Raw genomic sequence first — 288,358 nt, forward strand, 5'->3', positions numbered from 1 at the left:
TTTAACATAGCCAAGATGGTACTGAAAGAGCCACATGTAAGTTTGCCACCCTGAATTTAGGACTCTCTTCTCTATGCAACCAATAATTCAAGTAAAATAAAGTGTCAGGACAGCCTGATCTAGACAAGGTCACTAGGAAATAGAAAGGTAGAATCACTGAAGCCCAGAATATTAAGCAATGAGATCCTATCTCATCCAAAACTCCTTAGAAAGCTACTATGATCACTGGTACCAGGTCTTATTCGTGAATGTTCTCCACTAGGTATGTTCTCGGCAGAAGGGGAATGGTGAATCTCAGAGGTAATGTTGCTTCAATTATGTTAAATGCAAAGGTGAAAACCTGGATTTAAATATGTCATAATGTTATCGAATGACTAGATTTCCCTTCAGTGTAATTAAAGCAACCTCTCAGAGTAAAGAAATCAAAGCAAAACGGATATTTCACATATGTGTTTCCAAGGGTAGCCAAGACATTTCAATCATTTCTAATAGTTCGTATGTGTCACTTATTCATCATTGTGCCAGGTGCCAGAGCCCTGTGGTGTAGTGGGTACACCCTGAACTGCAGTCCAAAAGTAGGCAGGTCAAAGGCAAAAGCGACTCCTCGGAGAAAGACGGGGCTTTCTACGCCTGTAAACAGTTCAAGTCTCAGAAACTCCTCTAAGGTCGCTTGGAGTCTGTGTTGGATCTATGACAACAGTGAATTTTTGTTTTGTTTTTATTTGACTTTGAGTGCTAGATGCCAAGGATCTAATAGCAAGCAAAATAAAGGCATGAAAGTCACAGAAGGCATAACTTCTGGGAGGAGTAAGGAGACAGTCATGGTTTCCTGGGTGTAGCGAATAAGGAGTGGTGAACGAGGAGGCTAGAATAAGCAGGAACAAGTTCAACCAATGGCTGTGAAGCCATAATAAGATATAGTTATCAAAGATGTACAAGGAACATAAAGTTGGATCACTGTGAGTTTCTTCATATGGGATCACTAAGCATATCCCTTATCCAATGCTTCAGGTTGAGAGATTAAAAAATCCAATGGTTTACTGAAGATTGATTTAAGCAGTGTTTACATCCCCTTGTACAACAAGGAAAAATATTGAGCAAGTCTGACCCAGCCTCAAAATTATTGCAATGTTTAAGCCTATTGTTTCAGCCACTATGTCACTCCATCTCATTTAGGATCTTCTTGTAGTTCATTCAACTTCACGCTCATTATGTCCTTTTCTAGAGACAGGTTCCTCCTGATAACATGTCAAAAGTACATAAGGCAATGCATCGCTATCTTTGTAGCTAAAGAGCTTTCTGGGCCCTGCTCAGTACTTGCCCTCAGGAGGAGATCCCTGAAGATACCGGTGCTATAGTACATGTTGATGAAGATCAAAGATTGTAGTCTCAGTATGGGTTGCAACTCAATGTAAAGAAAATCTACAACATCACAACTGAACCAGTGAGACTGAATTTATGAAGGATTTCCTCTAGTTTGGATCCACAATCGATGCTCATGGAGGCAACAGTCAAGAGATCAAATAATTTATTGTATTCGGTAAATCTGCTGCACCAGAGACTTTGAAAGTGTTGAAGAGGAAGGGTGTCCCTTTGAGGATTAAAATGTACCTGAGTCAAAAAAAGTCATGTTTTGTTTTTCTCATGTGCATGTGAAAGCTTCACAATGAATAAAAAAGACAACAGAAGGATTGCTGAATTTGAATTAGGATCTTGGCAAAGAAATTTGAAAGTGCCATGGACTGCCAAAAGAACAAACAAGTCTATCTTGGAAGAAGTACAACCAGAATGCACCTTGGAAGAGAAGTTGGCGAGATTTCATCTCACATCCCTTGGACATGTTATCAGGTGAGACTAGTCGCTGGAGAAGGACATCATGCTTGCTAAAGTGGAGGGTCAGGAAAGAGAGAGACCCTCAGTGAGGTAGACTGACACAGTGGCTCCACCAATGGGCTTCAACAACAATAGGGAGGCTGACGCAGGACAGGGCAGTGTTTCTTCCTGTTGCACCCAGGGCACTAGGAATGAAATCCATTTAAGGGCCCTTCGAAACAACAGTTCCCCTAAGAAACCCCTTTGATTATGAAGGTCATCTGAGACGTGTGATCATTGCAATGAATCATCAACCCACCCGAAAAGTAGAGAGCACTGAAGGACGAATTAATGGTGTCAGGATTGGTAGAGAAGGTTGGAGGGCAAAAGCTAGTTTGACTCTTACCTCATAGAAATTGGCCTTAGGCTGATGAAGTTGAGTCCTTTTCACCTTGTAAAGTCAGAAAAAGGTCCCTGCACCCCTTATATATCGAGAAAATACAGACAGGATGCTCCTTAGGAGCAAGGCTGGTAAGAATCCATTCCATGCACTTTGGGTACATTACCAAGAGGGACAGTCCCTGTAAAACAACATCCTACTTGGCAAAGCAGGTCAGTGAAAAGGAGGAAGACTCTCAGTGAGAGGAATTAACACAGCGGCTTCAAGGATGGGCTCCATTGTGCCAACAAGATGGCTTTGGAGACTAGGGATTAACCACTGTGAGGATGACAGGACCTGACTGGGTTTCCTTCTGTTGTGCATAGAACCACTGTGTGCTGGACATGACTCGGTAGCACCTAACAACTCAGAAAAACAAAACAGTATCAAAACAAACACAATCGCAAGTCATTAACATAAACTGTGCTCTTCGACACTTTTGCAAACTGTGCTCTTCAACACTTTTGCATCGATAGGGTATAACCCCTAGTATAGAAAACTACAGCAAATAGATTTACATATGAAGATGTGGAAATAGACCTATATGCATATATGTATAGGTTTACTATTAAGAAACAGATGGACATTGGGCCTCCACTCAAGTACTCCCTCAATGCAAGAACACTTTGTTCTATTAAACTGGCATTCCATGATGCTCACCTTCCCAACACAATCACTGAAGAAAAATTGGGTGCATAAGCAAATGTGGTGAAGAAAGCTGATGGTGCTCAGCTATCAAAAGAAAAGATATAGCATGTAGAGTCTTAAAGGCTTGAAGATAAACAAGTGCCATCTAACTGAGAAGCAACAAAGCCCACATGGAAGAATCACATCAGCCTGTGTGATCTCGAAGTGTCGATGGGATCAGGTATCAGGCATCAAAGAACCAAAAATTATATTATTGTGAATGAGGGGGAGTGCAGATGGGGGACCCAAAGCCATCTGTAGGCAACTGGACATCCCCTTACAGAAGGGCCGCAGGGAGGAGACAAGCCAGTCAGGGTGCAGTGTAGCAACGATGAAACATACAACTTGCCTCTGGTTCTTTAATGCTTCTTCCCCCAGCTTCCCCCCCGCCCCTACTATCATGATCCCAATTCTACCTTACAAAGCCAGGTATACCAGAGGATGTACACTGGTACAGATAGGAACTTAAAACACAGGGAATCCAGGACAGATGAATCCCTCAGGACCAATGGTGAGAGTGGCAATATCAGGAGGGTGGAAGAAGGGTGGGGTAGAAAGGGGGAACTGATTTCAAGGATCTCCATATAAGCCCCTCCCTGGGGGCTGGACAACAGAAAAGTGGGTGAAAGGAGACATCAGACAGTGTAAGACATGACAAAATAATGATAATTTATAAATGATCAAGGGTTCATGGGGGAGCAAGGAGAGAGGGGGGGGGAGTGAGGAGCTGATACCAAGGGCTTAAGTAGAAAGAAAATGTTTTGCGAATGATGATGGCAACAAATGTACAAATATGCTTGACGCAATGGATGGATGGATTGTGATAAGAGTTGTACAAGCCCCCAATAAAATGATAAAAAAATAATAAAATAAAAATTTTAAATGTAGTTTTGAAAATAAAGAGAGAGAAAAAAATAAGAGAAAAAGAGAAAATTACCATCAACTTAATAAACTAATTACTGTTTCCCATTACTTGAAAATGGGAAAACTTGCCGTTGTCATCTTCGAAGCAGGTAAAGGCCACCACCCCGCAAGGATGACTCCACACAGTGCATGTGGCTCTCTCACCGGCAGACACGCCCAGACTGTGGCACCAGGCAGCCAGCTGAAGCTATATCATAAGCATTCACTGATAAGTGTCCATGCACATCCTTATCACATGATTTTCATCGATTTATTTGAAATACAGCAAATAGGAAGTAGAATTTTAGAGGGTGCTATTTTATTAAAACTCCAAACTCATTGCCATAGAGTCTATGCCGACTCAACCCTACAGGGCAAGGTAGAACTGCCCCTGTGAGTTTCCAAAGGAGCCCTGGCAGTACAGCGGTTACACCTGGGCTCCAATCCACATGGTCGGCAGTTCGAAACCACCAGCAACTCCGCGTGTGAAAGACTGTGCTTTCTACTCCCGTCAACAGTTAAGAGTCTCAGAAACCCACAGGGGATCACGGTGGGTCAGCATTGACTCCACAGCAGTGGGTTTGGTTGGGTGATCATATTAAAGGATTTCCGTTTTCTTCCAGAGGCGTGGGTGTCTGGCCCTGTCCTGTACAGAGGGACCGATGGACAGCCTTGGAGTCTTATTCCTGTTGCTCTGCCAATGAACAGATGCAGGCTGATAGAAACAGGCCCAGAGTCAGCAACCCCCAGTCTTTTCCAGATCTTGACACACCAGCCACACCTCTAAGCCTGAGGTCCTAGCCATGCTTCTGCTGCCCTGAAAGGAGGCTGCCCTCTTCCTCTCACGAAACTAGCCCCCCTCCCCTCTGCTGCTGCTACTGCTGGGGAAAAGGAAATCATTTCCTTGCACAAACGTTAAATTGCTTCTTGTTGTTCTTGAAAAGAAATCATTGACAATCCAAAGCCCGCCCCAGAACAAGAAACTTTCACTCTTTTCTCCTCCACAAGGCAATAAATGGTCCTCATCTGAGTTTCCTCCGTGTGAACAAAACTGAAAACCATTGACTATACACTGGCATTTCTGACTTTTCTATCTCTTGTGAACAATAAAGCTGGGCCCCCAAGTACACACACACACGTACATACACACACATCAATAATTGGGGGACCCAACAAGATGACTCTGGAGACTTGAGGTTATCCTGGGCCTACACTAATCATGTGCATTTTGTTCAAAAATGAAAAGAAACCACTACCTGGAAGCACCAAAACTCAAACCAGCTCAACTGCCAACGAGGGGGTTCCTGCCCCCAGCCAAGCAGTGCTGCGCCATCACGTTTCCAAGCTTCCCTCTCCACCGAGGTTCCACGGTAGCAGCCAAGCGCTCGACTGTACCACAAGGGCTTCTTACCTCCAACCCCCATCCCAAAAGGGACATTTCTCTGTCCAGAATCTCGGACATTCATCTTTCTGTCTCTTCAAAACTGCAGAGGAAAAAATTACATGATTAAAAGTGTCCTATAGATTCCTGGGACTTCAGACTCTGTTCTTTCAAGGCACACAACATCCTCCATCGGCCACACCAGAAAGACCCCAATTAAAACCCCACCAAGTGAACCGGGCTTTACCTCAAATCCATCTGTACTCATCAGACTCAAGGCTGAACTCCCTAATGTGAGAAGCAGCAGGTGACTACCGTCCAAAGGCCTAGAACTGGTGAGCTTGGGCTTTGGACCAAAGCGCGTGCCTTGAGGGTGTCTAATGAATGGTGGCCCGGAACTAAAATACATTACCATTTTAACGCCCTCCTTATTTCATTATGTAGTGGTTACTTGTTGGCTGTGATCCACATGGTTGGCAGTTCAAAACCACCAGCATCTCAGTGGGAAAAAGGCTGGGCTTTCTATTTCCATAAAAAATTACAGTCTCAGAAACTCACAGGGAGTCACTAAGAGACAGCATTGATTTGATAGCAGTAAGTTTTGTTTTGTTTTATTATATGTATTAATCTGTAGGTGTGGTTCTGCTGCTGTGAATGAATGTTCTTGGAAGATTTTCCCTATCACTAATCTCTGTTGCTGTGTAAACAGTGTCCAGTCGCTTAAGAGTTTAATCTGTACAAATCAACAATTCATGCATTTCGGTTCATAGCCGGCCTCTACTGGACTAATGTCCTTTTTTCTGCTGTTTTAAATTGCACACCATTGGTTAAGCCAATGACACTATCACTGCAGTGGTTACGTGTTGGGCTGCTGACTTCAGTCAGAAGTTTGAAATCACCAGCCAGCTACACAGGGAGAGGTGAAGCTTTCTGTTCCTGTAAAGGTTTTCAGGCCTGGTGACACGGGGCTGAGACAGCCATTCTACTCTGCCCTGTTGGATTGGCATTGACTTGATAGTAATAGAAATGACGCCCCAGGAGGATGATCAATCATGTTCTGTAACATAAAAGAATGCCTCTAAGGTGAACCAGAAATGCATATAAACTATAGGTATATGGATATATTTGGGGCTTGCACTTAATTCTAGCCCTGGTCTGTGAAAAATTACTTCTTATGATATGGTCCTGTTTGATGCACAACCTCATGACAAGGTCACTGAAGATACGGGTTCTATAGCAGAGTGTAGTGAAAAAAACTAGATGGTGCTTGCGTATCCAAAAGAATAGCATCTGGGATTTTAAAGGACTGTTTTCAAACCAGCAGCCATCTAAGTGAGGCATAAACTTAGTCCACAAATTCGAAGAACACCAGCCTATGTGATCTAAAGATTGTAAATAATATACTCCAAATCTAAAAGAGGGAATGGCATCAGAGATTAACTTGCGAACACCTGGTTCGCAGAAGGCTATGGATGACAGTGGAAGCCCAAAGTCCACTTGCCGGGTCCACAGAGGGTGAATCCCCTGTGATCACAGTTGAAGGATGCAAGCAGCCTTGTTACCAGACAGGGAGTGTTGTAATGTCAGTTGTGGCAAACATAGGTCAACGTATACTATCTTCTCATGTGACCTCCTTTTTCACCTATTTTGAAGCTGTTTCAGTGGGGTTTTTTTTAAGGGGAAACACATATGAATTAAGACCATGCGACAGTCTAGACTGATACCCCTCTGACCATGGACCAGACATGCGAGTATCATGTGCACATGCAGAAAGAACTGTTACAGATGCAGTTAGGTTAAAACTTAGCACCCTATCATTTCATCTTTCTTTGTTTCATTTAAATTTGTTCTAATGTTTTTAATATTTTTGTTTTCTTTTCTATTGAGGTTGTTACCTGGTTTACTTTAGTGTTCTTGTCAGGGATTTGTTCATTTAGACATTTTTTTCTATATATGGAATCTAGAATAGGTAAATCTACAGAGACAGTAACTGGATCGATGGTTCCTTGGGGGTATAGCAAGGAAGGATGGGGGAATGAGGAGCTAAGAACAATGAGGACAAGACTAAAAAAAATGTTCTGAATCTGAGTGTGGTGATGGCTACATAACTCCTCTTGATGTGACTGAACTCTTGAATTGTATGATACGTGAATTATATGCCAATAACACTGCTTGGGGGGGGGAGGAAGTCGTGAGTTGCCACCAGAGAGTGTTGGCTTTACCTTCACTTCTCTTATCCTTTCCACCCCAAGTCTGTATTGTTCTGATCTGTTTATCAAGCTTCTTCTTGATGAAGCCCTTGGACAGCTTCATTAATCTCACTGTCGCTGAGTGGGCGACACTCTTGACTGATTCCGTCACCTCCCACAGCCCCGTGCTTTGAGGAATCCACTGAGATCGAATGCTGGGTCGGAGTGAGACACCATCCTCAGGAACGGGCCTGCGGTTCTGGCCGACACAAAAGCAACAACAGTGATGATAGCAGCAGAAGTCACAGGACAGCACGTGAAGCAGCTGACACCTACAGACGTGGCTCCTTCTTCCCTCCGTCTTCCCCAGGACCAGCGGGTTACACAAGGTTCCCATGCACTAACCCCTGTGAACAGATTCATTCAAGCCTCCCTCTGGGCCTATAGGGATTTGGAAAGGAGATTTCCAATAAGTGACTGAAATCCTGCTAGTGAGGGGCGTGGGGTCCTGAGCCATTGCAACTGTACCATGGTCTCATCCTCATCTGTCTCACGCTCTGCTGAAGTGGAACGAGCAATGCATGCATTCATTTGTCCATTCACTGGTGGTTAACTGAGTGGCCACTGTACACGGCAACCCACTGAGGTGCTGGGCCTGCAGTGTGAATAAAACAGCTCAAATCCAGACCCTCATGGAAGTACATTCTAGTGCAGTGGTTCTCAACCTTCCCAATGCCGGGACCCTTTCAGACAGTGCCTCATGTGGTGGTGACCCCCAACCCTAAAGTTATTTTTGTTGCTACTTCATCACTGTCATTTTGCTACTGTTATGAATTGGGCAATCCCTGTGAAAGGGTCGTTTGACACCCCCCCCAAAGGGGTCGCAACTCACAGGTTGAGAACCACTGTTCTAGGGAGAAAACCAGTCAGCTAAGAGGACAGAGCAGCACTGTCTAATATAGTAATAAATGAGTCAGAGGTGACTATTTATATGCAAATTAACAAATATTAAGTGAAAATTTTAATTTTTCAGTCGCACTGATCACCTTCCAAGTGGTGAGCAGAGACCATAAACGAGTCATAGGGTGCTAGTGAGTGACTGCTAGAGTAGACGTCATAGAACTGTAGGGCATTTCTGTCATTACAGGACAGTGGGCCCACAGGCTAGCGGAGGGCAGGACTAGGGCAGAGGGGAATGAGTAGAACCATTTTAGATATGGAGAGAGGATGGTTCCACCATGTTAAGAAGAACGTGGAAACCTGGAACCGCAGCCTTAACAAAAGCTGAAAAGTTGCTGTTGAGTCGATGAGCTGATTCTGACACAGGGAGACCCCGTGAATAAAAAAAAAACGGTCCTCACCCCAGGCCTCATTGGGTGGGTTCAAAGCCAAACTGGTTACATGCTTAACTGCACCACTGAGGAACCAACCAGCCTAGCAAGGATCCATGTGAAGGCAGTAGGAAAACCTTTCTCACTGAACTGAGTGTTGAAGGCCCCAAACAGAGTCTGTGTAACAGGCAGCCCTAACATCTGGGCAAAGGGAACAAAGGAGTGAGTACACCGATGGGGGTTCAAACGTTGAGCAACCAAGGCCTCCTCCTGCCACTGCAGCAGCAGCGGACCAGCAACCCCAAGGCTGCTCGCTGACCGCCTGGCCTGACCCATCCTCACGTGTGCTCTGACTTGTGACGAAACAGGACTGGCCGCTTCATATGTTGTTCCTGGGCTGCACCACATTCCTCACTTGGCCGGCATCATCTTTTGAGAAGCCCGCGCTGACCCTGCAGGCTGGGTTGGAGATCCTTCAAAGGCCCAGAGCCTTGAACTGGCTCGTCCTACCATTTGCACATACTGATTTGCTATGACGAGGACTGGCAGGCTTGTTGACAAGACTTAGTCTTCTTCATCTTTGCAACCTGACTACCCAGCAGGGCTCAGATCCACTTGGTGCAGACCGTGTCAAGTTTGTGAACCGCACAGTCAGCAGTTTGAAACCACCAGTCGTTCCGTGAAAGAAAGACAAGGTTTTCTGACTCTGAAACAAACCCACAGGGTCAGGTCTACGCTGCCCTGTAGGCTTTCTATGAGTCAGAATCAACTCGATTGCAGTGAGTGAGCTGATATTAAAGGTGATATTAAAGATTTAAGGTCCGAGTTTCTTGTTTTCCATGAGAGAAAAACACACTCTCACATCCGACACCCTGATTTCCACAAAGTTTTATACCTGGAAAATTCCATTGCTAAGCAGCTCAGCCCAAAGCAAACAAAAACCACATGGTCTTTGATTTTCCTGTGTACCATATAGTACCCAGAATTACCAAATACGGACAGCAGGTGGTGCTCTTGATAAAGTGATGCTTTAGTCACTACCCCCACCCCACCCCTATGTAAACTGAACCAAAGGGGCAAGAGAAATTCTAGCACACGGATGGGTTCTCAGCAGTGCTTTAGGAAAACGTGAGCTTCCAGTGACTCCATAAAAAGAAAGCATTGCCCTTGTTCCAAAACCAAGCCCCAGCCCTCAAGATGATTCCAACTTCTGGTGACCCTGTATAGGGTTGTGAACATTATATCTCTTTAACGGAATCGATGGCCTCATCGTTCTCCTGTAGAGCGACTAGTGGATTTGAACCCCTGACCTTGCGGCTAGCAGTCCAACACCGAGTCCGCAGCGCCACCAAGGCTCTCGACTGCCCTATGAAGACCCAGGAGAAAGGCGGGTGTGCAGAGCCCTGCTGGTGCAGTGGTCACACAGTGGGCTGAGGCGTGTTTGGTCCTTGGGGACCTGGTCACTCTTCCCTGTGTATTCCTCATTATCCTGCATTAGCAGCACTTTCTTTTCATCTTACCTCTGGTTCCCTCAGCCTTTACAACCCCAAACCAAACTCAACCAAACTCGGGGCCACATCCAGTCCAGGCCGACTCATGGTGACCCTATAGGGCAGGGCAGAACCGTCCCTGGAGTTTCCACAAAACCCATCGCCACCCAGTCAGTTCCCACTCGGGGTAACAGATTAGAACTGCCCCCTAGGCTTTCCTGCCGCCTACCACTGGCCTCAGATACCGCTGGCCTCTTCCTCCCGGGGAGGAATTCTAGCTTCCCTGGGATCCATTAGCTGGGGATGCAGGGTAGGAGAATGGAGCAGGGACAGCAGCAGCGAGTGTGGGCTTGAGGGAGCCCATGCTGGGAGGTGTGAGTTCCAAATTAGCTTGGGTTGGACGAATCCTAAGTGGCTGTGAGCAAGTCAATCCACACTATGGACTTCCTTTATGAACTGTGCTTTGTAGAAGAGCAAACGGAGGCGTTCAGTCGTTGGAGAACTAAAGTGAATGCACCGTTTAGCACTGCCCTTTGCACCCTGCAGGGATAACAAACATTAGCTAGTCTCATCCTTTGCCTGTGCAGGAGAAGCCCATTGTCCTCAGAAGGATCCCTGGTAGTTCCACAGGGCTAGGTTTCTTGGTGTATTTTTCTCCAAGGTAAGGCTAGTTGCCATTTAATACAGGATAGGATGAGATGGGCAGGCCAAAAGCTTTTGAGAAAATAATACAATATTTGGAAGCTGATGAAATATTCTGGTTCACGAATCTCTTATCCAATACCCAGCTGTAAAGGTTCTGAGGCCTGGCAGTGTAATGGTTATGTGTAATGGTTATGCATAGAGCCGCTAACCTCGAGGCGCTTTGCTGTGTGGCCGCCGATCTAGCCCTGTGGGTCCTAGCATTGACGTCAGTGAATGGTGGGGGCTCCAGAGTCGGAGAGAGCAAAAGATGAGGCGTGCAAGAGAAAGGCAGTAAAGCACAGATGTGGGATCCGGAGGGCGGCCTTACCGGGAGTGCAGCGAAGGAGATGAAGCACAATGGGTATGAATTGCTGCATGGAAACGTGCTGATCTGCTCTGTGAACCTTCCTCCAACCCTTAACAACAAGAAAACCAGAAAAGTGTAAACAAAGATCATGGTGAGATATGATGGTACACATAACAAAGATAAGACTTTTCAGTGTTTAAGGAAATGGAAGTAAAATTGTTCGTGCACTACACAGAGGGCAAGAAGGAGCCATCCAGGGGGCAGTGGTAGCCTGCTAATGTCCTTGGATCCAATAGAACAGATAGGCCCAGCCCTCTGAGATCCATGGGGCCCCTTCCTTTGTACAAACGGAAGCCCAAATATGACACGTAAACATATGAAAGTACGAAAATCAAGCGGACATGGTTAAATAGGTTTTATCCTCTCAGCTATATAAATGTAAAGCAAAACAACCAGTCACAGGGTTCCCAAGGTCAATGGGAGTCTGAATTGACTCAACAATGCCACACAGCATGTCCTGGGAGCAGGGCCCTGGATGGTGCCAACCGTTGGCTCTAGACTCAAGGTTGGCTCTTAAACCCACCTAGTGGCACCAACAAAGAAAGATGGGCCTGAGGCCATAAAGATACAGTGTTTCCACTCTCTCATGGGGTTTCCATGAGTCTGAATCGTGACAATGGGGTTATGTACTAAGGGCTTAGTCTAGAAGGAGGGATAGGTGTGGGCTCCACCTGAGTGCATCCTCCTGGCCCCAGTGATCTCTGTCCATGGAAAAGGTAGGGAGTCTTAATCTCCTTCAGGCTCAGCTGCTAAGGTGCCTAACAGGAGGTGGTAGCAGATCACTGTCAAAGCACCAACATAAGGCTTCCTGTGTCATGTACAGTATTCCTCCCTCCCGAAGAGAATTACATTCATCAGTTTAGTTTTCCTACCGTGCTTCGAGAGACCAGAAGTCCTGGCGCCCCAGCAAACCTAGCTCAGCCTTCTTCTTGAGGACCTGACGTCTCTTGGAATGTTCCACTGCCAGGCCCTTGCAGACCCTGGAGCTAGTATCCTGGTCTATGCATACTGGTCCCATCTGCAATAGCTCCCACCGGCACTTCCAGAGCTTGCTCATTGGCCAGTCCCAGCCAGGCCATCCCTCAGGAGATGGATGGAAGCTGAAATTGGGAATGAAGTGTGAACCAACTTATAAATCTGCATCACCTCAGAATTTCCTACCAACATTATTTTTCATTTTGAAGGCAATATATCCTGATTTAATTTTTTAATTGGCATTATAAATCTTTAAATAGCTTGCCCTGCCACCCTTCCAGCTCTAGTTCTTTGAAAAAGTAGATTTTCTTTTTTTTACATTTTATTAGGGACTCATACAACTCATAACACAATCCATACATATACATACATCAATTGTATAAAGCACATCCATACATTCCCTGCCCCAATCATTCTCAAAGCATTTGCTCTCCACTTAAGCCCTTTGCATCAGGTCCTTTTTTTTTTCCCCTCCCTCCCCGCTCCCCCCTCCCTCATGTGCCCTTGGTAATTTATACATCATTATTTTGTCATATCTTGCCCTATCCGGAGTCTCCCTTCCCCTCCTTCTCTGCCGTCCCTCTCCCAGGGAGGAGGTCACATGTGGATCCTTGTAATCAGTTCCCCCTTTCCAACCCACTCACCCTCTACTCTCCCAGCATCGCCCCTCACACCCTTGGTCCTGAAGGTATCATCTACCCTGGATTCCCTGTGCCTCCAGCCCTCATATGGACCAGTGTACAACCTCTGCCCTATCCAGCCCTGCAAGGTAGAATTCAGATCATGGTAGTTGTGGGGAGGAAGCATCCAGGATCTGGGGGAAAGCTGTGTTCTTCATCGGTACTACCTCGCACCCTGACTGACCCATCTCCTCTCCTAAACCCCTCTATGAGGGGATCTCCATTGGCCGACACTTGGGCCTTGGGTCTCCACTCTGCACTTCCCCCTTCATTCAATATGATATATATATACACACATACATACATACACATACACATATATATACATATACACACATATATATTTTCTTTTTTTTTTTGCATGATGCCTTATACCTGGTCCCTTTGGCACCTCGTGATCGCACTGGCCGGTGTGCTTCTTCCATGTGGGCTTATTTGCTTCTGAGCTAGATGGCCGCTTGTTCACCTTCAAGCCTTTAAGACCCCAGACACTATCTCTTTTGATAGCCGGGCACCATCAGCTTTCTTCACCACATTTGCTTATGCACCCATTTGTCTTCAGCGATTCTATCATGGAGTTGTGCAGTCAATGATATGATTTTTTGTTCTTTGATGCCTGATAACTGATCCCTTCAGGACTACTCGATCACACAGGCTGGTGTGTTCTTCCATGTGGACTTTGTTGCTTCTGAGCTAGATGGCCGCTTGTTTATCTTCAAGCCTTTAAGACCCCAGTCACTATCTCTTTTGATAGCCGGGTACCATCAGCTTTCTTCACCACATTTACTTGTTCACCCACTTTGGCTCCAGCCGTTGTGTCGGGAGAGTGAGCATCATAGAGTTCCAATTTAATAAAAGAAAGTATTCATGCATTGAGGGAGTGTTTGAATAGAGGCCCAAGGTCCTTCCGCCACCTTAATACTTAAGCTATAAATATAGACACATCGATCTATTTCCCCATCCTCCTATATATATTTTCATGTACATGTCTTTGTCTAGACCTCCATAAATGCCCTTTGACTCCTAGCTCTTTCCTCCATCTCCCTTGACTTTCCTCCTGCCCTACTACCATGCTTCGTCACCACCTGGGCTAGAGCATACCTCTTCTCTAAGCAACCTTACCCTTGATCATTTCCCACCAGGCCTGCCACTCCCCCCACCCCCACTCTACCATTTTGGGTTCCATATTGTTCCCTTGTCCCTGTGTTTGTTAACACCACTTCCTTACCCCCCCTACCCCCCCACCCCAAGTCCCCCCGGAACTGTCAGTCTCATTGTTTTTCCTCCAGATAGTTCATTCAGCCTGTCCTATTCAGACAGACCTGTGGAGACACTAACATGCACGAAAACAAGACAGAGGAAAACAAAGCAACAGTATACAACCAGACAACAAAACAACAAAAACAAACCACTGACAAAGAACAAAACAAAACACTTCACAAGAGAAAAGCTTGTAGTTAGTTCAGGGATCATTTGCTGGCCCTTAGGAGTGTTTTCCAGTCCAGTCTGCTGGGGTACCACACCCTGGCCCCAAAGTCCACTTTCAGCATTCCCTGGGGACCTTGCCACTCCATTCCCTTGCTGTTCCGCTGCACTCCCCCAGTGATTTGCCTCGGTGTGGTGGGATCAGGTCAGGTGCAATTCTCACACTGTGCCTCCGGTGCTGTCCCCTGTATCGCCCTTAGTCACTGATTGGCATCATTTCTCATAGTGGGGCCAGCCATGTTGTTCTCTCTGTGGACTGGCTGCTCTACTCAGGAACATCATCCTCATGGCCTCGTGGGCCAGGCTGTGTTCCACTCTCTCCTCCTGCCCCTTCATCAGCTCCCGTGTGCTCTGATCAGATATGTCCATCACCTGGAGCTGCAGAGTCAATGTCGTCCTTTGGAACAAATTCTTTTGGGGGGAGGGGCAGGAATCCACTTAATTTATGGTGCTGGGGCCAGCCTCCCAGACCTCTCCACTGGTTCCCTACTCCACGCCGGGATATTGCATTCACACCTTGCGGCACTGGGTTGAAGTCTGGTCCCACTTTCCCTGTGGAGAAATAAACAATACCCTCCCCTTGGGTGGGTTAGTGCCCCATGCCCCCACTACCCTTTTCTTCCTTATATTCATCCTTTTATTTTCCTTTCCCCACCTCCTCCACCGTTGTCTACCATGTGCATCCCTGGTTTTGGTCTGGTCTCTGCCATACTACACAGTCTTCACCCCAAAAATGTTTGTATACAGTAGATTTTTCCCCTATGCCACTTTTGCTTTTTAAAAAATTTTTTAATTCTTACCTCAGCGGGCTCATGTTGTACTTGTCCTTTTGTGCCTGACTTACCTCGCTTAGCATGATTTCCTCCAGTTCTTCCCATGCCGCTATGTGCCTCATACATTCATCACTGCTTTTTAGTGATGCGTAGTACTCCATTGTATGTATATACCACAGTTTTTTAATCCAATCGTCAGTTGATGGAAATTTGGGTTGCTTCCAACTCCTTGCAATTGTGAACTGTGCCGCAATGAACATTGGAGCACAGATGTCTGGTCTTGGTTTGTTTCTTGCCTCTTCTGGGTATATGCCCAGTAGGGGGATTGCTGGGTCATATGGTAACTCTATTTCCATCTGTGTTAGGTATCGCCAGGTTGATTTCCATAGTGGCTGTACGTACTTACAGTCCTACCAGCAGTGGATGAGAGTTCCTGTCTCCCCACAGCCCCTCCAACACTTGTTGCTTTCTGATTTTTTGAATCGGGCTACCTTTGAGGGTGTCAGGTGGTACCTCATTGTTGTTTTAATTTGCATTTCTCTTATGGCTAAAGATCGGGAACATTTTCTCATATGTTTGTTGGCCATTCGGATTTCTGTCCCTGTAAAATTTCTGTTCAAGTCCTTTGCCCACCTTTCAAGTGAGATATTGGTTTTTTTTCTTTTTGGAATCTAGCAGAGTATTGTAAATTTTAGTAATAAGGCCTTTGTCTGATGTGTCATTGCTAAAGATGTTTTCCCAGTCTGTGGAACTCTCTTATTACTCTCTTGGTGAATTCTTTAGATGTACACAAGTGTTTTATCTTCAGTATATCCCTTTTGTCCATTTGTGCCTCCTCTGTGTTTGTGTCCTTCCCTATTTCTGATAGCCTGTGTATTCCCTGCGCCAAAGTTCTCAAGTTGGTCCCAATTCCCTCATTGATGGCCCTAATAGTTTGGGGTTTAACTTCAAGGTCTGTGATCCACCTTGAGTTTATTCTTGTGCATGGAGTGAGATAAGGGTCTTGCTTCTTTTTCTGCATGTTGATATCCATTTTTTCCAGCACCACTTGTTAAAGAGGGCATCGGCTTCTCATTTGATATTTTTTGGGGCCTTATCAAAGATCAGCTGTGTGTATGCTGATGCTTTTATTTCTGCATTTTCAGTTCTTTTCCATTGGTCTGAGTATCTGTCATTGTACCAATACCATGCAGTTTTGAGAACTGTGGCTGCATAGTATGTGCCAAAGTCAGGTAAAGCAAGCCCTCCCACGGTGTCCTTCTTCTTGAGGAGTTCTCTGCTGATTCTGGGTTTCTTCCCTCTCCATATGAAGTCGGTAATCAGTTTTTCCATTTCTTTGAAGAAAGGTGATGGTAATTGTATCGGGATAGCATTAAACTTATATAGTGCTGGAAAAGCAGATTTTCATAAGGAGAAGTGTTTATATGCTCCTGTAAACATACTGGGCATATCCATAAAGATTTTATTTCATTTGTAAGTATATCAAATTCCTCTTCTCTCTTGGGTAATGACTCCCTTCATAGCTCATTCCAAGTCTATCCTTTCCAATCACTTTAAGATGTTAGAAGAATCTCATTTCTGTTTTTAAAATCTCCAGTCTTTTATCTGACTCCAGTTCTCCTTCTCAGCGAGGCTGCTGGTTCGGGTGCTTGTTCCCCCCTCCTCCCTTTGGGGTCTGGAAGTGTAAGGGATGGCTGGCTAGGACTAAATTGTCACCCCCTGGTTGTGACTGCTTCTCTGGTTGACTGGTGGTCAGTCCAGCTGTGGGCAGATGTACAAATAAATGTTCTCTCTCTCTCACGGGGTGCATTAGTTGGTTCTTCTGAGGATTCAAAGAGGTTACCCCTGTACAAACTCCTGCCAAGGATGTTCTTGCTTGGGGGATGTTCACAGAGGTGGCTCTCCTACGAGTTTACCAGAAGAGGGCTTTAAGAGTTGCCTCCCAGAAATCTACTTAGTCCATGGGAAATGTACACCCTTGTGTGCGACACACGGTAGAGACCAGTGCCCCTGAGCACCTACCCTCTCCATGCATGGTGCCAATCATCTCTTGAGGACCTTCCTTTTTCTTTGTCCCTTCATTTTACCACATACGGTAAGATATGCAAAAGGCGGAGTCTGTGTAACACAGAGTCCTGACAAAGAAAGAAAGTCAACTATGTTCCACTCAATAGAGACTGATAGAAAAGTGGTGAGCGTGCCTGATAAAAGGCCCTATCAAAGATACTTGCAAGGCCAGGGCACAGGCAGTCCCCTGAGTTCTGGCTTTCACACATATCATTGTACAAAATTTTAAAATGTGCATTTCAAGTTGGAGCCATGAGGATAATCTGGTATTCGGTTAAGTTAAATTATCTCAAGCATTACAAATGCTTAACATGTCAAACATGTACTTCTTATTCTTCACTATAAAATATTAATGCCAAAGATTAACCCCAAAACTTTTCAGACACTTCTCAAAGAGCTGAGATCTCCCCTAAAGACTGTAGCTATATTTTCTTCAGGGTTCTTGTTGGTTTTGCTTCCCAGAAGAAAGTTAAATGTAGATTTAGCTCTAAAACTACTTTCAGACTATTCCATTGCATCCTTTAGACTTTCAGTTAACTTGGTTGCAAGTAACCGTTAGTTCATGTACCCATAAATACTTTGTCTTATGCTGAGGTTACTTTGCATTAGTCACTTGCACCTGGTGACCAGGCACCTATCCATAGCCCGAGTCTCCAAAACAGTCAAGAGTGGGACCTGGGTCGGGAGGAGCACTAAGAAGATACAAAAACCCCAGTGGGAGCGCAGGGAGAACATGTAAAGTCCGTCTGAATAGCCAACTGGGAGCATGTTGCTTTGTTTGGCTCTCTCCATGTGTGCTTGGCTAGGTTCTCTAGAAAAGCAAAGCCAGTGATATGTGTACTTGTGTGCATAGAGAAAGAGATTTATATCAAGACACAGCTCACACAATTATAGAAGTGGGTAAATCCAATGCAGGTTGTTAGTGGGTCAGATGTAAGCTGGAGGCTTCTCACTATTCATGTAGCTTACATAGGGCTGATAAACAGCAAGTAAGAAGATGAAGCAGGAAGACCACAGACTGGTGGATGCAGAGCTGAATGAATCCGAGGTTAGTCATCCGCCAACAGCTCCTGGAACCAGTAGGCAAAATAAAAAGTTGACAAACCAGATGATGGGAACCAGATCCAGCAGTCAAAGCAAGTTAACTTCCCACACTGTCAATCAATACTGAGAAGACGCCACACCTGAATTGTATCAAGACTGAAAAGATTAAGGTAGTTGTTATTGTTAGGTGCCATTGAGTCAGTTCTGATTCAGGAGACCTATGCATAATAGAACAAGCCATGACCTAGTTCTGCGCCATCTCAATCGTTCCTATACTTGGGTCCATTATTACAGCCACTGGGTAAATCTAGCTTATTAAGGACCTTCCTCTTTTTCGCTAGTCCTCCACTTAACAAGCATGATGCCCCTCTCCAGGGGCTGGTTTCTGCTGACATGTTTAAAATATGTGAGCCACTCTGGCCATACTTATTGCAAGACAGATTCGTTTATCCTTTAGGTAGTCCATGGCACTTTCAATATTCTTCTCTAGCACAATTAAAATGTATCAGCTCTTCTTCGGTCTCCTTTATTCAATGTCCAACATTCACATACCTATGAGGCAATTGAAAATAACAAGGCTTGGGTCAGGCCCACCGTAGTCCTCAAAGTAACCTCCCTGCATTTCAACTCTCTAAAGGTCTTGTGCAGCAGATTTGGCCAAGGCAATGAATTCTCTGATCTTTTGACTGCTGTTTCTATGAGCATTGACTGTGGATCCAAGCAAGATTAAATCCTTGACTTCAACCTTTTCTCCATTTATCATGATGTTACCTATTGGTTCGGTCGTGAGGATTTTGGTCTTCCTTACCTTGGATTGTAACCATACTGAAGACTGCATTCCTTGGAACTTTGCTTCAAATCCTCACTTTCAGCAACAATGTTGTATCATCTGTATATCGCAGGTTATTAATATGCTTTCCTCCAATTGCAACGTCATATTCTTCATAAAATAGATTCTCTGTTGATTTGCTCAACATACAGATTGAGTAAGTATGAGAAGATACAACCTGACACACACCTGTCCTAATTCTAAACAATGCAGTAGTCCCTTGTTTTGTTCTCACATCTGCCTCTTGGTTCAGGTCCAGGTTTCACATGAGCACAATATTCCAAAATTCTCATTCTTCTTGAATCTCCATAGTTTAGTATGATCCAGTCGAATGCTTTGGCAAACCCTCCCCCCCACCACCACCACCAAAGTAAACATCTTTCTGGTATACTTTGCTTTGAGCCAATATCCATCTGAAGTCAGTAGTTGATATCTCTTGTCCCGCATGCTCTTCTGAATCCGGCCTGAACCTCTGGCAGCTCCCTATCAATGTATTGCTACCACCTTTGTTGGATGATCTTCAACAAAATTGACTGCTGCGTGATATCAATTACATTATTGTATAATTTGAGCATTCTGTTGAGTTACCTTTGGAATAAGTACAAATACTGATCTCTTCCAATCAGTTGGCCAGGCATACACGAGTAAGTGCTTCCAGTGAGGAAACATTTCAGTGGTATTCCATCAGTTTCTAGAGCCTTGTTACTCTACCCTATACAGGCGCCTGGTGGTGCGATGAGTCATGTATGTTAGGCTGCTAACCCAAGGTCAATAGTTTGAAACCACCATCCCCCCTCCACAAAAGGATGAGGGCTTCTGCTCCCGCAAAGAATTAAAGTCTTGGAAACCCACACAGGCAGTTCTAGTCTGTCCTATTGGGTCTCAGAGTTGGAATCAACTTGATAGCTGAGTTTGGTTTTCAACTCTACCCTATTCTTCTCCTAACTGCTTAGCTGATTCACAGATCTCAGTTTGGATTTGACCACATGATGTTAGATAATATCACAGGAGAATTCTCGCCCACCCAGGTTGACATAAAACCTAACTACCACACCATGATAGCCCATAACCTTTGTCATAAAGGGAACTTTACATTCTCCTTATCTGTGGGAGGGCCTTTCAATCACAACACTCTTCTATCACTACAACTATACACAATTGGTAGCTAAAACAAGCAGATATCCAAACTAGTTTGACAGTTCCTAAAATCCTCACAACTAGACTAATAATCATGATAAATGAAGACATGATTGAAGGTGTCAAGGGATTTGTTATGCTTGGACACACAATCAATGCTCATGGAAACAGTAGCCAAATCAAAGGACGTGTTACTTTGGGTAAATATGCTGCACAAGACCTTTTTAGAGTTTGAAACACAAGGATGTAACTTTGAGAACTAAGGCGCACTTGACCTAAGCTATGTATTTCTAATTGCCTTACATGCATCTGAATGCTGGACACTGAATAAGACAGAAGAATTGGTGCACTAGAATATGGCATTGGTGAAAATACTGGAAGCAGCACGGACTACCAAAAGGACACAAGATGGCCAGAGTGCTCCTGAGAAGAGGATGGTGAGGTTTTATCTTCATGCTTTCAGGAGAGGCCAGTCCCTGGAGAAGGACAGACTTGGGAAAGTGGAGGGGCCGGGACAAACAGGAAGACCTGGCTGCAACAATGGGTTCAAGCAACTGCAAGGAACAATTGTGAGGATGGTGCACAACAGACACTGTTCCATTCTGGTGTGCTCAAGGTCACTGAGTCGCAGAGAACTCGATGGTAATCATAAACACCAAAAACGGTATTCGGTGAAAAAAGCCATTAATTCACAACTCATAATCGAACAAGCATTTTTCTTAAGACTACAACCATACTTTGGTATGCAGAAGAAATGCTTTAGAGGTGCTTGCCTGTCATCACTCGGGATACTGAAAATATATTTAAAGACAGCATACATAAATAATATATTGTTGTTAGTCCGGGTAGACTAGAGAAACAAATCCATGGACATACATATGTGTATAAGAAAAAGATTTATACACAAGAGCAATTGAACATTTGAGAAAACATCCCAGCCCAGATCAAGTCCCTAAGTCTGATATTAACCCACATGTCTGATACCCATCTATAAAGTCCTCTTCAGACTCATGAAACACATGCATGCAATGATGCCAAATGTAGATCACAAGCCAGTGGGTAGAAAGTCTTTGGATCCAGTGGCATTGGAAACATCTGTGCTGGCAGGGGCCTCTGCATGGCTCTCTACACACAGGGCTACATCAGGGTGGGTCCAAATGTCTTGTCAGTTGCTATGTCTTCCAGGGTATCAGCAGAGTCTCCTGCCTCCAAGAAGGAAGTACCAGATTTCCCAGAATTCTCAGAAGGCCATGCCCATACAGAGGTCTCACTGGCTATCTCCAGACTGACAGGCTAGCCTCCACCCCTACACTCTGAATCCTCAAATTGACACCAGATTAGGTGACTACCACAGTTGTCACTGCCTTGATTTGTGCTAAAGGGCCAGTGGTTTTACTCACTACTAGTTTGCATTCTAAATGCAAGTATCATCATAATGAAAAAGACACAGCATCTTGGTGTTATGAAAATGGTTTTGATTTTTCAGATCCCCTGAAAGGGCTCAGGGGCCCCACCGATCTGAAGAGGACACTTTGAGAATCACTAGACTACATTAAATCTCAAGAGAATTCTGTGGAAAGCTGCTTGATGACAGGGAGAAAATATGTTCAAATATACTCAAATGAAATGCAACAAATAGCATGTTTCTATTAGCCCACTTCTAGAAACTGTCTGAATCAGAAAAAAGGCAAAATCACCAGTGGAAGAATGGTTACATCGATTACGGTATATTCACAAAATGGATCCTACATAACCTCAACCCTCTGTCACCAAATCCATTCAGACATAGAGATGCAATAAACGGCTTTAGAGGCTTTGTAAAGCTTTATTGGAGGCTCTTCTTTCTCCAGCAGAGTGGCTGGTAGGTTTACCCACCGACCTTGAAGTGGAGACACTGCCACCACAGCAGGAATATTATATAGTGTAAACACGAGGTAGACCAACATGTAGAGAGAAAAAAGGTCTTCGTGGTATGGTAAGTAAAATTGCTTGTTGAACACCGCACATACAAAGAACACAACTGTTTGAGCCCACTGTTGAAGCCACTGGGTCAATCCCCCTTATAGAGGGTTTCCCTCTTTTTCACTCACCTTCTTTATTAGCAGGCACAATGTGCTTTCCCAGGAACTAGAAATGACTAAAGATCTATATATCCTCACTCCATGAAGTTGATTCTGACTCAGTGGCTCTATAGAGGATGATGGAGGCAGTAACTCTCTATGGGCGCAGATAGGCTCATCCTTCTCTCAGAGCAGCAGGTGGGTTTCAACGACTGACTTTGCAGTTGGCACTCCATATACCTGACAAACAGCACCACTAGGGTTCCAAGAAATTGTAACTCACAAAACCAATCTCACAGCCACTGAGTGATTTTGATTCATGGTGACCCTGTAAGATAGAGTAGAACTGCACCTGTGAGTTTTCAAGACTAACTCTTTACAGGAGTAGAAAGTTTCATCTTTCTCCCTCCTGTCAATTTGAATCCTTTCTAAGAGGCTCCAAAGGACTAATAACACATATTTAATAGCAAGTATTAAAAATAGGAGTTACCTCTTAGAAAGGTTAGTAATAGGATATGGGTAAATGGGACTAAGCGGGCTTTTATACTTTAAAGAGTCCCCGAGTGGTGAAAATGGCTACTGTGCCGTGAGCCAAAAGGCTGGAAGTTCAAGTTCACCCAATGGTGCCTTGGAAGAAAAGCCTGGCACTAGATTCTAAAAATTCAGCACTTGAAAATTTTATGGAACAAAGTTCTATCCTGACATGTATGGTGCCGCAGTTATAAATTGAGATCACCTCAATGGCAGCTGGTTGACTGATCACCTTCATATTTTAAGTGTAGATGTATTATTCACATTCATATACAAAACTAAGAATGTGATTAAAATTATGGTGGGATGGATACACACATAATGGGAGTTAACAGTGATTATCTTGGCAGAAGAACTGAGTGACTTTTCTTTTACTTTTCTGGGTTTCCTTGTTTTCACATAATAAACATATAGCTTCTTATTCAGAAGTTATTATTTCTTAATTTTTAAAGACAATCAACGATTTTAGAGCAGTGGTTCTCAACCTTCCTAATGCCGTGACCTTCCTCATGTTGTGGTGACCTCCAACCATAAAATTATTTTCATTGTTACTTCATAACTGTACTTTTGCTACTGTTATGAATCATAATGTAAACATGATATGCAGGATGTATTTTCATTATTACAGATTGAACATAATTAAAGTATAGTGATTAATCACAAAAACAATACATTGTTCTGTATTGTGAAATGTTTATTTCTAATTACAAATAAATGCAATTTTGTCTTGAAGCATGGTGTAGCATGGGTAACAGTCTTAATATAACAACAGTAAACTACATTGCTACATTTTTCGACAGTATGGGTAAAAAGCCAACCTCAGTGTGAGGATTAAGATAGCTTCTTTCTCACCATATCAGAAATATTCAGGGCAGTTTTTGCAAGAGCTCAATGCTCATCTTCCACAATAAGTCTACTTCTGTATTTAGACTTGATAACCAACATGCTGGAAAACCCTGTTTCGCAAAGATATGTTGTTGGAAATGGACTAAGAAGATGCAACAGAGTCTCAGACAGAAAAGGATATGACTGCAAACACTTGATCCAGAATTTTGTAACTGGCATTATAGAGAAATCAGTTCTTGCTGCATCGCTAATAAGTTCAATGAACTCCTCTTGTGCTGTCTCAGGAACATCTTCAACTTTGACTGTGAATGGGCTTCTGGCAAGTGCAAATAGGGTGTCAGGTAGATTTGGAAATTACGATGAATTTTCCCCTGCAAGCATATACAAGTGTTCTTTCACAGAAATTATCATAGTAAACCTTTCAATGTCATGTTCCTCAAAGAAAGCAGATAAGGCAGGCAACATGTATATTTTATTTTCATCCTTTTTTTTTTTTTGCCAAAGCTGAAGTTTCATTTGGAATGATCGGATCCTTTCAGACAAATTGAGGCATGTTGCATTTGGTCCTTCCTGTGATAAATTTAACTGATAAATTTAACTCATTCAATATGGCAAATATGTCAACCAAGTAAGCTATTTTCTGTAGTTCTCTTATCGCTGAAAAGTACTTCAAACTGCAGTCTTGCTTTCTGATTAAAAAATGTTTTGAGTTCATCACAAAGTTCAAAAACACGTTTTAAAACTTTTCCTCTTGACAAACATCTCACGTCAGTGTGAAACAGCAGAGCATTATTCAGTGCATCCAATTCATTGCACAGTTGCGAAAACAGTCGACTGTTTAAAGTGCTCGCCTTTACATAATTGACAGAACTTATGACTCTTCATTACTTCTTCTAACTCTTGTGGCAGTGTCTTCATTGCTAATATTTGCCGATGAATCATGCCGTGAGTTCCGATGACTTTTGGTGACTCATTCAGTACCAAATGTTGAAATCCTGGTCGACATCCTAGCATAGCTGGAGCACCATCTGTGCAAACACCACAAACCTTTTCCTGAGATCTTATACTCTTTCAGAAATGAACCAACTGTGTCAAATACATCACGTGCAGCAGTTGTGGTTTCAAAGTTTGCAAAAAATAAACTCATCTTTAAAGTCACCATCATTAATAGACCTCATGTAAACCAGTAACTGTGAACAGTTTGCAGCGTATACAGATTCATCAAGCTGGATGCTAAATATTGGAAGTGGAGCAGATTTAATTTTCTAGATTACCTGATCAAGAATACTAGCAGACATGTCGTCTATTTTTCTGCGGACCGTGTCCTTAGATAAGTAAATTGCACTCAATTCCATAACAAATTTGTTTCCAATTATAACTCAAAGAATGAATATCTTTGGCCACTGGCAACAGTAAATCCTCAGCAATGGCGTGAGGTTTCATAACTGGCGATTCTGAGTGCCACCAAATATGAAGTTTCAACAGCTGTTACCTTTTGTTTGTGGTATTTGCCACCAGTGTCAAGTTTGGCTTTCTTGAGTCCATCAGCTTTGCTCCTAAGATGGTATCCTTGCTGGCAAAGCTCAGATGCTTGCTGTCAAAATGGCGTTTTAGTTTATTCGGTTTCATAGATTTGACTGATAGAACTTCACAACAAATAACACATTGAGATTTCTCAATTCCTGATGTAATTATTGAGGTAAAACCATACTGTAAAAAATCCTCACTATATTTTCTTTTCTTAATGTTCTTTTCCACATGATTCAGTGTCATGGGATGGTTTGCTAAAGAAAATAATATAGAGCAATACCTTTAATAATACAAAAGATGATACATAGCATAGTTCAGTCAATACAGTTCATTAAAGTTTCCTATGATTTACGATTGCTTTTTTTTAACATACCTGTTACTATCAAAAGGGGGCAGTATTCACACCAACCACAGCTGAATATAAAAAGACCGATCAGCATCCAGATAAAGTTCCCATGGTACAGGTATCTATATTTTGCAGTAGTTGATGATTTCACAGTACGTGATTTTATATTCACCCAGTAATTATAATTCACGAAGTATCGTTTTACCTCGAATACTGCTGCTTTTTACACAGTAGCTGGTTTTAACAGAGTAGCTGTTTCCAACACAGCAGCTGCTTTCTAAGTACATTTATGGCGCCAACTCTATCACATACACCTGTACTTGTACAGGATGTCTGTCATGGGGTTGGTGCGATGATGTCATCATGCCGGGTACTTGTAAGTGGGCGTATCTGCATGTGGACCAATAGAGGAGTGGTGTCTTGGTTCCTAAGACCATTGGAAATATGTGTTTTCCAATGGTCTTAGGCGACCCCTGTGAAAGGGTTGTTCAACCCCCAAAGGGGCCATGACCCAGGGTTGAGAACCGCTGCTTTAGACGGTATTTATAAGCCATAAGGTGAACTGCTTAAAGTTTCAGTATACCCACCTCTGGAGTCTGGGCTCTAAATACTGAAGTCACATATACTCCATCAAGAGATGTGACAATCAAAGCTGGCATCCTCAAAAATAAAGGAAGTCAAGACAATTGATAAACTCAACAAAAGTCGAATATATATTCCATATACGGGAACTGGTTTTAATTATTTAAAAACAATAAAAATTGTGCATCAAATACATTGTGCATGGCTTCATAGTACAAATGATATCTTTTGTTAAAATACTTTCCCTATATACATGAAACACAGAATGCCAGGTTTGACTTTCACTGGTCTGGTCTATTAGTGCCGTTTAACAATATAAATACAAGACGTTCTTCTAAAGACAATTTACAAAATAACTATGCTTTCTTCATTTATAAAATAGGATTTAGATAAGATAGGAGCATTTTCTATCACACAAGTGCCATACTGTTGTGTTATTATAGCAATTCACAGCACATTGCATTTAGAAAGCAGGACTTTAACATGGCTTCTCACAGCACTCTTAAAGGAAACCTAATTGTGTATCCTGGCCTATGATGGGCTCACTCTGGCTTTCAGCAGATCCAAAAACTGTAAGTGGAATGCTGACTTAAGAAATGAATTATAGTTCTTTTGTAACATAGCAAGTCACATATATCCTCTGGGAACTTCCAACCTAACTAAAAAGACCCTTCTTTTTTGTCTTGATCTTTGATTTCTTGCTGGCATTAGCGAAGGATTCTTGTCCCTTGGTTAACCATTCAGGTAGTTTTCGCTTTGATTTTTCAGCGGAAGTCTGTAGGAAAGAAAATGAGAATGGATGTCAGTTGCAAAATCGAACCCAGGTTCCTGAAAAGACTACCCTTTTCCAACACCACTACAAATAAGCACAATAGTGACTTACAACATTTATTTTTTGCTAAAAAAAAAAACACGAGGAGTCAATATCCTATCTTTGTCATTTTATTTCCTATTCAAAAACTCTCCAAAAACCAAACTCACTGCCATCGAGTTGATGTGAACTCATGGAGACCCGATAGGACAGGATAGAACTGGCCCCTGTGAGTCTCCGAGACTGTTAACTCTTCATGAGTGTAGAAAGCCCAGCCTTTCGCCTGTGGAGCAAAAGGTTGATGGCTTCAAACTGCGGATTCAGACCAATGTGTAACAACACTACATAACCAGGGCTCCCTCATAGAACTACAGTGGAGATGATTTGCTTGGAGAGAAAAATACTGGGGATTAACTTAGATTTATGACGTATGGTATACTTGGGTCTGGGTTGGCCAAAATAGTGAATTTAATGTTCTTAGGAAAGTACCTGCCTGGGAATACACATACACAAACAAAAGCCCAATGCCACATTTTGTCAGTTCCAATGTATAAGAACACCATGGGCTGGGACTATCTGCCCCATAATGTTTCCAAGGTCGTAATCTTCACAGAAGCAGATCACCACATCTTTCCCATAGAATGACTGCCGGGTTTGAACCGCCGGCCTTTATGTCAGTAGCCACACATACAACCACTGCACCAACAGGGCTGTTTAGTGCTATATTAGGTAGGTAGTTAAAAGAATGTAACTCCAAACACCTTCATTGGATGACAGACTAGAAAAGTAGCTCATCAGCAAGCACCTTGCTGCATGCCCAAGGTAGCAGATTATCAAAATTTTTACTATGTGAAAAATGTTTTCTGTCTCATGGACTCTTTTGAGCATCTGCTAAAAACTATAGCTCTACTTCCCAGTAAAATGGACAAATGTCCACATGCACAGTACACTGCACATCCTTTCAGGGATACATGTACCAAATGAAGCCTCAGAACTCTAGATTTACATCCTAACAACGTTTTTAAAAAGAAAACACAATTATATATAATGTCATCGACCCATGAAAAAGATGTTCAGTAGGTAACAGTTCCACAGGTCTATTTGTGTTATCTCCATTTGAGTAATAGATTCCAATAATATGAGAGAAATCATTCTAACAGGAGCACACCTTCCACTCGAGCACAGGTAATTGAGTCACTGTGACTAAATGATAGGATTTTATCGCAACGATCATGTAAATGCAGCAGGTACAGGCAATGCTTGCTCGGTGACATAAGGTCACCAGGAGTCGACAGCAAAGAATAATATGATATGATTGCTTCGTCTAAGTGACAATGTGTCTGTTAGCTTCAGGTACATAAGCTTCACCAACTATTCCATGTGTTTTATTATATTAGTTTTTCTTATATATAAATATCTGAGGACAGAAAAATAGAAAATTTCTTAGCAAAAGCCTGTAAAACTTTATTTCTTAAAAAGGTATGCATCGTTGGCTGTTAGAAATTCAAAGAAGAAGGGCTGCTTACATATAAGCAAAAGCTAAAGAAAACCAAAACTGAATAAAAAAGCAATTTTATTCCCCAGGGATCTGTTTCCTTTCAGGGAAGAGAAGACCAGTAGAACAGGTGAGACCTTTGTGCACTGCAAGATACTACTATAACACCTGTGAAAGCCAGACCCTGGGTATAGTAGAAACCTGACAGAGAAGGGACATTCAAATATTTGCCAGTATCAGAGACGTAAACAGTGTAAATGTGTGCCTTGTCAGACAGATACAGAAAATGAGAAGTCTGGAAAAACAAGGCCTCACAGGTTTCACTGTACTGGGTTTACCTCAGAACTGAAAATACTACAGATACAAAGTAGTACAGCAATGTAAAAGGGGCATTTTGGTAGTGATAAAAAAACTAACTGGATAACAGATTTGGAACCATTTACATGTTTTTTTCTTTTCTTTTGTGTTTTTGTTTTGTTTTTCTCTCTTTATGTCTATCTATGTAAAATAGACAGGAGAAGCAATCCTGAGGAGACAGCGAGGGCTGACAGTTTGGGTGTAGGGACATAGGAGGTGTGGAGGAGTGGGAGGGAGTGGTGAGCCAATAACCAAAGTGACAGGGCAATAGCAAGGGCTATAAAATTGGCAGTGAAGAGGGCCTAGCGTTCCTGCTCCTGTATGATCAATTAAAATGTATCCAAGAGGAATTACTGATAGGTGAACAATGGGTAAACATGACAGTGGAGCATGAGGAAAGATGAGGAAAGAAGAAGAAAGTAAAAATTATATATATATATATATATATATGTATAAATATAGGTGTGTATATACGTGATTACATAAGTATATAAAGATAGGTGTACAGCTCTATATATGTGTGTATAAATATGTAAATACAACATGGAAACAGATGGACTTTGGGTCTCTATTTAAATCTTACCTCAGTACAAGAACGTGGCACTATATAACACTCACCTTCCCGACATGATCGCTTAAGACAAAATAGGTGCATAAGCAAATGTGGTGAAGAAAGCTGATGGTGCCCAGATATTAAAAGATAGAGCATCTGGGGTCTTAAAGGCTTGAAGGTAAACAAGCGGCCATCTAGCTCAGAAGCAGCAAAGCCCACATGAAAGAAGCACACCAGCCTGTGCGATCACAAGGTGTTGATGGGAATAGGTATTAGAAGTTCAAAAGCAAGCAATCAAATGGATGTGAAGGACCGTGGACAAAGCGGAGACCCAAAACCCACCCTACAGAGGACAAGGCAGAACTTCCTCCAGAGGTTTCTGATACTAAAACTTCACCTTTCTCCCTCAGAGCACCTGGTGGTTTCAAACTGCTAACCTTGACATTAGTGGCCCAATGTATACCCCGCTAGGACTCCAAAATATCTATGCTTCCCCAAAATCTTATTATTAAAAATCCTGTTTAGTCACAGGCAACTATAATTGCTTGCATTTAAAAGTTTGAACCCCTTGAAGCAAGGAAATCAGTTAAGATAGAAGATAGAGTAAAACCTCTGAGCAGCAGAGATGAAGAAAAGCCTTTGGCTTCCTTACATGCATGGCATTTGAAACCAGACAGAACCAAGTTTCCATCCAAATTGAGTTACATGGGCAATATGGCTATGATCATTACTGCTAAAATCCAGGACTTCAGAATAATAAGAATTGTAGTAAGCCTTATTCTTACTACATGATTTAACTCTTTGTTTTTCCACAAAAATGTTAAAGGTTGATGGAAAAGATCCTGGCAATTTCTCAGTGAGAGACAAGAGTCAAAAAAATGCAGTAATTTCTTGGAATCCACCACCTATTGACTCAGAAAGAGAAGATTTATTCACAGAATCTCATTCACACGTAAAACTGATTTAGTAAAGTATTTCTCATGAGAAATACTTCAGGCTTGATAACTAATGTACTTGGGCTTATTTTTCAGTGTCTTAAACAGTTTATAAATAATATTGTATACTTTATATTTATAATCAAACCCAGTGGCGGGGCAGGGACCGTCACTCCCTCTCTTACGCAGTCCGGAAAAACAAGAAGATAAGTATGTTGCCAGTGGAAAAAATTCTGAGAAAAGGTGGCAGAGGGGCATAGCTTTAATGTCTCTGAATTCCAGCATTGAAATAGCTCAAGCAACTCGTTAGTAAAACCGAAAACCTGTATCAGACACTGGAAATGTAACTACATTTAAAGTATCTTCAGGAAACCCAAACTGCTAACATGGGTTGACCATCAAAAGTCTGCATAGTAATAGCAACTGTATAGAAAAAGGAGCAGCAAACATAATCTGAAAACTCGATAATTCTAAAACAGGAGATAAAGCTGAAAACAGAAAGTCTTCATTAGAAAGCAGGATAGATCCTTTGAGAACAGTATCTGAAAGTGGGAAAGCTCAGGTCCAATGCCATAGCAAGTGGTGCCCATGAACTTACTACCCAGTCAAGGCTGCCATTCAGAAAACAAAGCCCCTCTCAGGAGAAAAAGTGGAATACCAAAAGTGAGCAGGGCAGAGGCAAGAGACACAAAAGAGGGCATCTAGATAAATACAGCAAAGAAGCATAGCTCACACGCCTCGTCTCCACATTCTGAATATTACATAAAAACAAGATACAGGAGCTTGGGAAGGTTGGAAACGCAAATCTGGATCTTGCCTCCTTTTGACAGAACAGAAAGACTAATTTTATGTGAATGTGAGCAAGAGAAAATTATCAAGGCTAAATACAACACACTAGACATTTTTGCTTAGGTTCAGAATAAAACGATAACATCTCAAAATGAGCTAAAAAACATGATAACACAACAAAAATAAAGTCAAAAGCAAAAAAATTTTAAACTCAAGAGGAAATTCCAGAAAATAACTAGAATTACAATAAAAATCATTATAAAAACAAATATTAAATTATAAAGACCACAGAAACAATAAATTCACAACAGATTATGAAAAAAGAAACAAAGTGGAAAAAATTGAGAAACAATAAATTCACAACAGATTATGAAAAAAGAAACAAAGTGGAAAAAATTGAGAAAAAAATTTTAATACATGTGAAGTGATAAACACGGAGGTAGGCAAAAGAACAGCCAATATACAGATCTGAGCATTCCTAAGGAAGAAATGTGAAGGTATGGAACAAAAATCCTGTAATTTAACAACCCCTCACACACTAGAGAAAGATGAGACTTTATTTATGTTTTCAATAGGAGCTTTGTAGGCACTTGGTATAGGTTGCAGAAATAAAAGGCAGTGAATAGGAGCCAAGTTACATTCATTTAATCCACACAGATGTTAGTGCCAAGATCAATGAATAAAATAGTGTAAGCAATTCTAATTAATTTAACTTCATTCCTACACCTAGCTCAGAACTCCAACTCCCCACCCCGACAGTGAGTGCAGCAGGGTGTTTGGCCAACGGAGGACTGCTCCTTGGCTTTCAGAGTGTCACTCTCGATGCAAGAAGAGTCTCATCGTTCTCCCACGGCGGCGGTTTCAAACTGCTGCTTTTGCCTTTAGCAGTCCTGAGAGGAACCCCTGTCAGTTATCTAGAACATGGCTGTCTACAAACTTAACTGAAGAACGGAAGAAACTGTAATTTTAAGCTTTTGGGGAATAAGTTGTCCAGCAGGTGGACCATCTATGACCACCTTCAACCTGAAGTGGTAACAAAACTCTAATCATTAAAAAACCACCAAATACCATGCTGCACTTACTGTCTAGGAACTAAAATAATTTCTGAATTAATGAACTTGTATTAATAAAGTTTTATGATAAAGTCATGTAATTTTAGACTAATTTTAGGGAAGATACTGGGGTCAACTTTTCTAATTAATAAAGCTTTTAATAGAGTCATCTTCTAAAGCATTGTTACTCTCTGATTACTATTTATTCCACAGCACATAGGTACAAAGATGTAATTTTCAAAGTATGCTACTTTAATAAAATGTAACACTTAAAGTAACATTGGCCTCTTGGTCATTTGGGGTCCATGTAAAAAGCAACTTGCAGTGTGCTCAAGACCAGGAGCAACAATTCACGTTTGTACCCTAAATAGTCCCTGTGCAATGAGGTGAATTATTTAATACAGCTCTTCTCAGCAAGGCCTTTGTTACTCCTATCAAACAACCTGTTTTCCTGATGGGTCTGAGTCAGAAAGGGGGTGGGGCTGGGCTGGGCTGGGTGGGGCCATACTGATTGGAGTATATGATTCAGCTGTGCGTGTCACAGAGTTAATTGTGACTGGGGTCCTTGATGAACATGCAATGAGCCAACTCAGAAACAGGAAGGGGAAATTTTCACTTCCAGCAAGTGAGAAGAGCTGCGAGGGGAAACTGTCTTTTGAACCCCAAGATGTTTGTACACTGAACCTCCTTGATCAAGGAGACACAGCTTTGACCCCCAGGAGAAGCAGCCGCACCCCCAGGAGCCCGGGACAATGTGGAGGAAGGCCAACTGGGAAGCGGTTGCCTCTTGGAAATTAAGGGGGAGCTGCTTGCTGAGCCATGGCGTTGGAGCTGGGTGCCTTCGGGTGGAGCCCTGTAGCCGAGTGGCATGCCCTTTGCACATTTATTAGAAGCCTTAAAAGAGTTTTGTAACACTGCCAGAGCAGGGCAGAGGCTCAGTGAGAAGCGGAGGGCGAGACAGAGAGAAGGAACTCTCCTGACTGAATGAACACCTACCTACCTGTATGCTAGGCTTTCCTCGCCTGAATTTTATCCGGTTAGTTTCCCTAACAAGCCCCATCAGCGGGAGCACTGTCTTTGAGTTGCGGGTGGCTACTGCAAAGAATGATCAAAGGCAGCCACGGAAGGAGAGTGGCCTGGAAGGCAGTTGTAAAAGGCAGGTCTGATCCCTGCCTGTGACAATCTGTCTTGGGAGTCGCAGGTCAGTCTCCCAGTCAGCCAGAGAGCACTGTGAATAATGGACTGAGACACAAATCATGTTGTGGATATTTAGAATAGAATTTGTCTTCACACTAAGTGTGATATACTTAAAGTCAGTACTATCTACAATTCTGAAAGAAAAAAAAATTGCCAGGCCAGATATATAGTAGATATGAGACAGATGTGAAATTTCAGCAGACATTCTCTATACTATACTTAATAAATAATGGACATTCCTCTCCTTTACTATCTTTTTTTAAAATTACCTATCTCAAACCAGATTTATTAAAAGCAAAAAAAGGCTAGCACACCAATAAAGAAGCTTACATCAGAATTTGTACCAATTCTAAAAATAATGTAGTCTCTATTAGAATATGCAAATTGAGTAACCAAACACTTTATAAAAATTCTACATATAATTAATACCTTCGTGTTAGTGCCTTCTTTCCCGACTCTCTCGGAAAGTAAACAGCTCTCTGCAGAGTCGGAGAAACATCTCTTGTCATCGGAATCGCAGCAGAGTTGGCTCGGCTCTCCACTGTCCTCCTCTCTCCCCAGCATCTCAACTGCCATGTGGATAAGGTGCGTGTCAATGTTTGCAGGAACACATGTTCTAATTAGTTTAATTTTATTCCTGTCTGTAAAAATAAAGAAAAAAATCTTTTAAAACAAATATACAGAACATTTTAGAAAGCCTAAGAGTTGGAAACGATGAAATATTTAGTAAGAAATAAATTGTCCCACCGTCCAAAGGCCTATAGTCCATGAGAGCACAAATGGAGAACATGTCCCGTCACCACTTCACTATGGACTTTGCATAAATTACTCTCTGAATTACAACAACCAGTTTCAGAATTGTTTCTAATGAAATCTGTGCTTCAAATGTCCCCAACAGAAATTTAAAACTTGAAGATAACTACCTTTCTTTAAAAAGATGCAAAGAGAAAAGCTCCATGCATTGGATATTATAACATGGCAAAAGACATTAATTATTTCAAATGCATTATCCCTGGGGAAGATGTGTTATTTTCAGAACCAAGGTACTTAGTTTTTCTTTTCTGTAGCTCCACAAAACGATTTAACTGTTGCCAGTATCTTCACGCCGTTTGCAAACCCTGCCGCAGTGCAGCAGTCCCACCAGGGACGATTTATGGTGCCGGCATTTCCTCCGGCCCCACACTCACCAGCAGAGCTCGGCGGTGGAGAAGCACCAAGCAGCCTAGAACCTATCCACTCATCTTTGTGTGATTTATAAAACAGGTATCAAACATTGTTAACACTCATTCAAATTACCAATCAGATACCAAGTACTTTTAAACGACACCTGAAAAGGTGGTCTTTAGTTCACTATAGTTTTCAGGTTGATATTATTCTTTCCTTCCAAAGACCTTATCTCGTTATTCTAGGGCTTCCTAAGAACACAGCAGTTTAAATTAAAAATGAAGAAAGCGGCCGTGTCAGAAAGTTACACCCAAGAAAGAATTAAGACCGTAGGCGATCTAATTAAGTAGCCGGTGCTCTTTCCCTAAGCTGTAAACTGAAGTTGAATTAAAGTTTTAAAATGTAAGACTGGTTTGAAAGTCTTAGAAAGACAAGATTACCACTATATGTCATAAGAATAGCAATAAGACTATTATATGAGGGGACATCAAAAATAGCAATGAGACTATTATATGAGGGGGCATCAAGAATTTGTGGAAAATTCTATTATCTTTTAACTCCATTTGCCCATGAACTTTCTGAGCCTTCTTGTACCTGTCAGTCAGACTAAAATTTGATTTGTCCCTTGGTCAATTAATTCACCACCACTTCTAGTTGTCATTGAATCAATCCTGACTCAGTGCAACCCCTGTAGTTCAAAGCAGAACTGCACCCCTGCATCCGTTGTTCAATGGCTGATGTTTTTTAGAAACAGATTGCCAGGCCTTGTTTCCTTGATACCTCTGGAGGAACTTGACTCTCCAACCTTTCCGTCGGGGTCAGAACACAGCAACCATCTGCACCACCTGGGAACTCTTTCGCAGTTGGTGTACATCCTAACATCATTGAACTTCCACCAAACTCACTTCATTGGTCAATAGCTGAGGAACAGCCTGTTGTATGTATACATCATAGTTCATCTATGAGTGCTTTCACTTGTCTTCAATCTTACATTGAAATAAAATCCTGATGAACAACATACTGCACACATTTTTTCTGTATTTCTAGATGCCTAGAAGGAGGACTAGTGGTCAAAGGCTGGACACAACTTAAATTTTTTATATATTGACAAATTATCTCCAGAACTATGATAACCAATACAGGATCCATTAGTCACGTGTACTGATTGAGAAGTTGAAATTCAATGAATATGACTGAAATATCAAACTTTTAATTTGATTTGATTTTAACTAATTTAATATCAAACTTTAAAAACTGATGTCCCATTTAGTGGTCAGAAAATTTTAGAATGTATAACTGAATTTGAACACATGATATACTTATCCAAATTGAAAATTTTATGAGTTCTAAATATAGAACAAGTATTTAAAATTAAAATTTAGTATTTAAATTGAGCTAAGCTATAAATGCAAAATGTATACCAATGTTGAAGGCTTAGCGTAAAATAAATGTAACATATCTTACTAATACCTTTTTAATATTGATTACATGTTTAAATAATCTAATTTTGGATATATTAGGCTATATAAAATATTACTAAAACTGATGGCATGTTTTTCTCTTTTAATGGTACTAAGTTAAAATTATACACACATGAGACTCACATACTTACACTGTACAGTATGACACTAGAAAAAGCACACACGTGTTCCCGTACCGGAGGCAGCTACTACAACTGTGTTACACGAGATTTCTTTTCTTTGTGCCTATTTAAAATCGGATAAGTAAACTACACTTTTGAAATTTCACCACATTGTGAATGTTGAATTTACAAACCAATTCACTGGGGAAAATCCTTAAAACTTAGAATTACATTAGTAGCATGGGCTAAACAAATCACATTTAAGAAGAAAAAATGTCTGAGGCATTTTATTCCCTTTTGAATCAAGCTACTTCTAAAATCAGGATGCCTTCTTCCGATGAAAGAGTGATGTCTAAACTCTGCCTACGGTACTGACCCATTGTCAATCTAATGAACATTAAAGCTATTATAATGTAATTATAATACAATTTCTACCATTAGAATATCATATACTTACTTAGATACTTCTATAGGTATTCTTTATATTTTTATCTTAAAAAGTTATAGATATGTGAGTGTCATCTAGCTTTAAAATTTATTATGTCCTAACTTTTCATGCAAATAAGTGCTGGAAATATGAACTAGAGAATTAAAAGATAAACACTGGCTACACTTCTGCATGCTTTAAAGGAGATCATGTTACCTCTATTTTTGTGGAAGGTCCCTTGGAAGCCACTCTTAATTTTCCAGTTGCATGCACATAAAGACTGAGAGAATGAAATGATGAAAAATACTATCTAGGTACCTCAATAAATATCTAGATTAATTTACTATTAGGCATAGACTCTCAATTCCATAAAAGAAACTTAAAATTATATAAACACGGGGGGGGTAGTAAACTAGAATACCAAAGGATTAAAAATATATTGAATTATTTTAAATATTAAGAGTCACAAGGAAAAACCTACTTAGCAAATAAGATTACATATAAATAATCATTAAAAAATGTTTACACTTTTATTTTTAGGCATTAAGATTGCATCATAATAAAATATAGAGAAGTTTTCTATTCAGAATTTGCATAATTTCAATTTAAATTACAAATTTAAAAAGAATTACATATATATATGTTTTACTTCTCTCATCATAATTCAACATTTTCTCCAGTAAGAGAGCAAATATAAGGAGACTTCAAAATACTTATAGAAAAAATTTCATTAACTTTAATTCTATTTTCTCCATGTACTTTTTGAAACCCCCCTCATGTAATACTGATTATTAAGGGAAAACAATCCAAAAGCAAAATCTCACACCAACAGATAATGTCTTATGAATTAATAATATATATTATAAAAAGAGATAAATTTAAAATATGTGGTTGTTACAATCTTCTAACTTCGTTTATTTTGGCTTGGGGGGGTGGGGGAGAAAATGCCCACTGCCATCAAGTTGATCCCAACCTACAGGGAATCGATGCAAATCTTTATTGGATCAGATAGCCTCATCCTTCTACTGCTGAGCAGCTAGTGGATCTGAACCAACAACCTTGTGGTTAGCCATCCAATACGTAACTAAAAGCTATGCAAGTTGGCTTCTAAAGTATTTAGAATAATATAGATTTTAAATATTCTAAATAATGTAAGTTTTTGGAATAATATAGAGAATAATATATTTATTCATGTATGTGAACTACCTACATATAGTGTACTGACAAAAAGATGAAATACATGTTTAAAAGTAGTCTCTTGTGTGGAGTTTCAATTTATTACCTCTGGATTGAGATTCGGTCAATGCTATACTCACTCACTGTGTGTATAAAAGTAAAGGCATGTGCTTTCAGCTAAAGTTCACTGCACCTAAAAGCCCACCGTGGAGTCCGTTCCAATGTAGGAGACAGACGAGGGCTGCCCCAATAGGTTGCTAAGAGCAAACCCTCCCAGAAGCAGACTGCCTGTCTTTCTCACAGGGAGTGGCTGTGGGGTCAACTTGCTAACCTTTCAGTTCGCAGCCAGTCAGTCACTTTGCTCCTAACTGAAAGTCTGTAATGTTTGCAAGAGGCAGCAAGGGAGAGGAAGGCTCTCACTGAGATGGACTGGCACTGGGCCTTAAGCCAAGCCACATGGGCTCAAACACAGGAACACTTGTGAGACTGGCACAGGACCGGGCAGTGGTTTGTTCTGTTCAGCTATGTTCTGTGTTCTGCTATGGGTCAGAACTGACTTGATGGCACCTAACAACAATGGTTTTCACAGCATGATTGTGTCAGGTTGAACACCTACTAAAAGGAGAATTTTTTGTGTTTTATATATTTGACCTGGCATATATTTTACCTGGATTTAATATTTTAATTTCTAAAACGATCAAACATAAGATTGAAACAATTAAGGCCAAGCATAAAGGGTACTTAAGTACAAAGATATTAAGTGGAATATACTCAAGTAAATTTTTTTCTTCAACAAGTTAGAGGTATATAAATCTAATTCCTACACCAGGAGCAGAAATTGCTTATTCCCTTTAAGTTAGCTGGCAGTACAACTTTCCCTAACAGGGGATTAAAAAAAGCCACTGTCTTCCAGTTTATTCCAACTCACAGAGACCCTCCAAGACGAAGTAGAACTGCTCCATGGAACTTCCAAGACTGTCTGTAGGAGCACAGCCTTGCCCTTTCCTCGAAGCAGCCTGCGGGGCTGGCCCACAGAGTTTTCAGTTAGCAGTTGAGCCTCGAGCATAACCACTGTGTCAGTCACCAGGGTGTGTTCACCCTTAAGCTAGTACATAGTATCTGAAGGACAATTTCAGCTCTCCGCCTCAAGGAAAGGCACTCTGCTGGCACTGTGGGATACGCAGGGGCTACCAATCACAGAGTCACGGGCTCAAATCCACCCGCAGCTCTAAGAGGCAAAAAGAAGCTGCTGCCTGCTTTTGTCAAACTGGATGGCCCAGGAAACACTGGGCATCAGAATAAACTTCAGGGCAGTGGGTTTGTTGTTGTTGTTGTTGTTGTTTGGCACCATGGGCTCTGCGGCTGGTGGTTACAGCACAGCAGCTGCTTCACAGTCAGTGTCCTTAAAGACCAACAGCCGCAGACACCCTCGGCACAGCCCCACTCCATCCTACAGGGTTGCGCTGGGTCAGAATGGACTGGACAGCCATGGAGTTTAGGCCGCAGCTTCTCGTCTATGTAATCGTTTCTCACTTGTCTTCCAAATCTGACTTCATAACTATATGATTTAGAAAGCAAATTAATAACAAGTCGATTTTTTACCACACATAATTAAGACAAAAATGATGCTAATACATGGCTGAATATTATAACCTTAAATATTCTGTTATCATCTCCCCTTGCCAACAATATAGAGTTGAGATTAAAACACCCATTTATGTCATTCAAGAGTATTTGCTCAAGAAATCTTTAGTAGATGAAATATATATATTTATTTATAATCTCCCTGAATTCTGTTATATATTTCTATAAAATATAGCTCTTGGGCTTTCCTTTACATATACCTATTTATTGGCTTTATATAGCTGTGTCTATTGACAGCCTTGCTTCTTACTAAGGTACATCATTGGTCGGTTTTCATGATGTAAAAGAGAGGCCAATGACAGCAAACATGACTCCCAAGAGAAATAAGAAAAATACACAAACCCCTTCAGAGAATACTGCCTGCCACTCAACATCTTGTTGAAAGATACATATCTTTTAAAATCCTGAGCGAAAATAAACTTATTTCAAAAATAATAGTAATTCCAGAGTATGAAAATAAGGAAGGCAACTGAGTCTTGGGTTTTCCCAAAAATCCTACTTTACTTTGCCGTGGGGAAATGGAGGTTTACAAAGCCAAAATTGATTCTACAAAGTAAGTACTGTTTTCGTTCTTCAATTCCAACTCCTAGTGAAATGCTGCTGCAGGAAGATTGAGAGACCACTAGAAGAGTTGACAAGCTTTCTTACATGACTCACATATGCTGCTGCAGGAAGATTGAGAGACCACTAGAAGAGTTGACAAGCTTTCTTACATGACTCACATATGCTGCTGCAGTAAGATTGAGAGACCACTAGAAGAGTTGACAAGCTTTCTTACATGACTCACATGTAAGTTACCTTGCTTATTTTGCCACAGCTTTACCAATGTAAAAACCGAATTTAACCAAGTCCCCCAAACACTGATTGAGTTGCACTGATAAGATCACAACTATCACAGGGATACTGTCTGAGATTGAAAACAAAGGCATTTTCTCTATAGACAGATTTGGAAAATTCAATGCCAAGCAGAAAGTCAGGGGGTGATAAAGAAGCAGAATTAGTTGTTAATGAGTTTGGCGTAACTTACCAAAAGGACCCTGCTACAGTTGAAGTCTCCCAGTCTCCTTGAGCCCCACTCCCCACTCCTGGAACACAGAGGGTCACTGCCCACACTGGCATCTGTATCCCTCCCTTCCCTTCCCTCTGCTTCCCCTGCGGATCAATGGAAGTGACAGTCATGCTCTTTCTTCAGGCTTTCAGGTAAGTCTTGCTCATGCCTGAGCATACTACTGACATGTAAGGTACCTTGTATATCTTTCTCCGATCAATTAAACACAGTATTGATTGTGCTTCCAGGAGATGGTCTTGTTTTCCCTATCTCCAAATTCTTAGTGAAAACATTAAAGTTGTTCCCAAGTGGGAAAGAATTTGAGACAATAAAAAGAAATGATTTGCACTGCAGCTTTGAAGATAAGAATTAGGTATGATCAGTGCCCTATCCTGAAATCTCAGATTTACTGGGTTATAAAGACAATCAGTTCACATTTATACATCTGAAAGGAAGAAATATTTTTTTGCTAAAATTAATTTTATTTTCTGCAAAGAATATATTCATATAAAACCTGCCTTATTATACTTCCCATTCGGTTAAGAATAACAATGGTGGGTTTTTTGTCCCCACACAATTACAAGGGAGAAACATTTGAATGTACCTCATCTTTCCTTCTATAAACCAGTGATCATAAATTAAAAACAGACAAAGAACTTTACAGGGCAAGCAAAGGGACTGTATTTCCACGAGCACCACTAAGTCCGACAGCACAGTCCTGGGCAAGGGCATGACAGCACTCTGGTCCATTCCGAGGACCTCATGGTGACTGGGCTGATCAGAAAGGCTACCCCACTGAAACAGAGAAGAAACCATAAAATGTAGGGACAGAACGTGGAGTCAGTATGCTACTGGGAATGAATATGGAGAAAATGTGTCCCTTTCAAGAGCTGAGGTAAAAGCTTGAAGAGGGATGGAAGGGCACTACTTGGGGGTGGGGTGGGGGATTGTCCTGTGAGGCTGTAAAGGATAATGACAATGTCTCAATACTAGAGAACAAGAAAGACCAATTTTCTGAAACAATCCACAGCACTACTGAGTAAGGTTTTTGTCGGAGCACACAGGGTTAATGATGTTGAAGCCAAAGTATTCATGGATTGCTTGTTTACTTCATCTGGGGATTGACAACTCAAGTCATTAAGACTGCAGATGAGGGCCTTGCTTATCACCTGAGTTGACGGGAGGGTTTCGGATAACATCGGCAATAATCTTCTGAACCTCTGGAGTCAGGCCTGCCCGCACCACATCGAGTGGGTAGCCAGCTTTCACCGCTTGGGATAAGTGCATGCCAACTGCGGTGATAGGCAGAGTCCTGGTCTCAGCGATGCTCTTCTAGAGAAACAAGAGCACAAGAACCAGTGAGCTCTCAACAGCCTTTGACACTGGACAGCACAGAGATCTAATGTCCCAAACCTTCAGCTACTAAATCTCTCACCGAAATAAATCTTCACTAAAAAATTTCACATTAAAAAGCAAAGCAAAACCCACAGTAGAGAATGCCCAACAAGATCATCCAGCTTTAACTAAGAATTCAATCTTGATCTCTAATTATATCAACTTAAAAACCTAATACAGGAAAGGAGGAGTCATTCCATATCATACATTTTGAGAATACAGTAAAGAATCTAAAATTTTAAATACTTCAAATAATATATGGTGTTTGTTTATATAAATTCCTAAAAGCACACATCCTAATGCTTAGTAATAACAGTGCATTTATAATGAATTTTTGAGAATTTTTTACTGTTTAAAATTGGATTGCTCCATAAAATAAGTACAAGAGTTGCCATCCTTTTTCTACTATTGAACTTAAAATGAATTATATTAAGTTTTAAGGATCAAACCAAAATCATTTACTGCTATGTTGATTCCGAAGGACAGTGTTAAATATTTACAAATCTCTTTAAAACAAACGTGATTCCAAATACATTTAAGACATGTAAAAATAAAATGTATTTTTTAAGCATTCAGAAAGTCTAATCACTCGGCACTAAGTGATTTCAGGATACTCTCTTTCAATATATTTTGAAAGTCTGAATTTGGACTGTATTCTCATGAATGCAGACACATTCCCAGAAAAGGGATTTAAAGCAACACTTTCATTAAATATCTCCCCCCTCTCTGCTAGGGTGCACCATGTGTGCATAATATCAGGGTTATTTGATACAGGGCATCAAATTACCTAAAGCTAATTGTATTATTGCACCTGATTAATTAGTCCTTAGGCATGTTTAATTTGTGGTTAACTAGCAAGACCCTCTCAAATTCCTGGGAGATGCAGCTAATTACACCCTCACATTACACACGAAATAGAACTAAATAACAGCAAAAGACATACATGAAGATATATCACTCTTTATTCCCTTCACTATAAAAATGCATATTATACATGAAGCTATCACGTCACGACTGCTTGAATGCACTTTATCAAATAAAACTCCTACAATCAAATTTCTCAGTAACTGAAAGCTCAATTGTACATCTACACATGGCCAAATTGTGCATAGACAGGCAGCACACTTAACACATAATATGAAGTCACAATTTCCTAAAAGTTTGAATTAAAAATTCCTATTTACAGGCATTTTATTTGAAAATTAATCCATAGGAATGAAGGATTGGTTTTCTTAATATATGTCTTTTGTATTTTTAATCAGAGAACTTGACCATCAAAATTAAAATACTTATTAGGATATAACGACAAGCTAAAAACTATCCACCCACATTGGACCTTAACCAGAAGAAAAAGTATTTATGTAGCTTCGAGGATGGCGACCGAGAATAAGAAAAGCAGGTTTCGATCTAGCCTGTTTGAAATCAATGCAATGTCAGAAGGGACGGAATTCAAGTAAATTAAACTTAGCCAGAAGCTCCATCCTGCCAATATTTCAATAAGATATATTCTCCCTTTTGTATACAAGGGGGAGGGGATCAAGACTCAAGGATTTATGCTACACAACAGGAAGGATTAACTGTGGCCATTTTTAGTAACTATTATTTTTTTTCTCCAAGGGGCATTAACCCCACCAAATCCACCGTGTGGTGCAGATCCCCACACATAACCACCCTATGGAGCAGAGACTTACAATCTGTATGGAAGCACACTCATAATCTTCCTCAAGAGCAACGGATGGATTTAAACCACCAGTAGTTAAAAATAAACTGAACAGTATATAGAAGAGAGAGAAAGTTTTCTTTTAACTTATTTCTAGTTTCTTAGATGATTTTCCAGTGGGAAGCTATGCTTTCTACATAATCAAGAATACAAAAATATGTACACATACACATTTATATGTTTGATTTACAAACTCTTCTGCATCTTTCTTGGTTTTTTTCCTTACTTAACAATGTATTGTGAAGACTGTTTATTAGTACACATACTAATTGTCTGTTAACTACTATTTACTCTTCAAGTCTGAAAACATGGCCACCACAGTATCTCTGACCTATAAATGTGCTTGTCAGTACTACGGTAACGGCTTCTGTAAGAGAATCATGATTAAACTATATTTGAAGCTGCTTATTAAACTGACAAAGCTAGATTTAACAGAAAGAGAAAATGATACTGTGATGTAAAATTAAAGATAAAATGACATTTTAAGGTTAGAAGAAATTAATCTCCAGTCATACTTTTGAAATTGATAAGTCGATAAAACACAAGTTTAGACAAACTAAAAAATTTCATCGAACTTTAAAGTACAACTTACCAGAGACATCTTCTTTTCTTCAAATAATGAGTAAGTGATAGCTGCAGACGGGGAAAGCGTGAACCCTGCATTTGTCCTCACCTCATTCTTCCGTCCTTCTTGAGGTTTTGAGCTTGGAAAAATGTCTATCTATAAAAATTTAAGTATAGCACAAATGACCAATATTGACAATATAATAATCTATGAGGAGTTGTCAAAAAATGGGAAAATTCCATGTTCCTTTTTTTTTCATGAGCTTTTTGAGGCTCCTTTGTATATAACATCAATATGGACATAACATCAATAACATCAAAATCTCTTTAAAACAAATGAGATTCCAAATACATTATAATAAATGTATCCAAATACTATACACTACAATAGTATAGAGTACATATCATGAGCCATTAGAAAAAATTCAACATAAAAAATCTCTAAATATTTTCTTTATAGTGAAGAGATTAAAAAAGAATTTTTTAAAACTATATAGTGGTACTTTTAAAGTTTTTGGAAAATGGAATGAAAATATCATGGAGTTTTTCCATAGACTTTTTGAAGCTCCCCTCACCTGGAGTCAAGGGCAGTTCCAGGATGGAAGACGTAAATGGTTAATATTTGTGACACCAAACATGCTTTTAGAGTGAGGAAGTCACAGCCTTCCCTTGAAGCCACTGGTTCTGAACCTTCCTCAGGCCGTGACCCTTTCATACAGTTCCTCATGTTGTGGTGACCCCCAACCATAAAATTATTTTCGTTGCTACTGCATCACTGTAATTTTGCTACTGTTATGAATCAGGCAACCCCAGTGAAAGGGTACCCCCAAAGGGGTCGCGACCCACAGGTTGAGAATGGCTGCTTTAAGTATTCAGAGAAAATTTAAAAATGAACTATTATAATGTGAATCAAGCACGGTATCTGCCTCTGTAAAGTAATTCCCTGAAAGAATTGCTATCCAAATTTAGGCAATATAACAATAAATTCTGCTAATGCATAAGGAGAGATAGTATAACTGAATATATATAGTTGAAAAAGACATATGCAAACTGAAACTCCAAACTTGAAGCATTAGGTAAAATTTGAAATACGGTTCTTTTCTTAAGTGAAATTCAAAAGACTAAAAGATTAAGACTAATGAAAATATATTTTAAAATAAGCACAACAAAATGTATAGAGACCAAGTAATCCTTTTCAAATACACATGAGTAAAGAATCTCATCTCCAAATTGCCTTGAGAGTAGCTGGGAGTTTCAAACTGTTGACCTTGCAGTTACCAGACCAATGCATAACCTCTAAGCCCTCCCAAATTTCCAAGAGAAAACATTTTTCTAGATAAATTGAAATAGTCTTTCCATGTGACATCTTACCATTTTCAAATTATGGCTGTAGTTTTCTAGAAATGCCTACAAGCAACCTCTGACCCAAATTTCCCAGGATTACAGTGTAGTCTATATAAAGTGAGGCAATAATAAGATATCCCTAAAGTGAAATCTTAAAAACGTGAATTCAGTACAGATCTGGGGAAAGAGCTTACTGAAAAAATCATGAGATCTAGAAATGTGTGACTAAATAGCTTGTAAACATCCCCAACAATCAGCAAAGCAATCTGAGAGTAATAATCTCCGGAAAGTGGGTTAGAATGTGATTTTACTATGCAAAAGCCTAAATGATTTCATGATATCCTGGTCTAGATAAAAGACTATTTGAACAGAAAATAGTCAGTTAGGGAAATATTTGATGGAAAAGTCAGAAGGACAAATGCATGATGCATATCCAAGCACTATTCAGATTGAAAAATCTTGACTGACTAGATTTAAACATTACAGTCTCCTTGGCAAGGAGAACTATATAATGGATGAGAAATCTCTCCATTTATCTTTCTTGCAGAGATACTACTGAAGATGATCAGAGTTTCCCAGACTTGCTAAACAACTTTCTCAACAACTTTTCTATAGAAGAGAATGCACCGACTGGGCTAAGTGCAACTTTTCTTTTTTAAAATCATTTTATTGGGAGTTCATGCAACTCTTATCTCAAGCCATACATCCAACCATTGTGTCAAGCACATCTGTACATTTGTTGCCATCATTATTCTCAAAACATTTGCTTTCTGCTTGACCCCTTGGTATCAGCTGATTTTTCCCCTCCATCCTCGCTCCCCCTTTCCTCATGAACCCTTGATAATTTATAAATCATTATTATTTTGTCATATCTTACCCACTCCCTTCACCCACTTTTATGTTGTCCATCCCCCAAGGAGGAGGCCATATGCAGATCCTTCCACCCCACCCTCCCTCCACCCTCCCAGTATTGCCATTCTCAGCACTGGTCCTGAAGGGATCATCTGTCCTGGAATCCCTGCATTTCCAGTTCCTATCTGTACCAGTGTATCTCCTTTGGTATAGCTGAATTTTTAAGGTAGAATTGGGATCATGATAGTGTGGGGGAGGAAGCATTAAAAGAACTAGAGGAAAGTTGTATGTTTCATCGTTGCCACACTGCATCCTGACTGGCTCGTCTCCTCCCTAGCGACCCTTCTGTAAAGGGATATCCAGTTGCCAACAGATGGGTCTTGGGTCCCCAATCTGTACGCCCCCTCATTCACAATGATTTGATTTTTTGTTCAATGTCTGATGCCTGATCCCTTCAACACCTCATGATTACACAGGATGGTGTGCTTCTTCCATGTGGGCCTTGTTGCTTCTTAGCTAGATGACCATTTGTTTACCTTCAAGCCTTTAAGACCCCAGACTCTATATCTTTTGATAGTTGGGTACCACATTTGCTTATGCACCCATTTGTTTTTGGCGATCGTATTGGGAAGGTGAGCACACAATGATAGAATCTTTTGTTCTTTGAGGCCTGATAACTGATTTCTTCAGCACATCGTGGTCACACGGGCTGGTGTGCTTCTTCCATGTGGGCTTTGTTGCTTCTGAGCTAGATGGCTTCTTGTTTACCTGCAAGTCTTTAAGACCCTAGACCAGGGGTACTCAAACTTTTTAAACAGGGGCCAGTTCACTGTCCCTCAGACCCGTTGGAGGGTTGGATTATAGTTTTAAAAAAAAACTATGAACAAATTCCTATACACACTGCACATACCTTATTTTAAAGTAAGAAAACAAACAGGACGAAAACACCTGGTGGGCTGGATAAATGTCCTTGGTAAGCTACATGTGGCCCACAGGTCATGGTTTTAGGATGCCTGCCCTAAACGCTATATCATTTGATAGCCGGGTTCCATCAACTTTGTTCACCACATTTGCTTATGCACCCGCTTTGTCTTCAGCAATCCTGTCCAAGTGAGCATCATGGAATGCCAATTTAATAGAACAAAGTGTTTTTGCATTGAGGGAGTACTTGAGTGGAGACCCAATGTCCTTCTGCTACCTTAATACTAAACCTATAAATAGATGCACATAGATCTACTTCCCCATTCTCATATATAAATATATTTACATATGTACATGCCTTTATTTAGACTTCTTTAAGTGCCCCTTTGCCTCCTCACTCTTTCCTCTATTTCCTTTGACTTTCCTCTTGTCCTACTATCATGTTCAGCCTTCAATTGAGTTTCAATAATACCTCTCCGTTACACCCTCCTCACCACTGATTTGGATCGCTTGTTGTTCCCTTGTCCCTGGGTTTGTTAACACCACTTCCTTTCCCCCTACCTCCCCCTCTCCCATGTCCTCCCAGAACCATTGGTCCCATTGTTTTCTCCTTCAGACTGTTTATCCAGCCTATCTTATTTAGACAGACCTTCGGAGGTAATATAACATGCACAAAAACAAGACAGAGCAAAACATAGCAACAAAAGAAAATAAAACAACAACAAAAAGCAAATGAAACAGCAACAATAACAAAGAAAAGCCTGTAATTAGTTCAAGGACTGTTTGTTGGCCTTTAGGAGTATTTTCCAGAATCATCTGATAGGGTGGTAAGCCCTGGCCCCAAAATCTATTTTTGGTATTCCCTGGGGACTTCATTGCTCTGTTCCTCTTGGTGTTCTATTGCACGCCCTTAGTGTTTCGCCTCGGTGTGGTAGGATCATATCGGGCACAATTCCCACACTGTCTCTAGTGTTGTCCCCTGTAGGGCTATGGGTCAGTGAGGGATGTGATATCTCATAGTGGGGCCAGCCATATGGTCTTCTTTGTGGATTGGCTGCTCTGAGTGGGAATATCATCCTCAAGGCTTGGTGGCTCAAGTGTAACTTTCCTGTTCAATTCTTCACCATAATTCTTTATATTTATATACACATATGTGCATTCATAAAATCAGGTTCACAAAAATAGATTATACAAGTTGACCCCAAAAGAGAAGTATTCTTTAGGAGACAACATCATCTTATAAGGATGATGACTAAAGGTCCATCCTGGCCCGTGGCAAATGGCACCAGTCTGAGCAACTAGCTAGGTCGGTTTCCCCAGAAACACCTATTCTGTCTAGATGCCTACCCTCTGAAAATTGTAATATGCAGCTATTCTGAAGTTTTAAGTTTAAAAAGAAATGACACATGTAACACCTGGTTTAGTTCTGAGACAATTCTATGAGGGGGCTTCAATAAGTATGTGAAAAACATCCGTTTTTAAAAAAATTAATGGAATGTTTCAGGAACCTCTTTGAAGACCGCTTGTATGTTAAGAACACCAGATCTCTATCTTTAGGGTTACTTGATTACAATTGTCTACGGTCATTACACAATTTCATTTCAACTTGATAACTAAAATGAAGGGGTGGAGTCTAGCCTGTCAATCAGGTCAAAGCCTCTCTTCCTCCCTGGAGGCAGGACAGACTCTGCTACACATTCACTTTGAAGAGACACATGTAGCCAGGCTGATGACAACCAGAGCCTGGAGATGCATCCACCACCATTTGGATCCACAGGACTTCCTACCCACTGACCTGTGATCTTCCTGAATTTGGCATAATTGCATGTGCTGCGTAAGTCAAAGAGGAATTTATGGGCTAATATCGGACTTATGGACTTGATCTGGAGAGGGCTGGGAAGTTTTCTTAATAGCCAATTGTCCTTTGATACACACGAGTGTCTCTGGATTTGTTTCTCTAGTCTACCCAGACTAACACAGTCTTTTTCATCGACAGGAGTGTATAACAGGCTCTTCTTCTATATGCTTTATGATGTCTCAGAAAAACATGCCTGGTAAATATATTTTATTGCTTTATAATTCAAGTAATAATTCAAATAATGCAAATAATTCAAGTTCTAAAATTAGGTAACATATGACATGGAATATGCCAAGCAGAAATATATATATTCCTCATCAATAATAGTTTTTAATTAAAATCCCAAAATGACAACTATGAGAAAAAAACTACTAACTGTCTTTTTCAAAGAAAAGCTCATAAATATTCTTCCTCATGTACCTATTACAGTCTCATCTAACAGACAGCAATGATAAATAACCTTATCAAGATGATACCAGTATTATTACTCAAGGCAATGGGCACTTCCTTAATCTTATAAATTTGCTTGTTACAGGTTTTATAATGCCAGCATTATATATTTATGCATTATGGTTCTAATCTATCTTTCATGTTTGGTTAAAAAGACTGATCTCTTTTTATATACTTTGTTAAGTAGCTGCCAACTACTATTCATCTTTGGTGGCAGGGGACACTAAAAATATTATCATTTTCATAAAATGTACTTATATTAAATTATTTTAATATGTTTTCCCTAAATGGCCATCTTAAATGGATTTAACACTCATATGCTTATATTTGTAACTTCTGACTTATATTATGACAATATTTTTGCTTCAATTCAAAATTTTAAGCAAATCCAAAAACAAAGTTATGAGTAATAAATAACACATTAAAGTGCATTCATTTCTTTCTTTAATAAATGGCTTCAATTTCCCAAATAGCCCAGGCATAGTTCTGAACAATACAAATCAGCAGTCATTTTCTCCATGCAGACAGGTCAAAAGGCCTTATCCCTTCACCTGGCATCATTTAGTGTTTGCTCTTTTTAAATGTCCTTTTCTGAAGGGGTTGGAGTTAGAAAGGGCAATTTTCACTATTAAAACATTCCACCGCTTCATAAAAGACAATACTACTAGCAAATGCCTTAAGAAAGGATTCTTACTCACTTCCTGCTGGCAGGTATGGTATTCTTTATCAAATGATTATGACATTATCCTTTTCATTTCCCCAAATATCCCAAATGAAACATAAGAAAATTTCATGTGGTATCATGTATGAATATGAAAAGAAAATTCTCCCAAAGGCATTTTATACCTAAAGAGAATACTACATATAAAGTGCAAAAGAGTTTTCTATTAGAGTTGAAAAATATTTTTTCTACTATGACATCCAAATGGGTCTTCCCAAATTTCCAAGATCACTTAGTAGTAGAACATGATCTTCATACTAATGAAAATATTGCTAACTCTTCTTACTTTTAATAAGTATCCATTGCCTTTTATCTTTCTCCCTCCAGCCCTTGTTTCCTTTTATGGGTGAGAAAGCATGTTTACTATTGTGAAGATGAGGAAATGGAGACGCTAAGAGTAAAGAATGCATGCAGGCTCATCTAGCAAAGCGTGGCAGCATGAAGAATGTGATTCCCTGACTCTGGTCCACCAGCTGCCCACTCCCTCAGCTGCCGCCTGTCTCACTTCCTCTGATGGAACAGCTAGCATAGAGATTGCATGTGGAATCAAAAACCAAGACAAACAACCCTTGGGCACACAGTCACGTAGGGCAAAGTGGGAATAAAAGGAAGTGAAGAAACAAACACTGCTAAGCTTGATGAGAGTGACATAAACCTAACATCAAAAGACAACACGACTGGAAGGCAAGAGTAGCTGGGGAATACATCAAACATGAGCAAAGCAAAGTGGCTGAGACTTTTACCAGCTGACACTAAGTACAAATTTGCAGCATTCCATTCTACAGATCATCCTGGAAAGTGAAAGCTAGAGTTTCTCACTCTGAACTATGGGAAAGGGGGGGGGGGGGGAATCGCTTCAAAAAGTATGTGGGGGGAAAATCCATTTTAAAAATTCTGTTTTGTTCACCACCAACTTTTTGAAGCCCGTTGTACAGTACTTATTTAAGTACTATACAAACAAGAAGACATGGGCTGCCTGGACAATAAGTTTAGTAGAAGCTTAAAATTTAGGAAGCCAACAAGTCTTTACTAACTGATTTACTATGGAAATACTCTACACCCATTTCCCAGGTATCTAATAGGAAAGGCAAATAAAAGGAGAAGATGTTGCTTTTGAGGCTGCTTTTGAAATGATGAAAACATGCATATTCTACTGCAAACCACAATCACTTACCTGAAGACTATTTTCTTGGCAGAATTGTGTGATGACTTCCAACAGAGTGGTCAACATAGTAGCTTTCCCTTCAGAAATGCCATCTATCTTTTTCAAATTTTCAATTGTAGTAGGTCTGTGGTTAAAATATATATACATGAAAATCCTGAAGCATTATCACTCTAGCAACATTGGATATATTCTGATTCTTGTTAAATGTATATTTTTATAAAATTTCTATATAGTTAATTTCATTTTTTTAAAAAACAAAACCAATGTCAAATACAAGTTAATCCTACTTTATAATTTCTTTACTTTCCACCATTTCAAAGTTTTCTGTTTTAGAAATTTAACAATAAAGACAAAGTCACCATCAGCACTGTAAAATGATAGTAGTTGGAGAAGAGCTCAATGTTAGAAAGAAGTAGGCTAATCTGCTACCCTACTACTGATATTACAGTTGTTATATTTTTACAGACATGACAAGGTAAACTATTAGGCTCCAGAAAGATGTTTACTTGTGTTTCATTGACTATTTAAAGGTATTCGAGGATATTGGTCATAACAAATTATGGATACCCTTAAGAATGGGAACTCCAGAACATTTCACTGTGGTCATGGTGAATCTGCACATGGATCAAGAAACAGCTGGGTGAATAGAATATGGGAGAGCTACGTAGTTTAAAATCAGGAGGTGTGTGTGTCAGAGTTGTATCTTTTCACCATCCTTATTCAATCTGTATGGTAAGCAAATTATCAGAGAAGCTGGATTACACAGGATTGGAGGAAGGCTTATTAACAACCTTTTATAAGCAGATGCCACAATCTTGCTTGCTGAAAGTGAGGACTTGAAGCACTTGCTGATGAAGATCAAGGATTGCAGCCCTCACTATGTATTACAACTCAGTGTCACAAAGATTGAAATCCTAGCCCAACAGGTAACATCATGATAAATGGAGAAAAGCTTAAAGTTGTTAAGAATTTCATTTCCTTGGATCCACAATCAGTGCCCATGAAAGCAGCAGTCAAGAGATCAAAAGATGTCTTGCATTAGGTAAATCTGCTGCACAAGACCTCATTAGGGTGTTGAAAATCAAAGATGCTTCTTTAAGAACTGAGGTGAGCCCAGGGGCAAGCCATGGTATTTTCAATTGCCTCATATGCATGTGAAAGCTGGGCACTGAATAAAGAAGACTGAAGAAAAACTGATGCATTCAACTATGGTGCTGGCGAAGAATGGACTACCAAAAGAACAAAAAGATCTGTCTTGGAAGAAAGACAACCAGAAAGCTCTTTCCAAGCAAGGAGGCGAGGCCTCAGCTCAAGCCCTTTGGACAAGTTGTCAGGAGAGATCATTTCCTAGAGCCTAGAGAAGGACAGTGTGCTGGTAAAGCGGAGGGGCAGTGAAAAGGAGGAAAGCTCTCCATGAGATGGATGACACATTGGCTACAACAATGCACTCACACAATTGTGAAGATGGGGCAGGACCAGGGGTGTTTAGTTCTGTCCTACGCATCAGAATCGATTTGGTGGCATTTAACAACAATCAACGTCACAAACCGAGGACAACTAAGAGTCTAGGGAATTCTTATTCTCGTTCAATATTTTCTTCCACAAAGTTGTTTTACTAATATAGTAAACTTTGCAACTGCTATAGACTTTTAGCTGAATATTTCCTAACGTGTATAATATCTAAGACAATGAACACTGTCTTCTTTTTGAAATTCAGCCAATATAATGACTAGATTTTTTTCCTTTCAATATTTTCTCTAAATGGTAAAGGTCAGCCCAAGTATATTTATTTTTAATAGTCTATTTATTGGCTATAAGTAGTAGATAATAATCATTAGGTAATTCTAAATTTATCTCTGGGATAAAATTTAGTGATAGCTACCATTTTTAAAAAGGAAACATAAAGTTGAATATTATTACCAAACTACTATTTTTTAAAAGTAATTTCTTTAATAGATAGTATAACAACAAATGTATATCATTAACAATAACAAACTATAATTTAAGCATTGTTTTTGCTAAGTGCCATAGAGGCAATACATCCAAAAGTCCTTTATGAATTCAAGGGAGGAACTGCTTTAGATAAGGCCGTGCAAGATTTCATAAAGTATTAAAAAGAAAAAACTAGATCTCTATGGAGTACATAAAACAATTTTGGAGTAATTCAAGAAATACTACACATTATTCTGTAAATAAGTATGCATCTTCAATAAATGGTAAATAAATCAAAGTAAAATAAATGACTCAAAATTTCATGACTGAGATGGAAACGTAAGTTTAAGTCCATAAATTCCAGACTAAAGAAGTGAGCACAGGGGAAATCATTTAAGTAGTGTCACAACATAAAACCGATTAACTTATAGCTCTTTTAAACCAAAATCAAAACCAGTTTCCATTCAGGGAATTCCAACTGATGGTACCATTGGTGCATTAGAGCAGACTGTGCTCCGGTGGCTGTGCTCATTAAGAAGCAGATTGCCAGGCATGACTTTCTTTTTTTAATTGTTTTATTAGGGGTTCATACAACTCTTATCACAATCCATACATACATCAATTGTGTAAAACGCATCTGTATATTCATTGCCCTCATCATTCTCAAAACATTTGCTCTCCACTTAAGCCCCTGACATCAGGTCCTCATCTTTTCCCCTCCCTCCCCACTATTCCCTCCCTCATGAGCCCTTGGTAGTTTATAAATTATCATTTTGTCATATCTTGCCCTGTCTAAAGTCTCCCTTCACCCACTTTTCTGTTGTCCGTCTCCCAGGGAGGAGGTCACATGTAGATCTTTGTAATCGGTTCCCTCTTTCCAACCCACTCTCCCTCTACCTTCCCAGTATCACCACCCATACCACTGGTCCTGAAGGGATCATCTACCCTAGATTCCCTGTGTTTACAGTTCCTATCTGTACCAGTGTACATCCTCTGGTCTAGCCAGACTTGCAAGGTAGAATTGGGATCATGACAGTGGGGGGGCGGGGGGGGGGGAAGCAGGAGGGTGAAGCATTCAGGAACTAGAGGAAAGTTGTATGTTTCATCGCTGGTACATCGCACCTTGACTGGCTTGTCTCCTCCCCTAGACTCCTCTGCAAGGGGATCTCCAGTGGCTGACAAATGGGCTTTGGGTCTCCACTCTGCACTCTGCCCCCCATTCACTATGGTAAGATTTTTTTGTTGTTGTTGTTCTGATGATACTTTATACCTGATCCCTTCAACACCTCATGATCACACAGGCTGGTGTGCTTCTTCTATGTGGGCTTTGTTGCTTCTGAGCTAGATGGTTGCTTGTTTACCTTCAAGCCCTTCAGACCCCAGACACTACACCTTTTGGTAGCCGGGCACCATCAGTTTTCTTCACTACATTTGCTTATGCACCCGCTTTGTCTTCAGCGGTTGTGTCGGGAAGGTGAGCATCATAGAATGCCAACTTAATAGAAGAAAGTATTCTTGCATTGAGGGAGTACTTGAGTGTAGGCCCAATGCCCTCTGCTACCTTAATACTAAACCTATAAATATATGCACATAGATCTATTCCCCATCCTCATATATAAATATATTTGCATATGTACATGTCTTTATCTAGACCTCTATAAATGTCCTTTCATGTCACCTCTTAGTGGTTTTCAACCACTAACCCTTTGCTTAGTAGTTGAGTATTGAACTGTCTGCACCACTCAGACTCCTTGCTATTCAAACATTAAATGAAATTAGGAGACTGGGGTGGGGGGGAAGAATACTTAGGAGGCTTTTGCAGTCACCCAAGAGTGAAAGATCAGAACTAAAACGGAGTGTCTAGGCAGAGGGAAGAAGTCACAGATACACAAGGAACACCAAAATAAAAAGGTCCGACAGTTTGAAGAAAAGAGGTCTATGTTAAAGAACGGAAGTGATATCAGAGGTTTGAATGTTTGTAACAAGAGACATGGGAGTAAGATTAACAAAAATAAGTCATTCAAAAATAAGAGTTAGTACTTGGATAAAGTGTGTGCATTGAAGAGAGATGGAAAATGAGTTCAATTTTTTATATTCTGAGTTAGATCACTGAAAACATAGTTGGTTTTCATTCATGTAGAAACACGAAGTTAACTGATCCACAGAGATGGTGGGCCAAGAATGAGGAATTTGGAAGTAAGTCATAGATATGATAGTTGAAGTTATGGTCTGGTCTTATATAATGACATTTTACAAATCTATTATGCTAGAACAAAGTAAATCATCATATATATTCAGAGAAATTGTTTACCTAATTTTGGCCATATCCAGTAGTATCTTATTTGTTGCCAGAACAGCCGGAGGAATATCCATTTTATTGGACTGTTTCTGCCTGGCTTCTACCAATTTGCCATATAACATTGTCTGAAGAAAAAAACAAATAAACAACTCAACACTGTTCATAATGTACAAAGAAAAATCTAGTCTCATTTTAGTACTTCACTCTCCCTTAAATAGGGGGGGGGGGTAAAAAAAACCCCAAAATCTCAGATTCTTAGATGTAGTAATTTTTAAACTACGGACAAGAGAATCTTAAGCATGAACAGAACCCTAACATTTTTATAAAGCCTTACCTGAATTTCTCGTTCTCTGGCTGAAACAACAGGTTCCAAGGACTTGCAAAATATAGGAAGGCATTTTCTGGGGGATGGCACCATGGTACTAACAAATTTAAAGGAAAATAAAGAATTAAAGAAAATTCTCTTTATCCTGGCTGACTTTTCATTTCACCTCCAACTAAACAATATATTTCCAAGTCAATATATCTTTTCTGCACAATACCAGTAAGGCGGACAGATTTTGAATACTTTGGATCAAGCACACACATTAGAATGTAAAGTTAATAGAGTTCATCACAAAACTGAAAAATAATTTTTGTCCCATCCCCTTCCTAAACCAAATGCTTTGCGGGGGAAAAAGACTCTTCAACCATAATGAGGAAAAATAACTCAAAAATAAACAAATAAAAGGGCTATCTGATCTCTAATGATACAATCTGTAAGACCAGTAATTTTTGTTGAGTGAAAGACAGCAAAGGAATAATATTATTCAAATTTCTTCTACAATAAATGAAAATCTGACCAAAAAAGTAATTTTGCTTCTGACTCTGGATTACAAATTTAAAAACAAAATTATGTGGCAAGTGCTAGTCACCAAACTGGATAAAACTCTAATTACAAATGAGAAAAGTTATGAAACTTAAACTGCATCCAAAGCTAAAAATATCTAGTGTATGCCAATGTATAGAGACCAAAGTTTATAGCAGTTTCCAGAGGAGTCACTGAGAGATGCAAAAGGCTGGATTCTCAAGTTCACCCACAGAGACACCATGGTAGACAGGCCTGGTGATCGACTTCCAAAAAACTAGCCACTTAGAACCCAGCAAGTGCACTTCTACTTGAACACATGCAGGGCCTCTGTGACTTGGAGTCATGCTGATGCCTACAGCTATTATAGGGACGGAAGGGAGGAGAAAGATATCTGAGCTTCTCTCAGGGTGATAGGAAAATTTAGAAACAAATTACAGAGATGGATAAACAACAGTAAGCATCAATAATGTTACTGATGCTACATATGAAGGAAGATTGAAATTTCAAACACATAAATTTATGAGTTTTTCAAATGACAGTGTATGGCCAGATCAATACCAGGCCGGTTCTAGCAGCAAGTGACCTTGAATCTCCCCCACCCATGCGAAGCTGACCAGAGCTAGCTGAAACAACTAAGAAGTGACCTTGAATCTCCTACACACGCCTGCAGAGCTGACCAGAGCTGGCTAATGGCCTGCTATATTCTCGACCCGCTGCTCTGCACCCGGCACGGCCCTTTTGGCTCAGTGCCCTCACCCAGCATGGCCCATTTGGTTCAGTGCCCACTTTGTTCTCAGCCCGCCGCTCTGCACCCAACACGAATACACCCGGAACCAGGAAGCTACCTTACATTCCAGAAACCTAGACATACCTGTATCTCCCAATCCCTCACTACTTTACCTTATATTGACTCTAGACAGCTCAGTCACATGTTCCCTGGCCATATAAACACCACCCCTGTAGCCTGGGGCGCGACTCCCTCGGCCCAGACACTGTGGACTGGGCCATGGGACTTTGCCCAGGCTGGGTTTTTCTCCCCAGTAAAGCCTGTTTGCTCTAATTCGACTAATTTGGTCTCTGGCGCCTCTCAACTACCTTACAGACAGAATGGCCAACACAAAATGTATTCCTATTCACTTTGGGGGGCGGGAAATGTGGCAGATGGGATGAAGAACAAACTTGATTGATTTTGAAGAAATGTTTACTGATTTCTCTGTTGCTAGAGTTCACAACTACACCGTAGGATTTCATTTTCACAGTTATAAATTTCACAACTAAAATAAATAGCAAGAGGAAAGGCAAATCCAGTTCAAAGAATAAGGTAACTAGTGGAAATTATATATTTGATTTAAATTATGTTTACCTTTGAAGATATGCAAATCTTTCAGCTACTGTACTATACGGAAGGTTATATTTGAAATTATTTTACAAGGAAGCTATACTAGCAAAATTTTGGGTGATATTGCTTAATCAGAAATATAACAAATTTTCTTTTAAAATATTTTGTTTGAACACAATTATAAATGCACAGAAGTTGGGAGAGAAAAAAAAGCTTTGATAAAAGTTTCTGATAAACTACAATACTGTATCCATGACACAAAACTCCTGTATATTACTAAAGAAACACTATGAGAATAAGAAAGAGTCCTTAAAAAATTTTAAGGAGGTAAGTAAAATTAAAAGCCAAGCAAAAAGGAAAAAAAATTATTGCTACTAGAGAACATAAAATAGTGGTGGCTATAACAACATACTGTTTGGGCTTACCATATATACTGGAGTATAAGCCGACCTGAGTCTCAGTCAAGGCACCCAATTTTACCACAAAAACTGCATTAAAAATGTGCAGAAAACCTCAGCTTATACACAGGTATATACAGTAGTCATATATAATAACTGCATTATGTAGGAAATCTAAGCCCGGCATCCTCAAGTTATGGCCCGCAGGTCACCTGCGGCCCGCCAAGGACATTTATCCAGCCCGCCGGGTGTTTTTGCCCCATTTGTTTTTTTTACTTCAAAATAAGATATGTGCAGTGTGCATAAGAATTTGTTCATAGTTTTTTTTAAAACTATAGTCTGGCCCTCCAACGGGTCTGAGGGACAGTGAACTGGCCTCTTGTTTAAAACGTTTGAGGACCTCTGATCTAAGCTATCATAATTTCTTACAAGTACTACTGCAATAGCCTGTACTTCTTTTTTCTTAATAACAGTTTCATTTTTCTTTAACCTATATCATCCAGTCAGAGGAATCAATCAAGTGTTGGCAAACTAGAGCCCCAAGGCCAAATCCATCTCTTTTTGGCAAGAACTATAAATTGTTAAAATAAATAAAAGAACATTGCATATCATATGAAAGGTATATAAAATTCAGTATCAATAAATAAAATGTTACTGAACATACTTATGTGCATATATTTATATATTGTTTATGGCTGCTTTTTATGTACAACAGGGCAAAATAGTTTTATCAGAGACCATATGGCCTATGATACCTAAAATATGCACTATCTGGCCCTATACCAGAAAATGTTCTTCAACCCCTGTACTGTATGACAGATTTAATCACTCTTCTATTTAAAACCTGTCTCTAGCTCCAAACTGCATCATCACGTATGATGCTATTTCATTCTTCAGTCTTAAAGTTCACCACTCCATTGCATCCTAGTACTACATCGTCTCCAGCACTCTGTGAGAGGTTCGCAGCAATGAGTCCCTCCTATTTCTAGGTGTCCACATGTATGTAGGCCAGTAAGTAGTTGCTCAGAGAATGCCCTCCCTTCACCTTACCAGTGTTTCAGTCTGTGGCACAGGGGGCCACTGTGAGTGAGAACCAACTGGATGGTGCGCGATAGCAATAACTCACAGGTTTTATAAGAGTGAAGAGAGATAATACACGCAAGATGCCTAGTACTTAACCCAGAGCCTGATATGCAACAATGCTCATTAAGTGTTAGCTATGAACTTAAAATTAAAGTGTTAAGTTTGTTAATTGATATTAATTCTGTCACTTCATAGGACTCTATCAATGAAGTAGCCTAATTGAGCTGAGTTATTTTATTTTTAGGGGGAAAACTGCTGTTGCTGTGCGTAGAGAAAATCAACAGAATGAACTCTTTACCTTTTTTTAGGAGCGTTATCTCCAGAAGGTTTTCTATGAAACGCTTTGTAAGAATACATCTTCTCCAAATCATACTGTTTTGGAATACATAAAAATCCATTAAAAACATGAAATATTAAAGTTTCAAAGAACTCTTTCAAGTATGAAGGAAGCAAAAGACAAAGTTCATAATAACATTTTCTCTTTGATCAACCAAGTTCTCAAATATATCACCTGAAAATGAACTCTTGAAATATCCACTTCTAAGCTTTTAAAAGCAGGTAAAATGTAACCTAATATCTATTCCTCTCAAATCTACAAAGAATGTTCTAAGACACAGCAGGAGCCAAAGTTATAAAAATTATCCAATTATGTTCTGCATGCTGCATTTAATAAACTTGAAAAAAAACACCCAAAACAGGAAATGAGCACATTTTTTCATTACACAAGTGTCCTACCTTATGTTGGCCTATGAGTATGAATTTAATCTGTATTGCTATTTAAAATGCAAGAAAGTATGTGTGTGACTCAAGAACAATTAGTTCTTCCATCATGGCCCTGCTCAATCGTCACCCTCAGAAAGGGACCCCTGAAGATATGGGTGCTATAGCAAAATGGGGGAAAGGAATTAGATGGTGCCTGGCTATCAGATGAAACAGTATCTGGAGTCTTAACGGCTTGCCTCCAAACAAGCAGATACCTAAGCGAGGTGTCAACTAAGTCCACATGGAAAAAAACACACCATCATGAGTCACCGAAGGATTATAAATAATATAATTTGAAACTGAAGGAGGAATTAGTATCGGGCCCTAAGTCATGAAAATCCGATTTGCAGAAGGCCCTGGATGACAGCGGGAGCCCAAGATTCACCATGGGAGCCACACAGGAAACAAGCCTCCAGAGACCTCCCTCTCTCCACAATGGGGGGCTGGGAGGAACGGGACTGCTAAACAGAGGGCACTGGAGAGATACGTATAGATTTTGTTTGTTCATATTACAGAGCATCTCAGAGGTGCCGTCAGAGAGCACCCTCTTGAAGTGGTGTTATGTTTTACTGTTTTTCGATATATGAAACTCAGGACTGATGAAGCTATAGGGGCAGAAAATAATAGAAGAGGGTTTTGTGGGGTGAGGGGTACAGTGTTGGTGGTGGGGGGTAAAAGGGAGACAATGTAAAGAAGTCCAAGAAGAAAAACAATGTTTGGAAAGTGATTGTGGGAGCAATTGTACAATTCTGCTTGATGTGACTGAACTATGGAATGATATGATATATTGCATTAGCAATAATTTTTTAAAAGAAAGTGTGTGTGTGTGTGTGTGTATATAATTTTAATGAGAGCATTTAGGAATCAAACTTACTTTTTAAATTATATTATCACAACATAAAAACTTCATGCCAAAAATGACAATAGGTTTTCACATACCAGAACTACATACCTCATAGTTTATACTGTTTATATCACATCTCTTTCCAAATTTAAGTTTTGTTATATATGCCAATTTACTCTTTCATTGGAAGGGAATCAAAACATGGAAGTTAAAAACAACAGCTACATCAATAAAGACTGAAACGAATAAGAACCACTTCTTTAAAACCAACCTGCTTTTCTGCAGTTAATTCAATTGGTACTTGATTAGAGGAATACTGTGCAGTGGTGGAGGACATAGTTTTAAAACTGAAAAATAATAAGGTTAAATTATCTCACATGCTGAAATACAATGATCTGGTCCATGATTCTTCATATCCCCAATCCCAGAAAGGGAGGTGAGATTTAGTATCTTTATAAGGCTGTAAATTTTTTTAACTGATTCTTTCTAGAAAAACCTCTGCAAGGTTTAAGATCTTAACAGGAAGAAACTGATAAATGATCAATAATATATCAAAGTACTTAAAAGTGCATAATAAGCATATTCCTTTGCATATATCAGGGGAAATGTCGTTTCTTCCTTAAGGATCTCAACACTGCTTCTACAATTAATGGGGAAAGGCTTTGAAATACTATGGCAAGCTATAGCATTTAAACTTTCTTAATCAAGAAAGCAATCTGTATCTTTCTCTCACTGACTTGATGTCCAAACTAATACAAAAACATTTCTTTCTTGATCTGTGTGGTATCTGCAAACTGCTAATATAGGCTGAATTATGTTTCTTTAAAACTCTAGAATTTTAAAAAATAAAAGAAGTTTATTGTGATAAGAGTTGTATGAGCCCCTAATAAAATGTTTTTTAAAAAAGAAGTTTGAACCAGTCTGGATGTGCCACAATCGTGGAAAACAGCATGGTGCTACGTCAAACTGGGAATTGAAATTTCATTACTTCTGCTGGGCAAACGCTCTAGAGAAGTGAGAGCTATCGCGTGAACAGGCACCTGCGCTCCCATGCTCATCGCAGCAAACAGCCCAAATGCCACAGTACACAAGTAGGCAAAGAAATTTTAGTACATACACAATGGATACTATTCATAGCAGAAAAATGATGACACTGCAAAACCCCTCTTGATATGGACAGACCTGGAGAACAGCATGCTAAGTGGTTAGTCAATTATAAAGGGCAGTTATGGTATGAAGCTACTATATAAAAGATAAACCTACACAAAGTCTTGAATACCAAAGGGCACACACTTTGGAAGTTCCCTAGGGAAGGAGAATAGGGATGGGAAGATGAAGTAATGGACTAGAAGGTCGGCAGGCATTGACTGCTTTGGGTGACAGGGAGGAAGGAGGAGAGAAATCAAGGGAGCAGTTGGGATTGAATGCTAAAGAGGGGCTGATGAGTGGTTGGCACTGTTGATCACAGAGCTGATGGTCTGGAATGTTACCCACCTAATCTAATTCATAATAAAAGATTCCTTAAAACTCGGCCTCAGGAAGTGAACACACACGGGTACTATAGCAGAGCACGGTGAAGAAATTATAGACTGTGCCCAGCTTTCAGATAAAACAGCATCTGGGGACCTAAAGGCTTGTTTTTAAACAAGCAGCTATCCAAGTGAGATGTCACCTAAGTCCACATGGAAAAGGCGCACCAACATCAGTAACTGAAGGATTGTAAATCCTACCATCTGAAGGCAAAGGAAGGAATAGTATCAAAGCCTAAATTGAGAGACTCTGCTTGGCAGAGGCTATGGAATGTCCACGGGATCTCAAGAGACATTTGTGAGATCGACACAGGAAATAAGCCTCTGGTGATTTCCCTCTATCCATAATGGAGGGATGGGAATAAGCTGATCACCAACGGACTCCACTGCAGGGATGACTGTAGATCGGAAGGATAAAGCTGACTTGACGGAACAAAACCTTGCCAGCTGATCCCCACCCATCTGATACATGTTGGGCCTGCTCTGGTTTTCAACATTTTCAGCATTTTGGTTGTGCCCCATCCACCCCCCTTCTCAAATTGGGGTTTATTATCTTTGATATATATATGTCATTTGAGGAGCCCTCTTGAACTTGTTATATGTTTTTCAGTATATGAAACCCAGGATTGAGGAACCTAGAGACAGCAAGTAAAATACGGGTGCCTGGGATGGGGAGGTGCGGGGAGGGGGGTTACTATGGGGAAAGGAGGGATAAAGGAGCTGAGATCAAGAAGGAAGAAAGTGTTTTGTGGTAGCAATCGTACAATAATTCTTGATGTGACTGAACTATGGAATGATATGATACCTGTATTAGCTCCTAAAAAATGTTTTGAAAAAAATTCATTGAAGAAGAAAGGTCTGGAGCTGAATCAGCCCTGTATTAGAGTACTCAAGCATTTAAGATAGAAATGTAGTGTTCCCAAGAAGAGGGGGTTAGGAAAGAAGGAATACAAAAAGGGCCCACCAGGCGTGAGCGGCATGTGATGGCACATTGAGGGGACTGCCTGGAGGAAGCGAAACAACATGCATATGGAACAGTGAATGAAAACCTGATGATCTGGTCTGTAAACCTTTACCCAGTTCACACTAAAAAATGAAAACAAACAAACCAAAAACCCTGAAAACTGAACCTTGGCAGAAGAAACTTCCTTGGACACAGTTCTTCATTAGCTTGAAGAATAAGACTTGGAGATTTTTCACTAGATTTCTTAAGCCAATTTCTACCCTGTGAAAAACAAGAAGAATCTTTTAACACACAGTAAGAAAACATAAGTCAAACGGGCAGAACTTTACAATACTTACCTTTTTTGTAAGGGTGCAAATTTTTACAAATTTTCTAGACCCAGAAACTTCTGCCAAGAATGCCTCGGCTAGGAGGTGACGAGCGAGAGCCCTCCACCAGCCCTCCGGGTGGGCCTTGCCAGCGCCAAAAAACCGGTGGCTGCGAAATTCATCTTCAAGACGCTGAGAATTCTGAGATGAGAACTAAAATCAGTATGTAAAAGTCCATACTCAACCCCTTAAGTTTGCAGCTTTAAAAATGTGCCATTTTAAAAATACTGATCCTGGTTGCTTACCTCATAAGTAAAAATAGCTAAGAGTTTTTAAAAGTTCATGAAAAATAGAAATGAAAGATAGCGAATTTTTTCCACTGCTTTTACATCCCTATGTGTGCATTTGTGTATACATATGAACCCATTCCTGTGGGTCAGACACAACCTCACTTGCTGAAAGCGAGGAGGACTGAAGCACTTACTGAAGAAGATCAAGGATTGCAGCCTTCAGTAGGGATCACAACTCAGTGTGTCACAAAGACCCAAACCCTTGCAACTGGATCAATCGGTTACACAATGATAAATGAAGACTGAAGTTTTCGAGGATGTTGTCTTGCTTAGAATAGTAATTATTACTCAGGAAAGCAGTAGTCAATAGTGAAAAGATGCATTGAATTCGGTAAATCTGCTTCAAAAGACCTCATTAGAGTGCTAAAAAGCAGGAAAGTGACTAGAGGACAAAAGTGCACGTGAACCAAGCAGCCATGGTATTTTCATTTGCTTCATATGCATGTGAGAGGTAGACAGCAAATAAGGAAGACTGTAGAAGAATTGATGCATTTGAATTGTGAGGCTGGAGAAGAATATTGAAATTACCACAGACAGCCAAAATAACCAACAGATCTGTCTTGGAAGAAGTATAGCTAGAATGCTCCTTAGGGGCAAGGATCATGAGACTTCATCTCACATACTTTGGACAAGTGGTCCGAAGAGACCAGTCCCTGGAGAAGGACATCATGCTTGGGAAAGTAAAGGGCAGCAAAAAGGAGGAAGGTCCTCAAATAGACGACTGCCCACAGTGGCTTCAACACGGGCACATGCAGGGGAACGACGGTGAGGACTGCGTAGGCCCAGGCTGTGTTTGGTCTTGCTGTGCACGGGGTCATTATGGATCAGGACTGACTCACTGGTACCTAACAACAACCATGTCTAAAGTTCTGGTTTGCAAAAATATTAAATTAAGGTGATCTTTCACACACAAAAAATTAGGCTACGTTCCCATTGGAGAGATAGCAGTACCTAGATAAAATGTTTGCAATACAGGCTTCTGATAAGTCTATCATAAGTAAGCTAGTTAACAGTGTGTAAAATGCTTGATAGTAAATCTTAAACATAAAGACAGAAATGATTTTTTGAAAAATTAAAGTAACTAAGTACAAGGGGACTTCAAAAAATCACTATATTTTACTATCTTTTAAATTCCATTTTTTTCATGATATAAACCTTAGTATCATAATAATGCTATTTGCAAAAATGTTAACAAGATATAAACAAATATAAACTCCCTCATATGAAGTGGGACATTTTGCTTGTTAACAATTGCTGCCTATGTTAACATGACTGCTGGTTAATCTGATAAACTAGCAAACCAATTGTCATCTGGTCAAATCCAATTGACAGTGACCCTACAGGACCGAGTGGATTGCTCCTGAGGGTTTCCAAGGCCAAATCTCTACGGGATCACACAGCTTTGTCCCAAGGAACCACTGGCAGGCTGGAACTGTCAACTCTGCAACTAGCGGCCCAGCGCCGAGCCCACTGTCCCACCAGGGATCTCTATCTTTGATTAGAATGTTTAAAAGAAAACATCATAGATTTTCAAAGCTGGAAGATACATTGGAGCTCTATGATCTATCGACCTATAGTAGTAATTTTAACTCATACTATCCAAAATAACCATAGCTCAAAGATGTGAAGTTCCATCAGGCAAGTATGCTAGCACTAGTTAGTTGCCACTGACTCTATTCCAACTCATGATGACCTCATGTGTGATCAGACAAGATCTTTATTCCATAGGGCTTGTCCATGGAAACAGGCAGCAAGCCCTTTCTTTCAAGGTGTAGACGTGAGCCGCCAAACTTTCAGTTGGCAGACAAGGAAGGGCATTAACTACTTGCACAACCCAGGGACACTATTTATAACAGAGCAGCGATGAAAGCACAGGGTTCCTGACTGTTCTACTCTTTTTTGTCATTCCACGGATGCAAATACATATATTATTAGACACACACATGCATCGTTTTAACTGTAGGCAATCCATCTTCTAGAGTAATTATATTGAAGTCATATTTCTTATACTTACTAACATTTTTACCTGTGTAAATCATTTATCTGTGCTGCATTTTCTCATCTGCTATTTAAAAATGGGTGAAAAAGCCGTTGCCGTCTAGTCTGTCTAACTGATAGCAATCCCCTAAAAGGACAGAGTAGAACTGTCCCACAAGGTCTCCAAAGCTGTGGTCGGTACGGAAGCTGCTCTGCATCTGTCTCCTGAAGACTGGCTGCTAGATTGAAGCACTGAACATGTGCTGAACCACGGCACCACCAGGACTCCTTTCATCAACAGATGTAGTTATAAGTCTCACCCTCTTAGAGTTATCATAAAGATTCAATGAGTAATCAGGAAGTAACCTGTCTCAATAATAGTAACTAACTTTGTATTAGCTAATAGCTGATCCTTTTACTCAACCTGACTATCCAAACCTACAAGTAAAGTTATGGCTTAACATCTAGTTGGTTTTCCCTGGACACTTGTTTATGGCTCTCTACATCTGCTAGGGACTTACCTCTGTAGGAAGATACTCTATTGCTTGCATACTAATAACATCAAAGATATTACGTTTCTTAACCAGCACTTACTAACTCCCTATACACTAACAATTGCTTCACTCTCCCTTTCATAAGCAGAAAAATCCTGAAGTGAATGAACATATTTACTAGTCTGAAGCAATAAGATTCTTTCTGATCAGTAGAGAGCTATTATCCTTTCCTCTCATGATCAATAACCATTGTGAAAATTCTGTACTGTGTGGGTAAATTTACATTGTCTTGTTCCTATGGCAACCATGATGTCCAAAATGAAATAGCAATGCTCTTTGATACTATCTTTCTCTTAAAGCAATTCCCCTATCAACTAGAAATTGCAAATTAATGGAGTGATAATTTTTTAAAAACAGAATACAATAAAGATTTTCAGTAACATATTTAATGATTCCTCACACTGAGCAAGGTTTTCTTTCATTAATTGCTAATGTTCAATGTACTCTGATTAACTCCAATGTCCAGGTTAACCCACTTGTCTGGGATGAGAATGTTGCTCTAGAAAATAAAGGACCTGGGCATTGATTTTAAGGATGGCACAATTCTACACCACCAATATACAGACACATGTGCACACGGGCTCACATCCCTTAACAACCACAAATCTTCATTCTAGGATCTCTAGACTACTCAGTCTAGAAATACAAATATAAAAACTGTGTGTAAACAGTGTACACATAATAAAAAAGCGCTAGCCTAGTAGACATGAAAGCTGTTTTCTCATCCTCACTGGGGCAGAAAGGAACAGTACAAGTAGCATCTAGAGCAGCGGTCCTCAACCCCTTTGGGGGTTCAACGACCCTCTCACTGGGGTCGCCCAATTCCCAACAGTAGCAAAATTACAGTTATGAAGTAGCAACAAAAATCATTTTATGGTTGGGGGATGACCACAACATGAGGAACTATATGAAAGGGTCACGGCATTAGGAAGGTTGAAAATCACTGCTCTCTATAAAATCATATCACATGCAAAAAGCGAGTCTCTTTTCTTCTTTGTCCAATTGTATCCCCTTGATATCTTTCTGTTGTCTAATGGTGCTGGCTAAGGGTCACGGCATTAGGAAGGTTGAGAACCACTGATTAGAGTGACCCACTGTGAGTTTCCAAGGCTGTTAACTCTTTTTTCCCCCAGTTTAAATGGACAACTTTATTGTTCCTTTAACAGATCATCAACTTGTTCCCCTACCTAACACTGGAGCTTCATCATCTTTCCATGCCAGTAATGAAACGGCAGCAAAGCTAACGGGAGTAAGCTGCTTCTAGCGGACTAACACAGCCTACTTTAAGTGGTGAAATATAAATACACACCTAGAAAGCACAACGGGTTAGCCACTACAAATTTAAATGGAACTTGAACAATGTGGGAAAAGCCAAGGTGTGGTAAAGATGAGCTGAGGTTCTGTGCATCAGTTATGGGTTCCTGGTGCTTCATCTCTCGGCACTGGCTGAATCTTGACATGGGAGACGAATTTCGCTAATACCAAGAGGAGTTAAGAGAGAAAGCACTCAGTTGCCAGGACTGTACAGGAACCAAGGGCCGGCGAACACTGAACACTGCTGAGAGCATCCACCCCAGGAAGGACTTTCCCTTCCAGGAGCTCCAGACTAGCACCACCCCCAGTGCTCAAGTGGCTGACTCTGTCCTCAGTGTTCCATTTGGCACAGCAAGTGGAAGTGTCTCCACCACCTATGATGGCGATGCAGCCCCTGGACGTGGCTTTGACCACCTCATCCATGAGAGCTTTGGTTCCCCGGGCAAAAGCTTCCCATTCAAATGCCCCCACCGGTCCATTCCGCACAATCTGCTTAGTCCAACAGCCTCAGCAGACTTCTTGCTGCTCTCAGGAGCAGAGTCCAAGCCCATCCATCCAGCAGGTATGCCGAGGCCACGATGGCTTGGCCAGTCTCGGCATTCTCCTCCAACTTGTCAGCAGTGACAAAGTCAACAGGTAAGGTAATCTTCACGCCATCCTTCTCCACTTTGGACATTAGGTCCTTGACCATCTTCGCTCCCTCTTCATCAGAGAAGTGCCAATCTCCATGTTATTGAGCACTTTAAGGAAGGTAAAAGCCATTCCACAGCCAATAAATCATCTCATTAACTTTATCCAGCATATTATTGATCAGTCGGATCTTATCTGCAACTTTAGCTCCGCCCAGGATAGCCAGGAAGGGTTTCTCTGGGCTCTCCGGGGCCTTGGCAAAGTAATTCAGCTCCTTCTTCATCAAGAAACCACCAGCCTTCTGTGGCAGATTCACTCCCACCATGGAACTGTGAGCACGATGTGCAGGGCCAAAAGCATCATTGACAGACATCCCGAGCATGCTAAGGGAAGCCTGGAAGGCTTCTACATCAGCTGGCTTGGCTTTACCTTGCTCCCAGGAGCATCTTTTCCCTTCCCTCCTTCCTCTACATGAAAGCGGACCCAGCCGCTTCATCAGCACAGGCTTTCTCCACCTCTGGGCCCACGCAGTCCTTCAAGAAAACAACATCCTTGCCCAGCAAAGATGGCAGCTCTACAGCAGCAGGCTCTAAGGAGCATTTGGCAGGCATGGAGATGCCATCTGAGCGGCCAGGTGGCTCCTAAGAACAACTGACTTGGCTCCATTGTCCAAGCAGAACTTGATGCTTGGGATGGCAGCCTTGATCCTCTGGTTGTTTGTTATCTGGTTATTCTGCATAGGAACAGTAAAGTCCACTCTCATGACCACCCGCTTCCCTTTCACATCCAGCTTGTCCAGAATAACCTTGTTAGAAAGAGACATCTTGGCAATACAGCAGTGGCGAGTGGCATGGAGCTAGGAAGCGGCAGCGCCCCGGCTGTTAACTCTTAACCGCAGTAGAAAGCCCAGTCTTTCTCCCACAGAGATGCTGCTGGTTTCAAACTGCCAACCATGCAGATCGTAGCCCAACGTGCAACCACTAAGCCACCAGAGCTCCCAATTCCATGCATAATATGGTGCCTTATACCAAACAATTTTCAATTAACTACTGTACCAATTATAAAGCTTAACTCAAGAAGTTGTAAATCCCTATCTTCTTAAAAGAATAAAACAAGTCCACAGCTTTTGTTAAACTTTTTTTAAATTAATTTTTCCCCATGTCTTCCAATTGTTAAAAGCCAAAGACAGTCCCCATTACTTCAGGGTGTGAGAAAGTCGTTCCTTGAGCTGATAGTCTGTGTGCATGATTTTAACAAAGAAATAAAGTAGTAATTATCTCTAGCAGTTTATCTCACTCCAATGAAATCGTTTTGTCCAAAATATTAAATGGACAAAATCTTGTTAGCTAGTTTGATAATTATGAAAGATGCTTAACATTACCAGCAGTTTCCATGGCTGCCTAAAGTCAAAGTACCTTTCAAAAGTTTATCTAATTCTGAAACCATGATAATATTTAGTACTTTGAGTATCTAAACAGGAAAAAAGTTTCATTTAATCTCCAGGTCACACCAATTAATGGCTGCCCTTCTGTTTTACAATCTATAAAATTAAAATTGTTGCATATCTTATCACATATTTATACAAGACTATACTTTTAAATGGTGTGCAAAATACTGAGATTCTGGAATAAGATATATCATAATTTATACCATTTAGAATACTCTAGTGTAAGAAGAGAGAATCGTGTGCTGTTGTAACAACATTTGTTAAACATTTATATATCTTATCTCTTTAAAAAGCAGGCCTGCAAGTGTCGGCCACTGGAGATCCCTTCATAGAGGGGTTTAGGAGAGGAGATGGGTCAGTCAGGGTGCAAGGTAGTACCGACGAAGAGCACAGCTTTCCCCCAGATCCTGGATGCTTCCTCCCCCCAACTACCATGATCCGAATTCTACCTTGCAGGGCTGGATAGGGCAGAGGTTGTACACTGGTCCATATGAGGGCTGGAGGCACAGGGAATCTAGGGTGGATGATACCTTCAGGACCAAGGGTGTGAGGGGCGATGCTGGGAGAGTGTAGGGTGAGTGGGTTGGAAAGGGGGAACTGATTACAGGGATCCACATGTGACCTCCTCCCTGGGAGAGGGACGGCAGAGAAGGGGGGGAAGGGAGACTCTGGATAGAGCAAGATATGACAAAATAATGATGTATAAATTACAAAGGGCACATGAGAGAGGGGGGAGCGGGGAGGGAGGGGGAAAAAAAGAGGACCTGATGCAAAGGGCTTAAGTGGAGAGCAAATGCTTTGAGAATGATTGGGGCAGGGAATGTATGGATGTGCTTTATACAATTGATGTATGTATATGTATGGATTGTGATAAGAGTTATATGAGTCCCTAATAAAATGTAAAAAAAAGAAAGAAAGAAAAGAAAATGATTAGGGCAAAGAATGTACAGATGTGCTTTATACAATTGATGTATGTATATGTATGGACTGTGATAAAAGTTGTATGAGCCCCTAATAAAACATTTTTTTAAAAAAAAGCAGGCCTGGTGGTCCAGTGGCTATAAGCACAGGTGCTAACTAAAAGGTCAGAGGTTCAAGGCTACCAGTCGCTTCACTAGGGAATGATGAGGCAATCTGCCTCTGTAAAGTGTCACAGCCTTGGAAATCCCTTGGGGTGATTGTGCTCTGTGATATAGGGTTGCCATGAGCCAGAATCAACTCAACAGCTGGCTACAACTCAAAAGCTGGCTACAGATTTTAGGATTGTTTGTTTGTTTCTGTATCACTTTTAAAAAGCTCTAATAGCTCCTGGTTCCATCTTCTCATCTTACAGACAAAATATATCTGCAAAGACATTATTTTTTCCTATAATTAGTTAAGGTAGATGATTTACCAAATCCTCAAAGGGATTACAATTAAAATCTTTTAAACAATATCCCAGTAGATAACAAGAACACTGAAACAGAACGAAAAAAAACTTGCCTTATTTTCACTGTAGTTAGTGGCTACAAATTTTAGTTAAGTGCCACTTTTTAAAAAGTTTTACACTGTTATCTAGCAAGGGTGGTATAAAATTTCACAAAGGATAAACTTCTTAATTTGAGGACTCCCAGAAGAGTCTGCCATATAAGCGATCTGACTTGGTTTGCAAGTAATGGGTGAAATTTGATCTCTCTTGTGACCAGTTCAACTTTGACTAGGAGCCCACTTACACTTATTTGTTGATATTGGATATGGCTGGATTAAACCAAATTAAAACAAGGATAATTTTTATAAATTATACATTCAATTGGGATACACAGGCTTTGAAAGTGAAAGAAACCAAAGAAATTTATCATAGGTCTCAATTTTTTTTCCATGTGTCCTTTGCAACTGAAATGTTTTTTACTTAAAAGCATAGTATCACTCATAACATTCAAAACAAAGTTTCAGAGAAAAATCTTCTAATTAGCTTCCAATCAAACATGTGATTTACAAACAAAAAATATCAAGATGTCAATCACAATCTAAAATCATTACTGTTTAAAAGTTAACATAGTTTTTCTACTATAATTCATTAAAATATCAAAACACAATTATTTAATATATCTATTTTCAAAATAAACTCGGAAAACATTTATATGAAATGATTAACAAATGAGAACACTATAAATACAAAATTAAATTTTTAATGTGTACTTTTAACTATATTTCTCTTGGTTTACTCAACTCATATCAAAATGAAACCTTCAGCTTTGCTTCATAGACATAAATCAGGTATAAAACCATATAAGCAAATGAACTACAGATGAAACTCTTTAAGAGTTATGTGTTACTCCTGTTTGTACCTATGGCTGTTAGCATAATGTTGATGCACTAATAATTTAAAAACCAAAAAATAAATTAGGTAAATCCAATTATTTATTGGTCAATAAAACCTTCCTCAAATTGTACGTTCTTGAGAGAAAAGGGACAGAAAGAAAAAAATATGCTGTCAAAAATTATTATTGAACTTAGATATTCATAAAATAATCACTGTGAAGTTTTTCACAAAGAATTTAATGAACGCCAGGGCACCAAAATATACAATTTTATCTCATCTGTCCCTTGACACACTGAAAGTTAACTTTACTTAATTATGCTAAGAAAGATCAGTCTAGGGAGTCACCAAACTACACTGCAATAAACTAATATAGTACTTCGAGCCTGAGCGACAGGGCTGAGCATCAGCTAGGGATGTGGAAACAGCAGGACAAATGATACAAACAGGTTTTGTCAAAAGTAATGAATGCACTACATAAGGGGAACTCAACAGAACTCTCTGGATTCTCTAATAACCCATCCAAAGTCAAAGTTAAATCGCAATACTACAAACACTGTCATAAGAACTATACTGGTGATTCAGAGGAAAACTTACAGATCCTCGGAGAAACAAAATGGGAACCCCAATTCCATACTTTTCTCCCAAGATGGCCACAGCAGACAGGAGCTGGAATGCCTGTGGACCAAAGTCCTGTGATGTCTCATCTGAGTCTTCAATGGAAAAGCCGTGACTCAATCTAAATGAGAATGGTATTAAAACTTAGCCAAGACATGTACTTGTATAAATAAAAGGTTTAACGTAACAATTGGTTACTTCAAACTTGCCAACTAGCTCAGAAGTTACAAGTAAAGTTCAAGATGCTTAAGAGCACGTGAATCATCTAAACGATGAGAAACAAACTATTATACAGCATCATAGATATGTTATCGCACTGCTTCTCGCTTCTGGTGTCCAAGAACGCAGAGCTTCATTAGCGATGCCGGCGGTCACTGTGGGGCTGGGGTGGGAGGGAGATAGTCCACCAAAGAGAGTTGTGGATTGTAACTACAGGAACTCAACCTGATATAGAAATGTCAGGCTTAAATACTCAGTTTAGATTAGATGCCCCTCAAAAATTAACATGAAACTCATGCAATACTTTCAAAAGTCCCAACAACTATAAACTATTACTCAAAGATTATAAAACCTCTCACACTTCGGTCTTTCTACAAGTTAAATTCTCTAGTAATCCAGAGGTAGATTTGGAAATATTAATGTAGATAAGAATTCATAAGCAGGGTGGAGAACAAACGAACCTCTTGAAAATAAGAGTTCAATTGTCTAATTGCTTTCTTCATAGTAAACCAAAATATATGCAGTATTCTAGTTAGAAAAATGTGTTTTTGGCGGGGGGGGGAGGGGGGATGTAGGTTTTGATTTTCCTGTTCTAACTCAGCTCAGTGACTTTCCTCACCTGTGTATATAAACCGACCACATTCCCACTGTTTCTCCTCTGCCATATCCACCAACTTTAATCTACAAGCGGCCTTCAAAAGTTTGTGGGGAAAAAATGGAACTAAAACATAACCAATTCTTTCATGGATGATTTGAGGACCGCTTGGACATTAAACTAATTATAGTTAAGCTTTAAAATGTTCACAATTTTCTTTTCTTCTTGGATTGATGAATTATTAAGCAGTGCTATGATTCATTTTCAAAAGCATAGGGTGTTTTTGGCTTGCTTATCCTCTTACTTACTTCCAATTCAATTGTATTCAGGTCAGAAAATATGGCATCTGATACTAATTTATTAAAGCTTTAGAGACACACTTCCATTCCAGTACTCAAAACTAAGACCCAGTGCCACTGAATGAATTCCAACGTGCAGCGATCCTATAGGGCAAAGTAGTACTCCTCCCTAGGATTTCCCAGTCTGTAAATCTTTCTGAGAGCAGACGGCCTCAGAAAGAGGCCTCAGACGGTCGTGCTCCCGGGAAGTGGCGTGATCTGGTCTCTTATGGTCTCTTATGAGGATCACAGTCTATTCTGTAAAGGGTCAGCAGTGCTTGGGCTTGGTAGCTTGTAACGTCTCTGGCAACTGCTCAACGCAACTCGGTCTAAGCAGTCATGGGTAACATAGATGTAAGGCAGGGCTGTGTTCCAAGAAGGCTTCGTTTCAAAAACAGGAGGCAGACAGTACAAGTCAGGGGTCGGCAAACTTTTGAGATGGAACAGCCAATCTTATTTTCATGACAATTTAAAAATTATCCTAGAGCCATAAATAAATATTTGCAAACAAATGAAATCACCATTATCTGAATAGCATCCTTTAAAATTTTTCAGTTTTATTTTAAAGCCACACATGCACACCAAAAGAGCCACATGGGCCATACGTAGTCAACCTCTGCTATAATACATAGTCAAATTTTATAGCTATTTTAAAATATTGTAAATATTCCGAGAAGTACAGTCTCTAGTACAGGGTGTCTGTGGGTTTTGAAAAAGATCCATTTCTACCTGTGTCTAAGAGTTTGCAGGTCAGTGGGGACAGGTGCATACAGTTTTAAGTTAGCCTTTACAGGAGGACAAGAAAGGGCATCTGGTGGAGCAGTGAGTTATGCAGTGGGTACTCAGTAGCAGTTTGGTGGCTCAAACCCACAAGCTGCTCTTCAGAACAAAGATGAAGTTGACTGCTCCCTTTACATATTTACAGAAAATACAGCTTAAGAAACTCAGGGGGCAATTCTATTCTGAACTATATGGTCCCTATAAAAGTCTGAATTGACTCGATGGCAGTGAATTAGTACAAGAAAATTCTTGAAGCACTATTAGTGATTTAAAAACTGCATAAGAGAGAGAGAGAGAGAGAGAGAGAGAGAGAGAGAGAGAGAGAGAGAGAGAGAGAGAGAGAGAGAGAGAGAGAGAGTGAGAGAGAACTAATGCACTGCCATTGAGTTGATGCTAACTCATAGCAACCCTGTGCTTTTCCATGCTGCTAACTCTGCTGATGAAGTTATCTCATGTGCATAAGTGTTTTATTTTAAATGGTCCCAGTCATCTACTTTGTCTTCTACTCTGTGTGTTTTTGTTATTATACTTGTTAGCCCATGTCTGTCACAATTTTCTCCTGGATGGTCCTTATAGCTCTTGAGTTTACGCTTCGGTCTCTAAACTGCCGTGGGTTCATTTTTGTGCAGGTCTTTTGTTGGTTTCTTAGGTTTATTCCTAGGGGTTCATCTTTTTGTGGCTACTGTAAATGATATTTTTTCTTGAGGTAGTACCTTTCATAGCTCTCATCACAGGTCTATAGGAATCTGATTGATTTCTGCTACTTTACCAAATCCTTCATTTGTTCCCAATGATCTTTTTCGTGGCCTCGTCAGAATTCTCTCTGTATCAGGAGTTCTCAGCCTGTGGGTCGCAACCTCTTTGGGGGGTCAAACGACCCTTTCACAGGGGTCGCCTGATTCCTAACAGTAGCAAAATTACAGTTACGAAGTAGCAATTAAAATAATTTTATGGTTGGGGGAGGGGGGTCACCACAACACGAGGAACTGTATGAAAGGGTCACCGCATTAGGAAGGTTGAGAACCACTGCTCTATAAAATCATATCATATGAAAATAGCGAGTTTCTTTTCTTCTTTGTCCAATTGATGTCTTTCTGTTGTCTAAGGGTTCTGGCATAGTGTTGACTAAGAGTGGTGATGGTGGGCATTCTCTTCTAGTTCCAGTTTTTAGAGAAAACATTTTCAGTTGTTCCTCATTGAGCGTGATGATGCTGGCTGTTGGATTTCATATACAGCTTTATTGTTGAGGAATTTCCCTTTATATGCAGTCCCAATTCTTGTTTCTCATTATTTGCCTTCAAGTCTATTTTAGCTGAAGTTAATATTGCCCCTTCTGCCTTTTTATGGCTGTCGTTGCTTGGTTTCTCTCCCCCTTTTATGATGGTATTACTGTCTTTGTTCCGCATCTAGTTCTGTGTTGTTCTGCGTGTTGCTTTCGTTGTGTTGTTTCTGGGTGTTGTGCTGTGTGTATTCAGGATGTCTGTCGTTGTTGATTATCTACCCATTGTGTCCTGGTTAATAATTTTTGTTACGTTAGTCTTGTTTTTATAAATTCTTTTATTTTTTTCTTGTCTGGAAATACTTTTATTTCTCCCGTGTATTTGAAGGATAATATTACTAGATATAGGATACTTCTTTGGCAGTTTTTTTTTTCTTTCAGGATTTTATTAAAAAGCCATTCCACTCTTTTTAGGAGCCCTAGTGGCACAGTTATTATGCATTCGGCAGGTAACTACAAGGTCAGCAGATCGAAGCCAGCAGCCCTTCCACAGACGATGAGGCTTTTCTGTCAAAGAACTACTCATGGAAACTCACAGGGGAAGATCAATCCTGTCCTCTATGGTCACTGTGAGTCGGCATCAACTCTATAGCAGTGAGTTTTTGGTATATTGTCTTCTTATCTGCATAGTTTCATCTAAGAAGTCCAAGCTTATCCTTCTTGGTTTATTTTATATATGACTCTTGTTTTGTTTTTCTTTCAAATTTCTTAATATAGGAGAGTGGGTGATTATAGCACAATAGCATTTTGCTGATATCTTTCACTTGGTATCCAACATTTCCTGGAGCCTTATTTTTCACCTATGTCTTCAGTAAAACTTGTAAGTTGTTTTTTCAAAACCATTGGTTCTCATCATAAGTACCTCTTGAATTGCTTGCATGTTAACCAATACTTTTGATCCAGTGAATTTTATTCTTTACATCTTCTTTTAATGTTTCTGGCTCCTTAGTCTACATTTAAAAACCTCCAAAATTGAAACTGGGGATGTGAATATTTTTCTTCAGTTCTTTCAGTGTGAAAAATGTTGAACGTGTTTTCTTTCTTTTTTGCTTTTTTAAATAAATCATTTTATTGGGGACTCTTAGAGCTCTTATAACAATCAGCGCATTTTCACATGAACATGTTTTCTAACTGTAGTCTTTGTACAATGCATGACATCACTTTGTCTTCTCAAGTCGTCTATTAAAATCTTCTGCTCAGCTTCTTTACTTAATCATTTCTCCCATTTGCTTTAGCTACTCTACCATCAGAAGTAATTTTCGTTCTCTTTAGATATCCATGTTGATCTTTTCTTTCCTGGCTTTTTAATGATATCTTACTTTCTTCGTGTATGATGTTCTTGATGTTATCCCAGAACTCATCTGGTCTTGAGGCATGAATATTCGATGCATAAATCTGTCCTTGAGATAGTTTCTAAATTCAAGTGAGATACCTTCAGGGTGGGATTTTGGCTCTCATGCTTCCATTTTCTTCAGCATCAATTTGAACTTGTATAAGAAATTGATGGTCTGTTCATAAGTCAATCCCTAATCTTATTTGGCTAATGATATTGAGTTTTCCATTTTCCCTAGAAACAGGAGTATTTGGTTTGATTCCTGTATTCCATCCAATAAGGATAAAGACCTGGTGGCCTGTAGGTTAAAAGTATCCAGCTACTAATTGCAAGGTTGGTGGTAGAAATGACTAGCTGCTCTAAGGGGAAAAGATGGGGCTTATCTGCTACCATAAAGGTTTAGAGTACTGGAGAACCTATACAGAGGCGTTATGAGGTAGAATTGACTTAATGTGGGGGGACTTTTGATATTCCAGTCAGTCAGGGCTACATAGATGTTGTTTTTGTTGTGTGCCATTGAGTTGGTTCCAACTCATAGCAACCTTGTGCACAACAGAACAAAACATTGCCTGGTCCAGTACCATCCTCACAATTGTTCCTATGACTGATTCCATTGTTGTAGCCACTGTGTCAGTCCATCTTGTTGAGGGACATCTTTTTTGCTGTCTCTCTACTTTACCAAGCCTGATATCTTTCTTTAAGAACTGGTCTCTCTAGAAGACATGTCAAAATATGTCCTTACCATCTTTGCCTCTAAGGAGCACTATGACCATACTTCTTCCAGGACAGATTTATTTGTCCTTTCGATGTCCAAGGTCTTTTCAATATTCTTTGCCAGCACCACAATACAAATACATCTATTCTTTTTCAATCTTCCTTATTCAATGGTCAATTTTCACATGCATATAAGGCAATTAAAAATACCATGGCTTCGGTTAAGCACACCTTAGTTCTCAAAGTAACGCTCTTACTTCTCAATACTCTAAAGAGGTCTTGTGCAGTATGTTTACCTAATGAGACACGTATTCGATCTCTTGACAGCTGATTAGCATTGATAGTGGATCCAAGCAAGAAAAAATTCCTGACTTCAATCGTTTCTCCATTTACCATGTACTATTTGTACAACTTTCAGGGTTTTTCAGGGTTCTTTACACAGAGTCATAATCCATATTGAAGGCTATAATCCTAGATTTTCATCAGCAAGTGCTTCATATCTTCTTCACTTTCAGCAACCAAAGTTGGGTTATCTGTATATCACAGGATTTTTAGTAAGCCTTCCCCCAACACTGAGGCTGAATGCTTCTTCATATAATCCAACTTCTCTGATTTGCTCAGCACATAGATTGAGAAAGTATGGTGCAAGGATACAACCCTGATGCATACCTTTCCTGATTTTAAACCATGCTATTCCCTTGTTCTGTATGCACAAGTGCCTCTTGATCCAGTACAAGTTCTGCAGGAACACAAGGAAGTGTTCTGGAATTCCCCTTGTTCTCAAGGTTATCCAAAATGTGTTATGATCCACACAGTGGAATGCCTTGGTATAATCAATAAAACACAAGTATACATCTTTCTGGTATTCTCTGCTTTTAGACACAATCCATCTGACATCAGCAACAATAGCCCTAGTTCCATATCCTCTTCTGAATCTGACATGAACCTCGGAAGCTCTCTGTCCGTGTACTGCTGCCACTTTAGTTGCCTCCATACGATATCCGTGATATGGTTCTATAGTTTCTTTGGAATAGGTACCAATAAGGTTATCTTCTAGTCAGTAAGCCAAGTAGCTATCTTCCAAATTTCTTGGCAGAGATGAATTGCTTCCGATGTTTCAGCGACTTGTTGAAACATCGTGCTAGTATTCTATCCATTCCTGGAGCTTTGTTTTAGGCCAAGGCTTTTCAGTGCAGCTTGAAAAGCTTTGGTTCTTGCTCATATGCGACCTCCAGAACTGCTGGAATGTTGACTAGTTCTTTTGGTATAGTGTCTCCTGTATTGTTTCCATCTTCTTTTGATGCTTTCTGTATCGTTCACAATTGTGCCGATGGAGTCCACAGGGATAGTCACCATTAGTGGTGGAAACAAGTTATTTGCAATGAATCATTGTTCTGGCAGAATTTTATCATGCAAGTTTCCAGCATCGTTTTTATCACTGACACATTATTTTCCAGGTAGTGATGTATCTTTCCTCTGTTGCCAACATCCCCATTTCAAGCTACAACAATTATTAAGGCATCTTGATTTTATGTGTGTCAACTTTAGACTATAGAAGTTAATAAAAATCTTACGGAAAGAAAATATAACAAAGCTTTCGGGGGAGGGGCGAGATAGAGGCGTGGGAGAAATAAAAAGCTGATGTCAAGAAGTCCAGGAAGGGAAAGCATGTTTGGAGACTGATTATGGAAGCAATTGTACAATCATGTTTAACAAACTGAATTGTGGAATGATATGACCTATGTATTAACTCCCAAGATACAACAAATTAATTTTTTTTAAAAGCCTAGATCCAGGCATGGGTTTGGAGCTTGCACTAAATCTTAGCATTAACTTAAAAACAATTAGCTCAATACACACCTTCATGAAAAGATCACTGAAGATAAGGGTGCTACAGCAAAGTATGAAGAAAGCAGATGGTGCCCGACTATCAATTGAATAGTGTCTGGAGTCTTAAAGGTTTGTATTTAAACAAGCAGCCATCCAAACAAGGAGTCAAGTAAGCTCACATGGAAGAAGCACACCAGCTTGTGTGATCCAAAGATGATAATTATAATATTCAAGTGTGGTGAAGAGAAAAGTGTAAGAGCTAAAGTTATGAGCATTCAATTTTTAGAAGGCTATAAAAGACAGTGGGAGCCCAAAACGATCTGCACAGAATCTTGTGAGACTGAGCCAATGGCAAAACCGTTCTAACCCAAATCAAGAGTGTCAAACAGCATTACAACCAGGCAGAGACTATTGCAATCTTGATCATGCTGGAGTGAACTTGATACTTGGGCAGTTGACCCCTCCTACAGACATGAACTGTATTTGTACTGGGGACAAGTTTCTCCTACTTGTTCCAGGACAAAAATTTCCTCCATGGCCTTTGGAATGTTGATGGGCTCTTTTCCTTCTTACACATCATTTGTACTTATGCCTTTACACTATTATGATTTTAGCCTTACTACCTTAGTACACTATTGTTTTTTACTGTTTTGCTGGGTTTCCCAGCTGTGGAACACAGAGGAGAAGATACGGAATGAGAATAACAGACATAAGGAATAATAGGGAATGCAGCAAGGAGCACTAGAACTGATTGTGATTGCGCAACTTGTGTTACAGGCAACTTATCCAAATGGAGGCGGTGGGATGCTCTAAGATTGATGTAGTGGTGACTGCTCAATGCTCCTTGATATGATTGAATGATTGACCTACTGAATTGCATCGTATGTAAATTATGTGCCAATAAAACTGTTGGGGGAGAAAAAAACCTGACATTTGCTGATCTTTGGCATTACTGGTTTCTGCAAATTTTGAAGAATCATTGTATTAACTAGTCTTCTCTATCACTCGTTCCACTATACTGGCACTTCAACAGAGAACCAGGAATGTTCTTTTTGATGATGACTGCAACATCATTTCTCTTCAATTTGTTATTCTGCCATAGTAGACCATGTGTTTATCCTCCTCAGAATGGCCTGAGGGTAGCAATCAATAGGTGTTCCATTTCATTTGACAATTTTCCTAGATTCACACTTCATCCATTGCATGTTCTAATTATTAATGGCTGTCTCCAGATGTTTCCTCTCAATCATTTCAGGAGGTGGCATATAATCAAGAGTCAAGCTGTACTGACTGCATTTGCAAAAAACAAAAGTGCCACGGGTTGAGAGAACAACAAGGTATGTGTTTCAACAAACAGATCAAAGCTGGAAGTGCTAACCGGCCTCTTGTCAAGAAATTTGGAAGATAACTGCCTAGTCAGCCAACTGACAGACATCCACATCTGTGCCCATTCCAAGAAAGTTAATCCAACAGGATACAACATTTTCAAAGAATATCATTCATCTCACATCCAAATAAAATTAGGCTGAAGATAATTTAAAAATCACTGCAGCAAACACATCAACGGAGAACTGTCAGAAAAGGACATACAATGAGGGGAATCACTGCTAATGGCAGATGGAGCTTAGGTGGAGCACGGAATTCTAGAAAGATGCAAAGGCATTCAATTATGTCACTCATAACAAATTTTGGATAAAAATGAGTGGAAATTCAAGAGCCTTAATTGTGGTCAAGTGGAACCAATATCTAGACCAAGAGGTAGCTAGTTATTCCAAGAGAACCAAAAATATGTGGTTTAAAATCTGGAATCATTGTATGTGAGGGTTGTATCCATTCATAATACTTAAGGAATCAATATGCTGAGCAAATAATATGAGAAGCTAAAATATATGAAGAAGAACAAAGCATGAGGATTGGAGGGTGACTCATTAATAATCTTCAATATGCAGATGACTCAACCTCACTTGCTGAAAGTGAATAGGATTTGAAACACTTACTGGTGAAGATCAAAGACTAGAGCCTTCAGTCTGGATTACAGCTCAATGTAAAGAAAACAGACTACACCACCCGGGAGCATCTTGTTAAACAGAGAACAGATTAATGTAGTCACGAGTTTCAATTTAATTGGACTCACAATCAATACCCAATAAAAGCAGCAACCAAGATATTAAAGAATGTATTGTATTTACCAAATGCGCTACAAAGACCTCTTTAAAATGTTATAAGGAATTTAACTCTGAGAACTGACGCACAACTGACCCACACTATGCTATTTTCAATCACCTCATATACCTACAAAAGTTGGTCAATGAAAAAGACAGCGTGGAAGATAACTGATGCATTTGAATTTTGGTACTGGCAAAGAATATCAAAATTGTGCATGAAAAGGAAGAGAAACACAGATCTTTAGAATATTAATCTGAGTCTCCACTCTGCGCTCCCCCACATTCACTATGGTAAGATTTTTTGTTCTGATGATGCCTGATACCTGATCCCTTCAACACCTTGTGATCGTACAGGCTGGTGTGCTTCTTCCATGTGGGCTTTGTTGTTTCTCAGCTAGATGGCCGCTTGTTTACCTTCAAGCCTTTAAGACCCCAAACACTATCTCTTTTGTTAGCCAGGCACCATCAGCTTTCTTCACCACATTTGCTTATTCACTGGACACCACCTTACAGAAGGGTCTCGGGGAGGAGAAGAGTCGGTCAGAATGTGATGTAGCAACTACGAAAAATACAACTTTCCTCTAGTTCCTAAATGCTTCTTCACCACACCCACTCTCATGATCCCAATTTTACCTTGCAAGTCTGGCTAGACCAAAGGATGTACACTGGTACAGATAGGAACCAGAAACACAGGGAATGCAGGGCAGATGATCCCTTCAGGACCAGTGGTGCGAGTGGCGACACTGGGAGGGTAGAAGGAGGGTGGGTTGGAAAGGGGGAACCGATTACAAGGATCTGTACGTGACCTCCTCCCTGGGGGACGGACAACAGAAAAGTGGATGAAGGGAGACATCAGACAGCGCAAGATATGACAAAATAATAATTTATAAATTATCAAGGGTTCATGAGGGAGAGGGCAAGGGGACAGAGGGGAAAATATGAGGACCTGATGCCAGGAGCTTAAGTGGAAAGCAAATGTTTTGAGAATGATGAGGGCGATGAATGTACAGGTGTGCTTTACATAACTGATGTTTGTATGAACTGTGATAAGAGTTGCATGAGCCCCTAATAAAACGATAAAAAAAATATTAATTTGAAAGAAGGAATCTTCACCCGAGATCTTCAGAAAAACAAATAAATATCCTTGGAGCAAGTACTGCCAGAGTGCTCCTTTGAAGCATAAATGGTGAGACTTCGCCTCCTGTGCTTTGGACTTGTGATCAAGAGAGATCCGACCCTGGATAAGGACATCACACTTGGTAGAGAGTAGTCCCCAAGAGGAAGACCCTCACAACATGGACTAACACACTGGCTACGACAATGGCCTCAAACATAGACCCTCTCGTGGGGATGGCACGGGACCAGGCAGTGAAAGGGTTGTGATGAGTCAGTACCGACTAGAGGGTGCCTGAGAAAGGAACGGGTTTTTTGATTATCGAGAGAAGAGCATTACACTTAATAACTATAAATGTTGATTTGCTTATTTCTTCTTTAATGTTAGTTTTTTGCTAACTGTATGCACATTGAGGATTGTTATGTCTTAACTGTTATCAACATGTAACATTTTTCTTTATCCCTGGTTATTTGCTTTGCTCTGAAGACTAGATGGTCTAATATTAAAATAACAATTAAAAGGTCATTTAAAAGACAAAAAAATAAAATAACAACTCCAGTTTTCTTATGACTAGTGTTTGCTAGAATGGTCCCTTTTCGCCTTTTATTTTTTAATAAGCCTCTATCTTTACACTCGCAGTGGTTTCCTTTTGGACAGAATATATTTGGGACCATGCACCATAGTTTTAAATCCTTCCTGACAATCTGGTTTTTAACTAGCATTCACCGACCATTTAGTCTAATATTACTACTATTATGTTTGGATGTTAGTCTGCCTTATTCGAAAACCAAAATATGCTACAATTATTTTGGTATTTCACTTAAATAAATTGTTTTGTTTTTTAAAAAATGGAAAACATATCACCCAACAAATATTCAGTTAGAAAATTATCCAAAAAAGAATTTAGAATATCTCTTTGTAAAGAGGACTCATTACCTAGATCTGCAGTTATCACAGCATTTTTCAGTTCCCATGATATCCAAAGAGGCCTTTCGTAGTTTTTTGTCTTCAAAATGGGACAAGATGATTCTACCCCAAGAGAAAATTGAAAATTAAATAAAAGAACAAAAATGTGTGTTAAATTCATTGCTGAAAATATTCAGGTAAAATCATCAGTAATTGGCTCATCTGGGGCCTCATTATGTGGCTTCAATTTACTCATGCTCTGAAAGTCTAGCACATTATTTACAACGTCAGTAGAAAAGATTTTTCAAAATACGCATAATTTTTACCAAAGCATTTTCCTAAAGGGTTATAACTTATTAATCCATGTTAATGATATATAATAAATAATACATACTGTCGTCTACACCTGCTGGATTGAAGGTATCTTTCCATCTTTGCCATCATCTTTAATCTGTATAATCGAAACTTTTCATTTCTTATCTCACTCAAGAGAACCCTGTCAATTTAAAAAAGCAGAGCAACAATATGAAAAAAATGTATCATCAATTTTGATACTGAAATTTTATTTTGTATAACCCCACTCCCATCAAGATAAAGAACTCCAAATACCCTAGAAAGTTCCCTTGTTCCAGTCAGTAATCCAGCAAAACTGCTGTGGCAGGGCCGTCTGACCTCCTCTAACTTCACAAGGGAAAACAGACTCAGGCAGATCCCTATGAAGAGGAGGTCACACATAACTTCACTCTTCACCCTTTTGACCAATTCAAAACACAGCTGTCCTTCTCACAGCATTCTCTACTTCTTTGCCAGGCCTGATACGTTTGCTAAGATGGTTACCAAGAACTCACAGATCATACTTACAATTGAGGGAGTATATTAGGGCAGTAAGTTACTATTCAGCATCTGGCAATACTCAAAATACGGTTATCCAGTCAGGACAGCCTCTTCTCAGTCACGTTTGTAGGTAGGCTTCTCTATGTCCCTCACTCCTGTCTCTGCCTTGCTTGGGCAGGTATCACAAAGCTCCTCAGGCCCTCCAATAAGCGTCAGGTGTACTACACTGGAACAGTTACACTGGGTCCAAAGGCACTTAGCTCTCTAGGCCCATAGATTGGTAAGCCTAGCTCCACTGACAAGTGCTAGGAGGCATCTCATTCTGCCCGCAGGCCTCCTGCCTGAGTGCACGCATCCATCACTCCACGGGTCAGCACATCTGCTACGTCGTCTTGCACTAGCCTGTCCCTTCTGCTCTTTCCACTTACCTGCTGCCACGTCGAGCCATCTCACACCATCTCCACTGTTACAGTCCTCTGTCTCCGGGGTTCACGAGCCTCAGCCCAGGGAGCCTGCATCTAAAGGATGTACTCCACTCCTGTCTGTTCTCGGTGGTAATGGCTCTCCATTTCTATCTCTGGGATGGCTCGGTTTATGCAAAAATTCAGGACAAAACTGTCCATCCCCCTCATGACGGCTCCAAACCTCTTACTGGCATGGTCCCAACCCTGCGAAAGTATCATGCCCTCTATTTACATTGTTAGCAGCTATCTGATCCTCTTGGTTTCCATAAGGACATCACATACATGGGCACAACCAGTCACAGTGGGAAATACAAAATAAAGGCAAAAAGGGCCATATTAAGTGATAAACTGCACCACAGACTCCAATTTGAGGCAAGCATTTATATATACACATATAGAGATTGCGTTTGAAAAAATTCTACCCAAATCCACGTATGGCTTATTTAGCTGACTCTGAACAATTATTATACACTCTTTTCAGTTCGATTTACATGCTACATGCTTTTTGGCTTCTGGAAAGCCTACTACTATATATGAATGATTTCCCCTCTTAAAACTTGATTACTTTTTAAATAGAAATTAAAGGCATCAATGTAAGAAATTCTAAAAGAAACTTGTGATCTAAATATGAGCATTTGTTCCTATTACCTTTTCAAAAGACTTTTTAGCTTCAAGAACTGTTTCTTTTAAATCTCACTGAGCAATCTTGTATTAAGTACTCTTAGAGAAAACACTGATGATTCCATGCAGAAATATACACATTCTGGAACCGGTGAAGGGTCGGAATTAATGTTCTTCCTCAAGTCATTATAACGGATAAATTCGCCACCATGTTTTATAAAACTTTTTAATTCCATGAGAAACATGTTGGCACAGTCTATAGCTCATCCTAGCTGTTCGTGCCAAGTTTTCCATGAAGAAATTCTATGAATATCAGAACTCAGCTGATGACGATTTTAAAAATGGCTTTGTCTTCTTTTCAAGAATAAACAGAAATCAAGGTGAATGGATTTCAGGTATTAAAATTAAAACATGACTTACCTCAAAGCCTAGGTGTTAAGACTGATCTTCATTAAAAAAGGACCTCACTCATCAATATTTTTACTATCCAACATTTCAATTGATTCAAATGCCTGCATAATTTTCTAGGATGACTCTTAACTAGTAATTAAACTTTATCTAAAAAGTCTGAATGCACAAAAGATCTGTTATTCAACAACATCCTTGTCATTTGACTCTACCAACTACTATCAGATCACATGTAAATATCTATTCCCAAAAGCTCTAATTTCTAGGTTAGCCATCTAATCTCATTCTTCCTGGTCCATGGGTTAAAATGCAGTTCCTCTTTTATTTTATTTGTTTAGCTTATCTCCTTGTTCTCAGCTAGAAAGAACAAGGAAATCTACATATATCTAGACTATAATAACTACATCTTTTATTTCTTTTGGTGTAGAAAATATGAATTATCTTATCAGTGTTCATCAAAAATTTTAAGAATTTTAAATTTGCGTCTTTAAAGGAAAATGAAAGCTATGTGTGTACATATACATATGTAAACCTGGTGGTGTTATGATTGCTTGTTGGGCTACTAACTGCAAGCTCAGAAGTTTGAAACCACCAGCCACTCCGTGGGAAAAGGTGAGGCTTTCTACTCCTGTAAGCCCACAGGGACAGTTCTACCCTGTCCTATAGGGTCACTATGAGTCAGGATTGATTTCCTTAATAAAAAGTATAATAACTACTGGTAACAAAAACAGGCACGGGGATTTTGTACATGGTATTGTTTTTGCAATAAGAAATATAAAATTACATGTCTAAACTGATGACTGACATTTATTCTTTTCATCACTGATTCCTACCGTAGGGAAGAACAATTTGGTGAATTACAGTGACTTTACACAGTTGAGTCCCGGTCCATGTAGTGGGTTACACATTGGACTGCAAACCACAAGAATGATAGTCTCGCTCTTTTGCTGTGGTCTCTCTCTCTCTCTCTCAATCCTTTCTTTCCCCCTCCCCCCTCTCTCCCCTCTTTCTCCTCTCCTCTCCTCTCTCTTCTCTTCTCTATCACCTTCTCTCCTTAATAAAAACCCATTTGGATCACCAAAAAAAAAAAAGAATGATAGTCTCAGAAACCCCACAGTTCTGGCTCCAAGTCATGCTACAGGACAGAGGAGAACTACCTTTGTGGGTTTGAGGCTATAAATCTTTATGGGACAGAAAAACTCAATTTTCCCCACAGAGCAGTAGGAAGGTTTGAACTACTGACCTTGTGAGTAGAAGCCCAGCATGTAACCCACTACATCACCAAGGCTGAACTGTTCAAGGTCACTGTAATTCACAAAGCTGTGCAGAGTACCCACATGGATTAAGCCTTCAGAATCCCCTCTATTCATTAACCAGGGATGTGAATAGTCTTGCTATCGGACAGAGCGCATTGGATTTATACTGATGGAATTAAGTTAAAAGTTAACACCTTATTATCTGTTCTCCCTTTTGACCCACTTTAAATTTGTTCCAGTTTTTATTATGTTCTGCTTCCTTCTGATTGAGAGTTTTCTGTGTTTTATTTTGTTATTGTTGTTGGGGATTGCTTTTGTATGTTTTTCTTTATATGAAATCTAAGACAGGTAAACCTACAGCGATAGTGACTGGTTAATAGTTTCTTAGGTTAGGCAGGGGAGTGAGTATAAGAATGACTGAGTGTAAGAATGAAGAAAATGTTCTAAAATTGATTGTGCTGACGTCTGCGCAGCTTTTAAAAATACGTTTAAATCACTGAATTGTATGGAATGTGAATCACATGTCAATAAAGCCTTTTGTGTGGGTGTTTTGTAAAAGGCCAGGAAGGTTGCCCAAAGGAACTATACTCCATCATAATAAAGTACCTGCTCAACCTTTAAAGTCAGCAAGGGCTGCCCCATGAAAATTTCATTGGGAAATCTTACCCCATCCACTCTACAATCCTGATCTGGTCCCTTCAGGTTTCTTTTTGATAACTAAATTCAAGTAACCCTTCAAAGGAGCCTGGTTTGAGTTGCTCAAGGAGGCCAAACTGCCCTATTTAGCATGGTATAAATCAAATTCTTTGGGGAAAGTTTAGAAATGTAAACACTGACTGAATAGCATATATCAAGAAACAGTACCTTTACATTTTAATATTTTGGTCAATAAATATGCTGTGGTGTTTGAATAACATTTTTTGAAGACACAAATAAATTCCATAGGATCTGTATTACACACCCAATTGGGATAGGGTTGAAATCAGGACATCTCTGTCTAAGCAACACTTAACACAAATGTACTTGAGTGTCTTCTGTTTGGTCTTGGCTTTAAGTGCATTTTTCCAAAGTACTTTAAATGTTGGGCGTTGCCTCAAATAGTTTCAACGCTGCCCAGAGGGGAAGGAAAGGAAGAATGGAAAGTCTATAAAGGTAAAACTAGAAAAATGTCTCTACCTATTTAAGTTCATGTCCCCCGGGGCCCACAGTACATGACAAGAACTTTGAAGTCCATCACGGCCAGCTCTACCAATCTCCTGGTAGTACGATTCCATTTCCTTAGGAGCCCCATAATGAATGACTTTGCGGATGTCAGCCTTATTAATGCCCATTCCAAAGGCTATGGTAGCGATCACACACTGACAATAAAGAAAAACAATAAAGTTGGACAAATATTTAGCACAATTAAAACCCAGCATTTCTACCACGTGAAAAGAATACTTGTTTATAAGCGTCTTGAACACTTCCTATAAAAAGGTAGTAAAGATGGCATCACAAAGCACCTGTGAATACAAGGCATGAAAGAGCTGTGAAAATTATTAGGTCAAGTAAAACTTTATTACAGCAGGGGTCCTCTAACTATGCATGCGGCCCGCTGAGGACATTTATCCAGCCCACCGGGTGTTTTTGCCCCGTTTTGGTTTATTAATTTCAAAATAAGATTGGTGCAGTGTGCATAGGAATTTGTTCACAGATTTTTTTAAACTATAGTCCGGCCCTCCAACAGTATGAGGGACAGTGAACTAGCCCCCTGTTTAAAAAGTTTGGGGATCCCTGCTTTAGAGTATTATTTTCAGGTACCCTAATCAGATTGCATAATGTCTTAATATTTTCTAGAATTATTCAAAGATGGAAGTTTCTCATTAAAGAGAGAAACACAGAAGAGGATTAATATATATATGTATCTTTTTGAAGATGAAACCAATAGAATATATATAACATGCATGAACATACTGAGATGAGAGTTACAAGATTAGGGAAAAACTCAGGGAAGAATTAGGAAAAAGTATATAAAAACAAACACATTTTAAAAAGTAGTAACTACAGAGAATAAAAACTATATACTGTATATACTTGAGTATAAGCCGACCTGAATATCAGCCGAGGCACCTAATTGTACCACAAAAACTGCATTAAAAATATGCTGAAAGACTCAGCTTATACTCGGCTTATATACGATAGAAGAAAATGAATCAGAATATACTACATGGTTTAGAACACTCACAGAAAAAAACTGACATAAGTAATGCAAATTGATCTAGCCAAAATTCTGAACTAAATATACCAGGAGATAGGGGATCAGAAATACTTCTGTGTAGTAGTGAGAGGGGCAGGTCTGGCTCTAAAAGAAAGCTAAAGTGCCATAATCTATGGGAGTAACAAATCATGAGATAATGCTTAAAACTAATAAATATAGAGACCAAAATAGTTACAGTCTAAGAAAACGACTATAAAATTCAGTGGTAACCACCACAGGAATACGCTAAAAACGTTGGGAATGTGAAACAGAAGGGAAGGAGTAAGAACATGATACTTTGCTTTCAAAGAATCCTGAAATAATTTGGTGTTTCAAGGTACAGAAATACATAAATTATAAAAATTAGAGTGCTATTAAAAAATAAATATATGTTCTAAGTTGAACCCGAGACAGCTAAAAAGAAAGAGATAAGGATAGAGGCAGGATGAATGGAAGAAAAAGAAAAAAACTTTAAGGTACTGATAAAGGGGAGAGGAAAATAAATAAATGTAAGAACGAATATCCTTTGAATCCTTGGATGGATAATGCTAGTCAACTGGGCTGTGTGCATGAATAAGTATGACTCGCTTAAGTGTGAGTACGTAACCTAACAGGAATAATAATTTCCATCATGTAATATTATTTTAGATGAGATCATGATTCTCAAAATAACAAGCTCTTATATGTAAAAGTAATTTCCAATTCGTTTATGAGCACCATCATTTTAGACAGGAAGAAAATTCACAGTATCTCAAAAAGGTACATGAAATAGTAAAGAACATAAACTAAAGTGAGATTAAAAATAACTACGAAGGTAGGGAAAGAAGGGGAGAAAAGGGGTACCAATCGCAATGATCGACACATAACCACACACCCTCCACACCCCAGGGGAGGAACAACAGAAGCTGTGGGGGAAGGGAGACAGCAGTTGGTGTTGAGATATGAAAACAATCATTTATCATTTATCAAGGGGTCACAATGGTGGGAGGGAGGGGAAAAAAAGAGCTGATACCAAGGGCTCAAATAGAAAGTAAATGTTTTTTAAATGATGGCAACATATGTACAAATATGCTTGATACAACTGATGTATGGATTGTTGTAAGAGCTGTAAGAGTCCTCAATAAAATTATCTTCAAAAATAAATAAATAAATAAATATGAATGTTTACAAATGAAAAATGAAATTCTACATCCGAAGATGATTAGATTTGGCTTAAAACACTAAGAAAGAAAAAAATTACTACAAAACAGAAATAATTAAGATTCGAAGCTTCTCTTACTGGAAGCTATAAAGATCCCGGAGCACGGGTGAACTTTTGCGTCTGTGCATTTTCACTTTCAGTCGGCACTCACTACATACGCAATGGCAAGTGATCAAGTCCAAGAGCCCAGAGCATCCCATACCGGTGCGGAAATGCCTTTTTAAAATCCTGAGAAAGTGTTGAGAGCTCTCGATATAAATCTGATAGCATTCAAATTATAATTAAAAACAGGAGAACATAAGGAGCATTGCTAAGAAAACAGAACTGGTTGCATCCTAGGGTGAAATGATTGATATTAATTTTCATACAGTAGATGAGTATTTGTAGCACAAATATGCTTCCAGAAATTAGGTATAATTATTACATTTAAGGCTACATGAGAAAGCATTAATGAGATGCATTCAATGAAACATGCTGCCACAATCTAACTGGGTTAAGCTTGTACTCGCTCGCTTGTTTAGGGGAGGGTTCACTCTAAAGAGATATTAGTAATACATCTGAATAGAAGACACCACTAGTCAGAGAGGCCTCAAGCATCCATTGCTAAGACTAAATAGTACAAGCCAGGAAATTTTATCTGGCAATTGAGACAATAGAATAAAAATCTAAACACTTAAGAACTTAGATAAAACCTCTAATTTGGGGAGCTGAGACAGCTGTCCTCACCCTTGTATCCTAGGAAAAGATATACAATAGCGGCTTTCCGGCAGGGGATATGACAGCATGAGTACATATAAAGAGGACATACAAACCTTACTGAGCATGTTGTTGGCTTGGGTGATAAAAAAGTGTTAGAGTCGGCTGAATAAACTGATCTATTGGAACTGCAAATGCCCAAGCTAAATGCATGATCATCTTAACCTAAGAGAAGATCTTTCCACTCAGTCAAGGTTTTAGAATACAGATACAGCGCTGACAGCGTGAAGGTCTTGATTTAATCAAACTCATATATCTTGAATTTCAATTCTCCTATTTCATTTAATACCTGTTGAATTAGAGCACTTCACAATTACCTTCATACCCTTCCTTTCTTTGGTTTTTCTACTCCTGATTCCATGTGATGTTTGCATCCACTGTGTCCACAATGCTGTCGTCTTACTCAAGAATCGAGAGTAGGAGATGGTGGTGCTTGTTAAACTTCTACCTTTGGAGCTCGATGAACTGGAAGACCTTGATCACAACTGTCTTGGAGAATGAGAGGTGCCAGCTCTCTTGCTCAGCTACCTCACATCAACTTCAACCAAAACTACTCGACTGTGCTTTGTTTTACCCGTCAGATTAAATTGATTACATTGTGGTTACACGTTGGGAATCTAACCGCAAAGTTAGCAGTTCCACCGGAGTAGAAGGAGGCTCTCTAAGAGGTGCAGTCTCGGAAACCTATATGGGCAGTTTGATTTTGTCCTGTAGGGTGGCTGTGTTGGAATTGACTTGATGGCAGTGAATTTTGAGAAGGCTAAAACACTACAAGTGTTTGAATTCTGAAAAAACTACAAGTATATCACAACCATCCAGCCTGCCCCTTTCCAAGATTAAAGGCCTCAAATAATTTGTTCTGGAAAACTCATTAATAACCACAATATTCTGATGATGCAACCTTACTCGCTGAAAGCAGTAAGAACCTGAAGTACTTACTGATGTAGATCAAAGATTATAGCCTTCAGTATGGAGGACATCTCAACAGAAAGTTAATAAAAATCCTCATAACTGGATCAATAAGTAACATCATGGTAAACAGAAAATAATGAACTTGTCAGGATTTTACTTTACTTGGATCCATATCAATGCTCAAGGAAGTGGCAATAAGGAAATCAAACTATATGTTGAATTGAGCCAATCTGTTGGAAACAACCTCCTAAAATATTAAAAAGTAAAGCTGTCACTTTGAGGACTAAGGTATTCCTGTCCCACGCCACGATATTTTCTATAGTCTGCGATACCTGGGAAAGCTGGACAATGTAAACAGAAGACTGAAAAAGAACTGGGACCTTCACTTATCATGGTGGCCAAGAATACTGACTACACCAGGACAGCCAGAAAAAACAATTCATTTGTCTAGGAAGACAAGTAACCAGAATGCTTCTTCGAAGCAAGGCAAGGGAGACGTACGTTGGACATAGCATCTGCAGGGAACAATGCCTAGAGAACGACATCATGATTGGCTGAGGGTCCAAAAAGGAGGGAGATTGCCAATGACACAGTAGCTGCACTCAAGGGTTTAAATCCATCAACAAGTGTGAGGTGGAGCAAGATTGGGCCGCGTTTCACTCTGACATATACAGGGTTGCTATGAGTCAGAACCAATTTGAAGGCAACAAAAACAGCAACAATCTGTTCAGCCAACCCAGCTAATATTTTCCCTGAGTTTGACAAATCCTTCCTGCCTCACATTAAGTGTCATTCCTATTCCACGTTCCTTTTAAAGCCAACCATTCCAAACTACTCACAATCCCCTGAAACACAAATGCACTCTTGCATTCTTGTGCCTCTGCAATGCTGTCCTTTATTCCTGGAAGTCTATATTTAATTCCTTTTTCTTCATTATGTACTGGCTTTGTATACGTGCTACATTTCTACTCACACGGTCATGCTATCCAAATTGCGTTTTAATGTAAAGATCCCCATTCCACAAACTACTTTTGTTTTTGACAGAGCGCGGGTCCCTCCAGGGGAAGAACTGAGGCATTATAGATACGCTACTACTCATACTAGTCTACAATAGTTGCTCACAGACTTATCCCCACATTATACGGTGCTTCCCTGGATCATAAGGGATGCTTAAGTTCAACATGAAAAAAAATTATTCAATAAACACTTGGTAAGTAAAAAACTCAAAACTAAACTCACTGCCATTGAGTGGATGCAGACTCATAGTGACCCTATAGGACAGGGTAGAACTGAATTTCAAAGACTGCAACTTTTTATGGGAGTAGAAAGCTCTGTCTTTCTCCTACACAGCGGCTGGTGGTTTTGAACTGCTGGCCTTACGATCATAGGGCAAAGTATAACCACTATACCACCAGGGTTCCTCTTCATAATAAATACGAGAAATAGTCATTTATGCTCTGGTGGCACTGTGGTCCACCACCCATCCCACAGAAGAGTGACGAGGCTCTCTGCTCCTATAAACGTTTCAGACTCAGAAGTCCTGCATTCAGTCTCTATGAGTATGAATCAGATCAATGGCAGTGAGGGTTTTTGTTTTACGGGGCATAGAGATTAATGACAGTCAGTCCTCACACCTGAATTTCATCTCTCATGAACCTATGATGAATTTCTTTTCTTGATTTAATACCCATGCCTGCATGATATGTTCCACACGTCAGGTCTAGCTTCCGAAGCTCAGCTGTCACTTGCTCCGTCATTTTTCTGGAAGGACAGTAGATGATGGTTGGGCCTTCAAATTCCCAGGCAGAACTGAAGAAAAACAAGAACAAGCATGTAAGTAGTTTTCAGATCAGCTTGGGTTCTAGCTTATTTAATTTTTCCTTTCTATTCCCTAAATGGAAGGTCAGGAGGACAAATTATTGAGATTTAGCTGCATTAAAATCTAAAATCAAATATGGAAATAAATTATTTTAAGCCCTAGATACCTATGATTCATTCTGCTTAAAAGTAAAGTTAAAACCAAAGGCAAGTTTCTTGATCTTATCAGAATCTTTAATAAAACTAATAAACCACTGATACAAAAATTGAAAGGAGTGAAAAGGACTAGATTAGCAATTAGTTTTCATCTACGTGCGAGGAAAATTAATATTTACATAGGTGCATGCATAAAATCTATTATTAAAAATAAAATTTTTTAATTTTAAAAAATCTATTATAGTACTCTTGTGTGCTCTTTAGATCATAAAGTTGAGTTTTTATATCGGTGGACTGAAAAAGCGAATGAGCTTCCTTACAATATTAAATTACCTTTGTATTAAAGGAGTTCTTTATAGTAAAATTGGAACCACGAGGTTATAGAAAATAACATATTAAAAAGTCTGCTTGCAACCTGTGCTTACTTACGGACGAGAAACGATTGCCATGTAACATTTACCTCAATGTTGAACATAGTCCCTTACATAAATACACTCATTTATACTGACCTATTTAATATGAAGGAACCCTGAAGCATAATGGGACACGAGCTGGGCTGCCAACTGCAAGGTCGGCAGTTCAAAACCACTAGCTGCCCCACAGGACCGAGATGAGGCTTTCTGGTCTTGTAAGAGTCTAGGCCAGACGAGTGGAGAGCTTTTCTTTAGTATGGAAGGGAAGGGAAGGGAAGCACAATGCGAACTCACTTCAGAGAGACTGCTAGAGCAGCAGAAGCCTCAGACTGTACCAATACGTCTTTTTTCATTCTGAATGTGGAACAATCAAGCCCCAAAATTTAAATCACTACCATCACCTCCTTAGGGTTCCAGAGACTGTGAATATTTACAGGAGCAGGCAGGTTCCATCTTTATTCTGCAGAGTGAGTTTATTCCACTGGTGAGTTTGAACTGCCAGAGCCTTGTAGGAAACAGAAGCCAGTAGCAAATCCTTTATCTAAATTTTTACCTAAGGTCCTCAAGAATAACCAGGAATTCTGCCACTCAGTCTCTCTTTTTCTTTTCACCAACCTTTTCCAGGAGAAGGGTTGCAGGATGGGGTAAGGAAGACCACCAATGATGTTCTTTAAACTTTATTTGCCTTGGTATTTTTGAATTTGTACTTGTAGGAGAAACTATTTCAGTGACTTAAAACAAACTTTAGAACAGAAAAATTATAAACTTTTCACTGAGCAGATCAGACCAATGAAGAAGGTCAAGAGAAGATTTTTAGCACACACATAAAATATACTTTAAAATGAAGCAAATAGGAAAGTATTAATCCACTGCCATCAAGTCCATTCTGACTCAACTCTCAGTGACCCTGTCTAGGGTTTGCACATCTTTTCTAGTGCAGAAAGCTTCCTCTGTCTCCCGCAGAGCAACTGGCGGGTTTGAACCCCCAATTCTGCGGCTAGCGCGTCAATGCTTACCTGACAGAACCGTCAGGGCTCCTCATAAAAAGTATTCGTGATTGAAAATAATATACTGCCTTATGAGCCGTTAAAAAGTACCCAGCATGCTTAGTGGCACATGATACAGACTCAAGCACAAGTTGACTCTTTGAAATCTTCCTAATAGTGTTAGTCATGTAATTAGTGAAATAAATACAATTTAGATGACAGACTCATTGCTCTTATATATTGGTCAAATACTACAATATATATCTTGTACAAGTTAGCAGTACAGAGCATTGAAATATTAGAAGAATTAACTATGTATCACATTTGCCTCAAAGTTAGGTAGAATCTGAAGTGTGTTAAATATGCATGGAAGGGAGTAATCAAAAAAAATTTTTTTAAAGGAAAGAGTTACCAAAATCCATCAACCATTGAGTCCTTACCTTGCTGATTTTATAAGGAATTGTTTCAGATCCTGAAGGATATTTCCTGTTTTTCGTCCAACTTCCAAGTACAAGTTTGGTCGATCAAAACCGGTACATGTAATCTGAGGATTCTTCAGTTTTAAACAATGAACAATATCTTCCTGGATTGAAGAACTTGCAGTAGCAGTAAGTGCAATAATTGGAACCTAAATTAAATAAAATTGATTTTAAAAACAGGAAAGAACTCATAAATTCCCCAAATTCCGACTTCTTTCCTAATGAGACCGTTATGACAAAGCAGAGGTGCATGCCAAAGACAAACTTGCACATCTGTGTATTTTTTAAAGAAAAATCATGTCCAACTTGTTTTCAGCCCTCTAAATACAATATTTACTTTTTGAAAACTCATTTTAAAAAACTCAGATAAGGATTTCTAATATAAATTAAGCCTGCTTAACTTATATCCATTTGTCACTTTAAAATTTACTACCTTTGCGGGTTCGTTCCCCGTACGGGCCACCAAAAAAAAAAAAAAATTTACTACCTTTGGAATAGAACTGCTATCAAGAGGGGTATACTACCTTATTTTGTATTAATCTATAATTCAAAAATCATAAACTCTAAACTATAGAAAACAGTGATTCTTTTTTGTACTATTATATTAAATATTGGGTGATTCCTAGATGGTACAATTGGTTGAACTTGATTAGTAGCCGAAAGGGTGGCTATTCAAACCAACCCTGGAAAAGAATGGCCAATTCATAATCTGCTTCTAAAATATTACAGCCAAGAAAACCCTATGGGCAGTATTGGTAGTTATATAATCTGGTGTCAATTTGGGACTTGAAAGTATTAAGAGTGAAGGTTGGAGTCTAGCCTGTCTATCGGGTCATAGCAAATAAGACCTCCGTGTGGGCATGGCCTTCCCTTGAAGATTTGGGGAATTCCTATATTTCCTTCTTGGAGGCAGAAGACACCTCTCTCAGCTCACTCCCTTGGAGAATCTCTACTGAAAAGGCTAACTCCCTGAGAGACATCTCTGAGGAGAAGACACATGGACCTACCCTGATGCAGTCCTGGATGCTGGAGAAGCCACATGGAGACCCCTACCAGCACTGAGATGCTTACACCACCACTGGATCCAAAGACTTTCTACCCACTGGCCTGTGATCTTACTGCATTTGGCATCATTTCATGTGTTTCCTGGGTCAGAAGAGAACTTTATAGATTGGTATTGGACGTAAAGGCTAATACTAAACTTATGGACTTGATCCGGACTTGTCTGAGATGTTTTCTCAATATTCAAATGCTCTTGTATATAAACCTCTTTCTTATACACATATGTGTCTATGAATTTGTTTCTCTAGTCTACCCAGACTAACACAGCAGTTCTACTTGGTAGTACTGGGCTTTTCAGAATCACTGCAACAGCAGTGGGTATGTATTTGGGGGTTACATTGAATATATTGATTTATGGCTTCTCAACTCTAAAAGCAAAGCTCTCGATGACCTCGAAAACTAATCTGAAGGGCTACTAAATGAATCAGGGTATGTTATACATAAATGTATCAAATGAAGTATGCATTATTAATTGATCCTTTGAGTAACCAAATCATGTTCTTCTTTCAACCTAGTAATGCTCTGACTGGATTACCAGTCAAAGCAGGAGACACAGAAGTGCCATAAAACCGTCAACACGTTATCTTCCAGAAACTCTGTCAGACAACAAAATACCCCATAAAGTAGTATGTCTTCTTTACCCTCAAAGCTATAACAGGCACCTTGTTAGCCTAGTGGGTTCTTCACTGCTAACTGCAAAGGCAGTAGTACAGAACCACAAGTTCCTTCCCAGGAAACAGAGGTGGCTTCCGGCTTCTGTAAAGCGACGTAGTCTCGGGAAACCCACAGGGCAGTTCTACCATGTCCCATAGGGTCACTAGGAGTCGGAATTGACTCGATGGCAGTAAGTTTGGTTTTTGGGTTTTAGCCAGAATTACAATTAGTGATGCCATTATTGCACAATGGGGAAAAATAGACTGTCTTAACGTCATTCCTACACCAATAGATACTTCTCTCTCCAAAATTAAAATTAGAAAAATATGCTTTGGAGCCACTGCAGGTACCTCATAAACCAACTTAAGCCAAGCATCTTGTATGTAAGTGAAATGTCTGTGCTATTTGTCCACTTTCAAAGAAGTCAGAGGGAATTGTGACTTGAATTAAAATAAGATTAAAATCACCATAGCTTTACTGAATTCAAAGTTATGCTAAATATCATGCAAAAAAGTAGCATAAACTAAGTTTATGAATATTTTTTAAAACGAAGTAAAATCGATGTGATATCTGTATTCTTCATTCTTAAATTTCATAAAATTATTTCAAACTGAAGGCCCCAAATTAAGTTTATCAATATTTTTCTTGAAATCAAGCTACTCCTTTAACTTAAAGACTGACTACATGACTACTTACAGATTTAAATGGCCCCTGACAACAACATAGGTATGCTATTTATAAATGTATAAAATATCTGTACAATATGCAGGTACTAAGTAGTCAGAGGAGAATAGCGACATAAAAAAATGTCATTACTAACTCACAGTAACCTTTCTAAGACTGTAAATCTCTACAGGAACAAAAAACCTCCTATTTCTTGCACAGAGCAGCTAATGGATTTGAACCGCCAAGATTCTAGTTAGCGTCCAATGATTACCACCTGACAGCATCTCCAGGGCTCCTTTAAGGAATCTAAGGGCAGTTTAAATTTTTGAAATCAAAGGCCATGTACATTATCACTTCCTGAACAACGCAGCATTTATTTTCATCAGTTTAAGTATTATAATTAATAATTTATAAAGATACAAATATTTGTTGTTTAACTACTTGCACACACACAAAAAAAAGATTTCTCAGGATAGATCCTATGAGAAAAGAGGTGATATGTTTCCAAGCAATACAATAAATGAGCGAACAGGTAGAGTGACAGTGCTTTCTACTCCCATTGAGTCACAGTCTCAGAAACCTACAGGGGCAGTTACACCCTGCCCTCTCACATTGCTGAGTCAGCATTAACTCAATGGTTTTCTGATTAGAAATAGTGTATATATGAAAATAATAAGCTTGGAAAGGTGGCACATTTTTAATAAATTTACAGAAAAATACAGAGAAAAATAGATGCAGAGCAGTTAAAACAAAATTCAGATTTGGAAATCAGGTTGCCTGAATTTAAATCCTACCTAACTATGAACCATCTATGAGGTCTTGAGTAACTCATTTAACTCTCAGATTGTCGGTCTCCTCATCCATGAAACAGCGTCCGTGATAACCCAACCTCCTAAAGTTAGTTGAAGGGTTAAATGAAATAAACGTGCACAGTGCTGAGTGTAATGCACGACCCTCATTTATTCATTCAAGTGTATAGTTGTAGTTAAGAATGTTGCTTCCAGGTCCAGAGAGAATAGAAATATTAAAATAAAGCCACAATAGTTGTTTACTTACACTTCAAAAATATACATGCAGTCTAATAAGCTTGTTTCTTTCGAAGGTTTAAAACCCACAAAGTAGTGTGAAGCATTAAAGACACAATGCAAAGGCAGGCTTTCCTAAGGACAGCCACACCTGCTGACTGCCCAGCACACTCACTTTACATTTATTAATAGTTTCTACCCATTTATTTTCAAAGGCAAACTGGTTTGGGTGATAAATTGTCACATGTAGTCAATTACATTCTTAACTTATGAAACTCCTATTTTTTTAAAGTTGGCAAATTTTGATTTCTTTTTAGTAAGAGGCACCAAGTTTTCTTAAAAGAGTAAATATATAAATTAATCTTATAATTTTATAGTAATGACTTAGCCACCCACTTCAAGGATGTAGCACCCACAGATTCAGAACAGTAACTATTCCATCTGAGTCTAAATTTGTGTCGTGGTGCTAATTCTAAGTCTGTACTTCACAGCCTCATGCTCCAGTCGTTTATTCGCACCATTTGGCTACTGAGTGGCTACTACCATGCGCTGAGTAAGTGCTGCGGAGAGAGTGGTGAAAAGACTCAAAAGATGCATGTCTTCTGGATTTCACAGTTCCTCCTAGGGGAATTTTAATGAATTTCATGACTGATATGGAGCTTTCTGCCTGGCTGCTCGTTCCCTGGACTCGTTTTGCCTGGTTCCCTCCAAACAAGATTCTCAGTGCCAAATGGTTAGTGATGCCTTCGCTATTTCTGAACTTACTGAAATAATATAGTATCAAGCTTTCCAGATTTATACCAGTTGTCACAATGGAAATGGAATTGGAATTGGAAGGGGAATGAAAGCCATGAGAACAGGGAGGAAAATAATAGTCCCATAACCAGCGGGTGGCATTTTCATCATTTAGTTAAAAAAGAGTATTCAGGAAAATCCTAGAGGAGGAACATTTTCTCAGTCCTTGCTTGACTAACACCCTGCCCTGGAGGCTCAACAGAAGGATGTACTATATTTAACTAGCCCAAGAAACGAAAAAGATAAAAAGAAACCATAGCCAGATATAATAAAAGATTTAATTCGCACTGAAAATTGCTTAAGGACTGCATAAAATATTTAAAATTCCTTTAGCACTATCCTTCTAGAATTAGCAGTCTAGGAAAGGAATACAGACTCTCCTCATTTCCAGGTTTATTATAGAAATCAGTTCTCAAGTTACATTGTGCCTACTAACTTCCAAGACAGAAAAATTCCTCCTTTTTCAACTATCTGACCTAGGAACACTGTATTTTTATACACGGGATTTCAAAGGTTAATGGAAAAATGTCTGTTTGAAGTCCCTTGGTATTGTTTGTACCACCCTACCCATCACGAGTACTGTTTGTTAATATTGCTCCTAACTTACTTGGCATAGGCCTCGAAAGCGTGTTTTACACCGCTCACAAACCAGGTGCTTCGGGGACGAGCGGAGGGCCCTGTTACAGCGTTACTGCCCATCTTCACCACGCACGCCGTGTGCGGGCTCATTACTCCTCCAGGTCTTACTTTTTCATCAAAATTCACTTACTCATCCATTCACTGACCAGCTCTTGTGTGCCAGAGACTGTTTTAAGTTTTATAAACAGAAATATCAAAGTTTCGCCCAAGAATATTCCAGTGGGCACTTGCAGACAAGACAAAATCTGGGTTATACAGCAAAGGAGGATGGGGACTATTGAGGGGTTGAGTGTTTAACGTGAAATTGCAGATGATAGTACAGGTGGCCTACATGAGAAAGTAATATTTTAGCAAAAACTTGAGAGAAAGACTACACCATGTGAATTACATGGGGGGAAAGCAAAATTAGATTACCCCAAAAGGTAAGCACAGGCTTATTTTGCTTCATTACTAATCTGTAGTACACACCATCAGACGTTTCACCCAGCCTTTGTTAGGCTGTGATGGTAACGAGTGGGAGAGTCTGCTTCCATAAAGACTGCAGCCATGGAAACCCGAGCGGGTAGAAAGAAGGACACTCTCCTAGTGTCCTGCAGGCTGAGCCCACTTGATGGCGGTAGGGTTTGGATTTGTCTGCTCTGAGCTTGGTGGTTAAAAACATCATTTAGGTTTGATGTGGTAAAAAAAAAACGAGTGGAAGAACTGTTCATTACAGATTATTAAGAAAACACAAGTGAACCCATGCTAATCTTGTTTCCTGGATATTCCATCCCTGCCAGGGATTGTAAAATTAAAGTGTGATTCTATAGCAGCGGTTCTGAACCTGTGGGTCATGACCCCTTTGGGGGTTGAATGACCCATATACAGGGGTTGCCCGATTCGAAACAGTAGCAAAATTACAGTGATGAATTAGCAACAAAAATAATTTTATGTTTGGAAATCAACACAACATGAGGAACTGTATGAAAAGATCGCGGCCTGAGGAAGGTGGAGAACCACTGTGCTACAGGAACATGCTCTGCGGCTGGGAGAGAAATACATGTCAGGCATACCTAGAAGCAGAATCTTCATTGTGTGAAATTACTTACTACAGTTTAGAAAGCACGCTCAGGTAAGCTCGTGCTTACCTTGTTTCTGAGTCGGTCCAACACTGGCACAAAGTATTGAGAGAGGGAACAGAAGAACAAAGACCTCACAGTGGCAGGCTGGGACTGTCAACTGACCTCCAGGAAAGTGATGTGGCCGGAACCCAGGGCATGAGGGACAAGTGACGCAAGATGAAGGCAAAGAGAAAACGGGAATATAGATGTGAGGAGCTCTAGAAGCCACTGCAATGACTTCTGGCGCTTTTCAGAGTAAAATGGTTTACCACGAAAGGATTTTGAGTAGAAGGCATGAAATGCTGGCTATCGACATATATGCATACATGTAATATATGTGTGAGATACATAAATACATGTGTGATATGACTGCATGGAACAATACACACACATACAGACAAAATACCTTTAAAAATGGGTGAAATATTGATAAGCATTCAAAAGTGTACTAATGCCATTTTCCCCACTTTGATATTGTATTATTGTCATGTAAGACGCTACCATTGGGGACAGAGTGCAAAGTACATAGGAGCGCCAGTATATTTTTAATAATTTTCAATAAATCTATATTTATTTAAAATTAAGAAGTTAAAACTAAATCAGTACCAGTATAATGAACTCATGCAAAAATATACTTTTTATAAGAAGGGATAAAAGTCGACTCTTAATACTAAAAGCCTTATTACTATCTCTTCTGAATAGTCAAGTCTTAGATTTTCAATATGATGCACGAGGACATAATCATGTCTCCTAGTGTCCTGGAGTAAACTAGACCACTAGAGAGGAGCCGGAATCTAGCACAGTTCTACAGCAACGTGTCAGCAGACGGCCCAAAGGCCATGTCTGGCCCACAGCCTGAACTTTGCTACCTGACACAAGGACGAAGAAGTATTTTTACATGGGGTTATAAGAAGAAAATAAAGAATATAAAAATAATAAAGAAAATACATTACAGAGACCATATGTGGCCTGTGAAGCCTGGCATGTTTTTAATCTACTTCTTTACAGAAAGGCTGCTGACCCATGCATGTCGTACAATATGTTCACTAAATTTATATGCCAAGGTTATTGTAAAAACAACAACAAAAACAATCCTGCCTCAGCTGACATCATCCATTTGCCCTTTCAAGAAGTCTTCAGTTTTTTGGCTGATCTCCAGTTCCATACCCACCCTGGTAAAAGTGTCATTTCAAGACATTACGCTTGGCAAAGCTTACCAATGGGAGCGCTTCCTTTAGAGAACCCAACGTCCTAAAGGAATTCCTGAAGTCGTGCCCCCATTCTGAGATGCAGTGCGCCTCATCCACAGCCATCAGTGTGATCCCTACAAAAGCGAGAACACGTAAATCGGAAAACTGGAATAATCAAGGTCAAGGAACTCATTCCATTCCGTATCACCTTCACTTAGACTAATAATTACCACAGAAAGGAGAATAATCAGAATAATAATTACCACAGAAAGGAGAATAATCCAAATCAAAGTACTTAGTTCATATAGAAATGTAAACATAAACATCAAATAACACCAGGAATCATTATTAGGAAAAAAGAGACAGGTGGATAAAAGGCAAAATAGGCACAAGGACACTAAAAGGAAATGTTTATATCTTGATTCCTTTGAGAAATTAATTGTCCACTATACCGTTGGCCTCAAAACTATTCTCATGAATCATTTGTGCCAACCACAAGCCTTAAAAGAGTTTTTCTGTTTCTCCTTGGTAATGCCGTCTTCTTCTTTTTTTTTTTTTTTTTTTTGGTAATACCTTCCATTTTACTATTAAAAGGCAGAGAATCAGAAAATTTCTACTAAGATTACATGCATCTCTATCCATGATTGATCACATATCATATTGTAGAAAGCCCTTTGGAGCTGTTGCTATTGCAGGATGAATTCCACATTTTCTAATGTAAAATGGCAAAGGGAGAACAGATTCTCATTAGATACAAGGTAGGTTAGAAGAAAAACAATTTTTCTGCCACCGAAGACCCTTCCAGGCCATGCCCAAACGGCACACACTCTAAACGGAAATCAACAGTGAATGGTAAGATATTTCAGCAAAGGGTTTTATTCTGTAAGCACGATTACAATTTAGATATTTCAAAGTAATGACAGCAGTGCCTTTGTCCTAGATTATAAAATTAATACCTAAATCAAAAAACATGTCCTTCTGTGGGGATGACCGTTATTTGACACTGACTTCATTGTGAATACTGACTGTCCTTTCACTAGTAGGGTGATTAAAACCTGTCTTCTAGAATCTGACTGCCCAGATGCTAACCTAGCTCCGCCACTTTCATTGGTATAAACTTGGGCAAGTTACACTTTCTAACTTTCCATTTTCTTGCAAGTTAAACCGAAAGGTTTTTATAGTTACTCTGAGAATTAGATAATTCACATAAAATGTTCATATAGTTCTTGGCACAGAAGGGAGCTCAATTTAGAAAACCAAAATCAAAACCAAAGCATTACTATTATTATTCTTATGGGTACTGGTGGTGTAATAGGTTACAATTTGGGCTGCTAATCAGAAAGTTGACAGTTCAAAATCACTAGCTAATAGGCATTCTACTCTTGTAAAAATGTACAGTCTCAGAAACCCACAGGGGCAGTTCTATTCAGTCCTATAAAATCACTATGAATCAGAATTGACTGGACAGCAGCGAGTTTGCTTTCATGATCTAAGTCCCTCAAATAACTCTCATCCCTGATATCTGTAAGGTTTTTAGTGAAAAAAGTTTATCTACAAAGGTTGGCAGTTTGAACCCACCACACGGAACCACAAAAGGAAGACCATACTATCTGTTTCCATAAAAAGACAGCCAATAAACTCTATTTACGGAGCAGCTCTGACCTGCAACATGTGAGGCAGCCATAACTCAAAATTTCCTCCACGGCAAAAAGTTTGGTTTTGGAGCATGATCTAGACTCTTCACAGAATGAAAGGACGAATTAAAAAAAAAAAATCCATGACCTGAGGCGCTCACAATGCTAAAAGAGGAGATAAAGCCGCAAATAATGACTATTCAGTGAGACCACCAGGTTTGACAGGGTCCTGAGAGCACAAAGGAGGAAGCAAGGAGAAAGAAAATGACTAAATATTGAGTGGATGGGAAAAAAACACCTCAATGTTCCCACTCTATCACCCAGACTTTCGTATTAAATGTTGCTGTTGGTGTTGGTGTTGTTGTTGTTGTTAGGTGCCATCAAGTAGGCTACCACCCATAGCAACCCTATGCACAACAAAACAAAATACGACACAGTTCTGTGACACTCACAGTTGTTCCCATGCCTGAGCCCAGTGATGCGGCCACTGTGTCAACCTATGCCCTCGAGGGCTCACCTTTTTTTTTTGCCAGCCCTCCACTTTGCCAATTATGGCCTTCTCCAAGATCTGGTCTCTCCTGAAGAATATATCCAAAGTGCGTACGATGAAGCCTTTCCATTCCTGCCTCTAAGGAGCACTCTGGCCTTACTTTTTCCACTACAGAGCAGTTTCCCATTTTAGCAGTCCACGGTATTTTGAATATTCTTCTCCAGCACCCCAATTCAAATAGATAAATTCCTCTATGATCTTCCAGAAAGGAATGTCCCACTTTCACATGCACATAATGCAATGGAGACTACCATGACTTGAGTCAGGGGCACCTTAGTCTTCAAAGTAACATCCTTCCTCTTCAGTCCTCTGAAGGGATTTATGCACTAAATTTATCAAATACAATATGTCTTTCTATCTCTTGACTGCTGCTTCCAGGATCACTGATTGTGGATCCAAGCAAGACAAATCCTACACAACTTCTAACTTTTCACCATTTATCACAATGCTACCTGTCTGTCCAGTTGTGAGGCATGTGATTTTCTTTACATTGAGCTGTAATCCATCCTGAGAGCTCAGTCTTTGATCTTCACCAGCAAATGCTTCAAGTCCTCCTCCTTTTCAGCAAACTTGGCTGTGTCAAAGAGCAGGCTGTTAATAAGCCTTCCCCCAAACCTGATGACGCACACTTCTTTGTATTAAACCAGCTTCTCTGATGACATGCTCAGTAGCTAGAGCAGCGGTTCTCAACCTGTGGGTCGTGATGCCTTTGGGGGGTGGAGGAGGGGGTGTCAAACAACCCTTTCATAGGAGTCACCCAATTCATAAGAGTAGCAAAATTACAATTATGAAATAGCCATGAAAATAATTTTATGGCTGGGGGTCACCACAATATGAGGAATTGTATTAAAGGGTTGTGGCATTAGGAAGGTTAAGAACCACTGATCTAGAATGAACAAGTATGGTGAGAGGATACAACCCTGAAACACACGTTTCCTGATTTTAAACCATGCAGTATTCTCTTGTTCTGTTCACACAACTGCCTCTTGATCCATGTGCAAATTTCAAATGAGCACAATGAAGTGTTCTGGAATTTCTATTCTTCTCCAGGTTATCCACAGTTTATTATGTGGATAGTTGAAAGCCTTTGCATAGTCAATGAAACAAAAGTTAACATCTTTCTGCTATTCTCGTCTTTGAGCCAAGATCCATCTGACATCAACAATGATATCATCCCTTGTTCCATATCGTCTTCTGAATCCAGCCTGAACTTCTGGGAGTTCCCTGTCAATGTACTGCTACAACCATGGTTGGAAGAATGTAAGCAAAATTTTACTTGTGTGTCATATCAGTGACATCGTTCTATAATCATTCTATTGGGTCGCCTTTCTTTGGAATGGACCCAAATATGGATATCTTCCAGTCAGTAAGTTGGCCAAGTAGCTGTCTTCTAAATTCCCTGACATAAAAAAGGAAGTGCTTCTAGAGCTGCTTCTGCTTTCTGAAACATCTCAATAAATATTCTGTCAATTCCTGGAGCCTTGTTTTTGGTTAATACATTCAGTGCAGTTTGAACTTCTTCCTTCAGAATCATTAGTTCTTGCTCATATGCTACCTCCTGAAATGGTAAACTATCAGCTGTTTGGGTGGGGGGGGGGGCTGGGGTAAAGTGACTCTTTTCTTTCCATCATCTCTTGATGCTTCCTGAATCATTCAACATTTTGCCTAAAGAATCTCAAAATTCAAGGCTTAAATTCTTTTCTGGAGATCCTTCAGTTTCAGATAAGCTCAGTATATTCTTCCCTCTGGGTTTTCTACTTCTAGGCTGTTACTCGGTGCATTATATTTGGCTTTGTCTTCTCAAACTGACCTTTGAAATGTTCTATTCAGCTCCGTGACTTCATCCTCTCTTCCATTTGCTTCAGCTATTCTAAATCTTGTGCATCGCTTAGAAGCATTTTCAAGTTAAATAGGTTAAAACAAAGACAAAGCCCCTCCTTTACTTTAAGACTCTCCTTCATGTTAAATAACAGATTTGGAAATTTGTTCTTTACTCTGGAGCTCCACTTTGTTCCTTCTAATCAGTTTAGGCACGCTGAGTCAACCTTTACTTTAAACAGGCAGGTCTAAGTGGCGTCATAGGCCCTACGACACATATTTCATTGGGGTATTCCTGTCATTCAAGCCTTATTTCCAAATTTGTGCAATAATTAGAACTATGGTTGGTTTTAAGGCGTGCCTATCTAAAATCATGCTTGCGATTTCTGTTATAGATCCACAGTATGAAATTAATTTAACAGTTGATAAAAATGATAAATCTGATTAGCTAAATGTCATACTACTATCCAAATAGAATTCTGAGTACATTAATTTTTTTAAGCATTTTCCAATATCCTGCAAACAAAAAAGCCAGAAGAAAATATCTCAAGAATAATTTCCATCTCATTTATCCCTATTAGTCGATACTAAAAAGTTATCAAAGAGATACAGATGACAAATGATTTCAGTATTCATAATTTAATCCATTACAAAAATTAAAATAGAGTAAAAACTAACTCTCAAAAGGATCTAATGTATCCTATGACTAAGGATACAGATAGATACTTTAACTTCTAAAATACCAAGAAGAAACTTATGCTTAATTCAAAATTAAATTCCATAACTTCATGTAACTAAATGAAAGATACCATTTTTTCCCTAAATTAAATGCAAAAATATAATCTGTCAATAAAGCAGCTTTAATAGATAATGAATGTACTCAGAATAGTATTCCCAAGTATTAATTTCAGCCAAAATTCATTGTGGATATGCACACCTACTAAAATATATCAATTTATTTTCACATATAGTTCAAAAATTTGTTAATGCTTTCCAAGAGTTATATATAAGTAACCATTAAAGGAAATGTTGCAAGTTGGAAAACTTGATCTAGCTGGAATTACTTTAACAGTAAATTACACAAAAATATTAGAAAATTCAGCTTGATTAGTTCAAGTGTATATATGAAATATGGACATTTACAATAGAACCCATGATGACATATACCTTGAGGAGCTGAGACTAAACTTCAAGAAAAAAATACAATTTATTGAAAATGTAAAAACAATGAAAAAATTGAACCAGTTTCAAGTTCCATATTTACATTTGATCATCATACTTATTCACTCTGTATGCTGAGTAAACATCAGAGAAGCTGAAGTATATGAAAAACTTGGCATCAGGATTTGAGGAATGCTTATTAATAACCTGAGATATGCTGATAACACAACCTTGTTTGCTGATAGTGAGGAGAAACAAGCACTAACTGATGAAGACCAAAGATTGCAGTCCTCAGTGGATTACAGCTCAATGTAAAGAAGACAAAAATAAAAAATAAAAATAAAAGAACAAAATCCCCACAATTGGACCAATAGGTAACAGCATGATAAATGGAGAAAAGATCAAAGCTGTCAAGGATTTAATCTTGTTTGCACCTACAATCAATGCTCATGAAAGCAGCAGTCAGAGATCCAAAGACACATTGTATGAGGTAAATCTGCTGCACAAGAGCTCTTTTAAAGTGTTTAAGAGTAAGGATGTCGCTCTGAGGACTAAGTTGGGTCTGACCCAAGCCCTGGTAGAAGTATCTATCAATGCCTCTTCTTCATGTGAAAGTTGGACAATGCATAAGGAAGGCAGAAAAAGAATCAATGGATTTGAATGGATGGTGCTGGAGAAGTACGTATATTGAAAGTGCCATGTACTTCCAAAAGAATACACAGAGCTATCCTGGAAAAGTACAGCTAGTCAGGATTCCTTGGAAAAAAGGATGGTGAGACTTAGTCTCAGGTACTTTGGACATGCTATGATGAGAGATCACTTCCTGGAGAAGGACATCATGCTTGGTAAAGTGGAGGAGGAGAGAAAAAGAAGCCATTATCCAGATGGAATGACACAGCAGCTGCAATGATAGGCTCAAGAAACATTTGTGAGGATGGCTCAGGACCTGACCATGTTTGTTCTGTTGTACAGAGGATCCTTATGCATCAGAGCCAACTGGACAGTACCTAACAACAAGATACTTCTATTTGCCTTTAATCTATTAGTTTTGTTGTTGTTTTGATTTGTTTTTAATGGTTGAACATCAAAGTCATTAATGAAAACCTACATATAAATGCCAGGGTCCCACCCATACTTGTTCAATCTTAATTTTTTTTATTTAATCATTTTATTGGGGGCTCATACAATTCTTATCACAATCCATACATACATCCATTGTGTCAAGAACATATATACATTTGTTGCCATCATCATTCTCAAAACATTTGCCTTCTACTTGACCCCTTAATATCTGCTGCTCATTTTCCCCCTCCCTCCCCACTGCACCCTACCTCATGAACCCTTCATAATTCATAAATTATTATTTTGTCATATATTACACTGTCTGATGTCTCCTCCTGCCTTCTTCTCTGCTGTCCCTCTCCCAGGGAGTAGGCTATACATAGATTCTTGTAATCGGTTCCCCCTTTCTACCCCACATTCTCTCCACCCTCCAGGCATTGCCACTCTCACCACTGGTCCTGAAGGAGTCATCCATCCTGGATTCCCTGTGGTCCCAGTTGCTCTCTGTACCTATGTACATCCTCTGGTCTAGCCAGATTTATAAGGTAGAATTGAGATCATGATAGTAGGGGGGGGGGAGGAAGCATTTAAGAACTAGAGGAGGGGGAGCGGGGGAGGGAGGGGTAAAAAAGAGGACTTGATGCAAGGGGCTTAGGTAGAGAGCAAATGCTTTGAGAATGATGAGGGCAAAGAATGTGCAGATGTGCTTTATACAATTGATGTATGTATGTATGGTGGGTGATAAGCACTGTATGAGCCTCTAATAAAATGTCTAAATAAATAATGAATGAATGATGAATGAATGAATGAATGAATGATAAACTAGAGGAAAGTTTAATGTTTCATCGTTGCTACCCTGCACCCTGACTGGTTCATCTCCTCCCTACAACCCTTCAGTAAGGAGTGTCCGGTTTGCTACCAATGGGCTTTGAGTCTCCACTCTGCACTCATAAATCTTAATTTTCAAGACTTGAAGCTTGTTATCTAGAATTTTCTAAAATTTCAAAGGTGAGTCGCTTGAAAATGAACATGGAGAACCATGTGATTAATGAACGACCTAGGAGGCAAAGCTATGGATAGAGTTATAAACATAGGTGTGTACACATGTAGCTATATCTTATTTAGCCTTTTAATATAGGACTCCAAAGCAGTTTGACCCAGTCCAACCCCTAGACACATATGGCCTATGTACATCTATTTATATGGCAATATACTGAGGTCATAGATGAACTTCAGGCCTATGCTCATACTCTTCCCTCAAAGCAAGAACATTTTGTTCTAACAACTTGGCATTCTGTGATACTTACCACGCCCCACCCCACCCCCACAGACCCAGCACAATTGCTGATTACAAAATGAGTGCATAAGCAAATGTGGTAAAGATAGCAGATGGTGTCCGGCTAGCAAAAGATTTGGCGTCTGGGGTCTTAAAAGCTTGAAGTTAAACAAGCAGCCATCTAGCAGAAAAGCAACATGCCCACATGGAAGAAGCACACCAGCCTGTGTGATCAGGACTGGGTAACAGGCATGAGAAGACCCTTAACAGGCCAGCAACAATCAAAAACATATTGTTGTGAACAAGGGGGTCGGAGCACAGACCCAAAGCCCATCTGTAGCTAATGGGACATCCCCTCACAGAGGGTCACAGCAAGGGATGAGCCAACCAGTGCACAGTATAGCACCAATGAAACACACACTATTCCTCTGGTTCCTTGAGGCTTCTTCACGCCCCACAATCATGACTCCAATACTGCCTTTCACTGAGGGTTAGACATGTGCATGGGTACAGATAAGAGCTCACAACACATGGAATCCAGGAACAGGAATCGGAATAGTGATACCAGTGGGTAGGGGGAAGGTAGGGTTAGGTGGGGAGGAAGGGGGAACTGATCGCAATAATCGACACATAACCACACACACCCCCTTCCAGGGGGAGATGAACAACATAAGCAAGCCATGGGGGAAGGGAGACAGTGGTCAGTGTAAGATATGAAAATAATAATAATTTATAATTTATCAAGGGGTCGCAAGGGTGGGGAAGGGGGGAGGGAAGAAAAAAGAGCTGATAACAAAGGATCAACAGAAAGTAAATGTCTAGAAAACAATGATGGCAACTTATGTACTTGATACATGGATATACTTATGTACTTGATACAACTGATGTATGGATTGTTATGAGTTGTACAAACCCCCAATAAAATGTTTTAAAAATAAATAAATAACATTTTTTAAAAAGATTCCAGCCTTGGACATACTGGGGGTAGTTCCACTCAGTCCTTTAGGGTCAATAAAAGTCATAATTGACTGAACAGCAAATGGGTTCTTGGATAAGACAGGAGAAGCATCAACTTGAATGAAAACTCAAGCCAAGAGTAGATGCAAATGGTTCTTATTTAGCCTTTCAGTACAGGGCTTCAAACCAGTTTGAACCAGTCCAACCCCTAGATACACTGAAACATAATCTACATTTCATATTACATGTGTTAACTCATATTCGTAGACACCCCCAGGTGATACTTATGTATATACCCTACTAAGGCGTCGGCTGTTTAGAGCATCTAGAGTGGAAATGCAAATTCTCAGTAGGAACTGGAACCAGAACAAACTGCTTTAGTGCAAGAACAAGCTCAAAGACTTTTCAGTGATTTAAAAGCTGCCATGCAGCTAGTGAAGGTGACTGTGATGAAGAATTTATGGGCTCCAGGGGTTGGCTTAATCATTTCAAGAGAGAGAAAATTTATATAATATTCTAGAGGAATTATGATTTGATAGTACATCAGACATTCTTATTCAGGGACTGCTTGAAATCGCCCATAAATCAAGCATTAAGCAATGACTCAATTCAACATATATTCATAAAGATGCTATCTTGTGACCTACCAATAGTAGCTTCAAGTTGCTTGAGGAGGTCCAAGTTACCTGAGCAGAATTCTGGAGTTATATATACAATCCGATATTTGCTTCTGTGAAAAAAATAAACAAGATAGGAAGTATACTACAAGTGCAGCAAAACAATCATCTCCATGAATTATAAAATCTGATATAATTGTAAATTATACATTGTGCTAATTAAGAGTTACATCTGTTACATACATATATATATATTTACATATATTAGCTCTTTTGGTTTATTTTAAGCTCATCAAACTGCAAAGTGACAATGCCCATCAAGTAAGCTGCATGAAGATTACATTAGAGTCGAGGTTCAGAATTCCAGCAGTTTGGCCCTAAAGTACTTGAGCCAAATGATAAAGCAAACAATAAACTCTTTATAGTTTTATCACTCCATTCAAATTCCACCCTCTCTCTGAAAACTACAACCTTCATCCTACAACTACTCTCCCTTCATCCTCCCATGAGTAAACTCACAGTACCCATGCTTGCCCTATGTATTCTGCTAAATGTATTATAACTTGTTGGGTCAGGGATAAATGTCTTAACAAAGTCATGTGAATTGGATTCTCTGTCCTAAAAACTGAAGGTCAAATCAACCTGTCAACCTCCACAAGAGGCAAGACCTATAGCATATAATATGTAAAGAAAAAAACAGCGTCATCCTCTATTTTTGTCACTAGCAAAGCAGAGGATGTTTATCTCTTCAGAGAGAAGAATGAGAAAGACTTATAGAGGCTACTGATAAAAACAAAGTCATCGGTGCTACATCGCACCCTGACTGACCCATCTCCTCCCCTAGACCCCTCTGTGAGGGGATCTCCAGTGGCCGACGAATGGGCTTTGGGTCTCTACTCTGCACTTCCCCCTTCATTCACTATGGTATTTTTTGGTGGGGGATGATGCCTTATACCTGATACCTTTGGCACCTCGTGATCGCACAGGCTGGTGTGCTTCTTCCATGTGGGCTTTGTTGCTTCTGAGCTAGATGGTCGCTTGTTCACCTTCAAGCCTTTAAGACCCCAGACGCTATCTCTTTTGATAGCCGGGCACCATGAGCTTTCTTCACCACATTTGCTTATGCATCCGTTTGTCCTCGGCGATCGTATCATGGAGGTGTGCATCCAATGATATGATTTTTTGTTCTTTGATGCCTGATAACTAATCCCTTCGGGACCACGTGATCACACAGGCTGGTGTGTTCTTCCATGTGGGCTTTGTTGCTTCTGGGCTAGATGGCCACTTGTTTATCTTCAAACCTTTAAGACCCCAGACACTATCTCTTTTGATAGCCGGGGGCCATCAGCTTTCTTCACCACATTTACTTGTTCACCAGCTTTAGCTTCAGCAGTTGTGTCGGGAGGGTGAGAATCATAGAATGCCAATTTCATAGCTTTCCCCCAGATCATGGATGCTTCCTCCCCCCCAACTACCATGATCCAAATCCTACCTTGCAAGACTGGATAGAGCAGAGGTTGTATACTGGTGCATATAGGAGCTGGAGGCACAGGGAATCCAGAGTGGAAGATACTTTTAGGACCAGGGGTGTGAGGGGCGATACTGGGAGAGTAGAGGGTGAGTGGGTTGGAAAGGGGGAACTGATTACAAGGATCTACATGTGACCTCCTCCCTGGGGGACAGACAGAGAAAGGGGTGAAGGGAGACGCCGGATAGGGCAAGATATGACAACATAATAATCTATAAATTATCAAGGGCTCATGAGGGAGGGGGTACTGGGGAGGAAGGGGGAAAAAAAAGAGGACCTGATGCAAAGGGTTTGGGTGGAGAGCAAATGCTTTGAAAATGATTAGGGCAAAGAATGTACAGATGTGCTTTATACAATTGATGTATATATATATATATATGTATGGATTGTGATAAGAGTTGCATGAGCCCCTAATTAAATGTTTAAAAAAAACAAAATCTTACTGGATTATCTATCAATACCCAACTCCAATCTCTGATTGAGGGCTGGTTAACTGCTTTAATGTGGGATGCATAGGGCAGTCTTGTATCCTTAATATCAAATTCAGTATATGCTTCTGCTGCTTTGAATTGATTTCTACTCTGGATAGATAAATTCCTGATTAAGAAAATGTTTATAATAAAGGGACGATTAAGGGAAAATACTTAAACACTTTTACTGCAGGGGCAGTGAATTATTTAATGTGGTTCTTCAACTCAAAGTCTCTCTCTCTCACCAAATGACCTTTCCCTGCAAGGGTCTGGGAAGAGGGTGGAAGAAGATACAGTTCATCTGTAAGTGATTGTGAACAAGATTCTCTGGCAGGCCATCCTGCTTGAATAAAATTAGCCCTTTGAGAAATAGCAGGAAGGAGCTCATTACCAGCAAGAGCTGGAGCAGAGTGAAGTGAGGTCTCTGGACCTGAGATCACTGAGCAGTTAACTTCTTAGGAAGGCAACTAAAACATCAGCAGGAGCCAGAACAAAGGACAGAGTGATGGTCTTTCCCAACCCAAGGTGCAAGCAAAGCTGAGTCCTTTTGGCTTGCAGAGTGGGGCACCTCTGGGCACTTTAATTGGGAAAGTTGGGCTTGCTGCCACATGAAGTGGAGCTGAGTGCCTTCTGGCAAATGCTAAATGGAGTTGGGTCACTGAGCACATAATTCAGAGAACTGGGTTTGCTGACCTTCTGAGCTTGAGCTGAGTGCCTTCTAGTTCAGGTATGCACCTGTGGTATTTATTAACAGAGCCGAAAGAACTTTGTAACATGTCTTAATAAACAACTCAACCCTGAGCATTTCTCACACAGGCATTACAATTTGTGTACTTCATTAATAAGCCTTTTTTTAAACATGAATTTTGTCTGTTCTGTGTACCCATTGCAATGGATTTAGAACTCATAGATAAAACAGACATTATTTAAGACAACTCACTTGTATTCTACCAAATAGAGATTAAGTGAAATAAAATGAACCTTAGTTTTCTGTTTTAAAAGATTACACTGCTTCATTCAGGAAATATGATAGTGCCTACTATGTGGTAAGCACTGTGCTTTCTTCTAGAAATCAACTATGAAAAAAGAACATGTCCCTGCTGTCATGAAATTACTACAGTGGTCCAATTAGTTTAAGAAGCAGTGAAAAACAATAAGCTCTAACATCACACTTGCCAGCTCTGAATCTCAGTTCTGATTTTTACATACGAACTTAGTTTAGGCAAGTTACTTAACTTCTGTGCACCTTAGTTTCTTCAGTGTCAAGCAGTAGTGATGATATATAACTAACTGCTTATATACCTAGATCTAGGTAACTCCCCCCAAAACCCCTACAGACATTTTGGTTAAAAAAGGTCTGGTTTGATTGCGTAACTATAAAGGAACTAGAAGAGTCAAAGCAACTTTGAAAGAAAGGAACAAAATTGAAGGGCTTGCACTACCTGAGTATTAAGACATCAATCAAAATACCCAAATTGATCAAAAGAACAGACTAGTGAGCTCAAAAATAGAACGATATATATGTGGTTGATTTATTTTTTTACAACAGTGCAAAGGCAATTCAGTGGACAAAAAAAAGCAGAACAGTCTTTGCAGAAAATGAAGCTGGAGCACCTTGACATACAAAGAAAGAAATTTAAGCCGCCATCCCTAGAACAATGTACAAAATTCACTCAAAATAGAGGATGATATAAATGTAAACCTTAAAACTATAACACTTCTAGCAGAAAATTTTTAAAAGACTATCCTTCTGATCTTGAGGTAACCAGAGTTCTTAGATTCAACAACAAATGTGCAATAAAAGAACATATCAACACAGGAGTTAATCGAAATGAAAAAACTACACTTTAAAAAAGTTAAAATAATTAAAAGAGATGTAATGGACTGGAAAAATAGTTGTACTTCCTATAAAAAAATAAATGAATTGTATTCAGCATAGAAGTAACTATCTAAACACAGTAAGAAAAAAACCTGAGAGGGAAAAAATATCTGAATAGATGCTTCACTAAAAATATATGTTGTTTTAGCAATCCAACTGAAGTGAAGGAGCGTGGACAAAGCACAGACCCAAAAACAACCTGTAAGATAATTGGACAGTGCCTTACAGAAGGACCACACAGAAGAGATGGTACATCTAGGGAGCAGTATAGCACTGATGAACCACATAACTATCCTCCAGGTCCTTAATTTTTCCTCCCTTTACTATTATGGTCTTTATTTTACCTCATTAATCTGGTTAGGCCTGCGTCTGTTCATTTGTATAATTAAAAGTGTTCGATGCATGAAAGTCAAGATAGATGACCCTTTAGAAAAAGTAACAGAAGTAATGATTCCCTGAGAGTATGGGAAGGTGGGGTAGAAGCTGACAGCAATGATGACTGCATAACTCCACTCAAGGGGGAACAAATAATAGAATTGCATTTGAACAGATACATTGGATGGTATATGATACGGCTAATAATATAATAATAAGGGTTCCTGGGGGTAGGGTGGGGAATGGAGGAGATAAAAGAGAGCCGATATTAAAGATATCAAGAAGAAAAATGATGGTGGTAGCAACTGTAAAATTATGCTTAATCTAACTGAATTATGGATTGTTATAATATCTGTAAGAGCTATCCATAGGATGATTAATTTTTTTAATTTGGCCCCACCCCAGTCCTGCCCACCACCCGCCAAGATGATTAATTTTTAAAAAAGAAGAAAATATACATGTGCTGTTGGGTGCTGTCAAATTGTGACTCGCAGTGCGAAAGCTATGTACAACAGAGTGGCACACTGCTCCATGCTGCAAGACCCTTACAAACCGTTCTCCTGCTTGAGCCCACTGCTGCAGCTACAGTGCAAACCCATCTTTTTGAGGCCTCTGCTTTTGCTGGCCCTCAACTTTACCAAGCAAGATATCTTTTTCCAGGGACTGGTCTCCCCGGATAGCAAGTCCAAAGTGTCACCATGCTTTTCTTTCAGGAGCTTTCTGACTGCACGTTTTCCAAGGCAGATTTGTAGCTCTTTTGGTAGTCTATGGTACTTTCAATGTCTTCTCCAGCACCGTAATTCAAAATGCTTAAGTTCATGGTTTTCCTTATTCAATGTCCAACTTTCACATGCATATGAGGCAATTGGAAATGCCACGGAAATAAAGAAATGGTCAATAACCATATAAACAGATGTTAAACATAACTAGGGAAATTCAAAACGAAACATCAAATTCAAGCTATAACCACACACATTGTACTTAGGTGACGTCCATTCAGTTTCTAAGTACAATGTAACACAAAGCTGCCTGGGCTAGAGCCATCCTGACAATCATTCCTATGTGTAACCCCGCTGTTGCAACTGCTCTGCCAAGTGATCTTCTTCTTTCTCTGACTTTCGACTTTACCGAGCAAAATGTTCTTCTTTATGGGTTGGTTCCGCTTGATAATATGTCCAATGTATGTAAGCCAAAATTCACCATGCTGTTTCTAAAGAATATATTGGCTTGATCACAAAACAAAAGTGGTCATACTTCGGGGAGTCCGTGTTAGACTGAATGTTCGTGACCAGTCCTGCAATTCAAAGGCATTGTTCTTTGCTGTTCACTCTCACTACCCCCCTTTCCGAGGCATATGATGCAATTGAAAATATTATACTTTGAGTCAGGAATCTCTGTGCTTAAAAGTGACATTTTTGGCTTTCTAAAATTTAAGAGTACTTTTATATAACTGCTTAGTAGACATATCTTACACAATCCAATATATCTATTCACATACAATTCTCAGTTCTGTTGTTCAGTCCCCTAGAGGAGTTACACAATCATCAATGCTATCAGCTCCCGATCCCCCCACTCCTCACCTCCTCTCTTCCCATACCCTCGGGGAGCCATTAATCCTGTTACTGTTTCTGAAGGGGTTTCTATCTTATCTTTCATATACGGAACAATCTTACAACTCAAAATGAACAAACATGAACCTAACGTGATTAATGAGGTAAAACAAATACCTTAATAGTAAGGGGAGGAAATATTGACCAACTAGAGGACACTTATGTGGTTGACCAGTGCCATACGGCATCCTGGACTTATTGCCATTCTAGGTGGCCTTCTGAGAGGGGCTGTCCAATCACTTTGCAGATGAGCTTTGGCCTCTGTTGCATCTATGGCCCTCCACATTGAGTTGGTTGTCTGTTTTTGAACGTCTGATACTTCTTCCCATCGACACCTCATGATCACATAGGCTGGTGTGCTTCTTCCATGTGGGCTCTGTTGCTTGCCTGCTAGATGGCCACTTGTTTAATTACAAGCCTTTAAGACTTCAGATACTGTACATTTTGATACCCGGGCACGGTCAGCTTTCTTCACCATATTTGCTTAAGTACCCATTTTGTCTTCAGTGATTGTCAGGAAAGTGAGCATCATACAATGCCACATTGTTAGAGCAAACCATTCTTGTACTGAGGCAAGATTTAGGTAGAAACCCAAAGTTCATCTGCTGCCTTGTTATACACACACACACACACACACATATGTTGCTCCTCTTACCCAACAATTATGTTTGCCCATCATTCCATTACAATAATTCTTCTCAGATATAATTGTTCAAAGATGTCCAGAGAAGCTACACACTTTTCTCCATCAAATTTAGAACGGTTACTATTCTCTTGTACTCGTTATTGTGGGCTCCCTGCTCCCCTCCCAAACTCCCCAAACCATCATTCCAGCTGCTGTCTCTGTAAGGTTGCCTATATTAAATTTCATGTACAGATACACAAACAGTTGCAAGTCTAACAAGAATGATGACACAAAGCAGATAAATACTCCATGTTAAAGAAAGAAAAGGAACAGTTAAAAGTCATCAGCACATCCCCCTTTCTTTCAGGGTTACCCACCCCAGTCCCGCTTGCCCAACAACCTAAAAGAAAAAAGGTTTCAAACTAGAGTGAGTTTGCTTGGTCCATCAGTAGAATACCATACACCATACTTGCCACCCATTCCAGATGGTCCCTTTGGGAATCATCATCCATCCACCAGCAAATGAGCTTTTTGAAGCAAGTTTGCCACGTGTAGTACATCATTTTTGATATCCTAACTTCTACTTCCAAGAACACTGATTGTGGTCTCAAATAAAATTAAATCTTTGACAACTTGAAACTTTTCTCCTTGTATCATGATGTTTATTGAAATAGTTGAGACTTTTGCGTGAGGTTGAAGGGTGGAGTCTGCTTTTCATCAGTATGTGTGTCAAGTTCGCTTCACGTTTGCAGACTGACTCTGGGCATCTGCTTAAGTCTTCCCTCAACACAAGAACACTTTGTTCTAATAACCTGGCACGATCCCTACACGATCGCTGAAGTCAAAATGGGTGCATAAGCAAATGTAGTGAAGAAAGCTGATGGTGCCCTGCTATTAAAAGATATGGCATCTGGAGTCTTAAAGGCTTGAAGTTAAACAAGCAACCATCTAGCTAGAAGGCAACAAAACCCACATGGAAGATGCACACTAGTGTGTGATCAAGAGGTGTCGGCAGGATAATGTATCAGAAAGTCAAAAACAATTACATCACTTTGTAGGAAAGGGGTCAGAGTGGAGACCCAGAGCCCATCTGTAAGCAATGGGACATTCCCTCACAGTAGGGTCACCCAGAAGGGACGATTTATCCAGAGTGCAGAACAGCACCAACTAAACTTACAACAGTCCTCTAATTCTTTAATGTTCTCTCCCCCAGACTATCACAACCCAAGTTCTACCTCACAAATCCTACTAGACTGGAAAATATACATTGGTACAGAGAAGTACTGAATATACTCGAGTATAAGCCAATCTGAACATCAACTGAGGCACCTAATTTTACCACCAAAACTGCATTAAAAGTATGATGAGAACTCGGCTTATACACAAGTATATATGGTACTTTGGACACACGGATTCCAGGAGATAAACCCCTCTACAGCAGTAACTAGAGTAGCGATACCATGAGGGTATGAGGAGGGTGCATGGGAATGGGGAACTGAGAGCAATGTTGGATGTTTACCCCCTCTACCCCCGAGGGGATGAATAACAGAAATGTGGGTGAAGGGCTATAGCAGACGGTGTAAGTTATGAATATATATACACATATATCATTTATTAAGGGTTCAAAGGGTGAGAGGGTGGGGAAGGGAGTAAAAAAGAGGAGCTGACATCAAAAGGCTCAAGTAGAAAGATGATGTTTTGAAAATGATGATGCCAACATATGTACAAGTTCGCTTGATATAATTGATTTAGGATTGCAATAATATCGGTAAGAGCTTTCAATACACTGATTTTTTTTTAATTTAAAAAAAGTTCTCTTCACTTTCAGTAAGCAAGACAGTGTCAAGTGCATATTGGAGGTTGTTAATGAACCTTCCTCCGACCCTGATGCTTGTCTTTCTTCATAGGGCCCACTTCTTGGGTTATTGACTCAGCACACAGTTGAATACACACGGTGAAATGATATAATCCCTTCCTGATTTTAAAACATGTCCAACAGAAGTCATTGTTGAGACTGCGTATTTTTTAAGGCATCTTAAACAGCCCAACACCAGTAAGTATTACTAAGAGTTCTTATCTACAGCCATCAACTGACCACAGACACATGTTCAAATACATTTTGTTTGGAACATGCCTATTTACATACTAACTGGAATCCTAGTACCAATACCTTTTGACTTACTCTGGTATTATGCTTGGTGCAAAATTTAAATACAAAAGGCCAAATCTTTTATAACTTTCATATGAAAAGTCAAGAAGAGGCAAATCCTGAGTGAGACACAGTAGATTAGTGGTTGCCAGCAGCTGGGAGGAAGACAAATGCAGAGTGACTGGTTAATGGCTATAAAAGTTCTTTAGGGGATGAAGATATTCTGGGATTAGATAGTGAAAGTTATACATTCTAAATATACGAGAAGTGATTGAATTGTACATTTGGAATTATACATTTCAAACAATGTGAATCTTATCTCAATAAAAAAGTGAACTGTTGGAGCTGATCCGGTTTTCAATATTTTATGTGTGTTTTTCTATTTTTCAGTATATGAAACCCAGGATTGATGTATCTATGGAAACAACAATTAAATAAAGTTTCCTGGGGGAGTACGATGTGGGAGGTGGTGGGGAAGGGAGCTGACATCAAGGAGTTCAAGAAGGAAGAAAATGTTTTGAAAATGACTATAGTAGCAATTGTACAATACTGTTTGATATGACTGAACTTTTGAATGGTATGATCTGTACCAGCTCCCAATAAAATGATTTTGAAAAAAAAGTGAATTACTTATCTTTCATTTGATAATTATTCCAACCCAGTGCATTTACTAAACTACTGTATATACTTGTGTATAAGCCAAGTTTTTCAGCACAAAAAATGTGCTGAAAAACTGGGGTTCAGCTTATACACAGGTCAGTGGTACCCCAGTGAGGTCTAACACCTAGCGGGTGATTGCCGTTCCTCCACTGTTCATTCAAAGCCCTGTTGACACTGCAGGGCTTTGAATGTTTGTTTACTCACATCAAACCAATCAGAGCCATCCTATGACGTGGACGGCTCCAATTCGCAGAAGCACCTGTAGTGATTCACTTACGCCAGCAGCTGAACTGGTAAGGATGTGTCTGTGGCTGCGCTCCGTCTCTCCCCTCTGGTCTCTCTCTGTGTTAATTCACATCCTGCATTTCTCACCCTAGGCTTATACTCTAGTCAATCAGTTTTTCTGGTTTCCCAGGTAATAATTAGGTACCTCGGCTTATACTTGGGTCGGCTTATATTCTAATATATATGGTAAATGAAAAGGGTATGTCCATACTTCTCATTCACTGCCACCAACTCAGTTTGGTTTCATAGTTACCCTACAGGATAGAGTATAACGTCCCTTGTGGGTTTCTGAGACTGTAAATCTTGATAGTGAAAGCCTTATCTTTCTCCCAACGAGCAGCTGGTGGTTTCAACTGCTGACCTTATGATTAGCAGCCCAATGTTTAACCTCTTACACCACCAAGGTGCCTGGGCCTTGCAAAGCAGATTTATTTATAATAAACCCAACCTAAAAATAACCTAACGGTCTATCAACAACTGAATGGACAAATAAATTTACATATTCATACAATCAGATCTACTCAATAATAAAAAGGAATGAAATGCAAACATGTAACAACATGGATGATACTCAAAATAATTATGCTGCATGATTCAAGCCAGATAAAATAATTTTAAAAAATGAAAATAACTTATAGTGGGAGAAGGCAGATAAGTGGTTGTCTGCCAACTGAGCGTGGAGATGGGAAAGGGCAGGAGAAATATGAAAATCAACATTATTTTGAAGTATAAGTCACCTGGGAACAAGTCGTGTGGTATTCAGTGTGGGTTCCTGAGAGCTAGCCCATATTTAAAGCTAATGAATGGACACTGAACAGGCCAGGAGGGCCCAGCTGGGGCCAGATATTAACTCATTCTCAAGAGGTATGATATAATCTATGAGGGCTATATGGAGAGACCAATAAGAGACCTGAGTTCTTGGGTAAGAGGAGTTTCCCAATTAGTGACCAAGAAAAGGATATGATAGCATATCCCTCTTTGGGATATAAAATCACTGCCCTGGGATGCCTCCAGACTTCACCCTGCAATTCTTCATTTCAATCCTTTTAGGTTGTAACAAATCATCTGTATGATATACACTCTGAGATTCTGTCAGGAATTCCAGCAAATTATCAAACCAACAGGAGCAGTGAAGGCTAACAGGAGTTGCTGTGTGCCCACTGGTAGTCTGAGTGGTTCCGACACAGCTCTCCGTGGAGAGGGTTGGATAGGGTGGCTGGTAAGGAGGACTGCCTATTATCCTCTTATTTTGAGGACTGGGTTCATGCCCATCCACACCATATAGTTAATGATTAACGTGGGATTTATCCATTTTAAACCTTTTTTAGTGCAAGGGTGATAAATTCAAGAACTGAATTGTGATGCTTTATGACTGAATATGTATGTAAAGACACCAAATTTTACATTTAAAATACATAATATTCATTGCATGTCAATTGTACCTCAATAAAGATGAAGAAAATGAAAAATTAAAGAAAAGGAATAAAAATGCATGTCCACAAAAAGAAACTTTCATGAGAGTAATCACACACACACATTGTCATCAAGTTAATTTTGACTCATAGCAAGCATACTGGACAGTCGCACCTATAAGTCTGGAAATACAAAGCTGCTTGTAGCTAATGAATGTTGGAAAAGATAGAGAACAACCTTCCCTGAAGGTTGAGTCCCTGCATTCCAATATGCAGCCTGCTATATGATGAGAAAGTAAATCACTCTTTTTTAAAGCCACCCTCATGTGGATGTTTTTATTTATTTGGTGTATGTGTGGGGTGGGGGTTGGGGGGGTGTACGTGAGTGTGTGTGTGTGTATGTGTGTGTGTCACCAGTAGGAAAGGAAACACTCTAAGTTTCCTTCTAAATCAAAACTTTAAATCCTCAAAGGGCTCAAACAGAAAAAAATATTTTGAAAATGATGAAGGCAACATATATACAAATGTGCTGGATACACTTGATATATTGATTGTTATAAGAGCTGTAAGAGCCCCCAATAAATTTATAATAAAAAAGCACAAACACTAAAAAAAATTTAAATCCTATGATTTCTATGCTAATCGTAAGATAACTACTAAATTAGGTTCTTTTTAAGTTCGAAAGATTTTAAAATTAAGAGTTTTGCAAATGTAAAATGCAAATGCATTTTTAAAATAATTTTAATGAGGACACATACAACTCTTATCACAATCTATACAAACATCCATTGTGTCGAGCACATTTTTACATTTGTTACCATCATTCTCAAAACATTTGTTTCTACTTGAGCCCTTGGTATCAGGCTCCTCATTTTTTCCCTCCTTCCCTGACCCCCTCCCTCATGAAAACTCGATAATTTATAAAGTATTCTTTTGTCATATTTTATACTGTCGAACATCTCCCTTTACCCACTTTTCTGTTGTCCATTCCCCAGGGAGGAGATTATATGTAGATCCCTGTAATCGGTTCCCCCTTTCTATCCCACCCTCCCTCGACCCTCCTGGTATTGCCACTCTCACCACTGGCCCTGAAGGGATCATCTGTCCTGGAATTCCTGGATTTCCAGTTCCTATCTGTACCAGTTTACATCTTCTGGTCTAGCTAGATTTTTAAGGTAGAACTGGGATCATGATAGAGGGGAGGGAGGAAGCATTTAAGAACTAGAGGAAATTTGTGTGTTTAATTGACGCTACATTGCACCCTGACTGGCTGGTCTCCTCCCAGAGACCCCTCTGCAAGGGAATTTCCAGTTGCCTACAGATGAGTCTTGGTCCCCACTCCGCACTTCCCCTCATTCACAATGAAATAATTTTTTTGTTCTTTGATATCTGATACCTGATCCCTTCAACACCTCGTGATCACACAGGCTAGTGTGCTTTTCCATGTGGGCTTTGATGCTTCTCAGCTAAATGGCCGCTTGTTTAACTTCAAGTCATTAAGACCCAGATGCTATATAGTTTGATAGCCGGGCACCATCAGCTTTCTTCACCACATTTGCTTATGCACCCACTTTGTCTTCAGCAATTGTGTCAGGAAGGTGAGCATCATGGAATGCCAGTTTAATAGAACAAAGTATTCTTGCATTGAGGGAGTACTTGAGTGGAGGCCCAATGTCCATCTGCTACCTTAATATTAAACCTATAAATATATACACATAGATCTATGTCCCCATCAACATATATAAATATATTTACATATGTACATGTCTGTATTTAGGCCTCTATACATGCCCTTAGCCTCCTAGTTCTTTCCTCTATTTCCTTTTGTCCCACTATCATGCTCAGCCTTCATTTGGGCTGAATTCCTCTCGGTTACATTGCCCTTGATCAAACCCTACCTGGGTGAATGCATTTTTAAATCATAGACATTTTATCTGTGTATTACTAAATTTTATAAAATGTTATATGTAAAATTCTCTCAAATATCACATATATCTTGACCATTGACTTAAAAAAAATCACATCAATTACTCACAATTTAACATCCTCTAGAACATTTTTCGACTGCGCTGATCCAAGGAAACAAGCTGGAATGTTGGACATTCTAGAAGAAAAACAAACTTTCTGAAGCCATCTACTCAATGCAAATACCACCTTCATATTTGAATAAAAATAATGAAATACAATAATATATAGTCCCCCTCTTTGAGGTCCTCCCGTGTTTGTAGCTCTTTTAATAAACAAAATCTTTCAGGTCATGTTACACGTTGGTTCTTACATGGAACTTTCATGCTGACTAGAGGCTCACATTGAAGAAATTTACATCTTCTCACGTTTGAAATTATCCTTCCATGTAAATATTTCATACCAAACAAAAGAGCAAAGGTCAAGAAGGGGGATAAAGGTTCTTGGGATATTTCATGTAAACTGGTATAAAGTAGTACTGCTATAAAGAAAACCATTAGGGGTCATTTGCCTGCCCTGAATTACAAAGAACTCTTGAAAGAAGGTAAGCTCTTCCACAAAAGTGTCATTTATGAGTAAGAAAGATAAAGCACCATTAGAGAAATGTGTCACCGGGCATGTGATTTTTAACAGACATACTAGATCAGACGTTTCATTCGTGGAAGAAATCAAATAAGAGGTTATGTGGCAATGAAAGCATCGCTTACGCAAGCTGGAGCACTTGATCTTCCATCAAAGAAATCAGAGGAGAAATGACAATGCCAATCTTGCCTTCATAGACAGGTGGATATTGGAAGCACAAACTCTTTCCATACCCTTAAAGTAAAAATAACATACTAATAGAAATCAAAACAAACCTGCACACTTTAATTTCTTCATACAAATGCTAGTAAGGGCTACTAATAAGTGATTTTTCCAAAGAGTTGATTTATGTATAACTTAGAGTACCTATTCTCTGTTTAATTTCTTTATGTTTTATATCACTTATATTTGTACTGTTAAGAGTTTAGTGAATGATTAAATATTTGAAAATCCTCAAGTTTCATTTTTTAAAGGATTGGCTTATTTGCTTAGGTATAAACTCACCCGTTGCCATGACAACAACATTATCTCTTCTTTCTTCCAATACAGAATGAATCACTTTCCATTGAACCCTTGAGGGTAAAAAGCAAAACGTTATTTCATTTTACTAATAAGAACCCCAAAGGATTAAGTTGAAATCCATTTCATTTTTTTTTCACTTCTTCTAACAGAATTTGACATTTTTAAGCTTTATATATAAACATGAAAAAATCCTGGCACTTTACAATAAACGTTCCCCCCATAGAATCAACTTTCCATTCCAGCTGCCTAAAGAGCCAGGATTTTCCATTTGGCATATGCATTACATTTTATTACATTTGCTGGAGTGTAAAATAAAACCCAAATTTCATACTGGCTGTCAAATAGAACAAATTATTTCAGGGCAATGAAAAATGCTCCAGAGGCAAAAGAAGTGAGGGAACCTTCTGGGGGGATGATGATGTTCTCAAGGGGTTATGAAAAATGTTGTGGAAAATTCCATTCTCTTTTAATTCTATTTTTCCACAAACTTTTTGAATACCTCCCTCTCACATCACCACCCCCACCCCAATATGCTGATAAGGGTTTCGGTTGCATGGGTGCATGTGTGTAAGATTTGCAAACGTTCAATTTAAGTGTATACATTTCATTATAGGCGAATTTTATATTAGAAAAACGGCAAATAGTGAACTCTTACTGATTTCTATAAAGTTCATGGTGATCTAGTAGTTACAAGTTGGACTACAATCACAATGTCAGTAGTTCAAGACCACCAAGCGCTCAGCTAAGAGACTCGGCTTTCTACTCCCATTGACAGTTACACGCTCAGAAACTCACAGGGGCAGTTCCAGCTTACCCTACAGGGTCATTATGAGTTAGCAATGCCTAATCAGCAATGAGGCAGTTTTGTTTTGACTTTGGTTTTATGAAGTACTTAGCAGAGCAAAACTGTTTGTAATTTACCCTGAAATGTTTTGTTTGGGTTTTTTTTTTTCATTAGAATCTAAGGATATTTAGCTATTCACAGTAAAAAAAAAAACTTTCAACTCTTTTATCTTCTTAGTAAAATTTTGAGCAAGCGTCCATTGAGAGGTCTTTTTTGTATTGGTACTGACCTATTTTTTTATCCAAGAGCTGGTTACACATGGTACTCAATTTATGAAAATTCATTACCCTATCTACTCATGTACATTTCTCTGTAAGATATACCCTAATGAAAAAATTTAGTCTCAAAACAAAGCACCACCATGGATTAAATTTAAATTCTCAGAATAAGAAAATTCAGTATAAATTTTTATATTCTTATCAATTTCATTGAAATTTACTTGTCACTCATTTTTTGTAACCTCACTTTAATTGTTAAAGTACTCTGTAGACACAAAAACATTAGAGTATATTCAAATAGATGAAATTTCACTGTTCTTAAAACTGTTGCCTTATGATTTTCTATTACATCAATATAATTCACAAGACACTTATTAAGAAAAAAACTCAGTAAAAGTCACTTATTAATACACATGTACCAATGCTTGCACAGACATCTATATGCTAAAAAAAACTAGTTTTCCTCAATTATAAAAATAATTAACAGAAATAAATTTTATATATACATGAGGGTGTTCAAAAATTCAAGGAACAATTCAATTTTGTTTCAATGCCATTTTTCCATAAACATTTTGAAGTTCCCTTGTATACATGAAAACAACTTTGTAGTCACTTACAGAAAATACAGCACAGCAAGGCTAACGTAAAATGAAGCTGCACTGTTGCTTGTAAATATGTAATTTAAGATTATACTTACGGCTTAAAACTGGAATGGCCAAAGTAGGTCTTAAGACAATTAACTTGTTTTGCAGTGGGTTCTGGTACTGAATGACCTTTAAATAACATGAAGTAGGCAATTAGCTTTAAGAAGTACACATACTACAAAAATGCGAACCCACTGCCATAAAGCCAATTCCTACTTACTGTAGAAGGGTAGAAAAGTTTTATTTCATTGGTTTTGTTTAAAACAAATGCATGGATAGGTACTATAGTTTTACTGTATTCTGTCTTTTGAATCCAAGAAACCTTATGTAGAGTCAAAAGATTTTTCTGTCTAAAAGCAAAACAACCTGGTTGCCATCATATAGAATTGCTGTGTGGGATAGGATTTCCAAGGCTGGAAATTTTTGGAAACCACTCTCCACATCTGTTTCCCAGGGAGTCGTGGTGGGTTCAAACATCAGCCCTTTGGCTACTGGCTAAGCGCTGAACCAATGCCCCACCGGGGCTCTTTGCCTCAAGAAGCGCACAGTAAAATGGGGGTGCGGAGGAGACACAGACAAATACACACACTACTGAGCTAGAGGTGGGTAATCGTGAAAAGGAAGGTGGGACACCTCATGGGAGAAAGGGACATGGAAAAAGGAGGAGCTCCTCAGAGGAGGGGGACAGCTGAACATATGGTGACGTTCAGCAGGAGGTAAGTAGGTAGAGAAATAGGGAAGAAGCCTTTCTAATGGAGAGAATAGGGTGTGCACAGGCATAATCTGTGCCGGGAGAAACAATAACCATATAGCTTTGCTGCCAGGTGCCATCATGTAAGTTTGAAATCAAAGCAACCCTGTGTACAACCCTGAATTAGCGCTGCACATGAAAATCACCTTAGACAACAGCAAGTATACAACATCCGGTCCTCCAGGGAGCCTTGGTGGCACTGAGGCTCATGCATGCATTAAGCTTTTACCAAGAGGTAAGTGTTCAAGTACAGCCACTTCTCTGAAAGAGAAAGATGTGGCAACGTGCGTGCAAAATGATTTACAGCTGTAAGGGGGAGTTCTGTTTGTTCTTTGAGTTTGCTTTGAGTTGGGGTGAACTCAATAGCACGGATCTGGGTATTCTGAGCATGCATGACTCCAGGAAAACATTTTATCATTACCTAGCTCTATGGAGTAGGCTCTTATAGTGGTCCACACGTAACCAGCAATGAAAAACCAATGTTTTGAAACCTGCCATACTTCTAACTAAGTTTGAGGTGCAATTATAGCAAGCAATAAGCCAGATTTTATAATGTAATCAAATTTCAATTAAGGAAAGTCAGAAATAACATTAGTATTAAAAATGACATCCACACACAGATATTCATTTTAGCTATACTAATTCCAACAATTTTTTGACCCAAATCCTAACTATGTAGCACAATGGAATTATATTACTTTTACCCAACTGATTTGATAGGTGGAGGTGCATGAGATGAAAAGGCAAAGAAAAAAGACAATATATCACTAAACAGAAGCCCACTACACTTCTCAGCTTTAGTGACTAGCTATAGAAGGAAGTGTTTCTATAGTTAGCACAAAGGGGGAAATATGTTTTTAACATACTCCTATGTTCTCTTCACCCATAAACATATTTTAGGAACTGCCACAATATACCATTGATAAAACTAGCTTATAGTGACAGTTCCACTTAATTTCACAACTTTCCATAAAGAACACTAATGTTTACTCTTCAATAATATAGGAAGTTCATGTAATACATTCTTTACTATGGTTATGATACACAGTCTGATGATTAGTCCACAAAAAATGGCATTTTGTTGTTTAAATTAGAAGCACTTAAAAGGCAGGAGGAATGTGGGCTGGCTACACATTTACAGAACTCTTTCATATAAGTAATTAACAAAAGATTACTTATGACTTCCATTAAGACAAAAATTTAAGAAGAAAAGTTTCACATGATCACATCCAACAAGCAATACACTACATCTATGACTATATCTAATACTAACAAAAAACTGTGCTTGATGAAGATGAAAGAACTGAAGGATAAAGGCAATTTTATATTCCATAGTTGTTCATTATAAGCCACAAAGTCTTGGATTTGCAAAATATTTTAAAACTGACACTTAAATAAAATCAGTGGCAGTATTAGAGGTGAGACATTTCAAACATATTGTAGTACTTACCTTCCTCATCATCTTCTTCCCCGACAGTATCTTCATTTTCATCTTCATTTTCATCAGTAGGAAGATGAAGATTCCTTTCCATTTCTAAGCATTTAGAATGAGTTGGCTGTACCGTGTCACTATTTAGGTTTTCTAAAAACTGGAAGTTTAAAACAAATTTCAAACGCAAAACCACTGACATTGTAGCATCTTTTGTACCAAACACAAAGGAAGTACTATTAACAGAGCCTACAATTTTGTTCAAAACCAGCAGATGTGGAAGCAATACCACAAAAGAACATGTGTGCTCCATATAAAGCATGCATTCACGAAGAGTTGCTAAGGCACAAGGCCAAAGATGGATACTGTCAGCATAAACAGAGTTCATTAATAGCAAATAATGAACTGCCCCTGGAGAAAGCTATAATAAGTTATGTATTTAGATAATTTAAAACATTTTCCATTATTGAAATGTTTCAGTTTCCAAGCTGCAATGAAAGTTTGCTTCAGTGTTAATTTTGTAATAAGTTTCTCTATCTTATATATCAGTCACATACTTCTTAAAATAAATTTTAAACTATAAATCAGCTAGAAACATTCTCAAAACATTTGCTTTCTACTGTAATCAGATGTAAATGTGTCCTGGGATTTTCAAAAGAAAACAGGATTTTAGGAAAAGAATATTAAACGTGTGGAATAAAGTCATTTGTTTTTATTTTGACTTAACAATTTCTGATTTCCCCATCCAAATCCCTGTTCCTCAAAATCGGTGATCCTGCCCCTGCGGGAAACTGGTACAACCACAGCAAACTGCAAAGGCAGATACCTACACTTTAACCCGGATTATGGGCAATAGGGCAAAAGTTATTCATTACCAAGAGGATACTAAGTTGTTGTTTTGGTTTATTATTCTTAAAAAGGGGACACTGGAGGAATAAGTTTAGGTTCCTAACCTTACTTAAATAAATCAGTGGTTCTCAAACTTCCTAATGCCACGACTCTTTAATACAGTTCCTCATGTTGTAGTGATCCCCCCCAACCATAAAATTATTTTCATTTCTATTTCATAACTGTAATTTTGCTACTGTTATAAATCGGGTAACCTCTGTGAAAGGGTCATTTGACCCCTAAAGGGGTCGCAACCCACAGGTTGAGAACCGCTGATTTATTATTTCATTGGGAGCTCATATAACTCTTATCACAATCCATGCATACATCCATTGGGTCAAGCACAGTTTTTTTTTATATTTGTTGCCATCATCATTCTCAAAACATTTGCTTTCTACTTGAACTCTTGGTATCAGCTCATTTTCCCCTCCCTCCCAAGCCCCCCCTACCTCGCGAACCCATGATAATTAATAAATTATTATTGTGTCATATCTTGCACTGTCCGACGTCTCCCTTCACCCACTTTTCTGTTGTCCGTCCCCCAGGGAGGAGGTTATATGTAGATCCTTGTAATCAGTTCCTCCTTTCTCCCCCACTTTCCTCTTATGCTCCTGGCATCGCTGCTCTCATTGTTGGTCCTGAGGAGTTTATCTGTCCTGGATTTCCTGTTTCCAGTTCTTATCTGTACCAGTGCACATCCTATGGTCCAGCAGGGTTTGTAAAGCAAAATTGGGATCATGATAGTGGGAAGGAAGAAGCATTAAAGAACAAGAGGAAAGTTGTATGTTTCACTGGTGCTCCCCTGACTGGCTTGTCTGCTCCCCATAACCCTTTTGCAAGGGGATGTCCAGTTGTCTACAGATGAGCTTTGGGTCTCCACTCTACACTCATTCTCATTCACAATGATATGAGTTTTGGTTCTTTGATGCCTGATAACTGATCCCTTCGATACCTCATGATCACACAGGCTGGTGAGATTCTTCTATGTGGGCTTTGTTGCTTCTCAGCTAGATGGCTGCTTGTTTACCTTCAAACCTTTAAGATCCCAGACGTTATATCTTTTGATAGCTGGGCACCATCAGCTTTCTTCACATTTGCTTATTCATCTGCTTTGTCTTTAGCAGTTATGTCAGGAAGGTGAGCATCATAGAATGCCAATTTAATAGAAAAAAAAGTGTTCTTGCATTGAGGGAGTACTTGAGTAAAGGCACAATAGAACCACTGATTTATTTACTTGTTTGTTTCTTTTTAAGAACCACTGATTTAAATGAAGATTATCAGTTATAAGCACACTGAATGTTTAAGTTGTTTCAGCTGTAAATTCTAGTACTGAGAAGTAACAAGTTATTAAATGGCAGTTCTCATTTTCTCTTTTCACTTAACTACTCGTTTAACAAATGTGACTAATTTTTTTTTAAGTACTCATTACAGCTAGGGAAAGTTTTAAAAGGGGAGAAGAATTTGGTTTCTAATTTATTCAATCCTCCAATATATTTAGAAAATCAATTGAAAAATAAAGTTCTCTGTTATGGGCATCCAGATTGCCTTGTGAGAGGTTCAATTAATAAGTGGGCTTTAAAAAAAATCAATGAAAAATTCTGTTATCTTTTCTTTCAATTTTTTTCATCACATTTTTGATGTCTCCTCTTTATGTTTCTAAAGTCGACAGATATTCAAGAAATGCATTATGTGAAAATACTCTGAAGAGAAACAGTTAATCAATAAAGAACTATAATCCTATATTATTCCATTATTGTTATTATAACTAATAGTTATTACTACACATTATTTTTATTAACTAATACTAATTAAACACTTTCTAAGTACCGGGTTCTATATTAAGTTCTTTATAAGCACCACCTTATTTAATAATTTCAATTATTAGCTGAGAAACAAAGAGACAAGGTGACTTGCTCAAACGTGCACAGCTAATAAATAGAAATGCTTGGGTTCGACCCACATTAGAATTGAGTCCAAATTCTCACTTACTACCCAGCATTCTGCACTTACACTAAAGCATCAGGAAGTTAATTTCATTTCAGAGAAAAGAAAAATCACAATAATCTAAAGGAGAGGCATAAAAATAAATATAGTGGTGAACATCTATATTTCTTCATTGCTTCCCCCTAACTTGTTTAAACTGGCTTTTCTTTCTCAATACCCAAAAAAGCTAGGGATTGGATGAAGGGTTGGAAAATATGTTATAAAATGCCACTTTCAATTTTGATTATAAACGGGAAAATTAATCTACTTTAACTCTAGAAAAAAAATCACACAAAATAAAGAGAAAATGTCTACAGTAAATAAAACAAATCAAAAGAAAGGTGTGTGTGTGTATATATATATATATATATATATATATATATATATATATATATATATAACACTAGAATGACAAATCACAAGGTAATGTACCAGAACAAAAATTTTAAAAATCTATTCCAACAGTGGAGAGCTTAATTATTACTCATATTCTACAAAAAGCTTAAGAGAAAGTGAAATATGTCACTGGGCCTGGGGGTTCAGGACCACAGCCTCACAGTACATTAAGACCAATTAACGTAACATAGCTCACAAAGAGGATGTTCGATATTCTACTTTGTTGAGTACTGACAGGGATCTTTCTTTCTTTTTTAATCATTTTATTGAGGGCTCATACAACTCATCACAATCCATTCATACATCAATTGTGTAAAGTACATTTGTACATTCATTACCCTCATCATTCTCAAAACATTTGCTTTCCACTTTATCCCTAGACATCAGCTCATTTTCCCCCTCCCTCCTCACACTTCTCTCCCTCATGAACCCTTGATAATTTATCAATTATTTTGTCACATCTTACACTGTCCAACGTCTCCCCTAACCCATTTTTCTGTTGTCCATCCCCCAGGGAGGAGGGCATATGTTGATCCTTGCAATCGGTTCCCCCTTTCCACCCTACCCACCCTCCCAGTATTGCCACTCTCATCACTGGTCCTGAAGGGATCATCTGTCATGGATTCCCTGTGTTTCCAGTTCCTATCTGTATCAGTGTACATCCTCTGGTCTAGCCGGATTTGTAAGGTAGAATTGGGATCATGATAGTGGGGGGGGGGGAAGTGGGGAGAAGCATTTAAGAATGAGAGGAAAGTTGTATGTTTCATTATTGCTACAATAAACTGACTGTCTCGTCTCCTCCCTGCGACCCTTCCATAAGGGGATGTCCAGTTGCTTACAGATGGGCTTTGGGTCCCCATTCCACAGTCCCCCTCATTCACAATGTTATGATTTTTGGTTCTTTGGTGCCTGATACCTGCCTTTCACACCTCGTGATCTCACAGGCTGGTGTGCTTCTTTCATGTAGGCTTTTTTGCTTCTAAGCTAGATGGCAGCTTGTTTACTTTCAAGCCTTTAAGACCCCAGATGCTGTATCTTTTGATGGCCGGGCTCCATCAGTTTTCTTCACCACATTTCCTTATGCATCTACTTTGGCTTCAGCGATCATGTTTGGAAGGTGAGCATCATGGAATGCCAGTTTACTAGAACAAAGTGTTCTTGCATTGAGGGAGTACTTGAATGGAGACCCAATTTAGTAACAGGGATCTCTAAAGCTAATGAGAAGCTATCTAAGGTGCAACTAATTGTCTTTCCTCATCCAGAAAATAGAAGTGGTGAAAATCAAAATATACATGGAAACAATTAGTCCAATGAAGTAATGAACCATGCAAACATCTGTCTCTACAGCCCTGAAATCAGAATAACTAGATCTTGCTTAGCTACTACTGCAAACGCTCTTAAAAGATCACCTTAGAAGGTCCAGGAAAGTGGTAGAAAAAAATGTAGAACATACTCAAAATCATAAGAGAAAATAGTTTACTGATCAGATCAACTATGGGCCCAAATTTATGGCCCTTAGGCCTTTGCAGGTCTGGAACTGAATTTTCTCTCCCATGTTAGAATAATCAACCAAGTAAGACACAAAGGGCAGCCTTTACCCAAAGACAAAGCTCGGGGTTAGGAAAAGAGGAAGAGTGGGAACAAGAAACAGAAGGACAAAATGGGATACGTGATGGTACACTGAAGGGAATGCGGTGGATGTGTATGAATTGTTGAATGTCAAACTGATGACCTGCTCTATAAATCTTATTCACAATTAAATAATACCTAAAACACAATTATAAGTTCTTAAAACAAATAACATAAGAGGGAACACAGACAACAGAAATAAATTAACATCATTCTATAAAATATCAATCAGAAAATATGAACTCTAATGTTATATAATTAGTAGAACTCCATTAGGCTGAAAGCTGGCTTAGAAGTAGGTAATATTTTACTTCAATTAAAGTTTCATGAAGAAATTTTCCATAGTTTCAAACTTACCTCAACCATCTCTGTTTCTAAATCTTCATCACTTTCTATTACATAAGATACATCCTCTTCCTTATTTTTAGAAGATAAATGCTGTAACAACAACAAAAAAGTATTAAAACATTAGCTTTCAGTAGAAGTAACTCACACGCTCTCTTCTCTACAAAATAAAGCTTTATATTCTAGATACCTTTTGAAAACTTCGTACTTCTCTAACAATTACATTTACACATGTCTATGACTCAAAAATGCTATCAACAGATGTAGGTAGGTAGGTAGGTAGGTAGGTAGGTAGGTAGGTAGGAAGGCACACATGTACACAAAATAAACAGACAATAAATAAAATCACTCTAAATGAGATACAAAGTAGCAAATCAAAATCCAAACAAAAATATCTAGTATTAAAATAAAAGTAGGAAAAGAAAACATTGGCTTAATTATTAACCTTCAGCAAAACTAAGTTAAAAAGACAAATCTAATTTTAGTTAAGTGATGTTAAACTGGATGTTTCAATAAGGGCTCCTTGGAAACGTGGAAGAGGAGTATTAAAGCGAGGTAGTGGAGGGCTAGAATTTGAATTGCATTACAAACTACTTTGCAATAAGGAGTTTAATTATTTTATAAGACCTATAGATTTGAAAAAGTATCAAATACGTTACTTATTCAGTTTTATTGTCAAAGATCAGATATGAGGAACATTCACAATAATGTGACAGTGCCCAGAAATCAAGTCGGTTGGAAATCCAGAAAGAAAAAATACAGAGGAAAACTCAAACAAAAATGCCTAGTATTAAAATGGAAGTAGGGGGAAAAAGTGTAACTTTCATTGACTTTCAAAATACGACGTTTTTTGGTATTTTGTTGTTTTTTTTTCACATTTTGAGGCTCTTACGGCTCTTGTAACAATGCAGACCTCAATTGTGGCAGGCACATTTGTACCGATGTTGCCATCATTATTTTCTAGATATTTTCTAGATATTTGCTTTCTGAGTCCTTGGTGTCAGCTCCTCTGTTTTCCCTCCCTCCCTCCGCCACATGGCCCCTTGATAAATTATAATTATTATTTTCCTATCTTACACAGACTGCGGACTCCCTTCCCCCATGGTTTCTCTTGTTCGTCCCCCTGGTGGGGGGGTAGAGGGACCGATTATGTGTTGATCATCATGATCAGTCCCCCCCTTCTTCCCCTCTTCTCCCCACTTTCTCCCTGCCCTTCTAGTACTAAAACTCCCATTCCTATTCCTGGCTTCCGTGTGTCATGAGCTCTTATGTCTTATCAGTACCTGTGCACATGCTCCAGACTAGCCCGCAGTGAAAGGCAGGACTAGAGTCATGATAGTGGAGGGCAAGGAGGCCTCAAGAAACCAGAGTAGTATTGTGTGTTTCACTGGTGCTTTACTGCACCCTGATTGACTCATCTCTTTCCTGTGACCCTTCTGTGAGGGATGTCCTATTGTCTCAGACGGACTTTGGGTCTTTCCTCCAAACCCCATCATTCTCAGCAATGGTTATTTTTGTTTGTTATGGGTCTTCTGGTGTCTGTGACCCAGTCCCAATAGCACAGACTGGTGTGCTTCTTCCATATCTGCTAGATGGCCGCTTCTTTAACTTCAAGCCTTTAAGCCCCCTTACACTATATCTTTTGCTAGCCAAACACCATCTGCTTTCTTCACTACATTTGCTTATGGACCCATTTTGTCTTCGGCGATTGTGCTGGGAGGGTGAGCATCACAGAATGCCAAGCTGTTAAAACAAAGTGTTCTTGCATTGAGGGAGGGCATGAGCAGAGGTCAATGTCCACACACAACCTCAGTGTCTTACCATCTAAATATAGGTTCATGGGCCAATACCTCCACTTTTATTAATTAATCTGTTAACATATGTACACACCTATGCTTATATCTCTCTGCATCTTTGCTTCCTAGAGGGTTCTTCTGCTTGCTTTCACCTTCCTCCTGTCCCACCATCATGCTCACTCTACTGCCACCTTTCAGTAATCCCTCTCAGCTAGACTGCTGTTGCTCCAACACCCCGAAGATCTCCATGCACCCGTTGTTGCTGATTTTAATTCCCTAGTTGTTCTATGGCATTGTTTGCTCACTGCTCCCTTCCCTCTCCTTCTTCTCACCCCAGTTCCTCTGGGCCCGGTAGTCCCATGGCCTTATCCTGGAGCTGGCTTCCCACGCCTATCTTAGATAAGTAAGCAACCCAACAACAACAACGACCAAATACAAATAAAAACAATGATTGAAAAAAGAAAAAAAATTAAAGAAAACATTTTAAATAAATTTATAGAAAATAAAATTACTTTAAAATTTTAAATAGGCCCTTAAAGAACAAAGAAACATACCAATAATTATCAGAGCAAAAAATTAAAAGAAAACAGTTCAGTGGTTTCTCCAAGGGTTAAACATTTAAATCCCATTTGATCCAGCAATCCCAGATACTCAACAGAAATAAAAACCTAGGTCCCCACTAAAACTTGTGCATACATGTGCAACACTCTTAATGATATCCAAACACCCAGATGAATGGATAAACAAAATGTGGTAGACACATACAATATAGTAGTACTATGCAGTCATACAATTAAATAAGGTTCTGATACATGGTACATCTTGGACAAACCTGGAAAACAACAACTTGAAAAAAAGCCAAATTCAAAAGGTCACAGTTTCTGATTCCCTTTTTTATGTACAATCCAAAACAGGCGAATGCAAAGAGACAGAAAGCAGGGTAGCAATTCCAAAAGGATGAGGGAAGAGAGGAATGGGCGTGAAAGAGCCCTGGTGGTATAACTGGTTACACACTGGGTTGTTAACCACAGGCCAGCAGGTCAAAGCCAACAGCCACTCCAAGGGAGAAAGAGAAGGCTTTCTACTCCTGTGAAAAGATACCTTCAGGATCAGGAGTGTGAGGGGCGATACTGGGAAGGTAGAGGGAGGGTGGGTTGGAAAGAGGGAACTGATTACAAGGATCTACATGTGACCTCCTCCCTGGGGGACGGACAACAGAAAAGGGGGTGAAGGGAGATGCCGGATAGGGCAAGATATGACAAAATAATAATTTATAAATTATCAAGGGCTCATGAGGGAGGAGGGAGGAGGCAGCGGGGAGGGAGGGGGAAAAAAGAGGACCTGATGCAAAGGGCTTAAGTGGAGAGCAAATGCTTTGAAAATGATGAGGGCAATGAATGTACAGATGTGCTTTACACAATTGATGTATGTATGGACTGTGGTAAGAGTTGTATGAGCCAATAATAAAACGATTAAAAAAAAGAAAAGCTACAGTCTCCGAAACCCAAAGAAACAGTTCTGCCCTGTCCTATAGGGTCTCTTTGAGAGGGAATCAACTCGATGGCGGTGAGATACCAAAGTGTACAGGGTATTCTTCCCAGATAAAGAAAAAGTTCTGATCGTAGAAGAGACGGTAGTGGCACTAAATAAAATTGCAACGGCACTGAATGCCATCGAATGGAACATTCTTTACTCTTTATTTAGTTAGTACCTCAGAAGCTGTGTAAATAGCATCACCGATGTTTTCTTCTTCAGCCTGCTGCTCCAAGAGTTGGAGTTCATATTCCGTAATGTCTAATGACATCAAACAATTTCTTTTTGAATTAACTTTCAATTTATTGTTTTCTGTTTCAATTTCATATCCATCTTCTTCTTGTTTCACGTCATCTTCAAGTACACTTTCCCTCTCATGTTTATTTAAATGATCAAGTCGGGTGTTCCATGTGTCCTCTATAACTTTAGAAAGCATTTTATGTTCTTTTTTTTCTTCCTGTTGTATTACAGATGAAGTTGGATCTTCCAATGACAAGTCAGAATTACTGTTAGGCATCCAATCTGTCTCAGTGTTGGTAGAACCAAGTAGTATCTTCTTCAATGAACACAGGTTTTCTGAAATATCCTTCAGTAATACAGAAACGCTAAAAAATAAATTAAGAAAAATTAATCTAGCCATAAGTGTATTAAATATAATCATAAATTTTAGAGTCCATAAGTGGTAAAAAACAATGCACAATCAGTTGCTGGCTGAAAGAATGGCAGTTTAAGTCCACCCAGAGGAGCCTCAGAAGAAAGGCCTGGTGATGCACTTCTGAAATAGCAGCCATTACGAACTCTTCGAAGCACGTCTATGCGAACACACATGGAGTTACCCTGAGTCAGATTAGATTCAACACCAACTGGTTATGATTAGAAACACTCTAAACTGAACTTCACATAAAGAACCCATGGATATCTATAAGGGATTCCAAAACCTCATGAGGAAATTACAATATCTGTTCATTCCATTTTTCCATGAACTACTTGAATTGTTCTTTATACCCTAATACTCTGCAGTGCAGGTAGGTAGGCACTTCTGGATAACATACACCCATATCATCATGGTCTGTCGAGTTAGCTCCCACACTTGTTTATGACAGTTCTATCTTCTACAGCAGTTTGTTAAATAAAATGTACAGGAAAACAGCAGCACGTGACCTCAAATGTCAAAACTACTGTATATCAAGGTGAACATGAGAAAAGGCTGAGCAAATTTCTTTTTAAATTTTTAATTAGTTGAAATATCTACAGTCAAACTAAATGTAAAAGTTTGGAGATAAATCGTAAAAATTTCTAGGACTTTCCACTCAAATTGCTTTAAGTCTCTGAACTTTTCGATTCATTTAAAAAAGGGCTCAGGACTTCCAACAAGATGGCAGAGTAAGTAGATACCCTACACAGCCCCTCTGTACAAAGCAAGAGAGACCAAAAGAAACAAAGAAATATGAGCTTCAAAAGAAAAGGGGCGTGAAACGATTTGAATACAAACTAGGCAAAGAAGCTGAACAAAAGCAGTGACAGATAAATGGAATTGTTGGTTAGCATTATGCAGCATGGCCATCTTGAACTTTTGTAAGCAACATTCAGTCATGACAGCAACCTGACAATATACACACATATCAATGGCTGGGAAATGAGAAAGGTGTGATCCTCCCTTGTACCCACACTCTTCTGGTGACCACAAGCATGGTCATTAACTCATCCCCACAACTCCTGCTGCCATGGGTCGTGCACCAGGTATACTATTCTAGCATCTGGAGGAGTCTGAACTACCCCTAATCAGACTGCCGACAACTAGATGGGCGGAATTCCTTCCATAACTAGATGCCCTACACCCAGCTGCCCTCTCTACTTCAGAAAACAGTTCTTACTGATAACAAGGACCTGACCTGAACCACCTTATGAACCAGCACAAGTTACTTCTGAAACAGGTGCCCTAACCTCAGACAACATCTCGGTCCACCGGTGCTCCTTCTGGGACCAAGTATTTCTCCTCATCAACACACTCACCACCCCATCCCATGAGCACCCCATGGCTAGCAGAAGATGCCAAACGTACTAGGTGTCCTGTCCCATCCAGGCCCAGTTTCCACTTCTCAGAGCCATGTCACAGATATAGTGCCTTTTGGGTTTTGCTTTATTTTGTTGTATTTTTCCTCACTCTGCTTGTCTTTTTTATGCTTTCTTTCTATGCTTTCCTATTTTTATTGTTTTTCTTCCTTTTCTTCTTTCTTCACTATTCTTTATCCCACCCCCCACTCCTTAAATTTGCTAATGGTATTTTGTCTTTCTTTTTCTCTTCCTTTTTATTACTTATTAAATTCTTTTTTCTTGTTGCTGATTCCCATTGTGTGTTCATTTTTCTGTATCATTTGCTGCTGCTTCTTTTTGTTGTTGTTGTTTTGTCTGTTTTCTCATTTTTTACTTTTTGTTTTATCATGTCACATCCAAGAATAAATAACCTTTGCCAATAACACTCCTTCTACAGCCCCAAGCAACAGGTAAGGACCACTACTCACTCTTGTTCAATCTAATCATCAACAGATATTACTGAACACTGGTGTTGAGTGATCCACCCTCAATTGTGCTATAGAAAAAGTGAGGAAATAGGTATGGAAAGCCTTAAAATACACCAGCATTGACTACAAATAAAACAAAACACAATGCCTTGAAGAAAGTAGACATTTTTAGTTCACAAGAAGAAACAAAATAGAATGACCCCATTAAACAACCAAATTACAGAGCCTAAAACTCCCTTAAGATTAAATATCATTATAAATACCTCATAGGGAAATAAAAAGAATGATATATAAGGACTTTCAATAAATAAAGATAAAGAGAGTTGCAGAGAAAAGACACGCAAGTAAAAAAAAAAAGAATTCAGAAAAACAGTACTGTGTTAAACCAAGTAGAGAAACAAATCCATAGAAACTCATATGTGTATAAGAAAGAGCTTTATATAAAGGGCAATTTTCCATTAAGAAAACATCCCAACCCAGTCCAGATCAAGTCCATAAGTCCAATATTAGCCCATATGTCCAATACCAATCTATAAAGTCCTCTTCAGACTCACAAAACACATGCAATGATGTTGAATGCAGGACGACCACAGGTTAGCGGTTAGAAAGTCTTTGGACCCAGTGGCATTGTAAACTTCCCAATGCTGGCAGAGGTCTCCATGAGGCTGCTCCAGGTCCAGGGTTCTAGCTGCATCAGGGCAGGTCCATGTGGCTTCTCCTCAGGAATATCTCACAGGGAGTCAGCCTTGTCCGTAGAGAGTCTCCAAGGAAGTGAGCAGAGTATCCTGATTGAGAGCCTATACTCGACCCCTACACGCTTAATCCTCAAATTGACACCAGATTTTTTGACACCAGATTATATAACAAGTACAATTATTAACTGAAAGAATAAAAGTAAAATTAGAGATATGAAAAACAAAAAATATAAATCAAAAAGGTTAATACCAAGATTCCAGAAGTAAATATTAACTGAATCATTAAAGGATGAGTTAGTGAATTTCAACATAAATCTCTCATTACTAATCTGCTAGAAAACAATTTTTGAAAAAGGAATAAAAAAATCCAAGGAAAGCTTAAGAATTATGTGGGATACCATCAAGAGGAAGAACTTGTACATATTTCAAATTCCAGAACAGGAAGAAACAACAAAAAGCACAGAAAAACAATTTCAAACTGTGTTGGAGAGAAGGGAAAATAAGAATATATTGACGAAGCTAAACAAAGCTTTATGAGAGACCTCAAAAGAAAATCACCACAATGTATCATAATCGAACTTTCTAGAACCAAACACAACAAAGGAATCTGGAGAGCAGCTCAGAAAAGTGCAAGCTACCAACAAAGGAAAACCAGCAGTCCTAAGTCTAACTTCTCAGAAGAAAAAAGTAGGATAGAAAGCAATGGGATGACGTACATAAAACTCTGGTGGGGAATGCCAACCAAGAGCCATATACCTAGCAAAACAGTCGCTTAGATACTGAGGCAAAGTTGGCCATTTCCAAATAAGCAGAAAGTAAGGGAATTTGTAAAAACCGAGCCAACCTTCTAAGAAATACTAAGGAAACTCTTCAGAAATAAAACCAACAACAGCAGACAGCAATCTGAAATTAACATTCATGATAACCTCACCCAAAAGTCAGAGCCAGATAAGAAGTATCCAGAGTAAATTTTAAGACTGAAAATAGGAAACCAGATGTATCAATTTGTAAAGAGGATAATCGTAAAGAAAAAAGTAGTGCAGTTACAGAACTTCTTAAGTAGAGCAGAAGTCAAGTAGCTTAAACTTGGGTGAAAGAAAAGGCAATACGCCCCAGAAGAATTTATTTCAAAAGACGGCATTAAATCTGCAGCTCCTGGAGAGGGACATATATGATTAGAGCACACGGGAGCAGATGAAGGGGGAGTAGGAGAGAGTGGAGCACATCCTGGCCCACCAGGCCTTGAGGATGATGTTCCCAATTAGAGCAGTCAGTCCACAGAGAGGACCACATGGCCAGCCCCACTATGAGACATGACGCCCCTAACTGACCCATAGCTCTATAGATGACAACACCGGACGCACAGTGTGGGAACTGCACCCAATCTGATCCTGCCACACCGAGGCAAAACACTAAGGGGGTGCAACAGAACAGCAAGGGAATGAACCGGTGAAGTCCCCAGGGAAGGCGGACTTTGGGGCCAGGTCGTGGTGCCCCAACAGATTGTATTGGAAAACACTCCTAAAGGCCAACAAATGATCCTTGAGTTAACTACAAGCTTTTCTTTTTTATAGTGTTTTGTTTTTTGTCATTGGTTTGTTTTTGTTGTATATTATTGCTTGGTTTTGCTCTTTCTTGTTTTTGTGCATGTTATTATCTCCACAGATCTAAATAAGTTAGGTTAGATGAACAATCTGGAGAAGAAAACAATGGGACTGACATTTCCAGTGGGACATGGAAGGGAGAGGGGGAGGTGTGGGTAAAGGTAGTGGTGTTAACAAACCCAAAGACAAGGGAACAACAAGTGATCCAAATTGTTGGTGAGGAGGGTGTGGGAGGCCTGGTAGGGCATGATCACAGGTAATCTAACAACGAGGAATTGCTGAAACCCTGGTGGGGAGTAAGCATGATAGTGGGAAAGGATGAAAGTCAAGGGAAATAGAGGAAAGAGTTGGGAGGCCAAGGGCATTTATAGAGGTCTAGATAAAGACATGTACATATGCAAATATATTTATATATGAGGATGGGGAAATAGATCTATGTGCATATATTTATAGGTTTAGTATTAAGGTAGCAGAAGGACATTGGGCCTCCACTCAAGTACTCCCTCAATGCAAGAATACTTTCTTCTATTAAATTGGCATTCTATGATGCTCACCTTCCCGACACAACCACTGATGACAAAGCGGGTGAATAAGCAAATGTGGTGAAGAAGGCTGATGGTGCCCAGCTATCAAAAGATATAGTATATGGGGTCTTAGAGGCTTGAAAGTAAACAAGCGGCCATCTAGCTGAGAAGCAACAAAGCCCACATGGAAGAAGCACACTAGCCTGTGTGATCATGAAGTGTCGAAGGGATCAGGTATAAGGCATCAACAGAACAAAAAATCTTACCATAGTGAATGAGGGGGGAAGTGCAGAGTAGAGACCCAAAGCCCATTTGTAGGCTACTGGATAAAAAATAAAATATTTTTTAAAGACTTGAAAGTAAACAAGCAAAGCCCACTTGGAAGAAGCACACCAGCCTGTGTGATCACGAGGTGCTGAAGGGATCAGTTATCAGACATCAAAAAACCAAAAAAAAATCATATCATTGTGAATGAGGAGGAGTGCAGAGTGGAGACCCAAACCCATCTGTAAAAAACGGGACATCCCCTTAAGGAAGGGTTGCAGAGAGGAGACAAGCCAGTCAGGGTGCAGTGTAGCAATGATGAAACATTACAACTTTCCTATAGTTCCTAAATGCTTTGTCCCGCTCCACTATCTTGATCCCAATTCTACCTTACAAATTTGGCTAGACCAGAGCATTGGTACAGATAGGAACTGGAAACACAGGGAATCCAGGGTGGATGATCCCTTCAGGATCAGTCGTGAGAGTGGCGATACCACGAGGGTGGAGGGATGGTGGGGTAGAAAGGGGGAACCAATTACAGTGATCTACATATGACCTCTTCCCTGGGGGATGGACAACAGAAAAGTGGGTGAAGGGAGACGTCGGACAGTGTGACAAAATAATATGACAAAATAATAATTTATAAATTATCAAGGGTTCATGAGCGGAGAGAGTGGGGAGGGAGTGGGAAAAACGAGGAGCTGATGCCAAGAGCTTAAGTGGAGGGCAAATGTTTTGAGAATGATGAGGGCAATGAATGTATAAATGTGCTTTATACAACTGATGTATGTATGGATTGTGATACGAGTTGTACAAGTCACCAATAAAGTGATTTTTTTTAATCACCCAAGAGTTAATTTTTGTTTTTCACGGTAGAAAAGAGAGGAGGGAGCGTGGGAGGAAGGAAAAAGAAATGGCCTTTTTGGTACCCTTCCTCCCATTTGATCTTTATATCTTACAAAAATTATCAGTAACATACAAACTACTACAAACACAATGCTGGGTTGGGGGTGGAGCCCTAGTAATGTAGTGGGCTATACATTGAGCTATTAAGTGCAAGGTCAACAGATTAAACCCACCAGTCAGTACCTATCTGCTTTGGTAAAGATTTAGAATATTGAAAACAAAGAAGCAATTTCTTTTCTGTCCTACAGCATCTCTGAGTCGGAATGCACTCACTGAGGCATGAAGTGTGGAAAGGAGAGTGCGAGGAGACAAAAAGACTTTGAAAAAAAGCTGAATACACTATTTTTAAATCTAGGAATCAGAACCTATGACAATTCTCATTCAAAAAGATTAACATTACATTTTGTCAGAGACAGAATTCTTTCAACTCCAACTAACTGCTTCATATTTCAACAAAGTCTTTATTGCCCCCCCCAATTTTATTATCATCAAAAAATTATATTGCAATCATTCACTATGCAAGAATGTTCCAAAGTTTAGATATTTTAGCAGGGAAGCCATTCAGCAATGAAGGCCAGGATAGTCATTATCTATAATCTGTTTGAAAGATTGTCCTCAATTTTCCCGAGCGATGTGTGCTGTAGCTGTAACTGCAGCAGACATAAAATGAATGCTTTTGTTTTAACAGTCTAGAATTCTTACTCAGATGAGAATCATAAACATGAGGCTACTACGTATAAACCCAGCTTTTATTTATCGATTTCAACTGATCAAACTATCAATACCACTAAGTAAGAGATGACTATAAACGGAAATAAACTGGCAGTTTTGAATGCTAATACTCTTTGATGTGCATTTATGGATTTTAATCTTTTGACAATAAAATATACCTATATTGGGGCAATTACAAAATGTCCTGTCAACTTGAACTAAAGGGTGGAGTCTAGCCTGTCAATCAGGTCATAGCCAATGAGGCCTCTGTGGGGCATGGCATTCTCCTGAGAACTCTGGGAACTCTGGTCTTCCTCCCAGCAGGTGGGACACACTCACTATCTGCCTTCCTTTTGCTGCTGTTGAGATACTCAAGAGAGCTGGAGGAGACCTGTGGAGACCCTCCACTGCTGCTGGATCCACAAGACCTTTTACCCATTAGCCTGTGATCTTGCTGCATTCAGCATCATTACATGTGCTGCGTGAGTCTAAAGAGGAATTTATGGACTAGTATTGGACATATGGGCTAATATCGGACTGATGGACTTGATCTGGACTAAGCTGGGCTATTGTCTCAATATACAATTGCTCTTTTATATAAAGTTCTTTCTTATACACGAGTGTCCTGGATTTGTTTGTCAAGCCAGACTAACATATATAATTTATATTTCTTATTTCATAGCCTATATTTCTCTATTTCATATTCATTTCATATTTCACATCCTAAAATGCAAAGGAACTTTAAACCTTTTGATGTACTATTTCACAATTGAAAAATATTTCTCATTTATACAGCCATCTCAATGTGCGTGTGTATGTGTTCAAGCAAATTTGTGTCTTCCCTAATAAACATCAAAACTTTAAATATGGGAAAATGCGATAAAAGCAAACAAAATTGACAAAAACAGGTAATAGTTAACCTCTGTGGAGTTTCCATTTTTCTTAAAGTGTCAGGAAGACGGTTAGCCAGATCCATCATCTCTTCAGAGACGGAAAGCAACTGTTTTTTCACATCACTAGGTAGTATTCTTTCCTCTAGTGGGGAAAAATATCAATATTAATTTTCAACCCCCAAAGCAGAAATATTTATTTAGCAATTTCATTAAATAGTATTTGGGCTAAAACTAAACAAATAGTAATAGGACTCATATTTTCATTTTCTTTCTTTACACAAATTCCAACAGAAAGATTTCCTTATCTATTCCAAAGTCACCAGTCATTTCCCTTTCAAATTTTGGATATTAAAATTTTAAGATAAACTGCACTTGATCTTCATTTGTACATATTATAACTATGAGTTATAGCCGTAGGCAGACGCAGAAGGTAGAACTGAAAATGTGAACCCATCTTTGCTACTTCAAAATTAGAATTCGGTAACACCATGTGGGGGTACCACTTAATAAATACAACTGGGTATACAATTCTGTAACTACTTTAGTTTCCCTACTTACACAAGTCATCACTAAAATAAAATGCATGTCTTTCTAATCAGTTACCATCTTCTAAACTCAGAATCATCACTGCGTTTGGTACAACATTCTCTGTCAAAACTACAAACCCTTTCCTCTTTACCCAAACCTTTCTCCTGCTAGGAACGTCTCACACATCGTTTGTTTTTATCATATCCTTCATTTGAAGCACAGGACTATGTCAATCAACTAGTCCCTGTTGGCACACTGGACTCAGAACTGGGCTGGAGCTCAAAATCCACTAGTCACGCCCTCTAAGGGGAAAGATGAGGCTGTCTGGTTCCTAGAATATTGCCCTTCCTGTTGTTGTTTTTACGGTTGCTATTGACTTAGTAAGTTTTTCTTCATCCTTTGGTTTTTAAAAGACTGTTTTTGACTTTGAGTTTAAGGTGTGACTCTTGTAGGAAGTATATAGCCGGGTCTTGCATTCTAATCCCTTCTGCTACTCATTTTCTCTTGATTGGTATATTTAATACATTGACAATCAGTGTTGTTATTGGTCTATGAAGGTTTGTTGCTGTGATCTTCCTGTGTGTGTATCTGTGTGTGTGTGTGTGTGTGTGTGTGTGTGGTGTTTTTTTTTCTTTACATTTTATTAGGGGCTGATACAACTCATCACAATCCACACATATACATACATCAATTGTATAAAGCACATTCGTACATTCTTTGCCCTAATCACTCTCAAAGCATTTGTTCTCCACTTAAGCCCTCTGCATCAGGTCCTCTTTTTATTTTCCCCTCCCTCCCCACTCCCCCCTCCCTCATGAGCCCTTGATAATCCACAGATTGTTATTTTCTCATATCTTGCCCTATCCAGAGTCTCCCTTCCTCCCCCTTCTCTGCCATCCATCGCCCAGGGAGAAGGTCACATGTGGATTCCTGTAATCAGTTCCCCAGTTCCAACCCACTCACCCTCCACTCTTCCAGCATCGCCCCTCACACCCCTGGTCCTGAAAATATTGTCCACCCTGGATTCCCTGTGCCTCCAGCCCCCATATGCACCAGTGTACAACCTCTGCCCTATCCAGTCCTGCAAGGTAGAATTCGGATCACGGTAGTTTGGGGGAGGAAGCATCCAGGATCTGGGGGAAAGCTGTGTTCTTCATCGGTACTACATCGCATCCTGACTGACCCATCTCCTCTCCTAAACCCCTCTATGAGGGGATCTCCAGTGGTCGACACTTGGGCCTCGGGTCTCCACTCTGCACTTCCCCCTTCATTCACTATGGTATACATACATATACACACACACACACACACACACACACATATATATACACCTATATATACATATATACATATACTTTTTTTTTTTGCATGATACCTTATACCTGGTCCCTTTGGCACCTCGTGATCGCACAGGCTGGTGTGCTTCTTCCATGTGGGCTTTATTGCTTCTGAGCTAGATGGCCGCTTGTTCACCTTCAAGCCTTTAAGACCCCAGACACTATCTCTTTCGATAGCCGGGCACCATCAGCTTTCTTCGCCACATTTGCTTATGCACCCGTTTGTCTTCGGTGATCGTATCATGGAGGTGTGCAGCCAATGATATGATTTTTTGTTCTTTGATGCCTGATAACTGATCCCTTCGGGACCACGCGATCACACAGGTTGGTGTGTTCTTCCATGTGGGCTTTGTTGCTTCTGAGCTAGATGGCCACTTGTTTATCTTCAAGCCTTTAAGACCCCAGTCACTATCTCTTTTGATAGCCGGGCACCATCAGCTTTCTTCACCACATTTACTTGTTCACCCTCTTTGGCTTCAGCAGTTGTGTCGGGAGAGTTTTATGGGTGTCTTTGCTCCTCCTTTATTTCTGTCTTTTTAAGTGCTGCTTTTAATTGTATTGGTTTTGGGTGGTGTTGTCCTGTAGGTTACTCTCAGGTTTTTCTGCTACTGCTGTTTATTCTCTCTCCATTATGATCTCAATCATATTTTTTGTAACGTTGGTCTTCTATAAATCCAAAAATCCCTTTAATTTTTCCTTCTCTGGAAATACCTTTATTTCACTTTCATATTTGAGGGATAATTTTGTTGCAAATAGCATTTTTGATTGGCAGGGTTTTTTCTTTCAGAATATTGTATATGTCATTCCAATGTCTTCTTGCTGAACAGTTTCTGCTGAGAAGTTTGCGTTTATCCTTATTGGTTTTACTTTCAGGTGCCAGTTCTTTTTTCCTACCGGCCCTCAAGATTCTGTCCTTTCCCATGAAATTGGAAGAGTTAGACTACAATACACCATAATGTTTTTCTTTGGTGACTGCAAGGGTAATGGAATATTTAAAGTGGTTCTTCTATTTTTGTTTTGTTTACTTTTGTTTTAAAGTGGTTTTGCTGGCCAAAGTCTCTAACTCTCACCAAATGATCTTTCCCTGCATGGGTCTTCTAAGAAGGTGAGGGAAGATACTGATAGGATTCACCTAAAAATAATTGTGCACCAAATTCTCTGGAGAGGCAGCCATCCTGCTGTGTATAAAATGAGCCCTCTGAGAAGCAAGTGGAGGGAGCTCATTACCAGCAAGAGCCAGAGGTAGAGCGAGGCCCTCCTCTGGACCTGAGATTCCTGTGAAGTGAGCCTCAGTGGCAGTTACAACATCACTGGAGCATAAGTAGACCCAGAGCAAGAGTGTGGAGCAGAGGGATGGACATTCCCAAACAACAGAGCAAGTAGAGATGAATGCTCTGCTACAGGGGGCTGGCTGGTAAAGCGGGGTGCCTCTGGGCATTCAGTTGGGAAATATGGACTTGCTGACCCAGAAAGGGAGCTGATTGTCTTCAGGAAGGCTTACTGAACATGAATTCAGGGAGCTGGGTTTGCTGACCTTCATAGCCTAAGCTGAAGACCTTAGGGTCGGATAGGTTTCAACTTAATGTCAATACGGCTCAGGTACTCAGGAAGTTGTAACATTGTACTTGGCACATGTGTGAGTACTATCTTTTTGAAGCTAGAGCTCACAAAGGAAGAGATTCACATTACCTTTATTTATCATTGTAGCTTACCTTTATTTAAAGCAAACATTGGCACAGCATCATCCAAATTTTCTAATTTTTGAAAGATTATGAGACCAGCCTATATGGTAGAGAAATGAAAAGAAATTGCTACAGACAGCCAGAATGAAACTCTAAGTTCAGTCTTCCAAAAGATATAAAACTGTGACTCCCAAAGATCCAAAAGGCTGTAGCTAACCTATCATAATAAACAAAGATCCATGATGGAGCTTCAAAAGGTTTGTGAAAAAATGGAATTAAGAAATAATGAAATTTTTCCATAAACTTTTTAAGTGTCCTTGTAAATATCTTCATTTAATCAGCACATCACTTGTGAGAATTGAAACAATAATCTATTTAAACCTTAAGATAAAAGTCTATAAATTTTCACTTTTTACCAAGCAATATTATAAAGAAAACATCCAAATCAGTAACTTGTAAATCGAATCTAATACGTGGCAATCTACTTCACTGAAGATCACACCAAAAGCCCAAACCCACTGTCACCTAACTGATTCTGACCCTTATTGAGGCTATCGGACAGAGTGGAACTACTCTAGGGTTTTTGAAACTATTAATCTTTTTGAGGGAAAATAGCCTCAGCTTTCCCCTTCAAAGTAGCTGGTGGGTTCAAACCACCAACCTTCAGATCGGCAACCAGGCTAACCCAATAGGGCTCCTTCTTTAGAAATCCTATAGGCAGTTCTACTCTATCTATACGATTACTGAGTCGGAACCAATGGGCAGCAAGATACTATCAAGTAAATGAAATAGGTACTTCCCCTTATTTCCTACCATCAGTTCAGCATGTTAGTCAATAAATGAACAATCCTCCTCCTGTGGACTGTATTCATATTGACCTTTCATTTAAAAAACTGTACAGGACCCACACTAGTTATTTTACCCCCTGTTCATTTACTTAATTAATTTTCAAAACATTTTATTGGGGGCTCGTACAACTCTTATCACAATCCATAGATCCATCCATGTGTCAAGCACATTTGTCCATTTGCTGCCATCATCATTCCCAAAACATTTTCTTTCTACTTGAGCTCTTGGTATAAGCTCCTCATTTTGCCCCTCCCTCATGAACCCTAGATAATTTATAAATTATTGTTATTTTGTCATTTCTTACACTGCTCAACGTCTCCCTTCACCCACTAGTTATTAATTTAACTCTTGTGATTTTTTAAACAGAACATAGATAAGTATTATTCTGTTTTTCTGACAAAAATAATTTTTCCAGTTGCAACTCAAGGGATTTCCTAGTCCTAAAATTAGATGCAAAATGTGAAACAATATAGTTATCAACAAATTTATGAATTAAGAGAAAAGAAACCCATTGAAGCATGAAATATATCTTAATGAAAAATATCCAACAGTGATATATATAAGCAGAAATATCACTTTGCAAAACTAAATATGAAAATTCATTTAACAGCAGTGACAAGCTACCTTTCATGACAAGTTTTCAAAATTTTCTCTGTATTATAAGTGTTATTATAGGCAGTAAGGCAAGATTCTATATAGAAACTATGTTGCAATTATTTTTATTCATAAGTTCCATATAAATCAGACACATCATTGAGGCCATTATGTTTTCTCAGCCTGGATTAGCCTTTCATGTTTTGGTGGAGTTAACATTTCTTACATACAAAATTTGGGCCACATGAGGATGAAAATAACTAGTAGTGAATAATCTCGTTGGTATTTGCTAGTGAACACTGAGAATGAACAATGTCACTAAATGTCTTAGTGACACTAATTTAAAATGCTAATGAATTTGTACCACTAATACAGTGAAGTTTCTCTTAAGGAACAGACAATAATGTTCAAACAACATATCACAGACTAAGGCTCTTTAAGTACATACATAAGCATCAGTGGCTGCATACAATTGTTGGTCCGCAGTGAGAGGAAAGTTACTCCAATTGCTACAACGGATAGTCTTGTCTTTCAGAAGCTGCTTACTTAAGACATGCTTAACCAGACCGTTGAGGCTCCAGGTCTCTGTACTCTTCAGCTAGAAGCAAAGAGGAAAAAAGGTAAAATCTACATGGCAAAAACTACTTTCTATTTTCAGACATTCCAAAACCAAACAAAATGAAAACCACTGCTATTGAGTCTATTCTGATTCAAAACAACTCTATAAGACAGAGTACCCTGCCCCTTTGTGTTCCTAGGCTGTCAGCCCTCCATGAGCAGGAAGCCTCATCACTCTCCCAGAGCCCAGACAGTTAGCAGCCCAGTGATGACCCACAATGCCACCCACAGCTTCTGCAGATGATCCCATATACTGCCAAATGACTTCACCACCACACAACGGGAACTACTGCAGCAAAATTTATCCCAGAGATAGTCCTCAATACATTTACTGTCACTGAAAAACCCCATTCACAGTCCACAATGTAGGATTTAGTTCTATCCCCAATATTAAGTATTAAAATTCTGGAACTAAAAGTATTGCTCATGGAAAAAAGTTGAATAATTGATATGCTTTCTACTCCCAAGCCAAATGAATACTTGGCTAAATATGAGGATTTAATTTAATGGCTACATTAATAAAATATGTGAAATAAGGGTGATGAAACTGATGGGTCAATCTTCTGCTAAGATCATTACACCACTGCTAAGATCATTACACCACAAAAGTTCAATCATGCTCTCCCTAAAAAAAAATAAAATTTTGTTATTACTTATATAAATGGATTATAGGGATGAACTTCAAGCATAATATTTAAAATATGCAGGCATGTGAAACCAGATACAATAGTACAAAAATTGAGGGAGAGAAGTAATTAAATTGTATGCCAAAACAAAAACAATGGCTCAAAACCAAAAGTTGTGAGTATGAAACACACGTTTGGAACTTCTTTTGTGTTACAAAAAAGCACAGTTTTTCAGGGTTTTTAAAATCTAACATTCCTGTAGTTACATAATTTCGTGTCAACCTGAGGATATTAAGAGTGAATGGGTGGAGTCTAGCCTGTCAATCAGCCTGTGGGCGTGGCTTTCTCATGAGAATTCTGGGAACTTCCTCTCTTCCTTTTCCCTGGAAGCAGGGCCCACTCTGCCTTCATTCTCCTGTGAACAAGCCACGCGGAGCTTCGCTGAAACCTGAGCAAGCCATGCAGCAGAGGCCTGTAGACGGCTACCCTGTGGTGCTTCTACCACCACTGGATTTACCAGAGTTTTCACCCACTGGCCTGTGATCTGCCCGCATTTGGCCTCATTGCATGTGTTGCATGAGTCTGAAGAGGAATTTATAGACTACTAACAGACATATGGGCTAATACCAGAATTAAGAACTTGGTATGGACTGGGCTGGGATGTATTCTCAATATGCCACTGTTCTATGATATAAAGCTCTCTCTTACACATAGGAGTGTTTCTAGATTTGTTTCTCTAGTCAACCCAGCCTAACACATTTGGAAAAAAGAAACAATTTATGAAACAAGATTATTTATAGGGAAAAAAGTATAATTCTACCTTTTCATTGGCAACATCTGCCAGTTCCACAAAACTCTTCAGTTTGATGTCAAAGTCACGTAGAAGTTTCCATTGATCTCCTTCAATTCCTACGCCTACCTTTTTAATTGCTTCATTTTCAAGTAACAATTTTAATCCCTGTGGAAAAACTGTTAATATTTTTGTTATTCCAGCAAGTTCAATCAAGTACAATGGATTTACTTTCAGCTTCTTGCACATACAAGTTTATATTTAAATATCTGTTGGTATGAAATTCACAATAAGAAACATATTGGCCTTGAGGACTTTTTTCCTTATATCCTAATGACAAGACCCAATAACTAGCATGAGTGCCTCCCACCCGTACACTGGCGGGGTGTTCCTGGTCACTTAATTCCTCACAAGTTTAGTCTGCTCCTCTCGAGAGCAGGGACAATACCAATCTCACACTGCTGACAGAATGTTGTGAAAATGAAATAGAACAAGATATGTGAGAACCCCAAAAGGAATGATAAAATTTAAATAAACAGAAGTTGATGAGAGAAGTGTCTGCAATCAAATTTTTTTTTTCTTATAGGGGAAAAGTTGATAAATATAATCATGTAAATATACAGCAAAGAAAAGCAATACCAACCTGACATAGAAGAAATATGAAACAAGTAACATTTGCTCTCTGACACACATATCTGAATTAGAGCAACTCTGCCTAGTTTCCCTTGCCTGTACACTGGTGGCCATTCCATGTCAAATCCAATCACATCTCCATCAGAGAGGCTCATGCTAAAGGAGGAAATACAGCCTAAATTAATTAAAGTACATTAAAATGTTAAACTGCTGAATAGTAGTTTCATTTACACCAAACCCAACATATTGCTATTAAATCAGTTCCAACACACAGCGACCATATCTAAGGTTTTGTGACCTTTATGGGAACCATCTAATTTTTCTCCCAGAGTATCTGATGGGCTTGAACCGCCAACATTGTGGTTAGCAGCCCGTCACCTAACCCACAACGCAGCCAGGGCACTTTAGTTGAATTGATCTAGGAAAGAACGTCTGCCTTGAACAATGATTTTTTTAAAGAACTATCTACATGGGCTCAAACTGGCAATAGTAGCTACAAAGAATAGATAAAGACCTTCAGGTGCAGTGAGCTGATGGTATTGGTGGAGAAAGAATTTAGAAAAAGGTGAGAATGGTTGCAAACTTGGACAATGTAAACAGTGTCACTGAATTGCGCATACAGAAATTGTTGAACTGGTACATGATCTATTGTGTATATGTTCAACAAAAAAATTTATTTTAAAACCATTTAGACTGCTGTATAACTGACCTTCAAAAAGATGAAAAGCAAATCAAATTCTGGCAGAAGGTATTTATATATATATATAATCAATTTCTTGAAAAAATCAGTTAAGAGACAAACAACAGTGGAAAAATAGAAAGATTATGAACAGGCAATTCAAAATGTAAAACTCAAAATAGTCAATAAAAACTATATAAATATATGAAGAAACTCACTAGAAACCAAAAAACTAGAAGCAAATGCATACCATTTCATATCTATTAGATCAGCTAAAATTAAAAGTCTCTTGACATATACAAATTATTAATATTGTTATGAAAATATCAATACCAAGTACTGAAAAGGATTATCAGTAGGATCTCTCACATGCTGAAATATAAATTAGTAAAATGTTTTGGTAAAACACTGAACCTATCTACCTAAACAAAACACTATGATCCAGCAATCTTTTTCTCAGAAGTGTATGCAACTCTCTATATGCTCTACAAAGACAAGCATACTTAGTAATGGTCACTGTAACATGGTCCCAATGGGCAAGAAAATGAAGGGAAAAAAACTAAATTTCCATCAACAAGAGAATAGCTAAATGGTGGTGTATTGAAACAATGGAATACTTATAAAAGTTTTAAAAAGCAAAACGATATATATCAATATCAATAAGAAGTTTTTAAAAACATATTGTTGAAATGAAAAAGAATATTTTCAGAATGATATGTACAGTTTTTATAGCATTTTTGTAAGTGTTTAAATGGGCAAAATAATATATAATTATATATGTGAAATTATGATGTAATATAACACTTGATAGAACACTTAATTCAAAGGATTAGAAGGGGAGATCAGAAAGGGTATACTTGGAGCTACAGCTATTATTTTACTATTTTATTCTTAATGAAAGATTTTTTTAATACTTTTATTGGAGGCTCTTACATCTCTTATCACAAGCCATACATTCATCCAATGTGTCAAGCACATTTGTACATATGCCGCCATCATCAATTTTAAAGCATTCTCTTCCCACTTGAGCTCCTGATATCAGCTCCCCATTTCTTCCCTCTCTCTCCCGTCTGCCCTCCCTCATGAACCCTTGATAAGTTATAGATTATTTTTTGCTATATCTTCCATAGTCCTCCATCACTCCTCACCCACTTTTCCATTATTCATCCTCCTGTGAGGGGGTTATAATTTGATTGTTGTAATCAATTCTCGCCCCCCCCGCCCCTCCCCTAATCCTTCTGGTATCTCTACTCTCCTTGTTGGCCCTGAGGGTTTATCTATCCTGGATTCCCTGTGTCTCGGGCTCTTATCTGTAGCAGAGTGCACGTTCTGGTCTAATCCAATTTATAAGGTAGAATTGAGGTCATGATAGTGAGGTGAAGGAAGCACCAAGGAGCTAGAGGAAAGTTGTGTGTTTCATCAGTGCTATACTGCACACTGACTGGCTCATCTCTTCCCTATGACCCCTCCATTCAACTGTCTACAGATGGGCATTGGGTCTCCACTCCATGCCCCTCCCCCAATTCAACTTGGGTATGATTTTATTCTGGGTCTCAGATTTCTGATTCCTGATCCCATCGACACCTCATGATTACACAGGCTGGTGAGATTCTTCTATGTGGGCTTTGTTGCTTCTCAGCTAGATGGTTGCTTGTTTACCTTCAAGCCTTTAAGACCCCAGATACTATATCTTTTGATAGCCAGGCACCATCAGCTTTCTTCACCACATTTGTTTATGCACTCATTTTGTCTTTAGTGATCATGTAGGGAAGGTGAGCATCACAGAATGCCAGATTGTTATAACAAAATGGCCTTGTGTTAAGGGAGTACTTGAGTTGAGGCCCAATGTCCATCTGTAACCTTAATTCTTAACATATAGATATGAGTACACAGTTCTATTCCCCTCTCATTATATATTTACATATGTACATGCCTGTATTTAGACCTCCATAAATGTCCTTTGCCTCCTGGACTTAATGAAAGATTTTTAAGGAGATTTGATAAAGCTAGGTATAAGTTTTTAAGTGCTTTATTTATTATCTATTATTACTTATATTCTCTTAGTTTAAAATTTTAAAATATTTAAAAAACAAAAGACATTCAATTTCTATTTTAGACCACAAAAGAATAATGGGAACTAACCTTATATTTCTGTCATAAACAGAAAATTGAACAAAATGTATAGAGCTGAACCACTCAAAGAACAGACCTGCCAAAATGATGCTCTATAACAGGGGTCTTCAAACGGCCCACAGGCCACATGCGGCCCACTGAGGATATTTATCCGGCCCACCGGGTGTTTTTGCTGCCCCTGCCTATCCTGCTTAGCAGCTGACTCATCCAGTGTACATAGGAATTTGTTCATAGTTTTTTGAAACTATAGTTCGTCCCTCCAACAGTCTGAGGGACAGTGAACTGGCCCCCTGTTTAAAAAGTTTGAGGACCCCTGCTCTACAGTAACACTCAAAAAATGCAAAGATACCAATTTTTTTTTAAAACCTGGAAAGGGATAATATAACTGTTGTATACTTAGAAAAAGCTGAATTGACTAAAAAAAAAAAAAGAAAAAAGGAGTGACTGCTGAGTCTGTTTAGACACCACCAATAACTTCACGGGATTTGATGTAAGGATTGACTTCATAGGACATCCCAGTAAATGGATCTAATGTTCAGTACTTAATTTCTACCTCCTACTTCACTGTAATAGTGCCGGAGGTCTTCAAAGCTAGTAAGTGGCCATTCAAGGTATAATACTTGGTATCCATTTATCTGGGAGCAACAAAGGAGGAGTCAGAAATGACTCACTGTCATCAAGTTGAATTCAACTCATAGCAATCCTACTGGACAAGGTGGAACTACCCCTGTGGGTTTCTAAGACTGTAATTCTTTACGGGAATAGAAAGTCTCATCTTTCTCCTCAGGACTTACTGGTGGTTTTAAACTTCTGAACTTCTGGTAGCAGGAGAAAGAAATAAAATGTGTGGCTACTTGCCTTCATGAACAACTGGATGGTAATTCATCTATTATTACTGTCATCAAAAAATTCTATAGAAAATTCATGATAAAAGGGGGGAATTCAGAACAGATGTATAGATTTTCAAATTTTCATGAAATCCATATTTTATCAAGCCATAGAGCTAGGTGAACCATAAAACTAACACCTTAAGATAATCTTTAAACCTCAAGTTTGAAATGTTAAAACAAAAATATAGCCTGATGTCTTCTTGAAACAAAATGATACTTAACTAATAAAGTATCTTTTAAGATCTATCTGTATAGGATCAAATTGAGAAGAACAACTCAAAAGGATAGCAAGTTGGCTAAATAAGTGGTTCAACAGCTCTACAGGTAACATGCTGAAAGTAAAAAAAAAACAAAACAACAACCAACTAACCAAAAAACCTCCTAAAATTGAATGGCTTACGAGAAAGTAAGTAGGTCCATTCCAAATTTAATGCAGTGATTATTTAAAAAGTAGATCAGATGTTACCTCTCATTCTAGAAATAGGAGGCACAGAAGGGTACGTGGGAAATGAGAGTCAACATCAATTGGTACGAGAGAAAGTAAAGGTTCCAAAGGTGAATCTGTCGATTACTGCACAACCTTTCCTGATGTGATCGAACTACTGAATTGTAGACAAATTATAACTCAAAAAAAAATATTTTAAAAGAAAAATACATCTATGGGCATCTCAACTGTAAAATTCAATATACTTAAATATTAATTACAGTAATAATTACTGTTTTAAGCATATTAGTGTAAATGAAATTAATTCAAATCTCTTACCAAATATCTTCTGATAGGAAAGAGCAATCACTAGCTTCATAACTGTATATAATAGACCCAGTAAATTCTAAGAAGGGAAGTTCATCTTCAAAAACACTCTTCTGAATAGATGACTAGAGTTAAATAAAATTCAAAAAAAGAACAAATAAAGTTGTGATTAAAAATATACTAAAACAGTGGTTCTCAACCTTCCTAATGCCGCGACCCTTTTATATAGTGCCTCATGTTGGTGACTCCCCCAACCAGAAAATTATTTTCGTTGCTACTTCGTAATTGTAATTTTGCTACTGTTATGAATCAGGTGGCCCTGTGAAAGGGTTGTTCGCCGCCCCCCACCCCACCCGCCCACAAAGGGATCGCGATACACAGGTTAAGAAGCGCTGTTCTAAAACTTTATCCATTAATGCTTTATAAGCTAGTAGATTCATACAATGTGACATATATAAACTCATTCCATTATAAAATTATTTTTCTTGATAAATTTAGTCTGAAACTTCTAATCCTAGTTCTATAAAAGCACCTCTTTTACAAACTTGTTTTTTAATAAAGACATCTACATTAGTATTCTAGATGTAAAGCTGAGTACTGACCACTGGTTGTGTTCTTGTTACATACAGTCAGATAGTCCCTCGTGTAACTACTCTGTGCAGAGCAGAACACGCTATATTGCTCAGTCCATGAGCTATCCTCATAACTGGGGATGTTTTGGCCCACTATTGTATCCTGTTTTCAATCCATCTGAGTTTCTCTCTCTTTCTCGATGACCCTCTCTTTGACCTAACATGATCCTCCAGTTTACCAAGCATAACCTCCTTCTTCAGAGACGGGTCCCTGTGGGCAAGACAAAGTCTCAACATCCATGCTACTAAGGAATAATCCACATAGACTTCTTTCAAGATAGATTCCAGCTGCCCATGGGTATTCCATATTCTTTGCCAACACCACAATTCCAATTTATCAATTTTTCTTCGGTCTTCCTTGTTCACCATCCAGCTTTCACATGTGTATGAAGCATGAAGCAACTGAAAGTACTATGGACTGGGTCAGGCACACAGACGTCCTCAGAGTGACAACTTTGCTTTGTAACGCTTTCAAGATGACTTGTGCAGCAGATACGCTCATTGAAATGCATCATTTGATTTGGCTGGAGCTGCCACAAACACTGATTGTGAAGCCAAGCAAAAAGAAACTTCAATCGTTCCTCCATTGATCATGATGTTGTTATTGGTCCAGTGTGAGGATTTTTAATTTCTTGATGTTGAGGGGTAGTCATGGGTGACCTTCTGGTATTGGACACATTGGTTGCTTATCTTCCAACAACACAAAAGCCACCACAGGACAAATTGACAGGCAAGTGGTTGGAAAACTGGTGGGCAAATCTTAAATCTTTAAGAATTTAAACTGGATTAGTTATTAAATTCTTGAATGTGAGTCCCTGTCTAAATGATTACCTGAACTGAAGAAACTAATTAAGACCAAACTTATAAACTGAATAGAAAAGTAGTATATCGTTAAAATTTGTATTTGAAAAAGCCAGCTAAAATTTATGTCATAAGGGAACCTCAAATGAGCATTCCTTCCAACCCATAAAAGGAGAAAACTAGAAAAATGAAACTGAAAAATGAAACTTCAATAAAGGTTGCTAAATATGCAAAGAATTTTTAGGGTCATGGTGATACACTTCATGATACTGAGCAAATAAGCGGAGTGTTTGCCATAGACTCGTCTGAGATGAAATACAAAAAAAAATCTTACCCATCAAAAAGAGTCAACTTTCATGTCACACAGATCGACACAGTATCTTTATTTTCAAACTAACAAAGGTCATCACACATAGCCTGAATAATAACATGATGTTTACAGGTGATGGTTGACTTCTTATAGAGTCTTATGAATTTCCCCATCTGAAAGAATAACTGATAAACAACCTACCTTTCTTTCTTCCACAGCGCATATCTGATTCTGCACAGACATCCATTCAGGAAGTTTCCGCTGCAGTGAAGTAATTTCCAAGTTTTTGTCATTCATCCTAAAAATGTCCTGGTTACAAGATCCAAAAGTAGCCTGGTTAGTAAATACAACACAATCTGTGGAAGAAAAATCGGTCTACATGGTTGCAGATCCACACATACGTATTTAAATAAGCACTTCATCTTCCTCACTTTGGCCACATTATCAGCAAAGACCAATCATGAGAAAGACCAAGCACAGGAAACACCAATCATGTTTGGTATAAAGGGTCAGCAAAAATAAGGGACACCTCTATGAGATGGATTGACACAATAGCCAAAACAATGAACCCCCAAAGAGAAGGCGTCAGGAAGATGGCACCGGGCAACATTTCTTCTGTTGTACGATATGTCACCATGAGTCTGAGCCAACTCGACTGCAGCTAACAACAAATGGCATGTAGTGCAGGTTAAAACAGCTGGAGTTGCGAAAGAGATACATCGAGCCAGCCAGCCAGCCAGCTCTGAGAACTATGCTTTCCACAACAGTTTTGACTTTTAAAACACTTGAAAGTGAGTTCCAAGGGTCTAACAAGTTCAAAATTCCATTATTCTACAACTTGATTCCTTTAAAGAATTACCGTTATCAGGTTAAAAATGAAAATCTTAGTGTATACACTGCTGTAAAGTTTTCCATGTCTTTTAATTTCCTGTATGCTTATCATCTGTCCTAAGATCTAAGCAAACTCTAGCAACGTTTAGATTTGTTCATAAATCTACTTGAAGGGAAATTTTGAAGACAGGTAACAGCTTTCTTTATTAAGAAATTTTTATTACACTCTTGGCCTCGTAAGTGAAAAAGGTTCCCTAAGGGTGTAACAGTTTCTTAAGGGCTATTAAAAAGGAAATAAAAGTGACCTGTTATTAGCTTCTAGGCCCGTCATCAATGCAAACCAAACTTCAAGTATGGTTATTGAAAACTCACTGAATAAGAGATTCATGACGTTTTTTGTTTATGGTAATATGGTCCTATCCCTTGATGTGCCCTTCATAAGAAAAGGAAGTAGTCTCAAATTCTTAATATTTCAAACTTCAACCTTAATTTCTAGTTATTCAAATTTCTTGCAAGAGAGATGTAGTTTAGAATACAACTGAAGAGATCTTAACACATGTTTTGCTTTTTTGTTGGTTTAGGTTGCTTGTTTGTTGCAGGGCCCACCTTGGGTTATTTGTACAAATAGCACAGGAGGCCACCAGCTCCACATAGATGGCAGCCCAGGGCTCACACAAGTCCCTCTCACCCTCCGATGGAGAACTCTTCTCTGTGGAGCCTGGGCCCTTTGGGACTTTGAGCTGGGGCCGAGGCAGGTTTGGGAGCTAGAGCTGGAATCGAGGCCTAGGCTGGAGCATCAGCCTTGCTTTGCACCTTGGCCTTACGCAGGCAGAGCCTCAGACCTTTGGCAATACATGTCCGAGCCCGCTTGCCAAGCACAAGATGGGCAATGTTGACCAGTCAACTGAGCTTGTGGTTGGGATCTTAGCTTTGACCTCTTGTGTTTCACAAGAGCCTTGATTGGCTTGGCACGAGCATCCTTGGCATTGTTGGCCTGCGTTTTCTTCATACCCTTCATGCAGGGCTTTGTGGCAAAGCACATGTTCCTGAGCTACTTGGGGTCCACCACCTTAAAAGATTCATATCGTTGTGATCAGGGTTTCTTGATGCCATTTATATACCATTTGGGGGATTGGTTGTATGTGGTGTGATTCTTGGACTTGGCCATGTCTGCACCAATGCCTATTGCTGCCAGAGCACTGGAGAATGGAAGCTGATTTGTTTTTCATAACAAAATAATCATAGCTGACAGCTTAAAGACAGCCTGTTACATCTGATACTTTGAAGTATCATCTCTAAAATAACCTAAATAGTATTATTCAATTAAAAACTATTTTAATTGATCATTTTCTCAATCATAAACCAACATTTGAGGATTAATATTGATAATTTATGGAATAAAAAATTAAAAGATTACATTAACCAAAAATGTCCACATAGAACAAACACCATCATTCTTTTGCATTGAGAAGGAAAACAGGTATTTAACTCTTAGCTAAAAGGGTTAAGAAAATAAAAGAAGTCAGCTACAGTCCCTAGTAGATATGCTAATAGCCTCACCACTGTAGATCTATTAAGAGAATTTAACCAGGAGGAGGGAGGTGAGGTGGCTGGCAAGCTGCAACAGAGTCTAACTCATGTTGTACCTTTACACAAACTCCCCTCTACGGGGTGTTCATGGTGATAACTTTTCAAAACCAGATCGCCAGGCTTTTCTTCTAGAGTGGGTTCAAACCAGAATCAGTGCTAACCCATTTGCACCACCTTGGGCTATGATCCACAAGGTCAGCAGTTCAGAACAATCTGCCGCTCTGCAGGAGAAAGACCGGGTTTCCTCTTCCCATCAACAGCCTCAGAAACGCAGAGGGCCACTTCTACCCTGTCCTATGGGATTTCTAGGAGTGTGCAGCACGTTTGGGTTTTCAGACTACTACTAATGGTATCTATGAGCAGGAAAATACCAGTCTCTCTCTAAAAAGTGTTGCTAGCATATATATATATATATAGCTAGACTATCTAGATATTTTTGTAAATAAGGTTACATTTAAAGATTTATGAATTTATGGCTAGAAAATGTGGGCTAGTCAAGCCAGCTGCATAATTAACAGAATATAGAGCAGAATTTCAAAACCAAACAGCTTCCTGTGGACAATGTTCCTCACACAATGCTCAGATTAGTCTGGTAATCGATGACGGGTCCTACTGGAGAAAGGGCATTATTTTGAATCTGTGTCTGACAGTCTGGGGATCCTCCAGAAAAAAGAAGGTTCCATCTGCATTTGGCTGTTGCCCTTATTATTATTTGGATCATTAGTAAATCATCAGTACTTAATAGTACTGATTAAGACCCATAACGTACTGAAGCATACCAGTTATAATAACTCATTATGAATATTACGATGATAAACATAAAACACATATAATTTACTAACTGTATAAAACACATTATAAACATTACCAGTTATTAATAAGTTTGTTTGTCACACATTAAAAACCTTTGATCGAGTCAGAAATTGATCCCAAAAGCATATGTGTAATGTTCTTAACCTTAAATATATTTTTATGACGTTAGAAAATGTTTTTTATGTCAGAGAGAATCGTTGGCAAAAATGCCAAAAAATCCATAAGCAAAATGATTTCTTAATTTATTCACACTTTGGAACAGAAATGAAGTTCATAACTCTTCCCTACAACCATCTACACCACTAAAATCATTCTAATTTGAAATGTTGAATTCTCCAACATGAATACTTTCTTTTGCACAAAGAATTCTATCTAAATGCTTCCAGACAAAGAATTTGGAAGTAAACTTGGTTACAAATTCAATATCTTTGTCTAATTGACTTAGACCTTGGGACAAATAAAAAGCTTTTGAAAAATTAGAGTTATGGGACGATTTGCAATAGAGAAGTCATTTAACAGACATGAGGATTTTCATTGTCTCAAGGAATCACAGTGATTTTAATATTTCGCTACCATGTTCATGAGTATGCGCAACTTTTTCTAAATTCCTGTCTTTTATCATTACATAATACTTGGTGTATAAGAGAGTACATGCAAAGGAAAAACCATCATTATACCGTTAAAAAAAAATCGCAAATTCCTCTTTAATACCGTGTTTTTATTTTCTTTCTAGGATTACCTTGCCTGTCTGTCAATGCACTACTTATCAACTCTTCATCACCTTTTTAAAAGGCTGTGCTTTTAACTAGATATAGGATTTTTGCAGTTGCTGCTTTTAGTTTGTTCTGATCTCATTTGGAATAGTCTAGTCAGTTTGTGCCTGTTTTTCAATAGCGAAGGTCATCTCATTCACAGTAGCATAAGAGCTTGAGCTACAGAATGAAGCATTGTCTGGCCCTGTGCCATCCTCACAAGTCTTGTTACGCTTGAGCCCACTACTTATTGTAGCTGCTCTGCTGTTCATTGGTGGTCTTCCTCTCATTGGCTGGCCCTCTACGTTGCCATGCGTTATTCCCTATTTCCTGATAACGGTCTGAAGGATAGAAGACAAAGTCTCACTGTCTTCAATTTGAAGGCGCATTCTGGCTGTACTTTTCCGAGATAGATGGCTGTGTTCTTCTGATAGTCCAGATGTACTGACTAGTCTTCCCGAGCACCGTCCTTCAAAGGCTCATGGCCAGTGAGTCCATTCTGTCTCACTGCAACCCCACAGGACAGAGTAGAAGTGACCCTTTGGGTTTCTGAGTGTAAAAATCTTTACAGGAACAGAAAGCCTCATCATTTCCTGTGTAGGTGATTTCAACCTGTTGACCTTGGGGTTAAAAACCCAATGCATAACCCACTACTATACTACCAGGGCTCTGCTGGCAGTCCATGGTAGAGTCAAAATGTTTCAGAGCAAGAGCAAAGTTGCCTATTACTAATAGGCAAGGATAAGTTATCTGCCTGTATCTCCAACAATGAAGTCAAACCTACTTTTGAAGAATCCTGAAAAAGACACAGAATTGGGCAACATTTAATTCTGTGTATAATAGATTGTCATTAGCTGGAGCCAACTCACCAGCAAATAACACCTATGTACACACACCTATACAATCTGTAATTTACTGTGGAAGACAGCATTTGCAAGGTATTCTATATTGATTTTGAGATTTTTTTTCTCTATTCACTAACGGGACTAGGGCGGGATGGGGGGAATAAAAAGTAACCAAAGAAACTGGGGGGAGCACTTGTTCAATTCTCTAACTAAAGAGGCTTTTCATGGTTCTAATCGATGACTAAAGCCTACTTATCTTAATTTCCCTTTAAATACTTCCAGCCAGCAACCAGGAAAGCGAAATAAAACTATCTAGTAGCATTTGCCTGGTTATAGTAAGTCACTGCAACTTTAAAAAGGCAGTAGGAAAAACCAATTTTGAGATTTTTATTTAGGCGATCTGCTAATTTTTTGTAAATGTCATATATAACTACTAGAAAAGACAATGAGTAAAATAAAATGTACATGGAGCCAGTCAAATAAATAGGATTAAGGCCTATCGAGTCCTGGTGGTGTGGTGGTACAGTGGTTATGCATGGTTGCAATCTGTAAGGTCAGTAGTTCAAAACTACCAGCCGCTCTTCAGGAGAAAGAAGAGGCTTTCTACTCCTGTAAAGACTTATAGTCTCAGAAACACAGAGGGGCAGTTCTACCCTGTCCTATAAAGTTGTCATTGAGTTGGAACTAGTGGCAGTGAGTTGGGAAGTTTTTTAAGTCAATCCCAACTCATAGTGGCCCTATATGTATAGAGTTTCTGAGGCTGTAAGTCTGTACAGAAGCAGACAGCTTTGTCACTAGGAATATCTAGTGGGTTTGAACCACCAAACAACCAATGTTACCCAACAGTGCTACTAGGACTTCTTAAGTATAAAAAGAACCACTCAAATAAACAGAATAAAATTCAATTAAAATGAGAGTAGCAGGGGCAAAAGATAAAACCGTTTCCATAAGCTGTTTCCTAGTTAGAAAGCCAGCATACCAGGAAGATGACTTTACTGGAACTAAATCCAGGCAGGACGGGATCTTGTTAAAATATAAATTTGGATTCAATATAGCTAGGATGGAAAAGCAGAAGGTCAAACCAGAATGACTGAGGTTGAAGCCTTGAATCTATGGCACGTGAAGTGCTTCATAAGTGCATTATACAATCCAATTGACTTATTATTTTTAATGAATTTCCTATGGTCTGTAAATAACCACAGCCAGTCAGCTGAAATAAACCACTATAAACTGGGAAAGGGGAATTAATGTTTCAAGTGAGTCTGTTTTAAACCTGCTTAGGCTGCCTATTTTTCTGTTTACATTTATTATTTTTATTTTATAGGGCTTGTTATCAAGTAGTCATTGTTAAGTTGCCTATCCATTACACACTACACCTTTTTAACAGTTCATAAATCATTCATTGAATTCATTTAACTTCATATTATGTAAATCCACAACCAATGCTCATGGAAGTAGCAGGCAAGAAATCAAATCTGCTTTGCATCAGGCAAATCTGCTTTAAAAAAGACTAAAATGCTTAGTACAAGAGAACATTAAAAAGAAGGATTTGTGAACATTTTTCCCTTGGGTAATAATGAATTAGAATAACTTTAAAATTTTCTAAACAATAAGTGGAACATTGACTTGCCTCCTAATCCTACTTCCCAAGCCTTGTTTCTTTGTGATCCCAGTGTTCTCAACTGGTGCTTTGTTTTGTTTTTACAGTATCAGCTTACCTTTATCAAAAGGCCAGCCCTCTAAAACAATCTTACCACAGTATCTCTTAGGGCAGCTACTGTATCTACCTGTTTAGGAGGAAAGAACAATCCTAAAGTGATCAGATTTCAAGCTGAATAACAAGCTATCTAGGAATAAATCTAACATAAAATGTGTAAGACACATTGGTAAAAAGGCAGGGGGAGGAAAATGTACTAAGATTGCAAGTAGGGGCCAGAGAAAACTCATGAAATGTCTAAGTAACAAGCATAATGCCTTAATGGAGGTTCTCTATCTTTCTAGTTTCCACTGTTCATTGCAACAGGTTGCTGTTCATTGCTGTACGTAACGCACCAACAAAATTCAAGGTTAAAGGGATTATTAAAGAAGGTAACAAATTGTAATACCAGTGAGAACCGCTCAAGGTTCAGGTGTTTATCAAGGCATGTTACAAAGTTTTGTCACATCTGCTAACAAATGCACAAAGGGCAAAGCACTCTGTTATAAACTACAACCCAAAGGCTTAAGCCCTGTGGGTCGCAAACCCAGCTCAAGGAATTAAGTTCCCAGAGGCGCCCACTCAACAAGCACTCCGCTTTACTTGCTCCACGGGCTGGGAAGTCCATCACTGTGATCCAGGCTCGGGGTCCTGGTTCTGCTGCTGCTCCTCTGATGGTACAGCTGTCACCTGGAACCAGGAGGTTCACCCTCCACTCCAGCTCTTGCTAGTAATGAGATCACTCCTCTTACTCCTCCTTTCATACACACCAGGATGCTACTCCAGAGAACCCTGTTCACAATAACTCACAAGCAAATCCCCCACCTTCTTACTAGGACCATGCAGGGATAGGTCATTTGGTGGAAATTATAGACTTTGGCTAGAAGAGGCACATTAAATAATTCACTGCCCCTGCAAATAGATCCAAACTTGTAAAGCTATTTATTAAATCAATGAATTTCAGAAACAATACCAAGAAAGAAATATCCCTGTGATTTTTCAACAAACCACACAAGTTAGAAGTTCACAGGGAAGAGACTGCTCAAAAACAGGCAATATTAAAAAAGAAAACAAGGGAAATTTTGTGTTCCTTTAATCTGCTACAGGCGTGGCTAAGGTAAAGTCTTGGCTACTTACTACGGTTTCCCAGTTGGAGCCTCCTGCTGTGGCCTATTTAGGATGTGGTGCACCTCCAACGGGTAGAGTCTACAGTCTTGATAGTCTACAGCCCACAGCCAGGGTCACCAAGAGCTGAACAGAAACTAGATCAAAGGTGCGCAGTACTGGGAATATCTCCCACTGGGTTTCTAGGTAGCAAGTAATGGTAAGCGTTTTTCCCAATGACAGGTTGCCCACCTGGTTTACCCACCAACAGAATGTAATCACCTTCTGAAAGACACACATTTCCCTCGCCCCCATCCACCCTCTGAATTTGAATTTTCACTAAGGGTCACTAGACACCCTTGCAGGTGTTGCATGGGGGTGACTGTTCACTCCCACTACCATCAAATCAGTGTCAACTCTTAGAGACCCTACAGGACAGGTAAAATTGCCCCCATGAGTTTCCAATACTCTAACTCTTTTTGGGAGTAGAAAGTCCAATCTTTCTCCCTCGGAGCAGCTGGTAGTTTCAAACCACTGACCTTGCAGTATGCAGCCCAATGCATAACCACTATGTCACCAGGGGTCCTGGGGTTACAAAAGAACAATGTTATATGGCAGGAACTGATTAATCTTCTCCCTCTCCCCTCAACATTAGAAACTGACCATAGCTGAAGTGAAATCTCCTCTGTCGAAGTGGTTTTTAAGATGTACAAATAAAAGGGTGATATATGGTTTATGAGCATTAGGAGACGAGCTTAGAAGATTATATGATGTGAGAAGAGATAACTGCCTTTATCTTGATGTGTATCCTTACAGTAGTGTTCTCATACAATATCTGTCTACACAGAGGCAGCACATCAGTCTGTATGATCCAAGGATTATAAATAATTAAATCTGAGACAGGAGGAGGGTATAGTATTAAAGCTTAAATTCTGAACACCCAATTGACAGAAGGCTATGGATGAAAATTAAGCCCCCCCACCAAAAAAAAAAAAAGAAAACTAAGGCCCCAGATCCCTTTGCAGGTCCCCATGTGAATTGAGCCTCCAGATAATCCACTCTCCCATTGACCAGTGATGTGAATAGTCTGGCTCAGACAGAGTACATTGGAAAGTGGATAGATGCTGATATAATTAAGTTAAAAGTGAACACCTTACAACTTGTCCAATCTGGCCCATTTTCATTTTTGTTCTTTTTAATATTTTTGACTTGCTTTTCAATTGAGGTTTTTCTGTTTTATTTTGGTTTTTGTTGGGTGGTTTTGGTTTTTATGTTTTCCTGTACATGAAATCCAGAACAGATAAATCTATAGCGAGTAATTAAATTAATAGTTTTTAAGGATTATAGCAGGGGAGGCTAGGGGCAATGGAAGCTAAGGCATTTTAGAAAGAAGAAAATGTTCTAAAATTTTGTTGATGATTGTACAACTTTTTAAGATTAAACAATTGAATTGTAAATAAATAAGACCAATAAGAGGAAGCTCGTTGTGAACTACCCAACAATACAAAACTATGATAATTAAAATAAGGTCGAACTAGTGCTAAACTAGAAAAATATATCAATGGAGAAATGCCATGTTCACAAGCAGGCTCATGTAAATACAGCAATTTGACAAAGAAAAAGGAAGCATTTCTTGCCTTCCATGGGGGAGACCTGGATTTAACTCTAGATGGATGCACCTCATGCACAGCCACTGCCTCTCAATGGTGGTGTGTGTGGTTCAGTGGAGCTTCTGGACTGGGGAAGAAAATATACTTGAAAGAAAACCACAATTGTCCTATTCTGCAAGCGGCCATGGGGATGGTGCAGGAACAGATAACGTTTCATTCCACTATGCATGGGGCGGCCATGAGTTGGAGGCCAACAAATACCAGTAGCAAATAATAGAAAATAATAAAATACATCCCAATATGTCAAATCCTGGAAGAAGCGTGCTATGTGAAGCAGGGATGAGGTAGCTAGTTTATTGTGCCAGCCTGGCCGATAAAAACATGTGGGATTAATTGAAGGGCGAAGAGATAAATGGCTCTGCGAGCCTTGCCTTTCTTGTCTCTTGCTCTTGGATCATCGGACTAATGTGTGGCTGCCTTGCTTGTTCGGTGCCTCAGTTTGCTAGCTACACTACCTGTGGAAACCTAACCTGTGGACTGCGTCGCTGTAATTTGAGGTTCCTTTAAGACCTGCTTCGCCACACAACTGGAATTTACATCTCTTGAGCTGGGGACTGACTGTTGGTGACCTGCCTTGCTATTATTTGTTGCCTGTGCTGGGATAGCCTGAATCTCTCTACAGAGAACTACCTGGTGGCCCTCAAGACTTGAAGGACTGCCAGTGCTAACACATTTGAATTGTACTGAGCCATTTGTACTGCTTTTAAATGTTTATTTCTTGTTATATCTCTATCTATATAAATATATATATGAATTACTAGCAATCTAGTTTTGTCTCTCTGGAAAGCACTAAGCATCAGGAGTAGTTATCATTTTGAGATCTAAAGTGTAACTCTAGTTGTATGTATCTTTGTGTCTGTACCACAGGGCACAGAATAAAACTGAAGCCATGTGTGGAGTTACTATTCTACAGTTCGTTCCTCAGCAACCTTGAAAGTAATCAGTAATCATTAAGACCTGAATGGAAATAATGAAGTAGTTTATGTTTTAAAAATTGGAATTCTGAGGATAAACATGGTCATGGTGACAATAAAAATGAAAATGAGAGGGCAGGAAGGAAAGGAGTAGCAGGCTGACAGTATGCAGTAAATTTTAGTAGCCTCCCCAATTTCCATTATCCTTTTCCACTCCACAGTTTGGAAGAGCAAAGTTTTCTGAATGGATTGGGGAAGATATAACTAGTGCCAGGAGTAAAAATCAGCTGTCCTAAAACCAACAGGAAACCCCACCTTCACTGCCATACCATTGATTCAGGAATAGGAACTACAACCTCACCCCATAGCAGTTCTCTAGTCTACATCTCTTGGTGTAATTTCTAGTTCCAAAGCAGTCCAACTACAGCAAAGCGCAGTACTCTCCTTCAATGGTTGTTGGAACAAATGCTTTTATTCCTGCCAGATGGGGAGGAAGAAACATGCAGCCATGGTGTAAGCAGGCGGTCATCTCACAATTGTACCAGAAACCACTCTGATGCAAAGACCAACACTTAGAAGAGGTACAGACCCAGAGGAAGTCGGCACACAGACTAGACTTGCCCAACAGTCCCTCTACCACAGAATGTGTCAAGTAAGTTTGCCAACTGATACGCTTTTATCGAAGTCAATTTCATTTTAGTGCTTCGATTACCTGCAACTGAAAGCATCTTAATTGACAGGATGAGATAACTAAATGCTACTATCATTTTTAATGGTTTTAAAATATTGCGTGAAATTCCATTTTCTTTAGTCATAATTTATTTAACAATTTCATCTATTGACGTCATTTGGGTTGCTTGCACAGCTTATTACATTTAAGTAACACCCAAGTGCGGAAGTGTGTATTTGCTTGTAAGCATTCTTATTTTTATTTCTATAGGATAGATTTCTAGATGTGAAATTGAGTCACATAGTATTTCTACTTTTCTTTGCCTTCACAACAATCTGCTAACCACCAAAGGTAAGGCTAGTCAAAGAAGCCTACACAGAAGCCCAAGGACGGCGTCCGCAGTCACCGGTTCTAAAAACTCCTTGGTAAAGGCAGTCGCTCACAAGCTGACAGTAAGAAAAGCTCCCTGTGTCATCGGCTTTGCCCACAAATACAAGAACACTCGGTAAAGAACAGAAGTCCCTGAGGGATTTGTGGGCAACCGTGGGTTGCAGTATAATCCCACGTAACTCAGATCCTAACTTTTCTGGTGTTTGAAATAGATCGAGTTCATGGCATCTGAACTGGAGTGAATGGCTCCTTATTACCATAACCACCACATGGCTATGAATATAACCATCTTACATTTCCTCCCTCCTCACTTGTCTCCGGGTTCACAGACGTTGATGTATAATCATCTTTTGAGGGAAATAGACCCTTTCCATTTTTCACATTCTCAAATTGTCTTAGCTTCACCCTGTTCCTTCATAAGGACACCAGGTCATTTTCAATGACTGAATTCCTCTATGATCTCAATTCCAAGCATCCCCTTCTCCAACCAATACCTATTACAAGTTTTAAATTCACTCTCTTTAGAAATAGAATTTCAACCATCTTTTTTTTAATTTATTTTTTAATCATTTTATTGGGGGCTTGTACAGTTCTTATCACAATCCATCATGTCAAGCACATTTGTACCTATTTTGCCATCATCATATTCAAAACATTTTCTTTCTACTTGGGCCCTTGGTATCGGTTCTTCGTTTTTTCCCCTCCATCCCCCAATGTCCTTCCCATATTAACCCTTCATAATATATAAATTATTATTATTTTTCATGCCTTGCACTGACCAATATCTCCCTTCACTGACTTTTTCTGTTGTCCATCCTCCTGGGAGTAGGTTATATGTAGGTCATTGTGATCAGTTTCCCATTTCTCCTTCCAGCTTCCCCTTACCCTCTTGGCATCACTATATAAATGTACTTATAGATAATGATAGGGAAATAGATCTCTGTATATATATTTATATATTAAGTGTTAAAGTAGGAGACAGACATTGGGCTTCTATTCAAGGCAAGAACACTTTGTTCAAATAACCTGGCGTTCCTTCATGCTCACCTTCCTGACACAATCGCTGAAGACAAAATGGGTGCAATAAGCAAATGTAGTGAAGAAAGCTGATGGTGCCCAGCTATCAGAATATTTAGCGTCTGGGGTCTTAAAGGCTTGAAGATAAGCCAGCAGCCATGTAGCTGAGAAGCAACAAAGTCCACACAGGAGAAGCACACCAGCCTATGTGATCATGAGGTGTCGACAGGATCAGGTATCAGGCATCAAAGACCCAGAACAAAAAATCATATCAATGTGAATGAGGAAGATTGAGGAGTGGAGACCCAATGCCCATCTGTAGACAACTGGACATCCCCTCCAACCCTCCCCCCCACCACCACTATCATGACCCCAATTATACCTTACAAATCCAGCTATCCCAGAGCATGAACATGGATACAGATAAGAGAGGGAAACCAGGACAGATAAAACTCTCATGACCAACCATCTTTAATCCCAATACAAACCAAAAACCAGCTGCAAATGTGTAGCTTCCAACTCAGAGTAACCCTCTATCAGGTTTCCAGGGCTGTAGATCTTTACAGTAGATGGCCTCATCTTTCTCCATGGAGCAGTTGGGGATTTTGAACCCCTGACCTGAAGGTTAACACTCCAATGCTTACCTGACAGGACCACCATGGCTCCTTTACCAAGGCTACCTGCTCACTCTCCATAAGCCTTGGGTAGCCCTCACTACTCTCCACAACCAGTTTAAAATTCAAGGTCTTCCTTTGCATATACCCTTAGCTTTCTGTGCTCTCTCCCTTCCCTCCCCCCCCCCCATCTCCCACAATTTTCTTCTGGAAAAACTCTAATCCTGAGTAAAATTAATTATCTGCCAATTCTGTGCCTGCACCCAGGCAGCTAAATCAAGCCAAATCCACTGCCCATGGCGTCAATTCCAACTTTTAGCAACAACACAGATCAGGGTATAACTGCTCCATAGGGTTTCTAGGATATAAATATCTTTTTAATTTTTTTTATTTATTGGGGGCTCTTACAGCTAATCACAATCCATACATATATCCATTATGTCAAACATATCTGTACATGTTGTCATGTTTTTCAAGATATTTTCTTTCTACTTGAGCCCTTGATATCAGCTCATTCCACCCCCTCCTCCTCCACCCTCCCTCCCTCCCATCCCCTTGATAATTTATATATTTTTTCCATGTCTTACACTGACCACTGTCTTTCACCCACTCTTCTGATGTCCATCCCCTGGGAGGGGTCATACATCAATTATTGTGATCTGTTCCCCTTACTACCCCCTACCCCCTGCTTCCCTTACTTCTCCTAGTATCGCTGCTCCCCTTACTGGCCCTGAGGGGGTTTATCTGTTCTGGATTCCCTGTGTTGTGAGCTCTTGTCTGTACCAGTGTACATGTTCTGGTCTAGTCAGATTTGTAAGACAGAATTGGGGCATGATAGTGGCGGGGGAGGGGAGGTAGCATTAAAGAATTAGAGGAAGGTTGTGTGTTTCATCAGTGCTATACGACACCCTGACTGGCTCATCTCTTCCTTGTGGCCCTTCTGACAGAGGGTGTCCAATTGACTACTGATAAGCTTTGGGTCTCCACTCTGCCCTCCCCCTTATTCCCATTGATATGATTTTTTTTTTGGTATTTGTTTGGTTTGGTTTGGGCCTTTGATGACTGATACCTGATCCCATCAACACACACGCTCACACAGGCTGGTGTGCTTCTTCTATGTAGGCTTTGTTGCTTCTCAACTAGATGGCCTGGGCTGTAAATCTTTACAGAAGCAGACTGCCTCATCTTTTTTCCGAGGACCACCGGGGGTTTCAACAGCAGCCTTTCAGTTAGCAATCCAAGGCGGCTTAGACCACGAAACCACTAAGGTTCTTTAAAACCTGTAGCAGGTGAAAAGTAATTGGCTTCCCCTTAAATTGGGGCCACCAAGCTGAGTTCCTACTACATTTCCCTAGTCCATTCACTGTCCTACCCTCCTAAGATTACTATTTCAATTTCATACCACCTCTCCCATAATCACTTAACTGATAACCCTGCTCAGGTTTTATTTAAGAAATCAAAGCAATCCAAAGAGCTATCACAAGTACCTGCCCTAACATCTATTCACATAATTGTACCTGTGCCCATCTCCTCTCCCCCCCCTTCGGTAACAGTGGATGAACTACCTATGAAAATTACTTAGTACTATTTCGGAGAACTAGGTTCACTACTCTTTCATCTATTCAAGGATGTTGCTCTAGCAATTTTTTTTCACTGTTCTCCTGGTTCCCTTTTTACTCATTTACAAAAAATCCTAACTGGTATATAAGCTTATACATATATTCTCCCATACTAAAAAAAAAAAGCTCAACGCTCTAGCTATCTGCTTCTTCTTCCCATTAAAACAAAAATCCTCAAAAGTCTTCTACAGCAGTGTCTCTATTTCCATTCACTCCACTCTCTCTTGAACCCAAAGTAGCCACTCGACTCCAACAAAAGCGCCTCATAAAGGTTACCACTGACCTTCTGTGTTGCCAAATACTCGCTGATGCAGTCCATCAGAAACAATGAAGCACAGCATTCTTCTTCAAATACTTTATTTGTGACAATGCTCTCTGGACACTACCTACACCAGTAAATTCTTTCTCAGTACTCTGCGATGATCCTTGCCACTCCTCAGTTTCTAATCACAGAGCTCCAGGATGCATTCATTTAAATACCTTTTCTCTTCCCCTTACAGATCATATCCAGCCGGATGGCTTTAAAAAGCACCTGCAGCACATTGAAGATGTCCACATTTTCTCAACAGCCTGAACTGCGCTTCTTAACTTCAAAGTTGTATATATCTAGATACTTTTATATTTAATGGTTGTAATATACTTATTAGGTATAAAATTCTCCCAAACTGTCTTCTACAAATTTTTCAAATCATTAAGAGCACCTCCATGCTCCTCCACAGGTCAAAAACCCTGAAGTTACTCTTGACTCCTTTCACATTCTATACCAATCTATCAGCAAATACTGTTTATTCTGCCTTCCAAATACAGTCAAAATCCTATCTCCTCTCACCATGGCAGCTGCTACAACCCTCGTTCAAGCCACCATTACCACTCACCTACTGGCCACTATAGTCTAGTCTCAAAAAGGTACACAGTGTGATTCCATTTAGAAGATAATTCAGATCATGTCCCTTTTGGGACAAAGCTCTCTATCGGCTTACCATTTCCCTCGGAGTCCAAGCCTACAAAGTCCTACACAATCTGCTCTTTGTCCTTTCCTCTTGGACATCACCTCCTACTATGGTTCCCCTCCAATCTCACACTGCTCTCTGGTACCCTGGGTTGTGTTTGGCTACACCAAACAGGTGCCCTCGGGACCTTTGCACTCACTTCCTTCAGTTTTTATTCAAAAAGTGCAGGCCTCAGTAGAGTCTTCCCTAACGATCCTATTCTACACTAACAGCTCCCCAATCCCACTCCCACCTTTCAGTGCTCTTTTCCAGTTAGTCTGCATAGGGCTTGCACCCTCTCATATTTGGCTAATCGCCTGCCTCCCTCCACTAAAACGTAAGCTTCAAAAGCAGGGAGATTTTGTCTGTTTTCCTTGTTGGCATCCTCAATTGCTAGAGCACTGATCAATAAACAATTTGAATTTATAAAGCACAGCTAACTGCCACCACTACCAGTCATCTGTCAGCTGTCATATTGTGGTGATACAGTGGCTGCAACAATGGGCTCGAGCATGACAATTGTGAGGATGAGGCAAGGCCAGGGCGTGTTTCCTTCTGTTCACTGAAAGTTGAAACCTACTCACGGAGCCTAATAACAAATTAAGTCAATCTTTCAAATGACATCAAAATCTAAAAGAGGCCTCAAAGTTAACACACCCAACAAAATTAAGTCTGACACACTTTGACTTAAAGTTTCCTAAATTAGCATCTTATAAATTGTATTACTCTCTTCCAAAGGGAATAGTACTTTTTTTACATATGCAAAGGTATCCAGAAAACAAATTCAGCCAGGGGAAAATTCAATAAGAATTGAATGATTTAATCTCATAAAATCCAACGTAATATGATAAATTAGAAACAAGAGGTCATTTCCTTTGGGTTTTTTTGTTTGTCGAATTATGGAGTGGCTCAATTTGTGCAGCAGCAAAATGCTGTGTCCTCAGGATGAACACCCATGGTGCCCAACAGGACAGCAGCCGCATCAAGTGAGGGCAGAGGGGACGGAAACACATTTTAACTGAAGGAAGCTTGGAGAAGGCCTGTAAGCTTTCTGGGTGCTTTTCCTGAGAACTCAGGTGGATGAGAGAATATGTCCATTTCAAGGAATTCCCCTCCACGCCTCCCAGGGGCGTCGTGCTCCATAGAACTGAGTACCTCCGTTGCTCTAGACTGGGTTGGTACTGTACTAGAGGGAAAGCACACACACTGTGAAGATAAAACCAAAGAGAGCTGATTTAAAATCAGACTGTTCACAAAGGAAAATAAATTATCAATTCCCAGAGTGAAGATTATAGCGCCTCGAGACAAAGCAGCAAGCATTCTTAGGCAGTGGAACTAAAGCAACAGAACCATGACTGGCTGAAGGACAGTAAAGGAAGTTGAAGGCGGGCTATGAGCCAACAGGACTAGTGGATTTAATGGGCCCCGGTGGCTTAGTGGCTTTCACGTTGGGCTGCTAACCCCAAGGTCAGCAGCTGGAACCTACCAGCCACGCCACAAGAGAACGGTGAGGGTCTCTGCTCCCACAAAGATGACCGGCCTGTGGAAATGACTGGATGGCAGTGGGTGGTGGTGGTTCTACATAGATGTAGGATTAACCTAACTTGTTACAGGTATTTAATTGTAAGGGTACATGCTTTTCAGTTAACTACAGGATGGTCACAGGATAATGGCAGGCATACTTTTCTGTGAGTATACCATTAAGACTGCTTTCTCAACCGTTTACTTTTCCCCCCTTAGCGTCCATTGTAATGCCGATTTATTACTGAATACGAGGCTTTAAGGGCCTTCGGGCTTAGGTCATCATATCGTTATCATATCCTTGGCCTTGTTTGACCATAGAGAATGGCCCACTGGAAACGAGTAGAGGAACATCCTGCATCTGCTCGATCACAAAGAAAGAAGTATCCCCCTGAGGTACACGGTGCGGGCGATGGACGGGTCTTTCTGGTCCTGTAGTTTCAGAGTTGGAAGCACACAAGGACGGTTCTACCCTGTCCTATATATAGGCTCGCTGTGAATCAGCATCGACTCCTAGGCAGTGAGCTTAAAGCTCGACGGGTATAGGGTTAATTGGGCACACCGGTTAAAGAAAAAACCGTTGTTAGAAACTGTAATTGTAAAATTCAACATGGATTCCACAGTCCTGTCAAGTCTTGACAGGGTTAAGGCTCGGCTCACACCGAGTCTGATTCTAGACTGACCTACAACACTCAGGATGGAGGGTAGGGAAGACACGTTACCCTAAGAAGAGCAGGTTCACCTGGTCTTTTCCTTGAGCTAGATGACTTGGTGACGCGCAACACGGCAAGGCCGGGAACTCCGACATCGGAGCTGGAAGCAATTCCACAAACTTCTCTCCCGCGCTGCGGAACGCACGCCCGGGCGTCGCGGGCGCACAAAGTTCGCATCAGCGGCAGGAGACCCAGACGCCCCACCTCTCCCTTTTAAGTCCTGGCACCACCCCCATCCCCCCGCGGGCGGGGCGCGCAGCGTTTCAGCCCGCCCACCTGGACGCACGCATGCGCGAGGACGCGCGCTGCCGCAGAGCACCTCGGGAAGTGTAGTCTCGGTGCGGGGCGCCGGTGGGCCGCCCGCGTCCCACATCCCTACCGACTCCGGAGATGTCGGAACACTCTCTCCACTCCGGTCCTTCTAGCCATCTTCACACCTGTCCAGTCGCCTCCTGCTCACGCTCCATCCCCAAGCGCTGAGCGTCGGTCAGGGCACGCCCGAGGGAGAAGGCGAGACCCCCCCTCTTCCTTCAGCCGGCGGCGCTGGGGGAGGCGGGGTCCGCTGCCCGCCCCCCTCTGCCGCCCTCTCCGCCTCTCCCTCCCCTTCTCGGCGGGTGTCGGGCCGGTGCCCGAGTCCAGGCGGCCGCCCCCGCCTCGGCCGCAGGAGGGGTGGCGGTGGGCGCCACAGGCGATGCCCCTGCCCGGCTGCTCCGGCGGCGGGCAGTGCGGGCGGCTGGGGGCGGCGGCTGCGGCAGAGGGGCCGAGAGCTGGCGGCGGCGGCGGTGGTCCTGAAGGGCATCGGCGGCGATGACGGCCCGGCTGATGTGAGTGTCTCCGGCTGCGAGCTGCGGAGCCCGCGGCGGGCGGGAGGCCGGGCGGATGCGGGATGCGGTGCGCTGGGCCGAGCCGGGAGCTGCCGCCCGCCGCCGCCCGTCTGGCGGACGCGGGAGCCCCCCGGGCGCGGCGGCGGCGGCGGGGCCGTGCGAGGCGAGCGGGCCCGGCGCGGGGGTCCCGGGAGGCGGCGGGGACGGCGCAGGCCGGGGGGAGGCGGCCGCGATGGTTCTCAACACCCCTCCCCCCACCCCGTGTGTCTGTTTGTCACTTGCAGCTGAAGATGGAAAGAGCCAGGCGAAGGGGAGGCGGCGGCGGCCGCGGCCGCGGAGGCAAGAATGTAGGGGGCTCTGGCCTAAGCAAGAGTAGGCTCTACCCCCAGGCCCAGCACCCCCATTACCCCCACTACACAGCCTCGGCCACCCCGAATCAGTCTGGAGGCGCGGCCGAAATCCAGGAGCTCGCCTCCAAGCGAGTGGACATCCAGAAAAAGAGGTTTTACCTCGACGTGAAGCAGAGCTCCCGGGGCCGCTTTCTAAAGATAGCCGAAGTCTGGATAGGGAGAGGCCGGCAGGACAATATCAGGAAGAGTAAACTGACCCTCTCGCTGTCGGTGGCAGCGGAGCTGAAGGACTGTCTAGGAGACTTCATCGAGCACTACGCCCACTTGGGCCTGAAAGGCCACCGGCAGGAGCACGGCCACAGCAAAGAGCAAGGCTCCAGGAGGAGACCGAAGCACGCAGCACCCTCCCCGCCGGTTTCGGTGGGCTCCGAGGAACACTCTCACAGCGTCCTCAAGACGGACTATATAGAGAGGGACAATAGGAAATATTACCTGGACCTCAAGGAAAACCAGCGGGGCCGCTTCCTAAGGATTCGACAAACCATGATGCGGGGGACTGGCATGATAGGTTATTTTGGTCACAGTTTGGGCCAGGAACAGACCATTGTCCTCCCAGCACAAGGAATGATTGAGTTCCGCGATGCCTTGGTTCAGCTCATTGAAGACTATGGCGAAGGGGACATCGAAGAACGAAGAGTTGCAGATGGTGACCCCGTTGAGCTTCCAGAGGGGACTTCTTTCAGAGTGGACAATAAAAGGTTCTACTTTGATGTGGGCTCTAATAAATATGGCATTTTCCTGAAGGTAAGTGAGGTGAGGCCACCTTACCGTAATACTATTACTGTTCCATTCAAAGCATGGACGAGGTTTGGGGAGAATTTTATCAAGTATGAAGAAGAGATGAGGAAAATCTGCAACAGCCATAAAGAAAAGAGGATGGATGGCAGAAGGGCCAGTGGTGAAGAACAAGAGTCCCTCGACTAGCGTGAATTTGAACTCCATCAGGCAAAATTTAAAAGCATAAATTGGCTAGAAGTACTGATCCATAGAAGAAAATTTTCCTCTTTTTGGTCCCTTTGTTGGTAGTAATACCTCGAGTAATTTAAACTTCAAGGAGTCCGATTCTCGTGTTCTGTTATACATAGATCACTGTCATTCTTGGGGAAATAATAACCTTCCCAGAGCCTAACTAGTTTAGCTGCTTCAAACTGCTCCAGACTTTTGAAGTATGCCAATCAGCACAAAATGTGACATTCTGACCTTCTAATACTGTAACTGAGGTTTGCATTGCACTATGACATAATCCTGAGGGGAAAAAAAGATACATACTTAGTATTGGAAGTGTGAATTTCTATTTCACAAGTTCCCAAAAAAAGAATTCCATTCCTACTTCATTAAAAACTGCTAAGCTGACTGTAGGACAGTTACCACAGAAACAGAAATTGACCTTAGGCATAGTATAAATATGTTTGTTTATAAAAACAAAAGCAAAAATATCCTAATTATCCATTGGATAACTAAATATTAAACAGCGCCATAAAAGGCTCAAATCTTACTAGCTAATTAAAACCCCAAAATATATAGTTATATTTTTTAAAAGCTACTGAAGTATCCTGTAATTTCAAATTTTGTGGTAACCCTACGGTTTTTAATTACAATATCAAAGCCATGGGAGAGATTTAATTGGTTATTCTAAATTAGTTACAAATCCATCTTCACCTCTTGCTTTTTGTACCTTAAATTTTTATTGACATTCCAAAGATTCAGAAATTACTTTCATGTCACCGCTAAGTGGGAGGCATCATCCTATGACTTTGCTATGGAAATATCAATGTTTTAGTTTTTTGTGCTAATTTGAAGGTTGTGAGGGTTTTTTCCTAAAATGTGTTATGGACTCAAGGTGTTATGAGTTTCTTCTTTAAAACTATTTCAGAAGGGTTGGTGCACCTGTTAAATTTGTAACATTTTAGTAACACTTTTGCAATTGCTACCATTAGAACAATGTCAACACTTCCAATATAAACCTGACTTTGGCAGGTCTTATTCCAAGGGAAAGAAAAAACTTTTTTTTTCTTTAAAGAAATTTAGAATACAGATTTTCAGTCTAGGAAAAATATTATTTGAAAATTGGTTATAGATATATTTGAAAGGAAACTTCAGGCATTTTCCAAGGTGCTCTTTATAATATGTAAAGAGGTTTACTTTACATAAGATTTACCAATTTACCTTCTAGGAAGTATCACCGCAATTTTTCAACATCTAGGCAATTTTTTAAACAAGTGAATATACTTGTGTGTGTACCAACTCACCTTGTTTTAATGAACTGAAATTCCATCTGTTGTCCTACATTTTATTCTGAATCAAATAATCGTCTTTTAGCTTGGCTTTATTCATCTTCCACACAGTAAGTCCATACAACCATGTCTAAAGAAAGGCCTGGTAGCTCAGTGGTTAAAGCCCTTGGCTGCAAATGAACAAGTTGCTAGTTGGATCCCACCAGCTGCTCCACAGGAGAAAGGCTGTCTGAGGCCAAAAAGATTTACAGCCTGGGAAACGGCATGAGCAGTTCTAGTTCTACTCTGCCCTATAGGGTTGCTATAAGTTGAAATCTACTAGGCCATGGATTTTGTTTGGGGATTCTTGTGTTTTAGAACCAGGCACTGATTTCAACCCCAAAATACAACTATCATTGTTGCGAGATGGCTGCGTGGATTGAGATCAGAAGGCTATGAACCAAAAAGGTCATCAATTCAAACCCACCAGCAGCTTCTCAGGAAAAGATGTGGCCATCTGCTTCCATAAAGACTCCAAAACCAATTCAGACCCATTGCATCCAGTTGATTCTGACTCAGTGACCCTATAGGAATGATTAGAAATACCCATAGGGCTTCTAAGGCTTTAGATCTTTAAAGAATTAAAGTGCCACATATTTCTCCCATACCTGTAAAGATTACGGCCTGTGAAATCCTATGGGGCAGTTCTACTCTGTCCTATAGAGTAGCCGTGAATCAGAATAGACTCGACAATAGATTTATGTGTTAAGTAATTCAAAATTATTTTGATGATACTTTTCCTCTGGGGTTTATTCTTAGATACATGTAATAAGGTCAGTTTAAAAAAAATGTATAGTATGAGCTTCATTGGCTTATGCTGCTGAAGAACAATCCATAATCCAGATATATATGCTGGTGCTGGTGTACAGATCATATTTCACCTTTCTTCAAATAGTGGGAAGGAATCTCGTTACTTCCTTATAACTGTGGCCCATCTGGGTAACTATGAAACAACTGAAGGTTAGGAGATAATGTTAGTACTAGAGTTAAAAGCACATGGTGGGTGTTGAGACTCTAAAAATAGCAAGCATTTTTAAGAAGTCTTAAATGTAAAATAACTATAGGCTTGCTAAAAAAAAGTTTTTGGTACATGAAGGAGTAGTGTGCACTTGAATTACTGTACTACTGATTGTTATTGCTTCCCTTAATAGTGCCTACTAAGAATATCCACCTGTCAGATTTGGGCACACTGGAACTGTGACTATTGCAGTATTTGACTGTCCCTATCACTATTCCTATAAGTGTGTACTCTCTTAAAACCTTCCTTTCTAAAATATTTACATCAATTAGATCTAAATGACTTCTTTTGTGATCTTTAGTCTCATAAGATTTGAGTATGTGATATATGTATGTACGTATATGTGTTTGCATATATCTGTATATATACACATATACATATAGGGTTGTTAGGTGCCGTTGAATTGGTTTAACTCATAGTGACCCAGTGTACAACAGAACGAAGCACTGCCTGGTCCTACACCATTCTCATAATTGTTGTCATGTTTGAGCCCATTGTTCCATCCAGAATGTCAATTCATCTCATTGAAGATCACATAGACACATATGTATTATATCAGGCTTAAAGATAGATATCCTTAGTTCATCGTATTTAAATATTATTTGTTTAATGTTTTCATGAAGTGAAGAATTATTCAAACAGCCGACTTTTCTACCACATATGTATACTTCAAAGATTTTACCATCTCAAAGCTGCAAATTGAATAGATGCATATATGCCGGCAACGGAATATACTCTAGAACCAATAAGCCATCTGCCAGTCTTTTGTTTCATTTTCCATAGTTCATGGATAACTCAATGGAAAATATGAAATGATGCTATGATTTGTTGATGCTTAAAGTTCCCAAGAATTCACTAGCCATAAGCTAAGAAATAAGGTCCAGTTCAAAACTCTGGTATTAGGATGTGCAATGCCATGTATCTTATAAAATAAGCTACTGTTCTTATCTGTGCAATATACATTTTATTTATTGTCCTTTGTAACATAATGAAGCTGCAAGTGTACATGGTATCCTTCAAAGTAATCGGATCCCTGCCTTGAGGACATTAAACTCTTAGGACAACTGGAGGTTAGGAGTCAAAAATGAGCATTCACTGTAGTGACCAAAATTACTAGCTCATTGTATAATTCTAGAACACTGATGATGTTTGCACATATTAACCCAAGCATAATGTGGTACATACTCAAAACTTTAATAATCTAAGCTAGTAGTATGAAATTTGGAAACGGGTTCCTTGTAATAGTTGGCAGTGTGCTCCGAGCAATTGCAAGCAGCACTAATCTGTTGCTTATATGCAAAAGATGCAATGTATTATAAAAGTATTAAAGTTCTGCCACATTTTATAATGTTTTTGTTAAAGCCCCAAACTGCCATGTCCCTTAAACTTGAGTCAAACACAAGCTTATTTGCACTAAAGAGCATGGCCAAAAAAACAAATGACAGGGTGGAAAAATTAGTTGGAACCTCTTGAAATAATTGGTTCTAGCTGGAGAATTTCACATTTGTCTATTTGAAAGCTATATGGTCCAGGCAGACAATCTGTCAGTTCACTAATTTAATAATGCACTTTACCTTTTGTATATAACAGATGTACATTTATGCCACTAGACCGGGGAAATGTGTTTCAGTAACTGTGTAGTTAGAAACGATCGAATGCACTCTTGCATGCATGTTTGTGTTGGACCTGTTGTCCTAACAGGGTTCCATTAAATGGGTTTAACAGAGGAGGGTAGAAGATGTTTTTGAAACAAATCCAAATACATTTAGCAAAAGGGTTCATATTTGTACTCTAAAAGAACAGGAACCAATAAAAAAGCATTTCTAGCCCAGCTTAATATGGCAGTTGAGACTATACATAAAGTCGAGATTCCCCATAATCCTTGGAAAGTTAATTTGAGAATTTATGCAAACAAAAAAGGTTTTGATTGATACTGTTTCATTGTTGCTGTGTATTTAAGTAACTAATGAAAACTTAGTATATGATACTGTACTAGAATTAAAAATGATTAACTGATGTGGCTTTATTAAGAAAATAGCCAAATTAAAGAAATACAGTTTCAAGTTAAGGAAATGTGAAGACCTTAATAACAATTGCAAAATAAATATGATGTTATTTCAAAATTGCCGGCATACTAACCTTCACCAACCAAAAAGGGTTTTGGGGGATTTAGTGTATCCTTCCATCCTGAAAACTTCCTAAGATGTACATTTGAAAACTAGGTAGTTGTTACTTAATAGTAGGCTGTATGTACTTTACTAAGAAACACTGTGTACTAGAAATCCATCAAGAGTGTGCTATATTTACTGCAATCATTTTATAACTGTGGATAAGAATACATTATATATAGTCATCCTACCTTAATATAATCATGTATTTATATTGTAATTTTGCAGATATTTTCAGTAAAATAAACATTTATCTTAGCTGCACCATTTGAAGAGGCTGATGTTGGAATAAACCCTCAGATACTCGTTTTTAATAAGCAGCTTCCATTATCATTTCTTTAAGCTTTATTTTCTCCTTTGTTTTCATTTTTTAAAGAATAGGGCTTAATTTAAAATTTTTCCATGGTTTTCTAAGAAAGTGTGTGTGTGTGTGTGTGTGTGTTTGTTTCCTGCTGAATTCCAAATGTCTTTCATTGAAATTATTCACAAAACCTATTCCAACCTTTGTATGCATTATAGAGACTTTGCTCAGTCATTTTATATTTTAAATCTGACTTTACCAAAACACCAAATGTCTTTGGCAGGATAGCATCTAAAGTAAACCACAAACAGAAGTAAAAATTGATGCCTACACAATAAAGTGATGTAAAATTTATCACTGCCTAACAAGAGTCTTAAAAAAAATCTCACGTTTTCTTAAAAGATTTCTTGAATTTCATAGAGAAATAACTTGCCCATCAGAGGAGAAGCTGCAAAATATCTGCCTGCTCTCAGTCCATAATCCACTATGCTGCAACAGTGAGGTGCCGGGCAAATATTTTTTTCCCAAACTAGTGTCGTGTGGATTGTTGGATTATAATTACTATGTCATAAAGTAAATATACTCAATTTTATGTAAGTAAACCATATAAAAGCAAAGTATCATATATTAGTATATTTTCTTTTGTAATGTCAAGAGGTCACTGTTTTTTCTTAATTTTCCATGCTTTTAAAAATATTTAAGCATCATTTAGTAGTCTTTTAATCACTGTCTTTTTGTAGGGAAAACATGCACATAGTTAAGAAAATTTTAAACTACAGATGTATAGACAGTGAAAAATAGCAAAACTACTGTTTCTAGTAGTTTTGTATCTTGTGCATCCTTCTAAAATTACTCTGCATATACAAGCATATGTGTATATACATGTATTCCTTTTAAAGATACAAATGGAAACACTGTATTTTATGTACACTATCCAGTACCCAGTAGTATCAATATTAGAGCTTTCCTTTTAAGTGAATTTTTTTTCTGTAGGTACACATCCTACTCTGTATTTGATATATTTAATTTGAACCATGTTGCTACACCACAGGATCATCAAAGAGACTTTAAATAAATCCCATTGGCATTTCCTTAAAGTGCAAGTACGTGTTTTTTAATATCCCAATTTTTCGTTTATCCTACTATTTTCCTTCCCCTTTCCAAATACTATTCTGTCTGGATCCACTTCCCTCTCTCAAAACTATTGGTCATTTTGCTGAAGAAACAGTTTAGGAGTGGCAAGATATAATTTAACTTATTTTCAATGAACTGTAGTCTCTAAGGGAAAACTGTATAGAAGTTTTAACACATTAATCACTTTTGGTCTTTTAAAACTATGTTACTATTATTTTAATCCAAAGAGCTTGCCATTTTAAGAGCAAATGAGTACTAAAACTATAGTGAAGGGTTATGTTATGAGTCTAATGCAATCTTTTGGTTATTAACATGAAGCCTCTATGAGGAGAAAGGTATATGATTATTAATGAATAATTCATTTAACAACTTAGTCAAATCCAAGTCTAAGCAAAGCAGTAACACTAGCCCTGATTGTTCAAAGCACTGATTCCCCAACTTGAGTCTCTCAGCAGCCCTTGGAAAACATTGGGAGTTTAGAAGTCACAAGTACAATGAAGCCAGTTTGCTTCCATGCTATTTTCAGTTTGACATAGTAAGTAGAAGTGTTTACACATGAAATTACCATTACCATTCCTGAAAATGGAAGCAAAGCTGTCGTAATAGTTGCCAGGGAGGGGGGAAATATATATGATTTTCATTCCTTCAAGTGTACATTTTAAAATCACTTTTGTCATGTTCACCAAGAAGAACTGTTCTCTGAAAATATGAAGGTTCCATACTTGAACCCTAAGAGATACTATCTAATTATATTACCTACATAACAACTAAGAGCCCTCGTGGCACAGTAGTTAAGCAGTGGGCTGCTAACCACGTGGTCTGCAGCTCTAACCCAGTGACGTTTTGTGGGAGAGAGATGGGGCAGTCATCCTCCATTCAGAACGACAGCCTTAGAAGCCCCTTAGGGCAGTTCTACCTGCCCCACAGGGTCTCGATGAATTGGATTAATTCGACAGCAGTGGATTTGGTTTAGATTTAGTTACAATTTTTAAGTAACCACAGTAAAAGATGGAATACTAATAAAAATATCCTAAAGAGCATGTGAATTGTGGGATGCTTCTTTTTAATGGTATGACATCTGTAAAATCTATGAACATGTTAAAAGGGTTAAAATTAAAAAATGAAACAGTTTAAACCTTAGAAAAACAACTTCAAATTTCTGTTTGTAAAAAGAGTGAGATGGTGATATTAGAATCCTCTTAGACATGTTTTAAAAAACATAAAAGAGCTACCTGTCTAAGCTAACATGGCTTTTTACATATTTCTCCTATTGAAAGAGGACCAAGAGGAAGATATGTTTATCTTTAGGAATGGCGTTTTGCTCAAGTGTAGGCTAAAAAGATTTTCCATCCATTATCAAGGCATTTCCTATGCTGGTACTTCCTGGTAAAAGTTAGCTTCCTCTTGCCCTTGTTTCAATTATACCTTTTGAGAAATTTCTCATTCTTGATGAAGCCAATGATGTCCAGCAGTAAATTTTTTTTAAATAAGAATAAATGTGCTACTACAGTGAAGTTATTCTGCAGTATAGGTATAAAGAAAATGACACGTCAATTGGAATTTATGATTTCTTTTCAACGTTATTGACTTACTTCTCGGATTGAATAATATTTGTTGGTCCTCTAATTTCTCCCCTTCGTCGTAGTTTCTGCAAGAGTTGTTCTAGCCAGTTTTATTGTTCGAAGAAAACTAAAAGGAGTAAAAGAAAGGGGGGAGGAATGGAATCTGTCTAGAAAAATGCGCACAGTACTTACAAGGAAGAGTGGTTTGACGTGTAAGGTTGGTGGTGTGGAGGAAGGCTGTTGTTAGCTTTAGTCCTTATCAGCATGTTGTTAGGTGCTGCTGAGTGGATTCCAACTCATTGTGACTGTGACCCTGTGTGGAACTGAATGCTGCCCAGAGTATTCTTTGATCTGATGCAAGTCAGAATTTCATTTATCTGACTGAGACACTGATCCTCAGAAATATTTAGTATTGTATCGTTCTAGAGGCAATTATTCTTTTGGATAATACACTTTAGGGCTCTTCCCTTCCCCCTCCCCCCCCCCACTCTTTGATGCTTACTTGATAAAGTTGTTGTTTAGAAGAAGAAATGGAGAAAAGTAGTAATTGATTGTTTTTCTTGCCTCTTAACACCAAGATTGGCATTGGCCTACCAATCACAAGGTTGGTGGTTCAAACCACTAGCCACTACCCGGAGAAAAAATGAGGCTGCTTTCTCTCTAAAGATTTATAGTTTCAGAAGGAACCTTAGTGGTAGTTACATATTGGGCTGCTTACTAGCTACAAGGTCAGTAGTCAGAAACCACCAGTCACTCCTCAGGAAAAAGAAAGATTCTACTCCAGTAAAGATAGTTATGGTTTCAGAAACCCACACGAGCAGTCTACCCCGTCCTGGAGGGTCCATGTGAGTTGGAATCGACGATGGCAGTGACTTTGAGCTTTGGATAGCCGCAGAAAGCCTATAGTGAGTCGCTGTGAGTTGGAATTTACTTGACAATAGTGGGTTTGGTTTTTCGTTTGTTTCATAATAGAAGAAATCAGATTAATTGAACAGGAAAGAAATAAGTTGCCTTCAAAACTCTGTTTTGCCTTTAAAAGAGCCTTTGAGAAATATTAATAAGACATAATGATATCTTACTTTGAGCGAGTCCATTAACTCCGCATATGAAAATAAACAAAATTGTGCTAGAAGCTAAGCTTGTTCTGTGTAAGGTGAATGTGAATGGCAAAAACCGATGGCTAGTAACCACAATTGGAAAGAGGTATGTAAGGGAGTCTCTGTATATGTTCAATAAAACCAACTATAAGAACGCAGCAACCTATGATACTACCCAAAGCAGCAATGCGGTAAGATACATTTTTAACATGGCATGTATCATTTTAGCCGCACAAAATGAAATTTTATTCTTCACCCTTTTAATGACCCAAAGTATCTACTAGCTATTTAACCGCCTTATGATTTGAGTTTTCCAGTAAATATTTGTATTACCAGTAGGATCTTTGACTTAATTCTGTATGTTCTGTAATCTCTAATATTCTGTATGACAAAGGAATTTTTAAAATTGACACCACTTCCTGGAATGTCATTGTTGATAAAATAATCATAAATCGTAGTGGTTACGACTTGGGTGTCGATCCACAATATCCTCAGTTTAATACCACCAGCAGGTCCCCAAAAGACTGATGGGGCTTTCCACTCCCATGAACAGTTAGAGTCTCAGAAACCCACAAGGACAGTTCTACTCTGCCTTATGGGGTCGCCCTGAGCCAGAATTGACTTGATGGCAGGAAGTCTGATTTTTGATCTGAGGATCCAGTACTTCCCACTACCCCTTCTCTCTTGATCTGGTCAGCTGTTTGTGTTTTAAATAATCGCATAGAAAAGCAGGAAGGGCAGTGACCTGTGGTCTGCATGGGTCTCTTCATGATCCTGTGGCTAATAGGGGTTTGTCTGAGGGGGAAGTTTGGCCCTTCAAAGCTGTAAGCCTGCATGATTGGCAGAGACGAGAAGCAACACTTAAGGTTTTTGTCTTAGAAACATTGTTTGGAAACATTTATTTTAGAGACCAGCGTATTTATTTACACTCTGGCCATCCACAACTGCTTTTAAAATTTAAAGAATCACCAGACTTCTGTTGGTGCCTGTTTGTCTATTGGATCCAGTGTCTTAAGAATGGTTAGTTGTCAAGGAGTCGGTGCTGGTCCTGCTGACCCACAGTGTGCTGCCTACAATAGCTCCACAGAGTTTTTAGAAGCTGATTTCCTGGTGCCTCTGCGTCCGTTCAAACCACCAACCTTCCTGCTAGTAGTTGAGCACTTAACTGTTGAGCCATCTCTTCTGAAGTACATAAGCATATGTGTATTTTGATCATTTAAAAATATGTGTGCCAATAAAACTCCATTGTGCACACATTCCTTACAATTTATTTTTTTTTTCCTTTTTGCCCCATTGTTAGTTCACAATAGCAATTTGGTTCGTTTTCAACAAATTATATGATAACATATATCTTAACATGTTAAATTATATACTAACATGTTTTCTGTCTTCTCTAAATAACAGCTACGTGATAGGTTCTTGGTCACTTCTTCAGCGTTCGATTGCTGGATGGGACATCAGACATGGTTGGGTGTAGCAACTCTTTGCCCCGGCCATTGGGCAGACACTTTTCCTTAGCTTCCCGTTTCAGACATCCCAACAGGTTTGCCGAGATAACACACTCCTTGTCAAAACTGCCAGCCAAGTAAACCAAAACCATAAACTATTTTGAAGATTCAGTAAAGGTCATTGTGTAATTTTATGTATTGGTCCTTTGGTTTTATATTTATATAAAATGCCAAAATCCAGGTATAAATAGAGGATTCTAAAATCCTTCACTCATATTATTCCCTTCTCCTTCCTTACACTCTACCTTCATAGTCAAGGGAAAAAGACGATTCATTCTCCCACTACCACCAAGGCCACACTCCATCCTACCTGTTGCCAACGACAAAGTCAAAGAATGGAGTGTGCTCTTTGAAAATGTAAACATGGCTGCACTCGTCGAGAGGAGTGCAGTGATTCCACGTTGGGCTGCCAACTGCAAGGCTCCTCGGGAAGACGGGTTTTTACTCCCATAAAGAATTATCGTCTCGGAAACTCACAAGGGGAGTTCTGCCCTAGCCTATAAGGTTCTTAGGAATTGGCATCCACTCGATGGCATTGAGTGAGTGAATGCTATTAGTTTGAAATATAAATCTTAAGAAAAAAAGGACTACTTTGTTCAACTAATCCAAACACTCAACCATATTTTCATAAACAGGATAAATAGAAAACAAATTTCACTTGAAATCATATAAACTATAACATCTCATTTCAGGGGAAATAATATTGATCATAATTGGCAGGCAATTTTAGAAACAATTTAACCTCTAGAAAAGTTACATCACTGGATTTAAAGAGAAGGTGATATTAAATTAAAGGCACAATCAAAAAGATTAGTAGTAGTGAAAGTATCATGTACTGAATGCCTACCATATAGCATCATTGCAGGGCCATTGATCTATCTGCTATACTGGCACTCACCAAATTACTAAGGTTCCTAAAGCTGTCGTAAAATCTAATTTATAAGTAAACTGGAACAATTAGGTACAGTTTGTACCTAGTCTGTCAGGTGCTTGTACATACTCCCAAGTGTCCCTTTCTGTGCATCAAGAACATTAAAGAAACATTTCCAATGTATTAAAATATACCATAATGAAGGCGTGATAGTGCTGCTAAGGCTTTGATGCACATTTGTTACTAGGAACCTGGGCTGGGGCTTTGTAAGTAATGGTTGGATGGAAATCAGAAGGTTGCAACCCAGGCACTCCCTATGTTTCTGATTCTCATAGGCTCTTTTAGAGGTTTCTACCACTGAGGGCAGAAAGGAGACAAATTACTTTCAAACAACTGGTTATGTTCATTTCCGTTACTTAGAAATAAGTTCTATAAATACTAATGGGAACTTTATTCACTTTTATTTTTTTCTTTTGAATTTTTAAAATTCACTCTATTGGGGGCTCATAGAACTCTTACCATAATCCATACATACATCCATTGTGTCAAGCACATTTGTATATTTGTTGCCATCATCATTCTCAAAACATTTGCTTTCTACTTGAGCCCTTGGTATCAGTTCCTCATTTTCCCCTCCCAACCCCACCCTCATGGACACTTGATAATTTATAAATTATTATTTTGTCACATCTTACACTGTCCAACATCTCCCTTTACCCACTTTCTGTAGTCCTTCCCCCAGGGAGGGGGTTATATGTAGATCCTTGTAATTAGTTCCCCTTTTCTACCCCACCTTCCCTCTACCCTCCTAGTATCGCCACTCTCACCACTGGTCCTGAAGGGTTCGTTTGTGCTGGATTCCCTGTGTTTCCAGTTCCCATCTGTACTAGTGTACATCCTTTTGTCTAGCTGGTTTTGTAGGTAGAATTGGGATGATGATGGGCGGGAAGCATTTAGGAACTAGAAGAAAGTTGTATGTTTCATCGTTGCTACACTGCACCTTGACTGGCTCTTCTCCCTGTGACCCTTCTGTAAAGGGAATGTCCAGTTGCCTACAGATGGGCTTTGGGTCCCCAGTCTGCACTCCCTCCCCCCATTCACAATGATAAATAATTTTTTTGTTCTTTGATGCTTGATACCTGATCCCTTTGACACCTTGTGGTCACACAGGCTGGTGGGCTTTGTTGCTTCTGAACTAGATGGCCGCTTGTTTATCTTCAAGCCGTTAAGGCCCGAGACGCTATATCTTTTGATAACCAGGCACCATCAGCTTTCTTCACATTTGCTTATGCACCCTATTCACTTTTTTCACAACTTATTCCTGGCCTCATTATCCAATTGCTTTTCACGTTTGATTACCATATTTCCCCTTTCCTCTTCAGCCCAGGGAGCTGAAGTCAGGTGACTCCAGTATTTACAGATTCCATAGTGACTTTCAAAGTGAGTCTAAGTCAGACTAGCAGGAGCGTCTGTTAATTCAGAGATTGCTAGCACACATCCCTGGAGATTCTGTTCAGTGAATTTGGTGAGGGGATAAGGAAGAACTTAAGAATCTGCATTTCTAATACCTTCCCAAGATGATAAGGATGCTGTGTTCTGAGGACTAGAACCCTTGTTCTTACATTAATGGACTTTACCTCAGGCGCAAAGGATAGTGAGAGAGAAACAATAGTAATATCTTGATAAAAAGAAGATTCAGTGCTACTCATTCTGCCTTGAGAAACTTTTCATTTTTTTAAGTAAATTGATGTATTTAGGTTAAAGTTTATTGTCTCCATTTTTTGTTTTATTATGTTTAATAATATTTATGATTCCCTCAGATTTTTGACAGTTCTTTTGAGAAAATTCTAATAGGCATGAATAATGAAACTTTATATTAAAAGTTAGTTTTCAAACTTAAGGACATTTCAGTATACTTTTAATTTATTAAATAATTATGAGAGATAAATTTTCAGTAGAGGAGTTTTTCTATTGTTTCTCTACTTTAGCTATTTACAATACTACTTTTCATAAATACTAAATTTAAGACTTGCACTTCGAATTAATTTCCTTCAGTCCCTTGATTTTATTTCTTGTGACTTACATCTCATGTAGCACAAATGGTTTATATTCTATAATGGGCTAAATAAGTAAGCAGAAGGAAAGGACCTATATTTCAAAAGTCAATTATCTCTAAGATGTATAAGAAATAAGTCATCATAATTTCTTATACAAGCATGTATCCTGTCTATGTATAGAGTGGAGGCACTATGAGTCTACGACAGTATATTCATGGTACTGCTTTTAGGTAAATAATTAGACCCACTGCATTAAATGTACAGATTCATCACCTGAAAACTCATTGAGTATATTGTTTGAAAATGTAGCTAGTATATTTTAAAGGAATTTATCCTATATCTTCCAACCTGTGGATACTCTAATACAATTTTGTTTATCAAAATTAATAAAACATTTTATTTATAAAGATATACAATTTAATATATATATATACACACACAAACACACATACATGAACTCCTAAAAACTTATTCTAGTAGTGGATCATATCCTATTAAGAAAATTAATACAGATAATATTAAAACAATGCGTACAAGAATATTTTGTCATTCCTCTAATATATTCACTTCTTTTTCCAATTTCTGCCCTTCATTGATTAGTACTCCCTAACACTGAATGAGTTTTTCATTCTGAAAAACATAAACCAACTGCTAATGTAACAGCAATAATTATGAACTTAATGGATCATGACAGGCAATAGGACTCTTTTTAATTATCTTGTCTACAGTATGGTTACCATTTAAATTTTAGATTCATTTAATTTTAGATTTAGAAGTATTATCTTAATGTCAAGAGAATTCCAAAAGGTTTGTGGGAAAATGCCATTCTCTCTCAATTGCGTTTTTCCACAAACTTTTTTAAGCCTCCCTGTAGACTTTAGACATATCAGAGATTTGTCCTAGGTTGACAGTGGACTTCAGCTCAACATAGCAAACTTCAGGAAGGAATGCCTTTTACTACCCTGCTAGTGGCATTATTTAAAGCACTCGCTTTAAATAATGAAGAACATTAGTAAATCAGAAAAGAGTTGAATTGTTGCTGCCTTCCAGATTCTTTTCTGTTGGTGGTTCATGCCCAGGGTCGCAAAGAAAAGGGAAAAAAAAGATTCTTTTCAATTCGGAGAGACTCGGAATTTCGGGTGAAATTACTTTGAAATTTTGTTTTTAATTCTTGTGTTGATTTACTAGAGTAGATGAAGAAGTGTGATTGCAGTTTTTCTAGTATTCTGAAAACATTAAAAAGTTTACCGTTTCCTCCCACCTTCAGTTCATTGCAAAACAATTAAGGACTGGTTTGCAAATTTTCATGAACCTTTACCAAAGTAGTTAAGCTAGAGTTTGGGAATTTTCCCAATGAAATTAAGTGATTGATTTTTTTAAGTGCCATTGAGTCGAATTTGACTCAAAGCAGCTCCAAGTGACAGACAATCCCTCCGGTGAACAAAGATGAGGCTGTCAGCTTCCTTAAGATGTAGTCTCAGAAGCCCTTTGGGAAGTTCGACTCTGTCCTGTAGGGTCTCTCTGAACCAGAATCAGTTCACCAGCAGTGGGCTTGGGCTTTGGTTTTTTAATCTCCATGGGAACAGTCGCCAGGTCTTTCCCTACCAGAACCACTGGGTGAATTCAGACAGTCAGCCTTTCTGCTCTCAGCTTTAAGCATTGCACAAAAGTAAGCATCTTTTATAATTTCATAAAAAATTTTTTCTTTTAAGCATTTTTAAAAGATTATATGAAGGAATAAATATGTGTTGGTATTCCTGTTTAAAAACTACCGGTTACAGAGAGTTTCATGGGGAAATAAGTAACAGTAGGACAGGTTATAAAACCAAATTATTATACATCATTCATTAAGGTTTTTCTTATTTTAAATCTAGATTAAATTCTGTTTCTAGATTGAATATTTTCTCCTAAATAATCACCTTTCAAACTTTGTTTTTTATTGCACGATTAAGACAGAAAAGAACAATACAGTGTTCTCGTTTCCTCTTAAGTTTTCCATGTTAGAGAACAAATTCCCAAGTAAGTTGATCCTGTTGCAGATTCTCTCCTGGAGTTTCAAATCTTGTAAATGTCATCAGAGTAACGTTGGTCTAAATTCAGGACCTAATGTGAACCAGTGTGAAACTGGATTCTCACTTTCAAGGCCCACTGTTTTCGTGTCAGTTCTTTCATTACATCCACTTCCCTGTGCTACTGTACCGTCTGCAAATCTCACTAACATCTTTCATAAAGCAGTATGACTGCATTGGAGATGTATTACACTGACATCTATAAACTGTATTGCATGACTATAAATATTTAGCTAAGCAAATCTTATTGCTCCACACAAATATTATACAAACACATGCACACCAGTTATATATGTATATATGCCACACACACACTCCAATATATATCATTGGAGGGAGTGGGCAGAATTGGAGTGTGTGTGTGGGCGGGGGTTGTGTGTATGAATATATATGTAAAGTCCAATTCTGCCATTTCCTTTCATGTCCCTAGAGAAGCCATGGAAAATTGATTCAATCTTGTTTGTCAGTTAATTGACTGGCCTACAGTGCTGTGTTGGTAAATTGAAACCTACATCTGAAAGGAAAGACAGAACCACATTCATGCAAAATATTTGCTGTTTTTCAATCTTGCTTTATAGCCATAAAACTTTTTGTCACTCTAAAAACTTCACATTTAGCCCTCCCTTGCAACACAAATTACTGTGTGAGTCTCCTAAGGACATGTCTCTTCTAATACTCCAAAGAGTTTGCTTTTGTCCAGTAGTCCTGCCTTTAAAACATTAGAGACTCTCTTTGGTGGCTTTAAGGAATTGGCTGTGGACACAATGCTCTATCCTTAAGCATTAAACACTGTACCTCTAGTGAATTCTGATTTCCACTAAAATGGCAGCAGCTTCTCCCTTTAACATTTATCCCAGTGATTCCTAAACATTAATGGGCATACCAACAAACAAACTCAACTGCCACTGAGTCAATTCTGACTCATAGCAATTCTATAGGACAGAGTAGAGCTGCTTCTGTGAGTTTCTGAGATTGCAAATCTTTATGAGAGTAAAGAGCATCATGTGCAGAGCTTGTTTAAAATGCAGAGTATGCTCTTCATCCCCAGAAATTCTGATGTGGTTGCTCCCAAATAGGGTTTCGACGTGGGCATTTTAATTGATTTGGGGATGGTTTTAATACATGAAGTCTATTCTTTCTCATGGACCTACATTGTGCAGCTAAGATTTTCTTCAATATCATTTTTACACCTGAAATTACTTAAGTTTTAATACTGCCAACCATAGGAAGTTGAACTTTCAGGTACATTATTAACAAGTAATATAAAGGGTTACTTTAGCACAGAAAGACCGAAAACATAAATGCAGGTGAGTAAGATTCTGTATAGTCATACTGGCTAGCGCTTTGAACAATGGATCACTGGGGTGACCAGTAACTCCTAAATTGAAACTGTTTTTGTTCAACATGTAGCCCCTGTTTACATAATCCCCAGTTCTTCGAACCCAACATTGAGTCTTTCCAACCAGAATCAATTCCACAGATGGTTTCTCTTTCAACCTCTCAAAACTTGACCCTCTAAGTCTGGAGTGACTTTTCTCAACCTCTTTTTTTTTAATTAAACAAGATATTTTCATATCTCTTCTTCCAAAAATCCTACTAATAATGGGTTTATAATTATGGCCAATTAGTTCTCCAAGTATATTCCTTATTTCCTCGATTGTTTAAGTTCTCACCTGCAAATGGATTTATAGTTATAAAGCAGTTGTGCTTATATTGAGATTGCAAATCCTTATCAGCCTTGAGTGACTGAAAATGCTTTATCTGGAACCTTTCTGTTGTTTTATTGAGAAAGACAAGCCTTCATTTCTCTTGAGACCTAGGAGACTCCAGATGGACATGTTGTGGGTTTGTCAGTTGGCTGGTTGGTTGACGGGCTGAGGTTAGAGTTGCCAAGGCAATTAGGCTGCGATAGTGGAGTTTCAGTGGCTTATTGCTGGACATAATGCATAGTGGCATGTCCTAGGATGGACAGGTTTCAGGAACTTACCAGTGTTAATGCCCTCTCAATGATTTCAAAATCTTTGTTTAGTAAATACAATGAACTGTGTAGCTTTAAGTAGCTATAATATAAGTCTAATTTGAGAAGAAACAGTTATATAATACAAATGCATTTTGTTGCAAATGAACTATTTCAAATAATATTTTCAAAATCACTGGCGGTAGGAAATACCCAACCCAAGAAACACATTTCAAAAACTCTTTGTTTCTCAAAAGGTTTTATTCAGAATTTTTTCCCCTTGACAATTTTCAGACATCAATTAACTTTAAAATATTGTAAGCAATATCCAGTGAGATTTCAAAAAAATGTTATAATTATGATTATACTTATTATCTTGACATAAAAGAAATCTTAACATTTCAGGCTAATTTTTTTAAGCTAATATGAAATCTAGTTGATGGGTGATGGAATTTTAGAAAATGCATGTTGATAATGACTAAATTTTATTCATTTTATGAACAGTAATTCATATCTATGCAAGCTTATGGTTTTTCTGATAAATACTGCTTGTTTTAAAATATTAAAACTAATTCTCTGATTTTTCAATATGCTGGTTTTCCTTTAATTATCTACTGTAATATATTAATATCAATAATGCTTCCTTCAAAGAAAATTCTTTAAATTGATATGTATTATTTCTTTTATTTCTATTATAAAATTAGATGTATTTTCCCAGTGAGAGGGGGAAAAAATTTTTAGTTGAAAAGATTCAGTACAGAAGTTATGCAACTGGTTTAATAACATGCGAAGAAGTTATTTTTCTTTCTTTGCAGTTCCCCTCACTAAGAACATTCTTCTCTCCTCCTTATCATCATCACCCCTAAATAACAGAAATTCATTGAACACTATGTAGTTCTCAGTGCACATACTCCCAGCACCTAAAACTTTACCTCCTCACTGTTTGTAATCTCTAACATGAGCTAAGCACTAATATTATGACAGTAAGATCCTTTGTTTCCGAAAGAAAATTCCATTCATAAAAATTCTCAGAATTCTGGGCCTTTCTTTAAACAATACTTGTCTATTTTTTAGATTGTTACATTAAATGTACTTAGACTGACGAATGCTTCTATGATTCAGATTAGCTTACATTGTAGTTGTGTAAGTATTATTAAACTGTTCTCCTGTTTAAGGGAGTCTGTGAATGTTAGGGCACCTTGCAATTTGGTTTCTTAACCACCATTATTGCGTGACTAATTTTTCTAGAAGATCTAAACATTCCATTTAATGGCTTACCAAATTATGGTTCAAGAAGCACCTTTCATTAAAGTGATTTGAATCTGACTTGAAACATATTACATGAAACTTTTATTTTTCTTTATATTTTGTATGGAAAAATCCAGAACTTGATTCTTCAACTATTTTTAATCGATACTAAATTGCAAGTTAGGGAATTTATTACAGAATAAATTCCAAACGACCTAAGTGGGAATCCTAAATTATTGTCTGTCTTTAGACAAGAAAGCCAAAATGTGTAGTTGCTTATTACTTGGACTTTTTCATGCCTGCATGGACTATAAGGAGTCCTACAGTCTTGCCCATGCTTCCATGCCCAGCAGTGTGGTGGAGAGATAAAGGCACTGTCCTTCCGACACCATGACTCTGCTTACTCGCAGGACTTCAGGCTCGTCATTTAACCTCTGTAGACCCAAGCTTGTTTATTGATAAATTGAGATTGTATAAGACAGAAGAATCTTTTAAATGTCCATATCCCTGAAGTCAGTGCAATTGCTCTTGAAGTTACCTTTGACTGCCGTTGCTGGCCTGTCCTCATTTTGCTCCAGCTGCCCTTCGACAGTTATTAATCATCTTTTCTTTCTGGGTGCCCTTCAAATTTCATCCTCTTTCTCTCTTTCTCTCCCACCCTCCTCTCTCTCTTTCTTTCTTTCACCGTGCTTCAGTGTGCTATTTCTCTAACTTACCCAGTTCCCTTTCATCCCCTACCACTTAACTACATACTCATATCACTAGTACGATATCTTTAGACCCTGTAGAGCAAAATCTTTAAATAGGCAAACCTTCCAATTCCGAAAGGTTTTTAGAAGCACAACCTAAAGCCTGATTAAATACATAATTTATACTTCCTCTCAGATACAAATGCCATATCTCCTTAACCTGAATTTAAGTTTAAAAGCAGCCTTTTTCTTCCCTTTTTATACACTTTTCAACACTAGGACTAAGCTGATTACCTGAATCATCTCTGTTCGCTTAATCACTAGTGTTCCTGTAAGCCTTTCAGATCTAGTTGCTTCAGAATCACAGCGTAGCACTTAATGGACAAATCAAGTTGGTGACAGGCAATAATGACAGTGTTCATTTTAAAACCAGACAAGGAACACTATGCCATTTTTATTTCAGAGATTGGCTCACTAGTTGCTAAAGTATAGTAGAATGTGGGATTTGTGTTTCCTACACATCCAAAACTTTACTTTCAAAATCTTCATTAGCATGCCCAGGAGATGAATATGTATTCATTGGACCGACATTGAATAGCAACTCTGCCAGGCTCGTACAAGGGACGAGGGTTTAACCAAAGACAAATACTTCACCGCAGTTACTTGTAGGTGTAACATGTCTAAAATTATTTGATTTCAAAGCATCTTTTGAAGCCTAATCAAGCAAGCATTTTTTATTCAACAGATACTCATTTGAGCAGCTGCCATATGCCATTATGTGGATGTGGTGAGAAGTGTGATTGAGGCTGTTTATTATAAAACGCTGTATCCTTTTTTTTCTCTTTACTAATTCATCCCTTATCTACTGTTACAGTGCTCAAAATCCCATTGATGCAAATTTAAAGAAATACAGTGATACGATTTGAAACACAAATCCTCTGTTTTCCACTCCAAATCTCTCTTGATGCCCAGGAATGAAAATAACAATTGTTTCATCTCATGTGCCTACTGTGTTCAAATGATAATGGCTTCCTCCGCCTCAGTTGGAGATGACTGTGGAGCCCCATCCGGGCTCGTGATAAAAGACAGCTGCGCTTTCTGCTGCGTTTCTGCAGGTTGGATGGGGATGCAGGTGAAGAAGTTGGGGGTAGGAGCATGAAGGTCACATACTTGCCCTCTGCCCATTTGGCTCTCGATACTTATTCTCACTAACAGACTATATTCAACATCCTCACACATTCCTTTCCTCTCCGTGGGCCTGGACTTCTAAAACCCCCATCACTAGGGTCTTAGCCAAATGAAATAAGCCCAGATCTATCCTGGCCGCATTAAACTAGGAATTGTAACCATTTTTCTTAGCCATTGCAATGAGGAGCTACTAATAGATAAATTCAATTAATTAAGGGTACAGAAGGTTTTTTTTTTAAGTTTCCTATACCTGGTCAGTAATTCTGAATTATTTTCTGATTAAAAACACTATGGAATTTTAAATGATAATAATTGAGATAATTTTAAATCATTTTGCATAGTTTCTGCATACTATTTCTACAAATAGTTCTTCTACAAATCTTACTTCATTTCCTCTTGATGGGAATACTCAACTGGATAGGTTTGGTTCACTGTAACCTTCTCCACTTCTTTAATGAAGGAAACCAAGACCCAACAGGTTAAGTGAAGAAAAGAACAAGCAAACAAAAAACAAGTTCAGTGATGCACTTAGATCACTTAGCCATCTAATAAATTAGCAAGGTTTATAATCTGCCCCATGGAAGACATGCTAACACTAGAGAAATGTTAGCTAATAAAATTTTTTAATTTCTTAAGTGAATGCATTTTTTATAACTACTTTAAATCATTCTTCCCAGTGAATTCTAAGTATTTTCCAGTTTCCATCAAATCTTTAGGCTCAGACTCATACTCAGTGTACTAGATTCTGGTCCAAGGAGACTGATCAAGTCAATGTTTTGATGATCATGCCTGCACAAATCTAACCCACTTGCCTAGATTCTGACCCTCTACAGCAGTCTCTTTGCCTTCTGATTCTTGAGTCTGGCCCTCTGTTGTGGTCCCACTGTAGGGACTTCCATACAGTGGAACTTAAGCCTTAAGATGAAAATGCTTGTTCCTTCCTGCCCTGTTGCCACGGGTCTTGTCATGACCCCTGCATTGCACAGCACCCAACCCACTGCCACCAAATCAGTTCTCACTCAGAGCCCTCAACAATTACTATTTCAGGAATTTAAGAGGTAGACCCACTTTGTTTGCATAGGAAGTTCAGTTGACTTAATTGTAAATGCTCTGGCTACACTGTGAAAAAGAGCTGAATGGCCGCATCATAAATTTTTAAAATCATTTTAGTCAGGACTCACACAGCTCTTATCACAGTCCATACATACACCCATTGTGTGCTGCCATCATCATTTTCAAAACATTTTCTTTCTTCTGGAGCCCTTGGTATCACTTCCTCATATTTTTCCCTCCCTCCCTCACCCTTGATAATTTATAAATTGTTACTTTTTCATGTCTTACACCAACCGATGTCTCACTTCACTCAATTTTCTGTTGTCTGTCCCTCAGGGAGGGGGGTTACATGTAGATCATTATGATTGGTTCCCCTTTTCTTCCCCCACCTTCCTCCTACCCTGCAAGTGTCATTACTCTGATTGTTGGTCCTAAGGGGTTAATCTGTCCTACATTCCCTGTGTTTCCAGCTCTTATCTGTACTCGGGTACATCCTCTGGTCTAACCAGATTTGTAAGGTAGAAAAGGGATCATGATAGCTGGGATGAGAAAACATTAAAGAACTAAAGGAAAGTTGTATGTTTCATCAGTGCTATACTGCACCCTGACTGGCCATCTCTTCCTTGTGACCCTTCTGTAAGGTAATGTGCACTTGTCTACAGATGAACTGTGGTTCTCCCTCCACTCAGCACTCCCTTTCATTCACATTGATATGATTTTTTTGTTCTGGGTCTTTGATGCCTGGTACCTGATCCCATCAACACCTCATGATCACACAGGCGGTGTGCTTGTTCCATGTGGACTTTGTTGCTTCTCAGCTAGATGACTGCTTGTTTATCTTCAGGCCTTTAAGACCCCAGGTGCTATATTGTTTGATAGCCAGGCACCATCAGCTTTCTTCACTACATTTGCTTATGCACCCATTTTGTCTTCAGCGATAGTGTTGGCAAGCTGAACATTTGAACAAAGTGTTCCTGCGTTGAAGGAGTCCTTGACTAGAGGCACAGTGTCTGTCTGCTACCTTGATACTTAACATATAAACATATGTACATAGACCTATTTCCTTATCGTTAAATATATTTACATAACTACATCATAAATTAAAAACAGGCTGAAATTTTCAAAAATTTGTTTGAATGAGATGTTCCAAGATTTTTACCTAACTAAAAACCCACTTCTTCCTTATACAGTAATTATAGTTAAAAATGAGAACTTTAGGTAGAGTACTACAGTATTCACACACAGTTTAGTCATGTTCATTATGTTGTATGTATTAAAGCTGAAAATTAAAATAATACTGGAGAATGTTTCAGTGGGATTGAAAAGCATTGTGGTTAAAATTCTGTTGCCTAGGAAATCCTGTTAAATAAATTACCTTGTGCCCTGGCATTAAATGTTAACCATAATTGTGTAGTGTCACTGAGGAAATAGAAAGAAGTTACACATTTGCCTTTTGCTATTAGAAGAATAAAACAACAATAATATTAATCTGTTCCTCCCACCTCCTTAAGCAATAGCAGTAATTTCCACTGTTCTTTAGGGGAATGAGTTTCCATAGAGGGCTCAGGAACACAATGGCACAAGACAAAGTAAAGAGACTTGGTGTCATTGAGTTCCGAGTTCAAATTTGATGTCTACCACTTACAACTGCATAATTTGGGATAAAGTACCTAACTTTGCAGAGTTATAAGCATTCAATAAAAAATTCTGATCACCACCAACAGCTGGGAATTCTTCTAGGGGATCTACCATTTGCAAAATAGGTAAAATTCCTGGCATTGTAGAACCTACAGTCAACCAAAATGCTCTTACAGAAAATTAACTCTCTTGCGTGCATCAAGTTGTTAGCTTATGTCCATCACATAATGACCACTTAACATTTATGTAAATTATTGTCCGTTCTTCTCAACCCATAGAAAGGATGGTTCACAAGAACATATTTCAGAATCTATGCAGAATTGGAAGGGTGTCTGCCCTCACCACAGGGACCCTGTCACCAGAGGAACTACACAGGTGCAACGTGGTGAGGATGCTGCACTAGTTGTAACCCTATGAAGCTGTTTTCCTCACATGGGAAAGTGTACAACTGGCAGAATTTGGGGGGCAAGAAACTAAAAGGACTAACCAAAAAGCAAATTAGATTTGCTTTCATCAAATGTTAACTTTCTAGTCATCAAAAGACACCATTAAGAAAATGAACACACTATCCACAGAATGGGAAAAACAAAGCATTCTTTTAATTACTGAAAAAAAAAGTCAGAACTGCTTTGTTTCTACTTTTGTTTGACTTTAAGATGATTAGGCAGTTTGCCTGACTTGGGGACCAATTGTCCTAGGACTAAAGGCTATTCATATAGCACATTCACCTATCCCCTAGTCTTGGCGTGGGTTCCTATCCCAAGATGAGAATTTCAAGCTGAGAATGTCTGAGCAACAGCTACCATCAACTTTCTTTGTTTGCCTGAAGTCTTTGGTGTAGTAGACAGCAGGGAGGAAAAGCAGATGGTGATGCTGGGTGACTTGTTCAAAACCAGTTCACAGCTTGAACTAGTCGTTATTAAGTGGTGCTGCTTCTATCCAAGGCTTGCTTCTCTATTTATTTGCTTCAAATCAATGGGAGACAGTATGTAGGGTTGATTGAGAATATTTGGTTTCTCCAGGAGAAAGCATTTCCTCATTTATTTTGAAGTTGAAAATATTATTACAAGATAAGGATTACAAACGTTTGTGAGGTCATTTTGGCTCTGAGGAAAAAATAGCTTTTGAAGGGCGATACACATGTTCACATTTCTTGGTGGTGGTGGTGGTGGTGGTTCTACAATTATGTCAATTCATAAAATAAACTAATTTTTATGTTAGTATTAACAGTAGCGGTAATAATGACAAGGTTTAGGAATATCAAGTCTTCCTACGGAATGTTTAAGATGAAGGAAGAAGACTGTGTGAAGGAAGAGCTGGTGGGTGTAGGGAAGTGACCAAACACTGAGTCCCTGCCATCGTCCAGGCTAGGGGAATGAGTGGAAAGTGCTGGTATTTGTCTGTGTGTCTTTCTTTTTTTTCCCTTTCTAATCTCAAGTGGAGATAACAATGAGTAACAAAATTACATACTTTGAATGTCTTTGTTTGACATAGGAGGATGGGACATGGGCCTTTCATGGGTCTGAATTGGATTACAGAAAGAAATAAGCTGCAGAAGTAATTGCCTGTCTTGTGATAACAGTTTTAATGTTGCAGATGAATACTTGGCATCACTTTTAGATAAACCCCATTCGGGATATTGCTATTTTGTTCTCAGAACCAAGAGATTTTTTCTCATTTATTTTTGGAATTGTCAGATAATACGCTAAGGTTATTCCTATTAGAAACTGGAAACTCAGTGGATATTTTGACCCTGAATGTAGCCTTTTAAAAACGGAAATGACACTTGTAGCCCTTTATGTTGAAGTGGTGAGGAAGGATAGCATCCTAAGATAGGCTCTCACGACTGGCATTCAGAAGGTTGGTTTATAAATAGGAGATGCCATTATATACTCTTGTTGTGCACCAAATAGTATAAGGTAAAATCTTGTTTCCTGTACACTTAAGTATTTAAATCAGTTTAAGTCAGTGTCCTTTCTGTACTAGTGATGTACCATGATCTGTCAGGCGTCCTGGGGTACTGAAGAAGTGTGCTGCTGTGCTTTTACACAGCATCTGAAAGACATTGTACTGATTTTATGGCTCTACTGGTGACTATTTTCACAATAATAAATCTGACTTACAAACCCCTTTCTGTTCTAGGACACTTTAAATGTGAGTTATTTATATTCTTTTTTTTAATCATTTAATTGGGGGCTCATACAATTCTTATCACAATCCATACATATATCCATTGTGTCAAGCACATGTGTACATTGTTGCCATCATAATTCTCAAAACATTTGCCTTCTACTTGAGCCCTTAATATCAGCTGCTCATTTCCACCCATTCACCCTACGTCATAAACCCTTCAAAATTAATAAATTATAATTATTTTGTCATATGTTACACTGTCTGACATCTCCCCCTGCCGTCTTCTCTGCTGTCCATCCCCAGGAAGGAGGCTATACGCAGATTTTTGTAATCGGTTTCCCCTTTCTACCCCACATTCCCTCCACCCTCCAGGCATCGCCACTCTCACCACTAATCCTGAAGGAGTCATCTGCCCTGGATTCCCTGTGTTTCCAGTTGCTATCTATACCTATGTACATCCTCTGATCTAGCCAGATTTTTAAGATAGAATTAGGATCATGATAATGGGGGGGGGGAGGAAGCATTTAAGAACTAGAGGAAAGTTATATGTTTCATCGTTGCTACCCTTTACCCTGACTGGCTCATCTCTATTTATACTCTTTCACAGAGCTAGTACATTTAATATGGTCCATATGGTTCTTCTTTTTGACCCAATATGATCCAGTAACAAAAAAAAACCTTATTTTGGTTCAGTAGCCCTGACATAAAATCCATGGGCTCTTCAGAATGTTAGTCATGGATCCTGTTCCAGATCCCATGGCTATCTACAGGATGGCTTAAAAGGGAGACATTTTTCAATGAAAAGCTGGCAACCAACTTCTGATTCAACAAGAATATTGTGTTTAGCAGGAATGCTTCATTTTTTATTAAGGTATAATTATATACAATGAAATATTCAAATCTTACATGTACCAATGACTATCAAGCTACCCAACATTTCTGTCATTTCAGAAATTTTCTTGGCATCACTTCCCAGTCAACACCTTTTTTTCTTCCCAATCCTGACTTCCAAGAGCAACCACTGATTTGACTTTTGTCACCACAAGTTATTTTTGTTTATTCTAAAATTTCATATAAATGACATAATTTTTTTAATTTTGCTGCTTTTTGCTAGTTTAGTTTTGAAGTCATCCAGATTGTTATATCTGCCAATAGATTCTGGTAGCTACTTTTTATTGCTGGTGGTACCTTTCAAAAAAAACACAAGCCAACCTTCACTCGGTGTCTTTTTTGCCGCATAGCTAAAACCCTGGCAGCAAAGCACCTAGAGTAGGAATACGGGAGGGACAGATAGCCTCTGCTGTTCATACAAACTGACAGTACTCCTGATAGGTGCAAACACCCCCTCAACTTAATTACTGTAGTGTTATGTACACAAGCACAGGCTCTTGGGGGATGCTGTAAGTTACACTCAGTCAGTGCAGGGGCCATATACTATTATTGATTCCTTCACGCTGTAGTTCCTTAATTTCAAAAAGTACATATGAAAAATAATTGCAGGTGAGAATATATTTGTGGTATCTCTAGTATTAAAACACACTGAAAGTAATGATATTTGTTGTTCTTCAATATGAAAATATCATGGTAGCTTTCTGAACTCCTAAAATTGTGACAGAGACCTAAGCTCAGTTTTATTATTAGAAATACACTTTGATCCATAATTTCTAGCAAACATTATATAAATCAAAATAGAGTACATATAGGAAACTCTAATAATTGACCTACCAGCTCAAAAAGGTGGATTTTTTTACTGCAAATTCTATTTTCATGGGGCGGGGGAAAGGCTAAGTTTCAGCTAAATAAAAGGAAAGGGCTGAGCTGGCCTTTGTCTAGTACCCCCATCCTTACCATCTCCACCCTCGAGGGTCTGAAGTAGATTGCTGCAGGAACACAGACATCCCCAAACACTATAACACCCCAACAGCCAATTCTGAGGAAGATGGACAATTAATAATACATCATTTTCCATTTTTATTCATCTATTTAGCAAAGAAAAGAATCACCATGTAGTACTTACACTGCAGGGCCCATAAATCAGGTCTATGGGAAAAGGTACCCAAATGAAATAAACTTGCACTACGGAAAAATCTTGAATAAAATTTCAGATTACTGCTGTCCTTTAAGTCTCACATTCCCTTGGTTCCTCATTCCTTTCACCTTTCTGTCTGCCACTAAATATGCATGCACCATGCTCACTTGTTTCTCCATGTGCTTTCAAAATTATTTTACCACATTCATATTTCAGCTTAGTAATTCCACAAATACTAAAACAAAACTCCCCTTTAACTTGACCCTCTTTAGAATTTGGCTCATAATTTAAAAGTCAGTCACATTTGGATTCCCATAAGAATCTCGTTAGAATTACATACTTCACCTGTTAACGAGGGCTTGCAGTTCAGTCCCACTAAGCTTCAAGGTTATAGATTCTAACCTGTAAAGTCTAATAACCAGTTTGGCTCAGTATGTATGAATTCATTGAACAGATCATTATTTCAATTGTAATAATCAATTTTGATTAACTGCCATTAATGTTTCCTGTTGGAACAGAAGAATGAGGACATAACCCTTGTTCCTAACTGAGTATGAGTAATGATATCAGTTTAGTGTTAGAAGGATAAATTAAAGATGTCTTGGGGTGTGAAATAAAGAAATATGAACTTCTGTTGCCAATAAGTACACACTACTTGAAGAGTTTAGAAAGTCCTACTTGTGTAGAAGTAAAAGTTGAGTTAATAATTTTTCCTCCATCCAATATTTATAGTTTTGTTAAATAAAATTAGGTTTTTGCTTCTAAGATTTACGAATTAGTGTTTTGTACCATTGCAGTCAAGATGTTATAATTGATAGTACTTTTATTAACATATCCAGCAATTTAAATGAGATATTTAGACAATGTTATAACCATTGGTTTTTCCCACTGATATAAAATAAAACATAACTTTAGGTTTTTTTGGTTTTTTTTTAACTTTAGTTTTTTTAAAAGAAATATTTTCAGCTTTCTTTCATTGAAATTGGAAATAAAGCCATGAGTTGTGCTTAATTAAATAAAATGTATTTTTTAACTTAATAAATCATTTAATTGGGGCTCATACAACTCTTATCACAATCCATACATACATCAATTGAGTGAAGCACTCTTATACATTTGTTGCCCTCATCATCCTCAAAATTCGCCTTCCACTTGGGTTCCTGGGATCAGCTCATTTTCCTTTTTTTCCCCTTCCCCTCCCTCCCATAAAATTTATTCTTTAAAGAGCAAGTTCGTGTGAAGTATTGGTAATAGAAATAAACTCGCTACCTATTTTACTGACAGTCTAAGGAATTATAACATCCACATTATTTTGATGTCTTTTAAGTAGATCTATTCAGAATTCAGAAGGCTTTACATATAGTTATTGCAAAAGACAGAATAATGGCAATTTTAAATATATATATTTAATACAATTGTTAAAGTATCAAAACATTGAAGTTTTCAGATTTACCTATCTTTTTTTCCCTTAAAATAAAATATACTTAAGACTATTATGTGGGTTTCCAAGCTTACCAGAAGAGAAACCAGTTAGAACCGTATAGAATTTCAGAACTAGAAAAGATTTTAGACATGATCTAATCTAACTCCTTAGCATTTATCCAGTTTAGTATAACCGCTATCTTCTCAAAGGTCTTCGCGTTCTTGCTTGAATTCTAGAAATTGGATAACCTGGTCTTAGTTGATCCCCTTTGCTGTAGATACATAACTGTCTCCTCTTCCATTGTGTTGTTCTCAGTAATCATGCTATTCATGGCAGCTGTGAGGGTTATGTCCTCGATCCATTATGCTTAAATTAGATTAAGAAAAAAATAGCATGCAGAAGTACAACTTCAAGTTTAAATTATTGCTAGGAGGAAAGATGATTAATTCAAAGTTTTAGGAGTGGCTGCAGCAACTGACAGGAGGCTTGGTGGTGTAGTGGCTACGAGTTGGGCTGCTAAGTACAAGGTCAGCAGTTCGAAACCACCAACTGCTTGTGGAGGACTGACAGTTGCCATCTTGGAAACTCACAAGGGCAGTTTCTACCCTGTCCTATAAAGTCGGCATCCATTTGGTAACAGTTGACAGTCATACGTTGGTATGCCGAAAAACACCTACAATATGACCCTACCAATGCGATTTACACGTGAAGACTATGAGTATTTTAGTAGAGAGGAAGAATGGACCAGCTGTGGAAGGGGTGTAAGAAAAGAGACCAGAACTTTAACATGATCCCCTTCGCGGGCTCCTAATCCAGAAGAGCTGCCCCTTTCTCATTAATTAAGTCAACAGATATTTCTTTTACCTACAAAGTGAGCTAAACATTCGGGATATACAACAAACAAAAAGATCTTTGACCCCAGAGAGAATATGCAATAGATTATATAACAGTGGGTAATGGGAGGTGATCGCCTACAGAGCACTGAAGCAATGTAGGATCTTTACAAACCCTGCGTAACTTCACCACTGCCCCTGCAGCTCATTACCGCCATTCCCCTTTCTTCATGGAGGGGCCGGGAGAAGATTATTATAATGAGGTGTAAGTCATTTTTGAGGGGGGAAAAAACCAAAACTTTAAAAGTGTCATGGAAGAGCTGAGTGACAGAAAAATAATTATTATGGTGGGAGCGGTTCTAGTATTACGTCAATACTACATGGTCAAGGATAATACAATTTGACCAGCGTTTACCAAGTTAAAACCATGCATTAGTAAGATTGTGGAGTCTATGGCCCTTGGAAGCATCCCGTAAGTGCAAGTTGAAGTATATATATCATACGCTGGAGTTTCCACACTTCACTTTACAACTTCTCTTAATCTGAATGTCAATGTTTATTTGAAATATCTCTCTCAAGAGTATTAAAAGTTTAAACCACCCATGATAATTATTTACCAACAAATAATGTCTTCATACTAAAAAATTCTGAAAAGGTTAATTAAATAGAATGAATATCTTTCCCTTCTGTGACTAACCTATGAATAAGTGGTGTAAGGCTTATTATCAGTGATTTTGATGGACTTTTTATTTTACTCGTGTATTAAAAGTATATTAATTATGTCAGAGAGTTAGGATGCCAATTCATTCTACAACTCCAAAGGATAAAGAATTTACATAATTGGTTGTTTCTTTCATAGACTTTTCTATAGTCGTTCTTACACCCAAGATTGAGATTCTCAAACTGTAGGAATAAGCAGGGATCCTATTTTGGTTGTCTTTTCCTGTCCCGGGGCTATGAACTAACGCTCATTTTAACATTAGCACTTTTATTGTATTTGTACTAGTATTTCCCCCAAATTCAATGGGACGTTACACCAGGTTTTAACTGGTGGTGTCATAGAACACAGATAATCTGTCACTGAGAATCTCTCTCCTCGGAACAGCACCTTGTTTTTGTTTTCGATTTTTGGTGTCCGTTTATAATGAAGCAACTCTGGTTTATCTTCTTCATAGAGTGCAGAAACACGAGAATTATTAAAAATTAGTATGCATTCCATTTATTTGAAGAATTTATACTAATGTAATTGTTATGTGATAGAGATTATAATTTTTATTCTTACCTTGACTTACAAAATTCAGTAATATGGAGAACTTCTCTACAGTTGCTTATTATTTTATTTGTTTCATATATTAGTGTTTTTATCGCTAATACCTTTTGTCCTTACATTATCAGTATGCATTTCCATTTAGTGTTTCTGTTTGGAATAAAGAGGTAAAAGCATGAAAATTAATAACCCAGGCATGAAACATGTTAGTGATACTTAATAGAAGTAAACAGTACAGGTGAGGAAATTCAGTACTTACTACTGCTTTCAAAGCTTTGTTATAACATTTATTGTCGCTTCATTAATTGAGGAGATTAAGCAAATATACTACATAGGATAACTTAACCAGTTTTTTACATGAAGCATATGACTTTTCTCCGTTGTCTAGCAAAAGTCATAAAATTTACATAAATGAACTCACACAATGCTTTCAGATTAGAGGAATGCTTTGGCTATACTTGGATTTGAATCATCATAATGATCAAGATTCATAACAGTTGCTTAATTTTTTTTTTAAAAAGCTATGCTATCTTGAGAAAGTTATAACTCATCTGGTTATATTTGTGCTGTTTGTGAGCCTGTACTATGTTAATAAGATAAAGGTAAAACTATATGTACGTAGATTTCAAAAAATAGCATGGTGTACATTGTAGAAAAATACTTGATAACTCGTGGCACTTTGGTAAAGAAATGTGCAATTATAAAGGTTTATACCATTTTTTAAATTTTAATTTTCAGGAATTACTCTTCTAAGGCTTTAGATTAAAAACCAAACTCAATTTTTTAAGATGAGCACTTTTTCCTATTGATAGGTATTTTTTGTTTCCTACTTCTGTGGCATATTTATATTAGACCATCTTTGCCACGAGTTTTAGCTTTTCTCCTCAACCCTAACCTCAAAAAACTAATTTTCAGGAGTTCTTTCAGTTAATCCACTGGTAGTCAGAATCATGATTCATCCTAAAATCTGGAGCTGCCAAGACAAACAAAGAGAATGGCAAGCTCTACAAGATACAGAACTCCATGTGGTTATGATCATTGTGGATTGGGTTACCAATATTATTCTGTGATACACCCATGGGTAGGAAAAGCAACGTGAAAACTACTATAAATGCTTTAACATAAGATGCTGACATCAATATAGATTATGCATAAGCTGTTGCAATAAAAGATATTCATTGTACCTGTATCTAAAGATTTATTTTAGATTTTTTTCTGGCCTATCTGATTAAAGGCCGCACAATCATTTCAATGTGAAGACAACAGAATACATGGGTGAATTAAATGGTAACTTGTTGTTCCCAAGGGATTAAATATCCTGTTGAACTTTTTGAAAGGCACTGGGGACTGTAAGTAATGGTACAATGTAGATTCTTCACAAGCAACAAGCAAGTCTTATGTATAAATAATGGCATTTAGAAGTTATATACATCTTTCCCTTTCCCCACAAAAAGCTAATTATTAAATTGATATGACATTTTTTAATGATGTGAAATAAGACCTACAAGAGAAAGCTACTAAGAATAGAACCCCATAAATTGTCAAACTTCTGATCATGTTGAGTTTGTTATAAAGCCTTAAAGTATTTTAGTGAAAAATGAATTACCTAGCAAAGAAGGCACTTTATTACCTTGACCTTTGTGTGTATAGAATATGTCTAAAATCCCCTCAAATATCTTTATTTTTTTTATAATTTTTCCTGCTTATCTTTTTTTCCTAAAGTCTCTTATAGTATCATATAATTCAAGCTAAGGTAATAATTTAAACTATTTTAATAGCAGAAGAGCGTGTAGATAACATAACCAATAATCAATACAGAAAAAAAACTAGATTAACAGAAGTATATGTGGTGATCATAAACTATGAGTCTAAATATTATAAAATCATTTGAGGCTTTAAAATGTCATAAAATTTCAAGGCTTTTTCAATGTTAACATTTTTAGACCTATTTTTAAATCTAATTTTTGATTGGCACTGCCTAGTCTTGAAATGTTGATCAAACATAAGAGCCATCAAATTATTAAGCTACTTACTCATATTTACTCAATTTTTATTTAAGTTCAGGCTCTTGTTTTTGTTTTTAATATGGCTCTATTACATTAAGTAGTCCGTTTTCTTCTGTGTTCAAATCAGCCACGCCAAATGAATTGTCAGATTTAAGTCAGCACTGTGGATGTGCTGATATGTACAGCTGTTTCGTATGAAGAAAATTAGTAATTGATATATACAGTGAATTTGATTTAACAGAAAAAGCAGGAATCATTTTTTGCGTATGTGCAAATTTTAGGTTCAGCACTTTCAAGTTACCATTTATCTTTCTTTTTAACATGTAAAAGGATATGCTAACTTTATCCAAGAATGTTTTTCAGCAGAAAAACATTTTCTAGCAGAAAAAACTTTATTTTCCTTTTTGTTTGGGAGCAATTGGTTTTTTAAATTCTATTATGTAACTTACTACCTTTAACCTCTTTCTTTCACAAGTTCTATATGCTTTACTGAGTGTAAATGTAGCTCCATCGACAATCACCATCATAGGGAATAGAAGAGTCAAGTTTATCAGAAGTCTACCATAGCAAAGGGAGACTCCAGACATGCCAAGTCTTTGGTTTGTTTTCTTTTCAAAGTAAGATATATTAGCCCAAAGGTGTGTTAATGTCAAGGCATGAACAATCTTAAATGTAGATCTATTGAGTATTTTGTGATGCTGAGTAAACAGATTTTTCTCAAATCTCTGTGATGCTAAATATTTTCCTTAGAAAGTTTTGTTCAGTGTTAGATTGTCGTTCTGAAAGGTGTTGGTCCTAGTGGGATTTTTAAAAACTGGGGAAATAAGCGCATGTATTACAAGTATAGAAATGGTGATCTAATTGTAAGCTAACCGTATAGTACCGACTCTATTTTCAAAAAAGGTTTTGCTGTTAAATATATATACCATTAAATTGCTGCTGTACTGTAATTGAGTACTTTTCCTAAAGAACCCTGTTATCACTATCCCAGAACTAGAAGTTGGGCAGATATATGATTAGTTCATATGTCTGCATAGATGCTTCAAGGTATATTCTTCTCTTGGTGAGTAAAAATATATTTTCCTTGGCATCAGCGCATTGAGATCTGAATATACCTGTATCTATTCTTATTGTACATTTCTTATACAGTATCCTCTAATATGCCCAAATTGGACTAGGCTCAACTTGAAATTGAGGGTTTGTTACATGCTTTCTAACAGAAAGGTTTTCACTGATGTTCGACATGGGTTTATACTGTGAAAAATAGTAAAACTCCCTTTTAAATTTCCTCTTTGCTAAATTTAAATTAATATTTTTTCTTTAGCTCACAATTTACCCTAAATCCAGAGAGAATATCAACCCTTTTCACTGTTGTCAAACCAGCATAAGGAACAGCCCTATGACACTACAAACCCAGTTGAGGAATAAGGACTAAGTCTCTTTTGTCATACTCCAGAATAGAGGCATTCGGTGAAAGAAATGAACTGAAGTTCATCATGAATGCAAGGCTTCTGTACTTGACATTCCTCCACGGAAGGGAAGACAAGTATCAACGCCATTGGCATCCTTTCAAACTGTCCTGACGTGGAATGCCTTCCACCACACTGGAGTACTGCTTGACTTGATCAGGTTTTTTGTTCTCTATGAGTTAACCAAACCTTTCCATTTCTACCATTTGTCAGCATTGAGGCAGAGAGACAAAAACACTCGAAAATACTTTCTTAAGAGATCATGTAACTCTATAACTCTGAATTTAAAAATTGAAGGGAGGTGGTTAATTTCAACCCTCTTACAATACACATGTTTTAAAATCTGTAACTGCTTTAGTGTTAACAGGGTACGAGGCGTTCTTTTGTCCTGTATTGTATTTAAAAGGTTCTCATTGATTGGTGATTGTATTGTACTGTATGAAAAGTAAATCATAAATTGCCTTGTATTGTTTATAATGGACCATACCATGTATTATTTCAGTTTTCATGTTCCAAGTTTTTCAATGATGCATGTTAACAGTTAGGTCCTAAAATTCTGTGGTGCTAATTCTTCCATACCCAAGGGTGCTTTTGTGGATGCTAACTGCCTACATGCTGAACAAAGCTTGAAGTTTAACCCTTTCCTCCCATTCTCTGTTTCTATGAAGTAAAATAAAATAACTTGAATTTGTCTCAAAGTATCACTGACAATCTAATAAACTGGTTTATATGTGTGATTAGTGTGGATTCTTGATTATTCTTCTCAGGAAGATGCTCAGTTCCAGTGGACCCTCAGTTGGGACCATGTACTCATTTAGTTATTCTACGTGTGCCCCCCAATTTTTTTCTTTTTTAATAATTTTATTGGGGGCTCGTACAACTCTTATCACAATCTATACATACATCAATTGTGTAAAGCACATCTGTACATTCATTACCCTCATCATTCTCAAAACATTTGCTCTCCACATAAGCCCCTGGCATCAGCTCCTCATTTCCTCCTCCCTCCCCACTCCCCACTCTCATGAACCCTTGATAATTTATAAATTATTATTTTGTCATATCTTACACTGTCCAACGTCTCCCTTCACCCACTTTTCTGTTGTCCATCCCCCAGGGAGGAGGTTACATGTAGATCCTTGTAATTGGGTCCCCCTTGCTAGCCCACCCTCCCTGGTATCGCCACTCTCACCTCTGGTCCTGAAAGGGATCATCCGTCCTGGATTCCCTGTGTTTCCAGTTGTGCCCCCAAATTTGTGGTCTTTCAAAAATTTAAATCCAGTTGGCCTGGTATCTAAAATCAGGTTTGCTTAGGTAGGGTCCATAGTCCAATCAGATCTGTCAACAAGTAAGTTGAAAAGCCCCAAGATTTGACAGAGTACTTTTGCGCTATCTTAGTACTTCACTAACAAACTTTTTAATCAAATGGTTGGGCCATAAGGTAAATTTCATAGAAACAAGACTTCAGTACCCTTAAGATTGTTTAACAGTTTGATAGACATATAATTCAAGCATTTTAAAAAGAGCTGTGTAACCATCACCATGAACTTGACAGCATTTCCTTCATTCTTGTCCTCATGATAGCTCCCATTTCTCATCAGCCTGCCATAACCCGAAGACACTATTACTCTAGCTACTATCTCTACAGATTTACCTAGACTGGATTTTAAATAAAGTAAAACATTTTTAAAAGAAAAAAATAATATAAAACATTTTTAAATGAACTCAACAACAACAATGAAATAAAGCAGAAAAACCTACTAAACAATTGAACTACAACACATTTCAAATGAGTCAAAAGGGAGAACAAATTTATAAGGTGTTCAATTTTAACCCAACCATCTGCATTATTTACTTTCCAGTACACGCTATCTGATAGCAGGGCTCTTCAAATCTCTCTGGTCAATGGTCAGAGGAGATTCTCCAGAACCTTCAATGCTTTTATTACAAAGTAAATGACATTGAAAAGGCCATTCCTAAATCTAGATAATAAAGTATTTTTGAGAGAAACTGAAATCAGATACCCAAATGGCACAATAAAAAACAAACTCATGTAACAGCCTTATTGGATGTTCAGCTTCAACATCCATACTCCACATTAGGAGAGTGTAGCTGCTAGTATCTTCATGAGGGCAGAGGTTTGTTTCCTTCGAAACAGAGAAAAATTCATAGTGAGCCAGGATACATATTGGTATTCCAACCTTGACACTTTGTCCTACCCATGGGTGACTTTAAATTAAAAAAAAAAAATCCAAACTAACTTTCGTTTAAGCTCCTGCAGTAGCACTCGTTGATCTGAAATAATTGGTCCTACCAATCATCCAGTTTCTGATGGAGTTTGTTTCTGAAGAGCCAATCTATTTAATTTCAGATTTGTCTTCACACATTCTTTTTAAAATGGTAAAATAGAGGCAATCTTAATTTACACTTCAACTAGTGTTATTTTTCTTCCCTCCTACTTTATCCTTGGAGAATGAGCAGTCTCCTAGAAAATAACTAAAAAGTAATACAAGTCACACAAAACAAAATGTCAAAGTCCATAAGGCTTGATACGCCATCAAGTGAAGTGAGCGCAACACTGCTCTCTACCCCAAAGTAGCCTGTTTGTATGCCTTGAGTAGGAGACAAAACTTGCAAAAGGTGATTTTTTTTATCATCAAAAGATTGACGAAAAGACTCCAAAGATTGGCCCTCAGTTGTGTGCATTTAGAAACTGTTTTGTTCATTCATTGTGGGTGAATTCACAAGCGATTCACTTTGTACAAGGTCAGAAAGAAAAAACTTTGAGCATCATATGCCCCATGGAGAAACCATTGAAGTTACAACCAAAAACACAGATACTCCCAGGCACTAGGATTAGGAAACTGCATTAAAAATAGATTTTGATGTTTGACTGTTAACAACTTATCAAAATTATAATTTTATGATAAATGTGATTTTATAGCTTTAAAGATGATTTTCTAAAGCAAAAAATATAAATGTTAAACCCAGACCAAGCCCAATGTCATCAGGTCAGTTCTGACACAGCAGCTCTCTGGTTTCCAAGGCTGTAAATCTTTATGGGGTAGAAAACTTTGCCTTTCCCCCGAGGAGCAGCTGGTGGGTTTGAACTGCTGACCTTGTGGTTAACAGCCCAATACATAACCAGGACACCGATACAAGGGGTCAGCACATTCTCTTCCCAGAAAAACTTACTTTTAAAACATAATTAATGTCAGAATGTTATTTGGCAAATATAAAACCAGAAAACAGGTATGAGGAATATTACCAAACAGCATTATGGGATGATGGGTTCCATGATACAGACACACACACCAAGGAAACGGGAATAATCACATCAGCTTCTCAGAACACAATCAACTCAAGAAATGGAGACTACTAACACCCTTATGCTTTGATCATTTTTCTTAAATTTCATTGATTCTCCGTCTTTCAGCACAAAAAACTTTGCTTACATAATATAATTAAATCAGATATACTTAGTGCCAGTTTAAGATCTTTACAATCATCCATCAGTAAGCATTATCATTAATTATGTACTATTATATACCATATAATCATTATGTTTATAGTGAAAAATCATTTGTTTTCACTAATCACTATCATTAAGAATATTATTCACCAATAATGAAAATTTTACGTCTAATAACTTTGGTGATGAGCCTCCTTGAGATATTGCTAGCACACCAACTCAGCAATAACAGCTGATGAAAGGTAAAGAGCCCTCCCCTGCCCTCATGGCAGACCTTGCCAATAGACCATGGCATTCGTTGTCGTTAGATGCCCTCGAGCTGGCTGTGACTCGTAACAACCACATGCACACAGAACAAGGCAACGCCTGTGCCGTCCTCGCAATTGTTACCATGCCTGAGCCCATTGTTGCAGCCGCCGCGTCCATCCGTCGCCTTTAGGCTCTTCCTCCACTTTACCACCCATGATGCCCTTCTGCAGGGACTGGTCTCTCCTGACAACGTGTCCAAAGTGTGTGAGAGGAAACCTTCCCACCCATGCCTCTAAAGAGCCTTACTTCTTTCAATAGCTCAGTTTGTCCTTTTAGCAGTCCATGGTACTTTAAATATTCTTCTCCAGTGCCATGATTCAAATGCATCTGTTCTTCTATGATCTTTCTTATTCATGTCCAACTTTCACATGCATATGATGCAATAGAGAATACCATGGCTTAGGACAGGCACACTTTAAACCTCAAAGTAACATCCTTGCTCTTCAGTACTCTCATGACATTCATTATAATGGGCCAAGCACAGAATCTCCATTTAGCACTCCTGGGCACCACTACCAAGTGACTAAGCTTAGCATACAAGATTGACATATTTTCCGTTCTGCCTTAGACACTCACCAGCATATATAGAAGCTGTGTGTGGTAGTCTGAGTTCTTAAATGGCAAAATGGGATTCTATGCGCAGGAGAATGACTGGAAGAAATGTCAGTTGATGTGTTCAGGAGCCCTCAAAGTACGTCTGTCCCATTGAGATTCTGAAAGGACCTGGGAGACACCCACAGCCCATGAAGGATATGATTGCCAACAGTTCAGACTGCTCAGGAATGAAGCTTTGAATCGCATCACCAGGTAAGCCATTGAGAACTGCCCAGGTGAGGGGTAATTTACAATGGGTTGTGGAAGAGGGGCAGTAAGAGTTTCAATTGTGGCCCTCAGAGCAAGTAAATTCTGCAACGAGGCCTATAGTTTACCCCACTGATATCCCTGTTTCAAGTTTCCCCATAGCAGAAAGGCCTGTGGAGAAGCCACTTCTCTCACTTAATGAAGAAGAAAATCGGTGTGTGTATCCAAATGTGGTGACTGAGGATGCTCCTCTCAAATCTACTGCAGGTGCATCCTTTACTCCTAGGCCGGGCTGCTGAGCTCCGAAATCTATTAGCATGTTCGCACTGTAGTGATCTTTTTCTGTTTTCTCTCTCCCTTCCTTCTCCCGTCTTCTCTTTCACAGGGGACAGCCCTACATCATAGCCCAGCATCTCTTCCAGCTCTTTCTCTACTTTAATCTCTTAATAATGGATATTGCATTGTTCTCAGTTTTTTACTATTTCCATTAATGCTGTCGTAAACATATGTTACACATAACCAGCCCCCATGTCAGAGCAATCTAAAATAGGAAGCACTTGGCATGGATACAGTGACTGAAACAGACAGACCCCATGTTGCCCTTGCTTTTGCTTTCACCTTAAGGACATGGCCCTCGACTTGGGCTGCTGGAAGACACGTGAAGGGACTGGCCAAGTGGGTGGGCCTAAGGATGTGAAACGTCTATACAGCATGTCCTCAGAACACTTTTGTTGGACTGTTCCCAGAGCCTGTGTAAAACATAAACAAATAAATGGCTGATGTTGAAGGAATGGGTATATGGTTCTACCTTGTGACTATCTTATGCCTGGCCGGTTGGAATTTTTAATAATGTCTACCAATTCAAAACACTCGTTTGAATGTTTGTGAAATGTTTATATCCAGCCCTGCTTCCCGGTCTTGGTCTGGAGGGCTTTTCACTCACTCAGCACTTCCTACCTCGAGTCGCTCTGTTCCTTAGATAAGTCTTCCATTTTGATTTTACATAAGACTCTAGTTTTTGCTCTTACCATCTATTTTTAGAGGATGCCTGCCTTATTTTACAATGAACACATGTTCATATTTCAAGTATGCAATTTCAACTTTGATTATGTGTCCAACCATGAAATATTTACTACGACCAAGATAGTAAATATATTAAACAACTAAAAGTTTCATTCCCTCTTCCTGAACCCATTCTTACCCTTCTCCTCAGGCAACCACTGAACGAATTTCCATCAGTATTGATTAGTTTAAATTTTATATAAACTGAGTCATACACGTGTACTTGTAAAAAAAATCTTCTTTTGCTCGGCATGATTATTTTTTAATTCATGTCTATTTGTGTGTGTACCAATAGTTTATTTCTTCTTATTGCTGAATAGTATTCCACTGTTTAGATATGCCACATTTTCTTCATTTATAAATATCTATTGGTGAGCATTTAGGTGGTTCCCAGTTTGGGATTCAAAATAAAACTACTATGAAAAATCATGTTGAAGTCTTTTTATGTACATTTACTTTCTCTTGGGAAAATAGACATCGGAATGATTGTATATTATGATGGTAAGTATATGCTTAAGTTTTTTTTTTATGCTTAAGTTTTAAGAAATTACTAAGCTATTTTCCAAAGTTGTTGTGTTTTAAATCCTCACTATTTTAAATTCTCTCCAGCAGTTCCTGTACATCCTTGCCAACATTTGGCATGTCAACGTCCTATTCAAATTAAGATGTAGGATACCTCTTTGTTGTCTGTTTTGCATTTCTCTAATGACTGGCTGAATTGGGCATCTTTTCATAAGCTTTTCTTACCATCTCTATATCTTCTATTATGAAGTGTCAAATATTTATCCACTCCAGGTCAGCAGTTGGAAACTACAAGTTGATCCACTGGAGAATAACAAGGCTTTCCAACCCCCATAGAGAGTTACAATCTCAGAAGCGCAGTTCTACCCCCATCCCATAGCATGGCAATGAGTCTGCACCAGCTCTATAGCCGTGAGTGAGAGTTTTTGTTTGAATTTTAAGAGATTTTTATACAAGTTCTTATCAGACACATAATTTCCGAGTATTTATCCTATTATGAAACTTGACTTCTGATGCTTCTTTCCACCTTCCAGAAAATACACGTACTTAATGTGTTTTAAGTATTTAATCTTTTTTTTCTTTTCTTTTAAAAAAATCACTATTGGGAGCTCGTACAATTCTTTTTTTTATTTTATTTTAACAATTTATTGGGGCTCATACAATTCTTTTCACAGTTCATGCATATACATACATCAATTGTATAAAGCACATCTGTACAGTCTTTGCCCTAATCATATTTTTCTCTTTTCTTCTTTTACATTTTATTAGGGGCTCATACAACTCTTATCACCATCCATACAGATACATACATCAATTGTATAAAGCACATCCATACATTCCCTGCCCCAATCATTCTCAAGGCATTTGCTCTCCACTTAAGCCCCTTGCATCAGGTCCTCTTTTTTTTTCCCCTCTCCCCTCATTCCCCCCTCCCTCATGTGCCCTTGGTAATTTATACATCGTTATTTTGTCCTATCTTGCCCTATCCGGAGTCTCCCTTCCCCCCTTCTCTGCTGTCCCTCTCCCAGGGAAGAGGTCACATGTGGATCCTTGTAATCAGTTTCCCCTTTCCAATCCACTCACCCTCCACTCTCCCAGCATCGTCCCTCACACCCTTGGTCCTGAAGGTATCATCCACCCTGGATTCCCTGTACCTCCAGCCCTCATATGTACCAGTGTACAGCCTCTGTCCTATCCAGGCCTGCAAGGTAGAATTCGGATCATGGTAGTTGGGGGGAGGAAGCATCCAGGATCTGGGGGAAAGCTGTGTTCTTCATCGATACTACCTCACACCCTAATTAACCCATCTCCTCGCCTAAACCCCTCTATGAGGGGATCTCCATTGGCCAACACTTGGGCCTTGGGTCTCCACTCTGCATTTCCCCCTTCATTTAATATGATATATATATACATATATACACCTACATATATACATATACACATATATACACATACATACACACACTTATATCTTTTTTTTTTTCATGATGCCTTATACCTGGTCCCTTGGGCACCTCATGATCGCACTGGCCGGTGTGCTTCTTCCACGTGGGCTTATTTGCTTCTGAGCTAGATGGCCGCTTGTTCACCTTCAAGCCTTTAAGACCCCAGACACTATCTCTTTTGATAGCCGGGCACCATCAGCTTTCTTCACCACATTTGCTTATGCACCCATTTGTCTTCAGCGATCCTATCATGGAGGTGTGCAGTCAATGATATGATTTTTTGTTCTTTGATGCCTGGTAACTGATCCCTTTGGGACCACTCGATCACACAGGCTGGTGTGTTCTTCCATGTGGACTTTGTTGCTTCTGAGCTAGATGGCCGCTTGTTTATCTTCAAGCCTTTAAGACCCCAGTCACTATCTCTTTTGATAGCCGGGCACCATCAGCTTTCTTCACCACATTTACTTTTTCACCCACTTTGGCTCAAGCCGTTGTGTCGGGAGAGTGAGCATCATAGAGTTCCAACTTAATAAAAGAAGGTATTCATGCATTGAAAGAGTGTTTGAGAAGAGGCCCAAGGTCCTTCCGCCACCTTAATACTTGACCTATAAATATAGACACATAGATCTATTTCCCCATCCTCCTATATATATTTGCATGTACATTTCTTTGTCTAGACCTCCATGAATGCCCTTTGACTCCTAGCTCTTTCCTCCATCTCCCTTGACTTTCCTCCTGCCCTACTACCATGCTTCATTGCCACCTGGACTAGAGTATACCTCTTCTCTAAGCAACCTTACCCTTGATCATTTCCCACCAGGCCTGCCACTCCCCCTTCTCTACCATTTGGGGTCCCATGTTTTTCCCTTGTCCCTGGGTTTGTTAACACCACTTCCATACCCCCCCTACCCCCCCACCCCAAGTCCCCCCGGAACTGTCGGTCCCGTTGTTTTTCCTCCAGATAGTTCATCCAGCCTGTCCTATTCAGACAGACCTGTGGAGTCACTAACTTGCACGAAAACTAGACAGAGGAAAACAAAGCAACAGTATACAACCAGACAACAAAACAACAAAAACAAACCACTGACAAAGAACAGAACAAAACAGTTCACAAGAGAAAAGCTTGTAGTTAGTTCAGGGATCGTTGGCTGGCCCTTAGGAGCGTTTTCCAGTCCAGTCTGTTGGGGCACCACGCCCTGGCCCCAAAGTCCACTTTCAGCATAACCTGGTGACCATGCCACTCCATTCCCTTGCTGTTCCGCTGCACTCCCCCAGTGATTTGCCTCGGTGTGGTGGGATCAGGTCAGGTGCAATTCCCACACTGTGTCTCCGGTGCTGTCCCCTGTATCGCCCTTAGTCACTCAGGGGCATCATGTCTCATAGTAGGGCCAGCCATGTTGTTCTCTCTGTGGACTGGCTGCTCTACTCAGGAACATCATCATCACGGCCTGGTGGGCCAGGCTGTGCTCCACTCTCTCCTCCTGCCCCTTCATCTGCTCCTGTGTGCTCTGATCAAATATGTCCATCTCCCGGAGCTGCAGAGTCAATGTCGTCCTTTGGAACAAATTCTTTTCGGGGGAGGGGCAGGAATCCACTTAATTTATGGTGCTGGGGCCAGCCTCCCAGACCTCTCCACCGGTTCCCTCCTCCACGCCGGGATATTGCATTCACACCTTGCGACACTGGGTTGAAGTCTGGTCCCACTTTCCCTGTGGAGATATAAACAATACCCTCCCCTTGGGTGGATTAATGCCCCCTGACCCCACTACCTTTTTCTTCCTTGTATTCATCCTTTTGTTTTCCTTTCCCCACCTCCTCCACCATTGTCTACCATGTACATCCCTGGTTTGGGTCTGGGCTCGTACAATTCTTATCACAATCCATGCATGCATTCATTGTGTCAAGCACATATGTACATTTGTTGCCATCATCATTCTCAAAACATTTGCCTCCTACCTGAGCCCTTAATATCAGCTGCCCATTTTCCCCCTCCCTCCCCATTTCCCCCTACCTCATGAACCCTTCATAATTCATAAATTATTATTATTTTGTCATATTTACACTGTCTGATATCTCCCCATGCCCTCTTGTCTGCTGTCTATCCCCCAGGGAGGAGGCTATATGGAAGAAATACACCAGCCTGTCTGACCACGAGGTGTAGAAGGGACAAGTTATCAGACATCAAAGAACTAAAAATCATATCAGTGGGTGCCCACCTTCATGATACGATCACTGAAGACAAGGAAGGTGCATAAGCAAATGTCATGAAGAAAGCTAATGGTACCCAGCTATCAAAAGATATAGCGTCTGGGGTCTTAAAGGCTTGAAGATAAACAAGCGGCCATCTAGCTCAGAATCAACAAAGCCCACATGGACTAAGCACACCAGCCTGTCTGACCACAAGGTGTAGAAGGGACCAGTTATCAGACATCAAAAAACTAAAAATCATATCAATGGGTGCGCACCTTCCTGATATGATCAATGAAGACAAACATGCATAAGCAAGTGTGGTGAAGAAAGCTGATGGTGCCCGGCTATCAAAAGATATAGCATCTGGGATCGTAAAGGCTCGAAGATAAACAAGTGGCCATCTATTTCAGAAGCAACAAAACCCACCTGGAAGAAACACACCAGCCTGTGTGACCACAGGGTGTCAAGGGGATCAGGTATCAAGCATCAAGGAACAAGAAAATCATATCGTTGTAAATGTGGGTGAGTGCAGAGTGGAGACTCAAAGCCCATCAGTAGCCAACCGTACACCCCCTTACTGAAGGGTTTTGGGGAGGAGATGAACCAGGTAGGGTGCATTGTAGCAACAATGAAACATATAACTTTCCTCTAGTTCTTAAATGTCCTTCCCCCCTCTCCCACTATCATGATCCCAATTCTACCTTACAAATCTGGCTAGACCAGAGGATGTACATTGGTACAGATAGCAACAGGAAACAGGGAATCCAGGACAGATGACTCCTTCATGACCAGATGAGAGTGGTGATGCCTGGAGGGTGGAGGGAATGTGGGTTATAAATATTTAATCTTAATGAAGTGTGGTTAATGATTTTTTTTCCTTTGCAAGTTGTGCCTTTGGTTTCATATCCAGGAATTCTAATCCTATAACCCAAGATTATGACATTTCTTTAGATTTCTTATAATGTTATATATTACTTTTAAGCCAAGGATCTGTTTGGATTGGTTTTTGTATAGAATATGTTCAACATTCATTTCTTTACATACAGATAACCACCCTTTGTTGATTTTTTTTCCTTTTTCTACAGACTTATTCTTGCCTGAAGGGTCCCTGGGTGGCGCATAATGTTTGCATTTGACTACTAACCTACAGGTTGATGGTTCAAACCCACCCATCAGCACCATGGAGGAAAGGCCCAACAATCTGCTTTCATAAAGATTATAGCCAAGAAAAGTCAGTGAGCAATTCTACTCTGTAACGCATGGGGTGGTCATGAATTGGAATCAACTCGATGACAATTACTTGATATCTAGGTCCTCTAATCAACTCGATGGCAGTGTGTTTGGTTTTGGTTTTTCTGATACTTTTGTTTAAAAGTCAACTGTTCATATTGTGGGTCAATTTGTGATGTCTCTATCCAGTTTTATTGATATATATGTCTGTTTCAGGGCCAATACCACACTTGATTACTATAATAAGACTTAAAAGCAGGAAGTGTCAGTCTCTCAACTTTTAATCTTTATAAAAAGTATGTAGCTTTTTTAGTTCCTTTGCATTTCCAAATGAATTTAAGAAACAGGTTCTCAATTTCATAATACGTTCCACTAGGATCTTGGTAATTATATTCAACATGCACATCAATTTGGGGAGAAATGACATCTTAACAATATTTGCTCTTCTAATCAATGAGTACAATAGGAGGAGGCTATAAAAAGTTTCTGGAAAAAAATCCATTATCTTTCAGTACCATTTTCCTTGAACTTTTTGAAGTTCCTTCTTATATTCCCATTTATTTAGATCTTCCATAATTTCTTTCATTAATAGCAATTTTTAAAAAATTTTTATTGGGGGCTCATACAGCTCTTATCACAATCCATATATACATCCATTGTGTCAAGGGCATTGGTACAATTGTTGCCATCATCATTTTCAAAACATTTCCTTTCTACTTGAGCCCTTGGTATCAGGTCTTCATTTTTTCCCCTCCCACCCCAGCCCTCCCTACTTCATGAACCCTTGATAATTTATAAATTATTATTGTTATTTCATGTCTTACACTGACCGATGTCTCCCTTTACCCACTTTTCTGTTATCCATCCACCTGGGAGGGGTTTATAGGTAGATCATTGTGATCAGTCCTCCCTTTCTCCCCACTTTCTCCTTACCCTCCTGGTACCACTATTCTCATTACTGATACTGAGGGATTTATCTGTCCTGGATTCCCTGTGTTTCCATCTCTTACCTCTACCAGTGTACATGCTCTGGTCTAGGCAGATTTGTAAGGTAGATTTGGGGTCATGATAGTTGTGGGGAGAAAGCATTAAAGAACTAAAGGAAAGTCGTGTGTTTGTATGTTCTGCACCCTGACTGGCTGGTCTCTTCCTTGCGAGGGGCTGTCCAACTCTCTACAAATGGGTTTTGGTTCTCCACTCTGCACACTCCCTCATTCACATTGATTTGATTCTTGTTCTGGGTCTTTGATGCCTGATACCTGATAATGGCCATTTTTAATGTGCAAGCTTTGCACATCTTTTTTCAGAATTACTCCTCTGTATTTAATATTATAATTTAATTATGGCTATGTTTATTATTTATTGATAACCAATCAATAGGCTCAGTTGTATTCTGAAAATTTTATATGTAAATGTATAATTGGAGTAGATATAATTAACAGTTGGAAGATTCTCAACATTGATTTGTTGGCTTGTAATGTAAAATTTTCAAAGTGAAATGGTGAGAGATGGTGTCTGAAGTTACTGTATCCTCAAGCAAAGATACTAAAAAATAATATCACACCCTTGGGAAAGACAGAGATTAATTATATCTTGAAAGACCCAAAGACTGGGGAGTGGGGCTAGTGGTCAATAGCATGCATTAAGTTATCCAATCTTGTTGCTACAAAAATTTTATCTTGGGAAAAAAAAATGAGGAGCTGATACCAAGGGCTCAAGTAGAAAGCAAATGTTTTGGGAATGATTAGGGCAAAAAATGTACAAATGTGCTTGACATACAATAGATGGATGTATGGATTGTGATAAGAGTTGTATGAGCCCCCAATAAAATGATATTTTTAAACTATTTTTTAAATTTTGATCTTAGAAGATGTCATTGGACTGCCTCAATCTCACCCAAATACCTAAAATGAAAGCTGTGGTATCAGATCTGGTATCTTCATTAGAGTAGATAATGCTTCATCCAGTACATGGTGTCTGATCTATAAGCTGAAAGCGCATTCTTTCTCATCTCTTCCCAAGAATTATGGTGCTGTCAAATAATATTGAAAATACCATGGACTGCTGAAAGAACAAGGAAATATGTCTTGGAGAAAGTAATGGCCAGAGCGCCCCGTGGAATCACATACTTCAGACGTGTTGTCAGAGAGAGCAGTCCCTGGAGAAGGACAACATGCTTGATTAAAGCAGAGGGGCAGCGCTAAAGCAGAAGGGCCTCAATGCGCTGCATTGACTGGTCCTGCAACAACAGGCTCAAACAGAAGGACAATAGGGAGGATGCCTCAGGACCAGGCGGTGTTTTCTTTTATCATACATAGGTTTGCTCCGAATGGGAACGACTCCACAGCACCACATCATTAGGAAGACAGATCAGAACATTGGCAACCACTTGAACCAAACTACAGTACACAATTGCTCTCTGTCTTCGTCCCCACCCCCACCCCCACCCCCAGGCTGTGTTCCTCCTCTGTCAAAATACAGCCTAAAGAACTCTCAGAATATTTTCCAGTATACCACTTTTATATTCAATCTAACATTGATCAGACTGGAAAAGCAAGAAGTGGCTCATGTTTCTAGGCCCTGGTAAAACACACTCATTCCAGATCATTAGAAATAAACCCAACAAAGATTCAAGGACCTCCATACATAAGGTAAAGCCTCCAGTGAATCCTCTCTGACCATAGTCGGGGAAGTGGAAAAGCCTTTTTACCAGACAAGATTGTAAGGATGAGCATGGTAAATATAGTTACGTAAAATGTAATATCTTATTTGCTTCCCTTTTGAACCATTTAAAAGTTGTTTCCGTTTGCTAAAAAAGACAAATGTGTGCATAAGTAAGTGTGGTGAAGAAGGCTGATGGTGCCCGGCTATCAAGAGATACAATATCTGGGGTCTTAAAGGCTTGAATATAAAAAAGTGGCCATCTAGCCCAGAAGCAACAAAGCCCACGTGGAAGCAGCACACCAACATGTGTGATCATGAAGGGCCGAGGGGACCAGGTTTCAAGCCCCAAAGGTGGGGAGGGGGGATCATATCATCGTGAATGAGGGAAGTGCATGATGGGGACCCAGTGCCCATCTGTAGACAACTGGACATCTCTTAAGAGGTGTAGTGGGGAGGAGATGAGTCACTCAAGGTTCAGTGTAACAATAAGGAAACTCACAACCTTCCTCTAGTTCTTAAACACTTCCTCCCCACAACTATCATGGTCCCAATTCTATCTTGCAAACCTGGTTAGACCAGAGGATGCATAGCGGTACAGATGGGAACTGGAAACACAGGGAATCCAGGACAGATGAACCCCTCAGGACCAGTGGTGAGAGTGGCAATACCAGAGACGGAAGGTGGGGTAGAAAAGGAGGAACCGATCACAAGGATCTGCATATAACCTCCTCTCTGGGGGATGGGCAACAGAAAAGTGGGTGAAGGGAGACGACGGGCAGTGTAAGTTAAGATAAAATAATAATTTATAAATTATTAAGGGTTCATGAGGGTAGAGGGAGGGGGAACGTGCAGGGAGGGGTGGGAAAAAAGGAAAATGAGCTGATTCCAGGAACCTAAGCGGAAAGTGAATTTTGAGAATGATGAGGGCAACAAATGTATAAGTATGTTTTACACAATTGATGTATGGATGGATTGTGATAAGAGTTTTATGAGCCCCAATAGAATGATCTTCTTAAAAAGTAAAGTAAATTCATGTGGATTAAGACTTTGGTGAATCCCATCTGACAAGAGAAGAAGGATGTGGTGTAGATCGATTCAGGGGTGTGTATAACTGTGCTATCGTGCAGAGTGCATTGAAAAATGGACTATGGCAAATGTTGTTAGGGGAAAATTTAACACCTTAGCATTTGATCTCCTTTATGACCCATTTTTAAATTCTTCTAGTTTTTAGTATTTTTTACATTCTTGTCCATTGAGGTTTTCTCCTGTTTAATTTTGTTATTGTTGTTAGGGTTTTGCTTTGTTTTGTTTTGTTTTTGTATGTTTTCTGTACATGAAATCCAGGATAGGTAAATCTATAGAGACGGTATCATGATTATTGGTTTCTTGAGGGTATGAGGGGGGAGATTGGGGGAAATGGGCAGCTACTAACCATGAACACAAGAAAGAAAAAAGTTCTAAAATTAATTGTGGTAAAGATTATACAACTCTTCTTGATATGATTAAACTATTGAATTGTAGGATATGTGGGTTATGTGCAATAAAGCTGTTATAAAAATTCAAGGACCTCACCAGCAAAAAATACCAAGATCCCAGCGGTCTGGGATCTAATGAACTATTCCCTACAAAAGCAGGAGCAAATTAATGTCCCCCACACTGCTCACCACCGTGACAAAAGCACATCACATAGGAGGGACCTTCCAGTTTTGAGACATCATGATCATGATTGGGAATTCCTATTCCCAGGTGACAAGTAAGGCTTTCGTGTTTGAGCGAGACACAGTGTGTTCATGGATTCTGCAGCAGATCCACTAGACACCATGTGGATTTTATAAGCCCTTTGAAAACACACCCCTGGGATGTTATTAGGGTCTAGTAGAATGCTACAGAATGCTGAACTATGGATCAGCAAGTGACTGTGCACACAGAATTGCCTGCCAGAAGCCGTGTTCTAGCAGACTTTCAAAGTTATGAGGTCAGACAGGTTCAGGAGCACACCAATGTAAGATGAAGTATCATCCCCAGGATCAAACAAAAGCAGGATAAAAAGCAAAAGCAGGCTACTTTTGTACCCAGGTGAGCTAGTTCTCCATGCCATTTATCACTGTGGGGCCAGCCCCTTCAGCTGATACCTACAGCTCCATCGGGAAGCCACGCACAGAGAAGGATGGTACCTTGGTGGATCAGCTCACTGTGAGGGTGTAAGCCAAAGACGCGTTGCTGTAACTATAAACCTGCTCTGAAGGGTTTGGGCCTCAGGTGGTGCGTCTGCTTACCCACTTTGTATGAAAGAAAGCCCAAAGTAAGAATTTAGATGCAGACTTGAAGGCAGTGGCAAATCATTGGCTACTAACTAGTTCAAGAGTTTAGAAGGAAAGAGATTGCAATATGGGACCAGATGGTATGGGGAGAGAGGGTTGTGGATGGATACATGGTAGCAGGCAAAATATGAAGGTCTTTATCTTTCATGTTACCAGTCACCAGGGAATATCAAACAAAGAAGCTCTAAAAAGACAAATTGCTAGAACACCCTATATACAAATTTCAGTGCCTCAGACTTTTCTCCCCCAGCACTTGACATGTCACAAGTAAACAATCTTTCATTCTTTATCTGATTGTATTCAAAGCTAACAGTGAATTTTACCTCAAATTATAAATCTCACCTCAAGAGTTTACACATTTCCTTCTAGTGGTTAAAAAATGAGAACTATTATATACACTCACATTTGTTTTATATGCATGAAGTGGCTCTGGATGTACATGCAAGAAACAAAAATTATTGCTCTAGGGGAAAGGAATTTTGTGAAAGATTAAGAAGGGATTTCTGTATTTATTCTTTCTTTTTTTGTTGTTTAAATTATTTATTCTTGATTCAAAAATAAACTAGAAAAACAACCAAAAGGAGAAATCAGACAAAAGAAGTCACTGATAACATTCATAAAAAACCTCTGTCCTTTTCTTCCTGTTTTAATTTTTTTAATTTATTCCTAAATTCACAGAAGTTGCCACAAAAGCCTTCATCTAGTCCTCATCAACATTTTCAGATTACTTTTTGGCAAACCCAGTGTTTCATTTGCCTCATTTCTTCTCTTTAAAATGATATTTTCTTCTTCCAATAAAATGTACTTTCCTCTGAAGCATTCCCACTAGTCTCCTACTTTTGTTCAATTTTCTCTTTCCACTTTTGCCCATTAATCGTCAGGAACCTGAGTCAGTGACAACCCAAGCTGCTTCTTCCTAGGAAATAAGATAAAAAAGCAAGAATAGACATAACCATACTTTTAAAAAATACTTCTCTTTCTTTCTCTGTACACACCTCTGCATCACTCGATTTCAATGACTTGATTTAGTAGAGTATCTCCAACACCAAAAGCAAGGCCCAGCATATATTTGACACTTAATAAAATATTTATTGAACTAAATGAAAGTATGAAATTAATTAATTAATGATTGATACACTCTGTCCTTGGTTATGGGTTAGGCTGCGATCCGCAAATAGTTCAAAACCCCAGCTACTCAGAAGAAAAAAAGGAGACCTTCTACTGTGGTAATGAGTTACAGTCTCAAAAATTCACAGGATCAATTCTACCCTGTTCTGAAGAGTCACCATGAGTCGGCATCGACTCAATGGATATGAGTGTAGGATAGCGCATAACCCCTGTCCAGAGAAGTCAGCTGATTTTTTTTCGATGTAACTTTTAAACTGTTGCTTCCACTGCTGAACAGATTTTAGGAAAGTAATAGCCCCTTTGTCTATCCTCGGTCTTCCCCTGAAGGTGTTTTAGAAATTCCACACTCTGTATAATCAATAGCCAGTGGGGTTTAATCAAGTGCAGTGTATACAACAGGAATTACTGAGAGCCAGATGAAGGGGGAGCATGATAGTGGGATAGGGGGAAGGTGAAAGGAAATAGAGGAAGGGAATAGGAGGCAAAGCTATTTATAGAGGTATGGCTGTAGGCATGTACATGTGTAAATATACTAATTTATAATGAAAGGGATAGAGACCAATGAACATATATTTATATGTTAAGTATTAAGGTAGCAGATGGACTTTGAACCTCTGTCCAAGGCCTCTCAACACAGGAACACTTTGTTCTGATAACCTGGTACTCTTTGATGCTTACCTTCTGGACAAGATTGCTGAAGACAAAATGGTGTGTAAGCAAATGAAGAGAGCAGACGGTGCTCAGCTATCAAAAGATACAGCGTCTGGGGTCTTAAAAGCTTGAAGTTAAACAAGCAGCCATCTAGCAGGGAAGTAAATAAGCTCACATGGAAGAAGCACACCAGCCGGTGTGATCATGAGGTGCCAATGGAATCAGGTGTCAGGAATCAAAAGATCCCAAACAAACTACTCTATTGATGCAAATGATGGGGTTTGCAGTAGCGACCCAAAGCCCATGTGTAGAAATTGAATATCCCCCCATAGAAGGGTTATAAGGAAGGGTAATTCAACAAAGGTGCAGTATAGCACCAAGAAAACACATAACATCTTTCTCATTCCTGAATGCTTCCTCCCCTCCCCCCACACTACCGTGACCCTATTTTACCTTACAAATATGGCTAGACTGGAGAAGACACATTAGATAAGAGATACAGATAAGAGCTCTCAACACATGGAATTCAGGACAGATAAAACCCCTCAGGAACAGTAGTGGGAGTAGCAATATCATGAGAGTAGGGGGATGGAGAGTAGAGGGAGAGTAGGGGGAAGGGGGAGCCCATCACAAGGTTGGCTATATAGCCTCCCCCCAACCTCCTGAAGGGACACATACAGAAATGTGGGTGAAGAGAGAGAACAGACAGTGTAAGATATGAGATAACAATATATACTTGATCAAGGATACGAGAGGGTGGAGGAGGGAGAGGAAAAAAGAGGAGCTTATACCAATGGCTCAAGTAGAAAATGATGATGGCAACATATGTACAAATATGTTTGATACAATTGATGTATGGAATGTTATACGAGCTGTAAGAGCCCCCAATAAAAAAATTTTTTAAGTCCACACTCATGGAGGAAAATAGTGTTAGATACTTAACCACTGTTATTGTTAGGAGAGCCTATTGAATTGGTTCTAAATCATAGTGACCCTAGACACTGTGCCATCTTCACAATTGTTCTTATGCTTGGGCCCATTGTTGCAATCACTGTGTCAGTCAGTCTCCTTGACGGCCTTCCTCTGCTTCACTGCTCCTCCAGGGACTGGTCTCCACTGATCTCTCCTGACAACATGGCCAAAGTCTCACCATCTTTGCCTCTCTAAGGAGCACTCTAGCACTTCTTCTTCCAAGGCAGATCTGTTTGTCCTTTTGGCCGTCCATCTCAGAACCCTTTGCCAGCACCATAGTTCAAGCGCATCCATCTTTCTTCACTCTTCCTAATTCAATGTCCAACTGTCACATGAATATGAAGCAATTAAAAATGTCATGGTTTGAGTCAGGTGTACTTTAGTCCTCGAAGAAATCTCTTTACATTTCAACACTGAAAAGATGTTTTGTGCAGCAGATTTGCCCAGTGCAATTCATCTTTTGATTTCTTATCTGACACTTACATGAGCATTGGTTATAGAGCCGAGCAAGACAAAATCCTTGACAACTTCAATCTCTTCCCATCAATTGGCCAAGTAGCTGCCTTCTAATTTCCTGGTATAGATGAGTGAGGGCTTCCTGAGTTTCATCGCCTTGTTGAACTATTTAAATATTCCATCAATTCCTGGAGCCTGGTTTTTGATTAATGCTTTCAGTGCAGCTTGGAATTCTTCCTTCAGTACTTTGGTTCTTGCTCATATGCTACCTCTTGAAATGGTGGAATGTCGACTAGTTCTTTTTGGTCCAGAGACTCTGTATTCTCTCCATCTTCTTTGATACTTACTGCATCATTTAATATTTTCCCCTTAGAATCTTCCAGTATTGGAACTAGAAGCTTGACTATTTCTTGAGTTCTTTATGATTAAGATATGCTGAGTGTGCTCTTCCTTTTTGGTTTTCTAAATCTAGATCTTTGCACATTTCATTATAATATTTGAGTTTGTCAGTTGAGCCAGCCAGGGTGCAGTATAGCACTGATGAAACACACAACATTCCTCTAAGTCTTTAATGCTCCCACCCATCCACCCACTTTCATAACCCCAGTTCTACCTTACAAAGAGGGTTAGGCCAGAACATGTACACTGGTACAGATAAGAGCTCTTGACACATGGTATCCAGGACAGATAAGCCCCTCAGGAGCAATAATGGGAGCAGTGATACCATGAGGGTAGAGGGAAGAAGGAAGAGAAATGAGGAACCAATCACAAAGATTGACATATAATGCCACCACCCCCAGGGCGACAAACAACAGAAACATGGGTGAAGGGAGACAGTGGACAGTGTAAAATATGAAATTAATTATAATTTTTAATTTATGAATGGTGGGAGGTGGGAGAGGAGGGAAAAAAGAGGAGCTGATACCAAGGGCTCAAGTAGAAAGAAAATGTTTTGAAAAGGATGATGGCAGCATATGTACAAATGTGCTTGACACAACAGATCTATGGATTGTTATAAGAGCTGTAATATATAATATATAGTTTGTCTTCTTCAGCTCTTTTGACATTTTTGGTTAGCTCTTTGACTTCATCCTTCCTTCTATGTTCCTTAAGTATTCTATGATTAAGAGCAAGTTTCAGGGCCACTTTTGACGTCCACTTTGAACCTTTGTTTCTCTCCTATCTTTTTTCATGTGTGATGTTCTACATGTCATCCTACAGCCCATCGGGTCTCTGTCATTAGTGTGTAATACCTCAATCTGCTCTGGACATTGTTCTCAATATTCATTTGGGATATGCTCAAGGTCATATTTTGGTTCTTGGGGACTTGTTTTCATTTTCTTCAACTTCAACCTGAACTTACATCTGAGCAACTGGTCATCTATTCCACAGTCAGTCCCTGGCTTGGCTTTAGCTGCTGATACTAAGCTTCTCCATCATCTCTTCCCACAGATGTAGTCAATTTGATTTCTGTATGTTCCAGCTACAGAATTCCTCGTGTATAGTCACCTTTTGTGTTATTGAAAAAGAGGTATTCGTGATGAAGAAGTTGTTAACTTTAAAAATTCCATCATGTGATCTCCAGCTCCAGGACTATATTTTTCAAGTCCTATTCCTGCTCTTTGTTCCCAAATTTTACACTCCAATCCTCAATAATTATCAATGCAACTTGATTGTATATGTGATCAATTTCCACCTGAAGACTTTGGTAGGTTTCTTCAATTTGTTCATCACTAGCTTTAGTGGTTGGTGTACAAATTTGAATAGTAGTGTGTTGGTTGTACTTTCATTTATGTGGATAGACAGTATCCTATCACAGAAAGCATTGTACTTCAAGACAGCTCTTGAAATGTCAGTTCTGAAGACGTCTGCAACCTCCATTCCTCTTGATCGCATCATTCCCAGCATAGTAAACCATATGGCTTTCCGGTTCTCAATGGCCAATAGCAGCCCATTTCGGCTCACTAATTCCTTTACGCATTCCACTCCGTTTTCAACAACTTCCCATTTGCCTAGATGTAGACATTCCAAGTTCCAATGCTGAAGCTGCTTCTTCTCATTGTGAGTCATGCCCCACCAGCAAATGAAAGTTCTGAAAGCTTTCTTCCCACAGGCTTTCCTCCATCTGCCTTGTCCCGGCAGCTCCACTCTCAGGAGGCAGGTCTTCCTTAGTCAGAGTTTGACTTGAGGGGGCTCGTCTTCTGGCACTATCTCTGACAATGCCAGGCATCTGTTTATTAGGTTTTCCATAACTAATAATGTTTAGCTACTATGCACAGGATTTTCAGTGGCTACTGTTTCTGTAGTGGACACCCTATTCCTTCTTCACAGTCTGTTCTTAATCGGGAAGCTCTGCTGAAACTTGTTTGCTTTGGGTCACCCTGCTGGTATTTGAAATAGCAGTGATATGACTTCCAGCATCACAACAACAACAAAGTCTGACAGACGACAGTCAAGTGGTGGTACCCACTATGGGGGCATTTGATGCCCCCATGGGACCATCGGCGAAAGATGAGGCTTTATACGCTCATAAAGAGTTACAGTCGTGGCAACCCACGGGGCAGTTCTCCACTGGCCTAGTGTCACTATGAGTCAAAATCAACTCGATGGCAATGTTTGCGTTTTTATGGGGACATTGTTTATCAAATGTACCCACTCTGGAGACATTTAGTCACCTTGCAGAGGCAGCTCTCTGCATGTTGTCTCTGAATCCTCTCCTCTCTGCTCCGTTATTATTGCAGGTCAAAGCAACTCAACATGGTGGCTGTGCACGCAGCAGCTCTCGCAAATCGCCTTGAAGGCTGGAGTGGTGCAGTTGAAAGTGCCCTTGTTTCTCAGGACACGACTTTTCCAACTTCTTGCTCAGTTGGTCTCAAGGCAGAATTTTCTCTGACAGTTCTCTTAGGAAACCAGGGAATGAAAGGTTAAACACGCCAACATCCACCAAACAGGTTGAAAGCCCAGCTCCTCACACTCCCATGCATCCTACCACCCGGGTCGTACTATGAAACGTAAGCCCTAAAAAGGGTAGATCAACTGTCTGCATTTGATTCTCTTATTCTGGCCCAATAAGCAAATGTCTCAGTACTGAAAATGATTCATGATGTTCTGGCTCTTCCATACAGTGAAATAGTAATTATGTGTTACTGGAGAGCTTCGAGCTGAACCTGCTTTCCTCTTAACACAAAGCAGCTCCCCGCTCCTTTGTAAGAACTACTGTATCATTTATGTATCACATTGCCATCTATATGCCAGACACTATGTTATTTTCTTTCATGTACGCGATCTCCTTTACTGTATCTTTTTTTGTTCATTCATTGCACAACCACTAGCAGGGAAAACACTAATTCTAACAAACAAATTTAGATATAATTTTTCTTTATGTTGTAGTCCCTGGTTTTAAAAGTTAGTCTTATGATTGTGCTCAGACTGGATACATTAAGATTCTTCCTTGTTAGTTACATGGGAAACATTGCACTCTGCGTATGAATCTGAAGTCATGGCCACACTTCACATTGTGAAAAATAAGGTGTAAACAGTAGTGTGTCTCACCACTGAATAACTTTGAATGCAATTATATGATTTTGCTATGTCAATGCCTAAAGGAAAATGAACTCCTTGATAAAAACGTGATGATATTTAAAGGGACAGTAAGAAAGAAGGATAGTTCACAATAGAAACCCGATATAAAGTTTTAAAAAGCAGCTTCATTAAGATGCAATATATACATTTAAAGCCTATCACTCAGTGGTTTCTTAGTATATTCACTGAATGTGGAAACATCACTACAATCTAATGTCAGAAACTTCCACTCTTCCTAAAAGAAATCTCATGTCCATTAGCTGTCGCTCTTCATTCCCTTGTGTCCCCACTCACCAGCCTAAACAGACATTTATCTACCTGCCATTGTCAAACAGTCACATCACAATTGTGGAGTCGAGACATCCCAGACTGGGAATCACTGGAATTCACAGAACGGAGATGACCAATCTGCCAGACAATGAGGACAAAGATAGTTTTGCACTGCTTGGGCAAGAACTAAAAGTTACTGTGGTACTTATATAATCTGGTGTCAATTTGAGAGGATTACAAGTGAAGGGGTGGAGACTGGTCTGTCAATCAAGATACAACCAATGAGCCTCTGTGTGGGCATGGCCTTCTGAAAATTCTGGGAACTCTGGTATTTCCTCCTTGGAGGCAGGAGAGACTCTCTGCTCACTCTCTGTGAAAGACACATGGAACAAGGCTGATGGAGCCAGACCTCTGGAGCCAGAGAGCCATGTAGAGACCCCTGCCAGTGCTCAGATGCTTACTACACCACTGGATCCAAGGACTTTCTACCCACTGCCCTGTGATCATCCTGCATTCAGCATCATTGCATGTGGTTCATGAATCTAAAGAGGACTTTAGAGACTGATATCGGACATATGGGCTAATATCAGACTTATGGGCTTCGACTGGGTTGGGATACTTCCTTAATGTACAATTATTCTTTATAAAAAAAACTCTCTCTTATACACATATGAGTGTCCATAGATGTGTTTCTCTAGTCTACCTAGACTGACAGTTACAAACTCACAATTGGCTGAATTAGCAGGGATAGCTGGAGAACTTCCATGTGGGATGCCATGATTGATTCAGGGTACATAATTTCAAGCATACGTGCTCTGCAGTTTATTCAGGATAGTCTAGGGTCAATGGCTAGACAGGTTTTTCAGGTAACCTGCTATAAAAAATTGCTTTATCAACTATATCTGTTTCTGTGGGCCCATTATACAGATTTCTCAATAATGCTGTGCATCAAGACTCTTCAATCACATGCTACCACACCTTGCATCTGCTTGACCAGAGAGGAAAGAACTTCAAGAGCTGATTAGGATACCCTGCACCTGCCAGACTTTAGAGAAACAGGATGTCTCCTTGAAGGTATATGATTAGATTAGCATTGAGCTTAGGCAGCATCAAGGTTAGAGGAATGGCTGCTAGAAAAGGCAGCTTTAAAATTCAATATGGATCCTAGACTCATGCTAAGATTCTAAGAAGGAGTTAAGGCTCTGCTTTCAGACTGCTCTATATACACATACTGAGGGCTTCTGGTTTTAGCTTCTCATGCACTGTCTAAATAAATAAGTCTTCTGTATATTTCCTATAAAGGCAACCAAAGTTCATCGTCATATGTTGTAGCATAAATCACTGCTTCTATTTACAAAGGATATTTTAACATCCAAAATATAAGTAAACTCTTTGTTAGGTGATACAAAAGTGTATTGAAAGTAAATTTATAATTTATTTCTAAGGCAAAATATCTCATTTTGATTGTGTCTAAGTGGGAATATTTTATTTGTACATTTTGATAGACAGCTATGTAATTTAAGTTCAGAAAATACTAATTAAAAGAGAACAGTTAAAGTGAGTGGAAAATATTTTACAACTTGAATTTGATTATATATTTCTCTGCTTCTGAAAATTCATAGATACCACGGAAAGCTAATCATTTGATGCATTCATTAAAAACAACAAAAAATAATTTGAAAAGCTGTAATAGTAGGGTGTTTGAAGCTAATAAGGAGCTTGCCATTCTTTTTTGAAAAGGGGAGAGTTTTCTAATTTTATTTTGTTGAGAGTCTACATAGTAAAACATGGTTTCAACATGTACAGTTTAGTAATACTGATTACATTCTTGCAGCTGTACGGCCATTTGCATCTTCTTTCATTAACAAACCCAGAAGATCGCTATCTAGTCCTTCAAATATGTATTGTTAATTTGATCCCACATAGACTGGTGTTAAAATAGCATAATGCTCAGGCAGGCTGACTTAACTTTAAAATGACTTCAGGGATATTTTTGAATGAAAAGAAAAAGATTTTAATATCATTCCAGAGTATACTTCTCTGAAAAAACACCCAAACTTGACAAATGGTAGTTTCATCAATACTTTTTTTATACTGTTACATTAAAATCAACTGGACTCTTTCACTTATAATGGATTTTTAGTAACAACACATGAAAGATGTGGTTCACCCAGTAATACATTATGCATTACTTCTAAATGTTGGCATATAACACTATTGTAAATGTTCATGTGTTAATGTCACCATCTATCTGAACTGGAGAGAAGCTGGTGGCAGCAAAGTGTTTTCCACAATCCTAATCTCTGCATTATGATTTTCCTTTTGTCATGGCAATGACCCCCACCAATTGTTTATTTGAGACATGTCTGCCAAATTACTGTTTAAATCGCCATCACCTGTCTGCTACTCAGTCTTTCAAAAAAATGTCCTGGGGATACAGTGGGTAGCTCAAATCAAGTCATCACATTTGGCTCTGCGGCAAAGCATGTTAAATATCCCTCCCAATTTGCCACATCAGCTTCTAAAATGATGTGCACATTAAGATCATGACTCGAGTAATGATTTCTCCCTCTTTGATGACATTCTTAAGAGTCTAAGTATTCTTTTGATTTGTTTGATAACCCCATGGATTTGTGACTTTAATGTTTAAATTGCTATAAATGTATTTAGCTTTCCTTATTCTTTGTTACTGATTTGTAGTCAGCAGCCCAGCGCCCAGCGCCCAGCGCCCAGCCCACTGCACCACCAGGGCTCCTATCTTTGTTATTGATTTGTAGCATCATTCTATTGTTATCAGATTAGATACCTTATATGGTTTCAATCTTTTTAAACTTACTGGAATTTAATTTGTATCGAAAAAGTCTACACCAAATACCTGTGCAATGACGTAGAGTGTGTATTGTGTTGAGTAGTATAATCTGTGTATGTTAGGTCCAAATGGTTAATGTTATGCAAATCTTCTGTTCCTTTGTTCCCTTTGAAAACTACTGCATCTATCTTTAAAAAGTAGTGCATATTATGTCCTTCTCTGTCTCATAATAATTTTTACTTAAAATTTATTGTCATATATTAACATTGCTGCAAACTCCTGTTCGTTTTATATTACTGCTCACTTGTTATGTCAAGTGTCTCCCACCCAATTTGAATCTATTTATGCACCTGTGCTTAAGGTGTGTCCCTTGTTATTTAGATGTAGATGTGTCATATTTTTAGTCTGGCCTGCCAGTGCTTCTTGACTAGAATATGTAATCCATTTTTACTCATTGCCATTAAGAGGGAAGAATTTATTTCAAATATTTTGCTAACTTTCCCTCCATCCCATCTTCTGGTAGTATTGATGGATTCTTTGCAAAACTGGGTTCTTTTTAGGAAGATAATTTTTCCTTTCTTGTTACAATTGTTTGATACTTTTTCCCCATCATTTTATTGGGGGCTCTTACAGCTGTTGTAACATTGCATACATCAATTGTATGAAGTGTATTTGTTCATAGATTGCCATCATCATTTCCAAGACATTTTCTGCTTGAGCCCTTGATATAAGTGCCTGTTTATTCCCCTACCTCCCCCATCCTCCCACTCTCCTGTATCCTTGATACAATAACAATATATTTTTATTATTACCTTGTGTCTTACACTGTCTGTTGTCTCTCTTCACTCACATTTCTGTTTTTGGTTCCCTTCACTCGTCGGGGGTGGCAGTGGGGACTATATATCCAATCTTGTGATGGGTTCCCCTTTTCTGCTCCCTGACCATCCCCCTACCCTCATGATATCACTACTCCCATTATATTCCTGAGGGGTTTATCTTTCCTGAATTCCCTGTGTCAAGAGCTCTTATCTGTACCAATGTGTGTTCTCTGGTCTAGCCAAATTTGTAAGGTAGAACTGGGTCATGGTAGTGGAGGGGAGGAAGTATTCAGGACCTAGAGGAATGATGTGTGATTCATCAGTGCTATACTACACCTTGGTTGAATCATCCCTTCCTTACACCACTTCTCTGGGGGGATATCCAATTATTTGCAGATGGGCTTTGGGTCTCTGCTCCAACCAACTCCCCTCTTTCACATATTTGATATTTTTTAGTACCAAATCTCATAGATTCCCTTTAACACATGAAAACTCTCTTATCTTTGCCAATACTACTCATTTTATGTTATTGCCCATTACATTTGTGTAGCCCAGATCCTCCATCTCTTTGTAAATGGTGTTATTGTATGTATTCAGATGCTTGTTTTGTGTCAGCACTTAAGGTTATTGGGCTGGTACCATGTTTTCTTCCTTGAGAACTCCCTTTAATATTTCCTGCAGGGCAGTTCTAGTGGTTACAAATTCCCTTCCTTTCTGTTATCTGGGGAAATCCCAGTTTCATCCTCATTTTTGAGTGGTAATTTTGCTGGTCACATTATTTCAGATTGACAGTTATTTTCTTTAAAGGTTTTGTGTATATCCCACTATTGCTTTCTTGCCTACATAGTTACTGATGAGGAATCAGCACTTAATCTTACTGATGCTCATTTGCAAGTGACATTTCCCTTATTTTCGTGCTGCTCTCAAAGGTCTTTCTTTATCTTTGTACCTGGTAGGTTCGATTAAGATATGTGTTAGGGTGTTTCTCTTAGAGGTTAACCTACAAGGGGTAACCCCCTCCCACCCACCCCCCAAAAAAAGCAGGGAAAAGCCCCACTGGGCGGAGCTGTCATAGTAAGCATTTTTCCCACTAGCTAAGCACCCAGCAGCAGCATCTGGGAAGGTGGGTGTTTTCATGAAAGGAGTTTCACTTGAACCTTGTTTTTATGATGGCCAATTTAAGAGAACAGGGTGTAACTATGAAATTTTGTTCACTGCTCGGGAAAAATGCCGCAGAAACTGTTGCGATGTTAAACACAGCTTACAAGGACAGCGCTATGGAAAAAACTCAAGTGTACAAGTGGTCTCATTGTTTCAAAAAAAGGTGAAATGTCAATTGATGACAAAGCTCATTCTGAACTTCTTGAACAGGTGGAAATGTCAACTCATGGTGCACTGGAATTCATTTCACCAGGGCAGACTTTTAATCAAGCTTTCTATTCAGTGGTTTGGAAAAGATTGAGTAACAGTTTGCTACAAAAAAAGCCTGATTTATGGCAGGCAGGGGACTGGCTTTGCCACCATGACAATGCACCTGCTCACCCAACAAAATCAGTATGCCAGTTTTGGGTAAAAAACAGCATGCCTCTCTTGCCCCATGCATCTTACTTACCTGACCTCGCTCCATGCAAATTCTTTTTGTTTCCACAAATGCACAGGAACATGCTAGGGCAGTGACTTGATGCTGTAGAAGAGGTGAACACAAAAACGAGGGAGGTGCTGTCGGCCAATCAGATGAGTTTGAAAACGTCCCCAAGAATGGAATCGCAGATTTGACAGATGTTTTATATGTAATAGAGAGTACTTTGAAGGTACTGAGGTTTTTTTGTAAAAAAAAAAAAAATTAAATACATAGCTTTGAAGAAAAATCTGGGAGTTTTGTTGGGGGAGTACCCTCTTGTATATAGAGTTTGTTGAGCATATTGGATGTTAATCTCATCCATATTTAGGAAATTTTCTGTGATTATTTCTTTTTTTGTTATGGTATATTAATTGTTTTAATGTGTTGTTTAACACAGTTCCCAATATTTTTTTAGGTTGTTTTTTTTAAGTTTTATTAGGGGCTCATACAACTTTTATCACAATCCATACATACATCAATTGTGTAAAGCACATCTGTACATTCTTTGCCCTCATCATTTTCAAAGCATTTGCTCTCCACTTAAGCCCTTGGCATCAGGTCCTCTTTTTTCCCCTCCCTCCTTGATGAGCCCTTGATAATTTATAAATTATTATTTTGTCATATCTTGCCCTGTCCGACGTCTCCCTTCACCCCCTTTTCTGTTGTCCGTCCCCCAGGGAGGAGGTCACTCACCCTCTACCCTCCCAGTATCGCCCCTCACACCACTGGTCCTGAAGGGATCATCTGCCCTGGATTCCCTGTGCCTCTAGCTCCTATCTGCACCGGTGTACATCCTCTGGTACATCCTCTGGTGATTATTTCTTAAGAAGTATTTTCTGGACTTCATTTCCTCTCTTCTCTTTCTGGAATTCCTAGTCCACGTATATTATTTCTCTTCTTCTTGTACCACAGAACCCTTATTGATGCCTTCTTAAATTTTTTTCCACTTGTTCTCCAAACTGAATAATCAGAGTCTTTGTCTTCTAATTCATTGATTCTTCCTTCCATGGTATCAATTCTACTTCTGTAATGTTCTGGGGAGCTACCTATTTTGGTTATTTTATTATTACTTTTTTGAATTTTTAGTTACTTTTTTTGGGGTTTCTTTTTTTTAAATTTAGGTTTCTCTCTCCTTATTAACTTCCTTGTTTTGCTCTTCAATTGTTTTGTTTTTTTCTGAATCCTTCTAAAAATTTCCTCGTGTTTTCTTTTATCCCATCCAAAAGTCTTAATACTAGTTTTTTAATATCTTTGTGAAGAATTTCACAGAATTAAGTCAGGTTTATCTTTCACTGGTGGGTAAACAGAAATCACCCATTGCCTTGAAGATTCATAAACTTCCATGTCTTTTACAATTCCTTCCAAAAGTTTCCTTTCCTCTTTCTGCTCATCAGTGCTAAGGGATGCAAATGAGTTCTGAGACACTACCTCCCTGTTGATAATGCTCCCTGGGGCTCCAAACTGAAAAGAATTTAATGAAAACATCCTTTAATCTCTGCTACCCCACTCCCCGCCCCCACCACCCTGGCACAGATTTGGAGAAACTGAATGGCTGGGTGACATTGGAGTGCCTCTGGTTTACTACCTGAGGGCGGTTGCTGCTGTCCCCCACTGTACTCCTGGTGCCAGAATGTTCTTTCCAGCTCTGCTCTCCAAAGTGGCGCTGGCCTTGAAAAAAGAATTGAAAAGTGGTCACGGGCATGTTGACTTTACAGAGTGATCTTCACTAAGCCCGGGACAAACACCATGCCAAGCAATGCTTGCTTTTCTCTAATCAAATGCCAAACAGAGGTTGGAAAACTCATTTTCTTTTATTTGAGCATTTTATTGTGGCTGGGGTGAAACAGAGGTCCCTATTTTGATTCCTGACAGTAGCTGCAATCCCTTCAGTCCAACAGCGCTCTTCCTACTTTCTCCCTGGGGGCCCCGTTTCCATTTGTACTTTTCTGCCCCTTCCTGCCTTCTGAACTTTGTTTGGACCATCGCTGCCTATGATAGTTCATGGTTGACTAAGTTGTAGCCAAGAAATAAAACGTAGGGAGGAGTCAAGATGGGGCCCAGAATTAGGAGTGTACATACACACCCCACCATGGCACCCCAAACCAGGAGGGCATGAAAAGATTGGGCTACAGGGCTGGCCCCAACCAGAGCCAATCTGACCCACACCCTAGAAGTATGTGCCACAGAGAACAACACTAAACCTTCAGGTGGGGGAAAGGAGCCGACTGACCACGCCCACACAGGAGCAAACCAAGGAGAAAGAGAAAGGGACAGTCGGTCTAGCCCCAAATGAGCACACCAAGCCCGGAGGATGAGGTCCCTGCACTGAGCTGCTGAGGCACAGAGAGGACTGTAGGACCGCCGACAACTCAAGACATGCTGTTCCCTCATTGGAGCACACTGTGACAGAGGACAATACTGGGGACACACAGTGGGGTGATAGTGTGGTATGAATCCCCCGCAGCAGAACAAACCAAGAAGGGAGTACAACAGATCAGCAATTGGAGCAATGGGAGCCAATCCACAAAGCCCCTAAAGAGCCCCAAAGATAGACTTTGGGCTAGGAGGAGCAGCCCCCAGACTCCCCCAGGACCATTGGGGTGAGATTCATAAAGGCCAGCCGACAAACCTGGAACTATGTATGTTTTATTTTTGTCCTCTCCTTTTCTTTTGTCAACCTTTCATTTTCTTATTGTGGGGACTAGGACATTGCTGGTTTGCCTACTTATATAAGACGGACATGGGAAGCAAGCTCGGGGAGAAAGCACTGGGCCAATGGCCCCGGAGGGACTTGGGGAGAGAAGGTGGTAGGGGGAAGGATGTGGTGAGCAACCAATGCCATAGACAGGGGAACAGCCAGGAAATTAAAACCAACATCTAGGAGTTTATAAAGATCCTGTCGGTATTAGAGCAACACCGATCTAGCTGAGAGGAAGTTCTAAGAGGTAGTAAAAGGGGGAACATGATGGTGGGCAGGAGGAGGCAAAAGGAAACAGAGGAAAGCTCTAGGAAGCAAACCTATAGATCAGTGGTTCTTAACCTGTGGGTCGCAACTCCTTTGGGAGTTGAACGACCCTTTCACAGAGGTTGCCTAAGACCATCAAAAAATACACATTTCCGATGGTGTTAGGAACCAAGACACTGCTCTTCTATCCATTTCCAGGCAGTTCTGCCCACATGCAGATACACCCACATATGAGTACTCAGTATGAAGACTGTTCCCCATGCTACACCATGTTTCAAGACAACCTGCATTTATTTGTAATTAGAAATAAATATTTCACAATACATAATTACATATTGTTTTTGTGATTAACCACTATATTTTAGTTATGTTCAATTTGTAATAATGAAAATACATCCTGCATATCAGATATTTATATGATGATTCATAACAGTAGCAAAATTACAGTTATGAAGTAGCAACGAAAATAATTTTATGGTTGGGGTCACCACAACATGAGGAACTATATTAAAGGGTCACGGCATTAGGAAGATTGAGAACCACTGCTATCAATAGAAGGTATTAACAGAGGTGTGTACTTATGTAAATACAGTAATCCATAAACATAGTGGTGTTAGCCTTTGTACATATATTTATAAGGTAATACACCGAGGCTGTGGATGGGCCTTGGGCCTCAGCTCATACCCTCCCTCAATACAAGAACACTTCGTCAGAAACCCAAAGCCCATCTGTAGACAATGGAACATTCTCCCCACAGAGGGGTTACAGGGAAAGGATGAGCCAATCAGGGTGCAGGAGAGCACTGATGGATCACGCAATATACCTCTGGTTTAGAGGCTTCCTCACCCCCCACTGTCACGACCCCAGTGCTGCTTCCCACTCTGGACTGGACTGGAACATGTACACAGGTATAGGCAAGAGATAAAGCTCACAACACATAGAACCCAGGAACAGGAATGGGAATAGTGACACCAAAAGCGTAGGGAGAAGGGGGGCAGAGAGGGAGGAAGTAGGGACCGATCGCAATGAATGGCACATAAACCACACACCCCCCTCCAGTGGGAAGACCAACAGAAACCAGAGGGGAAGGGAGACAGCAGTCGGCGTGAGATATAAAAATAATAATCCATCAAGGGGCCATGAGGGTGGATGGGGAGTAAGGAGAAAAAAGGAGCTGATCCCAAGGGCTCAATAGAAAGTAAATGTCTAGAAAAGAACAATGGCAACATATGTACAGATATGCCTGGTACAATTGATATTGGATTGTAACAAGAGGTGTAAAAGCCCCCAGTAAAATGATCTTTAAAAGAAGAAGAAGAAGAAATAGCCCAGGGGTGGCATAAACTTCCTTTAACTTCCCAAGGGGAAGGACGAGAATCAACATTATCAGCATCTGCTCCTCTGCCAATGAAGTCTCTGGTTTACAAGCTGTCTCCTAAATCAAGGGAAATCAGGGTCCCCCTTCATGCTTCTGACATGGCTCATTTTATACCCTACAGGACAATCACAATTTTACCTGTTCATAATCATTCACAACTAAATTTTATCTGTGTCATCCCCCACATTCTCTTACTCAGACCCATCAGGAAAGGTCATTTGGTGGTAATAGCAATGACTATGGCTGGAAGTCCCCAAAGTACCCCAGTTGTAGACTTCTGACTCAGGGGCAGCACTTGCACCCCATCTGAACTGGTTAGGGATTACTCCCAAGGGGGCCCAACTGAATGTCTAAAAGTATAACTGGCAGTGGGGCGGGGGGCACTAGACCTCTCCATCCCTGACCTGACTGCAAGAATAGCAATGGGGACATTGGAGATGCTCACCTTTCAGACACAAAGCTGAAGACTAAAAGGATGCAAGCAGGACCCAGGATATGCAGCTATGTGGGCGCGGGGATTAGACCAGCTATCCTGCATCAAACTGGGTTTGAAATGAGGCGTACGGATGAAAGGAAAAGAAATAATTTTTTTAAAGGAAATGATTAGGGCAAAGAATGTACAGATGTGCTTTATACAATTGATGTATGTATATGTATGAACTGTGATAAGAGTCATATGAGCCCCTAATAAAATGTTTTTTTTTAAAAAGAGCTATGTACAAAGCATGGGATCGGGAGGACTTCAATCTGATGGACTGAAGTCTCGAGTATATTCGAAGCTTAGTTTTTATACTCTTCTTACATGGGATTGGTTACAAAACAAACATCAAAGAACTTTAAAAACATTCCTAAATTCTTATCTATGCAAATGTTATATAACTAATCACACTTTCTTAACATTTGAATAATAAAAGCACTATGTTCTAAGACAATCACACGGGTATGCCAGATTTAAAAGAGATCATAAATAACTGAGTTGTCTCTCAATGTTTTTAGCAGCAAAGTCACAAATAGCAGTCATTTTGCAATGCTTTTGTCTGCAAAATCACAGAGGCACCTGGGATTAAATAGTCACCCATCAGTAAACACTTTGATCAGTGGATGCCTCCTACATGTGGGGCTGGACTGGTGGTTTATAATTTGTCCTTCTCTCTATCAGAGAGGTAGTCCTCTGCTCTATGTCAGTTGAGTGACTCTCTGGATATGTTTTTGTTTGCAGGCAAGGTAGGCCATCTTATGGAAACAGCGGCTGGCGGGACTGGTCCTGGGTGGCAGGGACTGTGGGGGAGGTGAGCGGGGAGCCAACGGTGACAGGTACAGGGAAATAGTAAGTGTTCTAAAATTGATGGTGAGGAAGGTGTAACTTTTCTGATCATGTTTGATTATCAAGTTGTTTCTGAGAAGTGAATGCTGGGTAAACATGATAATGGGACAGGAGGAAAGAAAAATAGGAAAGAAGAAAAAATATGTAAGGTCTCTCTCTCTCCGGCCTAAATTCCAGCCTCGGTCCTTGGCTCCGCGTGAGAAAGATTTCACGCCGAAGCCGGGCTCGTGATCCAAGTGAATTTAATGAGAGTTAAAAGAAGTTTCAGGTTTTATGCGGCACCCATAGGATTCCTTTGGCCATGCAGCCTGGCAGAGACTGCCCCAGGTGAGGCAAGGATCTCTCTCCTCCCAAGATGACCAGACCAAAAGCCCCTCTCCCTTCCGGTCCCTGCCTTTTCAAGGGTTCCTGGGGGAGGCGTGGTGAACGACCCCAGGTCGCTCCCATTGGCTGAATTGTAGTCACCTGGCCCAGGTGGGCTGCTCCAGGTGTAACGCCCATCTGCACCCACCTGTGGGAAAATCCAGCTTTGTCCTTTGCTGGCTCTCCTGGGCATGCGTAAATGGACTTCCCAATGACCTAGGCTAAGCTATCTAACAAATATGTGTGTGTATATATGTATAGTTGTACTTGTTTATATATGTATGTGTGTGTGTATAAATGAAACAAGGAAGCAAACAGACTTTGGACCACTATTTAAATCTTACACGTTCAATATTGTGACATTGAATGATACCTTCCTGACATAATCGCTGAAGACAAAATGGGTGCATAAACAAATATGGTTAAAAAAAACTGATGGTGCTTGGCTATTAAAAGATATAGTGTCTGGGATCTATATCTTGGTTGTAGTTAATCAAGCAGCCATCCAGCAGGGAAGCATCAAAGCCCACATGGAAGAAGCACACCAGCCTGTGAGATCATGAGGTGTCGATGGGAAGAGGTACTAGAAATTCAAAAACAAGCAGCCAAATCGAAGTGAAGGGGCATGGATGTATTTGAGAACCAAAACACACCTGTAAGATAATTGGACAGTCCCGCTCAGAAGGGCCACATGGAAGGGATGATAAATTCAGGGTGTGGTATGGCACTGATGAAGCACATAGCTATCCTCTAGCTCTCTAGTATTTCCTCCCCTTACTTTTGGTTTTTATTCATTTTACCTCATTAACCATGTTAGATTTGCATATGTTCATTTGTATATTTAAGATTGTTCAGTACATGAAAGCCAAGAGATGTAACCCTTCAGAAACAGTAACTGGAGTAATGGCTCCCTGAGGGTCAGGGAAGAGAGGGGGCAGAAAAGGAGAATAGGGAGCTGATAGCATTAATCACTGTATAACCCCACATGATAGAATCAAACAACAGAATTTTATGTGACTGGATATGTTACATTGTTTAAGATATGTCCAAATAAAATAAATAATAAGGTTCCTTGGGGGTAAGATGGGGGAGGGAGGGAATAAAAGGGAGCTGATAGCAATGAGTTCAAGAAAAAAGAAAATGTTTCAAAACTGATTGTGGTAGCAAATGTGAGATACTGCTTGATGTGACTGAACTATAGAATATTATGATCTCTGTAAGAGCTCCCAATAACATGATTAAAAAAAATTTAAAGATGGTGGCTAGAAAAGCCATATTAAATAATTCAATGCACTACCAAATCATGTTCCTCATAAGTATTCTTGTTCACTGACGGGTTCATTTCCAGGTTTGAAGGGTGTCTAAAGGCCCTATTCTCAAGGATTCTACCAGACCAATAAATCTGGGCTTTGATTATGATTTTGAATTTTGTTCTACATTTTCCACCCACTCTGTGCAGGACCTTCTATTGGGACCATAATCAGGGCAATCAATAGTGGTAGCTGGGAACCTTCTAGCTCCTCTGGTCTCAGATCAGTAGAAGCTGGGGTTTGATGTGGTCCTTTAGTACTTTAAAGTGATTATGGCTTTGAGTATTTTTTAATGTCTTCATTCTTTTTTTGCTCCAAATGGGGATAGATTAATAGTTGCATCATTGATAGCGACTCACAAGTTTTTAAGATCAAGTTGTTACTCACAAAAATGGGATGTAGAACATTGTCTTTGTGGACGATGTTGTGCCAATTGACCTAGACTTTCGATGAGACTATCGTCCTGTGACCCCAAACCAAGTGACTCCGACCCTCATGGGAGCTGATCATGGACTTTGGGCCTCGACTCAAATCTTATCTCTGTCCAAGAACGGTTTACTATAATAATGTGGCTAAGAAATGTTCATATCTTTGCCAAAGGATGTCCTACTATATACATGGCTATATTTGCAGCATGTTTAAATACATAGGTAGAAATATCAGTTGCTAAACATACGTGTGTGTAGACAGACAGATAGGTTTACTCCAATATGCCATCCCACATGTCTACAAGTATGTTCAGTCCCAAATTATTGAATGCTAATAATGTAACTGCTATTATGGAAGGATTGTGTACATAATAGTACGTGCCATCGTTTCCTTTAATTCTTGAATACCTCCCACGGTCTTCTCTGCTTAGCTCATGTCGTGCTGACTTCCTCCCTCATTGTATATCACCTTTCTCTTCACCCAAGTTAATACGTCTATTCACTAGTTAGTGTGAAAATTCATTTTAGAGGGAGAATATTCAGTGGCTCATAAATAAAACAATATCATGGAAAAATCTATGTGTAAAAGGAACATGAAAAATATGCCAATTGTCAGCTCCCTTAGGGCACCAAGGAGCAATAATATCTTTCAGCAATTCACCCTAACCTCAGTTTCTCCTACGCACCTTCATAGTTCCTTGCCCTTAATTTCTTTTCACTTTAGTGGCCCTCTCTCCTTATCCTGGACCTGCCGCCCATCAGGCACATTTTGCGTGGAGAAAAATAACACAATTAAGCACACTCAAAATGCCCAAGTGACTTTTTTCTCTTCAGGAGCTCGTGATAAGACCACTGTGCTCTTGGCAGGACAGTACAATACACAGAATGAGCTTTGGTTAAGGATTGAGCCATTCAGGGATGCCCAGGAAAAAAAGAAATTAAAATTATATGAGGGGGGTATCCCTCCCAAAACGGAATTATTTTCCAATGTATTTAATTTTTTTACAAAACAACCTTGTCACCTTCAAAGTACTCTCCATTACACTCGTCTCCATACATTTGTCAAATTTGCGATTCCATTCTGGAAAACGTTTTTCAAACTCATCTGTTTGGATGGCTGACGGCTCCTCCCTCATTTTTGTCATCACATCTTCTACATCATCAAATCACTGCCCTTTCATGTCCCTGTGCATTCACAGAAACAAAAAGAAGTTGCCCAGAGCAAAGTCAGGTAAATAAGGTGCATGGGGCACAGAGGCATGCTGGGTTTTTTTTACCAATACCTGACACATTGAGATGGCTGCATGAGCAGGTGCCTTGTTGTGGTGGAAAAACCAGTCCCTTGTCTGCCACAAATAAGGCCTTTTTGTTGGAACACACTGTTACACAATCTGTTCAGAACATCTAAATAGAAAGCTCGATTAACAATCTGACCTGGTGGAATGAACTACAAATGCACTATCCACCTCACATCAAAAAAAAACCCAAATGAGCATCATCTTGATCTTTGATTTCACTTGATGAGATTTTGGGGGCGTGCTGACAATGATGTCTTCCACTGGTTTAGCTGATGTTTGCTTTTGGCAAACATGTCTCATCACCAGTCATTGGTCTTGTAAAATTCTATTATGTGAATACTTAAAAATTTTATCATCAAGACCACCACTGAATCTGTTAGTTGGTAAATTTTTAAATGTTTCTACCAAATTCAGAAAATAAATTTTCATTATAGACAATTAAAACAACCCCATGGGTGAGCTTCCAAAAGTTCATGGAAAAAAGAAATGAAAAGAAAATAGAATTTTTCCACAAACTTTTTGAAGCCCCATATATTATTTGACCCAGCATTGGCAAAGTACCAGATGTCTGATTTTTCTTCCCACCCACTGTGTTCAGCCAATTATTTCAGACACTCTAGAGGCATAGACTATGGAAAGAACTTCCCTTTCCTTCCAACCAGTGAAAATTGCTGCCAGCATGAATCGTCACTTAAGCAGCATGGGGTGGCTTTTGTCTTTCAGGGCAATCTCCTTTGGTTGTGGACATAGCAGAGCTTATTAGGTAGCAGGGGACACAGGTCAGCACCCATGCTTAGGGTTTTGCATGAGCAGTTTCTTCACCCAATGTAATTGCTAAACGAGAGAGCTTTGTTGTAGCCAAGCAGATTCATTCACTGCAAATAAAAATACACTTTCTTCACGTTTGAGTTTCTGTTCATTTTAAAGGATTGTTTATTTAAAATTTTGCATTTCTGTAAGGATAAAGGATGTCTGTTTTGCTCTTTCACTGTTATGTTCTATGGATTACTTTCTTTAAAAAATCCATTTATTGGGGGCTCTTACAGGTCTTATAACAGTCTATACTTCAATTGTATCAAGCACATTTGTACACATGTTGCCATCATCATTTTAAACGCATTTTCTTTCCACAAGAGCCCTTGCATCTTTCATCTCTTAAATTTGAAGAATGACACCCTGTATGTTTTATATCTTCTAAGCAATGCGCTAAGTTGAGGTTGATGGGCTAAGGACCATTTTAAAGGAAGAGGATTCAAACCTCATCTTCTGGACTAGAATAGTTCCCCATTTCCCAGCCTTATGGAAATAAGGATGAATGTCATTCATTCTTTAAGAAGTTTCATCTTACACCCTTGTTCCTCACTTCTCTGTATCATTTCCCCACTACAAAATCTCAATGTGACAAAGTCGCAACAAGATTACCAAGTGAGTTTTTCAGATAAAAAAAAACAAAAACGCAAAAATCTAAAAACGGCCATCAAATTGATTAGGATTAGGACTCATCCGGATCCTATAGGACAGAGTAGAACTGCTCTGTAGGATTTCTGAGACTACATTGTTACAGCAGCAGACAAGCTTTTCGTTCTCCGGGGAAGCAGTTAGTGGGTTCAAACCACCAAACTTGCAGCTAGTAGCCCCGTGCTTAGCCCAGTGTGCCACCATGACACTTAAAGATCTCTTGGTTATCTGGTGTTCAATACACCTTAAAGTTTGATGGTACAAATCTTATTAAATGCATTCTGATTTATTCATCTATGGAAGATATGTAAATTCTTAGCAGAGAACTGAACTAGAATCAACTGGTTCAAAACCCTGTTTGTATGTAAACAAAACAGTCTCACAAATTTCCATTGTTTTACTTGCTAAGGAAGAAGGATGATTTATTAAAAACAAATGGGAAGGATTAATTAGTACATATGCTAAGCAATTGCTAAAATCACTGATAACTCCTTAAGGAGTGGGGAATTGGGCTAGGTCTAATTTTTGTTGTTTTAAATAAATATAGAAAAATAGTTTCACCATACCAAAAGAGTTGAAGACTAGTAAAAAGTATTTTTAACTCGTATTTATATTGCAAGCAAACCAAAATTAAGCAGCATTGATCTAAAACCAGTGGTTCTTGCTTGCATTGGGGCATCCACTTCAAAGAATATGTATCCTGACTCTTTTTAAAAAAATAATTTTATTAGGGGCTCATACAACTCCCATCAAAATCCATACGTACATCAATTGTGTAAAGCACATTTGTACATTCATTGCCCTTATCATTCTCAAAACATTTGCTCTCCACCCAAGCCCCTGGCATCAGCTTCTCATTTTTCCCTCCCCATTCCCCATTCCCTCATGAACCCTTGATAATTTATAAATTATTGTTTTGTCATATCTTACACTGTCCGACGTCTCCCTTCACCCACTTTTCTGTTGTCCACCTCCAGGGAGGAGGTTATATGTAGATCCTTGTAATTGGTATTCTGACTCTTTTAAAACCTATTCTGAGACAGCAAAGGTGGCACCTAATCATATTTTTATTCTCTCAGTTAAGAAGCTTTTCTTTAGTATGAATATGAGGCGGGCAGCAGGTTTTTGCTGCAAGTGTTTTCTCCTCGCGCTCTTTTCCACAGTGTTGTTGGCACTTCATTCATATCACACAGCTCAAAACTGGCACGTGCCATTTTGTGCAGAGATTTCCTGCGGGAACTGTGGGAGCTGCACCTGCATTTGTGGTGATGATGTGAACATCTTGTGAAAAGTGAGCAGGGATCTTGGAAAGACTTGCTTGGGAACATTAGTTAACAGTCATAATTGTGTGGTTCTAAGGCTCATTCCCCACCCCCATCCGTGCACACATCAAAAGGGGGAAAACAATGAAATGTGCAATGAATGCCAATAAGCTTTAGGACTTTTATATGTTTGTTTGTTTTTAACTTTAGGATTTTTAAAAAGAAATTTTACCAAGGGTCTTATGGAATAGAAATCTAATATTGCGGTAAAATCTTTACATTAAAAAGTAAAAGTTGACTTTCTGCATTTTAAAAGTGATGAAGACCCTTCTGAAGTTCAAGGATGGGGCAGGGGATGGTGAGCCTTTTGAAATGGAAGTGTTAGGTAGCTTAGCCTAGGGAATTGGGAAGTCCATTTACGCATGCCCAGGAGAGCCAGCAAAGGACAAAGCTGGATTTTCCCGCCGGTGGGCTTGGATGGGCGTTACACCTGGAGCAGCCCACCTGGGCCAAGTGATTGCAATTCAGCCAATGGGATCGACCTGGGGTCGTTCACCACACCTCCCCCGGGAACCCTTAAAAGGCAGGGACCTGAAGGGAGAGGGTCTCTTGGGCTCTTGGTCTTGTCTTGTTTGTGCGGTCTGGTGGTCTTTGTGGGAGGAGAGAGATCCTTGCGTGTCCCGGAGCAGTCTCTGCCAGGCCACATGGCCAAAGGAATCCTATGGGTGCCGCGTAAAACCTGATGCTTCTTTGAACCTTCATTAAATTCACTTGGATCACGAGTCCGGCTTCAGCGTGAAATCTTTCTCGCGCGGAGCCAAGGACGGAGGCTGAGATTTGGCCGAAGAGAGAAACCTAACAGAAGCATTGTTTAATGTGATAAATGGCCTCCTAGTTTAACAGTTAAGGAACCCTGGTGGCTGGCGAAGTGGTTATGCTCCAAACTGCTAACCACTAGGTCATCAATTCGAAAGCACCAGTCGCACAGCAGGAGAAAGATGAGGCTTTCTATTCACATCAAGATGTAGAGTCTGGAGTTCTACCCTGTCCTGCAGGGTCGCCATGAGTCAGACTAGACTGGATGGCAGTGAGGGGTTGTTTTGTTTTGTTTTAGTGGCTTGTGGTTAAGAGGTCTGGACTGCTAATGCAAAGCTTGGTCGTATAAACCAGCAGACACTCCCAGGGGAACAAGATCTGTCAATAAAAATGACCCCACGAAAACGACAGCCTTCAAAACTCTAGCACGCGGTTCTTCTCTGTCCTATGGGGTCCCTACGTTGGAATTGGCTCGATGACATAATAACAGCTTGGCAAATGTATTGACTATACCTTGAACTTTCTTACAGGAGAATGCATCAATGACAAACCAAACTGTTGTGTATTCATACAGTGGAATATTGTTCAGCAATGAGAGGGACAAACTACTGATCGAGAAGCTGGCTTACAAGCTGCCTCCCTCACAAGGACCATCAGGACAACTTGCTACAGAAAAGCTCCACCTGTTCCAGGAATCAACTCGCCTCAGGACACTCTTTGCCCCACTGCCTCTTTGGAAATGTTCCCTCACTGTTCCCTTGCCCCTGCAGTCAGCCTGGACTGCCAAACGCATCTGAAGACCAATCAGAAAGCCTCTTCTGCCTCAAAAATCCCACCTTCATAGAATGCCAACCAATCAGAAACTCCATGCTTTCTCTTTTTGCATTAACTTCCTCTCCTTTCTAACGCTCTGCCAAAATGAACGCGTGTCAAATGAGATCCTTTTCTGTGAGTTTATGAATAAAGAGCCTTTGTTCATTTTGTCTGGGACTTTATTTTGACACGATATACACGATATCTCAAAAACCTTAAGTGAAAAAAAGCCAGACACTGAGTGATCCTATTTATACAAAATTCTGACGAAGTCAAAATTAAACTATGATCATTGAAATCCAGAGAGCACTTGTCAGTGGGAGTGGAATTCACTGGCTAGGGCTTGAGAGATCTTTCTGGAATTATGGGCATATTCTATACCCTCAGGAGCCTGGTGCCATAATGGGTTACTTGTGCTGCTAATCTCCAGGTCAGTAGTTAGACTCTACCAGCTGCTCCTTGGGAGAAAGATGGGCCTTTGTGTTACCATAAACAGTGACAGTCTCAGAAACCCACAGGGCGGTTCTACCCTGTCCTGAGTGTCACCATGAGTCACAATTAGCTCAATGACAGTGAGTTTGGGTTGTTTGTTTTATTTCTGTATCTCTGGGGGGTTTTGATTTCCGTATTCCATTCCGTCAATAGAATATGAGCAAAAATTATACTTACCTCTGTAAGACCAAGCACATAGAAACCACCCCACGCGCATCCTCTTCTCTTTCCACTTCATCACCAAGTGGAAAGGACTGCAGGTCTTCAGAAGAAGCTGCAACCACAAGAAAGATAGATTCTGAGGCCCAGAATGGTGACATGGGCGACTGCTCTTCAACCAGAACCCTCACGGGGCTTTATGTGAGCAGTGATTAAATAATTATTTTGTGAAGCCAAATGGTTTGAGGTTTTATTTACTCTAATGCAGTAACTGGTACCAAAACTGTACATGATGAGCCCCGAGAGGAGGTCACAGACTCCAGAGGGAAGGCCACTGGATCACTGAAACCCCCAGAGCACCCAATTTGACTGTATGTTATGTAGCTAGAAAGAAACTTCTTTTGTGCTACGTGACGGAAATGAATCTGTTCAATCACTGTGCCGTATCCATTGTAGCCGCGGTATTAGTTTCCCTGGCTGTCTGATCAAGGTGCTGCATGATCTCGAAGGAGCCTTAGTTGCTCAGTGGTTAAGCACTGGGCTGCTAACCGCAGGTTGGCAGTTAGATCTGCCAGGTGCTCTGTGGGAGAAAGCTAAGTGGGTGTGACCTATGGTCTCCTTGCCTGCCTGGCTGTGCCATTCTCCTGCTTCTCTCCGAAGACCCACTCTCTCGGCTTCCCATAATTGTATCTGGAAATAGATTTGCCCTGTCTGAAAGTCAGCTTCAGCCCTGACTGTACATGACCTTTTAGTTAAGAATCCACAATCATGTAACTGACTCAGACGCTCGTTGTCACAATTCCAAGTCCTCACAAGGGAACATCTAATTAATTCATCTCGTGGTGGCTATTTACAACTTGTCCCCGAGCTGTGCCGGAGAGAGTGCATCACATAACGTGGCTCAGGCACTGTGAGCAGAGCGATAGCTTGTAAAGCCCTGTAGATAGGAAAACGGTGATCGCCAAATTGCCTGCAGATCCTATCGGCTTCCTTATCTAGGGCTGCTATAACGCACTACCGTAGGTGAGTGACTTTAGCAAAAAGGAAATAACCAAATTTATTTGCTCACAGTTTAGGAGTTAAAAGTCTGGCTTCAGGGGTTCTCTCTCTCTCTCTCTCTCTCTCTCTCTGTGTGTGTGTGTGTGTGTGTGTGTGTCTGTCTCCCTTTCTCTTTTTCTGACTCTTCTAGTGGAAAACCCTTGTCTCTTTTCTGTCTCTCTTTTATATCTCCAAAGACATTGATTTAAAACACACTTTACCCTAATTAACTCACCATTAACATAACGAAGAACCCATTCCCGAGTGGGATTATAGCCTCAGATATAGGGATTACGATTTCCAACACATACTTTAGGGAGACATCCTTTGCCCAGGGCCCACACCCAGACACGAACCTCCCTGAAAACTCTTTTTAAAAGCTATCCCTAAAAAGGTTCATGTGTTTTCTCTTTATGCTTTCTAACTTCTGGTTTAATAAGTTCGGAACAATTGCGTAAGGGACAATAGCAAGAATGGATTCCTTCAGACAAAGGCTCCGACCCTATTCACAAAGCTGTGGTTTCTCCTAGCCTCTCCAACACATCGCACAAAGCAGAAGTCAGCACGGTAATTCCAACACTGCCAAAGAATTATAACTAGCAAGGCAAACGTTGTCATCATTGTGGATTACTCATAATTGCATTGGGAAAACAGTTCCTTCTATTTTCCTTAGTAAAAGCTTAACAATAACTGTGTACTGATGCGGTTTTTGTTGTTCGGTGCCGCCAAGTCTGTTCGGACTCAAAGGGACCTTCCACTGCGCAGTCAGGCACCAGCCTCCCAATTGTTATGTTCCAGCCCAGCAGTGTGTCAACATATCCTGTCAAGGGTCTCACTATTTTCATTGCCCCTGTACTTTACCACGCATGAAGCCCTTTTCCAGGGACTTGGCTTTCCTGACAACATGTCCAACATATGTGAGACAGTTTAACCACCCTCTCTCCAAGGAGCCTCTTGCTGCACTTCTTCCAAGAGAGATTTGTTTATTCTCTCGGCAGTCCAAGGTACCTTCAGCATTCTCCACCACTACGCCAGTTTAGATGCACCCATTCTTCTTCTGCCTTCCTGACTCAAGATCCAGCTCTTCCATGCACAGGAAGTGACAAAAAATACCGTAACTCTGAAGGTACATCTTAGTCTTCAAAGTGACATCCTTCTTTGCTTTTCAACACTCCGAAGAAGTGATGGGCAGCTGGTTGCCCCGATGCAAACAAAGCAGAACATTTTCAGATCTAGTGTCCAAAGGTGAACCCCTCAGGGGGGAAGGGACTCAAAATATGACGGAGGAGGAGCTGCCTCCTCAATGCAGAGTTGACCAAAATGACATGGATGGATGGAGGCAAGCCTTTGGAATCTTCATTTGCTGATAGAGCACAATTCAAAAGGAGAAGAAACAGCTGCAAACATCTGTTAATAATTGGAATTTGGAATGTACAAAGTATGACTATAGGAAAATTGGAAGTCATCCAATACAAACTGGAACACATAAAGATAGATATCCTAGTTACTAGTAAGCTGAAATGGACTGGTGTTGGCAAATTTTGATCAGACAATAATGTACTATGCCAGGAATGACAACTTTAAGAGGGATGGTGTCTCACTCATCATCAAAAAGAACATTTCAAGATTTATCTTCAAGCACAATGCTGTCTGCGATGGGTCATATCTACCCAGATACAAAGATATCCAGTCACTGTAACTATTGTTCAGATTTACACGTCAACCATTAAAGCTGATGATGAAGAAATTGAAGAATTTTACCAACAACTAGAGCAGGTTAGCACCTTAGACAGGTCACAGAAGCAGGAGCAGAAGACCAGATGCCCATGACCTTGAGTTGAATTCAAGAACAAGGAGCACTCCGGCATTGGACCCGAACCTGAGGAACCAGCTGCCCAGCACATACCATTCCATAATATGTGATGATACCCCACCCAGAAGCCTTTGCCTCAGTTCACCTTTTGATCACCTGCTACATATACTCCAAATTACCATGGTCCCACCCATGTGGGCTCAATTCCTAGAATTCTCCACCTCCCTTCCTGAGTAAACAGAACGGCCTTCCTGCCTAAATGCCCTTGAAAACCTCCCCTTTTCCATTTGTTCCATTGCCTCAAGTCTCCTTCTGAGGTGCTTCTTTAATAAACCTCTTTACTTGCAAGTAATCTTGACTCCCCATTTTGTTATTCGTTTGTTGTTGGTTTTTGTTGGGTTTTTTTACCTCATTTTGTTATTCTTATTGAGCTGTGAAAGAAACCACTTGGGAGCATGCTCTGGTAACAAGACAAAATTTCCTTACGTTATTTGATAATATATTTTTAGAATGAGATACTTGATTGCCGCTTTGCTTGTCTATTCGGTGGTTTTTGTTGTTGTTGTTGTTAGTTAGTTAGTTAGTTTAACTTACATCTCTTTAAGAAAACCCAAACCCACTGCCATCCAGACAACTCGAACTATTAGCAACGTGTTGAGGATTTCTGAGACAGTAAATCTTCGTGGGAACAGAGCACCTCATCTTTCTCCCAAGGAGTGGTTTCAACCTCCGAACTTATGGTTAAGAATTCAACGCTTACTTGGCAGTGCCGATAGCTCTCTCCTTTCTTTTTTTAACCCCCACTCTCCACCCCACCCCACCCCACCCCACCCGTAATTAAGGGAGTTTATTAGGGAAGTTAATAGGTTACCAGGAGTCCGAATCAGCAAACGGTAAGGATACAGTCTTTGGTCCCTGAGTTAGTAGCCAAGTCTCTCTGGTTCTCAGCCTTTGCCCTTTGCCTCCGCGGACCAGGAAGCCAGCCCACCTACACTCTGCCTCCCAGCTCCATCATCTCCCTGCCACAGCTTCTGAGGCACCTGGTCTTCCGCCACTTCAGACGGAGGTCTTGACTGTGCCCTTCTGAGGTCCTCAGAGTTACTCTCTTCTCTCAGACCAATCTTATGAAAAGACAAATATATCTTAATTTTTTCCACTGAGACCTGTTTTCTTAAGTGATTACAAAACATACAGCATTTTCTCCCATCACCTAAAGTAAACAGAATGGACTATCAAGTACTACCAAAATTGAGAACATTTGTCATATAAGTTGTGGGCTGAGTCTGTGTCTCTTTGGCCCCATTCTTCATCACCTCTTCAAAGTGGTTCTATGGGTGCAGAAGGAAGTGAGCTTGCACAGACTAGAATGACATAATTACACTTTCCGTGTCTTCTCTTTTTTATGTTTTATTATTTTTAATCATTTTATTGGGGCTCATACAACTCTTATCACAATCCATACATACATCAATTGAGTAAAGCACCCTTATACATTCATTGCCCTCATCATTCTCAAAATTCGCCTTCCACTTGGGTTCCTGGAATCAGCTCATTTTCCTTTTTTCCTTCCCCCTCCCTCCCCGTTTCTCCCTCCCTCATGAACCCTTAATAATTTATAAATTATTATTTTATCTTATCTTACACTGCCCGGCATCTCCCTTCATCCACTTTCCTGTTGCCCATCCCCCAGAGAGGAGGTTATATGTAGATCCCCAAGATTGGTCCATGTCTTCTCTTATTCAACTCAAACAGGCATGGCATTCACTCTTAGATTTGGGGGTTTCTGAAAGTTGTTTTCATAATGCAAGACAGTTAACACAATCCAAGTTTAATTGACCCCGTCCTTGGACTGTCTCATGAACTCACTCATGTACACACTTCCTAGTTTCTGTCCTTGACCAGAAGGCTCATAGACGGTCAAGAACAGAGTTGCACAACAAAGAGTAAGCACAGACATTAGCCACCAAGACAGTAACAGAAATATGACTTGAATCCTCCCCACCACCCCACAGTACTTCATTTCCCTTCTTCACACACTATATAGAAACATAGAATTGGGGGAGAGGGGGAAGATGGCCGACAGGGACACCCGCATACTCTGAGAGCTCCTCCAAACAAAGCGGGATTGGCGACCAGGTAGCTGAATAGTAAGAGTCTGGTGAGTGAAATATCCCCCTGGGACAGCACCCCAGTCCTACCCCACGTATTTGTCCGGAGCAGGGGTCTAGGTCAATGAGGACCGGACTAGTGGGACATCTCTGGCCACTAAGCTGCCGTGAGCTCACTGGCGACCGGCTTAGGCTCCATCCCCAAACGGACGCCAGCCCAGAGCCACTTGCCTGCCCTGCCTACTCCAGCGGCCCACTCCCCACTCCCCATACGCGGATCTCCACTGGGAGAGAAGCTTTCCTCTCCCGCAGTTCCCCTCTCCCCGCAGGGCAGCGATCTGCCCTCGGGCCCACGTCCCTCCCTCCATTCATCCAAGCTCAGGGGAGCGGACCCGCGGGTTGTCTGGCGACCCCCACGGGGGACCATCCACCCGCACCGCTGCCACGGACCTCTCCACCTGCCCCCGTGCGCTGGCCTCCCACCCCCGCCCGCCCCCACCAGCCCCTGGCAGCCTAGCGCCAGCTCCACTCCTGGCGGGGACCCTGCGCTGAGCACTTCCCGCCAACAGGAGCCATAGCCCAACCCGCGCCTGTCCCGGACCCTGAGCTTCCGTGGAGCGCCGCGCCCCGCGCTGCTGAGTCTGCCCACCAAGGGCCCCCCCCCCTGCGCAAGGCACAAGAGTAGGTGCCCTCCCCAGGGTGCTGAGGGGACCCCGGCAGCCGCGACTCTGAGCCTGAGCAGAAGAAGGGCGCCATTGCCCCCTGCGGTTTCGCGCCAAGCCTCCTTTGCCGGCGCCATTACCCCCCGCGGTTTCGCGCCAAAAGGGCGGAGAGCGAACACCATTGTTCCCTGCAGTGTCCCGCAGCTGCCTGTGCAGCTATCCAAGGGCCCCCCCCCCCCCCCCCGCGCCCGCTCACAGCCCGGGCAGATCAAACACTCCACCTGCAGTGGAGCCTGGGTCTCGACTTTGCAGTCCCTGAGGAGCCATCAGTGAGCTCCAGCCAGCTCTCACCACCTGGGGCCCTGTTGGGTCCCCAGTGCCAGCCCTAAGCCTGCCGCAGCCTGCCCCAGACACCCCAGGAGAAGGCACAGTGGCCTGAGCCTCCACACAATAAGGTTACTCCTGTCTCCCAGAAGCATGGGGCCTATTAAAGGATCAAGGAAAAATCAACAGACCACATCACTCCCAACAAAAAAATCAGAAAAACGAGGCACTTTAACAGACCTAACGTCACTCATAGAAGAAACAGATATAGATCAGCCACAAAAGGAAATCTTCAGAACTCTGCTTGCAGTAATACAGGAGCTAAGAGAAGCAAACCAAAATAAGGATGCAACGATAGAAGGGATGAAATGCACAATAGAGGGGATGAAGTCCACAATAGAGGGGATGAATACTATCCACCAAAAGGAACTGCAGAAACTAACAGAGGAGGTAGCAGAGGCCACACAAAAGGTCACAGAAGCTATATCTAGAATTGAGGAGGCTGAGAACCGTATCAGTGAACTCGAGGACGCTCAAACCAAACGAAGCAAGCGAGAAAAACAATCAGATAGGAAAATTAAAGAAACAGAAGACAGCCTGAGATCAATGACAGATGCTATGAAGAGGAATAATATTCGAATAATCGGTCTACCGGAACACAACATAACACACAAATCGACCGCCAAGATAGCAAAGGAATTCCTGGAAGAAAATTTCCCCAACCTAACAAAGGAGAATCCGACTCTCATACAGGAAGCAGAGAGGACGCCGGCTAAGCTAAACACCAAGAAGAACACGCCAAGGCATATAATTGTAAAATTATCCAACTTAGAGGAAAAAGAGAAAATTCTTCGAGCATCAAGAGAAAGGAAGACAGTCACATACAAAGGAGCGCAGGTAAGGGTATGCTCAGACTTATCAGCTGAAACCATGAAGAGGAGGAGAGAATGGAGCAGCATCTTCCAAATTCTGAAAGATAAAAATGCCTCCCCCAGAATCCTATACCCTGCCAAGTTATCCATTAAGATAGAGGGTAAGATAAGGGTCTTCCAGGACAAGGAAGAACTCAAAAAATATACTGCAAGTCACCCGACCCTGCAGAACATACTGGCTGACTCACTATGGCCAGAAGATCAAGCTCCAACTAGAACCTCCAGGAGACCACCATATAGCCCATCTCCATCTAGAAGCCAACATGCCAGCAACACGTACCAGGACAACACGGTCTCAGATGGAAAAGAGGACAGGATAGAAACCCTCCACTCAAACGCAGTACACTGATATGAAGGAAGATAGGCAAAGACCCAAAACACAAAACAGAATATGGCAACCATGAAGCCAGAGATTGTAATAATCACTTTGAATACAAATGGGCTCAATTCATATGTTAAAAGAAAGAGGCTGGAGGATTGGATTAGAAAACATAACCCATCAATCTGCTGCCTGCAAGAGACACACCTTAAGCAAGCAGACAAGCATATGCTGAGAATAAAGGGCTGGAAGAAAGTTTACCAAGCAAATGGTAACTCCAGGAAGGCAGGAGTGGCTATCTTAATCTCCGACAAAATGGATCTCAAGATCCAAAACATAAAAAGAGACAAAGAGGGACATTACATAATGCTCAAAGGCTCAGTAAACCAGGAAGCAATAAGCATACTGAATATTTACGCACCTAATAATGGTGCGGCAAATTTCGTCAAACAAACTATTAAAAAAATGACAGAAGAAATCACGGAAACAACAATAATAGTGGGGGACTTCAACACTCCACTATCAGAGAAAGACAGGTCACAGGGAAAGAAGCTCAGCAAAGAGGCCAGAGAGCTAAACAATGTAATTAGGCAACAGGGCCTGATAGACATCTATAGAGCCTTTCATCCAAAAGCAAAAGGTTTCACATTCTTCTCCAATCCACACGGATCTTTCTCAAGAATAGATCACATGCTGGGGCACAAGGCCAGCCTGAGTAAATTCAAACACATAGATATTATCCAGACGTCTTTCTCAGACCACCATGCCATAAAGCTGGAGATTAATAGGAGGGCACCCAGAAAAGCAAGGGTCACCAATTGGAGAATAAACAACGATCTCCTGCGACATGAATGGGTTAAGGTCCAGATCAGAGAGGATATCAGGAAATTTCTAGAAACTAATGAGAACGAACATACAACATATCAAAACTTATGGGACACTGCAAAGGCAGTTATCAGAGGTAGCTTGATATCACTGAATGCATACATGAAAAAAGAAGAAAGGCGTATGACAGATATGTTAACACAAAACCTCCAACAACTAGAACAGAGTCAACAGAACTACCCCTCCAATAGCAAGAGAAAAGAAATAATAAAAATCAGGGCGGAGTTAAACCAGTGGGAAGACAAAAGAACAATGCAAAGGATTAACGCAACTAGAAGCTGGTTTTATGAACGAATTAATAAAATTGACACTCCCCTGGCAAAGCTTACCAAAGATAGAAAGGAACAATCATCAATAGCCAGGATAAGAGATGAATCGGGGGCAATAACAACAGACCCCAATGAGATAAAAAGGATAATCACAAAGTACTATGAAGGTTTGTATTCTAATGAATTCAGAAACCTGGAAGACATGGATAAATATTTAGAAAAACAATCTATCCCTAGATTATCTGAGACAGAGATCAAGAACCTCAACAAACCCATAGCGAAGGAAGAAATAGAGAGTGTCATCAAAAACCTACCAAGGAAAAAGGCCCCAGGGCCAGATGGCTACACAGCAGAATTTTACCAAACATTCAGGGAAGAGCTGACACCGATCCTCCACAAAGTATTCCAGAACATAGAAAAGAACGGCAAGCTCCCAAACTCATTTTACGAAGCCAGCATTACTTTGATACCCAAACAGGGAAAAGACCCCACAAGTGTAGAGAATTATAGACCAATATCTCTAATGAACATAGATGCAAAAATCCTTAACAAAATATTGGCCAATAGAATACAAAGGAACATCAAACATATCATTCACCACGACCAAGTAGGATTCATCCCAGCGATGCAGGGATGGTTTAACACCCGAAAATCCATCAATATCATACACCACATCGAGAAGAAAAAGGATAAAAACCATATGATAATATCCATAGATGCAGAAAAAGCATTTGACAACATCCAGCATCCATTCCTAATCAAAACACTCATGAAGATAGGATTGGAAGGTAAGTTCCTCAAGCTCATACAAGCTATCTATGAAAGACCAACAGCCAACATCATAGTCAATGGAGAAAAGACAAGAACAATACCACTGAAAAAGGGTACAAGACAAGGATGCCCCCTGTCCCCTCTTCTATTCAATATCGTTTTGGAGGTCCTGGCTAACAACATAAGACAGCGGAAGGACATCAAAGGGATCCAGTTGGGAGAGGAGGAGGTGAAACTATCGTTATTTGCAGATGACATGATCCTATACATTGAAGACCCCCAAAACTCCACAGTTGGAATACTTACAGCAATAGAGGAATACGGAAGGGTAGCAGGATACAAGATCAATAAACAGAAGTCGGTAGGGTTTCTATACACATCGGACAGGGCCATGGAAGAGGCGATTAAGAGGGAAGTACCCTTCACAGTAGCCAAGAACAAACTGAAATACCTAGGAATATACTTAACAAAAAATACTAAAGACCTATATAAGCATAATTATAAAACCCTATTACAGGAAACTAAAAGTGACCTTCACAAATGGATGAAGCTCCCCTGCTCATGGTTAGGTAGGCTGAACATAGTAAAGATGACAGTTCTTCCTAAAGCACTCTACAAGTTCAATGCTATACCAATCCAATTACCATCAACCTTCTTCAAAGAATTGGAAAAACTGACCACCAACTTCATATGGAGAGGGAAGAAACCCAGAATTAGCAGAGAACTCCTCAAGAAGAAGGACACAATTGGAGGACTCACCCTGCCTGATTTTAATGCCTACTACACAGCTACAGTGGTCAAAACAGCATGGTACTGGCACAATGATAGACACTCAGACCAGTGGAAAAGAATAGAAAGCCCAGGAGTAAAATCATCAGCATATAGACAACTGATCTTCGACAAGGGCCCCAAAAACGTCAAGTGGGAAGCAGATGCCCTCTTTAATAAGTGGTGCTGGAAACAATGGATATCCACATGTAGAAAGTTGAAACAAGACGTCTACCTCACCCCATGCACAAGAATACACTCAAGGTGGATCACAGATCTAGAAGTCAAACCCCAAACCATCAGGACCATTAAGGAAGGAATCGGGACTAATCTCAGAGCACTGGCCCAGGGAGCACATAGGCTCACTGCAACAGGGAAGGGGACACACACAGGTGATCTGGAAATCGACAAATGGGATCTAATAAGAATAAAACACCTGTGCACCTCGAAAGACTTTGCCAAGAGGGTGACAAGGCAACCCACAGACTGGGAGAAGATTTTTAGTAATGACACGTCAGACAAAGGACTCATTACTAAAATCTACAACACCATCATGACCTGCAAAAAGAGGAAAACAGTTAACCCCCTAAGGAAGTGGGCAAAAGAAATGAGAAGAACTTTCACTAGAGAGGAGATCAATATGGCCAATAAATATATGAGAAAGTGCTCGAAGTCCCTTGCCATAAGAGAAATGCAAATCAAAACAACCATGAGATACCACCTAACACCCCTGAGGCTAGCCCAGATCAGTAAATCAGAGAGCAACAAGTGTTGGAGGGGCTGTGGTGAAATAGGAACCCTCCTCCACTGCTGGTGGTCGTGCAGATTTGTACAGACACTGTGGAAAGCAATCTGGCGATACCTAAAGAAAATGGAAATCGATCTACCTTACGACCCAGCCATCCCTCTACTGGGCATATACCCGGTTGAAGCAGCAAATAAAACACGACCAGTCATATGCGCTCCAATGTTTATTGCGGCACAATTCACAATAGCAAAGACTTGGAAACAGCCTAAGTTTCCATCGATAGACGAGTGGATTAGCAAACTTTGGCACATACACACAATGGAGTATTATGCAGCATTGAAAAGCACCGATGAGCACATGAAACACGTTATTTCATGGGAAGAGCTGGAAGGAATTATGCTAAGCGAGGTAAGCCAGTCCCAAAGGGACAGGTACAACATGAGTCCCCTGAGGTAAGTACAATCAGCATGACAGAAATGGGGCATTAATCCACCCAAGGGGAGGGTATTGTTTATATCTCCACAGGGAAAGTGGGACCAGACTTCAACCCAGTGTCGCAAGGTGTGAATGCATTATCCCGGCGTGGAGGACGGAACCGGTGGAGAGGTCTGAGAGGCAGGCCCCAGCACCATAAATTAAGTGGATTCCTGCCCCTCCCCCGAAAAGAACTTGTTCCAAAGGACGACATTGACCCTGCAGCTATGGGAGATGGTCATATTTGACCAGAGCACACGGGAGCAGATGAAGGGGCAGGAGGAGAGAGTGGAGCACAGCCTGGCCCACCAGGCCGTGATGATGATGTTCCTGAGTAGAGCAGCCAGTCCACAGAGAGAACAACATGGCTGGCCCTACTATGAGACATGATGCCCCTCAGTGACTAAGGGCGATACAGGGGACAGCACCGGAGACACAGTGTGGGAATTGCACCTGACCTGATCCCACCACACCGAGGCAATGCACTGGGGGAGTGCAGCAGAACAGCAAGGGAATGGAGTGGCAAGGTCCCCAGGGAATGCTGAAAGTGGACTTTGGGGCCAGGGCGTGGTGCCCCAACAGACTGGACTGGAAAACGCTCCTAAGGGCCAGCAAAGATCCCTGAACTAACTACAAGCTTTTCTCTTGTGAACTGTTTTGTTCTGTTCTTTTTCAGTGGTTTGTTTTGGTTGTTTTGTTGTCCGGTTATATACTGTTGCTTTGTGTTCCTCTGTCTAGTTTTCGTGCATGTTAGTGACTCCACAGGTCTGTCTGAATAGGACAGGCTGGATGAACTATCTGGAGGAAAAACAACGGGACCGACAGTTCCGGGGGGACTTGGGGTGGGGGGTAGGGGGGGTAAGGAAGTGGTGTTAACAAACCCAGGGACAAGGGAAAAACATGGGACCCCAAAGGGTAGAGAAGGGGGAGTGGCAGGCCTGGTGGGAAATGATCAAGGGTAAGGTTGCTTAGAGAAGAGGTATACTCTAGCCCAGGTGGCAATGAAGCATGGTGGTAGGGCAGGAGGAAGGTCAAGGGAGATGGAGGAAAGAGCTAGGAGTCAAAGGGCATTCATGGAGGTCTAGACAAAGACATGTACATGCAAATATATATAGGAGGTTGGGGAAATAGATCTTTGTGTCTATATTTATAGGTCAAGTATTAAGGTGGCGGAAGGACCTTGGGCCTCTACTCAAACACTCCCTCTATGCATGAATACCTTCTTTTATTAAATTGGAACTCTATGATGCTCACTCTCCCGACACAACAGCTGGAGCCAACATGGGTGAACAAGTAAATGTGGTGAAGAAAGCTGATGGTGCCCGGCTATCAAAAGAGATAGTGACTGGGGTCTTAAAGGCTTGAAGATAAACAAGCGGCCATCTAGCTCAGAAGCAACAAAGTCCACATGGAAGAACACACCAGCCTGTGTGATCGAGTGGTCCCAAAGGGATAAGTTACCAGGCATCAAAGAACAAAAAATCATATCATTGACTGCACACCTCCATGATAGGATCTCTGAAGACAAATGGGTGCATAAGCAAATGTGGTGAAGAAAGCTGATGGTGCCCGGCTATCAAAAGAGATAGTGTCTGGGGTCTTAAAGGCTTGAAGGTGAACAAGCGGCCATCTCGCTCAGAAACAAATAAGCCCACATGGAAGAAGCACACCGGCCAGTGCGATCACGAGGTGCCCAAGGGACCAGATATAAGGCATCATGCAAAAAAAAAAAAAAAGATATAAGTGTGTGTATGTATGTGTATTTATGTGTATATGTATATATGTATGTGTATATATATATTATATTAAATGAAGGGGGAAGTGCAGAGTGGAGACCCAAGGCCCAAGTGTCAGCCAATGGAGATCCCCTCATAGAGGGGCTTAGGAGAGGAGATGGGTTAATTAGGGTGTGAGGTAGTATCGATGAAGAACACAGCTTTCCCCCAGATCCTGGATGCTTCCTCCCCCCAACTACCATGATCCGAATTCTACCTTGCAGGGCTGGATAGGACAGAGGCTGTACACTGGTACATAGGAGGGTTGGAGATACAGGGAATCCAGGGTGGATGATACCTCCAGGACCAAGGGAGTGAGGGACGATGCTGGGAGAGTGGAGGGTGAGTGGGTTGGAAAGGGGAAACTGATTACAAGGAGCCACATGTGACCTCTTCCCTGGGAGAGGGACAGCAGAGAAGGGGGGAAGGGAGACCCCGAATAGGGCAAGATATGACAAAATAACGAGGTATAAATTACCAAGGGCATATGAGGGAGGGGGGAAAAGGGAGGGAGGGGGGGAAAAAAAGGAGGACCTGATGCAAGGGGGGGCTTAGGTGAAGAGCAAATGCCTTGAGAGTGATTGGGACAGGGAGTGTATGGGTGTGCTTTGTACAATTGATGTAGGTATATGTATGGATTGTGGTAAGAGTTGTTGGAGTCCCTAATAAAATGTAAAAGAAGAAAAAAAAAAAAAGAAAATGATTAGGGCAAAATATGTACAGATGTGCTTTATACAATTGATGTATGTCTATGTATGGATTGTGATAAGTGTTGTATGAGCCCCTAATAAAATGTTTAAAAAAAAAAAAAAAAGAAAGCATCATCAAGTGCGTAACCACTGCAAATCAGTGATCCTTAAGTTAATGCTAAATAAATATTAGTGAATATCTACTAAAAAAAAAAAGAAACATAATCCACACATTTAAGTGCCAAGCAGAAATATCTCTGTAATTAAACAGTATACCACCTTTGCCTCTGGTCAAACTGGGGAGCTGGTCATTATCCCATGGGGTCAAATGATGGTCAGAAAGAGGAAGGCCAGCTCCTGAGAGGCATATCTAATACACAGACACGTTACTATTGGACACTTGTTTGGGAAGTAGAGCAGGCAGGGTTTGTCTTTTTTCATTAGCAATCACTAAACCACGGAAATATTCACCTTGGAAATAACAAAGAGTCTAGAATGTTAGGATTACGTTAGACTTAAATTGAGACCAGAGAGTGTCAGGGAGGAGCAGTCATGCATGATAAGGATATCGGAATCAAGAAGAACAATCCTAAATGAGTTCACCTTCATTAGCAAGAACAAGTGCAGGCAAAGTAGTTCATAGCAGAGGAGCAGGTTCATGGAGGCCCTGGCGGCGCCAGCAGCTACTCCACTGTCATTGAAAACGCGATGGAGTGCAATTCCACTTTGACACACCTGCAGTTGCTAGGAGTCAGTAGGGAATCAATGTCCACTTGCTCTATAGTTCAAGCTAGAAGAGATTAAAAACAAAGAAGACATAGATACTGCACTGGTAGTCACTAGAACATGACTAAAGTGGGTTAAAATAAAACCAGAGGATTCTGCTATGCTTTAGCACAAAGCCTAAGCCCCTCTGTCTGTGATCTTGGGGAAAGACAGGAGGAATATGCTGAGGATCACTTTATCAGTCACACAGAATCGAACTGAAGACAATAGTGCTTTGCAATATATGTTTTTCCATCTCAAGTTTCCAATGTCAATACATTTAAAATTAATATTTTCTGTATTATAATATGTCTCAGCTATTAGAGGGTAGTTCTGGAGAATGATATGATCTAAAATTTATGTTTTATAGAAATCATCATATCAATCTTTTTGTATCCTGTGGCTACGATTCAGAATCAACTTGATGACAATGGGTTTGGTTTTTGGTATCTAGAAGCCTTAAAAAGTGGCAGGTACACAGTAGATATTCAACATATATTCGATATTGTTACAGATACAATCGGTTCGTATTATTTGCTTGGCTCACCTTGAGGTCAATTTCACTAGAAAATCCTAGTACTTTCTGAAGGCTTCTCGCATTTCTCTGTCCAAGTGCCTTCTTCAACTGCAGGAGTTGTTCCACTTGGGTACAGAACAGAGTAGAAGTAACATAGAAATAATGTTGAAATAAACTTGGAAAATAGTGAATAAAAATCCCAACTTCTTTGTCCCTTGGAGAAGCAATTCTGAGTCATGTTCCAGTCTTGCCGACAACTAAGAGTTAGCCACAGCTAATCTACGCAATCCCAAGTACTGATTGATTTGACTTCAATAGATGGCAACCCCACCTGGGTCAAAGTAGCACTGCGCTCCAATGAGTTTTCCGTGACTGATTTTTTGGATCTAAGTAACCAGACCTTACTTCCAAGGCACCTCTGGTTAGAAAGAATCAAACCTCCAACTTTCAGTTAGCAGTTGCATGCATACACTATACAATGCAGGGATTCCAATCTATTAACTAAGGAATCATTTGCTGATTGGCTTCCTTCCTATCTTGTTCCCCCCAAACCTCATTCCTGGGATAACCTCCCAAATAAAGTGTTATTGTGTACCATCCAGTCAATTCCTATTCACAGCAACCTAAAACTATTACTTGACTAAGTTTGCTTTATAAGAATTCTCAAACTAAAACAAATTCCTATTAAACAACGAGACTTCCTCTAATTAATACCCCGACCTTGTAATTTCTTTCATAGGGTCTCTGACCCTCTGGGCTACAAAGTTATCAGTCAGAGAGAAATGTGAGTCTGAATTCCCTGAGACACGTTTTTGGTTCATCCTCTAGGGCCTAGCGTCTAGAGGGGATGTAGAACCTGAATAGTAATCAGATTCTGTTGGTTGTAAAACCAAAGTAAGATTTTCATTCATTTAAAAATTTGAGGAATTTGCCCACCAAATTACGTTGAATCAATCATTTGTAACTCATTTCCCAGTGACTTGTATTAATAATATTAATTCCCTACTTAGGCTCAACCTATTCTCCCTCACATCATTTACTCTTTCAGTGGCTCCATTTTTCTTATTTGTGAAATGGAGATAACCAGGCTCAAAGGCTCCTTCACAAGGACATTGTGAGGATTAATGAGTTAATGCCAGGGAAGGGAAGCGCACTCTGCCTTAAATGAATGTTGCTATATAAATGCAAATTATAGCATTCCAGCTCGGCTTACCTGTAAAAACGTGATGACTTAGATCCTAGATTCCTTCACAACACTGAGAAGAAATTCAGCACTGAATGCAGCTGCCTCCATTTGTTGCCCTAGAGGGAAAAAAACAATCAGTGGGAAAGGTAGCCAGGAATGTTGAAATTGCTGCTTGAGCTTTCCCCTGACCTTGCCCTTCTCCTAATACCTTGTTGGCTCTGTAAGTGCCCTCTCCTCAGCTACCTATCAAATGAATCCCTCCACCATCTCCTGTGTTTCCATCACTCCTGGACCCTTTGACATTTATTTAAATAAGCTGTCTACTTCTATTAAAGAGAATCATTCCACTCTTTTTTCAAACTCAGATTATTCTTCCTCTTAACTCCTCCTTTGTGGAAACTGGTCAGATCCTGGCAGTGGTGAAAGGATGGAGGGACGAGGCCCTTTGCAGCATTGTGATCAAACCCCTCCCTGTACGAAACCTCAGGAGCACTACATGGTCTGCAACACCATGTGCACACGCACGGCCAGAGGACCCACAAGTGAGGTACTCATGGACTTCATTGTGCTCTTTACTATTTGGGGGCAGTCTAGATCAATACAGAAACTTAATTAAGCTGTGGGTACCTTGGTTACTGTAAACCAGTACAGCCCAGGCTTATTATTTAATGTGCCCTTAGACACCACTTAGCTCAGCCCACTGCTGATCCACCTCCAGGGCTTTCCATCGGTCTCTCTCACTACTATCTGCATAAAAACAAACTCATCTGCAAAGGGTGGGAGAGTGAAAAAGAAGTAAGTTTATAATTCACATAATTGAGCTTGTTTTCTGCCCCATATTAGCTTATGTTCCTGGATAAAATTTTTTTCTACCCTGCACATGTGGTACCAAACACAAAAGGTACAGAGTACAAAGTAAGACTTGTCCAGGTGCCCTGAGCCTCACTCCAGAGACATCATTGTCAGTAGTTTCTAACCAATCTTTCTAGATGCAGTGTTCGTGTAGAAACACACACATATATACTATTAAAAATAGCAGAAATGGTGAGTGATTTTAGAGACTCCTAAAGGGCAATCTTGATAGATTTTCTCCAAGTGCCCAGGTCTCTAGGTCATGGAAAATGGTGCTCCTGGGGTCTCTTTGCCCATTGGACAGGTGGGCTCCATGCATCTTTGATTTTCCTCACTCTAACTTCCTCTGGACAAGGAGAGACCACGAGTTGCCCCTGACATGGCCACTCACCATGGCGCTCCTCGCCACAGTAGAATATAGAGCATTTGTGTTTGTGGACTGTGTTCCAACTTTAGTGTTCCCCAAGACCATGGTCCTGGTCCCCTAGGCCCAGCAACACAATCTTAAAGGTTTTGATTATGTCTAAGAAGTTTTCAGCACTTTGTTTCGCCACCCAAACTACACTGTGCTAAATCAGTAGACTTGAGCATACCAATAATCATAATGAGGGTGCATTCTGTTGAACCTGGGATCACCATGAATTGGAAACAGTTCAATGGAAACTAACAATAGCAACATATCATAAAGGAATCTGCAAAAATTAGGTTAATAAATGAAATCTATACAGTTGGGCATTTTATATATGGCTGACAGTTCGACTTACTTTTTTTTATCAAGTTCTCTACTTGTCAAATTCTTATTATTCTCTACTTACTGAATTTTCATGTAACTATATTTTAGAACACTTTATGCAACTGAAAAGTAGTAATGAAAAGAAATTCCAAAAAGTCCATTATCTGGGATCTTAAAGGCTTGTAGTTAAACAAGTAGCCATCTAGCAGGGAAGCAACAAAGCCCACATGGAAGAAGCGCACCAGCCTGTGTGATCATGAGGTGTGGATGGGGAAAGGTATCAGAAGTTCAAAAACAATCAGCCTAATTGGTGTGAAGTGGCGTGGATGTAGTGGAGACCCCAAATATACCTGTAAGATAATTGGACACTCCCTCTCAGAAGGGCCACATGGAAGGGATGATAAATCCATGGTGCAGTATAGCCCTGATGAACCACATAACTATCCTCTAGTTCTCTTTTTTTAAAAACATTTTATTAGGGGCTCATACAACTCTTATCACAATCCACACATATACATACATGATTATATAAAGCACATCTGTACATTCCTTGCCCTAATCATTTCCTTTCTCTTTTTTTACATTTTATTAGGGGCTCATACAACTCTTATCACAATCCATACATATACATACATCAATTGTATAAAGCACATCCGCACATTCCCTGCCCCAATCATTCTCAAAGCATTTGCTCTCCACTTAAGCCCTTTGCATCAGGTCCTCTTTTTTTTTCCCCCGCCTCCCTCCCCGCTCCCCACTCCCCATGTGCCCTTGGTAATCTATACATTGTTATTTTGTCATATCTTTCCCCATCCGGAGTCTCCCTTCTCCCACTTCTCCGCCGTCCATTCCCCAGGGAGGAGGTCACCTGCGGATCCTTGTAATCAGTTCCCCAGAACCCTTGATAATTTATAAATTATTATTTTGTCATATCTTGCCTTGTTTGACGTCTCCCCTCTCCCCCTTTTCTGTTGTCCATCCCCCAGGGAGGAGGTCACATGTAGATCCTTGTAATCGATTCCCTCTTTCCAACCCACTCACCCTCTACCCTCCCAGTATCGCCACTCACACCCCTGGCCCTGAATCCTCTAGTTCTTTAACATTTCCTCCCACTACTACTATGCATTTTATTTGTTTTACCTCATTAATCATTAGACTTGTGTATGTTCATTTGTACAATTAAGATCATTGGATACATGAAAACCAAGATAGATAACCCTGCAGAAACAGTAACGGGAATAACGGTTCCCTGAGGGTACGGGAAGAGAGGGGTGGGGGGACGAGGGGAATGGGAAGCTGATGGCATTGCTGACTGTATGACCCCACTCAATGGATCAAACAACAGAATGGAATGAGAATGGATATATTGGATTGTGTAAGATATTGCCAAAAAATAAGTCATAAAATGAGGGATCCTGGAGCATAGGGTGAGGGAGGGAGAGGATCAAGGGGAGCTGAGATCAAGGAGTTCAAGAAGAAAGAAAATGTTTTGAAACTGCTTGTGGAAGCAATTGTACAATACTGCTTGATGTGATTGAACTATGGGATGTTATGATATCTGTAAGAGTTCCCATTAGAAGGATTTAAAAAAATAATAAATAAAATGTTTAAGTGTGGAGTGGAGGGTTCAGTATCTTTTAATTCCATTTTCCCACACACTTCCTAAGGCCCCTTATATCATTTGTCACTCGATTATACTTTGTATACAAAGGTAAGTTAAAAAAGGACTGCTACTAGGGTCCTGGTTCATACATGCATGGGTTTGCTCCAAATAAAAAGTGTTCAAATGTATCTGTGCTTGGTGGAAGTCTGTAGATAAATTCTCTCAGGAATACCCTTGCCTTAGTCTCATTAGAGTGCCTTAAAAATAAAACAATAGTTTTTGTGCCATGGGAAAAAACTATTTTGAAGTCAGGACTAATACCAAATTTTTAACAAAAATTTTTAGCAAATTTTGAGCAAAAATTAAGTGGACATCTTCCCAACTCTTTGAAATTTTGCAACAGGTTTTGGGGAACCTTGTCCCACATGAGACAGGAGTGTTCTGATGGATCTGGTATTTTAAAGACAGCCAGAATGACTTTAAAGATGGGCTAACCCTGACAAAAGAAGATGTAGGATCTTCTAGGAAACAATGGCTTCACATTTTGACGCTGCTTTTGTTTAATAAAGGTTTTCATGGCTCTGTTGTAATCTTTTTAGACTCACCTTTGTGATGTGCGTGTTTCATTTGCATATTGTCTTGTCTGGTCTCTAATTCACCCTAACTTTCCTGTTTTAATTTGAGTGACCTCATTTTGGCTAACTATGCCTTTTAAATGTGCTTAATTTTATTAATCTATGAAAAAGAGAGCTTTATAATCCTTAACTTTTAAAGGCATAAAATAATAGTCCTCAGTTTAATCTATAATCCCACTACACTGACACAACCACTGGCAGCTCTTTTAAGGGCTCTTTTAGCTCCAAATATTATTAATTTATTTGAATTTATTAATTTTAGATATTATCTGTCAACTTCTTATCATGAAAGATAGGAATTTAGCATTCATAAACCATCACGCCTTACTCTACTTCTCTCCTGATACCATGAATTTATTTGTAGCACAGCTTTTTAAAAAATTAAATCGGTATTAAAAGTTAAACCAGTATTATGGTTTATTTATGTTGACTATGTAATTATTAATTACTGTTGACTCAAAACTGTAACTAATTTACATTTTCTCCTTGTTTAACATTTTCTTTTCCTTGGACTTAAGAGTGGCCTCTTTTAATGTAAATATGTACTTATCATCTCTTTTGCCTGATGGCTCACAAAATCATAAAGGCCAGTTAGTATTATTTTTCACCTGACAAAATGCATCAGCTTCGTTGTTGTTGCCACTGTTGGCTTTCATTCGCCATGCTCTGTGGGCTTCTACTCCGACGTCATAGACTGATTTAGCTCTGACAAACTGTTGCCCTGGGAATCTCTTGTTATTGTCTTGGTGGAATCTCCTGATTCCCCCTTCTGTGTTGGATCTCCTGCTTCCCAGATTCCATGTCTTCCTGTTTTGTAGTTACTTCCTCATTTTCATAGGAGACTCCATACAGAAACTTCCTGAGAAACGGTGCTTACAAACCCAAGCTCACTGCAGTCCAGTCAGTTCTGAAAGCGTTCTTGGGAGGTGCAAAGTTGTATGTCTGAAAAGATCTGTATGCTCCTGTCAGATCTGGGGCTAGTTTTCCTGGAGAGACAAACTAACCTTCTGGGTAGCAGCTGAGTCATGAGGAGGCCTTTTGAATTCTGGGTTAAAAAAAAACCATTTCTTCTAAGATTTTAATGATTTTTTTCTCTACTTTCTTTTTCCCAATGTTATTGCTTTAACAGCGTCTTCAAACATGTTCATTCTTTTCTGTAGGAATCCACACTTTTTCTTTCCACTAGAACAGCCACTCACCTCCCTAGCCCCCATCCTGCAGGTGTCGGACATAATGCCACTGTTTCTGAAATGTCCTCCCTGACCCCAGATTGTGTCTTCCTACGACCTCCTTGCACTACACATTCCCTTTGTAGCATTACAGCAAACACAACTATGTAATTTCTTGAGTATTCCGTTAAGTTGGTCATCTATCTCTCACGAGGGGGATGACTCTATCAGTTTTCTTCATTCTTATGACCCTAACATCTTCAGACCCTAACACAATATAGATGTCAATTCATTTTATCTATTTTTCCTATTTATCATCTATCTATCTACTTGTGTATATATTTACTATTTGGGCAAGTCTTCCCCCCTTTCAATTATACCCCTCCTTGATATAGATATAGATGTAGATGTAACTATAGATATAGATATATTTCATTATTTCAACTGCATTAATGGTGACCTGTACCTGTGCACAAAAATCTAACTTCCCACCTGCATTGTATTCAGTTTTTGGGGGTTTTTTTTGTATTCAGTTTTGTTTAGTTTCAAATCCGCAATATACTCTACTACTTGTAGGCTAATGAATAGTTAGAGAGTTAGAGAGCCAAGGAGAAAAGAGACACACCTCACATCCAAAATTCTGACACTGGAGTAAGAGAAGAGTGGTATTTTTTAAGTCATAATATAATACATAATGTGATAAATGCCGTAGGAAAGTAAAGCAAGAGAAGAATTGAAACAGGGAAAATCTGAAAAGTCTTCCAAAATGAGATGAGCTTTAAGTGCCTCAACCCCTCCCACCCCACTCCCTGCAGAGTCTATTGCGGTATTTGGCATAGTGGATATACATAAATATTTGGTTGTGGTGGGTGATAGTTTCTTCCAGAGTTAAACATCATTTGTTACACACGTTTTCTTCTCTTCTAGGCCATGCTCAAGCCTTGGGAGTCAGAAGAACATGCATTTTAACAGTCATTTACAAGGTCTCCTCCTTGATGGTTAAGGATACAGCACTCTGTTTTGATCTTCTGTGGTCTGTCATTTTCAATCACACCTTTAACAAATCTTCCTGAGGCTGCAACAAGGCATCCCCTAAGCAAATTTGTTCCATGCTCATTTGCCTGGATGGACTTCTATGTTTCCCTCCAGCACAGCTGGAGTCGTGATTAGTTGCCACAGAGTCAGTTCCAGTTCTTAGCTACGCACAGCAGATCAATCGCTGCCTGATCCTCACAGTCATTATCATATCAAAGCTCATTGTTGTAGCCACTGTGTCAATCCAGATCACTGAAGGTCTTCCTCTTTTGCTGCTGCCCTTCTACATTACTTACTATGCATGATGTCTTTGCCCAGGGACTGATCTCTCTTGATAACATGTCCAGTGTATGTGAGATGAAGTCTCATCATTCTTGCTTGTCAGAAGCATTCTGAATATACTTATTCCAAAACAGATTGGTTTGTTCTTGTGCCAGGGAATTGTGTTTTCTTTCTTTATTTTTCTTGTCAATTGTGTTTTCAATGTTCTTTGCCATAATTCAAATTCTTCTTTGATCTTCCTTATTCCTTAAAAAAAAATCATTTTATTGGGGGTTCATACAACTCTTTGGGGGGGGGGCTTATACAACGCTTTCCTTTTTTCCTTAATCATTTTATTGAGGGCTCGTATAGCGTATAGCTCTTATCACAATCCATCCATCCATCCATTGTGTCAAGCACATTTGTACATATGTTGCCATCATCATTTTCAAAACACTTTCCTTCTACTTGAGTCTTTGGTATCAGCTCCTCATTTTTCCCCTCCGTCTTTCACCCTCCCTCCCCCATAAACCCTGGATAATTTATAGATTATTATTTTTTCATGCCTTACACTGACCAATGTCTCCTTTCACCCACTTTTCTGTTCTCTGTCCCCCTGGGAGGGGGTTATATGAAGATCATTGTGATTGGTTCCCCCTTACTACCCCATCGTCTCCTCATCCTTCTGGTATGGCTACTCTCATTATTAATCCTGAGGGGTTTATCTGTCCTGGATTCCCTGTGTTTCCAGCTCTTATCTGTACCAGTGTACATGCTCTGGTATAGCCAGATTTTTAAGGTAGAATTGGGGTCATGATAGTGGGGGGGCATTAAAGAACTAGAGGAAAATTGTATGTTTCACCAGTGCTATACTGCACCTGACTGGCTCATCTTTTCCTTGTGACCCTTCTGTAAAGAGATGTCCAGTTGCCTGCAGATAGGATTAGGGTCTCCACGTCACACTCTCCCTCATTCATATTGATATGATTTTTTTTGGTTCTGGGTCTTTGATGCCTGATACCTGATCCCATCAACACCTCGTGATTACACAGGCTGGTGTGCTTCTTCCCTGTGGACTTTGTTGTTTCTCAACTAGATTGCTGCTTGTTTATCTTCAAGCCTTTAACACCCCAGCTGCTGTATCTTTTGATAGCTGGGTACCATCAGCTTTCCTCACCACATTTGCTTATCAGTGTACACTTTCACATGTGTATGAGGTGATTGAAAATATCATGGCTTGCATCAGGCACACCTTAGTTTTCAAAGTGATATCTTTACTCTTCATCGTTTGATTTTGTGCGGCAGATTTACTAATGCAATGCACCATTTGATTTCTTGACTCCTGCTTCCATGAGCATCGATTGTAGAGACAAACAAGCAAGATGAAGTCCTTGACAACTTCAGTCTTTTCGCTGTTTATTATGATGTTATCTATTGGTCCCATTGTGAGGCTGACCCAGACCTTCATTCCTGAGGGGTCTAGGTCATTATAAATCCTGTTAGGATTGGGTTGCTGTAACTTACCTGCCTTGCTGTTTGCTGCCTGGATATATATAGCCCAGCTCTCTCAACAGAAAGGGACTGGCAACTGGCGGCTCTCAAGCCTTAAAGGACTGCTAGTGTCTCACTACTTTATAATTTAACTGTCAATTTCTTGTATCATCTATCTGTATATAATTTAAAGGTTCATTTCTTGTATTATATATATATCTCTCTTTATAAATTCGTGGACTTACAGAATGCCTCATCCACCGGCATGGCATCCCACATAGCATTGCTTCAGATCAAGGAACTCACTTCACAGCAAATACAGTACGGCAATGGGCCCATTCCCACGGAATCCACTGGTCGTATCATGTTCCTCATCATCCTGAAGCTGCTGGCTTGATAGAACGATAGAATGGGCTCCTAAAGACACAATTACAGCGCCAACTAGGTGGCAACAACTTGCGGGGCTGGGGCAATGTTCTCCAGGAAGCTGTATATGCTCTAAACCAGTGGCCAATATATGGTGCTGTGTCTCCAATAACCAGAATTCATAGGTCCGGGAACCAAGGGGTGGAAGCTGGAGTGGCACCACTCACTATTACTCCTAGTGATCCCCTTGCAGCATTTTGCTTCCTGTCTCAGCAACCCTGTGTTCCTCAGGCCTGGAGGTCCTGGTCCCGAAGAAAGGAACTCTCCCACCTGGAAACACAGCATGAATTCCACTGAACTGGCAGCTGAGAATGCCCCCTGGGCACTTTGGACTTCTCATGCCTTTGGATCAACAGGTCAGGAAGAGTGTCACCGTACTGAGTGGGGTGATTGATCCTGACTACCAAGGAGAAATTGGACTGGTACTACATAAGGGAGGTAAAGAAGAATATGTCTGGAATCCAGGAGATCCCATAGGCCGACTCTTAGTGTTACCATGCCCTGTGATTAAAGTAAATGGTAAGTTACAGCAACCCAATCCTGACAGGACTTATAATGACCCAGACCCCTCAGGAATGAAGGTCTGGGTCACCCCACAAGGCAAAAAACCACAGGCAGCTGAGGTGCTTGCTGAGGGCAAAGGTAATACAGAATGGGTAGCAGTAGAAGGTAGTTCTACCTATCAATTACGACCATGGGATCAATTGCAAAAGCGAGGCTTGTAATTTTCAATGTATTTTCTTTGTATGGGATTATTGCATATATTTCCTTTGTTCAAGTATGTTATGTCAGATATAATTTGACTCAGTGTGTTTTCATTTATATGTATGATAGATGATTGATGATAAGTATAAGTGTGATTTCATTAATATCTGGAAATTATATAAGTATGTATGGGTAAAGAATTGTGTACAGGTGCCAGGTTGGCAAGGGGTGGATTGCGATAGTTTATTGTGCCAGCCTGGCCGATAAACACAAGTAGGATTAACTGAAGGGCAGAGGGATAAATGGCTCAGTGAACCTCGCCCTTACTTGTTCTGTGCCTCAATTTAAAGGGGTACACAAAAAAAATAAAAAAAATAAAGGGGTACACTACCTGTGAGATGCCTAGCCTGTGGACTGTGCCGCTGTAAGTTGAGGTCTCTTTAAGCCCACACAATTGGAATGTTCGTCTCTGGAGCTGGGGACCGACAGTTGATGACAGTTGGGGACCTGCCTTGCTGTTTCCTGCCTGGGTATATATAGCCCAGCTCTCTCTACAGAAGGGGACTGGCAACTGGCGGCTCTCAAGCCTTAAAGGACTGCTAGTGTCTCACTGCTTTATAATTTAACTGTTAATTTCTTGTATCATCTATCTGTATATAATTTAAAGGTTCATTTCTTGTGTTATATATATCTATCTTTATAAATATATTTATATATAATTACTAGCAATCTGGTTTGTCTCTCTAGAGAACCCTGTCTAACACAGAGGCCTTTGGGTTTCTTTACATTGAGTTGTCATTCACAATGAAGAATATAGTCCTTGATTTTCACCAGCAAGTCCTTCAAGTCCTCCTCATGTTCACTGAGCAAGGCTGTTTGCATATGGCATGTTGTTAATAAGCCTTCTGCCGATCCTGATGCCAAATTCATCTTCATACAGTACAGTTTCGCAGATTACTTGCTCAGCTTATTGGTGGACTAAGTGTGGAATAAGCAGTGCAATATTCCCTTGTTCTGTTAGAGCGACTGCCACTTGGCCCATGTACAGGTTCCACATGAGCACAATGAAATGTTCTGTAATTTCCATTCTTCTCAAGGCTGTCCGTAGTTTGTTATGATCCACACATTTGAATTCCTTTACATACTTAATAAAACACAAATAAATATCATTGTGATATTCTCTTCTTTCAGCATAAACCCTTCTGACAGCAGCAGTGATCTCTTGTTCCATAACCTGTTCTGGATCCAGCTTGAATTTCTGACAACTCCTTGTCAATATGTTGCTGAAACTATTGTTGAATGATCTTCAGAAAAATTTTACTTGCATGTGATATTAATAATCTGATGCAATAATTTATTCATTCTGTTGGGTCAGTTTTCTTGGGATGAGTACAAACATGGACCTGTTTCAGTTGGTTGGCCAGGTAGCTGCTTTCCAAATTTCTTGGCATAAGCAAATGCATGCTCCAGTGCTTCACCTGCTATTTGAAGCATTTCAGTTGTTGTTCTGTCAATTCCCAGAGGCTTGCTTTTGGCTAGTACCCTCAGCGTAGCTTGGACTTTTTCTTTCAGTACCATTGTTCTTAATCATATGCTACCTCTCAAGTGGTTGAATGTTATACACTTGCTTATGGTACAGCTATCCCTGTATTCTTTTCTACAATATATGTGGTAGTAATTCTAAGGTGTGGTAGGCTAAGTTGCCAAAGAACAAAACCAGTGACACGCACATGCATATAAGAACTGTATATCAAGGAGTAATCTTATCAAGAAGATATCCCAGCCCGGTCCAACTCAAGCCCATGGGCTCAACGCTAACTGAAGCCCTCTTCAGATTCATATAACTGAACACCAAGGTTGCAGAAAGGTGAAGCAGGATGCAGGGAGATCACAGGCTGGTGGATGCAAGGTCGGTGGAAGCATGGCAGGGTGTTGACAGCTTGCTAGGTGAGCCACCCTCCTGAGACTGCGGCAGACACAATCCCAGCAAGTAAGAAGGCCAAGAGCCAGAGAGAGGAAGAGGATTTCTTTCTTTTAGAAAAGGCCACACCCTCAAGTGGCCTCCTCAGGCAATGACCTGATGATAGGTTGGGCACCACTACTCCAGGCTCACGTGGGGTCCGTTTGCATAAAATCTAATTGCCACACTGTGCATTTGCTTATTGACTTCATGGATTTATAAACTGTGACAAAAGACTGTCCCATTAAGCAATGTATACTTCTCCTCCAACCTATAATAAGAGTGCATGTTTTCTGAATATGTGGCTATCCCCTTATTTAATTGCAATCAGGATGAATGTGACTGCATTATAATATTAATGGCATACAGGAACAATGTAGCTAATCTTGTCCTTGGCTTCATTCCCTGTGGATATATTGCTACACCATGCCTATTTACAGAAACACAAAGCAAATCAAGCACAGGATATAGATCTGATAAGTAATGAACAATGATCCAGCTTAGGGCACAATTTATAGGCACGTCAGTTGACTTCACATATAGCCATAGCTAAAAACAAACAAACAAATAATAAAGATAACTCTTAGTGATTATCCAAATAAGAATACACACTATTGAAACCCCATTACACCAATTCAATAGACATAAAGATGAAACTTATGAACTTGGCACTGCTATTGCCCATAGTCTGTGGTTTATTCTTCTCCTCTATCAGAGGCAACGCTACAAAGAGAATTCAGATAGTCTCTTAGCAGAATTGGCAGGTGCTCCCCTTTGAAGTGACAAAGCCCACCTGGAAGAAGCCCAGCAGCCTGTGTGATCATGAGCTATCGACAGGATCAGGTATCAGGCATCAGAAGACCAAAAACAAACAATCATATATCGATGTGAATGAGGGGGACTGGAGTGGAGAGCCAAAGCCTATCTGTAAACAATTGGACATCCCTCACAAAAGGGTCACAGAAAGGGATGAGCCAGGCAGGGTGCAGGATAGCACCAACGAAACACAACAATCCTCTAGTTTTTTTAATGCTTCCTCCCCCTCGCTATCACGACCTCAGCCTTGATGAGATGGATGGACACAGTGGCTGCAACAATGGGCTCAGGCACAAAATCAAAGGTGAGGCTGGCACAGGGCCGTGCAGTTTCATTCTGTTGTGCACTGGGTTGCTATGGGTCGGAACCAACTCTATGGCAACAAACCACAACTAACAAAAGGATTCCGAGCGTGCACACTGGTACAAATAAGAGCCTGGACACACGGAATCCAGGACAGATAAACCCCTCAGGAACAGTCATGGGAGCAGCAACATCATCAGAGTAGGGGTAAGGTGAGGAGAGAAGGGGGAGAAATGGGGAACCGATTGCACTGACTGACATATAACATCCTCCCCAGAGGGGTGAACAATAGAAATGTGAGTGAATGGAGACAGTGGACAGTGTAAGATATGAGAATAATAATTTATAATTTATCAAGGGTTCATGAGAATGGGAGGGAAAAAAAGGAGCTGATATCAAGGGCTCAAGCAGGAGGAAAATGTTTTGAAAATGATGATGGCAATAAATAAATAAATAGGTAAATAAATAAATAAATGGCAACATGTATACAAACATGCTTCATACAATTGATGTGTGGATTGTTATAAGAGCTCCCAATGAAATGATTTTTTTTTTTAAGTTGCGCCGCCCTTTGATCACTGTAGTGGACAAGTTTTTTTGTCTCTACCCAAAACCTTTTACATTCCTTTTACCATTGATAAAGACACTTCCCTAGCTCTTCTGGCCTTTTGCTTTTAATGTCCCCCATTAGTGATGCTCTTTAGAAGACTGCCCACAGACCCCGAGACACCACACTTGCAGAGAATTAGATGTACCTGGGAGTTTACCTCCCCTGGAAAGGCCACTGTCTGATCAGTGACCGGCTTGCACGGCAATCAGAAAATTCATTGAGTATGTCGAACATCAACAATAACTTACACCCCAGACTTCCCAATACAGTCGTGCTACAGTTGGAACTCAGTCCCAAATTCACACACTTTTTTGGCTCCTTCCCCTTCCTTGCCCCCTTCTCCATTTTCCTACAGTTTTCTCCAGGGAAGCAATTCTGTATTAAGGTCCTTGATCACAGACCCTTGATTCTACATCGTTTTGGAGGAACGCTGCCTAGATTTGCTGAAAGTAATCCTAGAAACAGATGCCAAGCACAGGATCTGAAGGTTGGCTCACTTGCCAGGCAGATGGCAACTAGGACTCTCTCGTTGGGGGTGCATGGCGCATTGATAGCCACTGCCAACTGTTGTTGCCCATATGCACATGTCACACCACAGAATGGCAATCACTGACTTCCACCTATGACGAATTGGGAGGCAGCGCAGTGGGATGAGATGCACTGACGTGTGTGATTTCTGTGCGCATCGCCAACACCTTGAGGAAAATGATGGCTCTGGTGTGAAAGTTAGGAGGCCTCATTAGCAGCATTTCAAGCCCCTTTCATTCCTAGTAACCAGGGGCCACAGCATGTGCCAGACCAGGTCAAGATCGAATTTTAAGAGAAGCAGAGTGTGCGATCATGAGGTATCAAAGGGATCAGGTATCAGGCATCATCAGAATAAAAAAATCATATCATTGTGAATGAAGTGGAGAGTGCGGAGAGGAGACCCAAAGCCCATTCATCGGCCACTGGACATCCCCTTACAGAAGGGTCTTGGGGAGGAGATGAGTCAGTCAGGGTGTGATGTAGCAACAATGAAACATACAACTTTCCTCTAGTTCCTAAATGCTTCATCTCCGCCCCCCTCCCCCAACTAGCATGATCCCAATTCTTCCTTACAAATCTGGCTAGACCAGAGGATGTACACTGGTAGAGATAGGAACTAGAAACACAGGGAATCCAGGACAGATGATCCCTTCAGGACCAGTGGTGCAAGCGGCGATACTGGGAGGGTGGAAGGAGGGTGGGTTGGAAAGGGGAAACCGATTACAAGGATCTACATATAACCTTCTCCTAGGGGGACAGACAACAGAAAAGTGGGTGAAGGGAGATGTCAGACAGTACAAGATATGACAAAATAATACTTTCTAAATTATCAAGGGCTCATGAGGAAAGGGGGAGGGAGGGGAAAAAATGAGGAGCTGATGCCAGGGGCTTAAGTGAAGAGCAAATGTTTTGAGAATGATGAGGGCAATGAATGTACAAATGTGCTTTACATACTTGATGTATGCATGGATTGTGATAAGGGTTGTACGAGCCCCTAATAAAATGATTTTAAAAAGAGAGAAGCAGAGCTTTACACAAGGCTGAATGCACACACTTGTCAAGTCAGCTCTTTCAGAGTAAGGACCAAAGGGTGAAATGGAGACTTGGGGAGGCGGCATCTAGGTAGAGACATCTGAAGAGCGTGACCCCTCTGGGCCTGCATTTGTGGGCTCTTCTCTTTATGAGGGATGTGCCGGAACACCATGCAGAGGCCTAAAAGGAACAAATGCCTTGCACTTTTCATAAGAGTTGCCCTCATCCAGTTCTGTCCCGGTCTTGCCTCTTGCCCTCTAGATCAGCGGCGAGTGACAAGTTGCACTGTGGCACGATGGAGCAATACTAGGCCTGGCAAAGAAAGAAAGGGGGTACTCACTGAAGGCATGCCGACATCTAGCTAACGTCGCAGTCGATCCTGAGAGTGTCGCGCCAGAGT

General features: G+C 39.8%; 2 protein-coding genes and 1 pseudogene across 4 annotated transcripts; 1 reads left to right on the top strand and 2 right to left on the bottom strand.

The window, feature by feature from the left end:
* Positions 1-23,564: 23,564 nt before the first annotated feature.
* WRN (WRN RecQ like helicase) lies at positions 23,565-179,681 on the bottom strand. 3 transcript variants are annotated; one of them, XM_075556718.1, is made up of 34 exons: positions 179,419-179,681; positions 161,596-161,703; positions 159,664-159,776; positions 155,209-155,354; positions 154,596-154,744; positions 152,980-153,129; positions 151,119-151,188; positions 147,569-147,683; positions 139,601-140,027; positions 136,106-136,186; positions 130,874-131,012; positions 128,726-128,801; positions 126,949-127,016; positions 126,570-126,678; positions 125,933-126,001; positions 112,935-113,017; positions 103,857-103,963; positions 96,660-96,847; positions 94,481-94,655; positions 88,918-89,099; positions 84,553-84,654; positions 84,189-84,281; positions 72,865-73,006; positions 63,727-63,897; positions 63,555-63,649; positions 61,167-61,242; positions 59,588-59,661; positions 55,954-56,041; positions 55,632-55,744; positions 51,398-51,512; positions 44,106-44,234; positions 41,568-41,730; positions 33,787-33,998; positions 23,565-26,943 (listed from the first exon to the last, which is right to left on the bottom strand). In XM_075556718.1, exons 2-34 carry the CDS (start codon positions 161,689-161,691, stop codon positions 26,824-26,826), a joined length of 4,236 nt encoding a protein of 1,411 aa, XP_075412833.1. In that variant the 5' UTR covers positions 161,692-161,703; positions 179,419-179,681; the 3' UTR covers positions 23,565-26,823. The 3 variants fall into 3 exon arrangements, with proteins under 3 accessions (XP_075412833.1, XP_075412831.1, XP_075412832.1); XM_075556716.1 differs by lacking the exon at positions 179,419-179,681 and adding an exon at positions 179,152-179,336; XM_075556717.1 differs by lacking the exon at positions 179,419-179,681 and adding an exon at positions 179,172-179,335.
* LOC142455118 (phosphoglycerate kinase 1-like) lies at positions 65,668-70,026 on the bottom strand (annotated as a pseudogene).
* PURG (purine rich element binding protein G) lies at positions 179,475-216,092 on the top strand. Its single transcript, XM_075556719.1, is given in 4 exon segments — positions 179,475-179,966; positions 180,251-181,120; positions 215,223-215,274; positions 215,277-216,092. Coding segments are annotated over 3 exon segments (966 nt in total). The 5' UTR covers positions 179,475-179,966; positions 180,251-180,256; the 3' UTR covers positions 215,327-216,092.
* Positions 216,093-288,358: the final 72,266 nt, after the last annotated feature.

This window comes from Tenrec ecaudatus, chromosome 8, assembly GCF_050624435.1.
Source record: "Tenrec ecaudatus isolate mTenEca1 chromosome 8, mTenEca1.hap1, whole genome shotgun sequence".
In the NCBI taxonomy this organism is placed as follows: Eukaryota; Metazoa; Chordata; class Mammalia; order Afrosoricida; family Tenrecidae; genus Tenrec; species Tenrec ecaudatus.

Excerpts from the sequence above, each read along its gene's own strand:
- WRN (XM_075556716.1), bottom strand. The coding sequence starts at position 179,319 with ATGCGAACTTTGTGCGCCCGCGACGCCCGGGCGTGCGTTCCGCAGCGC. Across the intron at positions 140,028-147,568 it reads AAAATGGAAACTCCACAGAG|CGTTTCTGTATTACTGAAGG; the intron begins GTTAACTATTAC and ends TTTATTTTTTAG. Across the intron at positions 26,944-33,786 it reads AAGAAGGCACTAACACGAAG|ACTTCCGCTGAAAAATCAAA; the intron begins GTATTAATTATA and ends TCTTTCCTACAG.